General features: G+C 38.0%; 1 protein-coding gene across 1 annotated transcript; it reads right to left on the reverse strand.

Annotated features, from left to right (window-relative positions):
- Window positions 1-52072: 52072 nt before the first annotated feature.
- Window positions 52073-226942, reverse strand: LOC131067528 (uncharacterized). Its single transcript, XM_058002563.2, has 5 exons — window positions 226608-226942; window positions 163987-164166; window positions 110151-110385; window positions 52510-52732; window positions 52073-52418 (listed from the first exon to the last, which is right to left on the reverse strand). Exons 1-5 carry the CDS (start codon window positions 226899-226901, stop codon window positions 52316-52318), a joined length of 1035 nt encoding a protein of 344 aa, XP_057858546.1. The 5' UTR covers window positions 226902-226942; the 3' UTR covers window positions 52073-52315.
- Between the last annotated feature and the right edge of the window lie 61416 nt (window positions 226943-288358).

The following is a 288358-nucleotide window of genomic DNA, read 5'->3' on the forward strand; positions in this document are numbered from 1 at the left end:
AAGTGATGCTGGAGCATCCTTGGTTCTTGACAATATTGCATCAACAAAAAACATTTCTTTTCAGTTTATTTCATATTTTGTAGTTTAGTATTTCTTTCTACATTTTCTTGCATTTTCTCATTGGATCTTGCAGAGCTGGATTTTTCTTGTGGACATGATTATCTTCCTTACCCTAAGTTCGTAAGACGGTTGGATCTTTTCTCAGAAATTTATCGATTCTAGAATTTGAGACAATTTTCTGACTTAGAACACCGGAACTGCTTGGACCTATTCTGCTACTGGTGAATCTTGCAAATCCTTTCCATAGCTTGTGGAGCTTTAGTTCATTGTTCCCAATGTTCCTTGGCATGTGGCTGACCTTCCCTTTGGTCCACACTTCATCCTTTGGATTCTCTTTGGTGGAGGCTGACTTGGTGGTTTTACACGTTTCATCTTGTTCATTGACATTTGATTCTTCTTGGGCCGATGGGGATCCTTCTTGATCATATTAATTAATGTAATTAAGCTTGTAAAAATAAGTTTTTAGTATGTATAGAAGATCTATCTTTAGATTAAGAGGTATGGAGTTGACTAACACTGTAATTGAGCTTGTATTTATTTAGGTGAGTGAGTTGAATCTTGTAGCCCGCATGTTGCCAGCAGATTGTAATTAGTTTTCATGATATAAATCAATTAGTTCTGCATTGCCTCCATCATCTTGTCTTGTTTTTGTTGTGTTTTACTCCTTCTACATGGTTCAAATTGATCTCCTCGAGGTCCCTCCAAACTATGACTGCACCAAGTGGTATCAAAGTGAGATTTCGTTCCAAATATTGCATTGTCTTGAAGATTTTGTTGTAGGGTAGCAGATTGAGGATCCGACCTATGGCTGCAGAGGACTGGCGTGAAGATAGCTTGAAGAGGAAATAGGAATGATGGAGCACATGGAAATGAAGACACTGTTATGATGGAAACATTGAGAGGAATTGCAACCCGGTTAGATGATGTTGAAACAACCCAGAGACGAGGTCAACATGTTGAAGATGTGAGTGAATATGAAGAAGAAGAAGCATCAGAAGAACAAGTAGAAAATCCACCAGTGAATGATCTAGATGAAGAAAGGTTTATAAGAGCATTGTCAAGAGCGAATACCAGACCACATTTTAGTCCACTGCATTATGATGGTAGGCTGGATTCAAATGAATTGTTAGATTGGATCATGGAGATGGAAAAATATTTTGATTTTTAAGGTATCACGAAAGATAAGAAGGTAAGGTATGCTTGTACTGAGTTGAAAGGTCATGCATCACTTTGGTGGGAACATTTGCATGTTGATAGACAAAGAAGAGGTAAAGAGAAGATCAAATCATAGGAGTGGATGGTTACCAAGTTAAAATCAAAGTTTATGTCATCTGATTATCAAGTGAATATGTTCCAGGAACTACAGAACTTGAAGCAAAAGGAATCTAGTGCAAAGGAGTACTGAAGCATTCTATAAATTGAATATCAGATCCAGACATACTGATGATGAGGTTGAACAAGTTGCGATATATTTGAATGGGTTGTGGATGTCTATACAAGATGAACTCAGTTTGATCAAGTTGCAGAGTGTTGAAGAAGCTTACCAATATGCCCTGAAAGTACAAGAGAAGTTGAACAAAAGACATGACCAGAGACAAAGAGGTAGAGGTAGAAAAAATTTTCGAAGGAAGATTTCAAGGAAGGAGAGGATATTTCAGAGGAAGAGGAACCTATGTAGATCGAAACAAGGATAAGGAAGTAAGAAAGGATGGTAGTTCGTACCGAAAGGATGACACAAATTTCTACCGGAGAAGAGAAGCTAATGGTTACCGGAATGAGGGTTATGCAAAAGATGACAAAATACAAGATAAGAGAGTGTTTAGAGGAACTTTCTTTAAGTGCGAAGGAGAAGGAAATCATTCTTTTGAATGTAATAAGGAAGAGAATACTGGAAGGACAAACTAGTAGAAGAAGAACCTACTAGATTAGTTAACAAATCAAAAGATGGATAATTTTTTATGATGTGGAGAGTTTTATGTCATGCCAGAGAGGATGAAGAACCCTTGCAGAGGAGAAATTTGTTCAAGACCAGATGTATGGTATCAGGTAAGTGTTGTAAAGTCATTATTGATAGTGGTAGTTTAGACAATCTAGTTTCAAAGGAGATGGTAAATAAGCTGAAGTTGGAAACATTGAAACACCCTAAACCTTACCAAATAGCATGGATTCAAGATGATCATAAAATAATATTAAGTGAACAATGTTTGGTGAAATTAAAAATTGGGAATTCTCATGATGAAGTTTTGTGTGATATGATGCCTATGGATATTTGTCACATCTTGTTGGGAAGACCTTGACAATTTGATAGACATGTAATACATGATGGGAGAAAGAACATATACACTATTGTTGCAAATGGGATGAAGCAAACCTTGTTACCCTCGGAGGAACCCTTGAAAAGTGAAGTCTGTATGAATGCAAGAATCTGTTTGGTTGATGGAAGAAAATTCTTGGATGGAATGAGACATGAGAATATCTATTTTGATTTAGTTCCTAAGAAGACTGAGAACCCAAAGCATGAAGAACAACTGGAGGAGATAAAAGAGTTACTGACAAAATATGAAGACAACATTTTAGATAATGTGCCTAATGGATTACCACTTATGAGAAGTATCAGTCATTGCATGGACCTGATTGCTGGAGCTAGTTTGCCTAACAAAGCAACACACTTGATGACACCAACAAAAAATGAAGAGTTGAATAGACAAGTACAAGAGTTATTGAAGAAAGGTTTAATCAGAGAAATTTTGAGTCCTTGTGCAATACCAGCCATGTTAGCACCTAAGAATAATGGAGTATGGAGGATGTGTATAGATTCTAGAGCAATAAACAAGATCGCAATGAAGTATCGGTCTCCTTTGCCTAGGATGGATGACATAATGGACTATTTGAGTTGAGCCAAATATTACACAAAGATAGAATTGAAGAGTGGATATCATCACAATAGAATCAAAGAAGGAGATGAGTGGAAGACAACATTCAAGACAAATGAAGGATTGTATGAATGGTTGGTAATGCCTTTTAGATTGACTAATATACTAAGTACTTTCATGAGATTGATTAACGAGTTATTAAAGAAGTTTTTGGGTAATTTTGTTATTGTGTTTGGATGACATTCTGATTTTTAGTAGAACAAAAGAGGAGCATTCATTGCATTTAAGACAAGTTTGGCAGAGATTGAGAGAACAAAAGTTGCTAATAAATCTTAAGAAGTGTAGTTTCATGAAGGAAGAATTGGTATATTTGGGATTTGTAATATCTGTAGATGGATTGAAGATGGATCCCAAGAAGGTAAAATAAATTTTTGAATGGCCTACACCAGAAAGCATTGGAGAGGTAAGATCATTTCATGGATTGGCTAGTTTAAACTGGAAGTTTATCAAAAATTTTAGTTCAGTTTGTGGCCCTATGACTGAGACAATGAGAGGAGATAGGAAGGATTTCAAATGGACAATCAAAGCAAATAAGAGTTTTAAATTGTTGAAGTAAAAGGTGACTGAGTAGCCTGTATTATCTTTAATAGATTTTAGCAAAGTTTTTCAAGTGGACTGTGATGCAAGTGGAAATGCTATTGGAGCAGTGTTAAGTCTAGAAGGAAAAACAGTAGCTTATTTCAGTGAAAACTTCAATGATGCAAGAAGGAGATATTCAATGTATGATCAGAAATTTTATGCCATAGTTCAAGCCTTGAACAAGTGGGACATTACTTGTTACCTAAAGAGTTTGTGTTGTATACTGATCATCAAGCTTTGTAGCATTTGAATAGTCAGAGTAAGTTGAATCAAAGACATATGAGATGGGTAGAGTTCTTGGAGAGTTACACCTTTGTGTTGAAGCATGGAAGTGGGAAGTCAAACAAACTTGCTGATGCATTGAGTAGAAGGAGAATTTTGTTGACAAATATGAGAGTGACAATGTTGGGATTTGAGGAGTTGAAGACCTTGTATGATGATGATCCAAATTTTGCAATACCTTGGAAAGCACGTAGAGAACCTGTTATGATGGATAGAAGTAAGTGCTTGGATTATTTTATTCAGGATGAGATGTTATTTAGAGGAGTTCAGTTGTGTATACCTAAGAGTTATATGATGGAGAATTTGATAAAGGAGAAGCATAGTGGAGGATTAGCTGGACACTTTGGTGTTGACAAAATAGTGGCATTGATGAGTGAACATTACTTTTGGCCCCAAATTCATAAGGATGTTAGGAAATTTGTGCAAAGCTATAGAGTTTGTCAAATTGCAAAGGGTAGTAGTCAGAATGGGGGATTGTATAAGCCTTTGACAGTTACAGAGAGACCTTGGGAGGACATAAGCATGGATTTCATACTTGGATTTCCTAAGACATAGGTAGGGAATGATTCTATATTTGTGGTAGTAGATAGATTCTTGAAGATGGCACATTTCATACCTTGTAAGAAGACATCAGATGCAGTGCATGTAGCTAACTTATTTTTCAAGGAGGTAGTGAGATTGCATGGATTACCTAAGAGCATAGTTTAAGATAGAGACGCTAAGTTTGTTGGTTATTTTTGGAGGACTCTTTGGAAGAAGATGAAGGCAGATTTGAAATTCAGCTCTACTTTTCACCCATAGACTGATGGATAGACAGAGGTAGTGAACATGAGTTTGGGAAACTTGTTGAGATGTTTAGTTGGAGAGAAGACCAGAAGTTGGGATTTGATTCTTGCACAACCCGAGTTTGCCTACAACAATTCAGTAAACAGGAGTATTAGAAGAACACCTCTTGAGATTATTATCAGAGTACACCCTAGAGGTCTATCAAAATTGAGAGATATCAATAATGAAGACAAGAGTTTTGCAGAAGAAGAAGAATTTACAAATCATATGAAGGTCTTACATGATCAGGTTAAACAACAATTAGAGGATATGAATAGTAAGTAAAGGAGAAAGAAGATGAAAAGAAAAGACATAAGGGATTTTAAGTTGCTGATGAAGTGATGGTATATCTAAGAAAAGAAAGATTTCTAGTTGGAACCTATAACAAGTTGCAGACGAGAAAGTTTGGACCTTGTAAGAACTTGAGGAAATTCAGTTATGAAAATGCATATGAAGTGGAGTTACTAGATAGCTTAGGTATTTCACCTATATTCAATATTGTAGATCTACATCAATATCATGAATCAAAATTCAGTGAAGATAGCATTGAAGACTTGGAGAAGCAGATGACCTGGAAGTAACCAAATCAGATTGAAGACATTTTGGACAGTACGATTGGGTGCAACAACCAGTACAAAGAGTATCTTGTGAAATGGAAGGACAAACCAATTGAAGATTCATCTTAGATTTCTCAGGCAGGGGTAGGCTGTCTTGGTTTCCCTCTAATCCCATAAAAGTGAGGGACTCTTTTTTTCAACAACCCTAGATGTCTGATGTAGGAGCATCCTTGGTTCTTGGCAATCTTGCATCAACCAAAAACATTTCTTTTCAATTTGTTTCCTGTTTTGCAGTTTAGAATTCCTTTCGGCATTTTCTTGCATTTTCTCACTAGATCTTGTTGAGCTTGATTTTATTTGTAGACATGATTATCTTCCTTACCCTAAGTCCGCAGGTCATTTGGATCCTTTCCTAGCAAGTTATCGATTTTTAGAATTTGAGACAATTTTCTCACTTAGAACACCGAAACCACTTGGACCTATTTAGCTATTGGCAAATCGTGTGGATCCTTTCTATAGCTTGCAGAGATTTTATTCATTGTTCCCAATGTTTCTTGGCATCTGACCGACCTTCCCTTTGGTCTACATTTCATCATTTGGATTTCTCAGAGGATTCTCTTTGGTGGAGGCCAACCTGGTGGTTTTACACGTTTCATCTTGTTCATCAGCATTTGATTCTTATTCGGCCAAAGCGGATCCCTCTTGATTATATAAATCAATGTAATTAAGCTTGTAGAAATCAGTTTTTAGAACAAAGAAGATCTATCTTTAAATTAAGAGGTTCAGAGTTGACTGACATTGTAATTGAGCTTGTATGTATTCAGGCCAGTGAGCCGAATCTTGTAGCCCACATGTTTCCAATATATTGTAATTAGTTTTCATGATATAAATAAACCAGTTCTACATTTGCTCCATCATCTTGTCTGGTTTCCATTGTGTTTTACTCCTACTACATGGTCTGGATTGATCTCCTTGAGGTCCCTCCTAATCGTGACTACACCAAGAAGTGAGTTTCTTGTTGAGAAGAGCACCTATTAGAGATTTGACTCATGCACAGACTTTGATGATTGAAGTTGAAGATGAACCTATTCTTGTTGGCAATATTAGGAAAGAAGTCAAATATTTTACCTTTTTGCTTGAATTAGCTTCATCAGACACTACTGATCCTATGGTGTAAAGGCTAGCAAATTAGATTATTGCTCTTAAGAAGCAAATTAATCAAAATTCATTCTCCACTCCATATAAGGATATTCCAAGGAGAACATATCTAGTTAATGCTAGCAACTATGCAGCCAAGAATTAGAATAAGTTTCCACCTCCACCAGAGAGGCTTGCTCTTGAAACTCCACCTAACAACACAACAGTTGGGTATTTTGAGATTGACCAAGGAGACCTTCATGTTTCATAAGATGATGTTGCATCTCTCTTTTAGGAGCAAGGAGATGATGCAACTAGTGATTGTACTATCAGTTACATGCATTATGGAGAACCTATAAGACAAGAGCGAGGAACTAATGCTTATGCCTATGCAGTTATCACCCATTCACAAAATCAGCCTAATAATCCAAAAGATGACAAGGCAAAGAAGGAAACTCCTCAATTAGCAATCTCTATTGCAAAGAGGGGGACCTCTCTTCTAGTTTTACCCAAGACCATGACAAGAGATAATCAATTAAGTACACCTACTCAAACTTTTCCTTCTTCTGATGTAATAAAATCTAGTAACCTAAATCCTAAGCCTCATGCTGAAAATTCCACGTCTTCTTTGCCAAGTTCATATCAAATTTTTGACATAATACACCATGCTAAGAAGACTAAAATATAGATGTCTAAGGTAGAATACCTACAAGACAACCTAGACCAGTTTGATAGATTGGTTGAATTTGTTAAAGAAAATGATACTCATCATATTGCCAATTCTTCCTAGAGTGTACCTTCTTTTTCTCCTGATCCCAAGAATATTCCAAATAACTTAGTTACTATTCCTTCATCCATTCTAGGAAAACTAGAGCCTTTCTATATTTACTTATAAGTTAATGGATGTTGAGTATTTGTGTTTTTGATTTTAGAGTGTCAAATAATGTTATAATAGCTAAGGTGGCTAACACCTTAGGATTAACTTTAACCAAAACCTTTTGTAATTATTATTCTATGAAAAATAAAAAAAGTGCCTCTTGTTGGGAAAATTAAAGATGCACAATTTGAATTTGCATATTTTCCAAATAAAAGGATCAAAATGACAGTCTTGGTCACAAATGTTCTCACCTCCTATGGGATTTTGTTAAGACACAAATTTTGCAAGGATGTAGGAGGTGAGATTTGCATGGATATGTCTCAAGCTAAGATTCCTGTTAAAGGGGTCATGCAAAAAATTCTTCCTAAAAAAGAGACTAAGTATACAGTGGTAAATATTGATGATCCTCATGCTCAAATCCTCTTCAAGTCTGTTGGAATGGGAAATTACTACTTACATATTGATGAGGTCTCAAAATTTTCTCAATATTGTTAAGAATTTTTTGAGGTATTTGAAAGCTCTAAATCTATAGATGTCTTTGATAGTGAAAAGTTTGTGCATGCGGATGAAGAACTTGTGTCATTGGGAAATGATGATAGTGGAGGTCCCAATTCTGAATTTGATGAATCTTTGAAATGACTAATCCAAAATATTAAGGTTCTACCATTGATAAAGTTTAAGGTTATTTAGATAATAACAATGATGTTTAGATACTTGAGTTTGATAGTAGTTGCACTTCTTTTGGATCTGGAGTAGGCATTGTTATTATATCTCCTCAAGGAGAAGTTTTTCCTTACTCTTTTAAGTTGCAAATTGCAAATACTAACAACACAACTAAATATGAATCTTCGTTGTTGGGAATTGAAGTTGCACACAAGAGAGGTATAAAGAATCTACATGCACAAGGTGATGCTAAGTTAGTGGTATGTCAGGTAAGGAAGATATATCAGACAAGGAATGACAAGCTCAATCATTATTGAAATTTGGTATGGGATAACATCAAAGCGTTTTTTGCTTTCAATATCTCAATAGTTCCTAGGGAATTCAATGATAAGTCTTATTCTCTTGCAACATCCACCACCCTGTTGATTCCTCTTAAATAATTTAGCCAAGATACATATGCTATTAAGTTAGTCTCAAGACCGAGCATTCCTAATAATTGGGATCATTGGAAATTTTCAATGATGATAAGCACATTATTAACTTTCTTGAAGTTAAAGATGACTTTAATAGTTATTATTTTGAAGGTAATAATTATTATTCTAATTTATCAACATCAGATCAGAATTCTGAGCATGGTGAGGAATTATTGCAACTAAAGGGAAATAAAATCCCTAAAGGTTTTATTTCACTTAAAAAATTGTTTGATAAGCATGATCACTACATCAAAAGTAAACAATAGGTAGATCTTGAATCTTCCATGAAAATATGAGAGATATAATATTGGATCAGATGATGATCCAAAATTTGTAATTATTGGTAATGGTTGCACTCTAGCAGAAAGAGATTTGTTTATTCAATTGTTATGTTAGTGCATTGATGTATTGGCATATTCATATGATGACCTCAAATATTTCTAGCTAAAGGAGTTACAACATGACATTCCCCTTAAGATTGGTGTGACACCATTCAAGCAGAAGCAACGACAATATTGTTGGCAGTTGACACTCAATTGGTTGGTTTCACTATGTTGTCATTGGTGGCAACATGATATTGTGTTCAAGCTTCATGTTTTGGTTCAGTTGTGTACCGGAAGGCACTTCACAGACACTACACTGGCATCGACATCAACACCAACATGACAAAAGGATTTCTTTGGTAACTGACAATACAGGCCAACATGGTTTTGTAAATGGTTATCGCTATTGGAGGCCGACATCTCTTGGATCCGGCATCGACAATTGGTTTTAATATTTATGCATTTATGTTATTTGGCTGACATGTATTTTGATATTGTATATATCTTTGTAAGTCGATATAAGGCATGATAAATTATATAGGGTATATAGGTCAGTTTGATAGATCATTTTGAAAAAGACATGTGATAGGAGATTATGGATATACGAATGTAATATGATGCAAAATATATTAGAGAGATTATGTATGTGAGGAAATTCATGTAAGGGTTCTTCTGGTAAAGGGTTTAGGGTTTCAGACCAGAACAAACAAAGCTAAACTGGAACTGTATTCTGGCATAGAAGATGCTATCTTAGCAGTTCAACACTTCTCTAAATTGTAGTCTGGATTTATGTGCAGTCAGTGAGGCTCCTTTTGTGATTGAGCAGTGTGCTCTAGGCTATAAGCCTTCCTGCAAGTGCAAGCCCCTCATATTTTGTAATATCTCTTCATATGGCCAGTGGATTGATACTGTGGGTCACAAATCCCACAGTGCTTTTTCCTTTTTGAGGTTTTCCACGTATAATTTTGTGTGTTATGGTTCTGATTTATGTGATTGGCTTATTGGTTGCTTTACTTCTTTCAATTATGTATGTACTAGTATACTAGTTGGTGTATGCATGTTTTCATAAGGCTAAAATTGAACATTATGGTATAACACTCATTCACCCCCTCTCAGTGTTATTGGATTCCAACAATTGGTATCAGAGCCTTGTGCCTTAGAAGAAGTTTAACAGCTTGAGGAAGATCCTAAATCCGGAATCCATGGATATGGCTTTGGAGAAGCAACTTGAGATGGCACTTGAAGATTATGATGCTAAAAGGTTGAATAACTTAAAGCTAAAAGATGAATTGAATTCTCCTAAGGAATTCATTCTTTTCCTACAAGAGAGGCTATCATCTGTTCAAGCTAGAAGGAAGGAACTTTTGCAAAGTTAGGATGATGAAGAGAAAGATGCACTTAGGGAACAATGACAGAAATTGAGCTAGGAGAACATGGTTATGAAAAATGAAATGCAAGTTATAACTATGAGGATGTCTAAAGAGATCGAGGACCGAAATAAAAAGGAAGAAAATCTTGTTGTATCCCTGAAGAACAAATTTGAAGAATGTGGTAGGTTGGTTCATGAGAATGATATGTTGAGAACTGATTTAGTACAATCCCAGAGTAATAAACAAGATCTTGAGAGACAAATGATAATTTTGAGAGAAGATCTAACTACTACAAGTTAGTATAAAGAAAAATTCAAGATTAGCTCAGCACAACTAGATGAGTTATTGAAGAGATAAAGGCAGATTGGAGATTCCAGTGGACTCAAATTTGAGCACGGACAGAGTTCCGGTACTGCTAATGAATATCAAAACCATAAGGCACTGGTAAGGCAATTTAATGCTTATAAATTCAATGGTAGATGTTTTGTTTGCAATAGATTTTGTCACATGGCTAGGCAATGTAGAAACAGAGCAAATCAGAACCCCAATTCTGCTCCTGGTAAATGTTTTAAATGCAATAAGTATGATCATAAGACAAAAGATTGCAGAATAAATGTTAAATGCTATGCATGTGGAAAATTTGGAAATATGGCAATGCAGGTCAATCAATTTGACTGGTTTTAGCAAAGCAATTCAAAGGAACAATGTTACATGTTATGCATGTAATGAGGTTGGACATATTGCTAAATTCTATAGAAGCAGAAACCCACCAGTTGGTAATGGAGGATCAAATGAGAAAGGGAAAGAGAAGGTTAGTGAAATCTGGCAAGATCATACTCAAAGATGGGTTAGGAAGACTGAAGAACAATCATCAGATGGAAATGTCCTGGTTACTTATTTGACAAAAGAGGTTGCTCCTGCACCAACAAGTAGCTCATCTAGTAACTGAGGCAGATGCCTTAGGGGTAGGCAAAATTCATGAAGATGCTGCATGTGCCCCAGGGAGAGGTTCCAGACATTAGAGATGATTATCTAGCATGGATATATTCTGTGCGAGATCCGACATCTTTCACCGGCAATCATTTATGTCAATGGAATGTTAGGGTTTTTCTCAGAGGTTAAAGATTGAATTTACTTCATTATTGGTCACCTTGCATTCAGAGGGATTTCAGAGAAATTTCAGAGAGACTAAGAGCGATCAAGGCATTTGAGAGAAATTAGATCTCTTCTCGAGCGATTTCACCGGCGTTTGGAAGAATTTGTTGAAGGTTTTCATCGAGAGAGATCAAAAGGTATTTATCTTTAAACATGAAAGCGAGATCATCATCTATTCCTACTTTTTTTTCAAACCTGACTATAGTAGAGGTTAAGGACCACCCTCAGCTAATTTTCAAGTGGTATCCACATGTGGCTACCCTAGAAGATTCAGTTGGAGCATTTTCCCATGTTCTGAAGGGAGTTGTCTATGTAGGAGTTGTGTATCAACATTTTCAACTTGGGAACTTCTGAAATTAAGGGTATGTATATGAGTGAGTTGATGGGAGAATCTGGAAAGATCAAACTGACATACAAACACATTGAAGACTTAGGGTTTATCGACATTCTGGACATTCTAGAATTTGAAGATGAGATAATCATATATGTTTTGAGTAGAGTACATGGGGAATTTATATGGTTAGACAGACCTTATAAGATCACCAAGGAATTCATCCCGACAATCACTGGTTTACCATCGATTGGGCAACATCCAGATAAGAAGGTTTCGAATGATTTTGTGAACAAAATCACCGACGCAACATCTGACAAAAGATCTATGAGAGTGAGCACTATTACCGACATAAATATCAGATTCAATAGCATGATCATCGGGTATAAGGCAACTTAGTCAAACCGACTGAATTATGTTTCCATTTCATGCATTTTAGCTGCATACAAAATGATGAAAATGTGAAATTGGATCCATGCAGTTGGATGCTAGATGAGTTGTTAATAAACCTAGGGAATATTAAGGGAGATAAAAATGGTACATTCTGGTATGGCAACTTGATAAGAATGGTACATTCCGGTACATTTCTAAATGTTATATTTCATGAATGTTACACCTGGTTTCGGTAAAAGACAATGGGCATTTGACATCTCGGTAGGGAGACAATTGAAACAGTCAATTGTTGCTTTAGGAAGTTAGAGAGATGATAAGGTATGAGGATATTTCAAAGCATTCCATAAATCTATGAGGTCTAGGGTAGGGTACCTGAGCATATTGTAAAAAAATATTCAACTGACTCATGGTAAAGAAGGATGAAACACTTATGGAAGCAGTTAAGCCCCAAAAGATGTGGATTGAGGAAATGGTCTATGAGATGGATGCACAGATTCTTGATGCCTACGCAAAAATGTTGATTGATGCACCTATTGATGAGGCAGAGAAGCCCTATGGTACTGCACAACATAAAACACATGAGGTTGAAACAGAGTTCAACCAGAAGAAGAGAGAGAAGCGAGAGGGAAAAACAAGAAAATTTGTTGAGAAGGTATAACAAGACATTAAGGCATTAATTGATGTTATCCCGGAGAAAGGTAGGAAGAGGAAGAATCCAGAAGTACACATTGAGCCTATTACTACTGAGTTTGAATCTGAGGATGACACACTGTTGACATTCAAGAGGGTTGTAAGGAAGAAAACAGAGGATACAAAGGTTGAAGCTAAAAAGCAACTGGTTAGGAAGGTTACAATCAAAACATCGACACAGAATCAAGAACCAAAAGTAACCACTTCAGCTGCATCTGGTACTGCAAAGAGGAAGAAGAAGAATGACACTGATTCTGGTAAGGTTCCACCTAAAACTTGTACAAAATTAGTAGATGAAATCACTAAGGATGTCATGTTAAAGAATGTACAGTTCTACTATGATCATTTAGAAGAGGATGAACAAAGATAGGTAGAGGAAGCAGTCTTATTATACTTGGATATTTATAAGAACGCCGTAATAGAAATTGAAAATCAAATACTGGCTGAGTTGTATAATATGTTAGATGCTAGAAGACTGTCAGCTATGCAAGAAGATAAGCATATCAAAATTCAAGAGTTATTATCTATTTGTGTTACTATTTCTCCAGATGAAATGGAGAAGACACTTGAGGTGGTAGATAGAAAAGTCTTTAATACAAAACATAGAATAACTAGTCTGATGCTAGGAAGGGTAAATGAAATAATAAAGGAGACTCAAAAAGCATGGGTTAAGTTACTTGGAGAGAACATAGGATTCTTTACTTCACCGAAAATCAAGACAGACACTATAGACACCCCAGTTGAAGGAAAAGGAAAGGGGATTATGGGTACTTCACCCTCAGTTTTGAAAAATATTAAGATAGTGGAAATTAAGCCCTCGATTGATACAAATGTATAGACAAATATTGAGAAATCGGTTGACACGGAGAGTGAACAAGTTAATGTTGTACATGATACTAATGTTGAGGATAACAATCCTTCGGATACAAATGTACAGGTTGAGGTTACAGTTCCTACAGAGGAACCGACAGTTACATAGACTGCACCAAGTGGCGAAGCCACCGGTGCAAGTAAGGAAGATATAAAGGATAATTTTCAGAAGAGGAGAAAGGGGAATCTGGCAGGGAACCGGTAGTTGGTCCATCATTATTGTGCTACTGAACTCGTGATTATGACAACACAAAAACTAATGAAGGAGGCATCTACAGATAAAGGGATTATTGTTCAGTCAATCATTGTCTTACACAGACTAGTCCCGGAGTGTAAGATTGACAATGAAGTGAGCCCATCCAGAAATCTTAAGATAATTACTGAGCATATTTCAAAGAATTTTCAATCCTTACAACATATTTCAAACCGATAAGCATTGCAGAGGTTTACTCAGGCTAAGAGAGCTGCATTTGATTAGGTAATTGAATCAGAGAAGAAGAAGATTGATGGGAAGCTGATATTAATTAAAAATTATTTGGAGAAATGTACAAATATTTATAGGGTGTGTTGTAACACTGATATACTCACAGCTAATGTGGATAAGAAGATAAAGGAACTTTAGGAGAAAATTGTAAATATAGCTAATTCTTTTGACAAATTGATTTCATTGACTACATCCATTGATGGTCAAATTTTGATTTTGGAAAACCAAATTTCTGTTCTTGAGAAGGAAAGAGATAAAATTATAAGAAGAGCCAGAATTCTGAGAGGTTTGGTGAGTCTTCGGTTGGATTCACTCAGTGTACATAAGAAAGAGTGTATGGATATGGTGGCAAACCCCACACCGACAGAGGTAAATGAGAAAGAGTCATTTGCACATACACTAAATGGACTTGTATCCATTTCCGGCACTTTAAAAATAGGTTGGGATACCTATCTTGAGCTATTGGAGAAGGCTTATCCATAAATTTTGAAATTTGTTAAGCTCCAGTAAGATATTTTGGGATATTCATTGTACAATGTTTTTTGGGATCTTTGACATTCTTTTTAGAGTTTTTGATGGCATTGATGTCAAAGGGGGAGTGATATAGATGTGAAAAATAAAAATGATTTGTATACATTAGGGGGAGTTATGGAGATATGGGAGTTATAGATATGGAGATGTGGAGTATTTTGCATTAATGAATATTCAGCTCAAGGGGAGCAGGCATGATGAAACTGACAGATGAAACCTTGACCATTTTTCACACGAGTGTTACCATCAATGCCAAAGGGGGAGATTGTTGGTAATGACACTCAATTGGTTGGTTTCACTATGTTGTCATTGATGGCAACATGGTATTGTGTTTCGGCTTCATGTTTTGGTTCAATTGTGTATCGACGGGCACTTCATAGACACTACACCAACACCGGCACCAGCAGGAAAGAAGAATTTCTTTGGTAACTGAAAATGCAGGCCAACATGGTTTTGTAAATGGTTATCAGTATTGGAGGTCGACATCTCTTGGATTCGGCATCGACAATTGGTTTTAATATTTATGCATTTATGTTATCTGGCCGACATGTAATTTGATATTGTATATATCTTTGTAAGCCGACATAAGGCATGATAAATTATATAGGATATATAGGTCAGCTTGATAGATCATTTTGAAAAATACATGTGAGAGGAGATTGTGGACATGCGAATTTAATATGATGCGAAATATATTAGAGAGATTATATATGTGAGGAAATCCATGTAAGGGTTCTTCTGGTAAAGGGTTTAGGGTTTCAGACCGGAACAAACATAGCTTAAATCGGAACTATGTTCTACCATAGAAGATGCTATCTTGGCAGTTCAACACTTCTCCGGATTATAGTCTGGATTTATATATAGTCAGTGGGGCTCCTTTTGTGATTGAGCAGTGTGCTCTAGGCTATAAGCCTTCCTGCAAGTGTAGGCCCCTCATATTTTGTAATATCTCTTCATATGCCCAGTGGATTGATATTGTGGGTCACAAATCCCACCGTGGTTTTTCCTTTTTGAGGTTTTCCACATATAATTTTGTGTTATGGTTCTCATTTATGTGATTAGCTTATTGGTTTCTTTACTTCTTTCAATTTTGTATGTACCGGTATACCAGTTGGTCTATGCATGTTTTAATAAGGCTAAAATTGAACATTCTGATATAACACTAATTCACCCCCTCCCCCTCTTAGTGTTATTGGATTCCAACAAATATAACCCAAAGATTTTAGGTACCATTATTTCTAAGATTAAAAAAATGTTAAATACATAAATTATCTTTTCTATTCACCATTCAATGTGGGTAGCCAACATTGTTCATGTGCGTAAGAAGAATGGAGAAATTTGCATTTGTGTAGATTTTAGGAATCTCAATCAACTTTCACTTAAAGATACTTATCCTTTGCTAGTAATGAATCAAGTATTGCAAACAATGATAGGATCCCATATGATGTTCATATTGGATGATTTTTCTGGTTATAATCAAATTGAGGTGAGTGGAGTAGATCAACACAAAACCTCATCTACATCTCCATGGGGTAAATTTGCATATTGTAGAATGCCTTTTGGAATAATCAATGTAGGAGCTACTTTCCAAAAGGCTATGGACTTAGCCTTTCAAGGAATCCTTGGAAGGTTTATTGTTATGTACCTAGATGATCTCACAATTTTCTCCAAGGAGTGCCAGAATCATTTCTATCACTTATAACAAGTATTAAGAGAAATGCTAGAAACATGGTATTTCTCTTAATTATAAGAAGTCATTCTTTGGGGAAATAGAAGGAAAAATCCTTAGACACATTGTGTCTAAAGAAGGGACTAAGATTGATCAGGAAAAGTTAGTTTTTGGGGTAACATAAGGAAAACTACTTGGGCACATTGTGTCCAGAGAAGAGACTAAGATTGACGTAGAAAGGGTCAAGTCAATTTAGAATCTCACCTTACCCACTAGTAAGTCAGTTGTTCATTTGTCTTTTGGAAAGGTGAATTTCTTTTGTAGGTTTATTCCTGATCTTGTAGAGAAGACTTGTCATATCATTGACATGATGAATGGTAAATCCACTTTTAGTTGGAGTATTGAAGGGAAAGAAGCCTTTAATGAAATCAAGGAGGCTATCACACATGCTCTAGTTCTAGTTTGTTCAAACTAAACCAAGGATTTCACCATGTATAGCTATTCTTCAAAGCATACTATGTCCTCCATCTTGATGCAAAAGAATGAAGAGGGGATTGAGTCTTTTATTTCTTTCATGAGCTATCCATTGAAGTCTCATGAGTTGAAGTATTCCCAAATGGAAAAGCATGCTTTTGCTATGTTGGTTGAAAATTTTGCAAACTTATGAGATTTACAAATTTATGGTTTTAGCCACAGTGTGTGAGATTAAATCTCTCCTAATTAAAAGGGAAGACACCCCATTTTACTTATTACTATCTTTCTTTAACAAAATAAATTCTAATTACTAAACCGATTCTAATTTTGGGTGTTACACCAACTTATTATCTTTTTTTCAAATTAGATGTTTATCCTTTTCTCTCTTTTTAGAAAGGATATTACAAATTAGAGCTATAATTATTTACATAACTTCTAAGTTCCTATGAAACAACCTAGGAGCATACATATGAAATTTACAAGTGAGAAGCAAAATTTCTATAAAAATACAAAGTCTTCTATTGCTCCCTGGGATGAGAAAATAATGATGAAGCTCAAAGTCTTCAACTCACCATTATCTTATCAAACTTTTTACATTAACTTGTGTAACCCAAAACAAATTTCTCTTAAATATCAAAATAAAGCTCAAAGTCTTTATAATGCTATTTTTATACAAATTTATAAACTGAAACTTAGATTCCTATACTAGCCATAAGACACGAAGATAAAGCTCAAAGTATTTATGATGGTATCCTCCAACAAGTTTTATTCTATTAATTTCAAAGTGTAGCACAAAGTCTACACAATCAAATTTTTTCTACTCTTTCACAATATTCTACAAACTACTTTTACTCAATCAATTCAATTACCATAACAAGAATGACATAAAAATACTCTCACCATAGAACACAATGAACTCAACACAAAGTTTGAGTGCCAAAGATGTTGTCTTTATTGATTGAATTAACAAAAATCACAAATGAACTCAAAGTTTCACTTTGCATTTCACTTTGACAAAGTCTAGTTACATATATATAAAAGATGAAAATTACAAAGAGCACCCTCATATATATAAGAGAGGGGCAATGAGAAAAATTAGGAAAAAATCAACTAACTATGAATAAGTCAAAAGTAGAGTTTGATTTGACTTAGGACTTATGCACTCCTACATGCAAGACTGTATATACAAAATGACACTTGAAGTGTCGATTGGAATTAGAAAAATGCACTTATAGCTAGAAAGATTGAAAAAGAATAAGTGTCTAGATTACTATCTTGAGCATCATCATCTCCATTTTTCTTTAGGAAATCTTCAAATCTTTGGAGAGTAACTTGTACTTTTGAGTTATTTGGTTCATCAACATGTCCTGAGATGACTTGAGCCTGTGTAATTGATTTCATCAAGCTAGAGTAGTTTTCTTTGGATTTCTTAAAGATAGTTCCTAGACTATCCAAGATAACTTGGATATCTATCGATTTATCAATTGATGAGAGAGTGAAATCTACTCTCTCGACTTTGGCTTGAACAAGCAAACTGAACTCTTATATGGCCAAATCTAGGGGTAGGAGCTTACGATCTTGATCAAGTAAATCACAAGGAAGCTCATCAATCTTGTCAGTAATCATTTTTACTATCTTATCACTCAAACCCTTTGCCTCCTCTAGGTCTTCAATGAGCTGCTCTAAAACTTCCATATGATGCTTCAACAACTCCTTGTACTAGACATACATTTTCTTAGAAGGAATCACATCATGATCAGCCAAAACATCTAGAGATAAATCCTTAAACTTTGTCTAGGCATCAAAATTCTTCTCATGAGTAGTCATTGCCTCCAAGAATTGTTTTAGTAGTGCATCAAATTCAGATTGAGCACTCTTCACAGTGTTAATTAACTTGGTAGCTGAACTCAAAAGGTAGTTTCCTTGATTGACCATTCTATCCATCCATTCTCTTGTTGCTCTACTTTGTGAGGTAATTAATGACTTTCTCATCAACCTTTGAAGTCACTGGCTCAATCACCTCTAAAGAATTTGTGATCTTAATTAAAATGGTTGTGAGTTCCTCCACTTGTGCCTTAATCTTATCTTTCTTGACCTTCTCCTCATTGCATCTTGCCACAAAAGCATCAAAATATGATTGAGAATCATCCACCATACCTTCATGGGTTTTCTTCCCAAGCTCAACCCTTCTTATCACGTAGTCCTCTACTTGGACTTCACTTATATTTTTAGTAGGAGGAGGCTCTACAACTTATGCATACTTGTTCTTGGCACTATCTACCTTCAACCTTGAGATGGTATTGTCTTTCTTTACAGTCTTTAGTTTGACAAGCACTAGTTGACCGAAATCAAATTCATCAAGAGAAATAGATTGCTTATTCCTCTTGGGAGTGTTAGAAAGCAACTAGGGTGGTAGGATGTGTTGGAGATTGTTAGACGCGTGAATAATGTTTTCATTGAGATCAAATCTGCTATCCGAATAGTGTATGCAGCCCGAATATTAGTCCGAATGTTATGGATGTTGTGAATTTTGTATGTGAGGATTGCATGCAGTCAGTATAAAATTGTTGTTTTGGTCAGAAGTTATTATGCAACATGATAAAGGTAATATGTTATGGACAACTCCGGATGATGAGTTTTGAGGTTTCTTGGAGTCGTCATTGATTTTGGTATTAGTTATGTGTCCTGATGTTAGCTGCTTCGGTAATTGTTAGAAGTATCTATTTGAGTTTTGTGTTGCAGTTTTCTTGGTACACATGGAGTCTACATTTTGGAGATATTGAGCTTGATTTTGTGATAATGGGTCGGTATTCTTGGGCCCGGATGACCTTGCACCATTATGGTATTCTTGGTATATGCATTTGCAATTAGAGTATGCAAAGGAAGCATGTAGAAGTTTTGTAGAGGCCAACATGAGCATATTGTTAGCATATTGGGCTTGGCTGACACACTATTTTGTATTTGTGCCCTCTAGTGTATATATATATATATATATATATATATATATATATATATATATATATATATATATATATATATATGTAGTAGCATAAGCAAGGAGAAAGAGAAGAACAAGACTAAGTGTGTGAAGTGCAAAAGTTGGCAACAAAGATAACAGTGTGTGAAGTACATGTTGCGAACAAAAAAAGAAGACAATGTTGCATTGGTGTAGTAGTCCAATACTGGACCTACTGCAAGACGGTTAACTGGATCTGCTATAGAGTTTGAGATTTATAATATGAGCTTAACCTTAGAATTGATCCCATGCATTTAGAGATGCTATCCATTTCAGTTCAACCCTTTTACTTGCAGTGAGTATTCTGACAGTTAGCCATCTCTTTGTTGTATCTGCACTGAGTAGTCTGATAGTGAGCCATTTTTGTAATCTGGCAGTGAGCCACTCGATAGGGAGCCAACCCTCTTTGTAAACACAAATATAACTAGTTATATTATCTTGAGAGTTAACACTCTTCATGGTTTTTCCCATTTGGGTTTTCCATGTATAAATTCTGGTATTCATCTTGTGGTTGTTTTCTTCATGTTTATTCTGCATTAACTGCTTTTTATTAGTCAAGTTTGTTTGATATTTAAGTGGAAGGTTATAATTGTGAAGAAAAGTTTTAATCTCTAGGAATACTGATTCACCCCCCCTCTCAGTATTCTAGTGCTTTCAACCTGAACAACAAGATGGAATCATCATCAAAACCTATAGCCAATAATTGGGAAGAAGTTCCTTGACCTTGAACAATGATGGTTACAATTGGAGGAGTGGAAGTCATAACAAAAGATGGATTTTTAGTAGTTGAAATTAGGTAAGGGTCCCATATCTGACATGAACTTGTCAAAGTCCTCAAACATAGATGTAGATACTTAAGCCAAATTTAGGAAAGTTAAAAACATATTCTCACTTTTATCTCAAGGAGGATCTAAAACAAATTCATTAGCAGAAAAATAAACAATGGGAATGGTCACACTCGGAGAATTTGAAACATATGCAATAGTGGTCCAAAATGGTATTGATTAAAAAATAGGAACCTATGAAGATGTAGCAACTAAAATAGGACTTGGTACCTATGGAATGTGTCCTTCTATGTCTTCAAGTTTAGTGCCTCTGAAAATATCTAGTAAAACTTCTTCATCAAATTCTTCTTCTTCTTTCTCCTCATGACATTGTTGTTGTTCTAGTTGATCCACATCAATGGGTTCATCTTCAAACTCACCTTCTTTGGGTTCTTGTTATTTATCCTATTGTGAACCTGGAGTAGAGGACTGTTGTTTCTCTTTCCCTTTACTTGTTCCTACAATAAAATTGTATTTGGGAGCTTTATGAGAAGCAACAGGATCTTTTATGTTCTTTTTTCTCAATTTTGATCTCTTTCCAATAGGTCCAACAATATCATGCTCTAACCCAATGGTAAATGGCTTCAACTAGATTCCTTTTTGTGTCAGCAAAATATTTGTATTTGCAAGAATCCTTTGAAATCTGGCCCTTTTTAGTAACCACCTCCTTTTGATACCATTGGATTAAAGGGAGAAGAGTATTGGCAATATTCCTACTTTCATAAATTGGATCTAAGTTATTACCATAATCAACCAAGTCATTAGAAATATTCGCTAGGTTGAGATTGATTATTTGATCCTTGGTGAAGTGATAATAGTCAAGCTTCCTAATATATTCTTCAGTTCTACAATTATCCCATATATCTCCAACTCTATGAACATGAGTATACTTCCTGTTCAGTTTGTTCTTTATACCTTTGTAATCAAAATCATTCCTGGACTTGAATTGTCTCATGGTCACTCTTCTCATCTCATCTTCCATAGCTCTTTCTTTGAAAACTGAGGTGATAGAATACCTCCCAATAGATAATGAAAAATTAAAACCTATCTTATGAGAACTTGATTGTTTCTCATGAACCACAACCATTTGTCTTTCCAACTCCATCATAACAATCTTGTTAGATGGATACCTTGGTAGCATGAAAGGCTAATCATCATAACATCCTATCCCAAGATAGGAGAAGGAAGGAAACTGTAAGAACATACATCCATATTGATTGACAACCTCCCAAGCTTCATTATAAATCTTATTCTTCTTAAGTTTCTTATCAAACATGCACATATATGAACCAAAGAAGGCATCATTAACTCTTCTAAAATGATGTAAAATTTCTTTAAGAGTTAATTGAGAATAGTGTTTCCAAATCGGGACTTGTCTTCTATCTCCTTCTAAAGATAAACCTGTAAAATTCCTCATAGTGGCATCAACATACACCAAGTATTAAGTCATATAGAACTTCAAGATGGTAGGTACCTTAGTGAGTTGCTCGCACAAGGTGTCAATGATCTGCTTACCCTAGAAGATTTTCTTGTTGTTTTGTCTAATGATATGAATATACTGATACATCCACTCATAGTATATATTGGAAGTAGGAAGCCCTTTTAATATGCTGAGAAGAGTAATCAAGTCATCTACTTCCTCCTTGATGTCACTTCAAGGGAAGGTCTTGGACCATCTAGAAATTGTAAGCCTCAAAGTCTTCAACCAATTATCATTGCTATTCCTCCTCCATTTCTTGGAGTGCTTCTCATAATAGGCCTCGACATAATTTATATTTATATCTACATATTTCCCTATACTAGACACTTTAACAATGAGTCAAATAAATCCCCATTCAACATAATCACTTTTTTTCTATCTGCATCCTTCACACTTTGACTTACAAGATCAAAATGATTTGCCACTGCAAGCACAAACTCTAGATTCTAAGATGACATTGGGAGAACTGTAACTGAATGAATACTGCTATTAATGGTGGGTTACATTAGATAGTAATATGGGGGATTCTCAACACGCCTCAGAAACTCATCAATATCCACATGGCCTATTTTTATGTCTTTGATATTTGTAATATTTGATGCCACTGTAGATGGTGGAAAGACTAGATGATGATCTTGTTTCTTGAATTTCATTATCTTCATTCCTGGAGATGGTTTAAACATCTCTAAATAGCTTGAACTACATCAAAGTTAAAAAATATCCTCCAAAATTAGATGAAAACTTCATCATGGAAAATACCTTCAACATTGGAATAATTTTATATAGATTTTTCTATGTATTAGGTGTAAATTGGGTCTATAGACCCGATTTTCTCATTGGAAAACTTTAAATATACTCACTGTTTAGATGCAAATTGGGTCCATGGACTTGATTTACACCTCAAAGTGTAAAGGTATATGAAACATGTAAATCGGGTCTATAGACCCGATTTTTATCTTGGAAGGATTGACATGGTTTATGTGATTTGGGTCCACAAGTCCGAATCACATCTAAAAGAGGTGATTGGGGTGTAATTTGGGTCTATGGGCCTGAATTACATCATACCCATTTCAATGTAAAACATGGAAAAAACTTTTGCATATTATAACTATGTACTTCGGGTCCATAGGCCCAAACTACACCAAACGATAGTGATAATGGTGTTGTTTGGGTCTATGGACTTGACTAACATCATTAAATAGTGGCAATAGATTTCAATGTAGTTTGGGTCAACCCAAATGGCATCAAACGATAGTGTAGTTTGGGTCCGTTGGTCCAAACAACACCATAGAGGCAATGCTAAGAAAAATGATAGTGTGGTGAGGGTTTATCGACCCACACAACATGCCATTTAATAGTCATGGTATGTCATGTGGTGCGAGGCTATAAACCCTACCCACATGGCATAACAATAATGCAAAGGAAAAGGTGAAGAAAGGTTCAAGTTCATGGACTTGAACCATATCACAATGAAAACATTATGGTGTGATTTGAGGCCATGAACTCAAATCAAGAAACATTTCAAAGATATTAAGATAATTGCAGGACACAAAAGAGAAGAGAAATTTGTGGCCATGAGCCTGAATTTGGGTAAAAACAAAAACTTTAGATTCAAACAAAAATGAAAAGGAAAGAAAAGAAGCATACCTGGAAAAAACCATTATGAGGAGGATGAAAAATGGAGAAACTTGGTGAGCTTAACCTCCAAATAAAATAACAAAGGAAAAAGTATAAACAAAAATGCATAAAAGAATGATTAAAAAGAGGAAAAAGAGACCTAGAACAACTCAAACTTGGAAACATTAAAACTCAAGTCATGGGCAATAAATAAGGTCCAAATCGGGTTCGTAGATCCGATTTTCACTCAAATGTGCATTTGGGTTCATAAACCCCATTTGCACATTTTTGACAAACCAAGTGTAGAGTTGGGTCTAGGGTCCGATAATACACTAAAATGACCAAAAAACAAACTAACTTAAAATTGATACCAGAGATGAATTAATCGCTTTGAAACAAAAAGAGCTTAGAGTTTACGGGCCATGATTTCAGACAAAAAGCATGGGGGATATACCAAAATTACACCCAACTAAAATTGGGATAACACGCTGTTGTTAAGGTAGTAAAGTATTTCAGGTTCTACATTCTTAAATCTCATACTCTTGTTTTAGTTCTTGACACAACTGTCAAATATTTTTTAACTCGGCAAGGATTTGGCACTAAAAGAGGTAACTGGATTGCCAAGACCCAAGAGTATGATCTAGAGATCAAGCCTATGAACCTTATTTGTGGTAAAGGTGTATGCCAGCTCATGGCTGAAAATAAGCCTAATGAAGAAGGTGAATTTCCCAAATCTTTTTCTCAAGTTTTGTTTGTTAGCACTATGATGAATGGTATTACAACATTTCTTATTTCATTACATATGAAGAATGTCCTCATCATTTGAGCTACAAGGAAAAGAGGAACATTAAGCTTAAAACTAGAAACTTTGTTCTTTGGGATATTTGCTTGTACAAAAGGAATGTTGATGGTACTTTCTTGAGATGTATTGATAAAGCACAATAGGATAAATTGTTGGAGTCATTTCATAATTTAGCTTGTGGTGGACATTTATCTACACCTATAATAGCTAATAATATTCTTAGGTCCAAGTATTATTGGCCCACATTTTTGTAGGATGCTTACAAGTGGGTGCATTAGTGCGATCTTTGTCAATAGTTTGTTGGTAGATAAAAGTTTGTAGCCCTTCCTTTGAAGCTATTTGTAATCGAAGAACCTTTCAAGCAATGGGAAATTGATTTCATTGGTGTCATCAATCCATCCTCAAGTGCTAGATATACATATGTTCTCACAACAACATACTACTTCACCAAGTGGGTGGAGGCTATTCTAGTCAAGCACACTACTTCAGAGGAGGTATGTCATTTCCTCAAGGAAAACATCATCTACAGGTTCAATGTCCCACACAAAATTGTAGTATATAATGCAACCACTATTTCTTCTTGGGAGGTGACTCGGTTTTTTTAATACGACATTACTCTTGCTCATTCATCTTATTACTACCCACAAGGCAATGGTCAGACATAATCTAGCAATAAGAGCATCGTTACCATTACCAAGAAATTAGTTGATTAAAATCAATGATTGCAACACAAGGCTTTGTATCATTCTTTGTGGGTGGATCACATTACAACTAAGAGAGCCATTGGTATGTCATCATTTTAGCCATTATATGGATTGAATGCTGAGATTTCAATTACTCTAGAGCTATCAGCTTTAAGGCTAGCAAAGATCATTGAAGATGGGACCTATGAAAGTTCCATTGATAAAAGGATCATGTTCCTTATTGAATTGGAGGAACAATGTGCACAAGTGGTGGATCACATTGCGGAACATCAGAGGCAAGTTAAGGTTCTCTTTGACAAGAAGGCAAAGCAAAGAGGATTCAAGGTTGGTTATCTCATCCTTCTTTGGGACAAGTAGCGAGAACCTAAAGGCATGCATGGGAATTTTGATTCCCTATGGATAGGTCCATTCAAAATTAATCAAGTTTGTGGCAATGGTGGTTGTCTCCCTGCATATGGCTATGAGACTTTGTTTGTGCTACCTCATAATATACAACATCTCAAATTATTCACTTAGTGAAGTTGTGGAATACCCTTGCAAATATCTAAACAATCTTTAATTTTTTTGCATCTTTTCTTTTGTCTCTTTTCCTTTTGCTTGACTATGTGGCCCAATGGAACATATGAAGGCACTTAAAGTTTTAGGATTCTACTATAATCTGACAGTTTCAAAGAATGATCAAAAAAATTGTTCCCTTGTTAGAGCTAGTTGTTATCCCAATTTCAGCGAGCGTAATTTTGGGATAGGCCCCAACGAGTTTTGTCCAAATCACGGCCCATAAAAGCTAATCTCTTTTGGTTTCAGAGTGATTAATTCATCTCTGGTATCAATTTTAAGTTAGTTTTATTTTTGGTAATTTTCATGTATTGTCAAACTCTAGACCTACATCTACACTTGGTTTGTCTCTTAATGTGCAAATCAATTTTGTGAAACTGAAATTCACATTTGAGTGTAAATCGGGTCCTGGAAACCGATTTGTGCCTCATTTATTACCCACCACTTGAGCTTCAATGTTTCCAAGTTTGAGTTGTTTTAGGTCTCATTTCCTCTTTTAATCCATCTTTTAAGCATTTTTATTTTTCTATTTTACCATTGTCATTTGAATTGGAAGGTCAAGCACATTAATTATTCTCCATCTTTCATCCATCCTCAAATTGTTTTTCTTCCAATTATGTTTCTTTTCTTTCCTTTTCATTTTTGTTTAAATCTAGGGTTTTTATTTTCACCCAAGTTGAATTGTGGCCACAAACTTCCCTTCTCTTTTTGCACCTTGCAAATTATCTTAGTAATGGTGTAAGCCGAGTTCATGGTGTTGAATCATATAACAATGCTTTGTATTATCATATGGTTTGGGTCCATGAACCCAAACAATACTTTGTTATTGTTGTTTTATCCTTTGCGTTTGCTAGTATATTGTGTAGATAGGGTATATCGACTTGCTCTACAAGATACACCATTGTTATCATGTGGAGTGGGTCAATAAACCCTATAAACATCTTTGTTTTGATTTACATTGCTATGTAATGGTTTCTATTGATGTGATTTTTGAGTTCACTCAACATGCATAAACTTTAACCTCAAGATGAAGTTTATTTACTTGAAGGATAGAGAAAATCTCAGTCCCACGGCTCGGAACGTCTTTTTAGGATCCTATAGTTTTACTCAATACGCACCCATCAATTATTTTACGAGGGGATACCAACTAGTTTCTCTAGAATTGACAAATCTTTCACACTTAGGAGCAATCGCTTTAGCTTATTTCCTCTTGAACGATCAATATACAAGAAAACAAATAGGAAATGAAATAAATTCCTATCTACATGTTAGTTTCACAGTTTAATCTCTTTCTGAAATGATTTGTAATAATGAAGAACAATTTCATGAACAATCAAAATTTTCTCAATCACTCATAAAATTGTGCAATCTTGTAAAGAATATTGCAATTGATAGAGAAAGGAATATGGCACACCAGAAAAAGCTGCACATAATCATATATTTTTTTCATCAACAACAATGACTTATAGTCTGATAAACATCATCAATTGACCCTCAAACTTCATTATAACATGCATTTACAAAGAAAAGACACAACTATGATAACTATATTCATAAGAGAACCAAGAAACAAAGTCTCTAGAACAACATAGCACACTTAAAATCTACAATTCTCAAACTTATGAAAATGAGACACTTTATGCTTTTATAGCAGTTTTACAAGAAAAGACAAAATTCTGGTAGCTCAACATCAGTTTTGACCTTGGTTAGCATTAGGCCTTTCAACATAAAACTTTTGAGCATCTTGTTCCTATGTTAAGTATTTATATTGTTATAACTCTAAATTCTCAAATATGACACTTTTGTGGTCAACTTCCTTAACATCTCTATGATTTCTTTTATTTCTTCCTTAGTGTTGTTATTCTCCTTGTCATTGTTTTCAAGCGTTTGGGAGAAAAATGATCCTCCACATTTATTTTACATTCTTTCCCATTTGAAATAACATCATCTCTTGAATGCAATTACAATTATGCAAATTACATGTCTCTTGCAACATTTCAAAAGATACATTATAAATTACATCATAAAGGTAGACTATCTCATAACCAAGATGTGAAGACTCTAAAACATAAAGAATAGGTCCACTTAGTCGCTCACATGCAAGTCCTCTAATGTATTCCCAATGGGTGGTAATAACATCTACACCCGACCATGTGGAACCTGTAGGGCCACCCCTCGTGCTAGGAGATAGATACAAGGCCCCAAACACAAACAAAAAGGTTAGGGAAGATAAATAGAACATGCATACTTCCAAAAGACAAAAAACTACCATAACACAAGACCATCAAAGGCATCTAAAGGAACTCCTAGAGGGTTTCACATAAGACTAACACAATAGGCTACTAGGGCACAAAAAGGGAAGAGTGTCATCACATAGTCTCAACAACTCATGCAGAACTGTACATTCCTTTCATGAGGACAAGGCAATGCATGATCAAGCCAGCTCAACATCTCAATAAATGACCAGGCTTGCTAGATCCACATCTCAACAAATAGCCAGGCCTTCCCATTCTCACCCTCTGCCTATACGAGCACATGAGACATGAGTGGGACACATAATTATCTTGTTAGTGTGTAACCCAACCCAAAGTTTATTAATGTTATCACTTATTATAAAACTCACCTATGGGTTACCTTAGCAGGCACTTCCGGGCCTCGACCCCCATTGTGAGCCACTCCCCCTATGTGTAGCTAGCTAACCTATCTCCTAAGGTTCAGGCAAAAATTCAATCCACAAATAAAAGAACCAACATAGATACAAAATCAAACTTGGTTTACATAATTAAACTATGAGTTCCATGCAAATCAAAGTTTTGCAAATAACAAATAGAATACAAACACAAAAGATAAATATAATTCAATCAAACTTCAATTCCCCGTAATAATCATTTAAAATCAAACTACATAAATAAAGAGTAAAATGAATACCTACTTGAAAACCTGTGAAAGAAAAAGAGAGAGGAGAGAATGTCGATGACGAATTCTGAAAACACAAAATCTTCTCAAACTAGCAACCAAGTCTTCAAAACAATCAAGCTCAAGAAATTCCAATCGCGCTTCAAAGAGTAACTGCAAATTCCCATCCTCAAATATTCTCCCAAAACTTCGAAAAGAAAATAATAATAATTACCTTCAAATCAATCTTGATAAATAGATCCTAATTTCCTAAATAAAGCACACAAAAAGTAAAAACCCTAAACCTAAAAATATTAAATAAATAAATAATAAATAATGATTAAATAATACTAAACAAATAATAAATAAACAATTATAAATCTTCTATAAAAAATTAACTCCTCAAAAATCAGAAAAAGAATAAATAAATAAATAATTAATTAATTAATTAAAATATAATTATCCATAAAATAAGACAACTAGTTCCACCTCAAAGCAAAATAAATAAATAATAAAATATCCACTTGCATAATAATTAATAAACAATAAGCAATAAATAATAAACATTAAATAATAAATAGTAAATCACAACAATAAATAATAAACAATAAATAAAACAACAATAAATAATAAACAACAAATAATAAACAATGAATAATAAATCATAAACAATAAACAATAAGGAATAAAAAATAAACAATAAATCATATTCAATAAATAATAAACAATAAATCATATACAATAAATAATAAGCAATAAAAACAAATAATAAACAATAAATGATAAATAATAATAAACAATAAATCATAAATCATAAACCATTTATTAAATAAATCAAAATTACATTTAAAATCACAATAACCCTAAATTAATCATTAATTTAATTTGCATCACACTCAAACAAATTATAAAATAGGGCTAACATCTAAACAAGACTCACTACTGACAATAGGGTAATCAAATATTGTCCACATGACAACATGATACATGAGAATTAGATAATTGTCCCTAAATTAGGACAATGTCTAGGGTTAGGTATAATTTGGGCCTTGCACTATCTCCTTTTATGATGTAGGAGCATCCCCGGTTCATAGCAATCTTGCATCAAACAAAAAATATTTTCCTTTCTGTTTTCCTTTTTGTTTGCAGTTTCAACATTTCTTTCTGTGTATCCCGGTTTTGGCTCACCGGATCCTGTGGAGTTGGATTCTACTTAAAGACTTGATCATATTCCTTATCCCCAACCCACAAAGTATTTGGATCTTTTTCCGACAAGTTATCGTTATCAGTTTCCATGACAGTTTCTTGTTACCGGTTGACAATTTCCTATTATCAGTTGCCTGGACCTATTTGCATTTGTGATCTACCAGACCCCTTCCATAGCTTGCAGAGCCCTGAGCATTGATTCTAATGTTTCTTGGCATGTGGCCGACCTTTTCCCATGATCTACACTTCATCCTTTGGATTTCTCGGAGGAATCTTTTGGTGGATGCCGACCTTGTTGGTTTTACATGTTAGGTCTTCTTCTTCGGGTTTTGATCCCTTTTTGGGCCGACCAGATCCCCTTGGATCGTATAAATCATTGTAATTGAGCATTAGAATGAAAAGGATCGAACAATGAAGTAGTTAGACTAAGCGTAGAAGATAGATATTAAGATTGAAGGTCTTGGTCATGACCTATTCTATACTTTGAGCATATTTTAGCAGGCTTGTGAGTTGGTTTTTGTAACCTGTTTGTTACCGATTGGTTGTAATCAATTTTCATGAAATAAAACAATCTATTCTGCATTCCCTCCATCATATCTTTGTGTTTACGTTCTGTTTACTCTTGTTGACCGGTCCAGATTGCTCTCTTTGAGGTCCCTCCTAATCAATGTCTACTTCAAGTGGTATCAGAGTGAGTTTTCATTCCGAAGGTTGCATGTCCTGAGATTTTGTTGCAGGGTGGCGGATTGTGGATCGGACTTGCAGCTATAGAGGATTGGTGTAAATGATGGCGCAAAGAGGAACTAGGAATGGTGGAGTGCATGGGAATGTAGACCCTACTATGATGAAAATGTTGTGAGGGATAGCAGCCCGGTTGGAAGCCATGGAGATAGCCTAGAGAAGAGGCCGACACATCGAAGATGTAAGTGAAGATGAAGGAGAGGAAGCCCCGACAGAACAAGTAAATCCACCGGTGGTTGATCTGGATGAGGAAAGGTTTTTGAGGGTTTTGAGTAGGGTGAATACTAAACCTCATTTTAACCCACCAGAATATGATGGAAAGTTGGATTTGGATGAATTGATGGATTGGATCTCAGAGATGGAGAAATATTTTGATTTTGAAAACACTGCAGAAGAAAGGAAGGTTAATTATGCTTGTAACCGGTTGAAAGGTCATGCATCTCTTTGGTGGGTGCATTTGCATGTTGATAGACAAAGAAGAGGTAAAGAGAAGATCAAGACATGGGATTGAATGATTGCTAAATTAAAATCAAAATTTATGCCAGCTGATTACCAAGTGAATCTGTTCCAAAAGTTGTAGAATTTGAGACAGAAGGAATCTAGTGTGAAGGAATACACCGAAGCATTTTACAAGTTGAATATCAAATCTAGACATGTTGATGATGAAGTTGAACAAGTTTAAAGATATTTGAATGGATTGCGGATGTCTATACTATTAGACAGTTCAAATAACTAGAAGATAACTGAGAGGGGGGGGGGTATCAATTGTCATAGATTACCAAACATTTAGAAATTAAAACATTAATACCGGAACCAAAAACTTTAATACCAGAATGCTTAAACTAAATATCAGAATAGAAGCTAAATCAATTAAGCATATATAATAATCACAGAATAAATACCATCCACATGACATCAAGATTTATACGTGGAAAACCCAGTAAAGGGAAAAACCACGGTGGGAAGCCTACCCATAATTAGATAATACTTCCACAGTAAGTATATGATTACAATTGAGGGGCTTGCACTTGCAGGAAGGCCAACAACCTAGAGTGCACTGCTCATCACAAAAGGAGTCTCACTGACTACATAGAAATCCAGACTACAATCTGGAGAAGTGATTGAACTGCAAAGATAACATCTTCTATGCCTGAGTATAGTTTCAGTTAAGCTCAATACCGGAGGACTAAATCCTCTTACATAAACCCAATTAGATCTCCAATGATCGACCAAATCTTCTGCCTGAATGATATTCTATTATTCACACATTACATCCCTTGACCATAACCATGATGATCTACAGTGAGATCTTACATCATATATATACAAACCCTAGACCATAAACAATCAGGTCGGCCACAAGACAATAAACTAATTACAAAACATGTTATCCTTAGACCAAATAAATAATATCCAACACATAAGACATCCCAGAAATGTATCGAGAAGTCCAATCCACACGTTACATTAAGTTGGTCCATAACCTAGATCAATCGAGACCCAATATAAGTCCACATGCTAAAGCAATAATCCAAATCCGCCAAGTCTCGAACAATATCACCATCAACATCTTGAAAATCCACCAAAAGCTGCACCAACACCATTTATGCATATCATCAAAGATCTTCGTAAAAAGATATGCCGGTGAAACCCTCGCCGGAACCACAAGTAAAGCATCCAAATAGCTAGTGTTGACATCAATGACAAAACATCAATGCAACACATAATAAATTCATCCAAATAGCCAACATATACAAGATGAACTTAGTTTGATCAAATTATAGAGTGTTGAAGAGGCTTACCAGTATGCCTTAAAGGCAGAAGAGAAGCTAAACAAAAGACATGAGCAGAGGTAGAGAGGCAGAGGTGGAAGGTTTACCGGAGGAATATTTCAAGGAGGAAGAGGATATATCGGAGGTAGAGGAACCTATACAGATTAGAACAAGGAAAAGGAAGTGAACAAAAAAGGTAATTCATACTGGAAAGATGATAGAAATTTCTATCGGATGAAAGAACCGAATAGCTACCAGAATGAAAATTTTGGGAGGCAAGACAAGAGAACATTTAAAGGAACTTTCTTTAAGTGTGGAGGAGAAGGATATCGTGCTTTCGAGTGTAAGAAGACAGAGAATACAGGAAGAGCACCAGTGGTGGAAGAAAACCCCACCAGATCAAACAATAAAGAAGAAGATGGAGAACTGTTGATGATGAGGAGAGCTTTGTGTCATACCGGGAGAGATCAAGAGCCCTTGCAGAGGAAGAATTTGTTCAAGACCAGATGTAAGGTATTCAGTAAGTGTTAAAAAGTTGTTATTGATAGTGGTACTTCAGATAATCTTGTTTTAAAAGAGATGGTGAATAAGTTGAATTTGGAGAGATTGAAACACCCTAAGCCTTATCAGATAGCATGGATTCAGAATGAACATAAGTTGTTAGTAAGTGAGCAATATTTGGTGGAATTGAAAATTGGGAATTACCATGATGAAGTCTTGTGTGATATTATGCCTATGGATATTTGTCATCTTTTGTTGGGTAGACCTTGGCAGTTTGATAGACAGGCAATACATGATAGGAGGAAGAATACATACACTATTGTGGCCAATGGGATGAAGCAAACCTTGTTGCCTTTGGAGGAACCTTTGAATAATGAAGTCTGTATGAATGCTAGAATTTGTTTGGTAGATGGAAGGAAATTACTGGATGGATCGAGACATGAGAATGTGTGTTTTGCCTTAATTCCTAAGAAGACTAAGAATCCGAATCATGAAGAGGAACAACCAGAAGAGATAAAAGATTTGTTGACAGAATATGAAGACATCATTTCAGATAATGTACTTGGTGGATTGCCACCTGTGAGAAGTATGAGTCATTGCACGGACTTGGTTCCCGGATCTAGTTTTTGAAGAAAGGTTTGATCAAGGAAAGTCTAAGCCCTTGTGCAGTACCAACTGTGTTAGCACCTAAGAAGAATGGGGAGTGGAGAATGTGTACTAATTCCAGAGCAATAAACAAGATCATAGTGAAATACTAGTTTCCTTTGCCTACGATGGATGACATAATGGACTATTTGAGTGGAGCCAAATAATTTACAAAGATAGATTTGAAGAGTGGATATCATCAAATCAAGATCAGAGAAGGAGATGAGTGGAAGACAACATTCAAGACAAATGAAGGACTGTATGAATGATTGGTGATTCCTTTTGGGTTAACTAATGCACAGAGTAATATCATGAGGCTGGTGAATGAGGTATTGAAGAAATTCTTGGGTACATTTGTTATTGTATATTTGGATGACATTATGATTTTCAGTAAGACAAAAGAGGAGCATTTGTTGCATTTGAGACCAGTTTTGCAGAGGTTGAGAGAAGAAAAGTTGCTGATAAATATTAAGGTGTACTTTCATGGAGGATGAGTTAGTCTATTTGGGATTTGTGATATCTGAGGATGGTTTGAAGATGGACCTTGAGAAAGTAAAAGCAATTGTTGAGTGGCCTACACCAGAAAGCATAGGAGAGGTAAGATCATTTCATGGATTGACTAGTTTTTACCGGAAGTTCATCAAAAAAATTCGCTCGGTTTGTAACCCTATGACTGAGACCATGAGGGGAGAACGGAAGTAAATCGAGTGGACCACCAGAGAAAACAAAAGTTAAGAACTATTGAAGTAGAAAGTGACTAAGCAACCTGCGCTAGCTTTATTCGATTTCAATAAAGTATTTCAAGTGGATTGTGATGCAAGTGAAACGACAATAAGAGAAGTCTTGAGTTAGGAAGGGAGAGTAGTAGCTTATTTCAGTGAGAAATTGAATGATGCCCAGAGGGGATATTCAGTGTATGATTAGGAGTTTTAAGCCATAGTTCAATCCTTGAATAAGTGGAGACGTTACCTATTTCCTAAGGAGTTTGTGTTGTATACGGATCATCAAGCTTTGCATTATTTGAACAGTCAGAGTAACTTGAATAAGAGACATATGAGATGGGTAGAGTTTTTGCAGAGTTACACCTTTGTGTTGAAGCATAGAAGTGGGAAATCTAACAAATTTTTTGATGCATTGAATAGGAGAAGGAATCTGCTAACAGAAATGAGAGTGATAGTATTAGGATTTGAGGAATTGAAGACTTTGTATGATGATGACCTAGATTTTGCAAAACCTTGGAAAGCATGTAGAGAACTGGTTATGGTGGATAGAAGCAAGTGATTGGATTACTTCATTCAGGATAGGATGTTATTCAGAGGAGTTCAATTGTGCATACCTAAGAGTTCTATGAGGGAGAATCTGATACAGGAGAAACATAGTGGAGGATTATCTGGACATTTTGGTATTGATAAAACAGTAGCATTGGTGAGTGAGAAGTACTTTTGGCCCCAGATTCATAAGGATATTAAGAAATATGCGCAAAGTTGTAGAGTTTGTCAAGTTGCAAATGGGTAGTAGTCAGAATGTGGGTTTGTATAAACCTTTGACAGTACCTGTAAGACCTTGGGAGGATATAAGCATGGATTTCATACTTGGATTGCATAAAACACCGAGAGGGAATGATTCTATATTTGTGGTAGTGAACAGATTCTCGAAGATGGCTCATTTCATACCTTGTAAGAAGACATCAGATGCATTACATGTAGAAAACCTATTTTTCAAGGAAGTAGTGAGATTGCATGGGTTACCTAAGAGCATAGTTTCACACAAAGACACTAAGTTTGTTGGCTATTTTTGGAGAACACTTTGGAAGAAGATGAAGACAGATTTGAAGTTTAGTTCTACTTTTAATCCATAGACCGATGGATAGACATACGTAGTTAACCGGAGCTTGAGAAATTTGTTGAGATGTTGAGTTGGAGATAAGACCAGAAGGTGGGATTTGATCCTTGCAAAAGAAGAGTTTGCCTACAACAATTCAGTAAATAGGAGTACCGAAAGAACACCTTTTGAGATTGTTACTGGAGTACATCCTAGAGGTATATCAGAATTAAGAGATATTAGCAGTGAAGACCGAAGAAGTTCAAAAGCAGAAGAATTTCTAGATCACATGAAGGACTTACATATTCAAGTTAAGAAACATTTGGAGGACATGAATAAAAAGTATACGGAGAAGGCAAATGAGAAGAGGAGACATAAGGAATTTGAAGTTGGCGATGAAGTGATGGTGTATCTGAGAAAAGAAAGATTCCTGGTTGGAACTTATAACAAATTGCAGATGAGGAAATTTGGACCTTGCAGGATTTTGAGGAAGTTCAGTTTGGGAATGCATATGAAGTGGAGTTACCAGATAGTTTGAGTATTTCACCTATGTTTAACATTGCAGATCTTCATGAGTATCATGAACCAGAATTCAGTGAGGACAGTATTGCAGACTTGGAGAAACATTTTCCTCGGAAGGAACCGAATCAAATTGAAGATATTTTGGACAGTAGGATTGGGTGTAGTACCCGGAGTAGTCAGTATAAGGAGTATCTTGTGAAGTGGAAGGACAGACCAGTTGAAAATTCATCTTGGATTTCTCAAGAAGAGGTAGACCACCTTGGTTTTCCTTTGACCCCTGCAAAGTGAGAGACTCACTTTTTAAATAACCCCGGATGTTTGATGCAGGAGAATCCCCAATTCATAGCAATCTTGCATCAACCAAAAAATATTTTCCTTTTTGTTTTGCTTTCTGTTTGTAGTTTCAACATTTCTTTCTATGTGTCCCGGTTTTGGCTCACCAGATCCTATGGAGTTGGATTATACTTGAAGACTCGGTCATCTTCCTTATCCCAAATGGCAAAGCATTTGGATCTTTTTACGGCAAGTTATCGCTATTGGTTTCTATGACAGTTTCCTGTTACCGGTTAACAATTTCCCGTTACCAAGTGCCTAGACCTATTTGCATTTGTGATCTACCGAACCCCTTTCATAGCTTGCAGAGCCCTGAGCATTGATTCTGATGTTTCTTGGTGTGTGGCCGACCTTTTCCCATGATCTACACTTCATCCTTTGGATTTCTCGGAGGAATCTCTTGGTGGAGGTCGACCTTGTTGGTTTTACACGTTAGGTCTTGTTCTTCGGGTTTTGATCCCTTTTTTGGGCCGACTGGATCATATAAATAATTGTAATTGAGCATTAGAATGAAAAGGATCGAACAATGAAGTAGTTAGACTGAGCATAGAAGATAGATCTTAAGATTGAAGGTCCCGGTCATGACCTATTCTGTACTTCGAGCATGCTTTAGCAGGCCTGTGAGCCAGTTTTTGTAACTCGGTTGTTACCGGTTGGTTGTAATCAGTCTTCATGAAATAAAACAATTTGTTCTGCATTGCCTCCATCATATATTTGTGTTTCCATTGTGTTTACTCTTGCTGACCGGCCCAGATTGATCTCTTTGAGATCCCTCCTAATCGGTGACTGCTTCAAGTGGTATTAGAGCGAGTTTTCATTTCGGAGGTTGTGTGTCCTGAGATTTTGTTGTAGGGTGGTGAACTGTGGATCCGACTTACAGCTGCAGAGGATTGGCGTAAACGATTGCACAAAGAGGAACTAGGAATGGTGGAGTGCGTGGGAATGCAGACCATGCTTTGATGGAAATGTTGTGAGGGATAGTATCCCAATTGGAATCCGTGGAGATATCCCAGAGAAGAGGCCGACACATCAAAGATGTAAGTGAAGATGAAGGAGAAGAAGCCCCGACAGAACAAGTAAAAGCACCGGCAGTTGATCCGAATGAGGAAAGTTTTTTGAGGGTTTTGAGTAGCGAGAATACTAAACCTCATTTTACCCCACCGAAATATGATGGAAAGTTGGATTCAAATGAATTGAAGGATTGGATCTTGGAGATGGAGAAATATTTTGATTTTGAAAACATTGCAGAAGAAAGGAAGGTGAAATATGCCTATACTCGGTTGAAAGGTCATGAATCTCTTTGGTGGGAACATTTGCAAGTTGATAGACAAAGAAGAGGTAAAGAGAAGATCAAGACATGGGATTGGATGATTGCTAAATTGAAATCAAAATTTATGCCAGCTGATTACCAAGTGAATCTGTTTCGGAAGCTGCAGAATTTGAGATAGAAGGAATCTAGTGTGAAGGAATACACCAAAGCATTTTACAAGTTGAATATCAGATCCAGACTTGTTGATGATGAAGTTGAATAAGTTGCAAGATATTTGAATGGATTGCAGGTGTCTATACAAGATGAAGTTAGTTTGATCAAATTACAGAGTGTTGAAGAGGCTTACAAGTATGCCCTAAAGGTAGAAGAGAAGTTAAACAAAAGACATGAGCATAGGTGGAGAAGCAGAGGTGGAATGTTTATAGGAGGAATATTTCAAGGAGGAAGAGGATATACCGAAGGTAGAGGAACCTGTACAGATCAAAAAAAAGGACGAGGAAGTGAAGAAAGAACGTAATTCATACTGGAAAGATGATAGAAATTTCTACCGGAGGAGAGAACCAAATGGCTACCGGAATGAGAATTTTGCGAGACAAGACGAGAGAACATTTTGGGAGACAAGACAAGACAAGAGAACCAGATGGCTACCAGAATATGAATTTTGGGAGACAGATTAAAATTATATAATGCATCATAATAAATCATAGAATCCATGTCATAAGTATCTCAATCTAACATTAATATCTAACTCAATGAAATATAATAATAATCATGTCTTGTAATACATAAGCAACATAGTTTAACAACAAGATCATGTGAATGAAATTATTCCCATACAAAATAAATCAAACATAGTCTAATAATTCAAAGTAGCCCGCATTTGAAGCAAGGTATGGATGGGCACTACATCGAATGAGACCAATATGTGGTTAAGATCATGGACAACCAAGTAAGCATCACCACAACTTGGAGTTATACCACTTAGAATGGATCAAGAAATCCAACCAAATCAAGTGGTATGCTCCTATACTCATTTCAACCCTAACATTTCTAAAACCATGTCCCCTCCGAGATACAAAACAAAACCCCTTAACTAAGCTAAGACTCTAAGACCACAACAATGCAAACAAGCCAATTAGAAACCTAAAATGATTTGAACCAAGATATCGAAAGAGATGGCACATTTTCTTCAAGAAGAATGGAGCACATTGTACAAACAACACAAAGTTATAGTAGAATGTCATTTGTATACACTACCATTCTTCTCAACACCATTATGATGCATCCCCATCAGTCATATCCAACCATCTTTGATTAACTACGATCATATTACCTACTTTCACACTTTTGAGACTTTATAATTCATCTTCTTCATGAATTGTCATTAATAGACAAAATTTCCAACTTTAAGATTTTGTTACAATGTGTTACCTTCCTCATCTGAGAGGGGCATTTTGACTTGTTTCTTAAAAAATCCACCCACCTTAACAAGCACAACACATTCTTCACACTAGAGGGATCTAAACTTCCATCTTTGTCTTCCACTTCATGCAACCTCCACTTTCTCACAATTTATCCTATACACATCTACTTAGTGTATGTTTTGTATATCTTAAAAACTCATTTATCTTGCAAACAAAAAAATAATTATTTCTTTTAAGATTTTCTTTTTATATCACATTTTTGTCTTCCCCACTTTTTCTTCATATCTTCATTTGTGGCATTCACACTTAGTTTTTTGTTCTCATTCCTCATACAAATCTTACCTTAAAGATGATATTTTGCAAAGAATCTACGGAATTGGGGTTCACATCTCAAAAATTTAATTATACCACATGTCTTAGACTTCATAATTTGAACCTACACATCTGGTGCAGGACCACCTGAGCACCTGAATGCTCAAATCCTAGCAGGTATAACATTTTATTGCAAATTAAGCATGTGTGTTTATTTTATGCTTCTAGTAGATTTAATAGGTTTGTTTTGTGGTGTAATAAGGCTTGGAACTCATTTGTGTTTAAGAGTTTCCAAGATTTTTGTTTTTTTGCTCAGTGGGCCAAAAATTGTCAAATTTGCTCCAAAAAGGCTACTAGAATTAGCCCTAGTTTCTAGTGAAATTTGTTCACCCTATTCAACCTGTTAAACTTCATGAAAAACCCTTGGAGATGTGGTCATGTGATGATGAAACCTCAAAGATTTTTGCTATGGCAAGTACTGTACGGACTGTTTGAGGACTGTCCCACAAAATATGCATTTTTCAAGGGTTTTTGAAAGTTTTAGTGAGGGTTTGCAATTTACAAGTCTTCTTCATGATACTAGGCCAACTTAAATGCTTCAAACCTTGCTACAACATATTCCAAAAACTTCTAAGGATTCAAACCTCATCTTCTAATATTGTCATTATATCAAACAAATGCCACACTGCTGCCCTTACACAGAAAAACAGTCTAAAGGACTGGGACAGCAATGGTTTTAAGATTTTGCATACATTTTGAGCATTGATAAACCAAACACAATTAAAGTATGTCAATTAGGGATGCAACAATGCCTTGATACACGTTGGAACACCCTGCAAAGCAGATAAGAAGGGAATTTTGATGACTGTTACTCATTCACCGCCTCACTGCATTTTGACACTATTAAAACTGTTTTATCTTTCTTTCTTTGTTTTGATGCACTTCTTCACTCTGTCCTTGGCCTGCAAAAAGGTGTTAAAGGCATGATAGAAATATTCATATAGCCCCTTCAGAGATCTTGCAAGTTTGCACACTTAAAAGATGCCACAAGGCATGACAACATTATAAAACTGTGACAGAGAATACGCTGTCCTAGGATCCTTATTTAGGTCCTTTACAATCAAATTGTATTCCTTGCCTTCTTAACATTGAAAAAAACTTATAAATACATTCCCATGATGCAAAGAGAGGAGTCCATCATTCCATGTTGTCCTTGAGGGAGGTTGGCACTGAGGTTTTAACAGTGAAACAGTGACACACTGTCTTTCAGTCTGTTTACACCTTTTCTTCTTGCATCCAACCAAGTCATGAGAGAGACAAGGATGGTAAAGTGCAATAATAACTCTTTCCAACTTAAGTCTACTTCAAAATTTCAAAGTACAGTGCTATGAACAGCAAAGTACCATTCACACAACATTAAGAATACCCAAGCCAAGTTGATCACTTCACATACTTGCCATGGGTTTACAAACACTTGTACATTGCTAGAAAAGGAAAATGGATGTATGGTACAGTATGTACAGATCCAACAAATTCCCTCAAAGCCATGGATGAAGAGACTTTGAAGAAATTAGTTGGACCATGAATGATCTTCCATTGGAACCACAAAACAATGCCTTTCTCAAGAGCACTCCAAACAAAACTTGTTCCAATCCCCAAGAAAAGATCAGAGATCACTACTCAAACATCAAGAGAGATCACACCAATGAAAAATAGGATTAGTACGGACTCATGGAGCCATGGTACGGACTGTACTCTCAAAAGTGCAGAAAACTAGTTAAAAACTCACAAAAATGAGAGAAAAATAAGTATTTCTTTTACTTTTCCAACATGACCAACCCATACAATGATGGGAACATGGTTTTTATACATGTGCCAACTTATTGAAGCCCTTGTATGGATAGGTACAAGCTGGAACTAACCAAAACCACCAAAAACCACTTTTTGGCAACTTTTGGCAACTTTTTGACAACTTTTTGTTGCTCAAAAATTGCATTTTGACTTCCGGTGACTTGGCACTCAAACCAATGACTCAAAATCATTTAGAAACACTAAATAAACATGCTCCAATGCCTTTCAAGTCTTTACAACATCAAAAATTCAAAAATGCTCATTTGGACCCAAAATTGACAATTTTTGGCCTACTGAGCAAAAAAACAAAAATCTTGGAAACTCTTAAACACAAGGAGACTAACTTCTATTCTACCTCCTCATCATAGTGGTATCAGAGCCAATTCATATTTGGGTTGAGAGATTAGCACATGTCAGGTAGTGAGTCAGTGGGAGACAACACCGACAACATGGTGACCAATGTAGAGTTAGCAAAGAAGATGGAGGATCAGGGTGAAGAAAATAAACTCCTTAGGGAAAGATTACAACAACTTGAAAGAAAGTTGAACCAAGTAGAAGTCAAGACTGAAGAAGTCAGTGAGAGAGTTTAAAATGCTGAAGATAAGAAGGAAACCTTAGAGGAAGAAGTCCCAGAACCAGATCCAATCTTGGATAGAGAACAAGAAACCTTTTTACAAGCTTTGAAAGCTTTGACTGGAAAGGCCCTAGATGGAGTGTCCCTATTTAGTGGTAAGATGGAACCAGAAGCACTAATGGAGTGGATAGAGGGTCTAGAGAATCACTTTGAATGTGATGGCATTACTGAAGCACAGAAAGTGAAGGTAGCCAAATCCAGAATGAGAGGGGCAACCTTAACTTGGTGGAAATTCATCCAAGAGGAAAGGGTGAAAGAGGGAAAGACACCCATAACCACCTGGAAGACAATGGTAACTAAAATCAAAGACACCTACATGCCTGAAGATTATGAAATCCAGTTACATAGGAAGAGACAAAACTTGAGACAGAAAGACCTAGATGTCAGTAGTTACACTGAAGAATTCCAAAAACTAAGCCTTAGATCTAAGGTACAAGAAGATGAAAATGTCAGAGTAGCTAGGTATCTCAATGGGTTAAGATGGAATATTTAGGAAGAGTTAAGCCTATGGTGTCCCAACACATTACAGAAGTGTTATCAATTAGCATTGAAGGTAGAAGAGAGAAACAAGAAGAAACAAGAACAAAATGGTAGAGGCAGAGGCAGAGGAAACAGAGGCAGTCATAGAGGCAGTTTTGGGGGAAGATACACAGATCATAGGTCCCAGGGAGAGTCTAAGCTTATTGAGAAAAGTGGGGATTCTCATAGCAGACCCAACTATAGGGGTAGGGGATCAGGCAACCCAGGAAGGGGTAGATCTAATGGACCTGGAAGAGGTTCATACTTCTCCACCATGAAATGTTACAACTGTCAGAAACTAGGCCATCCAGCATATAGATGCCCAGAAAAGCCAAGCTCATCTCAAGGAGGTGATAAGAGAGTCCATTTTGTGCAAGAGGAAACCACACCAAATCAAAGGTGTCTACCATCAGAAGAAGGGGAAAACCTCATGATCAGGAGGATCCTCATGAAAGAGCCATCTCAGAAAGATATGTCTCAAAGGAAAACTCTTTTCAGGATCAAATGTAAGATCCAAGGAAAGGTGTGCAAAGTTATCATTGACTCAGGATCAACTGATAACATCATATCAGAAGAAGCTGCTACAAAACTTCATCTACCTAGAATACAGCACAATGAGCCCTACAAGGTCACATGGTTGGAAAAAGGGCAGCATGTATTGGTGAGTGAACAAACATGGGTAGAGTTTAACATAGGTGAGTATCAAGATAAGATTTTGTGTGACATACTACCTATGGATGCTTGTCATTTGCTTTTAGGAAGACCTTGGCAATTTGACAGGAAAGCACAATATGATGGTGAAAAGAACTCATACTCATTTCTCAAGAATGGTATCAACTATAAAATTCAGTCCATTAATGAAGGAAGTGAGGGCAGCAAACCAAAAGTTCCCAACATTTTGTTAGTTGGTGAAAAGGAGTTCATTCATACCCTAAAAGAAGGTGATGGCATAGGTTTTGCATTGGTAACTAAACCAGTTGATGAAAAGAAAGAAAAGAAGGTAGAAATCCCATATGAGGTGCAGCAACTTCTATATCAGTTTAAGTCAATTGTAAATGATGGTCAACCAACCTCTCTACCTCCTCAGAGAGCCATTAGCCACCAGATAGACTTCATCTCAGGTGCATCCTTACCAAACAAAGCTACTTACAAAATGAAACCTGAACAAAATCAGGAAGTGGCAAGACAAATCCAAGAGCTCTTAAACCAAGGATTGATTAGAAAAAGTATTAGTCCATGTGCAGTGCCCACAGTGTTAGCACCTAAGAAAGGTGGGGCTTGGAGACTTTGTACAAATTCAAGAGCAATAAACAAGATCACAATCAGGTATAGATTCCCCATTCCTAGGATAGACGATCTTATGGATTGTTTAGGGGGAGCAAAATATTTCAGTAAGATAGACCTAAAAAGTGGTTATCATCAAATCCGCATCAAAGAGGGGGATGAATGGAAAACAACTTTCAAGACAAATGAGGGGTTGTATGAATGGCTAGTCATGCCATTTGGGTTAACAAATGCACCCAGTACATTTATGAGATTGATGAATGAGGTGTTACATGACTTCATAGGCAGGTTTGTAGTTGTGTACCTTGATGACATCTTAATTTTCAGTCAAACCAAGGAAGAGCACCTCCAACATTTGCAGATTGTCTTACAAAGATTGAATGATGAACAACTTACTATCAATCTAGAGAAATGTGATTTCCTTAAGCAAGAGCTGGTCTATTTGGGTTTTGTTGTTTCAGGGGGTGATTTGAAGATGGATCCAAGCAAGGTAGAAGCCATAGTTAATTGGCCAACCCCTAAGAATGCTAGTGATGTCAGGAGTTTTCATGGACTTGCTCAATTTTATAGGAAATTTATTAGAGGTTTCAGTGAAATATGTGCACCTATGTTGGAAACCATTAAGGGTGGTGTGAAAGTGAAATTTCAATGGACAGAAGCAACCAACAAGGGATTTGAATTGTTGAAAGTCAGAGTTCCTACCCAACCAGTGTTGATTCTACCTAGTTTTGATAAATTGTTTACCTTAGAGTGTGATGCAAGTAATATTGCTATTGGTGCTGTTTTGAGTCAGGATAATAGGCCTGTTGCATTTTTCAGTGAAAAGCTTAATGATGCTAAGAAGAAATATTCTTCATATGATCTTGAAATGTATGCTTTGGTTCAGGCACTTAGGAAATGGAGGCATTATCTTCTTCCTAAAGAATTTCTAGTTTACACTGACAACCAGGCACTTAGTTTTCTCAATTCACAGGATAAGCTTAGTCACAGACATGTTAAATGGGTAGAGTCTTTGCAAGCATATACCTTTACTTTGAAGCATAAGAAAGGACAGTGCAATAAAGTAGCTGATGCATTGAGTAGGAGGTTACTTACTGTTCAAGAAATTCAAATTAGACGTATTGGTATAGACTGTTTTAAGGATTTATATCCACATGATTCTGATTTTGCTGATATTTACAAGGTTTGTCAAGATTTTCAGAATACTTTTCATAGTGAATATGCTGACTACACTTTGCAGAATGGATTGTTATTCAGGGGTGGACAATTGTGTGTGCTAAAAGGTTCAATGAGGGAGAATCTGATACAAGAAAAGCACAATGGTTGCTTGAGTGGTCACTTTGGTCTTAATAAGACTTTGGAATTGGTTCAGAGGCACTATTTTTGGCCTAAGATGCAGGCAGATGTCAGGAAATATGTTGAGCAATGCATGGTATGTCAAAAAGCCAAGGGTACTAGCACGAATGCTGGTTTGTATCAGCCTCTTCCCATACCTTCTAGGCCTTGGGATTGTATCAGTATGGATTTTGTGGTAGGTTTGCCCAGAACTAAAGCAGGGTGTGATAGTATTTTTGTGGTTGTTGACAGATTCAGTAAAATGGCACATTTCATACCTTGCAAAACTACTAATGATGCTAGTCACATTGCTTTTCTTTTCTTTAAGGAAGTTGTAATAATTCATGGTTTGCCATCCAGTATTGTATCTGATAGAGATGCTAAGTTTTTGGGTCATTTTTGGAAAACTTTATGGAAGAAATTGGGTACTAACTTGTCTTTTGGCTCAGCTTACCATCCACAGACAGATGGTCAAACAGAAGTGGTGAACAGAACACTGGGTAATCTACTTAGATGTCTTACCAAAGAATATGGGCAAAGTTGGGATCAACTCATCCATCAGGCAGAGTTTGCATACAATGACAGTGTAAACAGATCCACTGGTAAGAGCCCATTTCAGATTGTTTATGGAATGCATCCTAGAGGTGTTTTTGAGTTAAATGATGTAACTAATTTGCAGCAAGTGAGTGGTACAGCAGAAGATATGGCACAGACTATGAAAGAAATTCATGAGCAGGTACAGAAGTCTTTACAGGAAACTACTCAAAAAGTTAAGGAGAGAGTTGATGCTTCAAAGAGAGATGTTCAATTTTCAGTGGGTGATTATGTGATGGTCCATCTCAACAAGTCACGGTTACAGAAAGGAGTGCCTACTAAGTTGCAAATGAGAAGAGTAGGACCATGCAAAATCTTGGCTAAATATGGCCATAATACTTGCAAAGTTGATTTGCCTAATGAAGTTTCTATGTCTCCTATTTTCAATGTTGTAGATTTGGTGCCATTCAAAGGGGAGCTACCATCAGATTCACAAAGAGTTTCAGATCTTTCTCATTCCCTTTTTGATCTTTCTCTCCCCTCTTCTTCTACTTCCATTCCTCAGCAGGTACTAGATTCAAGAATCATCAAGAAGACAAGACACCATACCTACATGGAGCATCTTATCAAGTGGAAGGATAAACCAGTTTCTGAAGCCACTTGGGTACCTGAAAGTGACTTTCTCAAAACTGGAATTCCTCTTTCTTTACTTCCCAAAGGAGTCACATGACTTCTTTGTCCTTAGGGGAGTATGGTGCAGGAGCACCTGAGCACCTGAATGCTCAAATCCTAGCAGGTATAACATTTTATTGCAAATTAAGCATGTGTGTTTATTTTATGCTTCTAGTAGATTTAATAGGTTTGTTTTGTGGTGTAATAAGGCTTGGAACTCATTTGTGTTTAAGAGTTTCCAAGATTTTTGTTTTTTTGCTCAGTAGGCCAAAAATTGTCAATTTTGGGTCCAAATGAGCATTTTTGAATTTTTGATGTTGTAAAGCCTTGAAAGGCATTGGAGCATGTTTATTTAGTGTTTCTAAATTATTTTGAGTCATTGGTTTGAGTGCCAAGTCACCGGAAGTCAAAATGCAATTTTTGAGCAACAAAAAGTTGTCAAAAAGTTGCCAAAAGTTGCCAAAAAGTGGTTTTTGGTGGTTTTGGTTAGTTCCAGCCTGTACCTGTCCATATAAGGGCTTCAATAAGTTGTCACATGTATAAAAACCATGTTCCCATCATTGTATGGGTTGGTCATGTTGGAAAATTAAAAGAAATACTTATTTTTCTCTCTTTTTTGTGAGTTTTTAACTAGTTTTCTGCACTTTTGAGAGTACAGTCCGTACCATGGCTCCATGAGTCTGTACTACTCCTGTTTTTCATTGGTGTGATCTCTCTTGATGTTTGAGTAGTGATCTCTGATCTTTTCTTGGGGATTGGAACAAGTTTTGTTTGGAGTGCTCTTGAGAAAGGCATTGTTTTGTGGTTCCAATGGAAGATCATTCATGGTCCAACTAATTTCTTCAAAGTCTCTTCATCCATGGCTTTGAGGGAATTTGTTGGATCTGTACATACTGTACCATACATCCATTTTCCTTTTCTAGCAATGTACAAGTGTTTGTAAACCCATGGCAAGTATGTGAAGTGATCAACTTGGCTCGGGTATTCTTAATGTTGTGTGAATGGTACTTTGCTGTTCATAGCACTGTACTTTGAAATTTTGAAGTAGACTTAAGTTGGCAAGAGTTATTATTGCACTTTACCATCCTTGTCTCTCTCATGACTTGGTTGGATGCAAGAAGAAAAGGAGTAAATAGACTGAAAGACAGTGTGTCACTGTTTCACTGTTAAAACCTCAGTGCCAACCTCCCTCAAGGACAACATGGAATGATGGATTCCTCTCTTTGCATCATGGGAATGTATTTATAAGTTTTTTTCAATGTTAAGAAGGCAAGGAATACAATTTGATTGTAAAGGACCTAAATAAGGATCCTAGGACAACATATTCTCTGTCACACTTTTATAATGTTGTCATGCCTTGTGGCATCTTTTAAGTGTGCAAACTTGCAAGATCTCTGAAGGGGCTATATGCATATTTCTATCATGCCTTTAACACCTTTTTGCAGGCCAAGGATAGAGTGAAGAAGTGCATCAAAACAAAGAAAGGAAGATAAAACAGTTTTAATAGTGTCAAAATGCAGTGAGGCAGTGAATGAGTAACAGTCATCAAAATTCCCTTCTTATCTGCTTTGCAGGGTGTTCCAACGTGTATCAAGGCATTGTTGCATCCCTAATTGACATACTTTAATTGTGTTTGGTTTATCAATGCTCAAAATGTATGCAAAATCTTAAAACCATTGCTGTCCCAGTCCTTTAGACTGTTTTTCTGTGTAAGGGCAGCAGTGTGGCATTTGTTTGATATAATGACAATATTAGAAGATGAGGTTTGAATCCTTAGAAGTGTTTGGAATATGTTGTAGCAAGGTTTGAAGCATTTAAGTTGGCCTAGTATCATGAAGAAGACTTGTAAATTGCAAACCCTCACTAAAACTTTCAAAAACCCTTGAAAAATGCATATTTTGTGGGACAGTCCTCAAACAGTCCGTACAGTACTTGCCATAGCAAAAATCTTTGAGGTTTCATCATCACATGACCACATCTCCAAGGGTTTTTCATGAAGTTTAACAGGTTGAACAGGGTGAACAAATTTCACTAGAAACTAGGGCTAATTCTAGTAGCCTTTTTGGAGCAAATTTGACAATTTCATGAAATCGGTAAGGAAGGAGGAGTAAGTGATGGTTTCAAATCATCAAAACTGATAAGTTAAGACCTGAGACACCCTACTACAAGCTCCTCAGAATTGTATTAAGTCATTTGATCAAAATGACCTTTTGAGCCTAGAAGTTGCCTTGAGTAAACCAACGCTCTTGCATCCAAATTGGATATTTTTCACTTTTGAAAGGTGAAGGACAGTCATCAGACTTTGCAGACCTGTCCAGATGCTCAGTCAATACAGTAATATGATTGAGATTCTTAAAAGGTGCAAACAAGGTTAGGAAAACCATGGTTCTCCAACAGTTGCCCATTCCTGGAAGAGAGGAGATTCAGCCAGTTGGACAACCAAACTTGTTCATTTTTTGTGACACTCAAGAGGACCTCATTTCAGACTTGAATGCCTTAGCGTGGAAGGTAAGGAGGAGTGATGTTCAATACAATAGGGTGCAAGTAGTGTTGAATAGAGAGGAGGAGATAGGAGAAAGGTTTAGAAGAATCCCATTTGTGCCTAGGGATTGATTTGGGAAACACATTGAGAACAAAAGCCCACCAACCTAAAAAGGAGACTAACTTCTATTCTACCTCCTCATCAACATCTTGGATTTCTTATTACACAATCTCTATAACAATGTCTCATGAAAAATTCTAGTTATCTAATTGATATCTATGGGTTTTTATTATCCACATCCCTTTAATTCCTAACTCAAGAGTGTGCCCCCAAGCATCCACCTTAGTTGATTGTGACTTCATACTCGACTAACTAAAAAATATACTATTATCTTTATTATAATTGACTATTATCAAAACAAAAAATATTGTAATAAAACAATACAAAAATATTGTTTTAATCTATTGAGAACCATTAAGAACAATATAGAATGTATTTATCACATATGATACTTTCCATTTACGTTTTGGTTAAGGTAAACTCTTTTGACTTGAACTATGAACCAAAGCACACGGGAGGGCCTAGACCCAGTTACAAATTAGATAAAATGGCAAACAAATCTTCTCTCACAAGAAGATATACATAAAAAACTAGCAAAGAGGATCAACAAAACAAGTTCCCAACAAACCCAACAACTGAAATATCAGCATAAGAACAACCAACACATTCAAGAAGGTTTGAAGTTGAACATAACCAAGGATCTCTAATTTGGAGTTTGACCCAAATGGTTTGTTTTAAGTTTCTTGGAAGGATCAATCTCAACCAAAGGCAAAGCCATAAAGAAAATTCTCCTCAAGTCCTCAACAGAATCTACAAGAAGGTGCAAGCCCATATCTAAATTTAGAACATGAACTAAAGGACACATAGCATCATGCTTGTCCATTAAAGAAGACTTGTTATATTTTTCAGCAAGGCTCACACCAGAGAACCCAAATCATTTCCTTCAACATAGGGCAATGAGTTGCAGGAAGAGAGGATATTTTTGGACTGAGAATAGAGTTTATCTTTGAAATTTTGATACAAGTGGCAAAATGCCTAACTCTATGATAGTGAGAACAAACGATTGAGGAAGACTAATCAAGGACAATTTTCTCCCAAACACCCTACTTGGAGTAAATATTAATAGAATTTGAAAGAACCTTTCCAATCTCACCACAAACACAAAATTTGACATAAACCATCTATTTCATGTCATTAATGACCCTGTCAATTACTAAAAAGGAATTAGCAACATTATCAATACCTCTAAAGATCTCTTCATCCCAATATTCCAAAGGGAGCATTAGGAACCTCACCCAAATAGGTACCTAGTTGAAATGTTCCTTGGATGTAACAAATCCAATAGTCTATCTTCTCAAAATGAGGGCAAATTTTCAAAAATAGCAAGGCCCACCAAGCAATACACATTTGCTCTCCTCAAAGGATTGGAAGGAGAACATGGAGAACCCCTCAGACATTGCAACCACCCAAATTTGACCAACAACATCCCATCTTTTCAAGGCCTAGCAATGGATGTCAATATTCAAGTGGGGGCCAACAAACCTCCCAATGAGAGCATTCTCCAAGGAAGCAACAACTCTACAAACCAAGACGAGGAATTCTTAAGCTAGAGCCAATAATAAACACAACATCGCTCGATATTGGATCCACAAACAACTTAGAAAAACTAATGTTCTCAGGTTTAGGAGGAGAGACCTTAGACAATAGATCAAACCCTAACATGGCAACACCAACATGCCATCTACGTTAACAAGATATAATTAAAATAAAATCACCAACAAAATGACAAGTAAAGTAAGAATAAATTGTAGATACAAAAATCAATAAAGACATTAATTATCATTGCATATATCATAATATTTCTTGATATATGTATGCTAGAAATCGAACAACGTGATGAAGCTAAGTATTTGTTGAAAGAACATATAGAAGAAGCAAAATTGAATATATTGGGTGGGAGATACTATTCAAATATCCATGTGTAACCACCCATTCCATCCAAAAAAAAAGCCATACATTATACAGCGGATTTCATTCTTATCACTTATTTGGTGTCATTAGTTTTTAAAACATGTAATTAAATATTTCTTGATATATGTAGGCTACAACTTAAACAATATGATGTAACTTTTCAAATAATTGTCCAAATAATATATAGATTTAGTAACTTTAGATATGTTGGTTGGAAACAACTCATCAACATCCTTATCCTTATGTAAACACCCATTCCATTCAAACTATAAAATAATCATACATTACACAATAAATCGTTAGTTTGCATTCCAATCACTTATGTATACTTCATTCATAATTATTTATCTATGTCAAAAAAAAAGAATAAATATTTTTTTTCTTTGTTTTCACATAAATCTCACTATACAATTTTATTTTAAATTCTATTTTTTTCCTTCCTTTTTGGAAAACTGAGTTTATTTTATTATATATTCATAAATTGACTTGATTTACAAATCATCTCTTATTATAGATTATTAAAAATTCTTATCATTTTAATTCATTTTACTGAAATTTAAATTAATATAACAATTAACAGACTTTCCAATTCAACATACCAATGTCATCTCCAACTTAATTTTTCCACATCTTATAAACTTCAATCCATGTCTCCATTTTAAACCTGGAACACACACTTCTTTTATAATAACTAGGGTAGAGGACCCCGTAGTTGTGCACCCACTTCGTGGTTCTCAAAATCCTACGTGGAAATTTCAAATCACTCCCAATTTTTTTATAGCAACTTACTTGGCAAGTCCCTTGCTATACTAAGGTTTTAGGGCCACATCAGCATGCTTTTTGTCAAGGTGTCTAAAACATCCCCCCAAAAATGTGAGACCAATAGTCATGCAAAAGAAGCCCCCATACTTGTGCAGCTGATGTGGCATCACATGATTGGTTGCTTTTTACATTCAAGGGTACATTTCATTCAATTATGCATAGTCATCATAACAATAACAACTTTAAAGTCAACTAGTGATGCATTGTTGTCAAAAAAAATGGACATTCAATCAAAAGTATGGATATTAAATCAACTATTATCACAACAATTGAAATGTGTTCAACTACTAGATCCTCTTCCCTAACATACTTTCTAATAGAACACGCTTTATTATAATTTCTATAATCTCCTAATTCTGTAATGTTTAATCTCTACGATTTGCACTTTAAACCTAGCACAAGTGCATTTATGATAGATAAAATTTAATGAATTGAGCTTGATTATGTTATGTTCTGATACGATTATTATCTATATCAGCCACTTGAAAAAGAATACGTAGTCTATAATAATTGGGCTTGTCCATTTTTTTCGGATTAAATAGATGGTAAGATCCACCAGCTTCTTTCCGATTCCATTTTGTTGGGGTTAAAGAAAGAAAGAATGTCTCCTTCACAAACAAAATGAATGTTAATTATTAGACATGGATTGAAGAAAGGAGAAAGTCATACACTTATTCTGCAATCTCAAATACTTGCAAATAGTATTCAAACACCATATATTCGACTGATAATGTACTCCCTGAATACCAGCATTTTATAGTTTAATGATATGCTAGTAGGTGTGAAGACACGTTAAAAGAAAATTAGTCCCCAACTCATTATTATATTGAATGTCATCACCAATTTTCATGGAAAAGCTTTACACGGACAAACTTAAGGAATTGTGTGTAAGAACTATTGCAGTACTAGACAATATATTAAACATGAAGCTAGGAATTGATCCATCTGTAGAACACATTAACTGGTTATTTCTATAGCTTTGCTAGTTTTGTACCAAATTCGAGATTTATTGGAATACGATTCGTTTGGAAATTATTAAAGTTTACTGAGTCTTCTCTCAAGCTTTGAAAGTGCCGCAACATCAGAGGAAGTATCTCTCATACGGCACCAATCGTTTTCAAGTTCCACACGTACATCCCTGAGATTAATGGGAGTCAGAGTCAGAGTCTATTTACTAAAGGCTACCCAAATACACTACACTATTGAATATTCGAAATTGATGCACCCACCTGCGCAAACTTAGGACTTGCATATTTCTGCGAAGGAAGGCAGCATGTTTAGTGAGAGCATCTTGAGCATATGGTCTGCCTACTGTTCGAACAGCAGCTGCATTCAACAATTTTTCCAAGGAGCCGTGCTTTTTTAGTAGTTTAACAGCAGTCTTTCTGCCAAAAGCTGGAGCAACTTGTGCTAGACTAGGAATACAGTCATTCTCATCTCCGATAATACAACCTGCAATGCCTCGTCAGAAATATCATTCAAAGAAAAAATTATTCAACTATCATATACTGCAATCATAAAAACTATGAAGAAAATTACTTGGCATTGTGCTTTTGGAATATCAAGGTTTAAATTAATGAAGTCACCTTAGTGACTTCTTGTTTATTTTTTGTTATTAAACAGATAGTTACATTCCTGTAAGATAGTAGTTGGGGAAGTTATATTTGAATTTATTGTAATACAATCCCAGATCAACTCAACAATATTATTAGCGTTTTTGATTTAATATATTGCAAATGTAAATGCTATTTTATTTTTCCAGATGATATCAGAGTTCTAGGAAGGTTGGGAAGGTTTTCGATCACTCACTCATGCTGCAGTTTTCTCTTGTGATCACTGCTGGTCACCGATTTGTAGATAGGATATAGGCACAAGACTCTGGAGTCTCTTATCGTTCTCGTTCTGAGTCACATTTTTCTTAAACAAACTTCTGTTAGCTGCTGCTGGAGTACATGAGCAATGGAAAGTGGAATTAAGATGTGCTTGCGGTTAATTCTTCATATACACAATAACTGTGATTGCTCATAGGATGTTTTTTTGGTAGGGTTCCAACCCTGCTAGCACTAAGCTATCAGAAAACATAATAACATTCAGACCTGCTAGTCCCATTCATTAACAGTAGAAATTACTCATTTCTATCACGAAATAGAACTATTCTCTCTCAAATCCAATTCTTTTACACTCTTGAAATAGAAATATTGTCTCCCATATCCAATTCATTAGCATAATCTATCTGAACTTTAGGGCGAGCATACCATTAATGAGCATGTAAAAATGTTCAGCCAAAGTTAGATGTTAGTATATTCCAGTTTCCAACAGAAATGCATTAATTTTTATTGTACAAGAATTGATTTGTTCCAAAATAAGTAGGTTAATTTTTATATTTTTATAAAAGGTTCTCGGCACTTTCAAACCCCTGGTTTTTACCCTTATTAGAAAAACAAATACAAACTTCCTTTTATCTATTAATTGTTGTCCTGCTGCTTGCATTCATCCATTAAACACTGTAGTCCCTTTGCACCTATGAACAAAATGTTTTCCATAGTTCGTAAATAAGTTTGATTCCCAATTATTTTGATAACACGTAAAAACAAACCTACTTTTTTCTTTTTAGCTTTTATTCTTAGGCCATTTAATGTAGTTGCTGTAACGTATGCACCAAACATCGTGAGATAAAATATTCCGTGCTGGTCAAATTAAGTAGTTAAACAGATACAGTAATTCACGTATGATAACCAAAAAAAAAGAGAAAAGGTAACAAGGAATGCAAACAATAGTAGAGAGTAGTTCAAATTCTTCAGATGTAACATGATAACATCTAATAGTTCAAAATAAATAACAGTGTTCCACTATCAGGTGAATAAGAATTTGATTACCATCAAACCTTTTAAGTAGCTGGATGGCTTTTCATCAAGCACTGCTTCATATGAAAAATTTATGATCTGGCTGTTCTTTTGAACATCAAGAATCGAAAGAAACTATGCAAAAGAATTGATCTCTAGAATTGATATGGTTTCAGAAGCTCTATTTAATGGATAAACAAGTAGTTATTTTAGTGCATGGTAAATAAATTATGAAGGGATGGAAAAAGGATGCTTCTGCAACCATCCAAAATTTTGAAAGAATACTACAGGGTTGCAGGGAGATGTGTCCCTAAACGCCTGAGATGCACTACCAAAGTGACATGTATGACACCTTGGCAAGATGAAATTATTTCCAAATGTGGTGGATTGCAGTGGACATCCCGGGGGATGTCATAGTATCTCTTGAAATTTGGGACATCGTCAATATCTTAATCACATGGGTATTCCTGGACATACTCTACAAAGAACTTCGTTAATCAACAGAGAAATTTGTTTATTATTATTTATGTCCTTAGAGGACCCCACTACTCTAAATGTACCAATTGAAGTTGTGATACTTGTATTTATACTCGCCGAGTCTGCTTCCTCAGCATACTTTAGAGGGTTAAAAAATGCAGAATTTTTTTTTCTTCGTATGACATGAATACAGTCAAGTGTAGAGTATAATCTGCATTTACTCAGCAGATGGTAACTTCCCGAGTGCTGATGGGTCAATACATGTATAGACTAGGCATGTTGAGGATTAGGACAAGCTCTTTGGCAAATACCAAAATCAGAAGTTTTTGAATACTGGTATGCAAAGTAATTAATCTATAAACATTTACTAGTGAAATTGGATTTACATTTTCACATCCCTGGTCATATCATGTCTCTTCCCATGAAACTCGAAGGCTCTATATATTTCCTCAAAACTCATTCTCCTATCCCTGCAACATACATTTCTGACAGCTGTATTGCCATCACACTTTTGCTCATTTCACACCTGTATAAGCTCATTTTATAATTGTCTGTTGTCCTACAACTGTAGGCTGTCATAGAATTGCCCATCGATGAAAGCAGTAACAATTGTTTGCTTCCATTTAACAGGAGCATGTTTTCATTCCATATTTGTATAGTCATTCAACAATTGTAAATATTCATTTCATAGTTGCATTTGGTCACACAATTTCCCATTGATGAAAACAGTGAGAAATGTATGTTGTCATTACACTTTCATTTGACATTTTAATGCAATCATTCAACAGTTGTACACTTTCACTAAATAGCTGTATGATGTCATTCCAAAAAAATTCATTTTTGTTTCGACGGTTGTGAATCGTACATTCTCTCTTTGTATAGTAGATTTATTTACTTTTGTTTAAAAAGATTCACTGTTGGAGGGGGGTACATTTGACCATCCCCCAAATAGTTGAAGGATGTCTCGAACATCCTAGTCATCCCAAGGATAGCAAAACATCCAAGGGATGTTAGATGGAGACGCTGTTGACCTCATCCTAGGGATGTGTCTTTGGTTTTCCAAGTAATAGGGGATGGCTAGGGGACACCCTCTACAATCCAATTGTACCAAGGATTTCAAGATGGGGATGCAAGTTGGGAGGGTGGGGTCAAGGATGTACGTAACATAGCTTACAATTGTAAGATCCAAGTAAAATAGTGATATAAACAATGAACATTCTTGATGTTGGAGCATCCAAATCCACAAATGATCTTGCATCGCCCAAAAAATACTTTAGGTTTGTCTGTTTAGTTTTGGTTCAATTTTGGCATGTTTTTTTGTTGATTTTCAATGATTAACTTCAAAAGAATTTTTTAGAACCAATTGGCAATTTGAGAGTATCATGTTGTAGAGGAGCCTAATGGGTACTTGCAATTTTAATTTGGAGAAAAGAGGGTGAAATTTGAGCAAGTTATGTAAAATTGGAGGTTTGGGCCTCCTCAAGAACAAGTAGACGGTTTAGGGTGCTACAAGAACCTTGAGAACTCCCAATAGGTTCCTCTTCCTACTCTAAACCTTGATGAGTTACAAAGCATCAGCAATTCGGTGAGTTCCTAGAACCTTTGCCAACTCCAATAGGTTCCCAATTGGTGTGTAAGCTTCGATCTCTTTCTTTGAAGCTCGATGAAGTGATTTTTTGTCTTAGTGTTTGCAATGCTCCTACTTGATGTGGAATCTCCGACAAATCTTTATTGACAAAGTGGATAGTTCTAGGAACTAGGGAAAGCCTTGACATGTTCCAATTCCTACTTAAATATTTGACAGTTCCCATTGTCTTCACCAATTTTGATGAGGTTTTTGACATAGTATTTTTGAGGAGTTCCAATTCTCATTACAAGCTCCAACAAGTGTTTGGTTGGAGGTGCAATCGATACCAGAAACCTTGGGAACCCTTGACAAGCCCCTGTTCCCACTCTAAGTCTCAACAAAGCTCCAATACTTTGCAGTTCCTAGAGTTCCTAATGCCTTAAGAACCTTCGACAAGAGGGTAAGCTCATGGACATCTCTGAAACTCCAATAAAGGCTTGCATATAAAGGAAATCAGAACTTTGTGTAGTTCCTAGAACATAGAAACCTCTTGCTAAGGTTCCTGTCCTCACTGAAAACCTTAACAAAAGGGAAAACAAAGATTTGAATCCCTGAAGGGCTCAAAGCTCTGACTAAAGGTGGTTCCTAGTGCATAAAGGAACTCCGACAAGCAATTTGAGGGATTTTAAAAGATGACGCGTAGTAGAAAATGATTGGAACTCCATGATAACTCAATTGTTGGGGGATAGTTAAATTTCCTCCTTGACAGTTGAACTTACACATAGGAAAGTATATAAGGGAAGACAACAATTTGTTTTCGATGTTCTAGAAACTACACAAAGTTCTGATTTCCTTTATATGCAAGTCTTTATTGGAGTTTCAGAGATGTCCATGAGCTTACCCTCTTCTCCAAGAAACAATAGGGTCTTCCACTAGCAAATGGCTGAGATCATCAGAGAAGAGCTGAGATGGTCACCATTGTAAAAGAGGCGAAAGATAGAGAGGTAAAGAGAGAGTGATGAGGAGAGAGATCATTGGGTAATGAAAGAATCAAGGGAGAGATAGAAGAAGAAAGAGAAACCAAAAAGGTGATGCAAAATTGAGAAGATAATATGGAAGACAATAGAAAAACTAATTGATATGGGAATTGTGTAGAATGAAGTCCTTATATTGTATAATGGTTTTAATTTGATAAATTGAATAAAATAAAGGTTGTGGTTCTCTATATATTGTGTTTGTTAGCATTAGGTTGTCATTGATGTCAACCGGTATGGCATGGTCACTGGTGAGTAAGTAGTGGTGACCGGTATGAAGGATGGAGTGTGTAAGTAGATAGAAAAGGTATGTTGACGGTACACATAAAGTGCAGCATCTACCGGTAAGCAGGACCACCGGTAAGCAAGTAAAGGATAATAGGGATGTGATCACCGGTATACAAAGAGAAGTATAATGCAACCGGTAAATGGACTTAGTGGATGGACCAGTATGTTTGATGGCAGATCAACTTGATCCACCGACAGAGAAGAGGTTAGCAGGTATGAAGGTCCACCAATGAGGTTAGGTTATACCGGTAAGGTGAGTTGAACCGGTAGTGAGTCTTGGTCGGTGAAGGATGTCAAACCGACTTAGCGGTCATAAGATTATGCCAAACCGACTTTGCAGTCTGAACATAGGTGGATGTCGACAAGGATGACAGGTGGACACTAGGTGGCGAGCACGCAGAGGTCGGGGAAGTGTCCATCGACGTGGTAGTTGACGAGCAGGTCGACATTAATGGAGAACCCGAAAATCATGGGACAATGGCAGGATGTTGCGGCTTGAGGGAGACAGAGTGGCAAGGTGATTGAACTGATCTTGCAGGACGATCTGATCCTTGTACTCGTTGGTTGAAGGAAACAACCGAGTCATTAATGGTGTTTGATAGAGCAACGCCCAAAAGCATGTTGCAGGCATCTAAAAATAGAAAACGCACATTGGAAGGCGAGGAGATGGTGGTGTTGTCTAATGTGATACAGACATAGAAATGGGACTCGCCCAGACTCGCCTAGACTCAGCGAGTCTGAGTACGAGTCAGGCCCGGCGAGTCCCAGGGGCTCGGACTCGGACTCGTTCGAAACTCGCTAGACTCGCCGAGTTGGCGAGTTTGGCCCAAACTCGCCAAACTCGGTGAGTCTCGAGCCCCAGACTCGGCCGACGTCAAGCCAAAGAAAAACACAAAAAAAAATTATTTTGCAATGTTTTTTAAGTCCGTTTTTTTTTATAATTATCTTCTATCCCTAAAAGTGACTTTCATTTCATTCACTTGCAAAAAAAGGAGTAAAGTGAGTTGGGAAGAAAAACAAGGGTGCATAGAAGAAAAACCAGCAAGGAGGAAGCTCAAGTTTTCTTCAATTTGTCACATTGGAGCTGCATTGTGTTTCGATTTGGTGCATCAAGAGTTGGATAGGAAGACTTTGCAGCTCGTTTCAAGCTTGTTGTAAGAGGTACGATTGTTTTTTTGAAGATTAGTTTGTTTCTTGTATGCAAAAATTCCATTTTCTATTTATTTTTTTTGAAAGTTTTACATTTTCTTTCAAAATCTTTTGTATGTTTGTATGTAGCATGTAGTATGTAGTTGTAGTGTTGTGCTATGTAGGGTTTGTAAATTTCTTTTTTTTAAAAGTAGGGTTTGACAAACCCTACTTTAGTTTTTTTGAATGTATGTAATATGTATTAATTTTATTTTGTATTTGTAATGTTTTATTGCAGCAAACTTCACTTTATTATTTGCCTCAACTTCAAGTTTCACAAAACTATCCTAAAATGTCTACTTTCAGCTTCTAGACCCCCCCCATTAGAAAGGACCCTGCTTGGAAATATCATGAGGATTTTCCAGGGCAAGGAAAGGGGCAAACAAAATGTATGTTTTGCAAAACAATATTCCATGGAGGTATATATAGGCTGAAATACCATATTGCTAGTGTGCGTGGACATGATGCCGAACCATGCCTAAAAGCAGTCCCTGAGGCCGTACGTGAATGTTATGTAATGGTTGAGGAGATTGAAAGGAAAAAGAAACAAAAGGAGGATCGAGCAGCCATTGGGAGAGAGACAGTTTTAGGAAGAGGGACACAGTTAGGTTGTGTTGGAGGCCCTTCTTCCTTACCTCCATATCGTCCCACTCAATTTGCTACTGCTGGTGCTTCCATTTCTGCTTCTGCTTCTATAAGTGGCAGTGCCACCGCCACTTCTCATGCTCCTAGCACTAGTAGTTGTAGTGGGAGTGCTACCATTGGACCTAGGATTCGTAAATCTAGGTTGGATTCCTTTTTTGTGCCTCGCACTACTCCTGGGTCCCAACCGTCGCTTGAGGGCATGGGTTGGAACAAGGAGGTCCATGATGCTGCTAAAATGGCAGTTGACAGGTTTTGGAGCTACAGCTCTATTCCATTCTTTGTAGCCAGGTGAATGTTTTACTAACTTTTATGTTTGATAACTTTGATTGTTTTAATTTTTATACTTAACTTATCTCATTGAATTTTTATACTTAACTTATCTCATTGAGTTTCTTTGCAACAGGTCTCCTTATTGGCAACAAATGGTTGATGTCATTACCATATGCGGGGCGGGGTTCAAAGCCCCTAGTGAGAGTGATTTGAGGGGACCCATTTTGTCTCAAATGGTGGATGATGTGAAGAAGGATTTAGATGAACAACGCCAGATATGGAGCACTAAAGGTTGCACCATCATGACTGATGGTTGGACGGATAGGAGAAATAGAACTCTCCTTAATTTTCTTGTTTCTTCCGCAGGTGATTGATTAATTTTAGTTTCATATAGTCTTTAATTTTTTATTTTTTATCTAATGGTTTATTGAATGATCATTGACCTAGCTTTATTTTTTTATTTCAGGGGGCACCGTTTTCATCAAGTCCATTGATGCCTCCGCCCATTGCAAGAATGCCACCTACCTATGTGAGCAGATAGAGGAGGTGATTGAAGATGTGGGTGAGGAGAACATGGTACAGGTGGTGACCGACAATGCAGCAAATTATGTTGCTGCGGGTAAACTTTTGATTACAAACTAATTTTGTTTGCAAATTAATTACTATCTTGTAGTTTGTACCTCCATTAATTATTTACAATGCAACAAATTATGTTGCTGCAGGTAGACTATTGATGGAGAGGCACCCATCTATAGTTTGGACTCCATGTGCTGCTCATTGCATTGACCTCATGTTGGAGGATATTGGAAAAATCCCATGGGTCAAGAGATGTGTAGAAAGGGCAAGAAATGTTTGCAAATTTGTATATAATCATTCATGGGTGTTGGCTCTTATGAGACAATACACAGAGCAGAAGGAGTTAGCTCGTCTAGGAATCACAAGATTTGCCACAAACTTCCTCACATTGCAGTCCATGCTTAGGTCTAAGTCTGCCTTGAGACGTATGATTGTTGGTGAGGAGTGGTCTTCCTCATCCTATGCTACCACCCTTGCAGGGAAAGATATGGCAGACTGCATTTTTGATGAGCAAGGCTTTTGGGTCCCTTGTGATGAGATAGTGAAGGTAATTTTTTTATAAATTCTACAATTTAACTTCATGTTTTATAACTTATTATATGTATTCTCTTATTCGCTCATTTTTCTAAATTACACAATATTTTCAATTTTGCAGTTTGTTAAGCCCTTGGTGATTTTGTTGCGAGTTGCGGATGGAGATAAGCCCGCAATGGGCTATATATATGAGGGCATGGATAGGGCGAAGGAGGCCATTAGATTCGTCTATGGAGGAGATGAGAGCAAGTATGGTCTCATTTGGGAGATCATTGATAGGAGATGGCATCATCAGCTTCATAGGCCCATCCATGCGGCAGCCTATTATCTGAATCCGACATTTCGTTTTATCCCTTCTTTCAAGGCTGATGTGGAGGTCCTTAATGGGCTATATGCAATCATGGAGAAGATAGGACATGTTGGTACTTCTTAGATAGACCTTTTCGAGAGCTACAGTTGTTCTCAAATGCACAAGGGGAGACCTTCTCTCGTCCTGTTGCCAAAGACGGTAGGACAACTATGATGCCAGGTAAAAATAAATTGTAAGGCTTAATTTTAGTTTTATTCAATACTATATTGTAACTTGTTAAATGAGTTCATGAGTGAGACTGATTTTATTTATTTTTCTCATTTCAAACTCAGATCATTGGTGGAACTTTTTTGGCCCAGAGACACCAAATATTCAGAAGTTGGCCATTAGCATCTTGAGCCAACCATGCAGCGCATCAGGTTGTGAGCGCAATTGGAGTATGTTTGAGCACATACACTCCAAGAGGCGCAATAGATTATCTGTGGAGAAGATGAATGATCTCGTCTTTGTTCACTACAACCTCCGGCTGAGAATGAGAAAGAATGCAATAGTTGACATGTCTCCTATCATTCTAGATGAGGTTGATCTTGAAGCAGAGTGGGCCAATGAGAATCAGACAGCTCTTGGGACTCCTACAGCTGTATTTAGTAATGATGACATTGATTGGATCGACCAGGTAGATATAGAGGCTGAGGCTGTAGCCATGGCAGAGGAGCAGAGACAGGAAATACTGAGACTCAGAGTGACACAGCTGTTCCTGATGTTGGTGAGCATGGCATGGTGTCACGAGGAGCGACTATGGTTGCTGAATCATCCAGGACCTACTTTAAATGCCTTCGCAGGGGGCCAAGGCGAGAGGGTGCACGACCCTCTGAGCCATAGGCTTGTACACTTGTAGTTGTATTTAGTCTTTACTATTTACCTTTGGTATTTGTATGAAACATTTGATGATGATCATATGATGACATGGATTTTTTATTCCATGAGTTTTGTAATATTGTATACATTTGACAATATTTATATATCTATGTTTGTTATTTTCTTCAGCTACAATTTGCGTTTATGCTTATGTGATTGATGTATACTTGTGTATGTAATCAAATGAGCCGAGTTTAATGATGTTTTTGTGTCTTTAAGGTGTATTCAATAAAGGGTGTCTGAAACAAGTTTTAAATCTTTAAAAATCACTAAATTTCTTGAGTTTTTCACTTTCCCGAGTCCAGCCGAGTCTGACGCCGAGTCCCGAGTCCGAGTCCGAGTCGGCCTTGCCGAGTCCGAGCCGAGTCCAAGTCTCGTTTCTTTGGATACAGATCATCTTTCCAGAAAAGAAAACCCGATCAGATCTGATACGGATTGAGTTGGTGGAGGAAAACCCTAGCACGCCACTGTTTGAATGTTGCTTTTGGCGGGAACATTCAGATATAAATATGTGAACTCGAGACTGAAGATGGGTGATGTTGAATGTCAGTGGTGAGAAGAGTGAGTGTTTGAGCAAGCAGAGAGAAGTCAGTTTGAGAAGTATCTCGTTGAAAATCAAAGTGTCTGAGTGTTAGCAGGCTGAACTGCTGAGAGGTTCTAACCGGCAGAGACAAAGTAATCGGTGAACTGTTATAGTCTTAGTAGTCAAGGGTATCGGTAGGGATTGAAAGGTTAGGAAGGCATCCAAGTGTGGTACTGTGCAAGGTGAGGTTCAGAGAAAGAGAAGAAAGGCAAAGAGTAACTGGTAAGTGATTAGAGAGAGCAATCTGATAATCAGCAATGGAAGAACCAGTGAAACAGAGGAGGTTGGTAACCGGCAGACATCAGTTGATCAGGTGTTGCAAAACTCATTTGCAACAAGGTGCTATTATTGTATCAAGTTGTATTTCATTGTATTACACCGAGTTGGTGCCCTAAATCATTGTAATCCATTGTTCTCTAGTGAGGCTGGATTGGAGGAGTAGATTCCAACAACATTTCCCACTGAGGTTTTTCCCATATTGGGTTTTCCTCGTACATCTGGTGTTGAGTTGTGCATTTGTGTGTTTGCCTTTTTGATATCCTCACATATCTTACCGGTTTGATTGCTTAGTGATTAGGTTGTTAACCAGTATTTAAAGCTTGGTTTAAAAGGTGAAGATTTCTTATGAACCACTGATTCACCCCCCTCTCAGTGGTACATTGTGTTCAACAATTGGTATCAAAGCCTCAGGTTCCTAGTTGGTCAAAGCTTTCTCTAGCTTGGGTAGATTCTGGTCAAAGATTACAATGGCAAGAAATGAGTCCGCCTCCTCAAAAGCTCCCATGTTTGATGGAACTAACTATGCCTTCTGGAGTAGAAGAATGGAGACCTATCTTTCCCCTCTTGGTTTTGATGTGTGGATGTCTGTCAAGAATGGGTATACTGTCCCTAGTGTTCCTCCCACATATCTGGATGCTAAGGAGTATGAGAACAATGCAAAGGCTAAACATGTTATTCTAAGTGGGCTGTCAGATAATGAGTTTGTCAAGGTCATGCACTGCTCATCCACCAAGGAGACTTGGGATAAATTGTAGAAATTATTTGAAGGAGATGCCAAAGTCAAAGAGGCCAAGCTGCAATCACTAAGAGGTCAGCTTGAAGGTTTGAAGATGAAAGATGAAGAAAAGATTGCAGACTACCTTCACAGAGTAGATGAAACTGTGAACACCATCAGAGGACTTGGAGAGGAAATTGCTGATGAAATTATTGTCAAAAAGGTACTTAGATCATTCACATCTAAGTATGATACTAAGGTCTCTTCTATAGAGGAAGCTAAGGATCTGAAAACCTTCACAATGGATGAGTTATTTGGCTCCTTAACTGCCTATGAAATGAGGACAACCGGTGAGGCATCTTCAAGGAAAGAGGCAACTTTCAACTCCATCAAAAAGGGCAAGGAAGAGGTTTCTCATAAAGGATCCAGTGAAGACTCGGATGCAAAGCTAGCAAACTTTGTCAGAAAGCTCAAGAGAGGATTTGGTAAGTATAAAGGAAAGTTGCCAATCAAATGCTTCAACTATGGTAAAGTTGGACACTTACTTTCAGCATTTCCTTTATGTGCAAGTTTGACTATTCTAACCTTAACGGGTGAATCTTGTTGTGTTAAAAATAAAAAAACTAAGGGGGATATTACAATGAAAGTTGCCCGTGGCACAGAAGATTAGGCCACATAAATTTTGATAATCTAATTGCAGTAAGTAAAAAGGGTTGTGTGAGAAATATACCACCCATCATCAAACCGGTAAGTACATTTTGTGATGAAAGTGTGAAAGGAAAGCAGACTAAAGTGAGCTTCAAGACAAAAGAACACAAGACCTCAAGACCACTTGAACTTGTACATACAGATCTATGTGGTCTGACTAGGACAAGAGCTCTTGCCGGTGAGAGATACTTTATGTTCTTCATTGATGACTATTCAAGAATGATATGGGTCACTTTCCTACAGGATAAATCACAAGCATTTGATAGATTCAAGATCTTCCGGAAGATGGTAGAAAATGAAAGTGGATGCAAGCTGAAATGTCTAAGATCCGACCGGGGTGGAGAGTTCACATCAAATGAGTTTGAGGATTACTGTGAGAGACATGGAATCAGAAGACAATACTCAGCCCCCAAGACACCACAACAAAACGACGTGGTATAAAGGAAGAACATGACAGTCAAGGAGATGGCCAGAACCATGTTGAATGAGGCAAGTTTACCGGATATGTATTGGAAGGAAGCGGTTCATATTGCAGCATATACTTTGAACCGGGTTCAATTGAGAACGAACAACAATATGACTCCTTATGAACTGTGGCGTGACCGGAAACCATCAGTCAAATACTTCAAAGTATTTGGAAGTAAATGTTTTATCAAGAGAGACATGGATGGTTTAGGTAGTTTTGATTCCAAGAGCGATGAAGGGATCTTCCTTGGTTACTCAACTCACAGTAGGGCCTACAAATGCTACAACAAAAGACTAAGAAGAGTCATTGAGAGCGTGCATGTAAGAGTTGATGAGGACATGCATAAAGGAAGACGAGCACAAGTGTACTGGTATGATGATTCTGGTGATGAAAGTGAAGAAGCGCAGTCAGACAATGAACTAGAAGAAGCATCCAATAAGGTCCCTAACCGGTATGTGCAGAAAAACCACCCGGAAGAGCAAATTTTAGGTAATAAGAAGACTTGCCCGGAATGATGAACAAGTCAATTTATGCCTTACGACTGAAATGGAACCTAAGACATTCAATGAGGCCAGCTAAAGTCAGAAATGGATGGATGCAATGGAAGAAGAGTTGCAGCAGATTGAGAAGAACAAGACTTGGGAATTAGTTCCTAGACCGGTAGACAAGAACATCATTGGCACCAAATGGGTCTATCGGAACAAGATGAATGAAGAAGGTAAAATTGTTAGGCATAAAGCTAGACTTGTGTGCAAGGGTTACTCTCAAGTAGAGGGCATTGATTTTGAAGAAACATTTGCACCGGTAGCTAGACTGGAAGCAATTAGGATGTTTCTAGCTTTTTCAGCCTACAAGGGTTATAAGGTATATCAAATGGATGTAAAATCTGCCTTCCTCAATGGAAGTTTGGAAGAAGTGTATATGGAGCAACCGGAAGGGTTTTTGTTACACAATGATGAAACCTTTGTGTGCCGGTTGAAGAAAGCCTTGTATGGTTTAAAGCAAGCTCCTAGAGCATGGTATTCAAGGCTAGATAAGTACCTGAAGGAGCAAGGATTCAAAAAGGGAAGTGCTGACAACAATCTATACATCAAGGCAGATGGAAACCACATGATCATTGTGGTTGTGTATGTAGATGACATCATTTTTGGAGGCAACAAGGACACTCTTTGCAAAGATTTTGCTGATCAAATGCAGTCAGAGTTTGGGATGTCAATGCTTGGAGAGTTGACATACTTTCTTGGTTTGTAGATATCTTAGCTAAATAAGGGAATCTTCATCTCACAAACCAGGTATAGGACATGCTAAAGAAGTTTCAAATGGAGGACTGCAAACCGATGAGTACCCCCATGGTGACCGGAAGCGAACTGAGCAAGAATGATGAGTCACCGGTAGTGGATTAGACTTTGTATAGATCCATGATAGGCAGTTTATTGTATCTCATTGCTTCTAAACCGGATATAGTGCAGGCAATGTGTATGGTGGCTAGATTTCAAGCAGCGCAGTCACATATGAATGTAGTCATCAGAATTTTTAGGTACCTGCAGGGGACACTTAATTATGGATTATGGTACCCTAAGCAAGGGGAATTCATCTTGGAAGCATATATTGATGCTGATTGGGCAGGTTGCATTGATGACCGGAAGAGCACAAGTGGTGGTGCATTCTTCCTAGGTGACCGGTTGGTCTCATGGCATACCATGAAGAAGGATTCACTCTCCCTATCAACTGCTGAAGCAGAATACATTGTTGCTGCCACATGCTGCTGTCAGGTGCTTTGGATGAAGCAGACCCTCAAGGACATACAAGTGGACATCTCTGATCCTATTCCCATCTGGTGTGACAATTCAAGTACCATCAACATATCAAAGAACCCGGTGATGCATTCAAGGACAAAGCATATAGCCATCAAGTATCATTTTCTCAGAGAGAAGGTTGAAGGACAAGAAGTCATGATGGAATATGTCCCTACAGAAGAACAAGTGGCAGACATCTTCACCAAACCATTACCGGTAAGCACTTTTGAGTTCTTGAGACACAAGTTGGGAGTTGTGTCACCTGCCTCATACACTTAAGTTTGTAAGGAGATATATGGTTCAGGGGGAGTTCATAGCAGTATCTATATCTCTTGAACCACATGCTGATCATAGGGAGAGTTCAGGATTGTATGTCTTAGTACCGACTCTAATCACAAAGAGGAGATTTGACTAAGGGGGAGTACCCACAGTCTAACCGGTTTAGTATGAATCAAAGGGGGAGAAGAAACTGGATAATAAAAACACTGACCCTTTGTCATTGTGTCAAAGGGGGAGAAATCTATCGGTGTGGAGACTTGCAGGTGTGTTGACATCAATGCCAAAGGGTGAGATTGTTGGCATTAGGTTGTCATTGATGTCAACCAATATGGCATGGTCACCGGTGAGTAAGTAGTGGTAACCGGTATGAAGGATGGAGTGTGTAAGTAGATAGAAAAGGTATGTTACCGGTACACATAAAGTGTAGCATCTACCGATAAGCAAGACCACCGGTAAGCAAGTAAAGGATAACATAGATGTGATCACCGGTATACAAAGAGAAGTATAATGCAACCGGTAAATGGACTTAGTGGATGGACCAGTATGTTTGATGGCAAATCAACTTGATCCACCGACAGAGAAGAGATTAGCAGATATGAAGGTCCACCGGTGAGGTTAGGTTATATCGGTAAGGTGAGTTGAACCGCTAGTGAGTCTTGGTCGGTGAAGGATGTCAAACCGACATAGCGGTCTGAAGATTATGCCAAACCGACTTTGCAATCTGAACATAGGTGGATGTCGACAAGGATGATAGGTGGACACTAGGTGGTGAGCATGCAGAGGTCGGTGAAGTGTTCATCGACATGGTAGTTGACGAGCAGGTCAGCATTAATGGAGAACCCGAAAATCATGGGACGATGCCAGGATGTTGCGGCTCGAGGGAGACAGAGTGGCAAGGTGATTGAACTGATCTTGCAGGACGATCTGATCCTTGTACTCGTTGGCTGAAGGAAACAACTGAGTCATTAATGGTGTTTGACAGAGCAATGCCGAAAAGCATGTTGCAGACATCTAGAAATAGAAAATGCACATTTGGAAGGCGAGGAGAGGGCGTTGTTGTTTGATGTGATGCAGATCATCTTTCTAGAAAAGCAGATTCGATCAGATCTGATACGTATTGAGTTGGTGGAGGAAAACCCTAGCACGCCACTGTTTGAATGTTGCTTCTAGCGGGAACATTGAGATATAAATATGTGAACTTGAGACTGAAGATGGGTGATGTTGAATGCCAGTGGTGAGAAGAGTGAGTGTCTGAGAAAGTAGAGAGAAGTCAGTTTGAGAAGTATCTCAAGTGTCCGAGTGTTAGCAGGCTGAACTGGTGAGAGGTTCTAATCGATAGAGACAAAGTAATCGGTGAACTGTTATAGTCTTAACAGTCAATGGTAACGGCAGGGATTGAAAGATTAGGAAGGCATCCAAGTGTGGTACTATGCAGGGTGAGGTTCAGAGAAAGAGAAGAAAGGCAGAGAGTAACCGGTAAGTGATCAGAGAGAGCAATCTGATAACTGGTAGTGGAAGAACCGGTGAAACAGAAGAGGTTGGTAATTGACAGACACCAATTGATCAAGTGTTGCAAAACTCATTTGCAACAAGGTGCTATTATTGTATCAAGTTGTATTTCATTGTATTACACTGAGTTGGTGCTTGGTGCAGGGGTTGGTGCCCTAAAGCATTGTAGTCCTTTGTTCTATAGTGAGGCTGGATTGGAGCAGTAGACTCCAGTAGCATTTCTCACCGAGGTTTTTCCCATATTGGGTTTTCCTCGTACATCTAGTGTTGTCAGTTGTGCATTTGTGTGATTGCCTTTTTGATATCCTCACATATCTTACCAGTTTGATTGCTTAGTGCTTAGGTTTTTAACCGGTACTTAAAGCTTGGTTTAAAAGGTAAAGATTTCTTATGAACCACTGATTCACCCCCCTCTCAGTGGTACATTATGTTCAACAGTGTTGGCATTATTTTGGTGGGTTGATTGGGCTACCATATAAGGCCTCGGGGCTCTCATGATTGCATCAAATGGTATTAGAGCAGGTTGCTCGCTAGGAGAGATTTGTGCAGGGAGAAATGTTGCTGGTTGGGATTGAGTGTGTTGACGAGTGTGATGAGAGAGTTTGAGGGATGAGATTATGTTGGCTGTCCTCCAACAAGGATTGAAGTTGGGTAGAAGGTGCATGGGCATCCTCCATAGTGGAAGTGGGTAGAGGAAGCATAAGAGGTGCTTCTTCCAAGGTTCTTGTTGCATAGAGTATAGGTGTATAAGAGAGTTAGTTTTGTTTTAGGTATGAAAGAAGACCAATAACTATTGAAAGAGACTTGTGAATTGGTATGTACTTGAAGATGTGTGAGTACAAGTTGTGGATTGTGTGAGTTTGTTCTTGTGCTAAAGACGGCAAAGAGGAAGAGCATGAGTTAAGTCGTAGGATTTAGGGATTTCAATTCTTGTAAGGAGAGATAGAATGTAAAAAGGCTTGGATTGATGGTATGAAGAGGATGCTAAAAGGTTTGAAGGAGACCAAAGCGGTAGTGCAAAGGAGGAACGTAGAGGAAAAGATAGATGAGTGTGTATGAGGAAGATAAAGAAGGTGGCGGAGTTGCAGTATCATGTCTTTTGAAAGGCATGGAAGAGGTGAAGAAAGAAGTTGCAATTGAAGGTGGTGAAGGAGGTGTTGTAGTAGAGGATGATGATGGGTATATATGTAGATGAGAAGGAAAATATTGATGAGGTAGTTGTTGTGTCTTTTAGTGTTCATCAAAGCATTGGAAGATGAAAGTGCACAGTAGAGCATAGAAAGATTGATTGTGAAGCAAAATGTTGTGTAGGATAATGATGGGATAGATGTGAGTGAGGAAGTGAGTGGAGGCAAAGATAATTGAGAAAGAGGTGAGTATAGAGGAGGTTGTTGGAAACTTTTGGTGGAGGAGGTCGAGGTATGGTGGGTTGAATCCCACGAGGAGAGGAGTTGAGAAAGATGAGAAGAGAAGAACTAAGAGAAGTGTTTGGAGGAGGTCAAGGTATTGTTGATGTGTTTTTTAGGCACACGAGAACACAAAATAAAATACCCAAAAGTATCTTATCCTCTCTTGATCAAAGTCTCTCAAATGCTGAAGATTCGCACGAGGATCACTTGAGATAACTCCAAGGTTCTTCAATGTTGGGTCACGACATGTGGATAAGCACAGTTGGCCGTTGTGATTGTTGTTCCTCCAAGGGGTCTTACGTTGTACATGAATGCTTGAATTGCTGGAACTTGATCATCTGATGTTGCAATCTTGTGATGCTTTTTATCCTAAACTAGCTTGAGTTGAAAAAAAGAGCAAAAGACAAAGGGTTGAGGAATTCTATCCTAAGACTTAGAACGCAAGAAAAGAGTGAATGATTCAATAGAATCCTACTGGGCAAGGTCTCACCATCAAACCGAACAATTTGACACAAGCTCAGCACAATCTTCTAGGGCGGAATTCAAAGATGTTCAAATCATTATCATCAAACATTGATTACCATTCAAGTTAATGCATAAACAATGGATGTATAACAATTGAAGTTAAGCTCATATAATTCTAGTTGACCATGCAAGACACACTTACAATCAGTAAGAGGCTAGTGGTATGGACTAAATGGATTCCACACAAATGCATTCAACAAATTTCTCCATTCAATTTAACAACATGAAAGCAAATGAAGGGGTGTATATCAGATAAGAATTAAGACACCCCTCTATATAGGTGCTATTGGATGAAGGGGTGTATCTTTTCATCTCAATCCAATTAAGCCGACTTGCTTTTCAAAAAATGTTTATTTTATTTGATTATATTTTAGATTGACTTGTCTTTGCCTAAGTCAGCTTTCTCCACTTAGCTGGCGTCTATTTTCTTTAATATCCATCGAGTGTCTTGGAGTTAAAGCATGATTCCTTAATGTGTGGGGCCCTACATTATTCCTAGGCGGTGCTAAGACTTTTCTTCATGTTTTGTTTTTAAGTGGGCCCCTTTGATCCTTGCTGGTGCTAGACTCTTCTTCTCATTGCTTGGCATAATCACAAGAAGAAATTAGGACTTTTGCATAGTAAAGGGAGTGGGGGTTGCTCTCCTAAGGGGGCAAAGGAAGTTCGCTTCCTTTAAGGAGCAAAGGAAGTAGACCTTAAAAGTTCGCTCCTATCTATCAGCAATGGAAGTGACTTAAAAAAATTCGCTCCAAAGTGGAGGCAAAGGAAGTGCCTCTAAGAAGTTCGCTCCAAAAAGGGGGAAAAGGAAGTAGTTTCAAAAGTTCGCTCCAAATTGGGAGTAATGGAAATCGCTTCAAATCATAAGCAAAGGAAATCATTCAATAGGGATCGCCCCAAAACATGAGCAATGGAAATGCCCTCAAGAGAAGTTCGCTCCAAATCTTAGGCAATGGAAGTGGCATTTAGGGAAGCTCGCTCCAAAATGCAAGCAAAGGAAGTGCCTTCAAAAAGAAATTCGCTCCAAAATGGGGGCAATGGAAGTGCATTTCGCCCTCATGAAGGAGCAAAGGAAACGATTCATTTCTTGCAATGCTGATTAGGACAGTCAAAGGAAATGTTGTCAGTGCTTGGAATTCCTTAGAAACTTTGAATTGCATCAATTTAATTAGTGGAACCCAAGCAAGGCTATGGTGGTAAAGGAAGTCAAAGGAAATGCTCTGTCTTAAAACAACTTTTTAAATCTCCATTTCAGATTTTGTGGGGCCCAACATGTGTGTGAGAGGAATGTGAGGTAGAAGGAATGTGAGGGAAGTGGTAAGGGAAGCTGCTACGTGGGAAAGGGAAGGAAGTGGAAGGAGAGGGTAGGGAAGTAGAGGAGTGCGATGTAGGGAAATGAGGGGTAAAGTGAGTGCTACGGTGGGGTAAGGTAGATTTAGGATGTGGGAGGTATAAGGTGTAATGAAAGGAGTTAGGATAGAATAAGGGTAGGGGTAGGGTGGAAAGGGAGCGTGGGTAATGTAGGAGATGGGGTAGGATAGAAGGTAAGGTAAGGTAAGGGGAATAGGGGGTTAAAGGGTAATGTAGGAAGTAGGAGGTGTGGTAAAATGGAAGTTGGGAGGTGTAAGCTAGGATCGGATGGAAGTTAGTGAAGGGACACTAGGATGTAGGATGGAAGGGTAGGATTAGGCTAAATAGAGGGTGGTTTATGTTAGGATGCAGGTTAGGAAAAAGGTAATTAGGAATAAAGGTGGGATATGGGAATAGTTCGGTGGGTAGGGAGGTCAAGGAAAAGGGTAGGCTAAGAGGAGTAGAGGTAGGAGGGTGGAAGATGTAGGTGTGGGCAAAGGTAGGTGTAGGTCAAAGTGAAGGTATGTGTAGGTGAAGGTATAGGTAGGTGTAAATGTAGGTGAAGGGTAGTGGATGATTATGCTAGGATGGGAAGAAGGTTAGGTAGGTGAGGGTATAGGTGAAGGGTAGTGGAGGTGAAAGTGAGGTAGAAGGGTAGGTGATGAAAGAGGATGGAGGGATAAGGGATGTGGGATGAGGTATCCCCACAATATTTTTCAATTTATTTCTAGTTACAATCACAACAAGAATACGTTAAGGTTAGGAAATCAAGATACAATAATGTTGAAATTGTAACCCTTCCACTTTCTGATTGCCAAGTGCTCAATATGGGAAGGTGAGAGCATATAGTGTTGAGGGGATCGTTAGCTTCAAATAACTGGAAATAATACAATTCTTGGGCGGCAAGTCAGCCCCTTCCACTTTTTAGCGGGATATGGAGAATATTAAAAATCACTTGGCGGTAAACTAGCCAAGGATGATGCAAGAAACTAAAGAACAATCACTCTACCGCTTATGCAGCGAGAGGACTAGAAATGAAATAGCAATCAACTCCACCGCTTATTCAGCGGGAAGACTGAAAATGAGATTACAATCAACTCAACAGCTTATTCAACGAGAGGACAGAGTTACAATAGATAAGAAGGCGGCAAGCCAACCTCTTCCACTTATGCAATGGACCAAAGAATAACAATCCAAGTATATAGCTGTTTGTACTACTAATCAGCTTTACAATGCAAACATAGATTACAAAATTACTAGAATCATTGTCCAAACTAGGCGGCAAGGCCAACCTCTTCCACTTATGCAGTGGGACTAGGAGAGATCAAAGAAATTGTTGTTAGTACTACTACCAGCATTACAATATGAATCATAGAAGATAAGAATGAAAAACCAACAACTGCAAACAATTACCAAGATCACTTTCTCTCCACACAAAAGAACCCACACACGGAATAACCAACTCCACACAAGAAGACACTCCAAAACGGAAAATCTCTAAATCTGATATACTCCCAACATGCTGAAAACACATAGACCAGCAAGCTAAGAACTCACTAATTTACTCATAACTCTTTCCACACTCATCAGAATTCGTCTGTTACGCAATCCTCAAATATTTTGATATGCTCTTCTGCTATCCTGTTTAGATCATTTACATGGAAGATTGAACATAACTTATCCGTACTTTTGGGCATATCATGGTAATTTGTGAAAATTATTGGGGACGGGTTGTCCACCAACCAGGTCGCACCATTTGGAGCAGGTTGATTTCACGCCATATGTGGCTGAATTAGTGGAATTAGAGGGGCAACCGGAGTAGTAACAACTGGGACTGCGTAAATAGTGCTCTCTGGGACAGCAAATTGCTGGTTTGACAAACTAGGCTCACTAGGGTCTGCAACCCTGCAGTAATTTTTACGCCTATAGAACTGAAATCCAACGAATCTTTCTTGTTCTGGGGTGGCCTTTAGGACGCTTTCGAACCTCTCCGGAGAGAAGGATCCAATTTGTTCCAGCTTGGCCCTCCTTCTAGCGCCAATTCTATTGATGTGGCTAAAATCGCGGAACTACAACTCCATACGACCAACGCATAATAGAATGTACTCACTGAGTACCCTATCCGCTCTTGAGATAAGGAAATTCCTAATGTTGTTTTAAATTGATCAATGGGGGACGACCTCAAGGTTTCAGTTGTCAGGTCTTGACTGCAGGATAGCTCAACGATCGATGTGTTTTGCTGGAAACATAGAGGGGACTTATGGTTAGACGGAATTGGTTTCACACAGGTACCCTAAGATCTTACAGTTTGATTTCATTTGATTTACCTTTAACATGATGTTTCTTTAGCTTGACTTGCGGGTTTAAAAAAAAGAAAAAAGGGGATAAGGATAGAGAGTAATAAGAACAGCTAGCTAACTTAACTAAGACAACATATTGAGACACAAACGAAAATCTTAAAATAACCAGAAATTACTTTGCCAGCAAACGAGCACAACTAGGTAAAAACCAGTGCAATCATGTAGGAACTTTTTTAATTTTCAAATTACTGAATACAAATGCTGGACTTTCACACCCATTCATTCAAATTTAACAATCGAACTTAGCATAAAATTGGGCTCAGACTAACCATACAGAGGGAATAACAATCAGTTATTTCTTAATGGTATGAACCAAGATTTCCATCTAATATATATATAAACAAACTGTCTGAAAATTAAATACATTTGCAGAAAATTAAAAAAGAGGTGGAGAAGAGGACCATGCACTCACAGTAAAATGACATAGCTTTAACATCCATTAAAAATCTGTATGAATTTTGCCAAAGTTTTTGCAACAATCTTTAACTTTCTACCTAAAATAAAGGAGAAACCAACTCCTTTATATAGAGTTTTCAAAATGGATGAATGGCCTAGATTAAACTTAAACAAGTGGGCCAGATTCATCCCTTAAAACAAGGCTGCCCATACCCATAAATGGGAAGCAAAATATCAACACCAACCATAAAGTAACTAATAACTACCAACTACCAAACATAAAGCTGCTCCAAAAAGTACACTTGCACGGAGCTCAAAATTTACAATGACTTTGGTAGAAAGAAACTTTATAGTTGAAAAAGTGCACTTAAAATCTGAAAGAAACAAATATTTTCAGGAAAGCACTTTTTCCTTCCCCGAGGTACTCTTTTTCCACAAATTCGACCTCGTCGTGCAAGTACTCTCCCCAAATATCTCGGTCCGCTACATCTTCTACCCGAACGTAGTCTTGGAATCTTAGGCACAACTCAAACAGTTCGATTGCTAGAGGTATAGGAGGATTAAAATTTTTATACTGAATACCCTCTAGGAGCCTACCTACATTCTCCAGCTCTTCTCTCCAATATAATTTATGATCCTCAAAACACAATATATCTGCCTGTAGCCCTCTAGCAAATTCCAGGTCCTCCATGGAGTAGGTGACTTTGGTTTTCAGCCTGTCTTCCCACTATGAATGTACCTCATTATCCATCATACTACTCTTCCAGCCAGGGACCATTGATCTAAGGATCTTTTTACCAAGATCCTTTACGTTTGACAAAATGTCATCGCACTTATCTTGCATTTTGTTGATATTATCCTTCATGTCGTTCTTCATGCTGAGAATCCAATACCATTCTTTGAAGGTATTGATATCATAGGGATCTAGGATAATATCAAGTGTGCGGATCAGGGTGTAGGTCCAAAATAGAGCCCTTATGAGGGGCAATGCCTTGGCAATCGTCTCATGAGCGGTATAACATTCTTTCCTCAGCTTACACATTTTAATAAGAGTGGATTCCCTATGGAGAGCCATTTCTCGCACATCTTTGAAGATTTGCTCTCCCTTTTCCTTAATGCCCTGAATCCATTCCCTGACGGCCTTGGTGGTATCACGCACTCCGTCAAATTCAGCTATGGTCTTCTGTGCTAACGCCAATGGGGGACATGGGATTCATGGGCATGCTGCAACGGTCTCAACAGGTGATCTATGTACCCTTCAGCTTGCTCAACACGAGCCCAGTACATATCTCTCTCAGCTGTCATTTTGTCGAGTTGTCTCAGCATATTCTGCATGGAATCCCTGAATTCTTCCCTCTCCTGCTCTTTGGTTGCTCACCCTATGGGAATGGTCGTAACGTTGTAATCAGCCATTGCAATCTGATCTGCTGGTTTGTTTGCTGGTGGGTAGCAATATGAATCGTGTGGTTCCTTTGCTCATCATGGGTAATCCTAGAGTAAGTCTTCGGCTTTTTCTTGCCTTTGGATTTGATTTCTCCTATTCGAGAGAAGATATCCTCCAGGTTAATTGGTGGCTTGACACCCGCTTTCGACTATGCACAAGCTATTAACCAGTCCCGAGGGATGGTCCGATGTAATTGCCAGATTCTCACTCTGTTCTTTGGAGGCCTTAGCTGACTTGCTGCCTATCTGTAATTGATCAGGCATAGGAGGAATGGGTGCAATATCCAATCCCTTACGGATGAGTTCTCTCCCACCTCATTGAGCAACTGTTGGGTATCCTCCTGTAATGGTTGCTCTTCAGTTCTGTTGGGTTTTTGAGTCTCATCCCCTTTTTGCTCTCCCTCAACAGTGGTGTCATCTGTGTTGCCGCTATTCAGTTGCAACTCAAGTCTGCTTTCTTGCGTGAGCTCATGTTTACCAGTCCCTTGATCAAGTACAATCTCTCCCTCCTCGACCTGATTTCCAAGTTCATCCAAGCCAATGATCCTCACCTCTGCCCCTTGCTCATTTTGTGTTTGAGGATTATTCGCCTCGAATGCAGCAGGATCACTTTGTGAAGGTGGAGTAGGTATGTAATCGAGTTCAACCACATCATCCTCTGAACTGGGGTCCTTGGATGACGAAGTAACCTCTGGCCTCCTGATTGGGATCTTTTCTGTCCTTGTTCTTTTTGATGTTCGAGTCCCTCTATTGGCCCTTGCTTTCTTTCTCTTCTTTTCAAGTTTCTCAACTTCTTCCTTTGGCGCACTTGAGGTTCCTTCGTCCTCTGAAGACTGGGAATCGAGACTACCCATTAAATTGTACGTGAATTGGGTCCCTTCATGGGTCAGTCTCTCAATTTGTTGGGATAACCAGTTATCTGTGTACCTTCTTGGACCTTCCATGACTGCCTCAAAATCTGTGATTTGGTCCTTAGTCCAATCAATGGCTGGCGGGAGGTCCTTGACTGCTTCGAATTCTCGGACTTGCAAGCACTTTCCGTAGTCCGTCACCTGATCTGGGACCTGGCGGTACTCATAAAGCGGCATTTGCTGAACACTCAACCTAGAATATTCTCGACGACAGACCTCAAAGTCTTCAGAACAATTGCTCCAATAGTCCTCTATCAACGCCTTGGCCCTGTAATGCTTGTCGTAGGCTCTCTTTGCCAATTCATCACGATCAAAGCATTTCCTAGAGAAATGTTCCTGTAAGCAATAGGATGCCAATTCAGCAAATGACTCTTCAGCTTGCACCAAATTTTTGAAGTGCGCATCAAGAGTACCCAAAATCATGGGGAAGGTGAACCCTGATTGCTTTTTGTCTCTGAGTAAGCTGCCTACTGGGTGTGCCTATCTTGCTACCTCCATGAGGACTACTCTGTCTGATGGATAGCGTGGAAGCCAGAATGGTGTTCCCTCAAAGCCTACTATTCTGATGTAGGTGAACCTGGGGAATTGGATGAACCATGCACCGTATTTCCGGATCAGGGTGATAGCCTGTTTTGACAACCTTATATGCAATCCTCCTTGCATTAATCTAACCAGGCGCATTGTAAAAGCATCATTAACACGCTCGTACTGACCAATTGCGTATGCGATGTTATTCTTTTCTCTTTGGGCAATGTCATAGTAATGCAACTGAGGGTAGCAGTCGTATACCTTCACCTGATTCGGCCCGTTCCCAATCTCACCTTTCTTCATTAATCCCGTCAGCGGCTGGTGTCGAGCAAACATGTAGACCAAGTAGGAAGTCATGGCAAAGAACCTTTTTTCTTCAAGCTCAACCAGCTGTGTGAATATTGTCGCTGATGATCTGAGCCCAATCGAACTTAGACTTCCCAGCGAAGACTTGCTCAGTGAAGTAGAACATCCATTTCTCAAAGAGATTGGATTGAGGAAGCACCATGACCCGGCTGAGTAAGGTAACCATATCACCATACTTATTGTGAAAATCGCTTCTGGGGGTCTTTTTATTGATTCTAGTGCTTGGGGGTCTTCTCTCCTTGAACCATTCTTCATTTATCAATGTTTTGCACTTAGCGGGATTCATGTCATAAACAACCTATGCCTCATCGATAGTGGTGGCAATGGGATCATCTGGAAATGGGATATCAAATGCTTCCCCAAGGGTTTCTGGCGTGAAGTCAGCTAGTACCATCCCCTTCAACACCACTAATCTGGTTTCCGCATGATAATGTCTAGCAGCCTCAACCACTAATTCATAATTTTGCACGGTTAGAGGGAAACCAGCTACCTGAGCAATACCACTCTCCATCATCCATCTGGGCTTGCCATAGGCACTCAGAGAGTACACTCTGTTCCTGAAATCTTGGTTATCAATATGGCCCAGGTTTGTGTCTCCTATATTTTCCCACACACTCTCGACCTTCGACTCCCTAACTCCTCCCCCTTGGTACTGGTACTTCATTTTTTCGACCTTGCGGGGAATGTCAGCTTTGGAAATCTAGGATGTTCCAGTTGCGCCAGGTGCCTTTGAGGACTCAACCGCCGATTTAGGCATCTATCCTGCACAACCGAACACGGATTACGAGGCGAGATTATGGTAACAAAAACAGGTTAGCAAAACCAAAAGACGACGTTAGCGTTAAGATTGACAATCAACAAGATAAATCGAAGTTTGAAAATATTGCTAAAACATGACATTTAAATAATTTAAATCTGATCATCTGGAAGCTAAATGCAATTTGAAGCTGAAAGTTAGGTTGGCTTTGAGCGAATTTTCAAAAGGTGGTTGCTCCTGATCTCTATGGCGACGATGCAAGTTGCCAGGGTTATTGGGTTGCATGATTTCAGTGTTTTGAGTTTTCAATTTGATTGCCTTGAAGGTTTTTTTTTTTTTAAATGCGCTTGGAAAAGATTGTTTGCATACATTTTCTGCTTTAAAGGCACTTTGTTTTCAAACACGTTTGCCTTATTGGCCTTGAGCATTTAGAGATAATTTTGGTTTTGCAATTTAGACCGAAATCCTAAAATTTTGCCCAAGTTTCAAATTTGATTGGAGGGACAAATAAATGATGATTACTTCTAAGGTGTCAAGTTTGCAAAAATAATTTTGAATTTTCTTTGCCTTTCGATCCTAGGTTTAAACATGGCCACTTTGTACAAATTCAATGATCGGAAGGAGAAACTTACCTGGCGATTTGCGTATTGTTTTGCCACCCTATGTTCAAATAGAGGCCTTGGTGCGAATTGGAAAACCCCTAGCTTTCGGCTAAAGACAAACTCACATGAATCGAAACCCCTGCAATTTGAAACTTCGTTTTTGATTCAGCTACAATGAAGGTTTCGCGAGACTTGTTGGCTTATTCTCCATTTTGGCTAAAGAGCCGAGTTTATAACTTTATAAGGCCCTTTCAACCTTTCCATGAAAATGGCGTTGTTAGCGTCCTTCGCCAAGAATGAAGACTTTCAGCCAAAATAAGCCTTTGCGCGACCCCTACCCTTTGTTAATTTTCGGCCGAAAATAGCTTATTGCGCGATTCTTAAAGTCATTCAATATTTCGGCCAACTTGAGGGTTCTGCGCAATCCATACCATTCGAAGATTTTCGGCTTACTTAGCACCTTTTTCAAACTTTGTGAATTTCGGCTTATTTGGCCGATTTGTGAGCTTCATTTTCAGCTCATTGAGGCATTTTGCGAGATTTTACATATTTTCGGCCTAAAATGACCTTTTGCAAACTTAGGTGATCTACCTCCCTTTTCACTTTTTGGCCTAAAATGATATTTTGCGTGATTCTTAACGACTTTCGGCTTCCAACCTCATTTTGTGAGATTCTCTCCCTTTACTCATTTTCGGTGTGAGAGACTATTTTGAAAACTCGGGCTCTTTAGAAAATTCATGACTTCATCATTGGGCATTTTTCCCTCTTCCAATTTCGGGCTATAAGTGAATTTTACAATCTTTATGAATTTCGAGCGCTTGGAGGATCTTGCGAATTTGAACATTTTCGGCCCAAAACAACATTTAGCGTGATTTAATAACTTAATTTCTTTTCGGCCTACTTGGGCGTTTTTCATGTTTAGACATTTTCGGCCCAAAATGACATTTTGCGCAATTTGATAACTTAATGTCTTTTCGGCCTACTTGGGCGTTTTTCAAGTTTAGACATTTTTGGCCCAAAACGACATTTGCACGATTTAATAACTTAATGTCTTTTCGGCCTACTTGGGCGTTTTTCAAGTTTAGACATTTTCGGCCCAAAACGACATTTTGCGCGATTTAATAACTTAATGTCTTTTCGGCCTACTTGGGCGTTTTTCAAGTTTAGACATTTTCGGCCCAAAACGACATTTTGCACGATTTAATAACTTAATGTCTTTTCGGCCTACTTGGGCGATTTGCGAGATTTTAAAACTTTCGGCCTAAAATGACCTTTTTCAAACTTAGGCAAGTTTTACATATTTTCTCATATTCTGGCCTTATAGGCCGATTTTCGAGCTTTAAGCGATTTTCAGCCTTTCTTACGTTCTGGTCTCTGAGGCCAAATTTGAAAAATGCTATGCTCATTCACCCTTTTCACACTTTGCAATCGAAATTGCGACTAACCACCAAGGCAAATTTCCTTTCTCCTTAATACCTTGAATTCATAATTGCTGCATCTTCTTTGCAAATTACCGAAACTCCCTACTCAGGACCTGAGCGAGGACGAGACGAGACAACATTGAGAGGGGGACCCTATCGACGACGGGGAATGTGTGCAAAGCATAACACAACTTTATATTCATATGAGATCTTTGCACTACCAGTTACATTTATTTGAAAGCTTCCAAAGCCTTTCTGCAAATCCATTTTGTGTCACCGTGTTGTACTTATTGCATTCCATGAGATTGACACCTCTTTAGAGCACTCGGTCAAATCGTTAAATGCCACACCTTGGCTGCAATCTTTGTGCCATGTGATGACATCTCTTTGGGTCGTACTATCAAACATATCGCATGCCTTCTGCATTCTTTCTCATAGGCCGTGTATTGATGAGGATGTAGATGTAGAGTTTTTGTCTTACACCAACCGATCACATTCACTTGAAAGATTCTCGAGCATGTTCTACAAATTCATTTTGTGCATGAGTGTGAAGTGATTCCATTCCATGAGATGACATCTCTTTGAAGTATTATGTCAAACAATTAACAATCTAACCCTTCAAATTGCATTAGCTTGGAAGTTACTAAGGCATTTTCAATGAATTTGTTTTCTGCACACGCTCTGCAATCATTTAATTTTGATCCTTGAGATGATATCTCTTTGAGCATTCTATTAAACTGTTAGAGTGTGTTGTCTATTCTACCACATTTGCTTGAAACAAATAATCCTTAAAGCACTTCACAAAGTTTGCATGCAAGTGTACCAGAGCATTCCTTGCCATAAATTTTGTGTTTGATTCTCTATTTTACAAGCTTGTTTACTAGCACAGCAGCAACCCATCCGATAAACCCTTATATTACTCATTCTCAATGGAAGAACATAACTAACTTTCTTTCAATGCTCGAATAGAGGTTAGAAAGTTAGGATTTTTTGAGCAACTGAGCATATAAGGTTAGGATTGCTCACTTTTTGAGCAGTTTTAACCTTCCAAGGTTAGGATTTTGACTTTTCAAGGCAATAGGTTAGGATTGCTCACTTTTTGAGCATTTCTAACCTTTCAAGGTTAGAATTTTGAATTTTTTGAGCAAAAGATCACTTGCAATTATTCCATCCAAACCTACATAAGGACTTTTGATTGCTCTTTCTCTTCTAAAAGATCAAAATGGGAAATATATTGAAAACAATATAAAATATTTGAATTATTTTTAAAAGAATAATTCAAATATTTCCCATTAGACTCCAATGCCTTGATTTAGGAAATATGACCACAACTTTCAATTGGTAAGGAGTTGGGCTTTGAAATTCGAAACACGCCTTCAAGGTAGGAGGATGAGCATATACCATCATTTATTCCTCATGACGATACCTCGGGTGTGGGATTTTAATTGATTTAAAGCGAGGGACATCAAATTTTGAAAGTTTAAAATATGGCAAACTATGAATTGGGTTCAGGCAAAAATTGGTCATATGACACAAAAAGATGCTTAGGACATGTTCACAAAACGATTTTCCTCAATTCTTTGTAATTTTCAAAATTCATCAATTTTTCACATTTTGACTAACATATTTATGATTGATGACAATGTAGGTTAAGAACGACAACCTTGTATCACATGCTCACTCATTTCACGGAGATACATATTTGGGCCTTCATTCAACATTGGGACCAATTTGAAGTTCAAATTTTGGGTATTCCAAATGTGGGGCAACAACTAGCTCTGACTGGGGACAAGGATTGCAAAGGATGCAGGATAAACCCAAAATCTCTGGTTTCGCAAGCCAGTGTACTATCCATTGGGAACAGAGTCACAAAAAGAGGGGACTACAAAAGGGACTAACTAGAGAGACCAAACACAAACCAAAAATGAGACGAACACAACAGAAACTTCTAACTAAATATGTACATGGTAGGCAAAGCCCACCTCAAACTTCTCCAGTATTGTCATACAAAAGCATTCATAGGCTGAGAGAAATAGGCACCTCTGTGAAAAAGTGACATGCATGCATGAGACACCTGTAAGCTTCTTAGGTTGAGTAGATCAACATGTATAAGATGAGAAATATCTTTGAGCAATGAACCAAACAACCATATCTCATCATAAATATTTGGGCTCTCTTGAATCAAATTGGTACCATCCTAAACATTATTGGCAACTTTTGGTAAATTGTCAAGCATACACATATCCTCTATCTGAAGATCCCTCTCATAGTCTGGTTTGCAACAAATTAACCCACGAATTGGACAGCCTTCATATATCTTGTGACATGAAGAAACTTTTGTCATTGCAAATGTTGAATTTGACTTTTGAAAATCAACTTCCAGGAGCATAGATCCATCCTTTATTAGAATATGTTCTTCTTTAGTTATAAGAATTTTACAAAACCCTTTCTCCATGGGATAGGAGAATGAAGAAGGAGCTTCGGAATCACCTGTAGAAACGCAATCAAATGAAAATAAAGCATTGTGGTAGACATCTTCACCATAGAGAAAATCACCATCCAAAGCTTTTAAGCACAAACCTATGCTATGGATATCATGAGGCTTTACTCCATTGAATTCCTTCATCAAATCATCCATTACCTCATTCCTTTCTTCATTGTTGGCACAATTCCCAAAAATATCCTTCAATATAGGTTCATACACTTGATCTAAAGATTCAAAAAGCGGATTCCTGTGAACTTTGAATGCTCCATTAGGCATAGATTGCACTTCCACCGAGGTTGATATACCTACACAAATTTCACATTCAACTTGCTCAATGTAATGTCCCCTTCTCCGCAGTGATTAGTTCAGTGGTCCATTGGCCTATTCTGGAGACTTGTAGGCTATTTGGAAGAGAGAATTAGGGTTTCCAACCTTTGTGGAGTTCTACACGAGCTTTTTAGGGTTTGTCAGGAGGGAATTCTTCAGTTCTGCTTATGGTTTCCTTCTGGGTTTTCCATGAACTCCAGGGTGGCATAACATACATTTGATTCTTTGGTGAAGTCAGAACTTACTATTTTTAGTAAATTAGGGTTTGGTTGTTTGGTTGATGCAGTTCTACTGAGCTTTCCAAGCTCTTTCTCTGGGTGCGAAGATTATGTTTTTTGGAGCAGTATTTCTTGACTTACTATTTTTAGTAAGTGGCCATGTTGAGCATTTCTATTTTTAGCAATCTCGGACAGGGTCCTGACTCAGCACAATTTAGTGGTCTTCATCGCACAGCTTCATCCTTGATTTTGGTATTAATCAGTATTGGAGTTATAAGTTATTTAATTAAATATTAATTCCTTATCCTAAGGATTGATATTTAATTATTTTTATTACTGATTAATTGTGTTATGAGGCAACTTAGGAAAAATATCTATCTGCCAGCAATATTGTTATTTTCCTAAGTCAATGGCATTAAAAAAGGTGTAGTTGAGAAAGATGAAATATTTCATGTTTTTATTATTTTATATCGCAAAGTTGTCACCTAGGAAAAAGTTCAAACTTTGCCTAGGGAATTTGGGAAAATTAACGCCATGTCTAGGGGAGGCTATGACATGAAATGAAATTGAATTTCAATGGTTTTGAGTGCCATTTGCATTTGAATTTCAGAGGGAAAAATCTATAAATACAGGTGCTTGGCCTCTCATTTGGTATCAAATGAATTTGCATCGTTATGCTGCCGAATTGGCAATTGAAAAATCTGAGCTTCGAAGTGTGGCTTCCTAGCTAAGTCTCAGTTTTGTACTTGCAAGATAGTACCTAGCTGTGTCCATGTATTCCCAGTGCTGTTGGTAAGTGAGTTGCAGATTGTGGAGTGTTCTATTTGGGATTGGAGTGTTTTCTGGTTGCTAGTCGCGGGACTGCTGAAAGTGTATTTTGCTCACACCTCTTGACCAAGCAATTCCATCATTCTGGGTATTGGCTCATCCTCCCTTCCTACCACTGGCAATGCATATTGTAAGTTTTTAGCATCTTATTTTGAGTGTGGATTTTTATATTGCAAATCGAACTTCCCAGGTTAGGCGTTGGGTTTTGTGAATGCATTGGGAAGCGTGCAAAATAAATATGGGTGTTTCGATGGCTTTCCTTGGGTTTGTTTTCATTGTAGTGGGTATAGCAATTATTTAGAACAGATTTTGCGTGAATTGGGTGAGTAAATGAGAGAGTTATGAGCGTTTTAGTGAATCCATAGGCTGCTGGTTTTGCAATTCTAGCCTGCAGATTTTGATGTGAGCAGAAATTCCATGTTCTTATTTGGATATTCAACATTACTCTCTTCTCACATTATCTTGATTATTGTAAGGTTAAGTAGTAGTACTACTAACCAATTCTGGTTTGTAACTCTCACCCTGCTGAAAAGTGGAAGAGGCTGGCTTGCCGCCTATTTTTAAGTAAATTGTAATTCAGTCCTCCCACTGCATAAGTGGTCGAGTGATGTCTGAGTGTTATGGTCCTCCCGCTGCATAAGCGGTTCAGTTAAGATTGTTTTGTAATTTCAGTCTTCCCACTGAAATATCGCAGTTGAGTGATTTGTGCCTTTGTATGTTTCTCTTGGCTGGTTCACCGCCAAGTTTCTTGCATTCCCGCTGGATAAGCGGAAGGGGCTGGCTTGCCGCCCAAGCATTGTATTGTTTCCAGTTATTTGAAGCTAACGATACCGTCAACACCGTATGCTCTCACCTTCCCACATTGGGCACTTGGTGATCAGAAAGTGGAAGGGTTGTATTTTCCAGCAAGTTTTCAGTTTATGCTTTCTAACCTTAACAGGTTATCTATTTGTGGATGATTATCATTGGCCTAAAAAACAAAAAAAAATAACTGGGATATTACAGTGGTATCAAAGCTGGTTTTCCTGCCAGCCTGTGTATTCAAATTGATCAGACCACAAGTTCTGCCTGCCATCCTATTGGGTCGTGGTTTTTTGTTGCATATCAGAGTTTGGAAGAATGTCTACTACAGATAAGTCTATTTGTAAGTTAATGCAAGGATTGATTAATTTGATGAAGGATCCAGATATTAAAATGGGGTTCGTGAAGGTTCTTGCAAAATCCAAAAATTAGGAAGTTTCTGAAAACAATATCTTTAATACAAAGACAAATGATGGAGTTGGTGTTTTGACACCTAACTTTGAGACAGTGCTTCATGAAGACTCTTTGGTGATGCATGCACCTACCATTGATGAGGTTGTTATTCAAGAAGAAGAAAAAACAACATTTGAGGTTGTGCATGATGAATCTCTTAATGTTTCTTATGGAGCTAGTGACAATGTTGAATGCACTCATGTGCCTCTAGAGGAAGAGCAGATGAAAATTGAAGATGTTAAACAAGAGGGAAAGATTAACAAATTGTTGGATGGAGATTCATGTTATGAAGCTGAAAATATTGCAGCTAATGATGAAGTTCCTAATGACCAAGAGGCTATCCTATTTTGTGAGTGGAAAATATACCAAAATGATGACATTCAAGGGGCAGATTTAGAGGACCAATAAGAAATTGCATTTCAGAATAATGGGGTTGAGACTCGTAGTTTGAGGAATGAGATTGACCAAATTCTGAAAGTCTTTGAGCAATGTCCTAAATTGGAATTTTCAGATTTAGGACAGCAGGATTGTTGGTCTAAGTTGGAAAAAGGAAATACTTCCCAGATCGTTGATAACCCATTGTTTGAGATGGGTAAAGTGAAAACATATGACAATCCACTGTTTGAGTGGGAAGATGAAACATCACTTGGTTCTAGCATTGCTCTTGGTGAGAATAGCAATGTGTGGAAATTAAGAGAAGATTCAAGATCTAAGTTGGATGATACTTGGAGCTATGGTGACCACTTTTTAACTAAACAAAGTAATTAGCCCTTTAGCACTTGGGATCCGAGTATGATGGCACCTAGTGATGACAAGGAACCTATGTGGGATGAATTTGCCTTTGATCCTGATGAAGCTCAAAAAGAAGATTGTGTTGTAGAGTTAGAGGACCATATGGTTTTTGATGATGAAAAGTTTAAAGAGGTTCTAAAATACAAATCTGATTCACCCATTCATGAAGTTGGTAGTAAGCAAAAAGTTGAAGATTTAGTAGAACCTGATCCTCTTCATGATATTGAGCAATTGCAGCTAGTGGGTGGTGAAGAAAAGGAGTCTTGGAGCAGCTTTGTGGGCAGCAAAGACAAGAAACAAAGTTCTGATTTTCAATTGCAGCCAATGACTAGTACACCACCTTTAAATGTTCATGAGTGGAAGGATAAAGTCATGAGGTCCTTTGAGAATGAGGTGCAAGTTCTATCTGGGTTTGACCATACACATAGTTTGATAGAAGAACTCTATTGGAAGGCTCAAATTGAAGAGAGACGGAAGGGAGTTAAGGATGAAGTTGCTCTCCCCAATCTGCAACTCATCAAAGACTCTTTGGAGACATTAAAATTAGAGTGCATACAATTGATCACAGATCGTGATTATGCCATCAAATCTGCAAAGAAGGTTCTTAGTGATTTACAAGGAAAAGAGAGGAAACGTGAAGAGCTTACTCTTGAGCTTGAGTCAACAAAGGACATGTTAGAAAAGACTCAGTTGGCTCTAATGGAGTTAGAAGATCAGTTTGCTGATTTCGAACTTGTCAGGGAGCAAGAGAATGCGAGCAAGTTATTGGTGAGCTTGATAGTCTTCAAGAAGAGTTTGATCTTGAGAACTTCACAAGAAAAACAAAGGTTGCATGAGCAGATTCGGATCAGCAAGATGGAAGTGAGCAAGAAGAAAGTGATGGCTTCCAAGTTCTTGAAAACCCTCTCTTTGTGCTAGATGATTTCAACATCTTTGGCATCAAGATGTTGTCAAAACACAGTTTAGAAGTCGTCCAAGGTCTCATTGCAGTAGCAAGGAGTGAAGATTTCAGATTTGTTACTCACAAAGTAGGGGAGAAAGGACCAGAACATGGTGATTGCATGCTTGATAACCCATTTCTTGGGTTGAATAATAATAAGGCTCATACTAGTCCATTTTGGGAGTTGGATTTGAGGGCAACACTTGTTCCATACTCCAATGTTGTTGAAGCTTTCATGGTTAGGCTTTGAGGGTTCACTAGAGGAGACATCAATTTCTTAAGCATGCTCTTGGTTCTTACTAGCACTTGGGGATGTTTGGACTTTTCTTTTCAGTATGTTGAAGATCACTGTCAGTTGGGTGTCCAGGCTCGAGATCGTCAACATGGTCTGATGGAGCTTATTACATTTGGAAAGAAGGATCTTTGGAGGGATAAGGAACAAATTTTCAGAATTGATGGTGCTATTCCCTTCTTTACCAACCATTTGATGGTTCCTTTTGCTCATCAACTAGTGGATTGGGAAGATATTTCGAGCAAAGGATGGTTCCATGCGGAGTTGGAGTCACTAGACAAGATATTTCCAGCCTTGGATGTGAGTAGATGTGTTGTTTTGGATGAGGATTTCCTATGTTGCAGAAGTTGTTCATCTTCTTGGATGCCGATTTCCTTGAAATTAGATCTCAAGTCAATCATTTCAGACTTGGTGGGCTGCTGGTGTACTTTTTTTCAGACTTCATAGTCTCCTGGCAGGACGGATTTATTGTCTCAGATGAGAGGTATGGCGAGTTCGGGCAATCAGTATCTGTGTATGGGAAGTGTTGAAGCTCTAACTAGTGGTTATACTTATGCCCTTTCTTCTACTTATGATTGAGACAGTAAACTTTTGCTTTCTTTGGTTCTTCATTCTAAGGTTCTTGGAGTGGGAATTGTAAGAGATTTTAGAAGTCTCCATGGTTTTGTCAGAATAATTCTGGGGTGGCTTGGTAGATTCATGTGCATTAATGAGTATGAGTTTGTCAAGCTCTTGCAAAGGAATGCTTTGCTCTTTGCAAAAAGATTTGGAGATGTCACATTGGTAGTTGTGGCTCTGTTAGATACCATATGGAGACGTGCTGAGAAGTTTGATTTTGAGTTGAGTAGACTATCTTCCCTATTGCCCAGGCTTGTGATAGCTAGTGGCATTGTTGATATTGATTACTCAGAGCTTCATGGGCATGAGATGTTGCACGATAGTGATGTCAGTCCTTTAAGATTTTTCAGTTTCAGCATCATGGATGGTGACATTTTGGAATTACAAGGGAGGTTAATGCAGTTTTCGCGTGATATTTTCACTGATGTCATCAGTATGGCACAGCATCAGCATGGTGGGTTCTTCTTGAGACGGGCATAGGACCCTAGGATCGTACTCGCTTTGGTGCGGACCAGTTTAAAATTTTCAGGACTTGTGATGGCATTGCTTGAGGACAAGCAATTTTGGGAAGGGCGGATTGTAATGTCCCCTTCTCCGCAGTGATAAGTTCAGTGGTCCATTGGCCTATTCTGGAGACCCGTAGGCTATTTGGAAGAGAGAATTAGGGTTTCCAACCATTTTGGAGTTCTACACGAGCTTTTTAGGGTTTGTCAGGAGGGAATTCTTCAGTTCTGCTTATGGTTTCCTTCTGGGTTCTCCATGAACTCCAGGGTGGCATAACATGCATTTGATTCTTTGGTGAAGTCAGAACTTACTATTTTTAGTAAGTTAGGGTTTGGTTGTTTGGTTGATGCAGTTCTACTGAGCTTTCCAAGCTCTTTCTCTGGGTGTGAAGATTATGTTTTTTGGAGCAGTATTTCTTGACTTACTATTTTTAGTAAGTGGTTGTGTTGAGCATTTCTATTTTTAGCAGTCTCGGACAAGGTCCTGACTCAGCACAGTTCAGTGGTCTTCATCGCACAACTTCATCCTTGATTTTGGTATTAATCAGTATTGGAGTTATAAGTTATTTAATTAAATATTAATTCCTTATCCTAAGGTTTGATATTAATTATTTTTATTACTGATTAATTGTGTTATGGGGCAACTTAGGAAAAATATCTATCTGCCAGCAATATTGTTATTTTCCAAAGTCAATGGCATTAAAAAAGGTGTAGTTGAGAAAGATGAAATATTTCATGTTTTTATTATTTTATATCGCAAAGTTGTCACCTAGGAAAAAGTTCGAACTTTGCCTAGGGAATTTGGGAAAATTAACGCCATGTCTAGGGGAGGCTATGACATGAAATGAAATTGAATTTCAATGGTTTTGGGTGCCATTTGCATTTGAATTTCAGAGGGAAAAATCTATAAATACAGGTGCTTGGCCTCTCATTTGGTATCAAATGAATTTGCATCGTTATGTTGCCGAATTGGCGATTGAAAAATCTGAGCTTCGAAGTGTGGCTTCCTAGCTAAGTCTCAGTTTCATACTTGCAAGATAGTACCTAGCTGTGTCCATGTATTCCCAGTGATGTTGGTGAGTGAGTTGCAGATTGTGGAGTGTTCTATTTGGGATTGGAGTGTTTTCTGGTTGCTGGTCACAGGACTGCTGAAAGTGTATTTTGCTCACACCTCTTGACCAAGCGATTCCATCATTCTGGGTATTGGCTCATCCTTCCTTCCTACCACTGGCGATGCATATTGTAAGTTTTTAGCATCTTATTTTGAGTGTGGATTTTTATATTGCAAATCGAACTTCCCAGGTTAGGCGTTGGGTTTTGTGAATGCATTGGGAAGCGTGCAAAATAAATATGGGTGTTTCGATGGCTTTCCTTGGGTTTGTTTTCATTGTAGCGGGTATAGCAATTATTTAGAACAGAGTTTGGGTGAATTGGGTGAGTAATGAGAGAGTTATGAGCGTTTTAGTGAATCCATATGCTGCTGCTTTTGCAATTCCAGCCTGCAAATTTTGATGTTAGCAGAAATTTCATGTTCTTATTTGGATATTCAACATTACTCTCTTCTCACATTATCTTGATTATTGTAAGGTTAAGTAGTAGTACTACTAACCAATTCTGGTTTGTAACTCTTACCCCGCTGAAAAGTGGAAGAGGCTGGCTTGCTGCCTATTTTTAAGTAAATTGTAATTCAGTCCTCCCACTGCATAAGTGGTCGAGTGATGTCTGAGTGTAATGGTCCTCCCGCTGCATAAGCGGTTGAGTTGAGATTGTTTTGTAATTTCAGTCCTCCCGCTGAAATATCGTGGTTGAGTGATTTGTGCCTTTGTATGTTTCTCTTGGCTGGTTCACCACCAAGTTTCTTGCATTCCCGCTGGATAAGCGGAAGGGGTTGGCTTGCCGCCCAAGCATTGTATCGTTTCCAGATATTTGAAGCTAACGATCCCCTCAACACCATATGCTCTCACCTTCCCACATTGGGCACTTGGTGATCAGAAAGTGGAAGGGTTGCATTTTCCAGCAAGTTTTCAGTTTATGCTTTCTAACCTTAACGGGTTATCTGTTTGTGGATGATTATTATTGGCCTAAAAAACAAAAAAAAATAACTGGGATATTACACTCAACAATGTCCATATAGCCTTCTATATTCTCGACTCACTAATTCTTCTATATCAAACTCTTCATGAAATCTGAAAGTTTCGTACACGGATTGCATGTATGATAAAGAGTGGATGCTTGGTGATTCATATTCTTTCACTTGGGGCTGATTTGGAAGTTCATTAATATCTTCAAAAGTAAAGGTCTCCAATTCTAAAGGAAAAGAGGATATCTGTAAAATTTCACTTATAGTTGCCTCTCCATTGGTTAAAGTATTTCAAAGTTGTCCATTGGATGTCATACCTCTGATTTCATCAACAGGTCTTTCTAGTTCAACAATTGGTAATGTATGAATAGGAATATCTTCTCCACATAGAAAGTCATCATCAGAAGTTTCAAGACACCAATCAAGAATAAAGACTATATGAAATTCATCTTTATTCCTCTCCTCTTTATCATTTTCTTGAAGCTTGGGCTCCATGGAAGTCTTGAAAACATTTGATACCTCTTCTTCAAACTCCTTGTTTTCGGGTTCATGCAAGACTTCTTCCTTGCTATGGTAATCTTCGTAATGCTCATGGCATACAGGAACACAATATTCTTTTTCTTCCTCACATACTTTCTTTTGATCTTTCTTATGGCATGCAACTTTATGAGAAAATATAGCTTCATTTTCATTAACACATGCATAATGTGATTGATCTTTTCCAAAACTTGGATCACAAGACATCTCATCAAGAATGTGTTCATCTTCAAGAAAATAATTCTTTCCCTCATCTTTTGTTCAATCTCTTGCAATGTTTGAAGCAAAGAAGGATGCACTTTGTTAGGATCAAGTTGCCTATTACCATTGAAACTTTTCAAAAACTCAATTTGTGAATTATTGAAAATATCATTTTGTCAAGCAACACGTATAGGAGATAGATTTCTATTGTTGTCTATCATTGATTCTGAATCTTCTACACCTTCAAATGTGTGACCTCTTTTTGATAAAGATTTTTGATCATGAGCAAGGAACTAGTTCCCTCTTCCATCTTTTTCTTCAATCTTTTGCAAAGCTTGCAATAGAGAAGGATGATCTTTGTTAGGATCAAGTTTCTTCCACCGTAGAAGTTGTTCAAGAAGTTGACTTGTTCAGGATCATCAAAACTTTGATTATGTTGGGCAACTGGTGCAAGAGAATGATCACTTTTATCTTCATCTTTCTTGATTTTTGTTGATTTGGGTAAATGATCATAAGCAAGAAAACCAATCTCTTTTCCATGTTTTTCTTCAATATCTTGCAACACTTGACATAAGGAGGGGTGAATCTTATCAGGAGTAAACTGCATGCCACCATAAAAGTTCTTCAAGAATTCAACTTGTATGGGCTCATCAGGAACTTGCTTCTTTTGATATATATAATCTTTATCATCACTTTCACTGTCACATTCCAACTTTCCTTTGTACCAAACCATTGTTCTGAATTCGATCTTTCAGATAGCGTCGTGAACCTTCATTCTGAAGAAGGTAGCTTGAAATTTCTAAGGAACAAAACACTGGTATTTTTCTCCCCAGCAGAGTTGCCAAAAATCTGTTGGTAAACAGATTTGTAACTGTGAATTCTCCTTCAAAATTGACCCTATTTGCCCAAAGAGCGGTGACAACCGTTCCAACAGTTGGAGAGATTGCAATCAAACTTCAATCTTCCTTTGCATTTGAGAGGGGAAGCTCCCTCGTATGATGGGGGTATTTTGGGAGTTTTGAGTACTTTAAACCTGAAAGTACAGAAAGAAAGGAAAACACAAAACTAAAGAAAGTAGATAACAGAAACCCCAATGGAAGACACACGAATACACACTGAGATTTCAAAATAGATAACCATTACAAGGGAGGTTAAGCATAAGATGGGTTCAAAATATGCAATGATGATGAAAGAAGCACAACAACTCTCAACATACGAAGAGATGGGCTACACTAGCACAGACAAGTCAAGATACCAAGAAATGTCGTGTTTCATCAAGTCAATTACATAGATTATTAAACTGAAAACCAATAGATTACACCGATACACAGAGGGATTACTAATTTAGCATACGAGAAATTAATAACAATAAATCATGAATACATTCAACACATATGAACTCAATGAATTCTTCATTATTCTTTTGAAAATATACAAATCCAAAAGTTGTGTACAAAATGTGAAAACCAAAAGTTCTCAAAAATTTTCTCTATAACATTCTCCAAAGTTTCCCCTTTGTAAGAGTCTCCTCCCCCAAAAGAAAAAGCCTTGTATTTATAGGCTAACAATCCATAACTACTTTTCCTAACTACTTAGAATAACCACTTAGGTGCCCACTTAAATTAACTACCTTTGCTTTTTCAAGTTAGAAATTACGTCACTTTTGCACAAAAAGAGTTTGGTTAGGAACTACTTTACTCTCATGCAAAAAGAGTCAACTTTCTAAGCTTGGCTACAATAAATGACTAAAGTCACATTTACAAAAGATAATTTAAAACCCATTGTATCAAAATAAGAACTTGGCGTTCGCTTTGCTAAGGCACATTTTCATCTCCATCTTATTCTTTAGTGACACTTTCTAAAAACACTCCCTGCATTGAGCATTGCCTGTCTTTGCTTGCTTAATTTGTACACTATTTCATGGTGTCGTGGTGCAAAACAATCATGATGGTCGTAAAGATTTAAGATAGCACTAGCTGCAGCCAGCTTCTTTGATAACCTTGGTTAGGATAGACATGTTAATGTGGGCATTCAAGTTTCTCCTAATCCAAGAATCATTCATTTACCAATAATTTATCCTTTACAGAAATATGCATTAACTGTATGTTAATGTTTATCGTTTCCTTCCGTGAGCATGCCATTCCTTGGATTAAGAGGTATTCTTGTGTGAGGTATGATTAATATGTCTCTTCAGATGTGTAGGAGATTCCATTTGGAAGAAATTATTTCCCAATAAGAAAAACCGTGTAGATTCCATCTAATGCCACAACTCGTAATGTACCCTAGCGTTCATGATTATCCAATTCACAAAGATGGGCCAACCAATCAAACCACTAATCTCAAACTTCCTTGAATGCAATCCATATTTGCTTTTGACAAATTGCCACCAAGGTTGTTGATGAAGAGCATTTGCAATTGTATCAGTGCACATAATCAATATCCAAATTATAAAGAATATGCAAAGTAATCCTTAATTCCTATCGATGCCTTGTGGAGAGAATATCTCGGTTGAACTCAATCAAATGCCATTTCATTTCGGTCATTATGTCAAACAATTCAACAACATTGTCTATGGTTCCACAATTTGCATACATGTCAAGCAGCGCAATTGCAACTGCGACTTTGCCATCTTCATTTGCCAAATCGATTTCACCAGCTTTATATTCATATGACATTTTTGCACTGCCAATTACATTTATTTGAAAGCTTCCAAAGCCTATCCGCAAATCCATTTCGTGTCACCATGTTGTACTTATCGCATTCCATGAGATTGACACCTCTTTAGAGCACTTTGTCAAATCGTTAAATGCCACACCTTGGCTGCAATCTTTGTGCCATGTGATGACATCTCTTTGGGTCGTACTATCAAACATATCGCATGCCTTCTGCATTCTTTGCCATAGGCCGTGTATTGATGAGGATGTAGATGTAGAGTTTTTATCTTACACCAACCAATCATATTCACTAGAAAGATTCTCAAGCATGTTCTACAAATTCATTTTGTGCATGAGTGTGAAGTGATTCCATTCCATGAGATGACATCTCTTTAAAGTATTATGTCAAACAATTAACAATCTAACCCTTCAAATTGCATTAGCTTGGAAGTTACTAAGGCATTTTCAATGAATTTGTTTTCTGCACACACTCTGCGATCATTTCATTTTGATCCTTGCGATGATATCTCTTTGAGCATTCTATTAAACTGTTAATGTGCATTGTCTATTCTACCACATTTGCTTGAGACAAATAGTCCTTAAGGCACTTCACACAGTTTGCATGCAAGTGTACCAGAGCATTCCTTGCCATAAATTTTGTGTTTGATTCTCCATTTTACAAGCTTGTTTACCAGCACAGCAGCAACCCATCCGACAAATCCTCATATTACTCCTGCTCAATGGATGAACATAACTAACTTTCTTTCAATGCTCGAATAGAGGTTAGAAAGTTAGGATTTTTGAGCAACTAAGCATATAAGGTTGGGATTGCTCACTTTTTGAGGATTTTTAACCTTCCAAGGTTAGCATTTTGACTTTTCAAGGCAATAGGTTAGGATTGCTCATTTTTTGAGCATTTCTAACCTTTCAAGGTTAGAATTTTGAAATTTTTGAGCAAAAGATCACTTGCAATTATTCCATCCGAACCTACATAAGGACTTTTGATTGCTCTTTCTCTTCTAAAAGATCAAAATGGGAAATATATTGAAAACAATTTAAAATATTTGAATTACTTTTAAAAGAATAATTGAAATATTTCCCATTGGACTTCAATGCCTTGATTTAGGAAATATGACCACAACTTTCAATTGGTAAGGAGTTAGGCTTCGAAATTCGAAACACGCCTTCAAGGTAGGAGGATGAGCATATACCATCATTTATTCCTCATGACGATACCTCGAGTGTGGGATTTTAATTGATTTAAAGCGAGGGACATCAAAATTTGAAAGTTTAAAATATGGCAAACTGTGAACTGGGTTTAGGCAAAAATTGGTCATATGACACAAAACGATTCTTAGGACATGTTCACAAAACGATTTTCCTCAATTCTTTGTAATTTTCAAAATTCATCCATTTATCACATTTTGACTAACATATTTATGATTGATGACAATGTAGGCTAAGAACGACAACCTTGGATCACATGCTCACTCATTTCGCAGAGATATATATTTGAGCCTTCATTCAACATTGGGACCAATTTGAAGTTCAAATTTTGGGTATTCCAAATGTGGGGCAACAGTAACTTAAGCTCACCAAGGCCAAAAAGTGACCAAGTATAGACTCCTCTTGGTAAAGCCAATCATCCCCTAGCCTCTGTAATTGCCTTCGGAGATGGCTAACAGGCAAAACTATGCAACTGAGTGATCACATAAAAAATGGGGACATTATAGTCCTCCTTTCCCGAGGATTGCTTGTCCTCAAGCAATCTGCACCTGCACAATGACAACTAATTCCTGGATCCCATACCAATATAAGAAACGTTGCTCCACCAAACCGCTGCACTACTCTGATATAAACATATGTATACCCCAAGTGAAGCAGCTCATCATGGATCCATCGAAAGAATGCACCAAGAAATGCACTACACCTGTCAATGCCAGGATCCCAAATCTCTATGCTGTCACATCCATCCATCATGTCAATACTCATTATGTTGCTGCTGTGAATTTGGACATCACCTAACCAGCTGAGAACTTCACTCCAATTGAAGCCACTAGTACCACCAACCATCAATGTTGTTATGAACCCATCAATGAACCAATTTCCAACAAGGGAAGTGTGATGGAAACTTCTCCAAAACCGCTGATCAACCGCTGCAACTTGCCCAATTTTTCCACAAGTTTGTATGTCTTCATTGGAGGATGCCAAGTAAATATTTTGTTTATCCATGCACATGCTGATCTTCATAGCCCACTATCAAATCTAAGAAGACTAAGTCACCAATCAATAAGTACATTGCTGCCCTATCATATGAAAGAGGTGACAAGTCCACAGATGAATAGTAGATGTTTTCGTTTTGCAACATAGACAAACTTTTAGTGGCTGGTCCACTATGAACACCACCCAATATCTCATCAACTCTAGGTAGGAAGGAATCAACTTCACAACTAGCCATCCCAACTTGAATGTTTTCAATGCAAGGTTTCAAATTTGACTCATTGGATGAAAGAGAATTGCTGATCAGACTCAGAAAATCAGACTTATGCTTATACCTCTTCAATATATCTTCGTTGTCCTCTTCTTCTCTTGGAAGAAATATAGATCTAATGGATGATTCCTTTTGTTTCCTTGCATCATCTAGCTGATTGTGATGCTCTTTGACTCTTTGGAGGTGGCGTCTTGCTTGGGTAGCTCTATGTAACCAGTCTTCGTTCAACTTTTGACACAGTTTTTATATCAGCTGCCCCAAAGTACACGAAGTCAGCCTTATGGAGAGTTGTATTATTCACAGCAGCATAACCCATGCTTGCACCATGTGTACCCCCAAATGTAGAATGCAAATCGTTATTCTCTTCATGACCAAAGGCTTCCATATCTTGAGGAAAAGAGTTATGTCACTGCTGTTATGAACTTCAGAATTATGGTCATACCTTGGTGACTAATCTTCAGATTCATGCAAATGAGGAAAGGAACCTCTGCTATCCAAATTCGGAACTTGGGACTTTTCTCCCCTACTATCTTCAAATTCACTACACACCATTAAATTTCAATTTTCCTCATGGTCTTCCCAATTGAGAAGAGGAGGTAGTGTGACAAATGAATCCAAACTTTCACTGCCCATATCAACCTCATAACCCGAATCTGCCTGTTTATCAAATTTTTCAAATAGATTTTTGCAAACCTCAATTGTAGCCTTCATATCTTCTACTCTCCCAATGTTTTCCTTACTATCTTTTGATTTTTCTTTTAGCTGATATGAACTTGTGGATACCAAATCATCCTCATCATCTAGTATACCCATAAATTGTGTGAATGAGAGCATGTCTTGTATCTCCTTAGGAAGAGAATGATACTCATGGTAGTTGCTCATAACTGCATCATTCAATGCCTTGGCATGAGGCCTCTTGCTTGTACTTGTTGATGGAGATGAAACCTTAGTTTTCCTTTAATGTGCAATATCTAAACGCTGCAATTCACGGCTAGGTACCTTTTCCTTTATTGGTGGAGGAAGGAAGGTAGGTAATAATCTTCCACCTTTAATTCTGGCCATTGATATAAGTGGCAACTGAAGCACTGATTTCTACCCTCAGGCTGGCAGAATCATGCTCTGATACCACTGAAAGATGCCAATGAGAATCTGATCCAGACTGAAGTTTTTTTGTTTGCTTTCAAATCTTGACCAGCAAATTGTTTTATTGGTTTGAGGTGAATTTTGATGTTTTTTTAAGTTTTGGGGGTTTTGCTTGCTTATGCCAATGAAAATTTGCCAAAAGAATGCAATACATAAAAGAAACAATTGACTGAAATAAAATTTCAGAACTCAGATTTTATTGCAGCAAATTATAAATTCAAGAGAATGACTATTTAAGACAACTAGAGCCAAAACTGGCCTACCAGGTGTCCAACGCCCTACCTGGATGAGCTTATTTTGATGCTAGAGGTAGTGCACAAAGCAATACAGGAGCCTCCAGGTGCTGCAAATTGTTCCAATGTGTTTTATTCTCCTATATAATTATCAAAAACAATTTAAGAAATAGCAAATCAGGTGCTTATTCCAAATTCTTGCTAGAAGAAACCTCCAGAATTGACCGTTTTTCCCCACTAAAATGCTGATGTAGCCCAAATGTGTTAAACTTTTCCTGAAAGAACCACTGATCTGTCTTTATTCACTGCCAACAATGGATTTACACACAAATTTCTGAATCAAAACTCTCTAATTTATTTTATTGGCTTCATAGGAGAAGCAAAGAGGGTACAACCAGCCTAGGAATGGTATGGTCAGCATTAAAAGCACAATAATTGTTGGAAAATGTTCACCAATCTGTTCCAATCTGCTCAAATGTGTTGTAGATGATTTATTCTTGCTGAAAGTATGAATTTTCCTCCAGATATTGGCCCCAAATGACTTGAAAGAGGATTCCTTCAATGCAAAGGTGAATGGGTTTCCATCCACACACTGAATAAGGATGAGAGTTTTCGATCTCAACCTGAAACTCCAATCAAGCTTGCTGCTGCAGAGCTCTCCAAGGAAGAAATTGTCAAATATCCAATGAATAATGAATAAAATGTTGCTCCCAATGTCTTTTAAACATTCCTCAAACCCTAATTCGAATTTGGGGTTAGGCTTGTACTTTTGGCATCAAAAAACATGTTAAAATGTTTCTTTTTATTAAAAAATAACTTCCCCTAAGTGGTTTGACCCATTGAGGGTCTGAAACCTCATTAAAAGTGGCCATATTATTAAGTTATAACTTCTAGGCAAATGTGCCAAGGGGCCATTTTATAATTCATCATTAACTTTTATTAATCTCCTTTTTAATAAAGTTACTTTATAATTTTTCTAATTATAGAAAAAGTAATTTATAATGAATTATTATAAAGTCTATGTAACTTAAGCTCATCAAGGCCAAAAAGTGACTAAGTATAGACTCCTCTTGGTAAAGCCAATCATCCCCTAGCCTTTGTATTTGCTTGTGGAGATGGCTAGCAGGCAAAACTATGCAACTGAGTGATCACAGGAAAAATGGGGACATTACAATTTGGTTGGCAAGTTCATCAAATGGATGTTTAGGGTGGCTTTCTTAATCGAGATCTCATAGAAGAAGTTTATATGACTCAATTTGAGGGGTATGCTACACTTGGCCAACAACAAAAAGAGTCCAAACTTGTTAAATCTCTCTACAATCTAAAGTAGGGCCCTCAAGCCCAATGTCTACCTCAAAGACTAAGAGAAAGGAGGAAGATTGCGATTTGATTGTATATGTGGATTATCTATTCACCATAGCGTTCTTTGCAAATGGTTATATCAACAAAGAATGATCTTAAACAATCGCTTGATATGACAAATTTTGGGCTTCTATATTATTGTCTTGGTCTTAAAGTATGACAATAGAAAAATCAGATTTCTATCTCTTAGATGAAATATGCCAAACTCTATATTATTGTTCATGAAATTTAGAATGGAGGATTGCAAACCTATGTCGACCCCCATGGAGATAGGATTGCAACTTTTCCGTAATGATCCATCACCTCAAGTGAATACTACTTTTTATAGCCAATTGATTGTGAATCTCAGTTCGCTGACCTACACCAAGCCCACTATGAGCTATGCTGTTAGCTATATCTCTAGGTTTATGAAGCAACTTAAGGCTTCCCATTGGAAATCAGAAAATTGCATTTTGAGATACATCCCTGGTTCAGTGGAATATGACCTAGAATACAAAAATACTACAGATTTTTATTTTCAAGGATACACCGACATGGACTATGCAAGTTGAATGGATGATAGGATGTCTAATTTAGGCTTCATTTTATTTTTCAGATATGGTCCAATCTGTTTCTCGCATTTCCACAGGTAGAATATTGCACCACAAACGGAGTTGTCTGTGAGGCAATATGGTTATATCACATTTTGAAAGACATGGGTGTTCCTAAGAAATGTCTTACACCCAACTCTAGTATTTTTCCACTTAAGAGCAATGTGCTGACCTATTTACCAAATCTCTTGCAATGGTGAAGCTCAATGCTTTTCATACATTCTTGATTTGTTCTTTTCAACATATGATCTATAAGGTAAGGAATGATATTATAATATTACATCATGAAACTATTGTAATATGTTAATTCACAAAAAAAATTAACATAAATCATAACCATAATAGATGGATAGTTGATTGTATTGGGCAATTGGTCAGGTATACCTAACCTGGTTATTTACCTACTATTCTCTTTGTATTTATCATTGCCTCTCAATAATGGAAATTGTTGATTGCTTTGCTCCAAATCCAATTGTTAGGAAAGGCAATCAGTCTTGAAACATTTGAATGATGATAGGGTTCAAAAGAAAATGACTTGAACTTGCATATTTGTTGGGTATTGTTGAATTCACAGTAAACTGTTATTTTGTGAAATAAAGGTATAAGTGAAAATGAAGGGAGTGTTATCCATGTGTGAGCAATTTTTTTGGTAATGTTAATACTTATTTATCAAGGATTTTAATTAAAAGCAATAGTTGTTCAGTTGACAGACTGCAATATTAGAGAACACTAAGCTAACGGTGATAATAGCCTTTGCATGTTGAATGCATTGTTGTAAAATCCATAAATGGAGGGTTGATGGTTGTATTGCATTCCTTAGGTTTAAAACGGAACTAGGTAGTTCTATATATCTTTGCTGAAAGTTAAACTTGGAATTTGTGTATTCTCGTTCCGAGAGCAGGTGAAAAGTAGCATCAATTCATTTGCAAAGTCCATGTATACCACTTGACATAAATGTAGTATGTTTTGGATTATGACCTTGGTCTAGTGCATTGTTTATTGGCTACATATTGCCAAATTCACTGACAACTTGGAGAAAGTATGTAGTGATACACATATGCCAAGATTTAGAGTGTCATGCATTATGCAAATTGGACACATCGCCCCATTGCAAATGGGGACCCTCTCTTTTCCTGCTTTCTAGGATTTTGTTAGTATCCTGTGACCTTTTGCTGCAGTTTCACCAAGCTTTGTCTAGTTTAGAGCATTTCATGCCCTGACGATTGAAAGTTAGTTTTTGCAAGTTATGTGATTCCGAAGTGTGAACACCACCAGAGTGCTTAGAGAGGTCAAAGGACGAAGATTGCAATTGATTTGGACGAATTTGGACAACTTTCTATTTTTAGAAAGTTTGCTTTTTTGCTTTTTCCTATTTTTTAGGAAGTTTCGTTTTTGGCATTTTCAGCCTGATCCCCGGTATGGCTATTTTTAGAAAGTTTTTCCTATTTTTTTAGGGATGTAGGCTTTTTGCTTTTTCCGGGATGCAAACCTAGGGTTTACACTTGCGCCACTGACCTGCTTCGACCGGAACTCGAAAATTCCAAGTTTTGACCTAAAAAAGTTGAATCCCTAGATTTTAGGCTTTTTGCTTTTTCTGGGATGCAAACCCAGGGTTTACACTTGCGCCACTGACCTGCTTCGACCGGAACTTGAAAATTCCAAGTTTTGACCTAAAAAAGCTGAATCCCTAGATTTTAGGCTTTTTGCTTTTTCCGGGATGCAAACCTAGGGTTTACACTTGTACTATTGACCTGCTTCGACCGGAACTCGAAAATTCCAAGTTTTGACCTAAAAAGGCTGAATCCCTAGATTTTAGGCTTTTTGTTGCTTCCGATGATCCACCTAGGCATGGATTTCAAATTTCAAGTTAATCCGGTTAAATTAGATTAAACTGTGAAATTTTGAAATTTCTTTGAAAATTCTTCTAAGTCTGGCTAACAAGGTTTTTGAAGTGTTTCTGCAGGTTCAAACTCCATCACGAAGGCTGAAGAGGCCATGAAGGAGCCATGCATGAAGTCCGCCATGCCTTAGGGGTCCATGTGGGCGCCTTGCCTAAAGTCCGCCATGAGTTTGGAGGTCACATGGGTGCCCACTCTAAAGTCTGCCCCACCTTAGGAGACCATGGAGGAGCAAGGGTTGAAGTCCGCCCAAGTCTATAGAGGTCACATGGGTGCTAAGGTGAAAGTCCGCCGAAGGAGGAAGGAGACCATGAAGGCGCAAGGGTTGAAGTCCGCCCAAGTCTATAGAGGTCACATGGGTGCTAAGGTGAAAGTCCGCCCAAGGAGGAAGGAGACCATGAAGGCGCAAGGGTTGAAGTCCGCCAAAGCTTGAGAAGCCATGAAGGGGCTAAAGCTAAAGTCCGCCATGCCCATGAAGGGGCCATGAAGAGGCCAAGCTAAAGTCCGCCCAAGGTTGAAAGGGCCATGAAGAGGCCAAGCTAAAGTCCGCCCAAGGTTGAAGGGGCCATGAAAAGGCCAAGCTAAAGTCCGCCCAAGGTTGAAGGGGCCATGAAGAGGCCAAGGTAGAGTCCGCCCAAGGTTGAAGGGGCCATGAAGAGGCCAAGGTAAAGTCCGCCAAAGCTCAAGAAGCCATGAAGGGGCTAAGGCTGAAGTCCGCCCAAGACGAGAGACCACCAAAGTCCGCCCAAGAGGAGGGATGCCTAAAGTCCGCCCTAGGAGGTGTCTCCAAAGTCCGCTCAAGGAAGGAGCTAACACTAAAGTCCGCCCTAGGAGGTGTCTCCAAAGTCCGCTCAAGGAAGGAGCTAACAACAAAGTCCGCCCAAGCTTGCCAAGTGTTGGGAGCAACCTCCAAAGTCTGCCATAGGCTAGGAGGGTCCATGGGTGTCATAGCCAAAGTCTGCCAGGATGATGGAGACCTTGAGGGTGCCTACTCCAAAGTCCGCCCCACCTAAAGGAGGCCATGGAGGAGTCAACACCAAAGTCCGCCAAGGTAAAGGAGGCCATGGAGGAGTCAACATCAAAGTCCGCCCCAATGCCTTAGTCAAATTTTCACGTTAAGAGAGGCCATGAAGGAGTTCTAGCCAAAGTCCGCCATACCTTGGAGAGGTTGGCAAAGTTCGCCAAAATTTGAAAAGATGGAGATAAATTCAAAAAATCAACCTACACATGGAAGGTCAAACAAAGTCAACATGATGTCACAAAATCCATAGAGATTTCAAAATTAAATCCAAAATGAAGAAATAGCTAAATAAAAAAAAAATCCTCAAAATAAATCCAAAATGGAAAGTTTTTTTTTGAGAATATTGAGGGAATATTAAAAATTTATTGAGATATTAATTCAAAATGGAAAGTTTTTTTGAAAGGGAATATTGGAGGATTAATGAATATCTTCAAACTTAAATCAAAATGGAAAGTTTTTTTAGAATTAGAAGTATGAGTTGGATGATTTTAGGGGTTTTTCTTAAAACTTGTCTACAAATACTTCATTATCAAATTCATTATTACATCAAGAAGTTCAAAATTACTAAGGAGAGCTTAGTAAAGTATGTCAGTTTGAAGATCATCTGGAGGAAATTCTAGATATTGCTGGAAGTGGGATAATATTTTTTTTGGCAGAAGGCTTACAGATTTCTGGAGAAAGGCATCTTTTCTGAATTTTCTCAATATTTTGGAGAAAAGTCTAGCCTTATTCCTATCCAAGTCCGAGGTAAAACTAAAATTGTGAATTTTCTGAATATTTTCCGGAATTTAATAAATGATTTTTTTTTCAAAAATTTTGGAGAAAGAAAATTATATTTTTTTTGGTTAAGTATGAAAGTTTTTGAAAATTTTAACACTTGATGGTAACTTAAACCGACCTCAAGGCTGAGGGTCTAAAGGTGAAAATTCAATTTTTTTGGCTAAGTATGAAAATTTTCGAAAGTTTTAACACTTGATGGTGACTTCAACCAGCTTCAAGGCTGAGGGTCTGGAGGTGAAAATTCAACTTTTGTGGCTAAGTAATGAGAGTGAAAAAATGGAAAATTTTCCAACACTTAGCCATTTCGCGGCCCCATTATTTTTTTCGAAATTCTGCAGAATTTTTTCTAACTTAAAGTTTTTATCATTCATCTGCAGGTCTTAAGCACCATGAACTTCCAGGTAGATAAAGATGCTCCTCCAGAGTCAAGGATGACTTCCAAGTGGAAGAATATCAGCGACACCAACCTCAGACACATCAATCTGAGGGAGTTTAAGAAGCAAATGTTTGGTCTGGACAACCTTGTGCCTACCACCATTGCGCGGAAAATGATGAAGAGTGGTATCGTGCATGCTGCAGGCTTCCTCCCCACCATGCAGTGCAATGAACTAGTAGTTGAATGTGCCAAACACTACAACCCCATCTGTAAGGATATTGTTGCACCTGATGGAAGAGTGTTGGCGAATGTCAGCGATGAGGCCATCAGAGAGGCCTTCAAGATCCCTGAGTACCACAACACAGTATATATGACCAAGGACGAAGCTGACAGTCTGTACCATGATCACCTGGAAGAATATGATGCCATAGTTAATCATTCCTAGCTAGACAAGCCGAGGAAGGGTGCCTCTAAACTCCAAAGAAAAAGCCTAGTGCGAGCATACTTCAAGGAGGGCATTGGGGACATGATTGTCTTGCTCAATAGAATAATAGGAAATCCTCAGGGAGCTCCATTCGAATCCTGGATGTATTATTTCATTAATGAAATAATCAATGGAATAAAAATGATAGACTGGGCCCGTATGATCAGCGACAGTTTAGACAGCCAGCTGAGGAATCTGGAGGCAAATAGGACTTTCTTCATGAGTTCTTACTTGTTCTATTCTTTAGCCAGGACCTACAGGTACAGAGGTCTCACTTGTAGAGGAGAAGTTGGGAACAAGGAGAACCAATTTCCGGTATATGATTGCTATCCCCAGCTCCATATGGAGGAGAAGTTCCATTTCAAAAGGGTGAATGATGCCTTCCTGATGCACATTACCCGGACCCTTCAAGGTGGCCTGCACCAGAGGCTCTCTCAAGAGTCTATGGACTTCATCGGTTGGTTCGGGTGTTGGTACATCCAATATCCAAAGTTCACTTACCTCCAAATTCAGGGATTCTCTGGTCCTCCATACAAGCTTCCAGCTTACCCTACCAACCGAGTGGTGTTGCTCGAGGTTGTGAGACAATTGGAGGAGTATATAGTGATTCAAAGGGATAAGCAGAAGAAGGCAAGCACATCCTCACTTACAATTGGTAATGGGCTGGAAACATGTCCATCATCACAAGCTGCAGCTACCGCAGAGAAAGAACTGGCCTGGTATCTCTTTTACCAATACATGGCAAGAAAAGATTTCGATCCATTCCATAGGATAAAGAAGAACGAAGGGACAATGTTTGAGCACAGACTGGATCTAGAAGACTACTGGGCTAATGCAGCCGATAGTTTCGAGATCCGGAAGAGGTTCTGGTCAAGAATTCCTTTAAGTATGGTGAGAGCAATGGAAGTGTTCAAAGTTGCCGATCAGGTGGAAGAAAGCTTAGAACTTCAGCAGCCGGGTTTTGAAAAGATGAAGAATGAACCTTTAGTCTTGATAGATTGGACAGAGGGAGAAAAATCAGATCTAGCAAACCTCATGAGGTCAGTGGTTGAGTACTCAAGGTGGTGGGCATCTGAAAAGACAAAACAGTTGAAGGCCAAAGGTATGGTTCTAACTTATGAATTAATGGGAGTGGATGATACTCTGTCCGTCCACCCTTGTACCTCTGCAGGTGATGCTCGGAATCCGGAAAGCGTTGGATCTCGAAAGAGAAAGGAGTTGGGTGGAAGCTCCACAAAGTGCACAGGGAAAAGGGCTGTAGTTGAGAGAAGAGAATCCAGCGAAAGTCACTCCATCCTAAGTGTTGCTTCCATTGCACCTGATCAGAGTACAATTGGGGAACAAGAGATGAACATCTATGTGAGTGATGATGAAGTAAGAGTGCTTTCCCAGCCAGTTGAGGAGGTGGTGGAGAAGGTCTTCCGAACTCCAGACAGGGGGCAGGATGAAGCCCCTATAATTTTCTTGGATGGCATACCAGCGAACGTAGGAGAAGCAGACAATGAGTTTGATCGGAACACTGTAGAACAATCAACCATTCCTGATTGGCTCAGAGCAAGGATAAAGGCCAAGGTTCCCAAGGATGTCCACTCAACCGAGGAGGCTACCGTAGCATTCCTGGAGAAGGTGAATGAACCCGCCGCAGCTAAACCGCCCAAACCAGCCAGGAAGTTCTCCCTGATTCAGAGAGACAGTGTCGGATTCAGGACAGTCCAGATAGCAGTGCCCAAAGAAGGGAAGACTAGGGACAATGTCACCGCAGATGACTACAAGATCACCACCATAGAGATGGGTAAGCCTACCCAGGACCAGGAGATCCAATATTTTGACGACTCCTGTAATGTTCTAAAGACAAGGCTGGCTCATGAGAAAGAAAAGAGAAAGAAAGTGGAAGAAGAGAATCAGCAGTGGAGGAAGTATGTTCTCCATCTTACCAGCCCACTCAACCATGAAGTCCCAACTACTCCACCACAGCCTCTTCAGCAAGGATCAATGAAGGACTATGATGAGATGAAGGGATCATACACTCAAGAAAAGGAGTGGATTTCAGATGCTGTGATACGTGCTCACACCCTGGTAGAAAACTTAGTATCAGCACATGAGGCAACTTCTTTGTTGATTGATCGTATCCAGAATCTATCATCCAATTGGGAAGAAGTGGATGAAATTCAGAATGAAATACTCCCTCACCTAAAGGTTATCCGAGGCATGTCAAAGAAGAGCTTAGTGGATGCAGGCATCATACAGACAGGAGATAGGTACGACTTCGGCACGTGGTACTATGCTCTGGTCACTCGGATTGAGGTTCTGAAGAAATCCGAGACCAAGTGTTTTGAGACAGAGGCAAGGGTTAGAGAGATCCTGGGCAAGGTATTCCGGGTGGCGTCAGAGATCTGGCAGAAGGAAAGCCTAAGGGAGAAGCATTTACAAACAGAGAACCTGAGAGCCAGGATTCAGCAAGCTTCTTCCGAGATTCAGGGATGATTGACAAAGGCGATCTTTCTAAGATTGCAAACTTCCTCTCCATCGATGACAACTTCCTCACCCAGGCAGTGGAGTGGGAAGGCATCCTTGCTACATGTGTCGACGATGTGGATCTCGTCGACTTCCAAATTGGCGGTTTGCCAAGTGTCACCATGGAGGAGGTCAAGCTCATGGTGTCCAGATACGTTGAATCTCTGAAAGAGGAAAGTGGCCACTCACCTCAGTAAAATTAGCAGTTGCGCCACTTGTCACTCTTTCATTTGCTTGAACTGATAGTATTTCGGGAAACCCTAATTAGGGTTTAGGACTTTCAATCTTGGCCCTTGATCACTGTTTGATCTCGGCCATTCATTTATTTTTGAGAAACTATATAAGGTTACCTCCTCTCATTTGAAAAGGGTGAGGTTTTTGATGTATTGTTGCTTAAGGTCATTTCCAGATAATATATTGCATGTGCGCTGCTTTGTAATCTCTATTATTTGAATGATTTGCATGGTTCCAATTGCCTCAACACTTAGTTAAAATTAATTTAGATTTGCTTTCATTGTTGTTAATTCAAAGGAAGGATTTGATAAGTGTCAATTGATGGTGTATCTTTGCTCATACTTTTGGTGTATGGATGATTTCCATCTCACCATGCAAAGTAGTCTGAGCCCATCCCCTGTGCATCCCAACATCTCGATCATAAGCACAACCCATTGAAGATTGCACCGGCCTTGTGTAGTTGTCCCTAGTGTGGCGAAGCAAGGTTTGGTTTCTCAAGAGCACCCAGTTGATACCGTCTCCAGAATTCGTAGGATTAGATTAGCCTTCTTGAACTCTATCCCTTTTTCCCTTTCTTTTGAAAGTCTAAATCCCAGAAAATCCCCCCCAAAAAAAGAAGAGCCTAAATTGCTAAATCCATCTAAGTTCAGCAGTTCAAAAGAATACTTGTCAAACGTAAGTCCCCCTTGAAAATTTCAGCATACACTACCCAAGAAGCTATTCCACTAAAGTCGCTTGTTCGCACATATATACCTTGGAATCAGTAGTGATTTTTCAGGAGAGGATAGAATACCTTCGGGTATCCTATCCTAATGTTTGGTAGATGATAAAACAGACACCAACAGGTATGCATAACATTGGTTGTCCATGTCAATATTTAATTTGGATATCATCACCATATTCTTCTCAATAGATTGCATGTGTGCAGGCTAGGTTCTGGTTGGTCCTAGGAGGGATTCTCTTATGTAATGTCCCCATTTTTGGAGTAAGAGTAATTAATTAATTTAATTAGTTAAGTTGTTCAATTATTGTTATTTTTTATGGATAGCTTAATTAATTATTTTAATTAATAGTATTAAGTTAATTATTTATAAAGTTATCAAATAAATTAAAAATTAAAAGATGACTTTATATTTAATTAATTTAATGAAGTAATATTATATCATAAAGTCACTCAATGAAATAATATTATATCTAGAAGCTTCTAGAGATGGACTGAAAAAAAAGTATAAAGGGAGATCTAGTTGAGCTTCAAGGCAGCCTGGAAATTGATTTTGATATTGATTGGGTTTTGTTGAACCAAGGGATTTCTGCAGAATATTATCTTTGGGAATGAAAACTCCTATTGATAGCATAACTGAGGGAGTGAAAGATCTCTTGAAGGGTTGCTTGAGGAGGTGATACTTCAGTCATCTCAATTGTGCTTAAATTGTGGCCAAAGACCAACTTGCAAGACTCAATTCTAGAGAAGTCAAATGGAGATATTTTGAAGGCTAGAGGATTTCATCAATCAATCACCAAGAGCTGATTGCAGTGAATTATGCCAAAGTTGTTGCCTCAGACCTATTCAGATTTTGCCACACTTGAAAAAGACCATGATTTTGCATCAAGAGTTCATAGAAGCCACGATTACATCTCTTGATTGGAGCGCCTTATTCCTAGGGTCTGATCGATAGGTATGGTGTATGGAAGGAGGTCGTGACAGCAGCTGATCAAGGACTGAGACTCTTCATAGAAACGGGGATGAATTGGAAGAAGACTTCAGCTCCTTGGTACATTGTCATACAATTTGGCATCTGCATATTAGGAGTAAGAAGGTGATTCCTTAGCAAGCATTTTTGGAGGGGATAATTCAGTCACATTTTCAGATCTGAAGCAAGTCTGATTCAGTCTACCATTGCCACGATTTTGCTCATGTCCTCTTGTTTAAGCATCGAACTTCCCATTTGGTGGTAGCACTTTGATAGGAGGAAGGCAGTGATATTGTTCAGGGTCTAAGAGGAGTCTTTATAGCTGGAATTCAATTATTATCAAACCTTATACATGCAGCAGGGGCGATTTGTAAAACAAATCGATTTGGCTTTGTGAAGGCTCCAAAACAAAGGATTTTGCTTGCTTCTTCAATCACAAGTTTGGGCGATTCTAATCAGGTTCATTTGGCATCATTACTCCCTTGTAATTTTCAGTAGTATGCAGACTTCAATGACTGCCATGTGTCTTCAGACTTTCTGAGAATTCATTGCTAAGTTGCTAGGTACTTCAGCACTTGTTTGGTCAATGTAATGAATCGTCTCATGAATAAAGGAGTAATAAGGTTGCTTTTCATTTGTACATTGTCTCTTGGTTTCATGCCAACTGTTTGCTAAAACTACGGTCAGCTGTAGGTATGTGTTTATTGCTTTCAAACCCATATACTTACACTGGAAAACACAAAACAAGTTGCACAATCATCCTAGAAGGTTATATAGTTGTTTAGTAGTTGTTTGCAAGTCATATCTTGATTATGCTTAATTGTTAATGTTTCCAAACAAGTCTGAAAACTTATAACAGCCATTATGCCAAAGTGTTTGACAAAATATCCCAAGCCAAAGCAATCAGAATTTCTCATCATAATCAGCCAGGGATATTACATCTTATCCATTGACCTCTCTTGAACTACCATTCTTGGCATTCTTGATGTTGTAGCAGATGACTTTTGCATACAAAAATAACATTTAGAATAATATACTTACATGAACTTTGTAATATGTTAAATCTATAGAAGGAGCAAGTTTATAAAAATGGAAGCTGAAGCATAGCTTTTTTGAAAATTTTCCAAAACCTCCTCAATAAAATGGCTAGAGATGTAAGAAATTAGAATTCTGTCATGATCCAAGTGTATTCATTCTTTACACTCAAAAGCAGTAAAACAACTTTCATTACATTCAATTCAAACTAAAAACACATAATTGGAGAAGAAGCTTACGGAGGCTTAAATCGGTACTAGGGTCACATTCATGTTGTGCCATGTAATGCTTTAAGGTATAGAAAGACCAGCGTTTAACATCTGGTCTTGGCATCAGTAATTGAACATTTTTAGAAATCAATTGCTTGAAATCCTTATCTGGAGATGCAATAACGGCTTTCAATCCTCTTTGCAAAACTTGATCTACTAGAGTAGCTACCACATCATCTGCCTCAGCATCTCCAATTTTTATAACCTGTGATAGAAAAACATAGACAATGTCACACACAAAACCATATTAATTGCCACCGGATCTATACAAAATGCACTAGGGACCATGGTGCAAAAAAGAATTATAATTATGTCCATAAATGATCAAAGTAAACCAATTGGACTCAAAAGTATAGCAGATCACAATAGTTAATCAGACAGAATTGTAAGGAATTCCAGAACCAAATATATCTAATACTAGAACTAGAAAGACATAAAGCTAAAAAAGATGGCACTAAACCCAAACAGGTGAAACCAAAAAAAAATCAAAATATACAAATGCCATAAAATAAGAAACATACCACAAATAGAGGCTCACTGACAGAAACAACTTTTGACAAATCTAGGGAAACAACCTTAGAGACAAGGTTCTAGCTAACCACCACAGATGGGCCGATATAGAGTCTAGATGCCCTTAGGAGAAAAGAACCAGCTGAACAATCTTGAGAAGAAGCCAGGGATTCCCAAATGCTCTCCTAGTGTCCGAAGCTAACAATCCTCCAAATATGGAAGGAATATATCAGAAAAACTGCACCTTGAGAGATATTTATGATAGATGGATCATGACTACCATGCACCTAGAATCGAACTATAGGTCTGATTTTTTTACATGCTCACAATATTTATATGCGTATACCTTCCTAGTGGTTTCCTCTTAGTGGAGGAAAACAACCAAGTAAAGGCTTTGTTTTGTAGGCACATTTGACCTGCTAACTAGCCATGAAATTGGCTATAAAAGGAACCTCTAATCATGCAATATGATCACAAGCTGAGAAATGATTTGATTGATGTTGGATCAATGAGGAGCTAAAAGTGGGCTAGCAAACTTGAAGACCTCCCTTGCAATCTTAGGGTGTACCCTATCCCTAGTTCCATTAGGTCAAGCTAATGTCTTTGGATGCAATATTCTTTTATGTTAGAGTGTAATGTCCCCTTCTCCGCAGTGATTAGTTCAGTTGGCCGTTAGCCTATTTTAAAGGCCCGTAAGCTAGTCGGGAGCAAAAATTGAGGTTTTTCCTATTTTGTAGGAGGATTCTTTGGTGTTTTCAGGGGGTGTATGTGGGAGTTTGATAGTTTGGATTATGGATTCTTTCTGGGTTTTTAGAGAGCTTCAAGATGGTTCGACGTGCATCTACATCGGGTGACTTTTTTCGGACTTACTATTTTTAGTAAGTGCAATAGCTGCTCAGAATGTGGTTAAAATCACTTTGGAAACACTTACTATTTTTAGCAGTATGCTATTTTTAGTAAGTACTATTTTTAGCAAGCAGGCCTGTTCAGATGGCTATTTCCGGCAGGTCAGTTTGAGCAGTTGGTCTTCCAAGCATTTTTTGGTGCTATTCTTGGCAAGGGTTCTTCAGCTCAGTTCAGTGACTATTTTTGGCAAGGCAATTCTCTCAGCTTGTTTCCCCATATCCTTGGAGCTTGTTTTGGCAGGTTCAGTATTTGATGAAAAATGGTGTTTTAAATTAAATTATAACTTAAGGCAAAGGTTGGACGATTTATTTTAAAGGGATTGCTTAAGTTATATTGATATCTAAGTCATTTCCTTAATTATATATTGGGCGATTTATTGTTGAGGAAAAATACTTTATAAAGTGAAATATTAATAAGGCAAGATGGACGCCTTATGGAGAAATAAGTTAATTTTATAATATATTTCACTTATCTACCTTGGATGCCACATTATGATTTTATAGTCATTTTTATAAAGTATATTTGCTCCTATGAGAAGGTCAATTTGGAGAAAGGAGAAATGAAATGTAATTTCAAAATAATGTGAAGTGAATGTGCATTTGGGTTTGCCGTTTATTTGGAGGGAATATGAATTTGAATTTGGAGACACAAAGTCTATAAATAAGAGTGTTGGGCTCTTGGTTTTGGTATCCAAGAATTTTTATAATGAAATGCTACCAAAATGCAGAGTGAAAGCTTTGGGGAATGCTTACCTCCTAGCCATAGCTTGATTTAATGACAGCTACAACAAGTTATCTTTCTGAAATTCAGATCTGGGCAGGACTTTGATCATTTTCAATGAAATTTGTGCACATTTGGGGCCAGCCGTACCATTCTAGCTAGCCTGGGAGATCAAATAAATAAACAGGGAGGTTTTGGAATCAACTTTTGCATGGGAATTCATTGTTGGGATTGGATTAAGGCAGATTAGTGGTTATTTCAGAGAATCCATATCTCATTTGAGCTACATATGCAATTTATTGGGGAAAGAGTCCAAATTTGGTGACTTCTCTTGGCAAGGTTTTGGAAATCAATTTGGGTCTACATAATTCTTCATCATTTGTTTTTGATAATTCATACTAGGAACAGTTAAGCATATTGGAGCTGTTAACACAGTGTGAAGGCTCCTATTTCAGCATATATTGCATTTCAATCAAATAAGGAAGTTCAACCAGGCAAGCTCTGGATTCTTGGTATGCTATTTGAGCCCTGTGTGAAATAAATTAGTCATTATTTGTCATTTTGTTTGCAGCAATAAAGAAATCAGAATTTTGAATTCAATTTTCAGTATTAGATTAGTTGTATTTTGCATACCTCTTTCATTGTGCAACATTCAAAAGTCAATAACACGCAAGCAAACCTCAATAACGCTTCAAAACCCAAAACATCTACACGCTGGTCAAAGAATTTTATTTAAACAAACCTATCAGATTGTGCCAATCAGCAGTTGGCATCTTTCAGAAACATGATAACTCTTCAATCAAACCTTCCAACCAACCAGCACACTTCCAAAAGTTTACCAAACAATCATACACATGCTCAACTCCATAGAACTTTAATGTACCCTTTTTTGCACCTTCCAAAGCATCATTTATTTTCCAAACGTTAGCCTATTACCACTGATCCCCGTAGGCTAATGTGACGATTTAGGGGGGCTTTTGAGTGTCTATTTTAGTACTCTCCATCTTACACAACAGTTTATTTGTGGTTTGCCTTGCAAAGGTCTTTCAAATTCTGTTTATACTCACTATTTTTAGTAATTCACTTGGACATTTGGGTCCAATACTTACTATCTATGGTAAGTCATCGGGATGGTCAGAGGGCACCACAATTATATTTAGAAAGTTGGTAGGATCACTTGTTGGTTTGATATTTGGCATTTCATGTAGTTTAATGATTTAATTTAATTAAAGTCTAATCTAGCATTGACTTTAATATAATTAATTTAATTAAATATCTTTATGACTAAAGGGGATATAAGGGGTAAAGTGTTCATTTAATATATTAAATTATATCAAGTGACTTTATGTTATGACGTTATAAGGGGGTCAAAATGATTATTTAAAAAGTCGTTTGGTAAAGTAATGATTACTAAGCCAAAAGTGGGTGCCAACTTTTGGGAATTTAATGACATCAAAAATAAATTAAATGATTTAAAAGGCCAGGAGGTGTGTGTGGAATTTTTGAGAAATATAAAAGCTCATTTGAGAGCTTTATTATTCATTCTTGATTACACATTTTATGAGAAGAGTTGAAACAAGGGTTTTCTGGTTGGTGGAGGCCATAGCCTTTTGAGAACGAAATCCCTCAAAGAGAACAATGTTTGTAGGAGTCGAAGATCACCCAAGAGCACTCAAGGGATAATCTCATCCAGATATTATACTTGAGCATATTGCAGGTATTTGGCATTGAGAAGGAGCTGAAAATGGTATTTTATTTGTAGGCTTACAGCTGCTAGGGTTTTGATCAACTTGGAAAAGATTTGCGAGCAAAATTCCAAGTTGGGTATTTGAGATTTTGTGAGATATTGAAGATTCAACCATGAGGGTTTCATGACAGCATTATGGCAATCATTTTGATTATTTGATGAGGGATTTGTTGCTGGTTTAAGCTTGTGTGGCTGGGCACTAGGGTTCTAGACCCTTATTTTGAGATATTTTGATAATTTGCTGATAAAAACATTTAATAATAATGTTCTGCATAGGGGTGACTAGTTTGAGGAATTTTGGAAGCATTTGGCAAAGGTCCTAGGTTTATATCAGTTGGGAAATAATTTATAAAATTATTTCTGCATATGGGTGATTGGTATTTGTGAAGATTGAAGAGGAAATCATCAATTCAGTCCAAGCGCACCTAGGGTTTGAAGGCATAACTGATATTGCAGATTTATGTGAGAGATTTCCAGCTTCTTTCCAAGTGTTCATTCCTGTTTTGGAATTATCTCCTATAGCCGTACCTGTTTCGGCTGAAGTACCACCTTCTTCCTTGACAAATTGATCATATGGCGTCCTATTGTGTTACTACATCATTTGTATGATCAAGGTATGTATTGCATTTGGAATCAATATAGATTACATTATTGAAGGAAATATCTTACTGTTGTAATTATATCAGACCTTTATCAGATCTGGTATCATTGTACCTTCATTGACATTTAAAGAGAAATAAGAAGTTTACTGTGTGTTCCTTCATTGCTTTGTATTCTATATTATTATATGCACTTGTTTATGCCAAGAAACAATTATACAACATTCAACACGAGAATAAATCAGAAAACACAAAATTTTAGATAAAGGAAAAATCAGAGAAAAAACAAGGCAGATTTAGTGCAGAACAGGGTAGGATAGCATAGTGGTCTTAGAGTCCAAGTTCCTACCATCTTATTGGGTGATTCAATAAAATTCAGAGGTACAGCAATGGGTTTTAACAGGGTTGAAGATCAGAACAAGAGGACTTATCAACAGGAAGCTATCCAACTCTTTGAAGAGTACCAAAGCATGCCCAAGGGATTTGAAAAATAGGTTTCCTTTAATGATTTCTTAAGTTTGGTTGTAACCTTGAGACCTTGTAAAATAAGCATGGTGAAGTACATCAGAAGGATAAAGAAAGAAAGTCAAAAGTTACCCTTCAAGAAGGGTTAGTGAAGGAAGAAGAAGCACTTGTTTGTGACTTGCAGCATATGGATGATCTTGGAGAAGATAAAAATCAGTCAACATGCATGTGAGATTGGACTCTAAGCTCTAAAGAAAATAGAACCACAAGTTCACTTCAGCCCTATAAGGGCAAGGACATAGGAGAGTCACCTACTGAAGCTATAGATGAAGAGTACATGAAGATTGAAGGAGATTCCGTCACAGAGGTTGCCAAATTAGAAAATCAGTCATCTTTTGCAGTCACATCCGACGAGCAATCTTCACTTGAAAGTGCAATTTTCAGTCATTAGAAAGATGTTATTTCAAGTAATGAATGTACGAGTTTCTTGGTAGGAAGCTTAGAGGTAGAGCTATCCTACGAGGTTGATCACACTAGTGCATATGATGGGCATATTCATACATATATGAAGATGTTTTCCAATTAGCCAATGATGATGACTCCACATCTTATGTGAGAGCTGAAGCTTATGTTGGTCTGGGTGAGAATGTGGATCGTGTTTGGTATGGATCTACTTTTGACCATAGTGTTGCTCTAACTTCACCTACACAGTTGTGCATTAAGGATGGCATTGATAGCATTGATGGTGTTGATATTAACCTAAAAAACAAATATGTTTTAGTGTTGCATGATATTGATCATAAATCAAAAAAATTGTATGGGGTTGATAGGTGTCAGGAGTCCTATAATTTGATAAGTAGGAGGTATTTTCCATAGCAAGTCAAACTATGATATTGCTATCAGGGTTCAACTGTGTAGTTTTTGAGTCAAACTCATTGACCCATGTTTCATGAGTAGTGGTTCACAAGAACCCATCTCTCATGAGAATGAATGGTCCACTTAACACTCATTGCATCTAGGTGATGCTCACATGAGTGAAGCATTGGGACTTCTCGGGAGGTCACCCATCCCAGTACTACTCCAACTTAAGCGTGCTTAACCACGGAGTTCCCTTCCAGGTTAATCCACTTAGCTTGCAACCCCATTTGCCAAACCTTCAGCAAGTGTTGTGCCTCATGAACCATTCATTATAGAGCCCCTTTAGCTCATCAATTGATAAGTAGGAGGTATTTTCCACAACAAGCCAAAGTATGATATTGCTATCAGGGTTCAACTGTGTAGTTTTTGAGTCAAACTCATTGACCCATGTTTCATGAGTAGTGGTTCACAAGAACCCATCTCTCATGAGAATGAATGGTCCACTTAACACTCATTGCATCTAGGTGATGCTCACAAGGGTGAAGCATTGGGACTCCCGGGAGGTCACCCATCCCAGTACTACTCCAACTCAAGCGCGCTTAACCACAGGGTTCCCTCCAAGGTTAAACCCACTTAGCTTGCAACCCCATTTGCAAAACCTTTAGCAAGTGTTGTCAAAAATCGACTCCGTTTGCCCAACTTATGACAAAAAAACCTCCCCCCTATCAAAAAGGCTTTCAAAGAGGAGCAAGAGGAGGTGACTGGACAAAGGTGGCTCTCTGCCTGAGCGGTGGTGGTCGTCAGGCGGCGGCGGCAGAGATCCTGGTGGCGACGGCAGAGGTGCTCTGGGCGGCGATGACTGTGCTCCGGGCGGCAGGGCCGTTGTTGGCCAGCAGGTTACAGACTGTCAGTTTGGTAACCGCCTGGGAGACCAATAGTAACCAAAAGGCTGGCCCTAGTGGTTAAGGGACTGTCAACGATCATTGGTGAGGGTTCCGGCCTGGGCAAACTGTTAAACTGCCCAAATTTTTTTTGATTTTTCTTGAAAAGCGTGCCCTTGAAGGGCCAAAATTTAAAAAAAAATTCCCAAAGCCAAAGTTGTCCAAATTGGACAAATTTTATATGAAAATGGGGATTTTGGGGTGTTTTGAGCTCAACAGTGAGGTCCGTGTGAGCCCAAAATGCCCAGAAACAAAGAAGCACCCCAGATCCAAAATAAAACTCTGAAAAAAACTGAAACCCTTGCCTCCAAAAAAATCTTCTAAAAAATCAAGAACAAGTAGCAGCAGATGTAGGCTCTAATACCATGAAGAAGTTGAGAAAATACAACTTCAGAGTTCCCAAGAGCACCTGCAAGCAAAATACCTGTCACAAGACAAGATTGGAGACAAAAACACAATAATGGCTCTTAAGAAAAAGATTATCATTTAGAGAGGGAATCAAATAAAAAACTACAATACAATCCTTATAAAAGGGGAATATGCAACCCTAAAGATGTGCAACCCTAAAGGGATAAAGTGTATTAAATAATTAGAATAATTATTAAATACCTTCCATATTATTAAATGCCTAAGTTTAGCTTAAGCGTAGAGTATAATAGACTAATAATTAAATAAATAATTATTAGCTAATACAAGATAAATCTAACAATTTATTTGTGACAGGTCTCCTAATTGGCAAGAAATGGTTGATGCCCTTACCATATGCGAGGCAGCGTTCAAAGCCCCTTCTGAGTCTGATTTGAGGGGACCCATTTTGACTCAATTGGTAAATGATGTGAAGAAGGAATTAGGTGAACAACGCCAGATATGGAGCACTAAAGGTTGCACCATCATGACTGATGGTTGTACGGATAGTAGAAATAGAACTCTCCTTAATTTTCGTGTTTCTTCCGCAGGTGATTGATTAATTTTAGTTTCATTAAGTCATTAATTTTTTATTTTTCATTTAATGATTTATTGAATGATCATTCATCTTGCTTTATTTTTTTTATTTCAGGGGGCACCGTTTTCATCAAGTCCATTGATGCCTCCACCCATTGCAAGAATGCCACCTACCTATGTGAGCAGATAGAGGAGGTGATTGATGAGGTGGGTGAGGAGAATGTGGTACAGGTGGTGACCGACAATGCAACAAATTATGTTGCTGCGGGTAAACTTTTGATTACAAACTAATTTTGTTTGCAAATTAATTACTATTTTGTAACTTCATTAATTACAATGCAAAAAATTATGTTGCTGCAGGTAGACAATTGATGGAGAGGCACCCATCTATAATTTGGACTCCATGTGCCGCCCACTGCATTGACCTCATGTTGGAGGATATTGGAAAACTCCCATGGGTCAAGAGATGTGTAGAAAGGGCAAGAAATGTGTGCAAATTTGTATATAATCATTCATGGGTGTTCGCTTTTATGAGACAATACACAAAGCAGAAGGAGTTAGCTCGTCCAGGAATCACAAGATTTGCCACAAACTTCAACACATTGAGGCCCATGCTTCGCTGTAAGTCGGCCTTGAGACAAATGATTGTTGGTGAGTGGTCTTCCTCATCCTATGTTGCCACCCCTACAGGGAAAGATATGGCAGACTACATTTTCGATGAGCGAGACTTTTGGATCCCTTGTGATGGGATAGTGAAGGTAATTTTTTTATAAATTCTACAATTTAACTTTTTGTTTTATAACTTATTCATCATATTCTCTTATTTGCTCATTTTTTCTAAATTACACTATTTTCAATTTTGCAGTTTGTTAAGCCATTGGTGGTTCTGTTGCGAGTTGCGGATGGAGAAAAGCCTGCAATGGGCTACATATATGAGGGCATGGATAGGGCGAAGGAGGGCATCAAATCCGTCTATGGAGGAGATGAGAGCAAGTATGGTCCCATTTGGGAGATCATTGATAGGAGATGGCATCATCAGCTTCATAGGCCCATCCATGCAGCAGCCCATTATCTGAATCCAACATTCCATTTTAGCCCTACTTTCAAGGCTAATGTGGAGGTCCTTAATGGGCTATACTCAATCATGGAGAAGATGGCACCTGCTGGTTCTACTTAAAGAGAGCTTAATCGAGAGCTACAATTGTTCTCAAATGCACAATGGGAGACCTTCTCTCGTCCTATCACCAAAGAAAGTAGGACAACTATGATGCCAGGTAAAAATAAATTGTAAGGCTTAATTTTAGTTTTATTGTATATTGTTAAATGAGTTTATGAGTGAGACTGATTTTATTTATTTTTCTCATTTCAAACTCAGATAATTGGTGGAGCTTTTTTGGCCCAATGACACCAAATCTTCAGAAGTTGGCCATTCACATCTTGAGCCAACCATGCAGTGCATCTGGTTGTGAGCGCAATTGGAGTATGTTTGAGCACCTACACTCCAAGAGGTGCAATAGATTATCTATGGAGAAGATGAATGATCTCATCTTTGTTCACTACAACCTCCGCCTGAGAATGAGAAAGAATGCATTAGCTGACATGTCTCCTATCATTATCCTGATGCAGAGTGGGCCACTGAGACAGATCTTGTGGTTGTCTTTAGTGATGATGACACTGATTGGATCGACCAGGTAGATATAGAGGCTGAGGCTGTAGCCATGGCAGAGGAGGAGCAGAGAGCACGAGTAGAGACAGGAGATTCAGAGGCAGATAGTGAAAGAGATGTTCTTGATGTTGGTGAGCATGGCATGGTGTCACGGGGAGCGGCTATGGCTGTCGAATTATCCAGGACCTACCTTAGACGCCTTCGCAAGGGGTCGGGGCCAGATGGTGCACACTCCTCTGAGCCATAGGCTTGTAGTTGTATTTACCTTTGGTATTTGTATGGAACATTTGATGATGATCATATGATGACATGGATTTTTTATTCCATGAGTTTTGTAATATTGTATACATTTGACAATATTTATATATCTATGTTTGCTATTTCCTTCAGCTACAATTTGCGTTTATGCTTATGTGATTGATGTATACTTGTGTATGTAATCAAATGAGCCGAGTTTGATGATGTTATTGTGTCTTTAAGGTGTATTCAATAAAAGGTGCATGAAACAAGTTTTAAATCTTTAAAAATCTCTAAATTTCTTGAGTTTTTCACTTTCCCGAGTCCAGCTGAGTCTAACTTCGAGTCCTGATTCCGAGTCCCGTTTCTTTGGAAATACCTCATCTCTGAGAAAAATTCCATTCAGGGAACTCATCTCATCTTTAGAACAGTCTTCCAACTCGAGCACCCTTTCATTGTTTGGTTCCATGGCTTTGCTTCCTTCATCCATACACAACTTTCTGACTTTCAACTCTGATTCACAAGATGCCAACTCCTCGCTCGCTACTTTATTTCTGAAGTCAATGGCACACTTCCTCCCTTCACTCTCAATCAAGAGTGTATTCCGCTTCCAATTATGATTCACCTAGGCAATAATCAGCCAACCCCTCCTGAGGAGTGCATCGTATGTCTTCTTTTGCAATGGGATGTCTATGAAGTCCAAAATAAATTGTTGTGTCCCGATCATTACTTTTTGTGCCATCAATGTTCCCAACGGCTTGATGTCGTGTTGGTCAGTACCTACCAAGTGGAAGGTCAGTGGCCAAAGTGTTGGTATTCCGAGGCATTTCCAAGTATCTTCTGGCAATATGTTTACTCCCGAGCCTCCACCAACGATGGTTTTTATCAATTTCTTCCCCATAATTTCCATCTCGATGACATCTAGCTTCCTTCGAATGCTCACTGTCAACAGCATTGGATCACTTCATGTGGTGGTTTCCCCAACAGTTCCTTTTGTGGCTAACATTGTTTCTAGCTGACTGTGTCATCACTGACCATGTTCGTAATTGCCACTCTCAATTGGGGCATAGTCTGAAGAAGGTCTATCACCTTGATGGTTGTGGTTGTCTGTAGCACCTACCGAACTATGTTCTTCTCTGACTTTGATTGCAATGACGTACTTGTAGTTTCGTTGGAGGTTATTCATTCCTTCGCTAGCACTTGTTCTACTTCTGCTCTGGCTTCTCAGAGTCATTCCTTCTCCGTACAAGAGTCTAAATACACCACCTTTTTTGTATGTGCTCTCATGATTACTAGACTACCTCATCTTGTTCCTCCACATCTAGCATATTAATACCCTTTTGCTTCGGGCAATTGGTGTCTTCATGATCACCAGGTCAACACCATTTGCATAATAATTGTTAGCTTTCTTATTCTAGCAATCTCTCACAAAGTTTCCCCAATCGCTATATTGTCAACATTGTATGATAGAACATCCTCTACAATCGTACTGCATTTGATTTTGCCCTCCTCATTGATTTCCATAACTGCTTGGCAATACATTCTATGGTTTCAATGGAGTACACTCCCCCTATGTGAAGAGTACTTGCATACTTCTAGTCTTCAAATTATATGGATAATCCTTATTGAATGACCCATCACCTGTCAAATCTCACATAACATCTTTCTAGGACAATTAACTTTCATGCGCCCCTCAATTTTACACTCAATACACCATAGTTCATTAGTTTCTTTACTGGTTCCTTTCTTTGCCTTCAATTATTTCATCATTCTCATCATATCTCGTCGTAGGGCATGAACGATTTTGGATTCTTCATCGCCACTACCTTTGGTGCTCTCCTAATTATCAGTCTTCAACTGGCTAGTTCTCCATCTTACTCAGCAACTCCTTGAGCCTACGATTGTATGCCGATACGTTCTCATGCTTCCCTTGTTTGGTATTGTACATTTCAGCAACAATTTCATTATCATCTCATAGGAGTTTAAAGTCTGTCAGGAACACCTTCTTCAGCTTTTCCCAAGATTTTGTTTATTAATCTTCTAGTTTTGAGAACCAATAAATGGCTATTACCTATAATGTTGCAGGAAACACCCTCAACCAATAGTCTTTATCTAATTGACCGCTTGCCAACCAAATGGTTTCGCACGTCTTGCAATGACGCGTAGGAACCTCTGACCCATTCCTCGTGAACTTCGGCAAGTTTTGTCCATCCACATTCAGACTTATCAGAGGAGTCACCATCTTTCTCGCCAACTTACTCCCTTGTGTGCCGAACCTAAGTGGACTGTTTCGTTAGTTACATTTCGATTATTTCCTGACACTCTCGGCCACACACACGTCCTCTAGGCATCTGCCTCTAACATGCCCAACACTCTGAGCACTTCTAGGCTATGACTCGTTCCTGTGCTCCCTCTATCTAGGGGTCTGCAGTTTGAATCTTCCAATTTTCGAATCCCCTGAGATGGATAGTCAACAAAATATGTCTACAAGTTCAATATTTCCCTCTTCGTACTCCTCATCTGATGTTGATTGTACTAATGAAATGTTTGATCGTAGAATTGGATTCTCGAATGTTTCTCATAATCTTAATTCTCTTTGTTCTACAATCCATAAAGATCTCCTGATCGCTTAGTCTTGACCACCTTGTGGCCTCTTCCCGCCTTTATCGGTATCTAAAGGAATGAATCACTCAATCTGGCCTGATTTCTTTTAAGGCAACAATGCCAAATGTTTACTGCTATATTTGATAAATTAAATACAAGTAACAATACAGATGTCAATGCATACCAGATACAAGAGTAAAATATATCTTTATTTGCACATGAAATTATTACAAAGAAGACAAGATGGTCAGCCAAGGATTCCAATTCATCCGACTATACCATGCGACCTATTGTCATTTTATGACATCCTTGGTCCATCAATGAGAACAGATCGGAGATATGTTCCATGGACTAGCGCGACCCCAGGAACCAAGCCTTTTCCTTCATAACCCCAAAATCCTGGAACCCGCACGTTCCGAGTCTTTTCCTTCTTGAACCCGGAATCACGAAATTCCTAGGTTCCAAGCCATTTCCTTCATGACCCTGGAATTCCCAGTTCCCAAGCCTTTTCCTTCTTGAACCCGAAATCCAGGAATCTCAGAATTCCCAATTCCCAAGCCTTTTCCTTCATGACCCGAGAATCCTAGAACCCCCAGGTTCCAAACCTTTTCCTTCACGACTCCAGAATCTCGGAAACCCCAGTTTCCAAGCTTTTTCCTTCATGACCCCAGAATTCCAGAACCCCCAAGTTCCAAGCCTTTTCCTTCTTGAGCCTGGAATCTCGGAATCCCGGAACCCCTAGGTTCCAAGCCTTTTCCTTCTTGAACTCGGAATCCCATAATTCCCAAGTTCCAAGCCTTTTCCATCTTGAAACCGGAATCCTAGAATCCCAAGTTCTAAGCCTTTTCCGTCTTGAACCCGGAATCCTGGAATTCCCAAGTTCCAAGCCTTTTCCTTCATGACCTTGTAATCCCAGAGCCCCTAGGTTGCAAGGCTTTTCCTTCATGACCTCGGAATCCCAGAACCCCCAAGTTCCAAGCCTTTTCCTTGAACCCGGAATCCCGGAACTCCGGGGTTCCCATCTCCTCTCTCCTTGCAGCTAAGCCCGACGTCCCACCTCCAATGATATCAACACTTGTAGATGACGTGATCAACACTCAAGGTTCTTAATACTCCACCAACCCCTGCGATTTGTCTACTTTCATGCATGGAGTTACAAGGGCGCATTTAATGCTTTTTACAGGAGTGCTATCAAGTGGAGTTCAGGGCCATGCTTATTTAAGGTTACTTGATGGCCTTCATGTCAAAACTGCATGCTCTGACTTTGGAATGTCAGGCAATCCACCTTCTACAAGTACTTTTATTCTTGGGATTGCCTTGTCAAGGTATGGCCAAGTTGCTTGCATACACACCATGTCAAGTTTGTGCACCTCTCTGCCTTCCCTAACTAACATTCCTCTGTGCATGCCAGGGTCAGGGCTTCCTCTTCTTGACCATTGGTCTCTCCTTTGTGACTAGTTTGCTATATATAGGTTGTTAAGCCTCATTGTAAAGGGTTCTCTCCCTTCTCGCTTGGACTACTCTCTACTCTTTAACTTCTCTTGAAGATTTGTATTATTTTTTGCGTTTCTGCAACTGTAAGTTTCGCCATTGGCTTGAGAATGAATTGAAATCGTCATTCTTGCCTCTCTTCAGCTTATTCATGTTGTGTATGTTTCCTTACCTTCATTGTAAGTGCATGTTTGTGGCTTTCTCTCATGTATATGTTGTGTTAACTTGTTTCTGGGTGTGACTTGTGGGAAGCCTTCTCCTTTTTTAACATTCAGCAAATTCTAACCTCCATACATGCATTTGGGGTTATTCATGCAACTGAAGTTTGTGCATCTTCGGGGTATTTCGATTGGTTCTTTGTGTCATTTAAAGGTGGGTAGAGGAACATCTCTTATCTTGGTGCATCACCTCCTTTCATTTTAGCATTACCTTCTTCCCTTTTCCTCTACAAGTTGTTAGGATAGGTTTAGAAGTAGAATTTGGAGTGTTGAGTTGGTTCAACACTTGCACTTGGATTGAGAAGGAAGTTGGCCTTCTTCGAAGATTCAACCCCTTTGTGCAAAGTCCTATTGATTTGCGTTTTGTGACCATACCAACATAGAATAAAGTTTCCCAATGGTCACCTTATGCTCTCTTGATCAAAGTTGTATGCATGCTAAAAATTGCAAGAAGATCGTACATTGACTCCAAGGTTCCAACTGTATACTAGTGACTTTACTATGGATATAGACTTATTTGGCTTTGATGTTTGTTGGTAATCCAAGGGGACTTACGTTTGGATCATTCTTTCACTTCTTTGTTGTGGCTGGAACTTCATCATCGGAGATAGAAATTCTATGATGCTTCTCTTTCAAATGAAATGAACTGTAATGAACTAAAATTAAAGGGGAAAGAGTTTAGGAAGACTAAGCTAAAGCAAAGAACATAGGAGACAATGTTTGCTTAAGTGAAATCAACCACACTTTGTTTCACCAACTTCATACAACTACACAAAGGCAGTGCAATCTTCAAAGGTTGTGCAAGAGATTTTCATAACACCAATGAACGCCATCAAAGAACAATGTTCATCTGATGATCGAAGTTAAACTTTCACATAAAATGGCTCAGACTAACCTTACACTGCAAATAAAAATCATCTATTTGCAAAAGTATGAGCAAAATATTTCACTATAAACAATATCATCAATCATGTTCATCTGAATGCTTGGAAAATTCTACACCAAGTGAGGAAGGTGAAACAATGCAAGTTTTGAAAAATAACTTAAGTGAACACCATCAGAGAACAATTCATCACTATTATTATCTCAATAACCTATCGCAACAATTTCATACAAATCTCCCTGCTTTACAAATGAAAGGGTCACCCCCTTATATAGGCCTCTAGCCTTGATTACATGCAAACCCTAATTAGGGTTTGACCCAAAAGATTCAACACACATGATGCAACAAGGTGGGAATAAACATTAATGACCCATTATGCCCATTATCAATTAATTACATTTTTTGCCAAAAATGGCGTCTATTGTGCATTAAATGCACCACTTCTTTCAAATTTGCCCAATGTGTAATAAATGCCCCATCAAGCTAGAAATCACCCATTATGCTTTGAATGCTTCACCATCTCCAAAATCAGCTACATGCAATAAATGCTCCATTATGCAAAGTTCACCCAACATGCAAAAGATGCGACTTTATTTCATTATAACGACTGCTGTAATGTCCCATTAATAGGAGACAGGCAGATGACAGATGGTTGACCTATTAGTCGAGTTCTCGTAGGTCAACAATATGGATAGGGGACTCATTCTGAGGCTTTGGAGCATTGCAGGGGCTTTGGGAGTAGTTTTGAGCAGTTTATGACAGTTTCCTAGATTTTAGGAGGGATCCCTATTTTCTAGGGGTTGACTAGTAATTGACCAGGATGCATCAGGGAACCTCCAGGATCATTCTGGAGACTTTGGAGGCAATTCCTCTGTTTTAGGGAGGACCCCTATTTTTAGGGGGGCACTGTCAGTTGGCCTGCAGGACACAAATATCATCCACGATCAGGTGTCTTCAGTCAAATTTCAGTTTTGAGTCCAAATGAGCATTTTATGAATTATTTGGGAAATATTTAATATTTCCTAAGTTGGGTTTAAATAAATAATAATAAAGTGAATTATTATAATCACTTTATACCTTATAATAAAACATAATAAAATCTGCCCTTGGCACACTTCCCTAGGCGCCAAAGTGTTAAGTTATTTTTATAATAAATGGCCCCTTTGTTAATGAATAATGAAGGCTTCATGAAGTTCGAATTATTGGAGGGGAATAAACTCGATTAAAGTTTATTAAATTTTATAACTTGGTGCCCTAAATTGGTCGAACCATTTTGGAGATGAATAAAAAGAGAATAAGGCTTCATTTTTCATTCATTCATTCGATTATTCTTTTCAATTTGGCTTCAACATTCAAGGTTTGAGCTCTGTGAAAGGTTTGAGCAGCAGTATTGGCTTCTAGGAACGGAAACTCTTGGGAGAAAAGCAAGTTGGACGAAATCCCAACTTGCCTGGTTATAATATTACCACAATCATAAGGATTAATCAGATAGACAGTGGATTTGGTGATCATTATTAGTTGATTCAGATTGGCAGAGAACAATTGTTCTATAAAGAATTGCAGATCAGAAGGTTTTGGCAGCACATTCTATACATTTCTAGCTCCCACGAGGCTTCTCCTTGTTGGCCATACCACTTGGAAGCACCTATGGTATCAATTTCATCATATAACAGCAACAAGGGTTTAGAAAAAGTTGGAAATCCATTGTCAGAATTAATAAACAATGTAATGTCCCCATTTTAGCTTGTCAAAAGATGATGTGTCGTTAGCCCGTTTCGCCTTGGTCCCAAGGGATAACCAGGACTTTGAAGGGATCCTGAGGTTAATTGGCCTAGGCATTTTTCAGTTTCAGGCCAAACTGAGCTCGTTTGATGGAATTTTGGAGGGACTTACTATTTATAATAAATCAATGTTTGGTTCAGTGAATTCGAAATCTCAGTGTTGGACATGGAGCGTGACGGTGAGCCCTTTCCGAAGAGCTGGTATTTTGAGTTAGATTGATAATATAATTTAATGCCTGAAGTTCATTTAATTAAGTGACTTTAACATTAAAAAGTATAATATAAAGTTATAAAGTCACTTTATATTATTCTGAAAAGTGGTCTCCCTAGGCTGGGTCGACTTAATGTGGAGACATGGGACTCAAGTAATTAAAAAATTATAAATATGTAACTTGTTTAGTCCCACATTCATAGTGCATTGGGATGTGTGCCCAAAAAGTGTTATAAAGGAGAGCTTTTATTGCTTAAGAGGATGTCTTGGATATTGTGAAATCTGGGAAATTGTGAATTGGGTCAGATTTTCTGGAGATTATTCTGGAAATCTACTTGGCATTTGGGGAGGAAATCCCTCAAGTGTGACATTTCTCTTGCCTGTGAGAGACCAGGTTTGGGAAATATCTCTAAGCAAATCGGCATTGAAGAAAGAGATAGAGTTTTTCTTAGACTGGTTTGGTCTAGCATTGCAGGGCACACTGGAAATGGTCAGAAGTTTAATCTAGTACTGCGATTTTTTGTTGATGTATGTTCCAGTAGAAGAATTTTTGAGTTTTGAATTCACAGAGAATGCTTCAGCCAGTCGTGGTTATTGAACCATTTAACAACTGCAATCAAAAAAGGGAAAAAACATGCAGGAGCAGCTAGGAAATTATATAGAAGTCCAATTCTCTGAGTGGCAGACCTTCAGTGCAGCTCGAGAATACATATTTTGTGAGTATTGGATAAATTTATTGGCTGGGCGTAAGAGCTAAACTGCTAGGTGTGATTGATCCTCCTGCAAAAATTCTGGGAAGGTAGTCTTCCGTGTTGGTATCATCATGGGAAGTTTAGACTCCTTTTGTTGAATGTGTTTGGTTGGGCATGGCCAACATACTAGCTGGTGTTGTCACCTTGTAACTGGGCGATAGGAACCTATGCAGTTCGAACTTCCTCATTTCTGCAAACAGTGAACAATCTATCTCTGCCTGGGTGTGGTTTCTATTGTCTGTTGTGCGAAGTAAACCTCTTTTCTGTCTGGGCGTATTTATATATTACTGGCTGAGCGCAAGAGTCACTTCTGACTGGGGACGTGAACACGAATCTGCCTGGGCATTAGCACTTAAGGGGATGGTCCATGAATATCGCTTAGCTGGGAGTGAAAATTCACTTGTGGCTGAGCGAGACACTTTATATTGAGCAGACTGAAATTCCTTACTCTGGTCGTGACCATAAACCTGAGTGTGGTTGGGTATTTGCAGAAGATTCTGAGTGTGGAAGTCATTAACTACAGCATTGGAGACTCGAAGTTTGGGAGTCTGCAGTAGTGACCATGGGTGGTGAGGCGTTAGCTAGTCGCAGAAACCAAATACTTTTGCAGCAAGTTAACATCCAGGTTCTTCATGCACTCTCATGACTTTGTGTTTGATTTATGCAACAAATCAAATGTATAGTGATGTCAGGAAAAGAAACACTGAGTTTGTGAACAGCTGGGAAATAAAATGGATTATCATTTAATTACTTCTTCTTGTTATCTACTTTAAATTCAACGTTGCAGCGGTAGTGAGCTTAAGCTAACGATTTATATAGTAATTTCAATATTTTAATCTCATGGTATATGAACTCGTGAAAGTATGATTGTTATGAAAACAAAATAGCAACAGGGCCAACTAAACCCCAGTGTTAAAAATTATCAGACCTTATTGTAGTCAGCAACTATTGTGGTTATTCCAACAGCATATTTGTCAGAAAAAATTTACAGTTAAAGGCAGCCTATTACAAACAACAGATCAAGGTTTTAATCAGGCTAAATAAGGTTCAAGTGATTGATATCAGCAATTTGTTGAGGAAAAATAGTCAAATTCAAGGATCTTGCCTGGAGGCCTAGAAGAAACTGTAGCAGATCTGCCTATTCTTTCATTAATTGTTTTTGATAATTGTAGTAGATGCAAATAAACCACATTGGTGGCGTTGAAACTTCTTGGAGGTGCCTACATTGTGAAATTTCACCAGAACCATTAATAAAACACCCATTTCTAGGCTTAGCGTTGGACTCCTGGTATGCTACTTGCCATTCTGGTGTAATAAATCTCTGTAATTTGAAATTATTTTTTGCCAATATAAAAATCAGAATTTTGAAAAAGTTTATCAGTCCATTATTTCATTATATTTTGCATTCAAAATCACTTGTTCATTGTCAAAGAAACAAGCATAAACCCTATATGACCCTTTGGAGACAAATAACAATCAAAGCCACTCAAAACTTCCACAAAAAACCCCAAACAGCAAGTTCAAAACTCATAAAATCGGTTCATCAGTCGGAAAGGGATCTTTCAGTAGTATCAGAGGATGATTTTGCCAACCTGAGGGTCTTGTGACAAAATTCTATGCACTCAGGTAGAGCTGGTCCTTATAGATACTATACACTCAGAAGAGCACAGGCACAATTCAATTTTGACATGGGTGATATTCCAGAGGGTCCTCGATAGGAGGAGAGACAAAATAGCCTTGACCCAAATGAGTTGCTGAGAACTCTGGTGAATTCTTAGTCAAGGATTGTACAGGCACTTGATAGATTACAGGACACGTTGGACGAATTGGACTTGGGACGACATAGGGATAGGCATGACAGACATGACAGGTCTGTGTCTGGAGAGGGCAGCCCTGGCAGTAGTAGCCCTTCATCAATGGGCAGTTCATCTAGACGTGACGGGGCTCATACCCGTACAGTGGATAGACCTATGCAGCCCCATTTCCTCCCTCAAGACAAGCCTCCACAACAAGGCATTGCATTTCAGGATATGGTTATGGCAGCCAATGAGGAGTGGCCACGTCTCCCAGAACATGTTAGAGATGCCTTCCCATTAAACAGTACTGTATGCAATGCAGGGATAATATGAGGTATTGTAATGACAAAGGCCCTAGACAGCAGCAGAATAATGAACTTAATCGAGCTACCAGTAAGATCACCTTAGCTCCTTTTGATGACAGTGGTACGATTAGTGCATGTGCGTGGGTGCACAGATTGGATATTTTCCTATCCCTGAAACCAATGCCAGAAGATGAGGCCATACAGTTTGCAGTACTACAATTGGAGGGTGTTGCCTATGACTGGTGGCATCATGACCTAGTCACATAGAACCATGCACTCATTCATTCCTACTCCAAGTTTACTGAGCGGCTAAGCACTCGATTTGACCACAAGGACGTGGAGTTATACTATAGAGATCTTGCACTGTTGAGACAAATAGGTCATGTTGAAGCTTATATCAATGAGTTTCAATGTATTGCAGTCATGGTTTCGGAGATGCTTGATAGACGGGTGGTTATGTTGTTCATTGAGGGGCTAAATGACAGATTACGCGGATTAATCAAGGCTCTTAAGCCTAGGACTCTACAGGAGGCCATACAGATCACCCTGGATTTAGACACTACTCCCCCACACACCTCCTATCAACAAAATTATTGTTTTCCCAAGGACCCCAAACCCTTCCAGAAACCAACTACACCGCAAAAGGGTAATCCACCTCCTCCTAGGATGGACCAGGAATCACGGAATGAATTGAGGAGAAAGAAATTGTGCTTGACATGTAAGGAGCCATGGGAACCAGGAAAGGGAAAGCCCATCTGATTGAGGTGTATTCAAATGTGGAGGATGAGCATGTATAGGATATTGATATTCAGGACAATAATGATGAGGTTGTTGATACACATGATGTTGCACATGGCACCATTGCTACTCTTTTTGGTGTCCCTAGGTATCAACCATTCGTGTTGGAAGGAATAGTAAAGGAGCAGTGAGTGTTATGCCTGGTTGATAGCGGTACTACTCATAGCTTCATCAATGAGGGTTTTGTAATCAACAATGGAATAGAAGTTGAAGAGTTTGAAGGATTCCAAGTCATGCTAGCAGATGGTTCGAAAGTGAGTTGTACGAGAAGGGTACCACAATTATCTATTGCATTAGATAATTATTCTTTCACAGATGATTGCTATTTTGTTGGTATTAGAGGAGAGACGGATGTGGTACTTGGTGTACAATGGTTGAAGTCTCTTGGAAGGTTTCTCCAAGACTTCAACAAGATGGTGTTAGAGTTTTACTCACATGGATAATCACATTGTGCTTAAGGCACTTGAATATGAGACTAAACATGGGACAGAGAAGAGCATGTTTGTTTGCTCTAACTTTGATGACTCCAAAGCTATGGATACAAGGGAACAATTCAGTCCTCATTCTCTGATTTATAACAGCAGCGATTCATCCTCCCCTTTTCATGACGTTCATGCTTCTAATCATTGGGAAATGAGTCATGATAATTATATTATGGTGGGTACACATGAAGCATGCTTTGGTCATGATAAGTCACATGGTATATCTCATTTTAGGACTGGGTTTAGACACTTTGGAGCAGCTGATATAACTCAGTCCCAAAAGATGAATGATGATTGGCTAGAAAGGGCAAGGCAAGCCAAGTTATTGGCTCAACAAGCCAAGATCAATCTTCAACATGTTCGTGACGTTCACCATTCATTTATTGATGAGAGACATGAGTTGCTTAATTCAGACTTTCTAGTTGAGGTGTTTGATCATTCTCTCGGTGATGATAGTGATTTGGTTGATGAATTTCTTAGTGGACCAGCCACTCGAGAGTTGTCTGTGTGGAGTAGTGATGGCATACATACTTAATTTCTGAGTTTGTCACCTATTTCACTTGATCAGCGATATCTTTGTTGATTAGTGACTTCATATTCTTCGATTCCTTATGGACTACTGGCTGTCCTAGTTGGAATCATATGGCATATCTGGACTTTTCATTGTCTACATCAGTTTCCCCGCAGTATGGGTGTCTTTGGAGGTATAGCTTTGGGATAGAGATGGAGTGTGGAGTGATTTTCCTTGATTGGCATTGGTTTGTTGACATTTTTGATATCACATATATTGCAGATCAGAGTTATAACAGCGAAGTTGGGTGGCCATTTATGTTGGTTCATTGGCATGTGGGGGTTCTCTTTCACATTGTTTTGATATTCTACATCCTTCTATGGTTACTTCATGGTGATCACTTGACATTCTCTAACTTCATCTCCTACAACAGATTCTTCATTTTGATATGGGATCTGGGCATTGATTTTCTTAGTACATTATTCCACATGGATTCCGATATGTTGCTTCATGGTTTGTGGTGCATGAGCATTTTAATTAGAGTGGAGCAGCAGGTTGTTTGGTGTTTGTTTGAGGGCAAGCAATCTCGGGAAGGGAGGACTATAATGTCCCCTTTCTAGGAAACGGGCAGATGACAGATGGTTGACCTATTAGTCGAGTTCTCGTAGGTCAATAGTATGGATAGCGGACTCATTCCGAGGCTTTGGAGCATTGGAAGGACTTTGGGAGCAGTTTTGAACAGTTTGTGATAGTTTCCTGGATTTTAGGAGGGATCCCTATTTTTGAGAGGTTGATTGGTAGTTGACCAGGATGCGTCAGGTGACCTCCAGGATCATTCTCAAGACTTTGGAGGCAGTTCCTATTTTTTAGGGAGGATCCCTATTTTTAGGGGGGAATTGTCAATTGGCCTGCAGGACGCAATCATCATCCACAATCAAGTGTCTTCAGTCAGATTTCAATTCTAAGTCCCGACGAGCATTTTATGAATTATTTGGGAAATATTTAATATTTCCTATGTTGAGTTTAAATAAATAATAATAAAGTGAATTATTATAATCACTTTATACCTTATAATAAAACATAATAAAGTGGGCCCTTGGCACACTTCCCTAGGCACCAAAGTGTTAAGTTATTTTTATAATAGATGGCCCCTTTGTTAACTTCATGAAGTTCGAATTATTGGAGGGGAACAAACTTGATTAAAGTTTATTAAATTTTATAACTTGGTGCCCTAAATCGGTCAAACCATTTTGGAGATGAATAAAAAGAGAATAAGGCTTCATTTTTCATTCATTCATTTATTTGATTATTCTTTTCAATTTGGCTTCAGCATTCAGGGTTTAAGCGTTGTGAAGGGTTTGATCAGCAGTATTGGCTTTCGAGAACCAAAGCTCTTGGGAGAATAGGAAGTTGGACGAACTCCCAGCTTGCCTGGCTATAATTTTACCACAAATCATAAGGATTAATCAGAAAGATAGTGGATTTGGTGATCATTATTAGTTTCAGATTGGCTGTGATGTCCCCGATATAATTAAATAATAAATTTAAATACTTTATTGTAAGGCCCCAAATGTAATAACAAATCTCTCGGGCGCTTTATTTAATTAGATTAGTCAAGTCTTGGTTTGGTCGTGTTGGCCCGTTTGTAACCCTTCGGGAAAGTTCCCGGAGCCCATATTTATGGCCGAGTCTATCATTTGTGTTGGTATGCGAATTTGGTATTTTTCTTTGCATGTGCGAATTCCAGTCGGAGTTCAGCTTGTCTGTCATTACGGAGGTGAGAGATCCTCCCTACTTGGCATCTGTAGTTTGGGTGGGAGTTTCTCCTCACCCTATTCTGCTTTTGTTCGGAGTCTGTGTAATCTGCGATCATTATCAATATAATTTCCTATACATGTGTGACTATTCATCATCTACATCTAAGTCTATTGTATCTGGAATAATAATAATCTCATTCCATTTTGCAACACCGAACTGTCTAAACATCTAAAGGGTTCAAGGGCGAAACTTGGCGGTTAACTCACCCACCGTACGACCCGTACCACCACTACCGTACGACCCATACCACCGTATGATCAAGCCCCAAACTCACCACACGCCTACTACCAGAAGGGAGTATTCCGTACGGTCACCACCGTACGACCCAAGGAGCAATCTTACCGTACGCTAACTGCGGCGAGGGAAGTGTACCGTACGGTAACCACCGTACACTCTGAGGAAGACCATCCACCAGTTGCACCGTACGTTGACTGCGTGAGGAAAGTATACCGTACGGTAACCACCGTACACACCATCCACCAGTTGCATCGTACGTGGAACAATTGAAGGAGACTGTACGGCGTACGGATCATTACATTGGCAGAAAACAATTGTTCTATACAGAATTGCAGATCAGAACGTTTTGGCAGCACATTCTATACATTTCCAGCTCCCACGTGGCTTCTCCTTGTTGGCTGTACCACTTGGAGGCACCTATGGTATCAATTTTATCAAATAACCTAATAACAGCAATAAGGGTTTGGAAAAGGTTGGAAATCCATTGTCAGCATTAATAAACAGCAGATCAAGGTTTTAATCAAGCTAAATAAGGTTCATGTGATTGATATCAGCAACTTGTTGAGGAAAAATAGTCAAATTCAGGGATCTTGCTTGGAGGCCTGGAAGAAATTGTAGCAGATCAGCCTATTCTTTCATTAATTGTTTTTGATAATTGTAGTCCATGCAAATAAACCACATTGGTGGCATTGAAACTTCCTAGAGGTGCCTATATTGTGAAATTTCACCAGAACCATTAATAAAGCACCCATTTCCAAACTTAACGTTGGACTCTTGGTATGCTACTTGCTATTCTGGTATAATAAATCTCTGTAATTTGAAGTTATTTTTTACAGATATAAAAATCAGAATTCTGAAATAGTTTATCAGTCCATTATTTCATTATAGTTTGCATTCAAATTCACTTGTTCATTGGCAAAGAAACAAGTATAAACCCTATATGACCCTTTGGAAATAAATAACAATCAAAGCCACTCAAAACTTCCACAAAAAACCTCAAACAGCAAGTTCATAACTCAGAAAATCAGTTCATTGGTTGGAAAGGATCTATTAGCTGCCATGCATTGAATCAGCCGCCACTTCATCAAACATTCTAGCAATGAATGCGCCACCATCCTACCATGCGTTCAATAGATTCTTGCCATGCAAATGGACCCCACTGTCATAGAAACTTCTATAATTTTTCAAGTTGTGTTTCATTAATACGGAATATTCTCTTTGCATGTCACCAACTCATCCTTTACAAGAATCTTTCCATTCCGGGCTCACAAAAACACATTTTGGAAGGTTTTCTTGCCTTAGAAAAATTTTAACAATCTTTTCCACTTCTAAAGGATTCTTGTACGTCTGGAATTCTTGGAGAGAGAAAATCCTTGGAGAGGGAACTTTTCATCTTGAAAGAATTTTTTTCGTGTTTTTAAGTTCATCTTCTCTTGAAGGAGATTTTTGACCAATCAATCACTTTTTCCATGTCTGGGAAATTTGTCCTATCCTGAGTCCTGGAGAAAGAAAATTCCCACACTTCGCCAACTTTTTTCGTGCTGAAATTCATCATCTTGTGCACAATTCTACCTTGAGGAAGAAATTTTTTGAATTTTGAACTTTTCTTCTTGAACCTTGATTTTTATGTCCTGCCTCCAACCTTGGGCACATTTTGAGCTGGACAAGAAATTTTGGAAATTAGTTCCTTAAGGAATTTCTAATACTTTTAGTCAATTTTTCACTTTTTCCAAGAATTTTGTCCTGAAGGAAGGAATTTCCAACACTTAATCATTTTTTTCACTTCCTGCAATTTCTTCATCTTGGGTGTAATTTTCTCCTTGGGAAGAAATTTTTTGATCAATTCATCACCTTTCCTATTTTTTTCCATTTTAAGCTCTGGAATTCAAGAGAGAAAATTCTTTCTCCTTGATCAATTTTTACCTTTGCCTTGAAATTTCTTCATGAATTTTATTACTTGGGCGAATTTTCTACCTAAGGATGGAATTTTGAATTCTTCCTTGACTTAATTTCCATGCCCCTCTTTCAATGTCAATTTCATCACGTGGAGGAATTCATCACCAGGAAGGAAATTCTTTCCTTACTCTTGTCCAATGCTCCTCTCCTAAACTGGGCGTTAACTCCATGGTATGCAGGGATTTGTGCATTGGAGGAAAAATCCTTCACAACCTCCATTTGGTGGCATGCATCCTTACCTGGGCACTTAATTGACCCACAAGAGGAATTTGGTCCTTGGAGGAAAAATCCTCCAAGACCTTAGTTTAGCGCTCATCCTCCATGCTTGGGCGTCAAAACTTCATACTGCAGGAATTCGGGTTGGGAGGAAAATTCCTCCACAACCCCATTCTAGCACTCAATACCTAGTCATGAGCGCTAAAACTAAATAGTAAAGGAATTTTGGGTTGGGAGGAAAATTCCTCCACAACCCCCATTTAGCTCTCTATCTCTTGGAATGAATTTTCGATGGGTGAAGGATACCTTGTCTTGGAGGAAAATTCCTCCAAGACCTCCATTTGGCGCCCATCCATTTTGGACCCATTTTGCCAATGTAAGGATTTTTCATTGATTATTCATGACATCCAATTTTTGCTCATTTTCCAGATCGGGATGTGTTGTGCCCGCACACACACCCCTGCTTGAAGGGATCCCCGCATTCTTTTTTGGTCTATCTGATAGAAAGGCATGTGAGGTCGCAGAAGCAAAGGAGAAACAAAATCTTTAGAAACCCGAATTCGCATGACAAAGAGGGGCGAAAGGAAGTACGGCGAATTTGTTATTTTTGCAAGGAATACAAGGTTCGCATTTTGTCCCAAAGGGGCAAGGCTTAACATGAACTCGTGCAAGTTGTCTGAAATATCTGAAGTTCACCTTCCATATCCTCTGTAAACCCGAGAAAATCCCGAAGTGAAATCACGACTTTCATTTCCACATGAAAATGTCAGATTAGGGCTTGAGAAAACCCGACGTTATAGTTATCTAAAATCACGCGATTTCATTGAAATCGCAAAGTTTGCAAATAGGGCAAAGTCGCGCGATTCGTAGTGGAAATGCCGAAGTTTGCAAAAACAAAGAAAATCGTACGTTTGGGATAAAAAGTCCAAGTTTTATGAAGGGCATTTAAAACCAAAGTTGCTAAAAGAGTCGCGCGTTTTGATCATAAGGCTCAAGTTTCATTAAGTGAAAAAATGCACTTAATGGAAAGACGCGAGTTTTGGGCGAAATGGCTGAATTCCATGTTAAAGGTGTCGAAGAACTTAAGGAAAAGTTCGCCCATTTGACTAAAAAGTGCCTAAGTTTGCAATTTAAGAGGGCATACTAAAAGATAGTAACCACAAAATAGCGCATTCTATGCAAAGTATCCAAATTTTACCAAAACAAAGAAGTTCATGCAATTCATTTAAAAAATGCTAAGTTCGACAAAAGGCGTTAGAAAGCCAAGAATGAAAAGCAACAAACAAATTTGCTCATCCCCTTCTAAAAATCCGAATTTTGTATTAAGAGCGAGGGCGAAATAGAAAAGATGCGACTTCTTCATGACTCGCAAGGAATAAAGTAAAGTCGCACTTTTTTAATAGAATATCCGAGGTTCATCTCAAGTCAAAAGGGGTCACTGAAGTTCGCTCATTTAGAGCAAAATGGCTGAATTTCATGTCAAGTAAGGATGTTTAAAAAACTAAGAGCAAAATCGCACATTTTAAATCTTGAAACCCTAATTTTGTAAAGGAGGTTTTATATTGTTTTAAAGAAAACATCTTTCGTCTTCGCTGAAACAAACCCGACAGCCTGAAAATTTGTGTTTGTTAAATTAATTTATTTAATTTTTCGAAGTGATTAATTCAGGATTGAACTCGCTTTTGCAGATCTACGACACCAAGAAAGCTAAGGCGTCGACTTGAAGCTCAAATCGGAGACCTAATCGCAATCAAAGCCTAAAGAGCAAGGATGCAGAAGCCCAGGATCAAAACGATAGTCGTAGAGGTTGCCAATGAAGAATGCACTGCAGAGCGTAAAATGAAGCACAAAGAAACGCACCACCACCGGACGACAAGTTGCAATCCACTCGCAAGACCGAAGCCAAAAAAAACACTTAAAATGCTACAAGTCTATGAATTCTCAAAAATACACAACTGGAATTAATTCCAGAGAATCAGTTGCAAAACTGAATTGTTTAATGTACATGACTACCTGTGGGCCCCGTCTAATGAATTTAAAGTGAAGGGGGTACACAGGTTAGTTATCTCCAACTACCAAATTGACCGAATTAATGCCAAACAGGTGTAGGTGGTTGGGAAAGTGGTTGAAGAGGGCGGTTGGGAGTTATGGTAGTTATTAGGCATGGGTTAAAGCTACCAAGTTCTAGAAGGCAGATCAGGACTGTTGGATGGAGTCAATCCTAGCCTCTGGTTCAATTTGTAAAATCTATAAAGGCAGGTTGCCTCTCATTGTAAAGGGTTAGATTTCAGTAGTTAGAATTTGCTGGTTAGTGTTTTAGGAGTTAGATGCAGTTTTTTAGAGTAGGAGTAGAATAGAATTGCTGAAGAAATTGATGTAATGGCAGTTGAAGCAAATATATGAACATTGAAATATGGTGTTTGTTGTCTTTGTTTTCTTTTGTTTGCATGTTTTCCCTTCAGTTGGTTAGTTAGAGTTCAATGGTTTTAATGGCAAAATGTGGAGGGGTATTTGATGCATTTTAGGTTCATATCATTGGGGGCCTGCTAATTGTAGGTCGTCGTGCATGGTTAGTTTGAACCTTACCTATGCTTAGTTCAATCGTATGTATTTGTTTTAGGCTGTGCCAAAATTGGGTGCCTAGATGAGTATCTTCAGTCTGAAAAAATCCTTCATCCCTTCGGAGCTTGGACTGTTCTTGTCGAGTTGTGAGGGTGTCTTTGGCGAAACAAGAATCAGTTTATGAAATATGTCTACCTGTAGCACTAGTCATTCCTATCATTGCACTTAGGATCTCTAAACCTTCTCTTTTGCTTTTATTTCCCAGTCCGAGAATCGCAACATCGTTGGATGCAAGCCAACTTGTTGTGAACGTAAGGCCCCTTGTGTTCCCAGCAAAACAGATCAAACTGTTGAGCTATCATGCAATCATGAATAGACATTTGGAACCTTGAAGTTGTCCTCTTTGATTAACTAAAACAGCATTAGGGATTCCTTACACAAGAGAGGATAGGATAGTCAACAAGAACATTCTATTCTGCGTTGACCGGAAGGAGTTGTAGTAATACGATATTAGCCACCTCAACAAAATTGGTGCTAGGAGGAGGGCCCTGTCAAGTTCCTTGTAGCAAGTTGAGTCTATTGTTCCATTTTAAATGTTATATTTGGGATATGCTAGATCCCTGTTAAACTAGAAAAACCAAAAAATCAGAAAATCTGAAAAAATACAAAAAAAATCCAAGTCAAGATGTGGGAGCAGCCGCTTCCTAGAGATTGTCCTCAGTCCGACATTTCCCAATTCCAGCAAAGGCTAGGTGTCCAGTTATACCCCAAGCAGTTGTCCGAGTTTGCATCCGCGGGTCACTGCAGAATCCACAGCACAACAAAGCATGAACAGTCGAACTGCTTGACATTTCTGTCAAGGGTTGAGCTAGTGCTGCAAGGACACATTTTTTCTGGAATATCCCCAAACCAGAGGAGTTCATACAGCCGGATATCCCCAGTCCTCCATCAAACATTGATGAGTTTACACGATTTAAGGAGCGGATTGAGAACCAGTTTGGTCTCGATGAAGAACTATGCTCGGAGAGCATGTTGTCACCTTAGTGGTGCAGAATTCATCACACCCCACACTCAGAATTCACCTGCTCATTATGCATGGAGGCAGTTAGTCAAATCAAAGCCCAATACGGACTCCTGAAAGCATCAAAGGAGCCTATCACCAACAAAGTGTGGAGTGCGTACCTCGCTACAAATGAATACAGAAGATTGCAAGATCAATACAACACCACACTCTGCGATGATATTAAGATGGAGTTCCCAAGAGCTAACCAAGACGAACTTGCCAATCAGACGATGGCAGCAAATGACTTTCTTGTCCCTATGCTTGAAGGAAGTGACAAGGCTGAAGAAGACGAAGATCAAGTGCACTCTGCAGATCAACCACAAGTTGAAGAGAAATTTACCGTAGCCCCACCAATGGAGGATACAGTCCAGGAGCCCGTCGAAGACATTTTTGAGGACCAAGCTATTGAAGAGTCCCTTCTTTTTGAAGATATGCTGACTGAAGTGCATAAGGCTGCATGGTTCATGCAATCTGAAGATGCACCGTGTTGTCCTCATTTTTGGATTTTCAAAAAATGTGACAACCCTTACAAAATTTGGGTTTAAATTTGTCGTTTCTGTCTCAAAGGCACGTTTTGCAAGGTGCAAAAATCACCTTTGTTAGTGTCAAATCAGTCGAAGTGTCTTTGCCATCATTGTCCAAGTTTTGGTGAGATTTGGTCTTCATTTTCCTAGCTTTTGTGCAATTTCGAGTTTCAAAGCAGTCACTGCAGGTTGAAAATTTTACTCTAAGGCACACTTCCCAAGGCAAAAATTTTGCTTCTTGATAAACTGGACCGATCTTCAATCCATCCTCGATTCACGTTTCAAATTTCATCACGTTTCAAGTTTGTCTTCTATGTCTTTCCTTTAATTCCGAGTTTTTTCTTCTTGACTGCAGGTGAGAAATTTTCTTTCTATTGCAGGTTAGGAATTTCCTTTATGTTTTTATGTTGTAGGGGTTTTTTCTAGCAATTACAAGTGCACTTTATTTAAAACTTGTAACTTGTAACTTGCTTTTTATTTTCCCTTTTCCCTTTTTGTCTTTTAAGTTGTTGTAGGAACTTTTTAGACAAATTGCAAGTGAATTTAAAATTACAAGTTTAATGAGAACTTGTAACTTCTCATAAAAGTTCCTACTTTGTTCTTTTAAGTTGCAATAGGGGTTTTATTTCCCTATTACAAGTCTTTTAAAGTTTTTAAAGTGATTTTATGTCTTGTGTCTTACTTGTAATGGGAATTTTATTTCCCTATTATAAGTTTTTATGTTTTTATTCTTTTTAGTTGTAATAGGGATTTTATTTCCCTATTACAAGTCTTTTATGTGTTGCTTTTAGTTGTAATAGGGATTTTATTTCCCTATTACAAGTCTTTTTTGTAATGTCCCCATCCTAGTCAGGGACATTGGTTTGAGGAGTTAGCCTATTTTTGGACCCTTGTAGGCTAACAAAGTATGGATAAGGGGGTCAGTAATGAAGTGTCTTGAGGAGTGGTTTGTCTATTTGCTCTAGTTCAGTGTTGAGTTCAGTTTTGGTCTTCGTTTCATCCGTTTCTGACATTATATGAGGATTTCCTAATTTTTAGGGAAAAACTGCTAAAATTAGACATGGTCCTATTTTCATTGTCGTGGCGAATTGTGGCCCCAGCTTCTGATAGATTCAGTTTTCGAGCAATAATGAGGGAGAAATGAATTTTTAAGTAGTTTCCACAGGCAATTAATATTTTAATGAAATATTATTATAAAACCACAGAATGCATCACTTAAATTTATTTAAGTGAAAAATTAATATCTCCTAAGTTAGGCATTGCTTTTAGGGTTAAGTTGGGAACCCTAAAAGCAAGTTATGATTTTTAAAACCCTAATTGCCAAAAATCGTACGTTTTGGGTATTTAGGCAACCAAGATGGAAATTAAACCTCATTCATTGATAGTGAGCATTTGACCTTTCTTCTGAGCACTTGGCTATGGCGGCTAGGGTTTGGACCTGTTTTGGAGAGCGTGCATTCTTCAGAATTTAGTAGCTTTGAGATTGTGAAAGATCAATCGAATTGTTGCAGCTTGGTTGGCTTCATTCAGAAGTCAAATTAAATTAAATTGGAGCAGATTTGGCTTCTTACAAGGCAGATTTCTTGTAGGTTTCCTATTTACTGTTTCGTTGTTAATTCTTCTGTGGTTTGGAGGCTTCTTTTCCCAAACACACAGCTTGTTCATTTATTGGCACCATCTTCCACTGTTTGGGTGTCTTAGTATTAAATAAGAGCAGATCTGAATTGTTTCAGAATAAAAATCAGAACTTGTAAGTTGCTGATTGAATTCTTTTGATTCAATAAATTGGCTAAGGACCTACGGGTATGCTTCTAAATTCTCCAGTTTATTGTTTCAGTTGATTAATTTCATGTATTATTTCAATATGTGTTGCAAATTAAAGAAACCCCCTTCTGCAACTTTTGTCTATTTCTGCAACACCATCTTAATAATCAAAATTACAAAGAAGATCTACAAATTACAGCAGGTTGAAGAGTTGAACTAGCAAGGGTTCATCACATTTTTTTATTTAAGTTGTGTTTCTTTTAAACTTGTAATGGGGATTTTATTTCCCTATTACAAATCTTTTTGCTCCTTTATGTTTTTAAAATTTGTAATGGGGATTTTATTTCCTTATTACAAGTTGTTTTGCTCTTTCTTTTTGTCATTTCTTCCCTAAAACCCGAATTTGCCCAAGTGAAGGAAAAAGTGATGCAATTCAAAACTTGTAAAGGGGTTTTTAAAACCCAATTGCATCTTTGGAGGGCACATTTTGCTTGTAGTTGGAGATGAAGAACCCGACCTGCACTTTTCTTCCCATGAATCCGACTTTGGTGGCATTCTTCCTCTAAATATGTTCCACATTCATGCTAAATTGTTAGGAATCAATGCTAGTTGCCACGTTTTCTACCAAAAACGATTTGGGCAAACACGTAAGGCGTTTTGGAAGACATTTTTGAAGATGTTTTTTGCTGGTTCTTTCCACATTTTGGGTGCTCCTTTTCTGCCATTGTTGCCACGTTTTGTATCCAGCATTAATGCAAAGTGTTTGGCATCAAACGTGAGTCTTCTTTCTATCTCGTTTTTGAAGGAGGTTGAATCAAAATTCGTTTTTGCTTGCCAACGGTTTTCAGCATGTCTATTTATGGAGCATTTCAGTTCTTCCCAAGCTCATTTGTTTTGGTCTAGGGCATTTGACCAAGCAAGAATTCGAGTTTCTAAGTGATCTTCCCAACTGAATAAGTTCTTTAAATGCAATGTAATGTCCCCTCTTCTCTAGTGCCATTCAAAGCTCAGATTCACCTGTCACCCATCTCCACAGGTGAAGTTGATGTTTGGAGATGAATTTGCTAGCCAAAGGGGACTTAGATTAGTCATTTCTTTTGACTTTGGTGGGTGTAATAAAGTAACTTTATAATATAAAAGTTACTTAAGTCATTTTCTAAATATGGAAAATCTAATAAAGTAACTTGTAAGTTACTAATAAAACATAATAAATGACTTTATTTTAAAAGTCCTTGCACACCTTCCTAGGCGAACTTCAATAACTTAAAAGGTGGTTGTTTATTCAATAACTTAAAGGGTTCGATTTGACTAAAGAGGCTTGTACGATTCATTTGGGCATTAATGATTTGTTAATGTTTGCAACCTTTGCACATTGGAGGACTTCAGCAGCACCTATCCAGCTATGGCAGCCCAGGGAGGACGAAAACCCTCGATTATTTGATGGTGGATGGAATCCTATACCCTCAGCAGCACTACAACAGCAATATCTTCTCATAAATTGACCCTTAGAGATTACAGAAAGCAAAGAACACACCTACAGCAGCAACAATTGGTCTTAATCTGCAGATCTGAGCAAGTTGTGTGTGATTTCCAATAAGAAATAAGCCACAAATGCTAGTTGTACAGCTCCCTTGGCCAGTTGTACCATTCTCTTGCCTGGGAATCCATTAATAAATAAACTAAAGGGCTTTGGCACCACTATTGGTGTGTAAATTCATTGTTGTGGTAATAATAAGTGATCGCAGTTGGTTTGGTGTGAAGAAAATATCAGATTTGGGCAGCAGCAGCAATTCTTTGAGAAAAAGAGACATAATTTGGGAATCTTGCCTGGCAAGAATTGGGAATTCCAACTAGGTTTGAATAATTCTTCAATATTAGTTTTTGGTAATTATCTTAGAGTTAAATGAAGTCATTTGCAGCCATTGGTAGCAGTTGGAGGTGCATGGTTCAGTCACTGCTTCATTCCAGGCTCAAATTCCTCCCTCAAACCCCAGCATTGGACTCCTGGTAAACCTTGAACGGCTTAATTTTATCAAGAATCCTCTTTACTATTTATTTGTACTTGCTGCAATTAATAATCAGAATTCTGGAAACTATTATCAGTTCTATATTTATTGTATTACATTTATTATTTTCCATGTACTGTCAAAAATCAAAAAAACTACAAAAAATTTGAAAATACAATAAACTTCCAAAAAGCTCTTTCGTTGGTCAAAGAATTTGAATTTGTAAACAATCAGCATTTTGGTTAAGAAATCTAGTCAGGGAACCTTCATGCAAGTTGTAAATATTGAAGATTTTCCCCTCTTTCATTTTTCCTATTTACTTGTATTCGGGTTTTCAAAACCCGATTACAAGTAACTGTGGTAATGTTGACCTTCCCCCTTTGGTAAAAAGAGTTAATCTTCTTTTTACAAAATTTATAAATGTTGAAGAATTGCCATGAGACTCATTCATTTGATTTCGGGATTTACAAATCTGATTACAAGTTGAAGTTTTTCCCTTTTTGCATCATTTTATCCCTTCCCTTGTCAATCTTGTTTGCACACACGACTTATCAAATCAATGGATTAAGGCATGGGCCTTATTTTACAAGCAGATTCCAAGATTGGAGGATGATACAAAGAAAGAAAAACAACATGACCGAGCCACACAAGGAGATGGATACGTGACATGAATGGTTGAGAACAAAGTTCCCAGACTCGGACTTGGCTTTGACTCGGCAAGGCTGACTCGGCTCGTGACTCGGCTCAGACTCGGCAATGACTCGGCAAAATAAGAAAACCCTTGAAACTTAGAGATTTTTAACGATTTAAAACTTGTTTCATACACCCATTATTGAATCAAGCTTAAAGACACTATAAGATCATCAAATAGAAGCTAATTTGATCAAATACATAAACATACATCCATCCCATGCGTAGAAATGTAAATTGTAGCTGAAGGAATTAGAAAACATAGATATATAGAGTTATAAATGTTGTCCAATGTATATAAAATCCATGATTTCAAATGTTCCCAAACATATATGTAACTGTAAAGTGTAAACAAAAACAAGTCTATGGCTCAGGCTCTGGCTCAGCCTTGTCTATCTACCTCCAAGAAAGGCGTCTAAGGTAGGTCGTGGGTGACTGAGTAGCGATAGTCTCTACCTGTGGTGTGCCAGTCTCAGTAGCCATAGGTGTTGTGCCTGATTGTGCTCTATCCTCCTCCTCTTCCATAGCCACAGCCTCAGCCTCTCTGTCTTCCTCTCTTTTTTCCTCTCTTCCACTCATAAAAGTGATGCCAATCCCTTTTAGGGTTATAAGAAAGGGAAATGGCAAAAAAAATCATTAAAAAATGTTATTTTTTTTTTGTTTTTTTTATTGCACTTTTTTAAGTGACGTTGGTCGGGTCACGACCCTCGGACTCGGCGAGTCAGGGAGTGACTCGCTGACTCGGCGAGTCCGGCGAGTCACGCCCCCTGACCCATCCGAGCCCGGGTCAGGGTCACTGTGACTCGGCAGGGGTCACTCGGCCCACTGACTTGCGTGACTCGCCGAGAGTCACAGAACTCTGGTTGAGAGATAGGCTTCTTACTTCAACCTTGCAAAGAACTTCTCTCCTGAAAAGTCTGTACTACCCCAAGCATGTGAAAGGTTGGAGTTCGTTGGTTAAAGACACAAAGACTATCAAAGGTGCAAGTTCTCGTTTCAGTCCAAGATGTCATTCACCTCGATCACAGAGTGTCTTGTGGCAGGATGAAGATTTTCAAAACAGAGGATGATGTAATTAGAGTCATGTCTTCGAACACATAGAATAATTTATGAATTGTAATTTCAGAATTGTAGTTTTTCTTTTGACAAGTTTACTTGTAGAAACACTTTTGTAATTGCAAGTTGATCATTTGCACTTTTGTAAATACAAGTTGATTACAAGTCAATTTAGAAAAGGACTTGTAATCTTGAATAAGTCATGGTGGTTGAGAGAATTTCTAAAGTTAGTTGGGATCCTCCCACCATTTTCTCAAGGCCCCTCTCCTATAAATACTTGAGGAGATCTATTGTAATTTATATATCTTTTGGCGATGCAACAAAATTCTGCCAATTTGTATGTGCACTCTAAGACTTTGAGCTTAGATGTAAATTAAATTGCTTTCAATAAAAGAGGCAAGTTGTGTTGAGACTTTGTGCCAATTCAAGTTGTTATGTGACGACATTTTCAGGAGTTGATTGTGATTTTTGTTCTATTGTTCAAGAGTAATTTAAATTCAATCTTGCAGACTTTGAGCTCCTAATTGTATTTAGAGTTATATGTTTGATTTTCAGATTTGGTCTTGCAGACTTTGAGTCGCTTATCATATTTGAAGCTAGTGTGGAAAGCTCAAGTGGGAAGATAGCTTGTAGAATTTGTGTTGCTTCTATTTTAAAGACTTGTGCATGTAAGATGAAGTCCATCATGTAGTTAGACTTTGACCTGCTACATACTATGCTTAGTTAGCAGAAAATCATCTAAAAAGGCTGATAGGAGAATACATAGTTGAAGACTTTGAGTTTTCTTTCTGTTTTCCCGTCCGGAGGAAGTGACGAAAGTATTTGTGCTTTCATGGAAACTTTGCTTCCCTTTATATTCCAAAAATCCTACAAAAAAGTCTCATTTTTGTATTTGCTGTTATTTATTTCCAATTGCTATTACTTTTCTGTCAAAAGAAAAGAGTATACTTTTTTCTTGAAAGAAGAAGAAAGACTGTTGTTCCACCTATATTAGAATAGTTTAGTTTGTAGATAGGGGGAGCCTTCCCTAAATTAGGAGAGTATCATCATACTCACACACTGTGGCTGAAACCACAATTTTGCACATCCCCCAAGTGTACAAAATTTTCAACCAACACACCGATGGGTGATGCATTCCACTTTCTTGAGTTCAAATTCGAGACTTCTTTTCAGCCAGTGCAACCCGATGAAGAATTTGATGCTGATTTACAGACACTGTACGTGAGCGGGATGATGCACTACCAGTTGCGACCTCTTGAGGCTATTGAAGATCTCCCACCGCACAACACCCCGCATGACTCAGAAACACACCAGGTTGTTTCTTTCCTTTTTGTTGTTAATTCTTAAAATTTTCAATTTGATTTCGAATATTTCAGGAAAGCAACCTGTAAATCGATTAACCATGGACCTAATGAACTTCCCCAATTGTTAATACTGCCCCATGTCTTGGTTAGACCTAAGAGTGGCCAACTAAAAATTTATTTTCAGAATACAAAGACAAACTATCCAAACTTAGAACTGTTCCCGCTGCCCTGTTATTGCTGCACGTGTTAAGAAATCATCCTGGGTCGAGGACGCATGCATACAATCCATATTTTGTACAGTCAGTCTCTCTTGTACATAGTTAGTTTAGAGTTTTATTTTCTATTTTAGAGTAGTTTGTTTTTTGTTTTCAGTCTAGATTTCCTGCTTTCTGCTTTAGTTTAGTTTGCTTTGTTGTAGTGTAGGTGTCCTTTCAGAAGGGGTTGTCTCCCTGTCCATTTTTGTAGGGGTATGTTTCCTTTTCCCAGCATTTGTGTGCGAAGTCAAGATGTTTTCCGATCTGTTTATTGGATGTCGATTTTGGTAGAGCGCCTAATTGACGGTTGCTCGCATAGGCAATTCATTTGGTCTAAGGTTTAGTCATTTTAAAAATCTAGTTGCTTACTGCATCTTTTCGCTGACATTGCGATCACTGCACATTTTAACGCTTAATATTGCAAGTCTGTTGTTTTGTCAAAGGGAAGTCATTGCAAGTGAAAATTATGAAGTTCTGCTTCAGCGACCACTGTAACGCTCAATCCCACATAATCTTCACTGCTTACCAACCAATGTGAAAAAATGAAAAGTGAAAACAAACGAAAAAATAAAAAAGAAAATAAATTGAAAAGCAAAGATATCAAAATACTTGGCTTCGGAAGTGTAGACACCTCTGCTGGTATTCAAAAGAAAAATATACTGGAAACAGAGCAATCTCTATGAGCTTACAGGCGATAACCTCATCAAGGCTATGAATGCTTGCTGGCAGCGAGGCAATATCTAGGTTGCTTTTGAAGTTACATTCGCCCTATGTAGCTTGCCTTGACTGAACAATGATATTTCAACTTTCTTCAAGCTAGAATGAACTTCACTGCACACACTTGATTCCCAAGGTTGGTGACTTGATTCAGTTTGCGACGTCATTTTTATTTTGAATCCATCTTTTGTCATTAGGGTTGTTTTGTGGGGTATAGACTGGAGATTTTGGGTTCGATCTGGGTTGTCATCCTTGAAATGTTCAGGAACATTTCCCAGCCGAATCGCCATTTGCTGTGCTCGCACACACACCCCTGCTTTAGGGGACCCCGCATTCTTTTTTGGTCTGTCCGATAGAGAGAAAGGCATGTGAGGTCGCAGAAGCAAAGGAGAAACAAAATCCTCAGAAACCCGAAATTTGCCTGACAAAGGGGGCGGACAAGAAGTTCGGCGAATTTGTTATTTTCGCAAGGAATACAAAGTCCCCATTCTATCCAAAAGGAGCAAGGCTTAACATGAACTCATGCAAGTTGTCTGAAATATTCAAAGTTCACCTTCCATATCCTCTGTAAACCCGAGAAAATCCTTAACTGAAATCGCGACTTTCATTTCCCCGCGAAAATGTCGGATTAGGGCCCGAGAAAACCTGACGTTGCAATTATCTGAAATCACGCAATTTCATTAAAATCGCGAAGTTTGCAAATAGGGCAAAGTTGCGCAATTTGCAATGGAAATGTCGAAGTTTGCAAAAACAAAGAAATTCGCACATTTGGGATAAAAAGTTCGACTTTTATGAAGAAGGGCATTTAAAAACAAACTTGCTAAAAGAGTCGCACGTTTTGATCATAAGGCCCGAGTTTCATTAAGTGCAAAAAATGCAATTGATGGAAAGTCACAAGTTTTGGGCGAAATGGCCAAATTCCATGTTAAAGGCGTCTAAGAACTCAAGGAAAAGTTCGCCCATTTGACTAAAAAGTGCCCGAGTTTGAATTTAAGAGGGCATACTAAAAGATAGTAACCACAAAGTCGTGCACTCTATGCAAAGTATCCAAATTTTACCAAAACAAAGAAGTTCGTGCAATTCTTTAAAAAATGTCTAGTTTGAAAAAAGGCGTTAGAAAGCCAAGAATGAAAAGCGACAAACAAATTCGCTCATCCCCATCTAAAAATCTGAATTTTGTATTAAGAGCGAGGGCAAAATAGAAAAGATGTGACTTCTTCATGATTTGCAACGAATAAAGTAAAGTCGAACTTTTTTATTAGAATATCCAAGGTTCATCTCAAGTCAAAAGGGGTCATTGAAGTTCGCTCATTTAGAACAAAATGGCCGAATTTCATGTCAAGGAAGACGTTTAAAAAACTAAGAGCAAAATCACACATTTTAAATCTTTAAACCCTAATTTTGTAAAGGAGGTTTTCTATTGTTTTTTAGCAAACATCTTTCGTCTTCGTCGAAACAAACCCGACATCGCCTAAAAATTTAATATTTGTTAAATTAATTTATTTAATTTTTCAAAGTGGTTAATTTAGGATTGAACTCGCTTTTGCAGATCTACGACGACGGGAAAGCTAAGGCATCAACCTAAAGCTCAAATCGGAGACTTGATCGCAATCAAAGCCTAAAGAGCAAGGATGCAAAAGCGCAGGATCAAAACTACAGTCCCAGACATTGACAATGAAGAACGCACTGCAGAGCGTAAAATGAAGGCTGAAGAAACGCGCCACAACTGGACAACAACTTGCAATCCACCCGCAAGACCTAAGACAAAAAGAACACTCAGAATGCTACAACTCTATGAATTCTCAGAAATACATAGCAGGAATTAATTCCAGAAAATCAGTTGAAAAACAGAATTGTTTAATGTACATCACTACCTGTGGGCCCCGTCTAATGAATTTAAAGTGAAGGAGGTACACAGGTCAGTTATCTCCAACTACCAAATTGACCGAATTAATGCCAAATAGTTGTAGGTGGTTGGGAAAGTGGTTGAAGAGGGCAGTTGGGAGTTATGGTAGTTATTACGCATAGGTTGAAGCTGCCAAGTTCTAGAAGGCTGATCAGGCCTGTTGGATACAGTCAATCCTAGCCTCAGGTTTAATTTGTAAAATCTATAAAAGGTGGAATGCCTCTCATTGTAAAGGGTTAAATTTCAACAGTTAGAATTTGCTAGTTAGTGTTTTAGGAGTTAGATGCAATTTTCCAAATTAGGAGTAGCACAGAATTGTTGAAGAAATTGTTCTAATGGTAGCTGAAGCAAATATATGAACATTGAAATATGGTGTTTGTTGTCTTTGTTTTCTTTTGTTTGCATGTTTTCCCTTCAGTTGGTTAGTTAGAGTTCAATTGTTTTAATGGCAAAATGTGGGGGGGTATTTGATGCATTTCAAGTTCATACCATTGAGGGCCTACTGATTGTAGGTCGTCATGCATGGTTAGTTTGAACCTTACCTGTGCTTAGTTCAATCGTATGTATTCGTTTTAGGTTGCGCAAGAATTGGGTGCCTAGATGAGTATCTTTGGTCCGAAAATCCTTCATCCCTTCAGAGCTTGCACTATTCTTGTCGAGTTGTGAGGGTGTCTCTGGTGAAACAAGAATCGGTTTATGAAATCTATCTACCTGCAGCACTAGTTATTCCTATCATTGCACTTAGGATCTCTAAACCCTTCTCTTTTGCTTTTATTTTCCAGTCTGAGAATCGCAGCATCGTTGGATGCAGAGCAACTTGCTGTGAACGTAAGGCCCCTTGTGTTCCCAGCAAAACATATCAAACCATTGAGCTATCCTGCAGTCATGAACTGACATTTGGAACCTTGAGGTTGTCCCCTTTGATCAACTAAAACAGCATTAGGGATTCCTTACACAAGAGAGGATAGGATAGGCAGCAAGAACATTCTCTTTTGCGTTGACCGTAAGGAGTTTTAGTAATACGATTTTAGCCACGTCAACAGGATGCCATTTCAGCATTGAAGTGAATTCCTCTTTTCCATAGGAGATTTTTCGTGGTTTTTCCAATTCAGGAAAGAATATCAACTACCTACTTTTTGACTTTCCAAATTTAGCCATAGATTTCAAGAATGTTCAGTTTTCAGTGTCGAGACCCCCTGTGAAGAACCTACCAAAAATAGACTTACTCAAAATAGTAAGTACTTCAATTTCAAAACATCAAAATTAGAGTAAATCAAGATACGATGACACTTACTAAAAATAGAAACTGTTAAAAATAATAAGTTTGATTTTTGGCAAAATAAAGGGAATCCAGGACCCAATGAAATTCCCTAAAAAATAAGAACTATCTAAAAATAGAAAGTTGCTTAGAATTCACTAAAATTTCACTGGTAGCTTCGTTGAAGGGTCCTGATTCTAATGCAATATTCAATTTTTTCAAAACCCAAATTTAAAAACCTCAAATCCAAATTTGAAGGGAGAAACCCTAAAATACACCAAACAAGTTCTAGACTAGCCCAAATTCACTCGAACACTTGCAGACTTGATCAAATTTCACCAAAACACTTGCAGACCGGGGAGATCGAAGGGATTGTTGTTAAAAGACCCAAAGAAACACAACCAAAAGACCAAGAGGACCTTAAAAGTAGGGGGTCCCCATTTGCAATAAAAGGTCACAACAAGTCCCAAACTTTGGGGTTGTTTCCACATTTCACTAGGTTGTTGAGTTGATAGATCAACAAGGGTGCAAACTTTTGTGACAACACTGCCCTCCTTGATAGTACACAACATATTTAAAGGACCCAACAATTGCCAAGAGGAACACAATCGTCAACCAACCGACACATATAACTACCCGAGAGTGACAACAAACCTAATTTGGACAATTAGTACATTGTCGGATAACCAATGTTATCAAACATAACAATAGGCAGTGTACACTAACTACAAAACTATTCTAACCAACTAGAGGTGCTTGTTCCCAGTTTGGAGGTGCATCATGGTTCTATCGCAGCCTTTGGATGGGGTATTTCATGCCCAAAAGAGCCATAAAGTTTGCTGCTGAAATGTCCCCTTCCTGAGATTTGCTGTCAATTAGTCCTGAGACAACAATTCTGACTTTAAATTAGAGTTGTATTATTAATAAATATAATTTTATCAAAATTGAACATTTTTTATTATAAAATTTTAAGAATATTTCAGGAAATGGAACTTCTCTTGGTAATTTTCTCTGATTTGTATAATCGAAATGTCTTAGTGTTATAAGATATTGCTGCTCAATTGAGTCTTTGGATAAGAGTGATAGATTTTTTGCAACGATATTTCCTTCTCTTGTAATATTCCCCTTAATTTTATTTTTATTTTTAGCAATAAGAGTTACAAGCAAACACCATAACCCGTTAAGGTTAGAGAAATAATCCAAACTGCTGAAAGGGAACCCTTCCACCTTTTATTCACCGAGAGCCCAATCTGGGAGGGTGAGAGCATACAGTGTTCCGGGGATCGTTAGCACCATAAATCAAACTGAAATTATAATGCACGGCCGGCAAGCCAGTCCCTTCTGCTTATCCAGCAGGATAGAAACTGAACTCTTGGCAGTAAACTAGCCAAGGGAAATAACAAGAAACTGAAACTCAATCACTCTACCACGTATTTCAGCGGGAGGATATTACAGTAAGCTATCACTCTACAGCATATTTCAGCAAGAGGACAATTGCATAAAACTTATCACTCGACCACTTATTCAGTGGGAGGACTTGTTGTGACCTAATCACCCCATCCCAGACAGGGACCCCCTACCTTTTAGGCCCTTTTGGTCGTTTGTTCTTGGGTTTTTTTTTGTGAGTTTTGGTGGCAGTCTCGTCAGTCTCTCTGCTTTCCAGATGTTCGAGGGTCATTTGGAGTTAATCTGCTTTTCGTTTGAGCGAGTTTTATGAAGTCTAGGGCCTGTTTCGTCCCTTTTTAGGGTTTTTGCCTTTTGCCTTAGATTTTAGGGGTTTCTGTTAGGGTTTTGGAAAAACTGAACACACGACTAGAATCAGGACCCTTCAAGGAACCTCCCAATAAAATTTGGGCCAAAATGGAGCAACTTTCTATTTTTAGAAAGTTCCTATTTTTTAGGGATTTTACCGAGTCCCACAATGTCGTCATTTTGCTAAAAATCAAAATTACTATTTTTAGTAAGTTTCTATTTATAGTAAATCATCCTTGTATCTTGTCTAGGGGTCTAACGCTGACACTTTGAAGGTTTCTATTTTTGGAAAGTTTGTTCTGACAGGACCATTCGAGCAAGGTGACAAAGATCGAGCATTGGCAAATATTTCTAATTCCGGAAAGTCAAAAAGCAGACAGAGAAAGTCAGAAGATGGTTGAATGCTGGAAGCCCACTCCTAAAATGGAAAGCTCAGGAAAATTCTCTAGGTCTGGAAAAATAAAGAACGCATGCAGGGTTCACAAATTCACTGAATCCTCCACCAAGTCAAAATTTCGCCCCAAGCCAGAGATAGGCGCCAAAATGGAGGTCACGTGGAGGATTCACAAATTCATTGAATCCTCCACCAGTGAAGAATGCCGCCCTGCTACCCATGAAGGTGCCAGAGTTGATGCATCATGGATCTCACTCCGCAGTCTGTGAATCCTTCGCCAAGGCAAAAAATCCGCCCTAGGAGTTGAAAGGGCGCTCAAGGAGAAGTGTCATGGAAAAGCACAAAGCAAAGAAATTCCACACCCAAGTCCAGATAGCGCCCAAAAGGAGTAAAGGGCGCCAGATCCATGAAGGCATGGAAGAATGCAAAATCATGAAAATCCTTCCCCAAGTCAATTCAGCGCCCAAGTTTGGCCAAGGGCGCCAAACAAAGGAGTCCATGGAGAACGTGGAGAATGTGAAATTCCTTGCCTAGGTGGTTTTAGCGCCCATACTTCACCAAGGGCGCCAAAATGGCATGCTCAAGGAAAATAGACAAAACAATGAATTCCTTCCTTAAGGTGAAATAGCGCCCAAGAGAGGGAAAGAGCGCCAAATTGGAAGATGCAAGGAATCCATGGAAGTGAAGAAATTCCCCACCAAGTGCAAAATGCCGCCTAGGAACACAGGAGGGCACTAAAAGAGTGTTCTCATGGACAGTGCACTAGATGATGAATTCCATCCTTAGGTGAAAATTCCACCCAGAAGCATGTAAGGGCGCCAAAGCAGAGGAGTCATGGATAACATACAAAATGATGAATTCCTCCTTCAGGAAGGAATTGCACCAAAGTGCTAGGTGAGGGCGCCAAACAAGGATGTTCATGGAGAGTATGAAATGAATGAATATCATCCACCAAGTCAAAATTCCGCCCTACTCTCCAGCTGGGCGCCAAAATCAAACATCCATGGAAGATTCACGAAATTGATGAAATTCCCCCTCCAATGAAAATCCACGCTCAAGATCGAAAATTGAAAATTTATCTCTAAGGCATGAAAATCAAAGGGTCAAGGAGCAATCAAAAATAAAAATCCCCTCGGACAAATTTTTGAATTTTCTATTTTTAGACACCGAATCTTGTTGGAATATGGAAAATTTTCTAGATTCGGAATCGTGGTGAAATTCTCTATCCAATGAACCTGGCTCCTAAATTTTAGGGGAATCCCTAAAAAATAGGGGATGTTGAAAAGGGCGTGAAAATTCCTTTAGAAGAAGGCAACAAGTAAGAATGAAATCAAGCAAATCTTGAAAAAATCCTTCAAATTCCCTCCGAAGTTGGGAAGAATGAAAATTAATGAGGTGGCGAGGGGAATCTTCTAAGTATGACGCATGACTTAGTGCATTTAATGAAACTTCTAAATTCAAACTCACTCGCATGGGAAGTTTCTTTTGCATGGCGCAGTGATTGGGAAAGTATGACGCATCATGAATGCAATTGCTAATTTAATGCCTCCTAACTTAGCAAGATGTTTTGAAGAATTCTATATAAGCATGGAGAGGCATTTCATTTCTCACATGCAAGATTCAAGAAAGAAGAGTTGGAGAAGTGAAGGGTGGTCATACTTAGTCTCTATTTTCATCATTTCCAAGGTGCTTCCCGGATGGTGGAATCAAGCAAGGCAGCTACCCTCTCCAAGCAGGCATTGATCAAGGCAGAAATGAAAGGTTTCCTTCCTCATTCCCGGCTGAATTCAAGGTGGGAAGAAATAAGTGATACTAATTTAGGCACATTCAATTTGGCTGCATTCAAGATCAGAATGTTCGGGACAGCATCACCGATAGCTATCAAAATTGTCAAAAGCAGAATTGTTGCAACAGCTGGTTTTCCTCCCGCTATTCAGTGCCCAGACTTGGTCCTAGAATGTGCAGCGCATTATAATTTGGAGCCGAAGACAATCTCAACGCCAGATGGCAAGCTACTGGCAACATTGACTCCGAAGTCAATTGCTAAGGCTTTCGGAATTCCTTCACACTATTCCATGACATACAGGACCAGCAGCGGAGCTCAGACAGTATATGAAGCAGGTCCTACCAGGTGTGTTGATTTGATTAATAAGCAGTGGTTGTTGAAGCCTAGGGTGCATTCCTCCAAGATGCCAAAGACTCACTATCTTCGAGTTCAAGCAGGAGTATGTGGACCTGATAAAGATGCTGAGCAGAGTAATGGGGTGTTCACATTCTGTGAACTTTGAGGCCTGGATGTTCTTCTACATAGGCGAGATCATGAATTCAAATGGGCTAATCGATTGGGCTAGATTGATCAGTCACTACTTGCATGAGCATTTGAAAAACTTAAAAGAAAAAAGGTCCCAGTCCTTTTTCATGAGCTCCTACCTGTTCTATATGCTTGCGCGAAGGGGAGGATTTGATGGTCTGCCAGCAAGAGGAATTATGGGTTGTGGACCAGCTCAGCTGAAAGTGCATGAGTGTTATCCCCAGCTGCATCTTCACAATGTTAATTCTTACAGGTTGGCGAATGACACCTTCACTATGTACTTGACACGACTTATGCAAAAGAAGTTGCACGTAAGGGTGTCGCCACAAGCAAGTGCCTTGGTCCAGAAGTATGGAGCTGCGTTCTTGCAATTTCCTAAATTCACCTCCATCAAGACGCAAGGATTCTCATTCCAATCATACAAATTGCCAAGATATCCATTAGACAAGCTCGTATTGTTGGAGCTCATGAGACAGTTAATTGCCTATGATCAATTGCAGAAGAAGAAGAAAAAGCAATCAATTGAATTCCCAGTTGTCATGGGTGACTTCATGGAAATATGCCCAGGCTTGGAAAACGCTGAAAGTGCAGCAGGGGAATTGGCATTCTATTGCCTGCCGTTTTATACATCCAGGGCCCAGTATGATCCTTATCGCCAAATCAGAAAGGTTGCTGGCGTCAAATTCATACACAAGTTTCACTTAGGAGATTATTGGGCAGGTGTCGAGGATGACCTTGAGGTCCGGAAGAGAATGCATTCCAGATTGCCCCTCGACACCATCAGGTTAAGTGAAATTTATCAGGTGCCAGATCAGTTGAAGGAGGATTCGGATTTGGTACAACCTAAATTTAAGAAATTGAAAGATCAGCCCATCCAGTTGCGAGATTGGTCAGAGCTCAAAATGGATGATTTGAGTGTCTTAGCTAGACCAATGCTGAAATTCACTACGCACTGGATTGACAGGAAGATAAGGAAGTTGGCGGAAGGGAGTGTTCATCTGACATATCAGCTAATGGGAAGTCTAGATTCCCACAATGACGCAACCGAGGGCTCTTCACGAGTTCAGGCAGGAGGGGAAGTTCGGATGGATAAAGGAAAAAATGCCCCAAAGAGACCAAGGACAGCAAAGAAGAAGGATATCCAGTAGGAAATCCCATAAGAGGTTCAATAGGAAGTCCAGCAGGAAGAACCTCCACAAAAGAAAGCAAGGACAAAGAGGCAGTATTCACCAACAAGTTCCTCGAGTGTGCAGGAGGTAGAGATGTTTCCACATCCAACATGTCCACTTCTAGAGAGCATTCCGACAATAAATATACTCAGCATTAACGCTTCACAAGGATACCATCAGCCAAGAAGTCAAAGACAAGAAAGTCCCCCACATCAAGAAGAGGCTCGCCAGGATAGCTTCGTGGAAGCTATCCTTGGTGAAATGGAGGAAGAGTCACAGGAGCAAGAGCACGTAGAGGATCATAGTCACTCCATCCCCGCTCCAGATTGGTTGGTGGGAAGGCTGAGAAAGGAATCAAAAAGGGAAACTGATCCAGCTCGGGAGTTGGAAGAATTGTTGAAAAGGATGGATCAGCCAGCAGAAACAAAGGCTCCCCGGAAATTTTCCAAGGTTGTCTAGGAAGAATCTGGATCCCAAACCCTGCACATTGTTGAGCGTGCAGTAGATAAAGACAGAAACGAAATTAGGCAAGAGGATTATGTTATCAGACAGATTGATCTTGGCCATGCTTCCACAGGTCAAGCAATGGGAGACTTTGAAGAATCTTCCTTAGCCATGAGGGAAAAGATGCTGAAATCAAAGGCGAAATGTAAGCGGCTGAGAGAAGAAAATAGAGCCCTATGCGAGTACATCAGGAGTTTCAAAAGACCCCTTAGGGAGGGAGGTCCTTCATTCACTCCTTCCTCCCTTCCTAAGGAAGTTGATGATGCGGAAGTTATCAGAGCAATGGCGCAAAATTCTAGGGAATGAATAGAAGATGTTTACACTAAAGCGGGAAAATTCATTGACCTGGCTCAGCTTCATTCAAAGTTCGTGGCCCTCCTGAGCAGATTAGAGACAGCAGAAGGATTATGGGAGGATGTGCACATATACCAGGACTTAACCATTCTGCGGCTCAGGGCTCTGACAAAGATTCCAAGGCAAATTTTGATTGATGGGAAAGTAATTCACGAGAATGAAGCTTATGACTTTCCCCGATGGTTCTACGCCATTTGTTCCGGAAAGAACACCTTCGATAAATTCAGTGTAGACTCCTTTACTTTGAAAGATTCCATCAAAGGGGTGCAGGAGGAAATCATCAGTGCAATTGAGGCATTGTTCGTAAGGAAACTCAATGATGGTGGAATAACAGTGAACTCCCTGAAATCTCAGTTGCACGATTTCTTCTTCGTAGGTTCATTCCCTAAGGAGCATTTTGCAAATGTTTCTTCATTCTCCGATATAATGAAGAAGACACAGGAAATCATGATGGAGTGGGAGAGCTTCTTTTCCAAGAGCGAGGAAGAAATTGCCTTGATGGAATTCGACATTGAAAATGTGCCAAGTGCCTCCATCGGAGAGCTGGAAGCCGTTGTCAACAAATTCATTGCATATGCCATAAATGAGCGAGATAATGGTCGTCCATTCTTGGACAAGAATCTTTTAGTTGAATAGTGGTGGCGTATTTACTGCTGGGGGTTTTTTGACTAAGTGTGGGTCCAGTCAATGCATGTCACCGTCGGATGAGGAATCTTCTTCCATGTAGCCTCCTCATTTATGGTTTTATGACAGATTCTCTGTGCATGTCGCCGTCACATGAAGAATGATGGACATTTATTCCTTGCATGGTGTTTATTATATTTTGGGCATAATCAGCATCATGGGGCGCATTTAATGCACTGATGGGTGCTATTTTAGGCTTTTGAATTAATTGTATATGGGCATGATGGGTTATTAATTGGGAATCTTCTGGGGTGAAACCCTAATTAGGGTTTGCATGGCCAGAGGCCTATATAAGAGGGTGACCCCCTTCATTTGTAAGGAGGAGATTATTATCTGAGATTGTTGCATCAGGATTGTGAAGTAGCCAACTTAATACATTGTTTGATTTTGATGGTGTATTCTTGTTTTATTTTTGCAATCTGCATGGTCTTGCTCTCTTCAATTAGACTAGATTTGCTTATATGTTGTTAGGAGAATTGGATTTGATAGGAATACTTTTTGCAGAATCCGAGCTCATTCTTTTGGTGTGCAGTTGATTGTTGTATACCGTGCAAAGCTAGCCTGAGCCTTTTGATGTGTATGCTTAACTTCGATCATCAGTAAAGATTGTTTGATCCGATGGTCCATATTGGTGATCTGAAAAACCTCCACGCACCCTTTGAAGATTGCACCACCTTCGTGTAGTTGTGCTCTGGTGGCGAAACGAAGTGTGGTTTGATTCTGCATGAGTGATCCCATCTCTTGTTCTTAGAATTAGATTAGCTTTAGCATAGTTCTCTCTACCCCAAACATTTACTTTCCGCATAATTCGAAAAATCCAAAACATCTAAAACTAGAGCTTTCATTGCAAATCATCCATGCAGAAATCCTTGAGCTTGCATGAGTTTTCTTCAATTGAACAAACATAAGGCCCCTTGAGTTAACAGAAAACCCATCAAACAACTGAGTCACATCCACGTACTGAAGGAACCTTGGAATTAGCCGTTTGAACTTTAAGCAATCTTAGCATACAGACTAATCTTGATCAAGAGAGGATAAGGTGACTGTTGGTGACTTTATTCTGTGTTAGACGTTGTCATCAAAAACACGTCAACGGGACTGAGTACATAAACTGAATAACAAAGCAAGAAGGCGACTAAGCCAGCCTCTTCAACTTATGCAGTGGGAATTACAAATAAGAACAGCAAGAATGATTGATCAGTACTACTGAAACAATCTTACAAAAATAGAGATGTGAGATAAGATAAGAAGCTTAATGCTGATCTCAAACAATCAACTATCAAAATCACACCACACTTGAACACTACTGCTGTTCTAATTCTGCAAGCTAGAAAACACACTATCCAACCACTACCGGAAACACCAAAACACTCATAACTTTCTCAAAACTAACCGGAATCACACCAAATAAAATGCAAATGACTAATATAACATATGCAACCAATCCAATACCTCAAAATCGCAACTTGGAAGCCCCGAATTTGTTGCACACATCCCAAGGTAAGTCTGAAAATGGCGCTACAGCAGCAAACTTCAATTTGCAACCAAAAATTGTGATGACCACCAAAAGCCACGCCAAGATAGGAGAATGATTGTCGTCCCAATACGCTTCCAAAGAGTCGATACCAAGAACAATGAAATCACTTGGTCAAGAGGTATGAGCAAAATATGGTTTCAGCAACTTCGCGACCCGCAACAACGAAACACTCCAAAATCCACACAAAACTCTCCACAATTTGCAGAACACTCACGGACAACACTGGAATTACAGGAACACAGCTAGATACTATCTTCCAAGTGTGAAACTGAGACTTAGCTAGGAAGCCACTTCAAAGCTCAAATTTTCAATCGCCAAACCGACAGCATAACAATGCAATTTCATAAGATACCAAAATGAGAGCCCTAGGTTCTTATTTATAACTTCTTGCTCAACCAAATGCAAATGCAAATACAAATGCACACAAATATGCCCAAATTACATGTCCTCCAAGGTGCCCAACACATTTGAATTTAATTAAACATGTCTCCTCAAAATGGCGTCCACTTATTCCCAACTCCCTAGGCAAAGTTCGAACTTTGCCTAGGTGAACAACTTGCAAGACTAAAACAATATACACATGACATGTTTAATCACTCTCGATGCCACCTGACTAAGGGAAATAATAATATTAGTAGCATATATTTATCCTTTTCCCTAAGTCACCCAAAACACAATTAATGAGTAATAAAATAATTAAATATTAAACCTTAGGATAAGGAAATAATATTTAATTCAATAACTTATAACTCCAGTACTGGTTAACATCAAAATCAAGGATGAAGTTGTGCGACGAAGACCACAGATCTGCGTTGAATCATGTCCTAGAAACGTTCAATACTGCCACTTACTAAAAATAGTAAGTCATGAAATACTTCTCCGAAAATCATGATCTTCGCACCCAGAGGAAGAGCTTAGAAAGCTCAGTAAGACAACATCATCCAAACAACCAAACCCTAACTTACTAAAAATAGTAAGTTATCACTTCACCAAAGAATCCAATGCATGTTATGCTACCCTGGAGCTCATGAAAAACCCAGAAGGAAACCATAGACAAAACTGAAGAATTCCCTCCTGATAAACCCCAAAAAGCTCGAGCAGAACTCCACAAAAGTTGGAAACCCTAATTCTCCTTTCCAAATAGCCTACGAGTCTCCGTAATAGGCCAATGGACCACTAAACTAATCACTGCAGAGAAGGGGACATTACAATCCGCCCTTCCCAAAATTACTTGTCCTCAAGCAATGCCATCACAACTCCAGAAAATTTTAAACTGATCCGCACCAAAGCAAGTACGATCCTAGGGTCCCATGCCCGTCTCAAGAAGAACCCACCATGCCGATGATGCGCCACTCTGATCACATCAATGAAAACATCACGCCCAAACTGCAGTAACCTCCCTTGTAACTCTAAAATGTTACCATCCATGATACTCAAACTGAAAAACCTTGAAGGACTGAAATCAATATCATGCAGCATCTCATGCCCATAAATCTCTGAGTAATCAATATCAATAATGCCACTGTCTATCACAAGCCTAAGCAATAAGAAATAAAGCCTACTCAACTCACGATCAAACTCCGCAACATATCTTCCCAAGGTGTCAAGCAGAACCATGACTGTAAATGTGACTTCTCCAAATCTCCCTGCAAAGATGAAAACAATCCTTTGCAATAGCTCAACAACCTCATCCCCATAACTCCACATGAATCTACTAGGCCTCAATTGAATTATTCTGATAAAACCATGGAGACTTCTGAAATCTCTTATAGTTCCCACTCCAAGCACCTTAGAATGATGAACCATAAAAAGCAAATGTTCGTTGTCCCAATCATAAGTAGAAGAGAGGGCATAAGAATAACCACTAGTTAGAGCTTGAACACTTTCCATACACAGATACTGACTACCCCAACTCGCCATACCTCTCATCTGAGACCATAAAACTGTCTTGCCAAGAGATTGTGAAGTCTGAAAAAGAGTACACCAGCAGCCCACCAAGTCTGAAATGATTGACTTGAGATCTGATTTTAGGAAAATCACCATCCAAGAAGTTGAACAACTACTGCAACACCGGAAATCATCATCCAAAGCAGCACATATGCTCACATTCAAGGCTAGGAATGTCCTCTCTAGTGATTCCAACTCCATATAGAACCATCCTTTGCTCAAAATATCTTTCCAATCCACTAGTTGATGAGCAAAAGGAACCATGAAACACATTTGATGATCAGAATCTGAACTCTCGTGTAAGTTGATCACATTATGGACAGTTGTGCTAACGCTCATTGTCACAACTCCAAGGCTCTCTGAAATATGAGCCATAGCATACAGAAGTTCACTATCTTGGATCATCAAGAGTTCACTATGAGGCACTTTCAAGAGGGTCCTATTGATCATCAAGAGTTCTCCTTGCTCCGGATCTGCAGACTTTGAAGTTGATGTGTGGTAGGAGGTCATGCTTTGACTATCTTCTTCTTGTATTAGATGTGCCCTCCTATCACCTCCTTGGCTATCATTGCTTAGTTTCTCAAGACATCTAAATGACTGATGCCCAACTTGGTTGCATGAAAAACACCTACCAGTAAAGACACTAGGTCCTCTTCCACCGAATCTTCCTCTACCATTTCCCCTCCTTCCTCTAAACCTACCTTTGTTCCCTGATTCTCCCTCTTGTTCCTGATGGCTAGGCTCTCCTTGGGGTTTAGGAGATGATCCTCTTCCATTGAATCTACCTTTGCCTCTGAAACTTGTACCCTTTCCTCTATTATTGTGTTCTCTCCTTTTTTGCTTCTCCTTAATCCTAAGTGCCATCTGAAAACACGTGTGCACTGATTCAGGGTTAAACAAACTCAGTTCATCTTGAATACTGAACTTAAGACCATTCATGTACCTTGCTAGCTTTTGTGTTTCGCTCTCTGGCATCTTTGCTTTAAGGGTCATCCTGTGGAACTCCTCAGTGTAAGTACTGACATCCAAATCTCTTTGCCTTAGATTTTGTAATCTCTTGTGTAAGATTATCTCATAGTCCTCGGGCACAAACTGCCTTTTGATCTCTATCTCCATCTTCCATGAGATTATAGGTCTCTTTCCTTCTTCATCTCTTTCATTTTGTAGAAAGTTCCACCAACTAAGAGCTGGACCTTTCATTTTGGATTTAGCACCTTCACCCTTTGGTTTTCAGGTACCTCTTCACATTCAAAATAATTGATCACAGCTTCTATCCAATCCATACACTCTTCTGGATTCATCTTTCCAGAGAATGTAGGTAGTTCTGCTCTAATATCTCTTCTTCCTACCCTATTGAGGGCTTCAACAAATTGCCTTTGATCTGTCGGCATCAATAGTCTCTCTTCTTCCTCTTCTCCTTCTCCATCAGATGTTGATGCAACTCCCTTGCCTGCCTAGTCTTTCTTCAACCTTTCTATCTCCTCCTCCATCTTTTTATTCTTAGCTGCCTGCTCCCTCACTATCTTGGCTAACTCCATGTTTGTCATGGGTCTAGTGGGAATCTCCTCACTATTCTTTGTTGCATCTTCCTTTTCTTTATTCTTCTCCAAGGCTCTTCTGAGGCTCTGATACCACCTGATGAAGAGGTTGGCAGCAGTAGGGTGATAAACCCACCTACACACCTTGGTCTTCTTTACCTTGAGTCTCCCTCATGGCTACGATTCACACCTCAACTGTGAAATCAAACTCTTACCCCTAACCAGGGATGGCACAACACTTCTACCCACTTCCTAAGACCTATCAAGATCTTCCACAATGCTATTTTGAAGCACAAGACAAATATTGGCTTTTGAGGCCTAGACAAGCCTACCGGCACAGGTTTACCGGCACTGGTCTACCGATTAGTAGCCCTATTTCATTGTCTTTTTCGACTTTTCTCCAGATAATACCAAACAGCACACTAAACAAATTTAGGTTTCAGACACCCTTTTGGGATTACTATCAGATTCCAAAAGATTGGAATTCCACCCTATTCCTACACTCTATTTGGCAAAACATATTTCAAAAAAAAAACTGGGGCATACACTACATAGAAATGCAAATCAGAAACAAGCATTCCTTCATATTGAATGCATTTTTAGTGAAAAAATGTTGTATTAGGAAATGTTATCATCCTCGTATTTTTATCTAAGAACTTCAAATCTAAACAGACATTTTATGCCTAATAATCTCCATTTCTATGACTCTTTAAAAGGTTTTGATTATTATATCAATTGATTTTGTTTCAATCATCAAATGTTAAATAGAAAAATTCCTTAATGCGAAAGCAAATAATTCAAACAAACAAAGAATAATGTATTCCAAAGCTTTTGTTTAGATCAGCTATAGAAATTAACTTACAGGTACATTACATTCCCTAAGGAAGGCCTCAATATAGGGTAAGGCTAATCGTATGTTGGCATCATTACTCTGAGACTTCCACCGACCAATTGGTGTTAATGGCATAAACTTCTTACGATTTGCCTTGTAAGTAGGCAGTAACCTCCTCCTATACTCATTTCCTTTCTCTCCATCCATAACCTAATGAAATAAAATCATGAGAAAATATGAATAGATATATTTTGAAATATGTTTATTGAACATCAAGTCTTGTATGATGACCCAAAAGATCTGCCCAAGGAAAATGAATGATCCTAATGAATATAGACAAAAGGGCAAATTATGTAAAGCATGCAAACTGCATCTTATGCATGGTTTTAATGAGCAATGTTTAACGTTTATTATGAACACATTAAAAAGTGTTTCATAATATTTCAAATTTCTCTTTTTAATATTTGTTATTCGTATGTCAAATTATGCTCCTTCTGATATCGTTTAGGAAAAAGGAATTTCAAGTTTGAGCAAAAACTAATGGAAAAAGTCATGTTTCACATCTTAAGTTAGATTTTAAAAAGTGAACAAAGATAAATTTATGATTTCAAAGATTTAAAATTAATTATCATCTTTTCTCAAAAGACTTCTCACTATTTTCTTGCTCAGAACAATATACTTATTTGTTAAAATTTTAATTTACATCAAAAAGCACAGTACAATGTACAGTAAAGCATGAAACAGTTTTAAAAAAACTGATTACCAAAAGCTCAATTTTGTTTATTATGAATACAGTATGAGAGGTAGGTTTTACACATGAAGCAAACATGCATTCATTTCCAGTTTTTTTCAATGTACTCTTCAAAGGCTTCTTAATGAGAGGTCTGATTGACACATATAAATGGTATGAAGTTAAAGAAGCAACAGCACTGCTCATGATCTTGATATGATGATTCCACTATTTCACTAACAAGATCTATTTCGATTGTAACCACCATCACCACTTAGCTCTATGGACTATATTTTTTTGGTCTAGACAAGAGTATGAACACTAACAAGACATTGTAGTTTCCAGTTAATGGGAAATTTTGTAATTTCAGCTTATAGAAAACTTCATACAGTTAATGTTGTGTGTTATAGATGATTTGCTAAAACTATAGTAGCCAAGTAAACAACCTTCAATGCCATGGACTTGGTCTGGTGAGGTTTAAGTTCTTGCAAGGCTCCAGAACTCCAAAATACTTGATTAAATAAAATCTCGTGGAAACAGTTTCTGTCAAAATATTAAATGTTTCCATTCTTTGTTGTAACTTTCTCACAAAGGAAACGTGTTTTTTCCTACCAATGCATTTGGCAAGTATCACTAGTTAAGATTAGAACCTTCCAACTTGAAAGCTTATTTGTTTTACAATTCATGAAAATTCGTATTGTAGAATTCCATTTACAAAAACTTGGGAACTAGAAAACTAACTGTTTGTCAAAATGTCATGTCGCCAAATAGACTCCATCCAGTATTGTTAACATAAAGAAAGCTCCTTGTATTATCTTTATATATTTATAATAGCCAATACAAGGAAGAACAAATGATTAAGATCAAGTATAGAGACATTACATTCTCATCATTAAAATATGATCGCTGAATTGGTGATTAGTATTGAAAGGGTTATTAATGATATCACAGAAGAAATCGAAAAGTGGAAAAGAAACATTGAAGGGATTCATTCATGAAATTTATAATGTAAAAGGAACGAACCTATGGAGCATTGGGGCATCCAACTCAATGTGGAGCCGACTGAAATATTAGATAAGCTCAGTCAAATACCACAAAACATTGCGCAAAGGTTGAAGTTCAAAATAAGCAAAGTGTAATCAATAGAGCAAACGACATCCCTAAGGATAAACAATCCCCGAAGATATGAAGAGTAACTACGTAAGACATAAGGTGCACTGATTAGTATTGTAGCCGACTCCAGACATCCTAAGAAGAGCAGTGAATTACATAATAGATGCAGCGACTTCATTCAATGACCGGCTTGTTCTTATTATTGACTGAACCATGATTTAAATAAAGAATGATGTGGTGCAAGGAGCAATCGTACAACACTCAGCAATTACTAATCAAGGAACCATGTTATATGTACGCAGTGATTATAAAGTTGTAGAAGCGACAATTAGTCAGCAACAGTAATTATGGGGACAATGATTAATATGTGAAGAAGATAGTCGACGCCCATTAAGAAGACAACGATGAAATGAAGCATCCTTACCGTAATATATTTACGGGATTCATGGATTACGCTGTGGAATATCTGGGATTGATGTTTGAAAGGTACTGTTGCTTTCATGAGAATCAACGATCGCCTATGCCAATATCAATTGATAATAGTGATTAATATGACTAAAACTTATCATCGAAGGTTCAGTTGAGACTACAGAGTATTGATGATAACGGTGATATTGATGATATCGGTGATATTCACGCCATGATACATTAACAATGGCTAATAGAAGATATTAATATGGAAAGGTCTGAATTACATCTTGTGTCACGGGAGCTTGGGTTATTCACCGCATACGCATCTCATGGACAATACAGTGATTTAGAATAGTTAATGTAGAGCGATGATTATGATAAAGTGGAAAGGCACAATTATGAGGAGACATAACCATTAAGAGATGACCGTTTCCTATATTACATAATAAAGATCGAACTCATTCTATAGAGGGGGGTGAAAAATAGGACAGCGATTACGAAGAAGAGGAATAAATTCAGTTCTGCAGATAGATGGGAGAATTGTTATATTTTGGATAGCAGATTGCACAATGAAGACAAGTAAAGGGAGTGAATCTACCCTTGCAGACCATAAGACGTATGAGGAGCAATTACAAAGGAAGTATTCAACAGAAATGGCATCGTAAGAAAATTACAGAAGCAAGAAAATGTTAAACCAGAGACAGCGATAATATAACTAGATTGACCACCATTGATCATTACAATGCTAAAGGAAATTGGACCAGACGAGCTAATAAGTAATTCCTCAGGGTCTCTACAGAGTACAGACCGATCAGCATCAAATATATATCTCATTCACATTAAGGCAAATACCAGAAATAACGAGCAACGTATATTTTCAGATCAGTTTAGTTCCAAATCATATCGCATTCATTCTAAGGGAGTTATCAGAGACAGCGACATGTAGATCAGTAATTAACATTATTTAAATAGACAAAGTAATACCAAGAAATAAATTTATATATAGAGTGAAGCTTGCGTTCACAACAAGAAGATATCAAGATAAGTTCTCCATCCCGAACTATTCTTAGAATATTAAATTAAATATTATAATGAAATATATTCAGTTCTGATAAAATTATAATTATTATTACAATTCTCACTTTTATATTTTTAAAATTTGATGTCTCGGGGCTAAATTAAGACAAATCCCAAATGGGGGCATTACACAAAATAGGGAAAAAGAAATGGTTGGTTCATGTTAAATATGCTAATTATAAATATAGCTACTATCCATTATAAAATGAGATAAAAATAGATTTTATACATTATGAAATATGATTACAATAGATATTATATATTATGAAAAAAATTGTATGTAACTTTTACAAAATATATTTACTTTCATCTTAGAGGATTTATGTAAAAGACAAACAACTAGCCCTACAATAGAAGAAATATCCATCATCAAGCATGGCCTATTCTTTTAGAGTTAGTCCGAAGTTGTTTTTGTCTAAACTGTCATTAGGGTAGAATGTTTTGCTTAAATCTTCATTAAAGTTAAAAAAATTAACTTCTAAGCGATCTAATGAAAGGACAAATTAAAGAAAAGCAAAAATACCGAGAACCAAAAATGTTCAATCTAGCTTTGCTCTATATTTTTGTCTCGTAAGTGTAAATTTGGGCCAAAAAAAAGATACATGTAAAAATATCAAAACCACTTAAAAAAAAATTGAAAGACAGCATGACAAATGTGGTAGTCATGATTACTAAGGATTAATTGTGGCTTGTTGGAATTATTATATTGCATCTATAGGTTAGTATATAATAGTAGTAAATAACAAAGCATTACAAATGTTAACAGTGTTAAGAAATGTTTTATAAGTGGATGAATCATATATTTAGTGCAATATCTATGTGCAATAATGATGCAATTTGCACATTTAATTTGCTGGTTGTTTCAACATGATATTAGAGCGAAAAAACCTGCCCTATGATGCAGTGGACAAGACGATTTGGAAGTGGAAACCACAACCACTGAAAAGAAGCAATGTTTCAAGTGATGACGCATTTTATTAAACTAATTTCAATCATATTTGAAGGTGTTTTGATTCTTTTCAAGTAATCTATTTCATAGTTTGAAAACTCAAACTTAGCAGCCAAAATTTTGATTCGAACTCAAGACCCAACGAAACCTGGCAATAAATAATAATAATAATTGCACAAAAAAAAAAGAAACTAATTCATTTAGAGAACACATAAGTCTATTCTGATGATCAATCTGTCATAATTCAAAAATTATATGTATCATGACCCTCAAATCAATAAATTATATAGTTCCATAAAGTCTTAGGATAAGGGGATCAAGGGTCTATGTAAGAACACCCCCAGTTCTAGATCAATGTTTTTTACTTCTTTCAAGTTCAGTTGAAAGGCATTATCACAAACAGTTGCCGTTTTTACTGGTGTGTTCACCATATTTGCACTCTTTCCACTAAGCAGTTTTAACAAACGGTTTGCTTGATAGAAAGGAGTTGTGTTTTCAGTTAAGAAATGATACTGATATTTGTTATTTGCAGATTTCTAACTCAGAAATAAACACAAAATTATTCTGATTTGAACCATATATATTTGCATTAGAAATTACAAAGGCAAAGAGATAAATTCCTGACCTTACACTTCTCACAGACATAAAGGTGCTCAAGATTGCATAGCAATCATCTTACAATATAAGAGTCATTCTAGAAATGGCCCAGCAGTATTCTCCACATCCAGAAATTATGCACATGCAATCCATGTCCAGTATACAGCACATTCGAGCCTGAATATAATCTTCAATCCTTGTGCATAGCAAAAAAGTGCATAGAATTGCTTATGAATTAAGCTCCATCCTAACTGAAAGTCTCCACGCCAAGAGCTCATGCCCAAACTAGGGATATCCATGCCAAAATAGGAAGATCTCATGTCAGGAAGAATATAGAAAATGTTGCCTCCGAATTCATCCAAACTCCATGCCAAATCCTCTCATACAATAATATCACTGAGAGAAACCACCAAAATATCTCACCACACCAAAACTCAGTCCACAACAGACATCCAGCAATATATCCAAGTCGACCCCCAAGGAAGTGTTATCACAAAAGCTTGCACACTTCACTGAGCTATTAGCTCTTACCTGCGACGAAAGTGAACCTCCAAAGAAAGCTGGTTCCTAAATAATATTCCTGAAGAAAAGGGTGAAGGATGCTTAAAATTAACCTACAGCTACTTTGGATGTTTTGACGTACAATAATGTGCAAGAATGGCCCATCATGTTGTTATTAATAAACACCAAATAAAGGTTAAAGGATTACAAATCAATTAGATCACTAATTTTGGCCATGAGAGACAACACCTTCAGGTTTGGGCATAAAAGTATTAGAGGCGGTATCCTTTGCATTGAGTTGCATTTCTCTTGTGATTGGAAGATTATTGCTGCTCTCTATAGCCATATTGTAATGACCCCTTTTGGGATTTACCAAATTCAGTCCTGAGACAACAATTCCAACTTAAAGTGAGAGTTATAATATATTAATAAATATAATTTTATCAAAACTGAATACATTTTATTATAACAATTAACTTAAAATTCTAAGATTAGTTTGGAGGATAGAACTTATCTTGATAACACTCTCTCTGATTTGACAATGAATTTATGCTAATATTCTTCTCCAATCCTTGATGAAGAAGAGTTGATTGCTGTTTCAGATTTGACAGGTAGAAGCATGTACCAATGGTGGTGCTATTCCTGATGTACATCCTTTTCACATGCAATTTTTATGCCAATAGCAAATGATGCTCAATAGAGCAGATCCGCTAAGGATACAAATAGAAGACAAAATACCAAATCGACCCACCAATTGAAATCCGTATATTTATGCAGTTCTGTTTACAAAACCTTCTCTGGTTTATATACTTGAAATATATGCCTCCATGATATAAATTTCCACTGCTCAACTGTGATGTCCCCACTCCTGTCAGCACACGACCAATTTGACACCATTCATCAATTTCGTGAAGTCTCTAAGAAGAGACGAACTTGCAAAGGGGATAACACTTATATGCAGTTGTATATATCTCTAAGTATGGCAAATTCTTATTTCATCATATCCAATGTTACAGACACAACATACCATCGCCACCAGGAAAGACGAATCTGCAGATCGCGTGTTGTATTATTCATTAAGCAAAAACCGATCAATAAGTAATTGGTAGAAGGTGGACTTAATGACAGCATTGGGAATGATAATACTGCTACTGTTTGTGAAATACTATTGTGAAGACCATCGCTAATGTCCCTTGGTCACTGAATTGTTTCCTTTCCAACTTTGTTGTTCATTAATTTAATTACTGCTCAAAATGTCGACTTGTCCCTTAAATATTTCCCTTTAGAAAAACCGGTCAGCACTTAGAATGGTCGGCGTCTCTGCATTAACAATTCAAGCAACATCAAGTCATTTTTCTATTCTCAATAAAGTCACTATCATATACTTCTATTTTCAATAGAGTCCTTGTCATATATTAATGGCTTGTTCTTATTGTTCTTATTTCTCATTTCCACCACTTTGGTCTACTTTATGCTTTATGACATGATCTTGTAGTTGCTTCTATTGATATTCATTGCTGCTCACCTTCTGCTCTTCTTAAGGAGATTGCTTTTGTACATATCTGTTTGCCCATCCTTTTTGAAGTGTATTGCAATGTCCCCTTAACATCGTCATGTTAATATGTCTTCAAGCATGGAAAGCTAGATATGTAATTGATGTTCTTTTCTTTCTGCCGCTTAATGGTTTATTGATCCAAGCAAATGTATAACAATCTTGATATCAATGACAAACAATTCCAAAAATCCATAAAGATAATACAAGGATCTTTCTCAATATCAACAATACTTGACGGAAACTTGTTTAAGGACATCACACATCTGGCATGATCTTCTTTACCCATGTGCACAAGGCTACAAGATTGAGATAACGTGCTTTCTTAGAGACATTTTCAACCATCTTCCCACAAACTTTAGAGCTCTTCAAACCTCTTTAACTGCCTTCCCTTCAATGTGGCTGCTATTACAGCTGAGAGATACATTGGAAAAGAGGTGCAATAGAAACTAGGGCTTTTCCCATTCGTGAAAATTCTGAACTGCAGTTCATAAACTCAACTCAAGAGCAGCTTAAGCATAGCATGGGTTCGCTGGAAACAAGAAACTTTCCCTCCAAAACTCCTAGTTCTGAAACATGGAGTTTGTTTGAAGACTTATGTGTTGTGGGTTTGAAAACACTAATGTAACAAGGGTTTGACATAGCCCAAGCATTTAAAATCTTAACAAATTATTAATGCCCTCCTAAAGAGGTAGAAATATGACTCAAGGATTTTAAATATGACAAAAAACATTTACCTTATTTTCTTCTTAGAAAGACCAACATTGCAATTGAAAACTAGGACTTACATGACCTTACAATCTAAAAACTCCTTGTTTAGCTATTTTAGGCCAAGACCACGAAAATAGCTAACACTTTTGGCAACCTCTACTAATCTTTTGCCTGCTAAAACTTTAAGACCAGCTGCCTTTACTCATCAATTGGGCTATAGAGATACAAGGACCTGAAACAACTTGAAACCAGATTTGGATGCTGCTGTTAGGACTTCTAAACAGAAAAACAGCAAGAAACTTAAATGAAATCAACACTATAGCTGACTCAAACTGAAAACAATGTGCCTCAGCACTTGGAAGAAAGAAAACTTGACAAAACCATGTGCCACAACACTTATTGCTTATTAGACTTGTAAAAACCTAACCTAATATGTACAGAAGAATGATTATACCTCAGAAACAATGCTTAAGGTGAATCCCATTGGCTGAGAGTGGTTCCATCTCTCCATCTAGCTTGGATAGCTGGAATACTTTATACTGCTTGCATTCCATGATTATATAAGGTCCACTTCAAAATGCATCAAATTCAGAAATCTTACCAAGTTTGCTCTTCAATTCGTCCCATTTAAAGACTACATCTACCTTCTTTGAAATTCTTAGGGGCTGCTCTTTTATCAAAAGATCTCTTAACATATGCTTGATGCAGCTCCATCTTCTTCATAGCCTCATTTCTTGTTTCTTCTAAGTCAACAAGGTGTACCAACCTTGCTAACATTGGTTCTTCCACCATATCAAGCTGATTGATTAAATCAAGAGCTGGGAGTTGAAGTGAGATAGGCAACCACGCCTTTTTTCAATGGACCAGCATGTAAGATGAATGTCTTGCAGATATTTTGGCAGTTATCCTATCAGCCCATAAAGCTGATTTCAGTTTAGTATGCTAGCTCTCTAATTGTCTTCAATAGTCCTCTTGATGATCCTGAGAAGGTTCTTGTTTGTACACTCTGGCCATTGCCTTGACGATATTAGTTAGAAGAAGTATTCGAATAAATACCATTCCTAACAGCCCAATCAGTTATTCTTGTTCCTACAAAGGCCAAAGCATTATTTGAAACAATAGATTCAAGCATAGTTGAACTATTCACCAAAGCCAAACACTCACTAAGGCCCAAAAAAAAAAATCGGCAAAAACTCAGTGATAACTCAGGAAAAATTTGGCAAAAAATTCAAGAACTTAAAAAATTGCTTAAATTTAATCAGAAATGCATTTTTTTTGCAAAATTCAATGAGGAGATAAATCCAATGAGTCAATAAATGAGTACACAAAAGAAACAAGCTGAGTCTAGATATATTTAATTGATTTAATGCAAAGTGGGTACAAAATCGCATTCTCATGAGGAATGTTGATGGCTGGAAGCAAAATAGTAAATAGTTTTTGTAAACCTAAAAGTAAATACATCAATACAATTACATCTTCCTCTTCCCAGCTCTAGTAAAAACTAGGGGAGAGGTAGAACTAGAGGGTCTAGTCCTAAAAGTCTGTTGTGGTTGTGCCTCCACGCTTGGTATGACTAGTTGTGGCTCGACCTCCATCTTCATTGTATCTCTACCTATTGTGCATTTTGCACACCTCGCCTCATTTTCCTCAAATAGGGACCCCCATGGTTGCAGTCTGCCCGATAGGGGAGGAAATCTCTGAATTTTGTCTACATGGTTTAAATCACAAAATCGCGCTTTTAATCCTTCGAAGGCCACAAGGAAGCTAATTCGCCCACTTCAAGTTAAAATCCCACTTAGAATCTAAATTCGGCCTAAAAGGTTAAAACGCGAGACAAAACAGGTGAAAATCAAGAAGGTGATTGAAAGATTCATGTCGCACGATATCACCGAAGAGGGCTCAAACTTAAAACTTGCGAACTTCAAATCGTGCATTTTGAGTCAAAATCCCGACTTCTCAAAAGGGTCTAAATGGCCGAAGTTCGGCATTTGGAGGCAAAATCAGGCGACAGAGATAAAATCGTGAATTTCACAAAACCATTAATTAGGCCGAAATTCAGAAATATAAGTAAAGGTTTCAAATTGGCCAAGTAGGTCGAAAAGTAAACTCTCAAAACCTCCTCATAGCCCGAAAATCTTCCAAGTCTAAATCCGCAAATTGGTTTAGAAAGCCGAAACTCCCCAATTCTCACAAAATCACCATCCAAGCCGAAATTGGCAAAATCACCATCCAGGCCGAAATTGACAAAATCACCATCCAGGCCGAAACTGGCAAAATCACCCTCCAGGCCGAAATTGGCAAAATCACCCTCCAGGCCGAAATTGGCAAAATCACCATCCAGGCCGAAACTTGCGAAATCACCATTTAGGCCGAACTTCAATAATTCAAAATGGCATTCCAAGCTGAAAATCACTAATGAATGGAGGGGCATTTTTCATTAAGTTTGCAAAACATGACTTTGGCCTAAAAATACCAATATGAGAAAGGGGCGTTAAACTAGAACTTTTCAAAAGTGCCTTCTAGGCCGAAAATCGCAAATATGAGGGGGAAGGCGTCATTCTCTCCAACCTTTTCAAAATGGCATTTTGACTCAAAGATCGCGAAAAATGAATGGAAGGGCGTTTTAACTTAAAACGTTCCAAGGTGACACAATTAGATAAATCGCAGAGGTAATGGTAAAACTTATAAGATAAAATCCCGCGCAGTTTGGTGTAAATACCCAAGTATCGCTAAAGAGACATAAAGCATTTAAAAGAAGTGAATATTTCGCAATTCACCTCTTAGGCCGAATTTTGTCTAAATAGGAGAGTGAATCAAGAAGACAGATCGAACTTCATATAAGAAGTGGGAGATTTAAAAGATACATCTCACAAAGAGCTTCTCGAGCCGGACGTTAAAATTTAATATTTGTTAAATTAATTTTTTTTAATTTTTCAAATTGATTTATTAAAGTGAAATCAATTGTTCGCAGGTCGCAGGTCGTTCCGAAGAACCAAAGAAGGCCTGAAACATCAAAGGCCAAGCGCTGAGAGCTAAAGAAAAAGATGCAGGAACGCGCTACAGGAGCGCGAGATCTGAACCGAGCATTGGGAAGCATGCTGCTGAACAAAGCTAAAGTCCACCACCGGGACCCAAGACCAAAGAACACTCTGAGTGCTGCAAGTCTAGGCATTCTCGAGAAATACATAGCTGGATTTAATTACAGAAGTTCAATTTTTGAAACTGTAACTGTTTTATTGTAAAACTGCTTGTGGGCCCCACTCAAATATTTTGAAAGAAAGGAGGACACAGGTCAGTTATGTCCAACTACCGGATAGATTCAAATTAAATGCCAAAACAGTTGTGGGTAGTTGAGATAGTGGTTGGGTGGATGACTGAGAGTTTAATGGGTATGGGTTAAAGCTGCCAGCTTCTGGAAGACAGATCAGGACCCTCGGATGCAGTCAATCCTGCCCTTCGATTCAAAATTGTAAATTCTATAAAAGGCAGAGGCCTTTCTTTTGTAAAGGGTTAGACAGTTAGAGTTAGATAGTTAGATTTTACAAGTTAGAATAGGCTAGATCTTAGCAGTAGCATAGAGATGTTGCGAAAATTGTTGTAATAGGCAGCTGAAATCAATATATAGACATTGACTTGGTGTTTATCATCTTGTTTTCATCCTATTTGCATGGTTTCTTTCAGCATTTTAGATAGATCTTTTTGTTTTGGGTGTGCAGGTATTTGATAGATTCAGGCTCATACCATTGAGGATATACTGATTGTGTATCCTTTTGTATGGTTAACATGAGCCTTTAATTGTGCTTAGTTCAATTGCAGGTGTTCATCTAAGCTGCGCCAGAATTGGGTGCTTAGCCGTGCGTTTGCAGTCTGAAAATCTTCCAAGTCCCCTTGAAGATTGCACCGTTCCTGCAAGGTTGTGAGCTATTTTGGCCAAGCAGGGATTGGTTATGTTGAATCCATCTACCCGCATACCAGTCTTGTTAGTTTTAGATCTCTTATCCCTTCCCTTTTGATTTTATTTCGCAGTTCGAGAATCGTAGAAGACCAACTAGTTGCAAAATCGTAAGACACCTTGTGCTCCTAGCAAATCACGTCAATCACTGAGTAATCCCGCAATCAAGACCTGACAATCAAAACCTTGAGGTCATCCCCTTTGATCAACTAAACCAGCATTAGGGATTTCCTTATCTCAAGAGAGGATAGGATACTCAGCAAGTACATTCTATTCTGCGTTGGCCGGATGGAGTCGTAGCATTGCGATTTTAGACATGTCAACACTACCTCTAGTTGCTCCTGGCACTGGCAATGACTCCTCATCATCCTCATCCTCCTCAATATCATCCAGTGTGAATCCAAATCCACCCCCCTCCTCCTATAGCCTGTCACTCCAACTCATAGATGTCATCCTCGGTAAACAATGGAGGCTGCTCCCACAATGTCCAATCACTGTAAGGATCTATATCATCCAAATCAATTGGACTAGTTGGTGCTTCCACTACCTTATGTACAACGGAAGTTATTTTGCACAAAGGCAAGGTCATTGAGGCGTTTTTGAGCTAATTTGCTCTTCTTTGTGTGGATGGTCTCAAACAAGCTCCAATTGGGCTCACAACTGGATGAACTACAAGGCTGACATAAGATTCTAAGGGTAAATTTTTTGAGATTTGGGGTATTTCCACCCCAACTTTGCCACCAAGCATCTGCAAAATAAAATATGAAAAGTTAGAAAGCAAAGTGAAAAAAGAAAACATATTTTATCAAATTATCAATTACTTTAGACTCCAAATATTATACCTGGGGTTTGAGTGGTTCTTCCTCTCTTGGCCAGCTCTAAAGAGAATAGGTTACCCCTTGTTTCCTTGTAATTTTGGAGTTCAGCCACAGCGGGGTCTCTCACCTCAACCTCAGGTATCATCCTCTGAATACATGTAGTGAGGCCCTCCATGACTTCTTCATTGCGACCAGAGTGAGAATCCTCAAACTTAAAACGAGCGTTGAGGTAGTACCCTCTTGCATGAACGGGTTGGTGGAGCTGATTTCCACCTCTTATCAATAATTTCCTAGATGGGATCACATTTGAGTCTATCCCCCTTGTAGTACTTTTTTATAAACACCTTGGCCCTATCCATGGCCCCATAAACATACCCCATTGGGGTTTGATCCCCATCTACCAAGCGGAAAACTCTAGCCAAGGGCTCCAACACCTACAATTGAAAAATACAAATTACAAAAAGATTAATCATTTAAGTTACAAATTAATAATGAGAGACTTGAATCAAGAATAATTAAATATTCAAGATTTGAAGTCACCTTCACAATATCTGCAACTCTTTGTGCAAATCAGTTGTTAAAGATTATGCATGCAACACCCTCTCCTTCAAGCTTCTTTGAATAAAGTGAGTCTGACCATTCTTGACTCACAAGCATTTGTTTCAAAGTCGTCAATGCACCAAGAATGCTTTGCAAAGTTAAGAAAATCGTTGCAAACCGTGTGACACCCACTCTTAGTAATTATTTCCCTTGGGTGCGCTCTCACATCAAGTGAAGAACCCAAGAATGATTGTAGATATATTTTGTGATCCTCCTTGCATCTTCTACAACTGGTGTCACCCAATCAAGTTTTTCTATGGCCTCCAAAAGAGGGTCAAAGACATGTGCTGCACAAGGTGTCCAAAAAAGAGTGGGTGTCTCTCATGGAGAATTTACCTGCTGCCACATATGCTACAACATTATCCGTAATTAAATGCACCACTTTGTCAACTCCCACCTCCATGACAATTTGCTCCAATATTAGAGCCAAAATTTTAGCATTTTTCACCTTGTTGGAGGCATCCACGATTTCAAGAACACCACATTGTTCTTACAAGCAACCAAAAAATTAATTATGGTGCAGTTTTTGCCATCTGTCCACCCATTGGAAAGAATAGTGCAACCATATTTTTTCCATTCTTTTCTTTGGTCTTCCACCACTTCTCATGCCCTATCAACTGCATTTGTGAGCAACCTACAAGTACAAAGAGAGATTAGGTTTTAGTACACAATTTTGATTTAAAAACAAGAAAAACATTTAAAAATGAAATCAAGTGGACTAAGTTACTAACCTCCCACCCAAGTACTTACGAGAAGGGGCCTTGTATCCTTTTTCCCAGAACTGACAATATGGTAACCAAATTAAGCCAATAAGGATTGTCTACCACATTGAATGGGATGTTGTTGAAGTACCTAAAATCGGCACATGCAATGTCTATTTTCTCATGCACCTCCCTATTCCACCTAGTTGCCTCTAATGATGGTTGTGCTCCAGGTGTGTTCCTAGGCACTATAGAATGTGGCACTAATGGTGATGCAGTAGGTTCTCTACTAGAAGAAACTGAAGTGGTGGTCAAGGTGGTGTTGGGTTTGCAGATACATGGGCCACGAAGAGAGCCCACTATGCCTTGAAGTGCTTCTTCTTCTTCAAGGTCAATTGAAGCACCTTGAGATTCAGCTATGGATGCTCTCATGGCTAGTTTTACCCTCTCCCTTTGCAACTTGTTTTCTTCTCCAACTGCAAGTATGGTATTAATGTCTCTTTTTATTTATTGTGGCCCTAGGACATAACCTAGCATCATGCTTCTCAATGCCTGCAAGGTGGTATTTGAAGCGGTTTATACCTCCATGAGATACTCTTTCACATTTAATGCATATTACCAACCCAGCTTCCAGTCCTTCAAAGGAATACTTCCAATCCCTATCTCTAGCACCTTTAGGATGAGTACCTACATATCCAGATGGGTATGCATCTACTAACGCGATAGACCCCAAAGTTGAACCAGCTGTTTTTGCCATTATAAATTAATGGTTAACCGTTAACCTACACATACAAAATGAAAAGACAAAGCTAATAGTTAAAAATTTAGCAAACTATCTAAATTAGTTTAAATAATTTTAAACATTATTGAAAATTAAAAAAAATTAAAAAACAGCTAGGGTTTGAAATTTTTTGAAAAACTAGAGATTCTTGAAACAACAGTGAAAAAATAAATAAAAATTGTCAAAAATGATGTTAAATCTTATTCATATGACTCTAAATCAATTTAGACTACTTAGGAAAGGCCATTGTTGATTTTCTATTCATCTCGATGCAACAAAAAATCATAGGAAAAAAAATCAGAAAACCTACCTGGGAATGTGATTTTGCTTTGAAAACCACTTCAAATCTGCTCATAATTGACAAAAATTGATAGAAATCAGATTGGAAATGCTTGGGAGGGTGTTTTACCTCTTAGCAGCAAATTACAAAACAGAAAATGATGAAATGATGAATTTTTTTGATGTTTTAACCTAATGTTGTTGCGTGGTCAAGTTTTAAACACGGATTCGCTGAAAAGTCGCCAAAAACTCAGCAAGTTTTTGCGGCGAGTAAATGGCAAAATTACTCGCCTGAGCCAAAAACTCACAAAGTTTTCGGCGAGTAGTCCATCTATGGATTCAAGTACACCAAACCTTGTGATCAAGTTTACACAAATGTTTAAGATAGTAATCTTATTTGCCTCTTTTAGTGCAATAGCTTCTATCCATTTTGAGAAGTAATTAATCAATGGCTGTGAGCACCCACTTATGGCCAGCACTTGAAGGTGGATTAATTACTCCAACAAAGTCCAAACCCCACTGCATAAAAGGTTACTCAACTTGAATGATCTGCAAAGGGAAGGCTGCTAACCTTTCTTTTCCTGCAAACATAACACACTCTTTGCACTTTCTTACCAATAAGAATGCATCTCTAAACAAACTAAGCCAATAGCATCTTGCCCTCATAATCTTAAGTATTGTTGCTCTTGGTGAAAAATGTCCACCAACTAATCCTCCATGAAACTCATGTAAAATCTTGTTAATCTAGTCAGCCTCAACACATCTAAGCAAAACACCTTTGAAATCCTTTTTGAAGAGCATGCTATTCAAAATCACATAAGGAATAGATTGAAGCCTACAGAACCTTTTTTCTGCTCTATCCATTCTAGGAGGACACTCACGGTTTGTAGGTAATGAATCTTGTCTTGTACCCAGCTTGTAGGAGCAGGTGCAATTGTTTGTGCTTCATTTTGGAGGACTATGACAGCCTCTTCTTCAATCTTTGTAATGTTATTTGACCCATCAGCCATCCATCTATTCACAAAGACCTTTGCCTCTTACCAGCTTAATCACTTTAATCTCAACACCATACTCCATTACCTTGGGGATCCAACCAACTCTTTTATCACCCAAATCCTTCACTCGGTTGTCTAAGGATTTGGACAAAGACATCTGCTTTATGCGATTTGTCTTAGCAATCAGATGGGATTATTAGAGTGAGGACAGTGAACTCATTATAAATCAAGTAAGAAGCCTTCGTGTTACAAAGAATGATGCTTTAAAGTGTTATAAGCATAGGGTATAGGATATTGTAGAAGAATTTGATGCTTTTAACTTGTTGTCCATATGTAGAAATCAGAATAAACATGTTGATAGGTTGGTTGCAATAGGATCTCAATATGACATACCAAGTGATATCGGCAGTAGCAAAAAACAACAGTATGTCAAAGTGGTGGTAAGGCCTTCTATCCCTTATAATCCTATTCATAGCAAGTTTTTTATAGTGATTACAAAATAATCAATTTTTTGCAAGAAGAGGCGGAGTTCTCAACTGGTAACCAAGAAAAATTGCATCAATAGTATGGTGATCAAATCATATAGCTGAAAACTAATAAGTCTCCTAAAGGGTTGGTCACTTTGTAGTTTGTTTCTAGTTTTGATGACCAAGTCAAAAGGAGAAAATTCAGCATGCAAATATTCCAGCAAGATCACTATCAAGAGGTGGAAGTCTTCAAGAGTAAGCTGCTCAAACCTAGATGGTGTGTACAACAAAAAAGAAGGATGTTTTTGTTCGTCTATGCCAAGAGTATCATGAGATTTTTGCTTGGGAATACTCAGATTTGAAAGGTTTTGATCCTAATCTTGCCCAACATACCATTGAGTTAAAACTTGATGCTAAACCAGTTAGGCAAAAACAAAGACCATTGAATCCCAAGCTTAAACCACTCATTAAAAAAGAATTAAACAAGCTAATTGAGAACAATATTATCTCCCCTATCAAACATACCTCGTGGATCTCCAATCTAGTACTTGTTAGGAAGAAGAATGGAGAGAGAGGGTTGTGTAGATTTTAGGGACCTAAATAGAGCCTCACTCAAAGATCATTACCTACAGCCCTCCATGGAACAAATTTTACAAGTTGTTTCTGGTTCAGGAGGTTTTCTTTACTTGATGGATATTCTGGTTATGATCAAGTTTTGGTCAAGGAAGAATACCAATTTAAGACAACTTTTACCACCAAGTGGGGTATAATGGCTTACAAGAAGATACCTTTTGGTTTGTCAAATGTTGGGGCAACTTTTCAAAGATCCATGGATATGGCCTTTTAGGGGTTGTTTGCCCTCTCGGGTAAACGGTTAAATGCAGAAAGTAAATGCACAGAACATAACGGAAATATATTAAATAACCAGCCTCTGTATCAATTCCACAGTCCATGTACAATAAGTGCTTATAACATTACATCTGACATGACTAACATGATCATACTTCGAAGAAAAGGTACACAATATATAATACCCGAAGGGGCGCGACACAACCATCGCGACTCCAACTACCTACCCGTCGGCCAACTAACTGACCGCCGCAACTCATTATTACCGATGACAACATAAACATAATATAACAACATAACATAATGATTATTCCCATCAACATCATCCCCCCCAAGAAAAGAAGTCGACTCCGACGACTTAATACAAAATAGAGATGAACGACAGGAACTACTGACGCCAGTCGGGCTCGGATCTTATACACTTGCTGCATCCTCGCCTGAAAACCCTTTTCTGCTACCATCCGATGCTCAAGTGCGGATTTCACCAATATTGCTTCCTTTGCCATCACAGTCCTCCTGTGCCTAACCCAAACTTGTCTGCAAAACACGTTCTTCAGTCTCAGCTTCCACCAACTGCTACTCAAATGATTCTGTCTCCCTAGCCAATTTCTCCTCGATAGCCACCCGTGCTGCTCTCTCGGCATCCAACTCCTGGGTACACTGAACTAAGTCTCACGCAACTATTGCCTCCAACCTGGTGGTCAGCTCCTCCCGAGCCCTCTATGCATCCACCAAGGCAACCTCACGTCCAACCGAGACATACTCCGAGTTCCTCAAAGCACACCAGTCATGCCTGGAGGTGGCCACAATCCGCTGGCACAAATGCTAGGAGACGCCTCAAATCCTCCATCACACTCCCCAAAGGCTAAAAACTGAACTGAATAACTCCCTGGTGTCATACAACTGCGCGGACCTGCAATGCCTTCCCTCAAACTCTGTTTGTTCCCAACCTCCAAATCTGTCTCCCTCTACGGCTTATGGCTTCCCTGCCAATGCTTAGCTGCGGGCACAACACTTCCCATGGTCTTCTGTAGCTCAAAATAAACTGGGGGTCTGGGGGCAACGCCCCCAGCGGGGTCGAGGGGCAGCGCCCCTCACAGGGTCTGGGGCAACGCATCATTTCTGTGATATTTTATGATGTCAAAACCCTTCTTCTACACTCCAATATTTTCAGTGTCTAGGCTCCAGACTCCAGCAAATCATTTTAAATCTGGCCGTCGTCGTTTTTTTTGTTTTGTTTTTTTTTAGGCACTGTAATGTCCCTGATGGCACCTCGGCCATACAACCTCCCTGTACGGTCAACAACAGCACTGGCACCTCCAATCGTGCGGCTGCTTGGTCTACCTGTGGCGGTCGTTTTGCCCTTACGTGGCTGTGTGGATTGTGCGGGCTTGGTCTCTTTTTTTTTTCTTTTCCCTTTTGCGACTGTTGCACGTAACCCTTGCTGTGCGTGTTGATCGGGCCGTGCGGTGCGTCTTCCTCCTCCTCTATCCCTTGCTGTGCGGCGGTGTTCGGTGTTGTGCGGTGTGCGGCGTTTTAACCTTGCGCGGCGGTGTCTTCATGCGGCGCTTTATATTTTTCGCGGCCTTCGGTGGCTCCCACCGCACGGTTGTGCCACCGTCAGTGGTTCCACCGCACGATGGGTCCACCGTCGGTGGTTCCACCGCATGGTGGCTCCACCGTCGGTGGTCCCACCGCACGATGGTTCCACCGCACGGTGGTTCCATCGTACGGTGATGCCACCTTCGGTGGGCCCACCGTACGGTGGCCTTTTTCTCTCTTTTTTTTTGGTACTTTTACGTTTTTTGTTTTTTTTATATATATTTTTTTCTTCCAACCGTACGGTCATCTGTCGTACGGCCCCGTACGGTGGCGTTTTTTTCACAATTTTTTTTTTTTTTGTGTCCCTTACGATCGCTGTCGTACGACCGTGCGATTTTTTCTCTTTTTTTTTTTTTTTTTTTTGGTAAGTTGTCTAAAGAGTCTTCGGCTCGAGTCCCCTGTCTCTGGGATCGCCCTTCATCCTTCTCGGTTTTCCTCGCCCAAAAGTCTCCTGCTTTTGTCCTGTGCCTCTCAAGTCGCTTGCCCGGCCTCTTAGGTCCCCTTCCATCCTCTTGGGTCCCCCTTCGGGCTCTCGGGTGTTCGTCCGGCCTCTCGGGTCCCCTGCGCGCTTCGCGTGATAGGGTTTCAATTTAAACCTATTGGTGGCAAGTTTATTTTCCATGGCCATCCGAAGACCTGGAACCACAAATTCTATAGGGACCACGGTCTCCTTCCCGTACATAAGAAGAAGAAGGATAATAAAGATTTTGAAGGCTGCGGCCTTCCACACAGGGTTCCAATCGTTGCCGACACTCTTCGGATTATTTACGTCGCCAGGGTTCGGGGCGTCTCCCTTCCAATATTCTCTGTATTCTGGAGGATATTGATCTGGCTCCTCTCCTTCGACGCTTAATACGTTACAGGAGGGTGAGAACATCTCATAGTCCTCCTGCTGCCAATGGAACAATCCATTTAGTGAATCTGTGTCATCCTCCGAACAGCAACCTCCGATTTTTAATATGCCTTCGGCATCTGGGTCCATCCCCTCTCTCCCTTCGTCTCGTGGGTCATTTTCCCTCTTGGATTCAGATCCCGAGGAAGAGGCAAGTTCCTCGCTCACCAACTGCGTCCGGAGATCAATAGTGAATTTCTTGCCTCCGCCCTCCATCGAGAGTGTATTTCGTTTCTAGTTGTGGTTTGCTTTCGCTGCCACCAACCATCCTCTTCCAAGTATGGCGTCATACCCTTTCTGTTTCAATGGAATGACCACGAAGTCGAGTACAAAAGGTTGTGCACCCACGGTGACTTGCTGTGCCATCAACATGCCGAGGGGTTTAATCCCGTGCTGGTCTGCACCTAGCAAATTAAACGTAGGTGGCCACAGAGTGGGCTTTCCTAGCTTTTTCCATGTGTTCTCCGGAAGGACATTTACTCCGGAACCGCCGTCTACTATAGTATCCATCAGGATGGTGCCGAGGATACCCATCTCCACCACGGCTGGGTGTCGGCCATTGTTGACGGTAAGTACAACTGGATTTGTTGCCGAGCTTCCTAGTATGGGAGCGTCCATGTCTCTCGGTTTGGGTTTATCAGCCTTTGTGCCCAACAACACTGTCCCCAATTGCGGTATGGTGTGTAGGAGGTCTTCCAATTTCACAGGTACCTCCATTTGGAGCATCTGTCGTACAATGTTTCTCTCCGCGTCTGTGCAGTAGGGTCCAGATGACTCGTGTGTCTCTCCCCGTTGGGCTTTCATGGCCCTTTCTATTTCCTCCCTTGCCTCCGTCATTCTCTGCTTCTCGGTGCGGGGATGGGGGTATCGGGCTTCCTTTGCCTGCCCTCGGGTAAGAGCAAGGATGGCTTCTTTACCTCGTGTGTTGCCTTCGATATCAATCAGATTGGCCCCTACGCCAGACTTCGGACAATCGGCATCTTCATGGTCACCGGGGCCACACCACCGACATAGCTTTTGAGCGGTGTCATTGTTATTACACTCTCGTGCGTAATGACCCCATTGATTGCAAGCCCTACATTGAATCATCGGGCGTCCCTTCGCGTCGTATTGGACCCTGTTTCTGGTGGAATTATTATTATTCCCCCGTCCGCCTCGTCGGTTTCCTCGGTAGCCTCCGGAAGATGCATTATTGTTTGAATCCGATGTGGAGGGTTGCTCCTGGGCAAAGAGCACTTGCTGGTTACGTGCCTTTAGATTGTATGGGCATTCCTTCGTAGAATGTCCCATGATCTGGCAGATGTCACAGAATGCCTTCTTGGGACAGGCACCCTTTGTGTGGCCGCTCTCCTTGCAATCCGTGCACCACAGTTCATCATCCTTGCTTGTGGCCCCCTTCATTGTCTTAAACTCTTTTAACATCCGTTCCATATCCTTCTGAAGGGCCGTGACTTTCTTCTTTGGCTTCTCATCACTGCTACTCTCTTCTTCCGACGTATCATCTTCAGAGGATGACGAAGATCTATTCTTATTCTTTTTGGCCGTCTTATTTTCACTTTCCAAGTCCATGGCCCGGTTGTATGCATCATCGTAGGATGTCGGAGGCACAATTTTCATCTTTCGTCGTAGCTTAGGGTTCAGACCCTCGACAAACCACCGCTTCTTTAAGCCATCAGCTGGTTGGCTTTCCATCTTTCCGACTAATTCCTTTAGCCGGCGGCCATATGCCCGTACGGTCTCCTTCTTTCCTTGCTTTGTTCCATAGATTTCCGAGACTATCTCATTATCATCTCGGAGAAGCCGAAATTCCTTCTCGAATGCTTTCTTCAATTCATCCCACGTAGTTACCCCGGTTTTATCCAAGTCTGAATACCAGTCAATAGCCACTCCTCTCAGTGTGGTGGGGAACTGCTTCATCCATTCATCCTGGTCAGTCACCCCGTTGGCTGTCCAGATGGTTTCGCATGTACGGCAATGTCGTGCGGGATCATCTTTGCTATCCTCTGTGAACTTTGGCAATTTTTGTTTACTCGCCATCCCACCACTGCGTCTCGCTCCTCTAATTCCTTGTGTGCTTGTACCTGGCGATCCTCCGCCTCCTGCAATTGAATCTCCACTCGTGGGTCCTCCGGAAAAAGTTGCTAACACCGAACCAAACAAATTGCCTCCCGTACGGTACCCTTGTGCTCCCTCGGCACCTTCAGTCGTACCGTCACCTTCCGTTGTCTCCCTCCGGTTGTCCTCTGAAATGGACAAATTCTTTAGCAAGTCTCTGGTAGCGTCGATCAGGTTTAGACTTCGCCTTGTTTGTTCCACCAACTCTTCGCGGCTTCTTACCCTACGGTGGTATTCTGGCGAACTGTAGAGTTCTCCTTCAGCACCCTCCGTGACTCCTTCTGGCAGCCCTACAACAGTGTAGATAGTGTAGTTCTCTCCGTCTATCTCTGCCTCCGCAACCTCCGTGACACCTCCTGGCAGCCCTACAACAGTGTAGACAGTGTAGTTCTCTCCATCTATCTCTGCCTCCGCAACCTCCATGACACCTCCTGGGTTCCCTTCGGGCAACCCCTCGGCCGGTCGTCCCTCGGCAAGTTGCCTTAGCCTACGCCTTCGTTCTATCTGCTGTCTGAGATTCAATGCGGTTTGTGCCACTTCCCATTCGTCACTCTGTATCTTTTTATTTTTGTCCTTATTTAGTCTATTGGGCAAAAGTCAAAGGTTCAATTTCCTCCTGGCCTAGCGCCATCTCGTTCCGTTTCCCATCGGCTGTTCTCTTCGTAGCGCTGCAGGATTTGTTGTCGTCGCTCTTCCTGGGCAATCTCCTCCAGGTGGGCCTGCTGTGCCAGCAATGCCTGTGCAAGCAGCCGGGGGAGGTGGTTCATTAACCGGTTTACTGCCGGGCTAACCTCCAGCGTTGTCCACACGACACTTGGTGGGATTTCTGCCTCCGCCGCTTCTCGTCGAACGTATGTCTGAATGGCTACCTGGAGCAAAATCGAAAATTCTCGCGTTGCCGTGTCTTCTCCTGTGTAAAGTTTTGTCCACGCGTCGTCGGCCTCCGGGTTTACTTCACCAACGGGTAGGCCCATTGTGTCTGTGCGCCATCCGTGTCTTCCGTTCCCGAGTACGTCTAGGCAACGGCGCCAAATGTTTGCCCTCTCGGGTAAACGGTTAAATGCAAAAAGTAAATGCACAGAACATAACGGAAATATATTAAATAACCAGCCTCCGTATTAATTCCACAGTCCATGTACAATAAGTGCTTATAACATTACATCTGACATGACTAACATGATCATACTTCGAAGAAAAGGTACACAATATATAATACCCGAAGGGGCGTGACACAACCGTCGCGACTCCAACTACCTACCCGTCGGCCAACTAACTGACCGCCGTAACTCATTATTACCGACGACAACATAAACATAATATAACAACATAACATAATGATTATTCCCGTCAACAGGGGTTAACGTATAAGATAGTACTAGTTTATCTAGATTATATCACTATTTTTTTCTGATGAATAGGCATTTCCATTAATATTGAAATAAAATTACACCATTCACAAAAAAAAGTAGGGGGATATGGGATCACCCCTAAGGAGTCAGACAGGCAGTTCCTGGAGAAAGCATTAAACATCAAAATAACGTAGGCAACTCCAGGAAGCATAAACAGCATAAAACAAACTGCCAAGCAGCTAAGGCAATGGCAGTAGGAGGCGGAGGGGGATCACGATCATCCTTGGGACACCATACATCAGTAAGGTCGGGGTTGTAGTCCAAGAGGGACCACCCTTCTTCAATTGTCATCTCTTCGTTCTCCTTCTCCTTCCTGGTCAAGGAGATAGCCGGGGCCAACCGCAACAACCCTTTGGAAGAGTTGGGCCACATATTATCACCGTCGGTATCTGACCAACCAAAACCACCACCAACAAAAAAAGTTAGCGCCTCCCATGCCCCACCTGATGGCGGAGCCAACATGGGGCGGAGAGGCGAAGCAATGCCAAATGAAGTCCCTACCAACGTCGGATTGACGGCGAGGAATTTGGGCCCCGGAGGCTGTGAACAATGAGCTGAGGAGCTGCGACCGTGCCGCCAACCACGAGGTAGAGAGCGATTACGAGAGGCAAAAGGGTCTAAAGACACTCGTGCAACCATACAAGGGGCATTTCCCCAATGATCCAAAAGCACTTGCAAGTGGGCCACCTCAAGTGCAACCTTGTTGGCTTGCACTTGAATCTGAAGCATCACATTATTACAAATACATACTTTAGTAAAATGAGAAACATGAATATCAATATAGATATGAGAAAATAAAACAGCATTTCTATCCTTCCATAATGTGAAGAGGATTTCCACCCTGAAAGCAGGCCAAATCTGTGTGAATTTGAAGGGAATCTGAGGGGAGTCCCCAAGAAGGGCCATATGCCAAGAGAAGGGTTTGGGTTGAAAAGGCTTAAAAAGTCATGAATTCAATTCCACAAATGTTGAGCTTGGCGGCAAAACCAAAACAGGTGGGTGAAAGTTTTTGGTTGTCCACAAAATGGGCAGCGAGGATCAAGAACTCCTAAGTGTCACAATCGAGCACCCAACGGCAAGTCTTGGAAAAGAATACACCAAGCAAAATGAACCAACTTAGGCTCAACAATGGCAGACCATATAGTTTGGAATCTACAACATCATAATTGATGTGGCAATTGCAAATGCCATCGAAGATTCAAAGTCAGGACCACAGGCAAGCGAGGCACAAGCCAATGGTAACCCAACTTGGGCTTGTTATTGCAAAAGGGCACGTTGCGAAACCAATGCAAATCTTTCCAACAAGGTTTGATAGAATGAATGCCCAACATGTGTAGCATATTCAAACGCAGAGCCGACAAGACAAGGTCAAGTGTTTGTCGATCTGATCAGGTGAGACGAAACTAAACTTGTATGTCCTCCCAAGAACGAAGCTGCATAGTAGCTCTAGAAAAAAGATCCCTAGGAGTGCGAATGGCGCGCTTATGATGCATAGAGCACTAACCTCGGGAACACGGGCTAAAGGAAGCCCTTGAATTTGGAAAAGCGACAATCACCAAATATTGTGTTGATTGAAAGAATGACCATATCCCTGAATCCGACACCATCCCAATGAAGCCAGGGTTTGATGGCTTCCCAGGCATGCCAAATTCTCTTGGCAACAAAAGTCCCTTGAATGTGCACTCCATCTTTCATGACAAGAAGGGTTTGAAAGCCGATCTCATTCCAAGAAGGCCTATTGGCCAGATATCCAGCAAAAATGCAATGTCCGAGAAGAATTTTCTAGGATTCATCGATAGCGATGGCCCGAATGACCCATTTAGCACACAAGGCAAGACCCTACTTCTAGGTAGAAATAAGGCCAAGCCCTCCAGACTCCCTAGGGAGACAACAATACCCCCAGGCGACTCTATGAAAGCCATGATGGTCAGCTGCTGAAGCCCACAAAAAATCTCGAAGAAGCATCTCAAGTTTATTATAAGAACCTTTCGAGGGGGCCCAACAAGAAGAATAGTACACATGGGTAGCAGCAAGCACCTTTGAAAAAAATCTTGAATTTATCAACCAACGAGAGTGGCTTAGTAATCCAATAAGCCAACATTTTTTCAATTTTGATGAGAACCGCATTCCAAAGATCCACAGGAGAACCGCATTACAATAAATTAATTCTTTTTATAGTAAATCATATTCCAACTCATATCCAATTGTCATCCTTTTGCTTCTATATGTACCTATAGCATTTCTTTGGAATCAGTTATCATTTTCCGGAATTCTAGAAATGACACTCTTTGGACTGTGATAGTGATGCTCAATACTTCATCTCTAACTCTGTCACACATTCTTCATTGGCAAATTTTACAAATTGCTCTATCAGAGCCATTTCTGTGAGAATGTTACCCTCAATCTTCTTTAGAAAGACATCATCTTTAGAATTTTGATCCTGTGTTTCCCATTTTGTCTTGGTAATCTTTTGGCACACTTGAAAACGTTGTCTGGAAATGCTTGAATCATTGGCTCCTCCGGATGATCCTTTCCTCCTGGCTCCTCTCTGGAAAGCTGTCATTAATCCTGCAATTATTAATAGTTCTTATCACTATTAAAAGCTTTAAGGGTTTTTTATGGCTAGTATTGTTATCAAATCCTTAAAACATCTTTCACTTGATCAACAATCAGATTCATTTCGCACGTCATGGAATTTCATCCCTTGTTCTTTTTATCGAAGAGTCTTTGGACACTTAGCATTTGGCAACTTAGGATTACCCCTTCAAAAACCCGGTATCTTTACCTGATCAAGAAACCTAGATACTGTGGAGGTTTGGCCATCAGAAAAGATCTTTGGGGCTTAGGCACTTAGCTCATTATTTGAGACTGCAAACTCAAGTTTAGGAAGACATCTGAAATGCGATTCTTTATCAAAACTCGGACCCAAGACATTCACATGAAATCTGATCTTTAAACTTAATGTGTGGACATCATTTTGGAACTTGGCCTCTACCCTTCTCTGTTTTATTAATGCAAACCTAGGATAAGGGTTCAAAAAATTTGTCGTTAGAACTCGAGTCTAGGCGAGCAGATTGGATTTGGAAACTCCACCTTACCACCTTGGAAGCTTGAACTAGAGACAACATTTTGGAAATTAAGATGCATTTCAAGAATAAGATCAAATTCGGCATTTGGACACAATCTGGAAACTCGGACGTTGACAAAATTTCAGGATTAATTTGCTAACTATGACCCTAGAGATCAAACTCGGACTTTGCATGTGTTTTAGGATTGGTCATGTTGAACTCGATATTTGGAATTGCTTCAGGAACAAATGCAAACTTGGGGTTTAGATGCTTTTGAGGATTAATGACCAAAGTTCGTTATTAAGAATATTTTTGGGATTAATCCCATATTGTATGCTAGGTCCAAATTTCAGGTGATGAAACATTCTCCAGGGAAAAATTCGTGATTAGGAAGGTTCTTAGTATTAATGATTTAATCTGATTTTGCATGCTAGGTCCAAGTTTAGACTTTGCAATGTGTTTGCCTTATGAAACATGGTTCTTGGAAGAATTTCTTGATTCCAAAATAGTCCTTTGAAACTTGCTACTCAAACTTGGAGAAATGCCACTAATCTTGCAGACCTGATTTTGGAAGATGGAATATGACTTTTGCTCAAACTTGGTTCTAAAAACACAAAGAGGAATTCTTGTTCAAACTCAAAGTTAGGAGTGTTTTTAGAAACTCGAGATTTGGAAATAATTGAGGATTAAGGAATAATCCTATTTCTTATGCTAGGTCCGAGATTCAGATTTTGATTAAGTGGTTTCAAAGTGAAACTCGAGTTTAGGAACATTTTTAGGATTAGTGCAATTTTGTCCTTGTTTTGTTGGTTCCCAAAACCACAGATTGGAAATCCTAGAGCTTTGCCAAATCTCCTACTGATTTCCCAATCAGCCTTGGCCAACGAACAGGAATGGTCAAAGACCAAATTCCTCTGCACTTTAGGCTCCACTAGACCTAGGCGGGTACACCTCAATCTCCAAAGCACAGAGAGATTTCTTTATAGTGAATTTAAACTTACCCGATTAGCTATTTACAAGAATGACAAAATATTTCCTGCAACTATGCTTTATTATGTGCTTTTAGCTTGCTTTGATCTGAAAACCTGAATATAAATGATCATAAACAAAAGCTTATAAAAGAATGTTGTTGGAACCTTGAGTGATTATGGAAGAACAATACTAGTGGAAGTAAGAAGTATGTCTCTCTGGTGAGGACCTTGTGCACACCAAATTTACTCACGGAAAACTAATAATAGGCCAGTGCCTTATCTGACAATTTACATGTTACTTAATGGATAGGTATTTGTCATCTTTGGAGAGAGTTTGAAAAACTCACAAGTATGTAAGACTATCGTTGCAGTGGTTTCAATGTATGTCACTAGAACAACAAAAGCAATTATGTTTCCTACATAACAACAAGTGATGGCACACTGCAACAAACCTTATTTAGATTTATCCAAAAAACTTTAACTCATCAACATCATATAACACAAAATGGTCTAAAGATAAAAACAGCAAATCTTGTATATTAATTTTTGGAATAAAGGGTATACAAAATCTTCAGACTCACAGGTACTTTATGATATACTTGCTTGCACAAAATGACTTCTCATTTCTACAGACCTGTTTTACATAACACTACTAGCCCCAACAGACAATTTGAAAGATAGCAGCTTTTTCTATATTATTATTTTTTGTGTCTCCCTTTTAGAATACAAAATGACTCCCTATATACATGTGACTAAAAAGACACAAATGAAAGGACACACCCTTTCATTTGTACAAACTAAAACTAACAAAAACCTACCTAACTCCCTAACTGCTATAACCAAAACACATTACAATGACACAGACTAGTTCATCCCATCTAGCCTTTGACTGCACTTCTGGATATGCCGAAGATATCCTTCATCTTTATAGGTGCAGGCATTGAAGATGATGTCTCTGACTGCTACTTCCGTTGTAACAAAATTTTCAACCTGTTCCCCAATTTCATTCATATCCAAAGTATCCTCACAGGCAATGCTAAGGCCTACACTAAGTAGGGATCTGCAGTCGAAAATCCACTGGTCTTTATCCTTTATTACCCCTATATCATCCACCACACTTGGGAATCCATGATTAACAATCCCCTGACACTCCTCATATTCAATTTTCAACTATGATGTGAATCTCTCATGAGTGTCAATCAATTTTTGACCTTGTTGATCTTTTTGTCACTTTGTGCCTTATTCTGCAGTAACATGTTTAACCTGTCAAAAATCCTCTGGTGTGATACTGTATTATCCATGTTTTGCTGGTAAACAGTCTAGAATTCCTCTAGTATTTTCTGCAGATTATCAAATCTTTTAGATAGTAAGACACATGCTGTGTTTGACCTTATGTTCTGCATTCTCTCCCTCAACTTCTTGTTTTCTTTGTGCAATTCTTCACACTTCTTTTTCAGTCTCGATTCATCTGCTATCTGAGGTACAGGTTGGCCCCTGCTTCTTAAAAGTTCCTCATACAATGATTTGTATTTTCCTGTTTCTCTTACCAACATCTTCATATGTGCTTTATTTAATTTTGAAATGTCAATTCCCATATCTGCTATGACCATGGGATCCACTTCACCAACCTTTAACTTCATCATGTGACCGAAAGCCTTATCCACATCTATAATCTTCGGCCTCTTATTTGGAGGATAAAGGGCCCATAAAAGCATGGCCTCATCATCTGGATCATATCTTGATCCAATAAAAATATCGTTCACGCCTTGAATATCTAACTTGAAATCCTTGTTATCTGAATGCAATAGGCTATCAAAAATGAAAGACGCACTAAGGTCCCAGCCTGGGAAAAGAATTATTCCTGCCTCTATAAGAAGCTGCCTTCCCCTTTGAGGAGTCATGCCTTCTAACTCTGAATTGATATCAGCTTTCAGTTTTCTAAGCATCTCTGCCTCATTTTCTGGGGTCACATCTGGCATTGCTTCTAACCTAACATTTCCTGCAGCCTTAGCCTCTTTCCTTTGAAATGATACAAGGACTTAAACTCCTTTGATTTAATGAATTCCTCATCAGACACAAAAGAAGTATGCTCTTCTAACCTAACATCCACATCGGCATTCATCCTCGCAATAATTTGGTCTTGTGCTTCAGGTTCCTCCTTTTCAGGCATTCTGAATCTCGAGACAGCCTCATTCTCGCCTGATTCACTTTCAACTTCTTCTTCTTCTTCCATGTCCTGCAGCCTTTGTCTCTTTTCTTCCAATTTCTAGTTCAAATCCTAAAATATTTTCATAGCTTCTTCAGATTCCTTGTTTCTGAAGATTTCCAAGGCTTCAACATGCTCATGAAAATAGTCACCCAGATTCTGCCCTTTTCTGCTCTGGTGTTTATAGCCCTCCGAGTCATAGTTTTTCTACTTGTGTGCTCATAAAGATTATAATCTTCTATTAACCTCCTGTCAATAATTTCATACGCCTTTGTGGATACAATGGTAAAGTCACCAAAATGCAGAGTCCCGGGTACAAAAACTTGCTTGTGGGCACCTCCAAAATGTTGTGCATTAGAGACACTCATTTGTCTCACAATCTCCAGGTAAGCAATTTTGTCAGGCACAGGCTTTGGTAGCACATAAGGAGCACCTTTGAATCCAAAAACCCTAACATATGTGAAGTCCTGACATACATATCAATCACCCCAGTTATGACTCACCCTTGTATCCCCATGCTCATGGGGTCTAAGAAATCTTTTGATTTCTTCTTAAAATGATCCATCAAAAGAAACCCCAAAAGTTTTGTATAATGGTTGAACAAAAAACTCTTCAAATTTGACATAATGAGATCTCATGAACCGAGAATCCCACAGTGACACCCACAATTGAACTAGCTGCTCCTACCCATCTTTACCATAAACGTTTAATTTCAAATCTTCAGACCATAAACCCCTGTGTCGTCCATAAAACAAGATAATTTGCATTAACAACGAATAAAACTTAAAAGATTTGTCGGGGTTATTATGAAGGCTTAAGAAACCCTCATGCATCTTCTCGAGAATGTAAGTAGCATAATCAAATTGTCTCGGCTCATGCATTTGTGTGTCTGCAGCAAGTACTAATGGTCCTATTAAAGCCACATCTACAACCTCAACTCCTCCCACTTGACCGCATGCCATATACGTATACTGCAGATACTACCTGAAAATGTTGATATCAAATGGGGGCCCGTCTTCATCTATCAACTTTCCTTTCTCAGCCTTATGTATGGCCAAATTCCACCCATTGTATACAGTGTCCATCTTCGTATATTCTTCTTCCAGTTTCTCGAAAGACAAAGGCACATTAGATTCGAAACCAAGACCAAAAACCTTATGAATGGTGGCCACTAAGAGGTGGATGAATGCATCGCCATTTGGCAATTGAATACATCTTTTTGTGGCATTATAAGCCCTAGCCAGTGTTTTCATCAATTGAATATTTACAAAGACATTAGGGACCACAAGTTTACCCAATCCAGTTGTCCATGGGTTTGAGATTGGGGTCGGCTTGCTTCTTCGTGAATAATGATACAAGAACAACTCGTGACCTCTAACCCTGGTCCAGACATCACCAATTTCTTTGAAATCATCTTCTAGCTGGTCACGGATAGGCAAATTAGCCTTAGATCTTCGGGATTTGGCTCCTGGTGAGCTCATTTGGTCAATCATATCTTGGTTTAACTTCCGATCCTGGGCACCTTCTCCACCTTTAGACTTCTTTGAAGCACTCTCTGAAACCTCAGTGACCTTCCTCTTGCCCTTGGAACTAGAACCCTCCATATTTGAATCCCTCAAGCTTTCTGAAATTCAAATGTTTGCAATTTATTTCCGCTTCAATCTCTCTGTTCGCTTCAATTTGCTATGCAAATTCCTTATACCAACTTTTATATATAGATTTAATACATCAGGAGCATTTACTCAATTGAAATGGTGTTGTGATTCACCTCGTGTAAGCACAAACCTATCCGTTGCCTGTATTTAATAATGGCGGGTGGATTCGTTAAGATCGTATTTTGCAACGGCTAGTCGTCATAACTCCACCCGATAATTCAATCATTTGGCACCACCCGTCCTTTTTATCGGCATAGGTCTCCCCGATCACTCCATCGGGCATCAGTGTAGCTCATTTGCTCTTATTCCTATGGTTATAGACTCCCCGATGGCTCCGCCTCCTAGCTAGGCTTTACCTTTACCTTTATATCTCATCGGTGTATGTCATTCCAATATACCCTCCAATACCTCTGTGGCATTACGCCCATCGGGTATTTATATAACTCCAAACATGTTTCTCCAACAGTTTAAGTTATCCCGATGAGTCCTTCGTAGTCCGCATCTCGTTTGTTACATCGGGTCACCTTATCGAGTATTGGAACAACTCATTTTATGTTTCTCCGATGACCCAATGTCATCACCTTCGCACTTGTGTATCCTTTTACTCCTTCGGTCTATCGGCATATGTTTCCCTGATGAGATCTCCTTGTTCACACCTATCTCTGCTTTCTCATCGGGTATCGGTGTAACGAAAGATGTCTCCTCCTGATGAGGCGATGATATCCCGATGACTTTGTCTTCGATCGGTGTAATTCATCCCGATCAAGTCTCCTTCTCCGTGCCCGGCTTGTCTTTCTCATCGGGTATCGGCATAACCTAAAACACCTCTCACCGATGGTTTAAGTTGCCCTGATGACTTAGTATTTTCCTCCTTTTGGTATCGCCTTATCGGAGTAAGACATGCCGATAACACCGCCTTCGCCACCTAACCCATCGGGTATCGGGGTAGCGTACGATGACACTTTCCAATGGCCCGATGACATTGTCGTCGTTTACTTCGCATTTTCCTTCATCGGTGTAGGTTATATTGATAGCCTCATCAACTATCGGCACAACACTTTTCTCATGCCCCCGATAGTGAATGTTATGCCGATGAAACCCTCCTTTTGAACTTCCATTTGGTTCTCCTTCGGAGTGGTCAGTCTGAATTATGCCAATAGGTTCTTTCATTTTTTTGGCTAATCGGTCTTGTCAGGGTAACTTACGCCGATAGCTCAAATTTGATAATTATGCTAATTAAGCTCCTCTTCATATATTGTTTATACTTCCAATCCTCCATTGAAACTTCATATGTGCTAATAAGTGACAGAGTCTATCACATAGGTCCAAAGAATGTCCTTATAAGGATCCCAATACTGTCATGATGAAATTCCCTCATGTAGTCCCTATTCAGTGCCAACCCTTAACATGCCCCAACGGTACTTGTCCAATTTGAAACAGGTTTCAGTAGGATCTTTCTGATGATGCAACATATCTCCTGCACATGCAATCCAGCAATAAATGCTCTTATGATGAAAATATACATATAAAGCATCAAACAAATAGCACAAAATATTTTGCAAAAATATGTGCTAACATATTCCAAGACTCTTTAAGTCTGAGTTTGGTATGATTGTGCACCATTTTCCTTGTCCAAAGTGCCCCTTTAAGGCCAAATTTGCCCTTGGTTTAGTATTGCTTTTTGTCTCCGAAACTTACCAAATCTGAGTTGGCTTCTGATTTCAACCTTGTTGCTAAATAATGCTTTAAGTCATCCAACACTCATCAAATTTTGGATCTCTGAGTTCCTTTTAACTTGATTGGATGCTAATGAAAGGCTTCCTTTTTTCACTAATCCTTATACACTCCCAATTCCAAATTCTTGTGTTGAGTCAAGTTCTGAGGTGGACTTAGGCTTGTGGATTTGCATCTTTACTTCTTCGTGTTCTTTCATTCTCAAGTCCTCTTGGATGAGTTCTCAATTCCATTTTTCTCCACTTTCTCTTCATTTTAATGTTTTCCCATCATTTGCCCTCACACTTCCCTACTTGCCTATAAGGTGACCATTCAAGTCCATATCCGTGCTACTCCAATGGTTTCAGACCTGCAGAAGTTTGATCAGCATTTCCAATTGATCCAAATACTTTGCAATAGCAAGCCATTCTTATTTGTAGACCTATGTTTCCAAAACAGCAATCCTGGCCAAGTTTTGGTACAATGTAGGCATTGACTCTAAACTCCAAAGTGTGACTCCCACTCTAGGCCTATTGTAAGACATCAAAGCTTTCTAAAATTAACCTTCTCTACGTCTTATGGATCTATGGGCTTCAACCATAGTTTCGAGACTCGCCAAGACTTGCCAAGACTCGGCGAGTCCCAGACCAAGTGACCCTAGGCGAGTCTGAGGGGGCTCAGACCCAGGCTCCCTGAGTCCTGGGCGAGTCCAACCGAGTCCTTGGACTCGGTGACTCGGCTCGGTCCTGGCGAGTCCCAATGCCAAGACTCGGTCGGCGACAGTCTCTAAAAAGGCAAAAAAAAAGACACATTAAAGCATTTTTTAAGTTGTTTTTTTTTCATTTATATTTGTTTCTAAGGTGTAAAAGTCATCTCATTTCATTATATTGAACAAATAGGAAGAGAAGAGTGAGTTGTGAGGAAAAAGAAGAGAGCATAGTAGGGCAACCAGCAAGGAGGAGGAATAAATATCTTCAACAAATCACATTGGGGCAGTGTAATACCTGCATTTGGTGCATCAAAACCTTGTTAGAGAAGATTGGAAAGAGGTTGCATTTCATTTCAACCTTTTTATAAGAGGTAAGATTGGATTTCTTTGGTGTTTTATAAGAAAAATTTACATTGTTTTTTTTTTTAAACATTTATATTCATTTTTTTTCAGAGAAATCAGCAAACCCTACAATACATTTCTTTTTTTCAAACATTGAAAAAAAAATGTACATTGTAGGGTTTGTTGATTTCTTTGAAAAAAAACGAATACAAATTCTATTACATTTTTTTTGTTTCAAAACATTGCTATTAATTTTTTTTTTATTAATTTATAATTTAACAATGCACAAATATTCATTTTTTTGTAATTGTGTCTTATTCCAGCAACCTTCAACTTTTGAAAACAATGTATAGTTCCACTCCTCGTAGAACAATCCTGGGTAGAAAAGGTCCAGCTTGGAAATTGTTGATGTGTTTTGTATGCACATGCGAACACAGAATAAAATACCAAGGTATCTTATCCTCTCTTGAACAAAGTCTCCCATATGCTATGCTTCGCAATCAAATGAGACAACTCCAAGGTTACAAAATGTCAGGTCTTGACGTGTGGATAAGTTCAGTGGTTTGATGTGATAATGCTGGAATCACAAGGGGACTTACATTGTACATGAATGCTCAATCTTATCATGGATTAGGATAGGTACGCCAATGACTTAGGATATTGCACTGAAGCTCTTGACTTAATTCTAACAAGAATTTCTAAAATAATGGCAAAATGGAATAGGGTTATGAATTCTATTCTAAAGCCTAGAATGGAAGAAGTAGTGAACAAATTCAATGGAATCAAACTAGGTAAGGTCTCACCATCAAGTCGAACAAATTTTGAGACAAGCTTAGTGCAATCATCTAAGGTGTATCTCATAGATTTTTCAAATCACTACCATCAAACATTGATACCATCCAAGTTGATGCATAACAATGGACGTATAATAATCGAAGTTAAGCTTGCATAAATTTCCAGTTGACCATGCAAGGTGCACTTACAATCAGCAAGAGGCTAGTGGTATAGATAAATGGATTCCACACAAATACATTCAACAATTATTTCATTCAATCTAACAAACTTGAAAGCAAATTCTAATCTAACTTGGAGGAATTGAGAACCTTGAATGCAAGACAACACTTAAACAAAAATCACCATTAATTCGAACAATGATTTGTATTCAAATCTGCAGCATCTACCAACAATTCTTAAAAATCTCTCGCTTACAAATGAGAGGCAATGGGGTTATATAGAGCCTCAAAAGAAATGAATGGCTCAGATTGATACAAGATCAATGGCCAAGATTACAAGATAAAACCTTAATTAGGGTTTGCTACAACCACCATTACATTGGCCAATAAGAAATGAGGGTAAGTAAGATAGTTAATATTTCATATAGTGCCATGTGTCATTTATTCCCTCCTTGAATGAATGTTGACTTGGTACCCTTTGATTGAATGAATAGTGACTAGGATGCCACCTCAGCTTGCCCCATAGACTTGATTAATTTGCCTTGAACATTCTTCATGTTGCTTGGAATTCCTTGTGATACTTTACATTTCATTCTTATGTTAAGGAATTCCCCATGAATTGTTTCCTCCTTATGTTTGAAAAAATTTCCCAATCTAGGAATCCTAAAATATTTCCTTCGTTGGCACTCTTTGATATTGAAATTCCTTGATGTAGTTCCAGATTTCTTGATGTGAAATCCCTTTGTGCTCATGTCTTGAACTTGCTTTCCTTCATTTGTTCACCATCAAGGTGAAGTCTTCTTCATGATTGACCTAGTCCTCATCTTCACCTTCTAGAATCTCTATCCGGAAATCCTCATCCAATCTTTGAAGTGTTAGTCTTCCTCATCTGCATTTGTTGTGATGAAGTGTTGATCGTCCTCATCCGTATTGCGCGCATCTTCCTTCACCTCAAGCCTTGATCATCATGCTTCCTTTCCTTCTAATAGTCTTGCAAAACAAACAAGTATTGAATCAAACACCCTATGGGGTAAACTTGATTTCAACCTTGGTGGGAAATCCATCCGCATACGAACGGATCAGTCCTCAAAACATCCACATTATCCTTGTCCATTCCTTCACTTGGTGGAAATTTGATGCCTATCTGGATAACTTTGTTCCTTTGTAATTCCGCCCTTCAATGGAAATCCGACCCTCATTCGGACTCAATGTCCTTGAGCATCTAATGGAGTAGAAACTTGAACCTCATAGGGACTTTGTTCTTGACATTTGTCCCAACTTGTGATAGGTAATCTTAGAAAATTGTAACACCAACTTTGGAAAATATGAAGGTCCAGATTGAAATCTGGAAGATTTTCCTCAAGAAAATCCAATTTTCAGACGTAGGATAAGTCTAAATAAGTCTGAAGACACCCCTGTAAACTCTGAAAATCAAGTATTTGGAGCCCAAAAATGAATGTCCAGGTCTGGAAATATCACTTGGAGGTCTGAAAATATCACTTGGAGGTGTGAAAACACTCAGAAAGTGACTGATTTTGGATAACAAAGTTGTAATAAAAGTCTGATTTTCTGAGGACTGAGTCTGAATACGCCCTCCAATGTCTGAAAATACTCATAAAATGGTGTATTGAAGTCTGATTTTCTGATTCTTAAGTCTGAATACACCCTCTGAAAGTCTAAAAATGGCTCCAAAAAGTCTGAAGACACACTGAAAATGATGAATATCAATGGCTAGAATGGTCACAGCCATGTCACATGCTTGCATTTGAATTATTTTGACCTTCAAAACTCAGAATACTAGAAATGAAATTTCAGTCTGAAGATAGCTAGCTCAGAAAAATGTCAAAAATGGTGCCCGGAAGTATACCACAATTCTAAAAATGCTTGGAAAAGGGTGTGGAAAAGTCTGATTTTTAGTTCTTAAAGTCTGAAGACACCCTTCCAAGGTCCAACAATGGCTGCCCAATGTCTGAAGACAACCTGCAACTTCAATAAATCAGTCATTTAGACTTGTTGCGGTCATAGGAAACACCTGTATTTGATGGATTTTACCTTCCCAAAGTGAAGTTTGTCAAATTTGGGCACAAAGAAAGGGTTGGCAATGAATATCTAAGTCTGAAGACAAATCTGAAAGTGAAGTTTCGGACTTAGATCAGCAATGGAAGCTCCACCAAATGCCCAAAAAACTCACCCAAAATGATGCACAATGAAAATTGCCCAAGTGTGGAGATAGCTGGAAATGAAAATTGCCCAAGTGTGGAGATAGCTAGAAATGAAAATTGCCTAGGTGTGGAGGTAGCTGGAAATGAAAATTGCCCAAGTGTGGAGGTAGCTGGAAATGAAAATTAGTCTGAAGACACCTGCAACTATGGAGTTTCAGATTGTAACAACAATGGTGTACCTCAAAAAATGCCTCCAAATCACTCCAAAATGGCTTCCCAAGGAAATCACCTAAGTGTGTGATGGTTGGGAGTGAAAAGTTAAATCTGGAAATGAAGGTTTCAGCCAAGAATGGTGTCCAAATCACTTTCAACAATGGCATCAAACTCTGATCTGAGTGTAATGGCAGCCTCCCAACAACAATGGAGCTCAAGAGACTCACAAAAATCACCCAAAATGAAAGGCAATCTGCCTCACAAAAAAAATCGCAGCCCCTCCAATCATGGCGCCATCTCCCAAAATCACTATGTGTGGCTTAATCAGACATTAAACATGTTGTAGCTCCTCTCCAATGGTGGTACCCAAGTCTAATTGGGCAAACTCTTCCTTCAAATCTGCAACTTCAACTCCAACAATGGTGTCAACTTCACACTTGGGCAAAAATCGCCCAGCTGGGACCTCCAATCTGCCTTCAATCAGCCACCTAACTGTCACATCAGCAACTTATAATGTTATTTTATTGCTGGGCAGACATACTTAAACACATTTTCACATTGAAACTTCACTACACAAGCAATGTAGGATAAAACTTTGCCTTTATAGCCTGCCTGGTAAAATCGATTTGCATTAGAAAAATAATTAATTATTAAATGGTCATTGCAAATCATTAAAATTGTTTTTATTTTTAAATAATCGTCAACACTTGTAAAAACAATTAAATTTGGGTCAATTTATTTAAAAGATTTTAAAATTTGATCCAAAATTGACCCATGGGGAAAATAGATTTCAAAGTGGATTAAAAAATCCAAATAAAAATAATTAAAATGCACATCTAGGGGAAAATCGACCCCTATTGGGATAAAAATCCCAATAAAATCTCATCACGTTTGCACAAAATTGCCTCCAGGGGAAAATCGATCTGTGTCTGGAGTGAAAATTCCAGTTCAAACTTGCCACTTAGCACAAAAAATCACCTTGGGGGAAAATCAACCCCTATCTGGATATTTATCCGGACCCAAAATCATTAAAATCATCACTCGTGGAAATTTGCCTAGGGTCTGGAATCTCAATCCACACAAAAATCCTTAAAATCTCGTCATAAAAGTCCTGGTGGAAAATCGATAGGCATCAGGAATCATCATTTTAGTCGTCATCAAAGCCATCCAGAGTCCTGGTGGAAAATCGTAGGTTATCAGGAAGAATTCCCACACAACGCCAAATTTTTACCTCTCTGGTGGAAAATCGCCCCATGTCTGGATATTGAGTGGGGGAAAAATTGGGTCCATCAAGAATCCAGTGGAAATTCACCACTAGTCAAGATTTTGAGTGGGGGAAAATCATGGATCATCGGAAATGTGAGGGAAAAGCACCTCCCATCAGGAATTTTGACATTTTGACCCTTTGAACATGGATTTTCATCAGAAATTTAACAATTAAACCACTCAAAATCATCTGGACACTTAGAATTTTCAATAAAACGCATCGGGACTTAGGCAAATTTACCAAAATTTGAGCAAAAAAAAGGAGACCTATCGAGATAAAATGCAAAATCAACTTGAACATCTTCCTAGGAGCGATAAAACAACTCCTAAAGGTCCTAAAACACCTTAGCACTTAAAAAATTACTGATGAGAACGTTCAAAAAAACGTTAATGCTCAAAGGTCTACATTTAGACAAAATCAAGATCACTCTAGCATCTTGACATTTTAAACACATGATCCTATTCAAAATTCAAAAACCCTCTCATAAGCAAAGGAAAACACTAGGAAATTAGGCAAAACTTCTACTCTAAAAAGCGAAAAGTGGGGGTCCCCATTTGCAATGGGGCAATGTGTAAAGACGTCACAACAGAAACATACTGAACCTTTTTTTGGGCGAAAAAAAGAAGAGCCAAAATGTAAATATTGCAAAACAATCTTACATGGAGGCATAAATAGATTGAAATACCACATTGTCGGCATACGTGGCCCCGATGCAGACCCTTGCACACTAGCGTGTCCTGAGGCTATTCGTGAGTGCCAAGTGCAAATAGAGACATTTGAGGCTCTAAAAGAGATGAAGATGAGACAAAGGGAGGAGTTGGCTAACATTGGTTGTGTTGGAGAGGCTTCTTCCATGCCTCCACATAATCCTAGTGCGAGTGCTAGTGCGAGTGCTAGTGCTAGTGCTATTGCTTTTGTTGTTGGTAGTGCCAGTGGTAGTGGGAGTGCAACCATTGGTCCTAGAATTCGTAAATCTATTACGGATTCATATTTTGAGCCATGCACTACTCCTCGTGCCCAACCTTCACTTGAGAGCATGGGTTGGAACAAAGAGGTACACGATAAGGCTAAAGGTGCAATTGAGAGATTTTGGTAATATTGCAATATTCCATTCTTCGTAGCCAGGTAATTCCTTTTAGTTTTTATTTGATTGTTTTTTGTTATTAAGTTTTTAATATTTATAGTTTGTTTTGTCTAATATTTTATACTTAATTAATTTATTTGTGATAGGTCTCCTTATTGGTAGAGCATGGTTGATGCCATCACTATTTGTGGGGTGGGGTTCAAATCCCCTTTTGATTCTGAATTAAGTGGCCAAATTTTGACAAATGTGGTGGTTGATGTAAAAGCCACATTAGAGGACCAACGAGAGATATGGGAGAGGAAGGATTGCACCATCATGACCGATGGTTGGACCGATAGGAGAAACCGAAGGCTCCTAAATTTTCTTGTTTCTTCTGCAGGTGATTGAACAACTTGAATTTGATTTAATGACTAGTATTTTATTTTTAATTTAAGATTTATTGAATGATCATTGATTTTGCTTTGTTTTCAAATTTCAGGTGGCACCATGTTTCTGAATTCCATTGATGCTTATGCACATTCTAAAAATGCCACTTACCTATGTGATTTTATAGAGATCATATATGAAGTGGGTGAGAAGAATGTAGTACAAGTGGTGACTGATAATGCAGCAAATAATGTTGTTGCAAGTAAACTTTTGATGGAGAGGCACCCATCTATATTTTGGTCTCCATGTGCCGCCCATTGCATTGACCTCTTGTTGGACATTGGTAAGATTTGTAGAGAAGGCAAAAAAAATATTTGCAAATTTGTATACAATCATGCATGGGTCCTTAACCTAATGAGGCAATACACGGGGCAAAAGGAGTTGGCTCGTCCTGGAATCACTAGATTTGCAACCAACTTCATCACACTGCAATCCTTGATTCAAAGTAAGGCAGCTTTGAGACATATGTTTGTTGGTGAGGAGTGGACTTCCTCATCCTATGCTACAAGTGCTACAGGGGTTGATGTGGCAGATTGCATTTTTTATGAGCCAGGCTTTTGGACCCCTTGTGCTAAGATTGTGAAGGTAAAATTTTTAAGCATTCTACATTATGTTTTAACTTTTAACTTATTTTTATTCGTATTTTTCTTTTATTTGCTTATTTTCATTCACAATTTCACACTTACATTAATTGATATTAGATAATGTTTCACAATTTTGCAGTTCACTGAGCCCTTGGTAGTTCTCCTATGTGTTACTAATGGGGAGAACCCGCAATGGGCTACATATACGAGGGCATGGATAAGGCCAAGGAGGGCATCAGATCTACCTATGAAGGGGATGAGAGTAAGTTTCGTCCCATTTGGGATATCACTGATAGGAGATGGCAAGTCCAGCTTCACAAGCCCCTTCATGCAGCAGCTTATTACCTCAATCCAACATATCATTTCTGCCCTGATTTAAAGGCAGATGAGGAGATTCTTAGTGGGCTCTACTCAGTGATACAGCGAATGTCGCCTGGTCATAGCAGCAATATAATCCACGAGCTAGAGGCCTTTTCTAATGCAGAAGGGGAGGTCTTCTCTCGTCAGCTTTGTTGTACTATAAGCTATTTCACCAAAGCCTCAAAGTCGCTAAGTATGTAGAAAAGGCACCTCAAAAGTCTGGAATTACTATTGTACATGCCAAAACAACAACAATGTAGAATTTAAAATGAACTGAGAACAAATTCTCAGTCCTACCGGGCATGCCAAAAACTATTATCACAAAAGTTTGCACCCTTCACTAAGTTATTAACTCAGCAACCTTGTGACACGTTGGAACATTTTCAAGTTGTGGGTCACCTATGATGAAAGTGAACCTCCAAAGAAGGCTGGTTCCTATGCTTGCTTCCTATATTCTACTCTAAACTAATATTCTTGAGGAGAAGGTGAAGAAATGCTTAAAATGAACCTACAACTACTTTGGTGATGCACCTAAATGATGTTTCAAACCTGCAATAATATTTTGGCATACAATCTTTTAGCAGTTCAGAAATTTTTTGCACAACTTAAGCAGTACATAGGTTCATACATCGATGTGTTTTGCATGAAAGCTTTGTGTTTTCTCAAACTGAATAAGGAAAATGTCATGTTTTTCACAACTAAAGTTGATTTAATTTTCTACACATCAAGCAACTTGCATGAATAAATGTACTTTCCTATCCTAAGGTGTTGCACATAAGACGTTCACTTGAGAATTTGACAAAATCACATGTACACACAGAAAAGAGAATATTTGAAGGCAATAATCTGAAATTTTATTGATAGATAAAAGCTCTTACAGTAATACAAGTTTGGAAAAATGGTGATATTGCTCAAATATGAGATTTTACAATGTTTATTTTCAGTCACTAGACTGACTTTCAGAATTACAATACAATGCTTGCCAGAAAGAACTCCCATCACTTAGCAAAGAACTCCCTCTAAAACTGAATCCTAAGAGTGTTTTCGTAGCCTACAATCATCTCGTTAAAGTTTGAACCATGTGCAATAAAGAGAAGAAGGCATGTGTCTTACCTTGTTGGTTGTAGGTGTCCCTAGATGCTTGCAAAATGGTGAAAATGCTCCTGGATATCTAGTTGGTCTTCAAACTGGTCAAAAGTCCTTCAAACTGCCCCTACATTTGCTCATTTGTCCCTATATCCTACTCCACCTTTACAACTGTGTAACCACCTCTCCAATGTTAAAGGGTGTGTTTTCTTACTTTTGAAGTTGAGAAAGTCTTGGGTTCGGATGGAACTGAAATAGGTCATTTAAGACCTCTTCGACTGCTCCAAGAAGCGTCATAATTGCTTGAAACTGCTTTTTGAATGCATACATATCCATGGAGAACCCTCACACATGTCAAAATGACTCCTATGAGTCATAAAACTGCTCTTACCACTGCATTTATGCCTTTGTTTTCTTTCACTGAACTTCTTTTATAGCTGTCCTCCTCTTACAATTCAGGATCACTGCCATGTTATTTATCCCTATAGATCACTGCTTTTTGTACTACTTTCATGTGAATGTTATCATCACTTGTTGATTATCACATACAAGCAACTATCTTCTCTTGACTGTCCTCTCACTGTCACTGAAGCATATCTTTTGAGGCAGTCTTCAACCTTTGCTATGTATTGGCTATCCACACTTAGTTCTGTCATGAAACTCTGTGATCCTTAAGGATTTCATGATATCCTCTTGTAATTGGTCTCTAACATGTAGATGAGATTTCTTATCTCAATTATTGCTGTCCTCTATCAACATTGTCATACTTGTCTCTCATTTTGAGGCCTCTGTCCTGCTTCTTGTCTTTACCCTGACACTGTATTGCCATGTCCACGATTGCTTTAGAATGTCTTGTTGTCTTTTGACAAGGACTGTTACATTTTCCTTCAATGTCATAGATTAACTGTGACTTGGGCTGTCATACAACTGTGGTGTATGTTATTGTCTTCCTTTTGACTGTCATCGCAATCTTTATTGCTAGAACTGTCATCAGTCACCTTTTCCTCTATTAAAGGAAATGATGCTATCAATACCCAACTTCATTCTCTGTCTAGGCAACATTTTGGTTCCTTCTTCCACTATCATTGGGTGTACCTGCATGGAGCAATCTTAACAAGACATATTTATGTCAAGATTGGTTTTGAAACTATTTTTTGATGCTCCACATGAAAAATATCTTCACCTTTCAACCCATCAATTCCATCTGAGTTTTCTTCATCCTCATACATTTGGGACATAAAGAACCCAGGAAGTTGAAAACTTGCATTATTGCCATACCCATTCTTGCAACCTATTCCTCATGATGACAGTGTTACGTACATCATTAGAGAGACATAACTTCCCTTACACTAGTAGTCCTTTTGTCTAATAACTCTATCATACTTATTATCCATTTGTATTGTATTTCATCTATATTTTATTCTAATTTCAAGGCCCTGCCAAACCTTTTCAACATCCTTACTGCCAATGTTTACCGGATTAATTCTGTTTTGAAGGACTTTATAGTTTATACACTAGCTTCTCTTTGCTTCTTGAGGGCCCAAATATTCATTTGCTTCTTTAGTAATCATCTTTGTCTTAACTTTTGCAGAAAACTCTTCCATAACGGTGGGTTGCTATAGTAGTTTTCTGTAAGATGCCAACTTGGACTTGCCCTGAACCTGATTGGTTTTTCTCAAACTGAATCTTTGACCAACAATATAATTTTCGGTTTTTTGGTAAAGTTTTGAAGTTTTTATGCTTTTTCGAGGTTTTTGCTTGAGTGTTTGACAATGCTGAATGGAATATAAATGCAATACATGAAAGAATAATAGATTGAAACAAAATTCAGAATTCTGATTTTATTACCAGCAACTAATAAATGCAAAGAATGAGCGAATTCTAGCATCTAGAGCCCAAATTGGCATACCAGGTGTCCTACGCTAGCCTGGATGAGCCAGATTTAATTGATGGATCTGCTAATTGAGGAGATATAGAGTCTTCCAAGGACTTCCAAAAGCACCAAAGTGCTTTATTGCCTTCCACAATAATTACTAAAAACATTTTTTCAAAGAATGATGTAAATCCTCCAGGGTCGTTTTGTGACCTTTTCACACATCGCCCCATTGCTAACGGGGACCCCCTCTTTTCCTCCTTTCTACGTTGTTAGGTTAGGGTTTTGGCTGCTTAGTGGGCAATTTTGTGTTTCTTGTGCCCGAGTCTCGGAGTTTTGATCATGCCTAGTGTCGTTTAGGGTTTTTGAAGTTATAGGATCAAGCGCATAAAATTGAGATTTTAATGATCCTAGTTTTGTCCAAGTGTTGACCCTTTTGGAGTGTTAACGTGTTTTTTAAATGTCCTCATCGGTGATTTTAAGTGCTAAAGTGTTTTCAGACCTTTTGGAGTTGTTTTCTCACTCCTAGAGAATTATTCAGGTTGATTTCACACTTTGTTCCGATGGATTCCCTTGTCTTACGCTCCAATTTCTGATGAATTTGCCTAAGTCCAGTTGAGTTTTATTAAGTTTCGAAGTTTCTAAGTGATTCTGAGTGGAAAAATCATCATTTTCCAAAGTAAAATCCATATTCTAAGGGTTAAAAGGTCAAAATTCCATACTAGAGGTGCTTTTCCCCTCATATTCTTGACTACCCATGGTTTTCCCCTCAGAATCCAGGCTGGACATGGATTTCCCCTGAAATCCATACTTGCTCCATTTTCCACCACTGTGAATTCATACTAGGATCGTTTTTCCCCTAGAAGCATAAAATTTGACAAGTGTCAGGATTTGTCCTGACTACCCACGTTTTTCCACCAGGGAGGTATGGACAGGGTTGCGGATGACGTTTGCATTCATTGCACACCTGGGTTGATTTTCCACCAGGTCTTTTGTGACAAGTTTTTGAGGATTTTTGTCCGGATTTTCATCCAGACTCATATCGATTTTCCACTGAGAGTACTTCTGATGATTTTAGAGTCCGGATTTTCATCCAAACTGAGGTCGTTTTTCCACAAGGGGGTATTTTTGAATGAATAAAGTGATTTTTGTCCGGAATTTTTATTCCACACTCAAATCGATTTTCCCCTAGCCCCATTTTGTGTGCATTTTGATGGATTTTGTTGGGAAATTTTGTCCATACTGAGATCGATTTTCCCTTATGGGGAATATTTTGACATTTTAAATAATTTTGATGGGATTTTTTTTTAATCCCTACCTGGATCAATTTTCCTAAGTGGCTCAAATTTAGATTTAAATTGCAATATTTTAATAAAGTGAACCTTGTTTTAATTGTTTTTCAATAAAGCAACGATTATTTAATAAATTTTAAAAACAATTAAATTATTTGCAATAAGCATTTAATGTTTTCAACCTTCTAGAAGCAAATCAATTTCACCCAAGCAAGTATAAGAACAAGTTTTTTATCCCACAGTGCTTGTGTGGTGAAAATTGGTGATGAAAGTAAGTTTAAAGAGAGGAGTCCAGCATTATTTTATTATTAAGTTTGCTAGGTGTCTCCATGCAAGGGCGATTTTCTCTCTTATTGGCGATTTTTGATGAAGTGTCTTGGTGAAGTGTTTGAAGACTTATTTTTTCCTCCATTCTTTCCAGCTGGGCAATCCACTTGATCGCTGCCATTAAAGTTTATTGACTCCATTGACTTCAGATTTTCGATTTTTTGGGAGATGGCGATTTTCCTAAGTTGGTGACTTTGGTGATTTTAGAGGATTATTTCCTCCAAGTTGGCAATTTTTTTTCTCAAATCCGCCTTTCAACCTGCTGTTGTCAGACTGGTTTGACTGTTCTGAATACCTCCCCATGCCACGATTTTAGCAAAGTCCGCCTTTTTGGTGAAAATTGCGATTTTTTGTGTAGGGTGATTTTTTTTGTGTTTGGGGTTTCATCTCCAAACAAAGGTGATTTTCCTCGACATCACCCTGGTTATTTGTTGTTCTCAGACCATTGTTGGCAGATTGGAGTGAGCATTGAAGACATTTTTCAGATTTGAAAGTGGCAACATAGCTGGGAAAATACGATTTTTATTTTGGCAAGTGTTTGAGGCATATTTTGGTGGATTCTATGCATGTTTGATACCGCCATTACCTACTTGCTGTCATTGCCTCAGATCTGAGCCTAAACACCATTATTGCAGCAGGGGTGACCTCCATTGTTGGCTGTCCATCTATTTTCAGACTTAGACTTTCATTGCCAGCCAGCTCCAACTTCAACGATTTGCCTTTGGGAGAGTTTTGAGGTCATTTTCAGTCAATCACTTGACCATTTGAGGGCTGTTACAGGTCTGCAACTTCGCCATGGCTGCTTGTCCTCAGAAAATTTAACTCTTACCAGCCATACCATTATTCCCGGAGATGACTTGCTTTCATTGTATAAGTTGATTTTCACCAAATTTATGCACATTTAGATAATTGCAACTTGTTTTGAAAGGCTAATTTGTATAGTTGCAATTGTCTTCAGATTTGTGACCTCCATTGTTGACTGCGGAAGGTGTCTTCAGACATAATGTTTTGTGAAAACACAACCTTTCACACCTTTCCCTAGGCACTCTTGATCTGGTATACTCCTTTGCACTATAATTTGCACGAAATTTCTAAGTATAAGGAGGTGTTGATTTCATGAGGGTTTCATACCCTAATCTTGTCACATTTTGTATTTAAATTGTTAAGATCTACCTAGAGTGTGGACTATTTTCCTAACTTCATATCCTAATTAGCCTAAATCATTAGGAAGTCAGGAATTCTATTTAGAATATTGTATTTTTTCCTAAGTTCTAACTTCAAGCTTCGTACAGGTGCGATGTCGAAGTCCAGATTTAAGGAAAGAAGAGAACAACAAAAGATACTGGAGACTGGATTCTATCCAGAATCCAAGATGTCATCCAGATGGAAGGAGATTACAGATACAAACATGCATTTCCTGAGCCTGAACCTGATGCGACAGCGGATGTTCGAAGTCGAAAATCGGATTTTCCCCAGCGTATGTGAACATTATGAAGAGTGGTATTTTTCAAGCCGTTGGATTCCCATAGTCCATACAATGCAGTGAGCTTATCCTGGAGTGTGCACGATGTTATGATCCTCGCTCGCGAATGATCAAGACTCCTAAGGGCATTGTCATTGCCTACCTGGTTGAGGATGCGATTGCTGAGGTGTTTGGAATTCCACGTGGAGCAGATATGAAGAATGCAACTAAGGATGAATATGAAGAGCGGTACATGAAGAAGATGGATGCGTGTAAGAATACAATAAACAAAGAGTGGATGATCGAGTCTAGGCTTCATCATTCCAAGGCTCCCAAGCCACTCATGTGCACAGATTTCAAAGAGGAATATAGTGACTTAGTATTCTTGCTTAACAGAGTGATGGGGACGCTGCAGGGTGCAATATTCGATGGATAGATGTTCTACTTCATCCAGGATTGTCTTAGAGGGGCATTGGTAAATTGGTCTAGAATCATAAGTGACAATCTGGACTTTCAGCTGAGGAATGTAGAGCGGTCCAAGTCTTTCGCCATGACTTCCTACTTGGTATACATGCTTGCACGGTTTGTTTCATACAAAGGATTGATATGCAGAGGTGAAGTCGAGAATGGGCAAGGACAATTCAGGAGTCATGAGTGCTATCCCCAGCTAAACATGTATAGAATTGAAGACTATAAGAGAGTGAATGACGTATTCACAATGTACATCACGCAGATGTTGCAGGGCGGAATCCACTAAAGATTGTCCAAGGAGGCAACAGAGCTAATAGAGAAATAGGGATCGTGGTATATTCAGTTTCCCACTTTCAAATACCTTAGGATTCATGGGTTTCAATCCGAACCCTACAGGCTTCCTAGGTATCCTTCCGACAGAATGATCTTGTTGGAAGTGGTGAGACAGCTTCTAGAGTTTGATTCCATTCAGAGAGAGAAGCATAGGACATGCATGACATTCCCTATTTCAGTTGGGAAGGCATTGGAGGTTTGTCAGTCTGCCTTAGCCGCCAGCACTGCGAGTGAGGAGCTTGCATTCTATCGATTTGCAACCATCAAGAAAAAGAGAAAGATTTGATCCAGATAAGAAAGTTGGAAGGTTTAGGGGAGAGAAGTTCATCCACAAGGTAGACATGGAAGATTATTGGGCCAACCTGATGGATGAGCAGGCAGTGAAGAGACGAATGTGGTCCAAAATGTAAGTGGATTTCATAAGGAAGTGTGGACTTTTCCTCATTCCTGATCAGGTGTTAGATGACAGGGATCATACGCATCCACAGTATGAAAATGAAATGAAGAAGGCAATCTTATTGCCTAATTGGTCAAAATCGGAAGATATTGATTTGAATGTATTGATGAGAGAGGCCTTGAGTTTCTCCCGTACATGGGTAGATATTCAGATGAATAAGTTAGTTGATATGGGTGTTTCCTTCACTTATGAAAAGATGAAGCCGGAAGAATCTACTTCTGAAGATGATCAGAGGACTATCACTGATGTCAAGATTTATGCAGATGAAGAGAGTCAAGCTCCCAAGAGAAGAAAAAACACGCCAAGAGGAGCCAAGGCCAGAGGGAAGAAGATTGAGGAGGTCAAGAAAAAGAAACAAAAGACTATCATTCCTTCACCACTCTCAGTGTCTCATCAATTAAGGAAATTGAAATAACATAACAAAATAAGGAAACCCAGCAATGTTCCAACACAGTGATACTACCAGAGAATATTCAGGAGTTACATGCCACAGCGACATCTACTCCACCAAATGAGAACGATGATCAGCCGGGATCCCCTACTGTCCTTTTGGAGGTTAGTTTGGGAAATGAGATATATGATTTGACCAGGAGCAATCCTGATGATGATGATGACGTTATCTCGGCATTGAGAGGACTTGATCGAGATATGTGTCTCGATGATGGTATGGAGATGGCCGCTATTCCTGATTGGCTGATGAAAAGTACGGAAAAGAGTAAGAAGATGATAGAGGTACAGCCTATTGATGACTACCTAGCTAGGAGCAATAAGGAGAAAGAACCCAAGAGAGCTGAGATTTTGTCGCACATAGCTAGAAATGAGACAGGAATGCGGATTGCGCAGGTGGTTGTTCCTATTGGAGGTGTGACAGCGGACATTGCTACTCCTATGGATTTCCAGATTACTTCAGTCGCCCTTGGCCATACATCAAGAGAGCAAGAGTTTCAGGAAGTTGGTGATAACCTTAAGGTGATCAGCGCAAGGTTAGATAGAGAAACTGAAGAGAAGGAGAAGTACAGAGAAGAGAATATCAGACTTAGAGAGTATATTGCGGGGATAAGGCGTGAGAATCCCACCCTTATTTCCCCTATTGCGGTTGATCATGGACTACATTCACACTATGAGGCAGCGAGAGATACATTCTTGGAGGTGGAGAAGTGGATTGAGAGTGCAAGAAAATAGGCGGATGATTTCCTTACTCAGTTTGTCAAGGCATATGATAGGACAACATGGCTCATGTTTAGAATCTGGTATTTGGAGGGAGTTTGGGAAGAATTCCAGCCTATTCAGGAGAAGACTATTCCATGCCTCAGAGCTTTGAAGAAGATTCTCAAGTCCATGTTGATCAGCAAGAACATTGTGCACAGTGGAGACAGATACGATTTCCATGGCTGGTATTGTTCATTGGCCGTGAAGAAATCAACTTATGAGAATGCCCAGTTGAGTTGTACAGAGATGGAAGGATTGATTCAGGACATTCAGATGAAGATCCTTGCCTCAATTGAGGAGTTATTGGGTGTTGATGTTAGTGATGCTAGTGGTTTACACTTAGCCAAATTAAGAAACAAGATGAAACTTATGTATTTCTATCAGTTCAAAGAGTCAAATAGATGATTTGGTCTCTTTGTTGATTCATGTTCATAGTTCGCAGAAGCTCATGCCAGATTGGGAGAACACTTTGGACGCTTGCTCGAATTCACTGGACATGATTGATTTGCAGTAGGATACCTTGCCTAGCATTTCCATGAAGGAGTTAGATTTTGTATTGACTAGATTCTTGGAGTTTTCTAGGAGAGAGAGAGAGATGCAGGGAGGAATCTTCTAGAAGATTCCTTATTTGATGACTACGTATCTTTTTATTGGGCCATATGTTGGTGGCACCATTTTTTATGTAAACCCTAATTAAGGCAATTCTAGGGTTTTGTTGGCATGATCTTGGCCGTTGATTTTGAATCAATCTTGGCCATCCATTTTGTAGGAGACTCTATATATACCTCCTTGTCTCTCATTTGTAAGAGAGAGTTTTTTGTAGAATTGTTGGTATATGCTGTAGCTATTTGAATCTAAATCATTGTTCAATTGTTGGTGATTTTGCTCTTCAAATGTTGTCTTTGCATTCATGGTTCTCAATTCCTCCAAGTTAGATTAGAATTTGTTTTCATGTTTATTAGATTGAGTGAAAGATTTGTTGAATATATTTGTGTGGAATCCTTAATCCATACCACTAGCCTCTTGCCGCTCGTAAGTGCGCCTTGTGTGGTCGACTGAAAATTTGAGTAAGCTTAACTTCAACTATTATGCGTCCCTTGACAAGCATCAACTTGGATGGTGTCAATGTTTGATGGTGATAGTCTGAAAATCCTTAAGTATACCTTAGACAATTGCACTAAGCTTGTGTCAATACCTGTTTGTGAGACCTTGCCTGGTTTGATTCCACTAAACTTGTTCATCATTTCCTACATTCCTAGGCCTAGAATAGATTCCCTGAACCCTATTCCTTTTGCCCTTTTTTTAGTAAGAATTAAATCCAAAACTACATTGTTAAATCCTAAGTTGTCAGCACACCTATTCCGCATATTTCATGATCGAAAAAGATAATCCTAACACTTGTGTAAGTCCCCAAGTGAACACAGCAATTCACATTGACCATTGAGTTACCCACTCGTCAAGACCTGACATGTAGAAACCTTGGAATCATTTTAGTTGATCTTACCCTTAGCATCTGAGGTGATTTTGTTCAAGAGAGGGTAAATTACTTTGGTATTTTATTCTGAAATGTTATGTGCATAAAACACACATCAACAGGTCGCCAGGCAAGATTTCCATTTTTTGAAAATTTTCCTTACTAATTTGCTGATGTAGACCACATAAGCTCTGCTGGCTCCAAAATAACCCCTGATCTGCTCTTTTATATTGATGACAACAAATTTTGTTGCTTATTCTAGACTTAAAACCCTTTTATTATTTTATTTAAGCTTTCGAGGCAAGAAGGTGGTACGGCCCTGCTCTAGATGGTACAGCCTGCAATAATGAATGTTCTTTTTGCTGAAAATGGTCTTCAATTCCACCGAGATCTGTAATTCAGTCCCTGTAGTTGTCACAATCGAAATACTTCTGATTTTGGCTCCCAAATAGCCTGATAGAAGCTTGCTAATGAGTATTGACTTGCTGCTGATGTGTGGGGTTGTGTCCAAACACCAAAAGGTTGAGGGTTTTCGTCCTCAAAACTGATCACAATTCTGTATCAGCTGTTGCAGTCTCTTTCCATGGAGAAAATCACAAAAATTTGCTTGAAAAGAATGTCCAAAGGATTGTCGTACATGATGTTTTATGACTTCACAAATCCTATGCCCAAATTAGGGCTCCAAATTCCAAGATTCCAAATAATATTCCCTCCCAACTTAGGTGTACCTTTTTCAGGGTTAAAACATCATTAAATGGGGCCATTTTAATATAAAGTTGCAATTACCTAGTTAGGCATGCAAGTTGAGGGTCACTTTATGATTTTAAGTTACACTTTATAAACATCTTTTATAAAGTCACTTTCAATGTAATATTGCCACTTAAGGTAAAAGTAACTTTATAATATAATGACATAAAGTAACTCAAAATATAACACCCCAAAGCCAAAATTGGCTAAGTGTGAAGCCTTTTGCAACCAAAATCATCTCTTGTCCACTAAATTCACTTGCAGAGATGGCTAACAAATGAATCTCTAACTCCTAAGTGATCAGCTAGGAAAGTGGGGACATTACAGTCCTCCCTTCCCAAAATTTGCTGATGTAGACCACATAAGCTCTGTTGGCTCCAAAATAACCCCTAATCTGCTCTTATTTATTGATGACAACAAATTTTATTGCTTATTCCAGACTTAAAACCCTTTTGTTATTTTATTTAAGCTTTCCAGGCAAGAAGGTGGTACGGATTAAATCAAACAATACGGTGCTCTTTTTTTCAACACTCAATAGATGGCTAATATATAGCCACTTACATAGCCAAACAACCTCCTATTTAATAGGGAGGTGTTATAACAAATATCCCGGAATACCATTCACAGGTATAACACATTAACTACTAACTATTGTGATATATTGTTATTTCAACAACATATACAACTAACCATCCAAACCTATATTAGTGAGTTGTTTATTAACAACATCACTATTAGAATAGTAATTACCTTTCTACATTTACATAATTACTAACACCTCAAACATAATGTAAACATTAATTTTCCTAACAGAGACACATGTTGCATGCCACAATACCCGTACAGGTATCCAACCTTCTGCAAACCATGTCGCAACTAAAGATGGCCATTACCAACATAGTGAATGAAGACGTAGTTGGACAGGAGCACAACAAGCCAATGGAGAAGCCAATAGGCAGCTTGGCCACTGACCTGTTGTTGACGATAGGCATCAGTCGGAAGCCGGTTGTGGTCAAGATGGAGATAATGGGATGCAAATTGACAAACACCATCGTCGACGAAGGCTTGGGCGTGAACGTGCTACCAGAGGAGACTTCGAAGGGGCTTGGCAAGCCGACACTCTAGCCCCAAACCTTCCATCTGGTAGGTGCAGACCAGCATGGCATCAAATGCAATGTCCCCTACTAGGGTTTGGTAAATTTTAACCATAATTAATCTATTTTCAAAGTACTTATGACTTATACTAACTTGATTAAGAGTCGAGTCTATCTTAACATGAATCCAATCTGTGATGTACTATCTTTCTTTAGTCTATCAAGTACTTGCTAACTTACCATACTAAATAATTAATCATGTTTTGATTCATTTATAAATCATTTACGTATTTATTAATTACTAGTTATATGAATTACTACTAATTCCTAAAGGCATTGTATTAATTATAATTATGATATTAATATTTATTATTATCAATATCCATATTTGCAATCCTTATATTATTCCTTATTCTGATTTGAATATATATTACTCCTTATTCCTTATTCATATTTACAATCCTTATATTATTCCTTATTTTGAAGTAGACAAATATCTAATTTCATCTCTAAGATATATTGTTTTATAGCAAATTGTTTTTGGGGGCTATTGAGTCCCCTTATGTTCCAGGAGAGGAACTTCATTTCTTAGTTCTGTTGATTCCATCAAGGGTCAACTGTCTGCCCCTTGCAATATCCCTAGCCATAACTTTATGTCTCAGCACTCTCTCGGTTGGTCTTCCAACTTTGTTGTCAATGCCCACATCTGCCTTCTTAGTCCTAGTTTTTTTTCTCCTGTGTCAACCAGTCCTCATTATCCATAGAGGGGGAACAGGGTGGGGATAACTTCACATTAGATGTCAGCAGGGGAGATTTAGCCACTTCCTCCGAAATCCCGGAACTGCTAGGGGGACAGGAGGGGCTGTGAAACTTAATAGATTAGTTCCACCCGGGGAAGACTTAACACCACAGAGATTAAAGGGGGCTTGGGGAGGCGTGGGGTTAGCTTCAGGAGAAGGCCTAGGGGAGAGTTAGCCATCAACCATAGCCAAGGAGGGGGAGGAAGAAGGGCCGATAGCCGTAGGCTAATCACCGGGGGAATTTCTCCATCTTCCAGAGGCGCCACTGGACTAGATTTCTTCACTGGATTGACAAGGGTTTTTATAATATCTAGGATCTTATCAGTGTGGGGGTAATCTTCAGAGATCTCACACACATTAGGCAGTCCCAAAGGGGCTGAAGAAGAGGGTGCACTTGGGCTGATGGGATCATCCACAATAGCCTTCTCTTTAAGCTTGGGTTCAACAGTCGTCGAGGCCTTACAATCAGCAAACGTATGCCCTTGCTTAGCACATTTCTGACAAAAAAGAGTAGCATTTTCATAGACAATGGCATGGGACCATTTTCCCCACTTTGAGTTGAGGGAAACAAAGTTGGGAAGCGCTTTGCTAATAGCAACATTAACACAGAAACGAGCATAAACCAACTTGGATTTAGCAAGGGTGACCGAATCCGCCGTAACATAGTTGTCGAACGAATTCCGAATCTAGCGGAAGATTTGTTCATCCCAAAATTCCAGCGGGAGGCCAAGGAGCCTAACCCAAATAGGAGCCATACGGTTGAGTTCAGCTGAGGGGTCGAACCCAGCCTTCCATTTAGCAAGAGTTATAATATGCTTTCCATAGGCCCAAGAGGCTGAAAGGACGAAGATCGGGTCTTCCTCCACAGTAAACTTGAAAAGGAAGAGACCTCCTAGCATAGCTGAGATATCAACACTTCCCTTTAACTTCCATCTTGCCTTAGCCCATCGCCTAACCATGTCAATAGATGGTCTGAAAGAGAAAAACATCCAACAATCGCCAGGTGAAGGGATGAAGCAATTTTATCCATGAGACTATCAGGGAGCTTGATCTTCGTTCCCTCATATGTTTGGGTAAAGTTAGCCAAAGTTGTTTCCATAGTCATATAAGTGGAACCAAGTAGAGCACCTTTCCAGTTGGATTTGGAATCTTTTTTACCATCCTCCACATTCTTCTGACCGGAAATATTTTCTGGTGCGCAAGAGGGAGGATTCTTCTTGTTAGCTTCAAGGTTATCCAAACATTTGTCCTCATCCCTTAGACCAGATTCCGTCAGTACCGAAGATGAAGAGCCAGAAGGAACACCGTTCTTGACAGTCTTTTCCGAAAGACTCACAGATAGTGGGGTCCTAGAAGCGGAACCAGGAGCATGTGGACCGACCGTGGTATCGGGAGGGGGATCCGGTTGCAGGGAGGAGGGGACCTCCCCAAAGGAGGCAGTCATACAGGCGATTTAAAATTCGAACGATGGCAAAGGCAGGAAGGTTGCAGAGGCGGGATTGTTGGGTCTGTTATCAGCACTGGAATATCATTTTAATACACTTTGTAATGCTGGTTAGTAGTACTAACAGCAGGTTTCATGTTTATTCTTAGTCCCACTGCATAAGTGGAAGAGGTTGGCTTTGCCACCTATCTTTGGACAGTGATTTCTAGTAATTTTGAATAATCCATATTGTGCATTGTAAAGCTGATTAGTAGTACTAACAACTATCTATTTGGATTGTTGCTCTTAGTTCCCACTGCATAAGTGGAAGAGGCTGACTTGCCGCCTTTCTCATTTATTGTAACACTATCCTCCCATTGAATAAGCGATTATATGTTTGAATGTTTTCACCGCTCAGCTAGCGTTCACAAAAAGAGAAACTGGCTAGCATTTATTTTTGTGAGTGATTTATGTTACTTTCAAGTCCTTGTAATCTTGTAATTGGCTAGTTGCACCACCATACTACTGTAGAAGTTTCTTTCACCCGCTGGATAAGCGGAAGGGGCTAGCTTGCCGTCCAGTATTGTATTTGAATTATCATTTCCAGCAGTTTATTGAGCTAACGATCCCCTTAACACTGTATGCTCTCACCCTCCCACATTGGGCTCTCAGTGATCAGAAAGTGAAAGGGTTACTTTCAGCAGTGTTTGATTTTCATTATCTAACCCTGACGGGTGTTGGTGTTGATTGACTTGGAAAAAATCTAAAAAAATTAAGGGGCATATTACATGTAAGCACTATGATCATTTTGTAATAAATAACATAGTATTTTCATGATCGAAGCAGTAGCATAGAGAAGCTCTCCGTTTCATCACCGGATGAACTAAGGAGGCAACGCCCACTTCTTGGGACGTCTGGTGACTGTAGTTTAGCAGTGTGTTTATTTTTATTTTTTAATGTTATTTACAAGTGTGATTTGTTATTGTTTAAATTTTGTAATTGTTAAAAGTTGTTGCTGTTCCTGCTGCCAAGAAGTGATAGTTCCTGTCACTGGGATCATTTTCATTTGTTGTAGGTTTATTTTCTAGCTGCATTTCATCCCCACTCAACTTGCTACCTACAGCCCTTGTGCAAATAGCCACGACACCTTTCACAACCTTACAATCCCTGGATTGATACGTATAGACCAAGCTGAATCTAGTGATTAATTCCTCTCATTTCTTTACCCCAGTGTTGGCCTATCACCTACCATAGTTTGCAAATTCAAACTCCATAAACCGTTTTTGTCTGACTCGGCAACTTGAAAAATAAATGAAATCTTTTGCAAAATACAACTACAAAATGTATCAAAAGAATTTGGCAATGTCTAGAGGTAGTAACCCTAGCAAAAACAAGGGGCAACATCCCTATCAGGGTTGAGGGCAACACCCCTAGAACATTCTCTTTAATACAAGGCAAGGTTGAGGAGCAAAGCCCTCACCACTAAACCCAAATGAAGACCTTCAAAACCACACAAACCTTCATAGTGCACACCATTTTCATAATATTTTGAAAGGCCAAAAACAATGCTTATAGAGCCAACAAAAAAAAAGCATTTTTGGAGTATAATCCATGTATTTGACGTGCGGCAGGAGATAAGGGCTCAAACTCGCCAAATACCTCGAGTACTCATTGAAAAATTTGTCGAAAGTTGTCAAAAACTCACCGACAATCTTTGCAAATTAACTCTGGAAAATCTTGCCGTAATTTTTTTTTTGCGAAAACTTATGTAGTCTGCTAGCCGTACTAGAGTGTAGGTCTATAATTAAACAGATTCCAAGAATACCACCACTTTGTATCTTAAGGGGCCTCATAAGTCTGATTTTCTCCAAAGTGTGCTGCTGGTACCAACATTAATCAGAGCTTCCTTATACTGTTAGAGATGATCTGCATATCTTATAGCTATTATAATAGCTGAAATATAGCAATTTCATTGTATATGATAACTAAAATATAACATATTGATCAGGATTAAATTGGGAAAATATTGAAATCTAATTTTCAAAATTTTCTATGTTTTAGTAAATTGCAATTTTGAGGGTCTTCGGTGCATTTTTGGACAAATGTTGGGCGCGGAAACATGAAGAGGCATCTTCGATGTTTCCGAAATTTGGTTCTAGATTATTTGAATACCTTTCCAACGCATCAAACGGTTTGTAATTCGGAGAAAGTTATGCCTTCTCAAAGTGGACTAAAATTTTATATTTAGTTTTTTTGATAATTTTGATAGTTTTAGTAGTTTAATTGTAATAAACATTATGGTGACTCTTCGTTTCAATTCCAAGGGATTTGTGTGACCCTTGGGATACATTCGACTTGTATAAACTCCAATTTTGAATAGAATGGAGACAGTTTTTTTTGGTTTGCAATCTTCTTGTTGTCAATTTTTGTGTTGAAATCTACAATACCGCAGGTATCACACCAGGTATTGTAATCTGGTTTTCATAAATCAGATCAGTGGTATCAGAGCGGGAACGCTCCTTTATGCCAATTTACACAAGGTCTTCCTACCAAAGATTAGGATTGGATACACAAGATTTGTCAAAATACCCACCTTTGAGACGCACACAATCGAAGATGTCAGACAATGATGTTAAGAAGTTGGTCGAGGAAGCTTTAAATAAGCAACGAGAGGAGATGATGAGTCAATTTTCAAACCTCCTACAGAAGCAAAAACCCTCTGAATCTGAAACACCATTTCGTGGAAATACCCCTTTCAAAGTGCAGGTCAATTTCGACATCCCAAATTTTGAAGGAAAGGTCGATGCTGAAGCTGTTGATAACTGGTTATCAAAGTTGGATAGGTACTTTTCTGTAAATAATTTCTCAGATGCTGAAAAGATAACATTTGCTCTCCTCAAAGCTGAAACCCATGTGAAATTAGCATGGGAAACCAAAGTAGCAAACAAAGAACAAGAATCAGTTGCTGAAGATGATTTTATACTATCTCTTGATAAGAAGCCCACATGGGGAGAATTTGTGGAATATATAAAAGAAGCTTACCTCCCGGAGGATATATATGAACAAAAATACATAGAATGGCAGCTTCTTCGCCAAAGGAGGGATCAGTTTGTGCAAGATTACACCAATACATTCCATTCACTTTCAGCAAAACTCGGTATTAATGATTCAGAGAAGCATAGAATTTTAAAATATCGGAGTGGACTTCACAGGTATATTCAAACAGAGATGGATTTTTTAAATATTGAGACATTGGCAACTGCCTATAAATATGCTACAAAAATTGAAGAAAAATCCAAGCAAAGATGGAAGAGGGACTACTTTGCAAACAACAAGCCAAGGGCTGAAGGTGGCAATAAATTTGCAGGGAAACAGGTGACCAAGGAACCTCATTCAAATTCACCCAAGAACACATGGTGGTCTACTAAAAAGACAGACACAGGCATGTGGTGTGAGCTGCATAGGTCCCCAACCCATAATACAAAGGATTGTCGAAGTATTAAAAATTTGATGACAGAAATACGAGGGGAGGAAGCTGAACCTGAATCGCCACCAATAGATAATTCTAAGAAAGAGGAGAATGATTCCATCATAGAAGCAAACCCATATGCCGTAGTTGGAACTGCTAAAGTATTTCCCCGTGAAGATGAAGAGAGACTTTTTCATTCACAGATGTGGGCTGATGGAAAGCCTCTACATTTTATTGTTGACAGTGGGAGTCAAAAGAATTTGATCTCTAGGGAGACAGTCAAAAGATTAAATTTGAAAGTGACAAGACACCCACAACCATACTCTATGGGATGGGTGAATGAGGGACAAGATATTCAAATCAATCAACAATGTCGTTTGCCATATTCAATCAAGCCTTTCAAGGATGAAGTGATATGTGATGTAGCACCATTGGATGTATGCGATGTCTTGCTGGGGCAGCCATACATGTATCAGAGGCATGGGGTGTATGAGTCAAGGCCACGTAGTGTTACAATCAAGCTTGGTGAGAAGAGGTACCGAATACCAGAGGTATGTCCAACAAAAACTGCATCTTTAATTAGTGCTAAACAATGTAAACGCTTGATTGCTCAAACTGGAGCTTTTATTGTACTCATGATTCGCCTGAACAAACAAAGTCAGTTGTTCTTAATACACATGCTAAGGTAACAGAGAATCAACAAAATCAAATAGATAAAATTTTGAAAGAATATCACAATGTGTTTACACCACCAGTGGGAGTACCAACACACTGTCAAGTCAAGCACTCTATTGATTTAATTCCAGGCACACCGCTACCACATGAGCCAATATATAGGAGGTCAGTTTTGGAAAATAATGAGATTAAGAGACAAATTTAGGAGTTGATTCAGAAAGGACACATTCGTCCAAGTGCTTCACCTTGTGGAAGTCCAATTGTCCTTGCTAAAAAGAAAGATGGGACATGGAGGCTTTGTATTGATTATAGAGCATTAAACAAAATCTCTGTTAAAAATAGATATCCAATCCCTCGAATTGATGATTTGTTGGACCAACTTAGGGGGGCTAAATTCTTTACAAAAGTTGACTTGAAGTCTGGATACCACCAAGTACCAATTGATCCAGCAGATGTGTGGAAGACTGCATTTAAATCTAAGGAAGGTTTGTTTGAATGGTTGGTCATGCCTTTTGGCCTAACAAATGCCCCAGCCACATTTATGAGATTGATGAATGATGTGCTTAGACCATTCATTGATTCCTTTGTAGTTGTTTATTTGGATGACATACTCATCTTTAGCAGAACTTGGTCTGAGCATTTGCAGCATGTTGAACAAGTTCTTTCAACTCTGCAAAAACACAAACTTTATGCCAACATTGAGAAGTGTTCTTTTGGTATGCAGAGTATTCAATACTTAGGGTATATCATTGACGTTGAGGGTGTTCATGTTGATCCAGCAAAGATTCAAATAATTCAAGATTGGCCATCTCCTAAAAATTTCACAGAGCTTCGCAGCTTCTTGGGCTTAGCCAACTTCTATCGTAGATTTGTGTTTGGTTTCTCACACATATCATGGCCTCTTAATCAATCACTCAGGGGTGGAGCACAAGCAAAATTTCAATGGACAGAGGCACAACAACAAGCATTTGAGGAGTTAAAGAAAAGACTATGTTCAGCACCAGTATTGGTCCTTCCAGATCTACACCAAGCATTTGAGATAGAAACAGATGCATCAGATTATGCTCTTGGTGCGGTACTCACACAAAATGGGCATCCTGTTGCCTATCACAGTGAAACTTTTTCTGATACAGTACGTAAGTATCCCACCTATGATAAGGAGTTGTATGCCATTGTTCAGGCTTGCAAACAATGGAAACACTATATACTGGGAAAAGAAACTGTTATACATACAGACCATAAACCACTCCAATTCTTGCAAACACAAGGAAAGCTACAGAATGATAGACATCAACGGTGGTCAGTCTATTTACAACAATTTCACCTCAACATTCGTCATAAAAAAGGAAGCAGTAACAAGGTGGCAGATTGTTTGAGTAGGCCTCCAATTGCAGGTTTGACAATAGTGTTGGATTCATGCGGTCATCAATCATCCACTTGGGAACAACTATATAGTACTGACCCTGATTTTGCTAACATCTATAGTAATTTGGTAGAAGGAAAATCTGTCTCTGATTTTCACTTGCAGGATGGGTTTCTTTGCCATAATGGTCACATATGTGTACCCACCGAAGAACGGAAGAAAATGATATGGGAAGCTCACTACAGTCGTGTTGCAGGACATTTTGGTATTGGTAAGACTACTGCTATCCTTCAAAAGTATTTCTATTGGCCAAAAATGAAGCAAGATGTCATTTCACATATACAAGCTTGTGCAGCCTGTGCGATTGCAAAACCAACAAACCGTAAGTTGGGTCTATACTTACCATTACCTATTCCTGATAAGCCATGGCAATCTATTTCAATGGATTTTATGTCTGGGCTTCCAACTACCAGGCGGGGGCATGATTGTGTATATGTTGTGGTAGATAGGTTTTCTAAAATGGCTATCATGGTGGCATGTAAAAAGATGATTTCTGCAGAAGATACTGCCAAGCTATTTTTTGAACATGTGTGGGTTCATTTTGGTTTGCCAAAAACCATTATTTCTGATAGGGATAGCAGGTTCATCAGCAAATTTTGGTCTGCACTATGGGCTAAAATGGACACGAAACTGACAAAGTCCACAGCATTCCATCCTCAAACAGATGGGCAGACAGAAGTGGTGAATCGAATGATTATTCATATTTTACGGATGTATCATTCAAAACATCCTCGCACGTGGGATGAAAGCTTACCCTATGTGCAACACAGCTACAACCGTGCACTCCATAGTACTACAGGGCACAGTCCATTTGAGGTTTCTCTTGGGTACCAGCCATTGGCACCTATGGATGTAGCAATACCATCTCTACAGTCTAGCAGTCCATTGAATGGTGACAAGGAGGTAGATAAAGCAGAAAAATTCATTGATAACATTAGACACCTACAACAACAAGTTTATGAGATATTGGAGCAGAGTAATCAGAAATATAAGGAAAGACATGATAAACATAGAACTCCCCATCAGTTTCAGGTTGGTGACAAGGTATGGTTACATTTTCAGAAAGAGCGTCTGCATGGACCAAATAGGAAGCTTCGACCTCTTCGTTATGGACCATACACTATTGTGAAACAAGTTGGTGAGAATGCTTTTGAACTTAATTTGCCATCCTTTTTGGGACTGCATCCAGTTTTCAATGTGGAGTTGTTGAGACCTTATTTTCCTCCTTTATTGGATATCTCCCAAGCTACTGAATACATTCAAGCTGCAGAGTTAAACCCCTCTACTACTGCTCCAGTCCAGTGTGACCATGTTACTGAAGCCATTTTAAAGACTTTGAGAAATCAGAAAATCCCTTTGTATTGGGTGGTTCGAGCTGGTCAGCATTCTCATCAAGGCAAGTGGCTTACTAAGGAACAAATTGAAGAACAATTTCCTCATCTGTTGCAGCAGATTAGTGCAATGGGGCCCATTGCCTCTTAAGGGGGGAGGAATGATCAGGATTAAATTGGGAAAATATTGAAATCTAATTTTCAAAATTTTCTATGTTTTAGTAAATTGCAATTTTGAGGGTCTTCGGTGCATTTTTGGACAAATGTTGGGCGCGGAAACACGAAGAGGCATCTTCGATGTTTCCGAAATTTGGTTCTAGATTATTTGAATACCTTTCCAACGCATCAAACGGTTTGTAATTCGGAGCTAGGATGAGAAAGTTATGCCTTCTCAAAGTGGACTAAAATTTTATATTTAGTTTTTTGATAATTTTGATAGTTTTAGTAGTTTAATTGTAATAAACATTATGGTGACTCTTCGTTTCAATTCCAAGGGATTTGTGTGACCCTTGGGATACATTCGACTTGTATAAACTCCAATTTTGAATAGAATGGAGACAGTTTTTTTTGGTTTGCAATCTTCTTGTTGTCAATTTTTGTGTTGAAATCTACAATACCGCAGGTATCACACCAGGTATTGTAATCTGGTTTTCATAAATCAGATCACATATCCACAGTGAGGAAAAGAAAGTGTTTCATTGTATTTGGAAATTTGTGATACTGAATAAATATGGTACAAATATGAACATAAATTTTGAAATGTTATATAAGCAATAAGATAAAGTCGAATTCCGTATCATTTCAGATTGTTGAACTAAATATTTCACATTTAAGAGGCAGAGCATTGTGTATATTGTTAAGAAGAGAGTGCAGATGGTGAAAACAACTTACAGCAATGATGGGATCGTTGATGGTGACCGAGGAGAATAATAATGTGATCCAGTGGATGAAGGCAGAGGGCTGTGGTTGGTTTACCACATAGCACAGGGGATGCACGTCCACTAAAAATACACGCTTTGGGTAGCAGTCGTATTCAAGCTCGTTGCTTCCTATTGCTATTGCTATTGTCATTTTATGTCTCCGTCTCTTTCTCGTCCTCATCGTTGGCCCTCCTGAGCACCACCTGCTGCTGCTTCCCTGCTGCATCCTCCATCCCCACCCACTCTTTTCCACAATTTCCAACATAACTAAAATCTCCTCTTAACGATTATGTGTACCTCTTAACAAATTATATGTTTGAATGTTTTCACTTAAAAATAAAAAATATTTATCTTATCTGTAGAGTTTCCTTTCTTATTGCGGTCTTCAAGTGTAATAATTAAATTCATTAATAATACAATTGTTAATAAAAAATAAACAAGGTATTGTAGCACAGTTAATCAATACAATTGTTAATACAAAAATAAATAAGGTTGTGTTGCATGGTTCAAGTGAAATTCTTAAAAACAGTTTTTTTTAGTCAATTGAAATTTCAAATCTTGAAAAATCAATGTCAAGTTTCAATAGAAAATAAAAACAAAGTTTGTAAATATTGTTTGGCACATGAATATTTAATTTTATTATTTTCATTGATTATTTGAAGAGTTTGAATTTTGTGTGGAAAAAATAAATATATATATATATTAAATCGAACAAGTAATTTCATTATATTCTTTGATATTTATAGTTTCACTTATGTTTTGAGTAAAATATTGTTAATGTAATGTTCAATTTTTTTTTTAAATATTTATACAAATAATAATACTAAGAAGAAAAAAAAGTCAAATATTATATATTGGTAAATGAACATTCATTTTTATTTATTTTTTAATTATTTGGAGAATTTTGAATTTTGTGTGACCTAAAAATAAAATATTGAATTCATCAAACAACTTCATTATATGTTTTGATAGCTATAGTTTCACCTCTTTTTTGATTAAAATATTGCTAATATAATATTTAATTTATAGATTCAAAGAGGAACATATAAGTATATTATTTACTACATTTTTAATGTTATTTTTTTTATAATTTCACATATGTTTTGATTGAGGTGTTGTTAAATTGAATGTTCAATTTTATTCTTAATGTAGATTTTAAAATGAAGATATAATGATATTTACAATGTTTTTAAAACTATTTTTTTAATAGAAATAATGAATAATATTTTTTTTAATTACCCATTCATGGGTTCTCAAGGGCTCATCCTTCGATTACCATGGTTAGGCGAGATGAGGAGGTGTGGACCAAGCCGGAGCAGGGTTGGATCAAGATAAACTTTGATGGGGCGTCAAGAGGTAACCCGGGCATCTTAGGTGCGAGAGGTGTTGTTCAAGACGAGGAGGGGGAGATCCTTTTCAAAGGTGCGTAGAGACTGCAAGATGGGACTAATAATGAAGCGGAGGTACATGTCGCTCTATTAGCAATGGAATTGGCTTCTAACATGAATATTCTGAGAGTGCATTTAGAGGGAGACTATAAAGTGGTGGTGGATGCAATTGTGAAAGTTGTATCCCCAAGCTGGAGATTAAATAAATTTATATCTATTATTTGTTCAAAATTAAATATTTTCCAGGACTTTCAAATTTCTCACATTAAAAGGGGGGAATGCGGTAGCGGATGTGTTATCCAATGTGGCATGTGCATTGGATAAATGTGTGACAAGGTGGTGGGGAGGTAATGATGCCATTGTCCAGTGGCATGTTTAATCGGCCTGTACGGGTCAGTACATGTTAGTTAATGTGAAGTATGTGAGGAGGACACTTAGACATCTGCCCGAGCGCTTAGGCTGGCTTGGATGATATTGGCAATTAATATTGATATTTTCTACAGTGGCGGCGAAGCTTGTGGTGAATGCATTAATGGAGGTAATGGGAAAAAGTGTTTTTTCTGTTGCGTTTGATGGTAGTTTTTTGGTCTGCGAGCGTGGCTTCTACCAAAAAGAAAGCTGGTTAGTCTAGTAGTGCAATGGAGGCAAATTTTATGTTGAAAACAACTAAACTGTTGACTGTATTTCTGGGGCCGGTTTCGATGAGACGATTGAAGAACATGTTTCTTTCGTCGGACCCCTTGTTGTTGAGGAGTGTCCAGTTGGTTCTAGGCGAAGATGTGGAGGTGATTGGACACTGTTATCATACAAGGGCAAATGTTTACTCTCTTATCATGGTGTGGGGGATCAAATTGGACTCCTCGTGTGTGGAAGTTCATAGGGTGATGCAAGCAATTGTACCAACGAACTACCTTGATAATTTGGAATCATTGCTAGAGTGGGTTGTATTGGGTTGAGGGTTCGAGGTCTCTGAAGGAATTCTGGAATTCCATCCTGAACTTAGGGGCAGGTACATTCCTTTTCTCAGGAGGCAGGAAGCGGTGAAGGCCAGGTTTAGAGAGACGACAAGGAGAGGATGGGAGGCCTTAAAAATGTTTGCCTAGATTATGGAATTGGAGGAGGTGATTAGGCAAGCTTGAGAGGTTGCAGGGGATGAGAATGTGAGTGGCCGAAGGCTTCGCTTGAGGACTGGATGTAGGAAGGCAGAGAGGGAGAACAAGAACGATATCCTGACAATCATCTTGGGTAGTTATGTGTAATTTGTTTATGGTTGTGTGTCATTGTTGGGGAGATGATTCCCTTTCCTGTTTAGTGGACTATGTTTTTTTTTGTTTCAGGCTATATCAATTATATGTTTTTGTTATTCGATACAGTAGAATTTTTGGGGACGGTATGATGTTTTGTACGGTTTGGTGGTTTTGGACAAAATTTGTTTCTTTTTGAAGATGTAATTTCCTTGTTTTGGACAGAAGTTGTTTCTTTTTGAAGATGTAATTTCCTTTCTATATTAATAAAATCCTATATTATCAATCAAAAAATAATAATTTTTTTTTATTAAAATTTAAATGTAAAGATTAAATAATTGTTACCTTATGCATGGCCTATTTAATTATTTGCATGGTTGTATGATAGATTTTTTTTTAATTTATATGATCTAAAAGACAAATAAATATACTATCTATAAATATATGTTTACTGTCATTTTTTTACTTCCATACAAACATAAAAAAATATATAATATTAGAAATAAATTTTCCTATGTTCAAAATATTGTTAAAAAAAACTTTTAAAATATTGTTTGGTACATGAATATTTATTTTATTATTTTTATCAATTATTTGGAGAGTTTTAAATTGTGTATAGCCTAAAAGTAAAATATTAAATTCATCAAATAACTTCATTATGTGCTTTTAATAGTTATGGTTTCATTATGGTTTGATTAAAATGTTGTTAATATAATTTTTTTTTTAATTTTTAAAATATTTATACAAATAATAATATTAAGAAAAGAAAATTTTCAAATATTTTATCTAGATTAAAAAAGGCACATGTATAATATGTACTACATTTTTAATACTTTTTTTTTTTTAATTTCACATATGTTTTGATAATATAATGTTTAATTATGTTTTAAAATTTATTTATAAGGATTAAATAAGTTACTTTGCACATGAATTGTTTTAATATCTTGATTATTCAAATAAAAAATGTTCATTTACATAAAGCTAAAACATTAAAATTGATTGTATGACAAATAATATAATGTTTTGGTCAGTTCAAATAAAAGTATTTAATCACTAGTTAGTTGCTAGTTAAAAAGGTGGCCTCGCGTATAGTTCCATGTCATGGCAATAACTAATAAGTAACAAGTGCCACATAGTGGCTAGTACTTGTCATCTTTATAGTATTGCAATAATGAAAAAATTGTCTAGTTAATAGATTAGTTATAAAATATCAATTTGGACATACGTTTCAACAATAGTTAGAGATAGTATACTTTCAAAGAATATGTATTGTAGTTATGCATTAGAGAGTACCCAAAATTGTAGTATATAATGAAAATATTAAAAATCAAAGCTGAAGGTGTTTTATTGATTAAACGTTTATAGTTATTGCATAATTATTTTAATTTTTAAAATAACAATTAATATATTCCAACTCTAAAATTATATAATTATAAAATACAATAATTTTTATAAATTTAATTCTAAATTTAACAATAACCATCAATCTAATCTTAACTCTTGATCTAATTTTAATCCTTAGCCTAATATTAACCCTAATTCTTAACATTAAATACAACCCTTAATTTTAACACATACCTTATCCCCTTGTGAGATTTGAACTTGTGACCTCTCTTTCAAGAGCATGAGTTCTGCACCACTAGGCCAACTTAGGTTGCACCTTAGTTATATTAATTTTAAAATTATAATAATTAATAATAATTAAGATTAGAGCTATAATATAATTAATAATTATAACTTAAGTTATAATCATTTATTTTAATTATAACCTTAAAATTACTAATTATAATCTTAATCTTAATTAATAATGATTTAATTTTTAACTTGAGTTATACTCATTTATTTTAATTATAACCTTAAAATTATTAATTATAATTTTAATCTTAATTAATAATGATTTAGTTTAAATATTTAAATTAATTATTAATTAACATCGTAATTATAATATAATTGATGAAAATATTTATATTGTATAATCATTTTAAATTTTAAAATAATAATTACTATATTCTAATTTTAAAATTATATAATTATGAAATTATAATAATATATTTATAATTCTAATTTTGTATTAAAATTATAAATATTTCAACTTAATTGTAAATATTTCAACTTAATTTTAATCATAATTTTAAAAATTAAATCCACAAACATTTAACCATTAAAATATTTAACTAGGTAAGAGAAAAATGAAGTCTTGGATTTCCACATTCAAAACCATTTTTTCTTATGTTCAAGCATAAAGAATCTATTCCCTGAGAAGTTTACAAAGGTCCATTAAATTTTTAATCCGAAATAATCATCAACATTGTTAAAATTTTGTGCCACGATCTTGGATTAACCCACAGATAGTGGAAAGCAAATTGAAAAGCGTCCTAAAAAAACGTACCCAAGTAAAAATTTGTTTCGTAAATTATGAATATTGGTAATTAGAATATATATTCATAAATATCTTTAAAATATATATATTATTTTAATATTTTAAAAAATATATGTTTTTTAATTATTTTATATTACATTATATTATTATATTATATTATATTAATAATTATATATTAATATGTCAGTAATATAACAATAATAAAATATAATATAAATAAAATATTATTAATATAATAATAATATACCCAATATTAATATGATGTATTAATAATTAAGTTTATGATTCAATTAGAGTTAGGATTAGTGTTAAGTTATGATTAATTTTAAAATTATTGTTAGGTTAGGTTTTGTTCAAATCTTCAATTTAGCCTTATGTTAAGGTTGAATTAAAGATAGGGTTAGATTTAAAGTTAGGTTAGGGTTAATGTGAATGTTCTTGGATAAACATTAAGACTATCATGACATTTACAATCGAAAACAAAGATAAGAAGTTAAAACTCAATTAAAATTACACTTAAATGTCCTATTATTATAATATGCATTTTAATTATTATATTATTATTATATAATATTTAATTAAATTATTTTCATTATATTTAAAAAAATTATATTACTAAACTACATAAGGATTACCCCAATCTAACTTTTATATTTTTAATGTTGTGTATATTATATATTGATTTTTAAAAAGTTTGAAAAAAGTTTAATTAAATTTAAATCAAAGTTTTAAATATAATTTAAAAGTTTTAGAATTTGTTAAATATTTGTTTGGTGGATGTGTAAAATAAATTTGATAAGAAAATATAAACATGCTAAATATTATTTTAACGCACCTAAAAATTTGCCTAAAAAAATTCATTCAGATAGTGGATCCTGAAAAATCTGCTAATAAGATGTAAATTTTCCAAGCCAATTACATTGGAGAATTTTATTTTTTTATAATTTAGAAACTTAAAAATCATGCATCTTAACTTTATAAAAATAAAAAAACATAGATCAAAACAAAAAATACATAGTTCTAATTGGTGGAGAAACAATTGAATAATAATGAGTTAACAAAAAACAATGCAATTGATTGCAATAGTACTAGCCTCACAACAAGTACTAAAAAGATGAGAGTAACCAAAATAACAAGGAATGCAATGTGTAAGAGTAGATAAAAAGTAAAATAAAAAATAGAAAAGTATTTGGTAATATAATGCCCCTCCCTTGTTCAGACATTGTCTTCTTCTTGGTTGGAGCATTGGTGAATTATTTAGTTTTATACGTGGTTGAATGAAATTCTTTGTTATGTTGACTCTTATCAGGATACTATGATATATGCTTTTGGATTTGATAGATGGTGTTTATGCATTCTGTATTCATGAATGTTTTGATGTTATATTTCATTATGAGCATTGTTTATGGATTTTAGATGTTAGACTTTATTTATCAAAACTAATATTGGATGTATAGATGTTATATTTTATTTATAACATGCTAACCCCATGGACTGACATGTTTATGAGATGTATTGTGATGTGTTTGACTTCATGTACGTGTACATGTTAGGTATTGGCAATGTTGATCTTAATATTAAAGTAAGCATGTTATTTGTCATTATTATTTTTATATATCATGTTATTTGTTGTTGTGGGTTTCTAGGAATGTAGTTTTAGATATTGATTATGTGATGCAATGCAAAAGAATAGCATATAATAAAAATAGAATACTTTAACCATTCATAAGAAATATGTTCTTTTGTGTAGAAATGCTATTCTTGTTAGTTTCATTTCCTTAAATTGATGATAGATTAGAATTGTAACAACGTTAAGAAACCTTAGGGGAAAGTTGTAGTTGCCTTCTGCAAGTGCAATCTTGAACCAATAGCCTTAAACATTATTAAATAGTTTTAAAAAAATAAAATTATTTCACCTTTATTTGGTTAAGTTAGTCTTTTCCTCTAGGGTTTCTTGGTGGGGCGTTACATGTAAGATGGTTCAAACATTAATAATTAAATTAATACAATTTTTAATACATAAATAAACAAGTGCCACGTAGTGGCTAGTACTTGTCATGTTAATAATTGGTGTAATTATTTATTCATGTTGGATATTATTATACCTTACTTAAGTTTACTTAGGTACATGCATATCATAGTAGTTTGCATATGAGACACTTGGGTGTTTGTGCTACATTGGGAGTGTGTATGTAGGAGAATTTCCACCTTTTATGGTGTGATCTTGTTGTTACTTTATCATATACACTTATTGTGGAGTGATAATTCCACCTTCGGTGAGTGATCCACCTCATGTGGAATATTTTATTTTTTCTCCTACCTACCACACTTATTTCCTACCTACCCTTGTTTCTCATTGAGCCACATGTCATGTTTGTGTGCTCTCATATCCATATAGCCTTGCCTATATAAGCAGGCTCATCTATATTGTATGTAACAACAACTTTTGATGATCCAGTTGATCAATATTTTCTCTTGATAAAATATAGTTTATTCCTATCTATATATTGTCTCTCTATTTTGTACTTTTCATTGAGCTCTTGATCTTGGCAAAATCTCACATGGTATTAGAGCCTAAAGGGCTTCATTGATTAGTCTTTTGGAGACATTGTGGAGGCTTCTATTTTCAAATCTGGGGAGGTGATATTTTTGGGGGCATCATACAATGATTTGGACATCACGATTGAGTCCGGGAGGTCGTTTCCATAAAAATCGAGTATAAACTCGCCATATTTGGTGAAGGAAAAAAATTCGCCTATTCTAGTATATTGTACGGATTTTGTAAAAAAAAAAATTAATTTCTGCAATTTTCTATTTTCAAATCTATTATTTAAATTTGCAGAAAAAAAAATTTCGGGGCTTATTGTAATGTTTTATTATATATTACAAAAAAAATAAAAATTTAGGTGAGGTCCCTTCTCCCCCCGACACCCCCGTACTCTGTGCTTTTCGTAGAGTTCGTACACTGCACTCGAGCCCACCGGTCCATCGTCATTTGTACTCCTCCGTCGGGATGACTCCTCCCCGCTCCGGCATCTGACGATCCACTTTTGGCTCCATGTGACTCTGTGTCATCCCGACGGCTTCCACTATTCTTTTTGGCTCCCGCTTCTCCGATGTTGACTTGCTCTCGCCGTCGTACTTTCTTCGACATTGGCTTCTGGTTCCTCGGCCCCCAACGCCAAACCCCTCCCTGTCGGTGATCACCTTCCTGCCGACACCCAATCTCTCTCCCACCAGTTTTGCACACTGGGTCGCCATGTGCAACCATATTATTTTCCCGCAAAGACACACCGTCAATGTACAGTCGCCACATCATCAGCCTATTCACTGACACGTCAGTATCACATGCTAATCACATCGCGCCACGTTAGCACATCGGTACCATACGGATGCCACGCAGGTAGGGAGGCAAAGTTTTCGTGACGATTAGACGATCGTCAAATTTAATCTAGCAGTTTGTTGATGTCATCAATTTTTGAAAATTTGGCAGGCCCCTTTCATTTGCATTTTTTATTTTGCAGTCCGACTTCAAATGGCCATAACTAGCTCATTTTGGCTCCTTTTTTGGTGCAATTTTTTTTGGAAATGGGATAATTTTCTTGTTATTCATAGTGGTGGATGAATTTTCTGATTTTGATGGACAAATTTTTCAGAATTTGCATATTCTCATGATTGTACCTATCTAATCCCAGATTTTGCAACTTCAGAGGCTTTGTTTGGGGTCATAAGACCTCCTTTTCAGGTGCCATTTTTTAAAAAGTGCATAATTTTTCATCTACTTTCATAATCTGCCATTAGTTTGTAGTGATTTTGAGAAGAAATTTTACTTTCAGTATTTGGTCATTTTTGGCCTATTTGGTACTTGTATTTTGCTTGGATCTCAGTTTAGATCACTAGTAGTATTTATTGAAGTCTCTTATATCTCATATTAAGTAGTTGTAAAATTTAAATCAGAAGTCCACCTTGCCTTGTTTTGCAAGTGGCCCATTGTATACGCATTAAATATAAAGTGCCAAATCATCATTTTTTTTTCGGGGGGGTGGGGGGGGGTGGGGTTCTTGATTGAGTGAATTTGGGGGGGTGCCTTGTGTGATTGTGCCTCTCTCTATCTTGTATTTTTTTTCATTTTGGTGCTATGGGTTCTCCTAAATTTCCACCTTTAACTCCTCATAATTATGCATCATGAAAGATAAAGGCATGGAGTAAACTAATGGAAAAAGGACTCATTCATTATGTAAATGGAACTATAACACCACCTGATCCTAAGGCTTATCCTAATGCTCAAATTGAATGCCTTGCTAAGAGTGTTATGGCACTTGGAACTTTGAGAAAATATGTATCAGATGACCTCATTTTTCACATTGATAAGTTTACTACAATCAAAGAGGCTTGGGATATTTATGACAAATTGTATGGACAAGTTGATGAGATTAAGGGGTACAAGCTTGATAATGAACTCACAACATTGGATCCCAAGGATTTTGAAACAATCTAATATTATGTCACAAAAGCAAATGATCTAAGAGTAAAGCTAAAGGATTGTGGAATTGACAAAAAGGATGCTCAATTGGTTTATAACTTGTTGGACAAGCTTCCTTCAGAGTATGCAGCCTTTGTATCTAGCTTTCACACCCGTAGGTTAGCTCAGGGTTCCTCATACACTTCTCCCTCATTTGATGCCTTCATGGAGATGTTGATACTTGAGCACTCTAAGTTGACCAAGATGAGGATTCTCAAATCTTCAAAGTCACAAGCATTGGTGACTAATAAAGGGAATCAAAGCAATCAAGGAAAAGGCAAGAACCAAAATCAGCCTAAGTCTAAACCACAACAAGATGGAGCACAATCATCCTCTCCACAACAAGGTGATTCTACATCCTCACCTAAGAGGAAATCATATAAGGATAATATTTTTTGTGCATTTTGCAAGAAGTCGGGACATGATGAACACTGTTGTTACAAGAAGGATATTGATGAGTTGAAGCATCTTCTTTTGAAGAACAAAATCAACCTACCTTCTAGAATGTCTACTTCGGTTTCCAAAGAAAATGATAAAGGAACGGATCACTCTTTTGGGATAGATGAAGGAAAGGGACAAGGTCTTTGTGCTACTACAAGTCATGATTCAGGGAGATGGATTTTAGATTCAGGGGCTTCTCATCATATGGCATCTTCATAGTCTATGTTCTCTTCATTTGAGCCTTGCCACATGTCGCAGATTTTGATGGGAAATCATACATACATGGATATGATTGGGAAAGGAACTATTGTCATTGGAGATAACTCCTTCAATGATGTGTTGTACCCCATTTGACAAACAATCTTCTTTCCATCTATCAAATCACACATGGGGCAACAAGAAAAATTGTGGAGTTCACACCTGATTCAGTTAGCATTAGAGACTTGGAGACTAGAGCTATCATTGTGACTGGGGTGGTTGATCATGCATCTCGGTTGTACTTTTTTCACATTTTGGTCCTATTGATGAGGTTGATTCTTCCTATGTTGATGATTCAAAATTTAAGGAGAACTATGGGTACTTGAACTTGGGGATTCTCACATGTGACCCTGTTCTTGAGCCTGGCATTTCATCTCCTCCCGTTGATATCACATCACCGATTGCACTTGATGATGCAGCTAGTGCGATAGTTTTTCCTTCTTGTGATTCAATGCAGCAGGATATTCATTGTCTTCCAGCTTCAATTGATTGGGATGCCTACTTGACAGACATTACAGGTTTGTTTGTGGAGTCCTACATTGCAGATTTGGGAGACATCATTGATGACATTCATCTTCTCTTTGATGAAGATGATCCTTCTTCGATTATTGTGAGGGAACACTCTGACCCTCTTGTGCATTCTCTACATGATCATTCTTTAGAGGTTGACATGATTGTGGATACTTTTGTACAACAGTTGGAGGAGGTCTCTTTATCCTTAGGGGAGACATGTGAGTCTTTGGATATTGTTCTACATTCATCTCCAATAGATCTTGCTGTGCCTTTTTCAGAAGCATGGAGCAGTTCACCACCTTTGGTGGGGGTATCTTTCATCATCGACATGGGGACACTTGAGCAGTTTTTAGATACTCCATTCATCATGAGTTTTTTTCCTACATCTTCCCTTCATGATTGGGGAGACCTTATGGATACACATTCTACATTCAACATCGAGCTTCTATCGTTGGTGCAGATTCTACATTGAGGGGGGGCTACCTAGTCTCTCTTCTTCTCTCATATGGGGGGGACCTTTTCCTCACATGGTGTTTTTTCCTTCACATACTTCCTTGAGAGTTTCTTTGTATATAGTTTTCATCTCTCTTTTGGGGGGAGGGTTTTTTTCCCATTGGGTTTTTCTCTCTTTTCCCACTTTATGATCGATTGCATTGGTTTGCGTGCATTTGGTACATGGGTACCTAACATGGCCTTGTAGTCGGGACCCATCTTGCATTGCTTAGTTGCATTGTAGACTTAAGTGCATTCCCCTAAGTTGCACTTGAATGATGCATGATGAGTTACAAAGTTTGATGAAGCGGTGATCAAGGAGCGGTCGAGGTTGTCTTGAATGATGTGCAGTGATTGTTATGTAATCCAATGGTCATACTTGAACCGATTTGTTTGTAATATCTATGAGATCTTAGGTTTGTGATGTGTTACCGACCTATTGTTTTGTTTATAAGGTTGATGAGTTGTTTTGTTGTAGTGTTGGCAATTTTGGTTGAATGTAAGAGTGATTGGTTGTCGAACCAGATGATGTATCTGCAGTATGTGTAAAGGCAGATAGGAGCATGAAAAGGATTTGATCAAGCAGAGTAGTTCTATTCACCAGATCAACAAACGCGTGTTGTTCTCTAACAATTATAACAGTCAAATCCATTAACCGGGTAAGCTCTAACAAGCTTAGTGTTATCTAAATCCTCTAACCAGGTGGTCCGTTAGCTTGGATTTCAAATCCTCTATCAAGGTTACTCCTAATAGGGTATTTCTTCTAATAGGGCATTATAGTCAATCCCTTAACCAGGTGGTCCCTAACAAGATCTGTTCTTAATAGGACTTATTGTAAAACTTTAACAGGCTTGGCTCCTAATAGGGCGAACTTCAGAAGAGTTCAGAATACTTGTGGGTATTCATCCCCACGGTGGTTTTTTCCATTTGGGTTTCCACATCAAAATCATTGTGTCAAGTGGTGAATGTGTTTTGCAGTTATGTTTGATATGGTTAATTTACTTAACAGCTAAATCCACTTAGTTATGATATGATGACCGGTAGCAATCTGAAATGAGCTTTTATTTTTGTCAGTAAAGTATTTGGATGTTTTGGTTAAAAGGTTTTGAGAGTTTCAGAGTTGTTTTACTGTTATTTTGTTATGACAGTCAATCGGTTTACTTGACAGTGATATTGCAATTTTTAGTTCAGTGTTTAAACCAGTCAGTTCTGAGTTTGTCTTGAGAGGTTGTTTTTGTTTGGTGAAAAGTTTATGTCAGTTTTCTATTTACTGATTCACCCTCCCTCTCAGTAGTTTACCGAATCCTTATTGATTCATCATACCATCAATTGGTATCAGAGCATTTCAGGTCCTCTAAGGTCTAAGCCTAACAACTTGAGGTAAAGATCTTGAAGAACGTGATGAAGAAAGAAGGTCCAAAGTTTAATAGGGAAAAATATAGAATATGGAGTGATAGAATGAAAATTTATATCAAGAATCTAGGAAGTCAATACTGGGAATATGTTGGTACTCAATATGTTGCACCTAGTGGGACTATGACTGATGATCAAAAGAAAGAGCAACAAGAAAAAAATCAAGCATTGGAGGCCATTATCAGGTCTTTGTCTAATTCACAATATGTTGATGTCCATGGCCTGGAGACTACTTATGAGGTATGGAAGAAACTTGAAGAAATCTATAGCGGTGATGAGCATGTGAAGATTGCCAAAGAAGAGAGTCTAAGAGGAAAATTTGATTACATGTGGATGGTTGAAGGTGAGAATATACAACAATATGGTCAGAGGATCAAAGAGATAGTTGGTGAGATCAAGAGTGTTGGTGGTAAAGTGGAAGATGCCATAGTGATTAGAAAGGTGTTGAGAACCCTTCTACTAGTCTACGCTATCTGAGTTGTAGCCATTCAGGAGCTAAAATCTATTGAAAAAACTAAGGTAACCCTTGACTCCATCATTGGTAAGCTTACTGCATTTGAATTAAATGGTTATGATGGTAGTGTTCAGAAATCCAAATCTGCATTTAGAGCTTCAGTTTCTAACCCTTCTATAAGGAAAAGTAGAGATGTCAGTCACAACTATGAATCTAGATCCTACAGAGAAGTCAATGATGAAGACAATTTGATTGAGCTTGAAGCATTGTCGGCCAAGTGGTTGCCCAGAGGTACTGGTAAGTACAGAGGTAAATTACCTTTGAAATGTTTTGCATGTAACAAGATTGGACACATTACAGCTAACTATCCTAATGGTGACAATGAGCATAAGCGTGAGAAGTACAAGAAGTACAAAGGAAAAGGCAAAATAAATTGTCTCATTGTAGTTGATGGTGGTATCACTGATGAGGAATCTGAGGGAGATGCTAATGAATACATTGTCTTTGTAGCCATTGAAGAGGAAACATCCGATCAAAAGGCATTAGTTTCTCGCATGGATAATTTCAATGATTAGATCATTGATAGTGGTTGTTTACACCACATGATCGGTGACCGGAGAAAATTTCTTACTTTGAAGGAATTTGATGGAGGAGTTATGAGATTCGGAAATGACTCACCCTGCATGGTAAAAGAAAAGGGAACCATTTCTCTTAATGGAAAGAGCAGTGCAGATGATGTTTACTAGGTTGAAGGATTAAAGCACAATCTTTTAAGTGTAGCTCAACTCAATGACAAAGGTTATCCATTGGAATTCAAGGATGGGATGTGCAAAATCTATGGGAGCAAAGGTGAACTGATTGTAACCATCAAGCAGACAAAAGGTAACCCATTTCACCTGAATCCTAAAGTCAACAACTGTTTAATTGCTAAAGTAGATGATAGTTGGCTTTGGCATCAGAGATTTTGTCATATAAATTCTGATAACATTGTTAAGGTTAGTAAGTCCAAGTCGGTAAGAGGTTTGCCTTAGTTGGACAAACCGGTGAATGCTCTGTGTAAGGAATGTCAGTTAGGAAAGATGACATCCTCAACTTTTAAGAGAAAATATTATTGAGCAGAACATCTGTTAGATTTGGTTCATATAGATCTCTGTGGACCAATAAGGACTAAAAGTATTCAAGGTGACTGATATTTTATGATCTTCACTGATGATTGCTCAAGAATGATGTGGATCACATTCTTGAAGGACAAAATAGAAGCCTTTAGTAATTTCAAGGCATTCATGGCTTTAACTGAAAAGGAAAGTGGTAAGAAGATAAAGTGTCTGAGAATTGATCAAGGTGGTGAATTTACTTCAGAGGAATTCACTATATATTGTGAAGATAATGGAATCAAGAGGCAACTTTCTGCACCAAGGACACCACAACAAAATGGTATTGCAGAGAGGAACAACCAGTCAATTGTTGAAGTTGCTAGAACAATGCTTATACAGGGAGGAGTAGCAAAAACTTTCTGGAGAGAAGTTGTCAGCACAACTGTTTACACTATGAACCAGATATTGGTAAAGAGAGGCAAGGATAAAACTCCTTATGAATACTGGTATGGTAGATCACCTAATGTCAGTTATTTTAAGATTTTTCATAGTAAATGTTTTATTAAGAGAGGTGGCTATGTTAGTAGGTTTGAGGCTAAAAGTGATGAAGGCATATTTCTTGGTTACTCCACCAAGAGTAAGGCCTACAAATGTTACAGCAACCGAACACAGAGAATCATTGAGAGTGTTGATATTTGAGTGGATGAGTATCTTGAAGTCTTAGGAGAAACCAGTGAGAAGAAAAAGGATGAAGAACCTTGCATTCTGATTTTGGATCTAGAACTGGTGAAGCCAGAAGATGATGAAGTAAATGTTGTTGTACCAGTTCAACCAGAACAGGTAAATTCAGAAGAAGATGATGATAGTGAAGAAGAACCTGAAGGTAATGATCATGTTATTCCAAGGTATGTGAGACTTAATCATAATCCTAACCAGATTATTGGAGATAAAGATGCTAGAGTATTAACCAGAAGAAGAATCAGAGAGAATTCTTGCATGATCTCCACTATTGAGCCTAGAAATACTAAGGAAGCATTTGGAGATGATCACTGGATTAAAGCTATGGAGGAGGAGCTTGACCAGATTGAGAAGAACAACACATGGACCCTAGTACCCAAACTAGTGAATAAAAATATGATAGTTACTAAATGGGTATTCAAGAACAAACTGAATGAAGATGGAGTAGTAGTCAGAAACAAAGCTAGATTGGTATGCAAAGGTTATGCATAGGAAGAAGGTGAAGACTATGGTGAGACTTTTGCACCAATTACTAGATTGGAAGGTGTTAGGACTCTACTTGAATTTTAAGCATATAAGTGATTCAAAGTATATCAGATGGATGTGAAGTCAACATTTTTGAATGGAATACTGGAAGAAGAAGTATACATTGAGCAACCAAATGGTTATGCTTTGACTAATGCAAAAGATATGGTGTGTAAATTGCACAAGGCACTATAAGGTTTAAATCAAGCACCGAGAGCATGGTATGAAAGACTACATTCACACCTGATGAAGATAGGTTTTCAGAGAACCAGTGAAGACAACAATATATATCTGAAATCTGAAGGAGATAAGATACTGGTTAGTGAAGTGTTTGTGGATGATATCATATTTGGAGGCAATGATGACATGAGTGATGACTTTGCAAATAAGATGAAAAGTGAATTTGAAATGTCTCTAGTAGGAGAGATAAAAAAATTCATAGGTTTGCAAATTCAGCAAATGAAGAGTGGTATTTTCATCACATGGTCTAAATATGTGAAAGAGGTATTGAAGACATTTGGAATGAGTGACTGTAAACCAGTTGGGACACCAATGGTTACAAGTTGTAAACTGTCTGAGGATGATTATGCATCTGTTGATGAAAAATAGTACAAGTCAATGATAAGGAAATTGCATTATGTTGTTCATAGCAGACCGAATATTGCTCGTGCAGTTGGTCTAGTTGCCACATTTTAGAAGAATCCAAAGGAGACATATTTGATAGCAACCAAGAGGATATTCAGATATTTGAAAGGTACTATTGACTATGGATTATGGTATCCATATGCAGGTAACTTTGATTTGAAGGTTTATACGGATGCAAACTAGGCAGGTAATGTTGATGATAGGAAGAGCAAAACCAGTGGTGCATTCTTTCTTGGAGGAAGACTTGTTTCATGGAGCAGCAAGAAGCAGAGTTGTATATCACAGTCCACTACTGAAGCTAAGTATGTTGCAACATATATGAATTGTACCTAGACAATCTGGATGAAACACATTCTGGAAGGATTCAAGTTGAAGATTACAGATCCAGCAAGGATTTTATGTGATGACACCAGTGCAATTAATATTTCAAAGAACCCAGTTTTGCATGCTAGAACCAAGCATATTGAGCTGAAATATCATTTATTAAGAGAGAAAGTGCAGATTAAAGATGTGTTATTGGAGCATGTATCTACCAAGGAGCAGCTAGCTGATATCTTTACTAAACCTTTGCCTAAGACTAATTTTGAGTATCTTAGATGTTAGCTAGGGGTTGTGCCCCTACATGAGGTCAATTGAGCATGATGTGGAATACATCAGTCCCGGAGCTAATTGAAGAATCTTGAAGCAGGATTGGTGTAGAGTGGAGTTATTCCACATGGGGAGCATCAAGTTGCAGGTTGATGTTGCAGAACAATTAAGTATGACACTGCATGTTTTACTTTCACTTTGGCATTGTTATCAAAGGGGGAGAAGAACTATATGATTGGGGAGAAGAATGAGAGAAGATCTATAGCCAATTACCAGTTAAAGAAATGGAGACTCAGTTGAAGGAGAATACATGGTAAAATGTAAACCAAGATTCCTATTCACAATCATAGCAATCAAGGGTATTGATACTTGTATTGCCATCAATGCCAAAGGGGGAGATTGTTGGCACTTGGATGAAGATTGCATTGATAAATTTTTATTGTTGTCATTGATGTCAATTATAACCGGTAATGATGTTGTAATAATGTTGTTTTGCAACCAGTAGGAGAGCTTGTGAAGGAAATCGGTATTACTAGAAAAGAAGTGAGATCAACCGCTAAACCCTAATCGGTGAAGTTTGGTGAATCGGTTGTATTGGATTATGATCAAAATGATAAGTGGTAATGATTATTCCACATATGCATGTTGTATGAGGAGAGTTTCAAATGATTTTTGGCGCATACAAATAACTATTTTTGTCATGGGAATGAGCAAGTTCATTGCACGTAATGGAAACCGTGTGATGAGTTACAGAGTTCGATGGAGCGGTGATCAAGGAGCGGGCAAGGTTGTCTTGAATGATGTGCAATGATTGCTATGTAATCCAATGGTCATAGTTGAACCAATTTGTTTGTAATCTCTATGAGATCTTAGGTTTTTGATGTGTTATCGACCTATTGTTTTGTTTATAAGGTCGATGAATTGTTTTGTTGTAGTGTTGGCAATTTTGGTTGAATGTAAGAGTGATTGGTTGCAAAACCAGATGATGTATCTGCAGTATGTGTAAAGGTAGATAGGAGCATGAAAAGGATCTGATCAAGTAGAGTAGTGCTATTCACCAGATCAGAAAACTCCTATTGTTCTCTAACAATTACAACAGTCAAATCCCTTAACTGAGAAAGCTCTAACAAGCTTAGTGTTATCTAAATCCTCTAACCAGGTGGTCCATTAGCTTGGATTTCAAATCCTCTACCGAGGTTACTCCTAATAGGGTATTGCTTCTAATAGGGCATTATAGTCAATCCCTTAACCGAGTGGTCCCTAACAGGATTTGTTCTTAACAGGACTTATTGTAAAGCTCTAACAGGCTTGGCTCCTAACAGGGCGAACTTCAGAAGAGTTCAGAATACTTGTGGGTATTCATCCCCACCATGGTTTTTACTATTTGGGTTTCCACGTCAAAATCATTGTGTCAAGTGGTGAATGTTTTTGTGGTTATTTTTGATATGGTTAATTTTCTTAACAACTAAATCCACTTAGCTATGATATGATGACCGACAACAATCTGCAATGAGCTTTTATTTTTGTTAGTAAAGTATTTGGATGTTTTGGTTAAAAGGTTTGAGAGTTTCAGAGTTGTTTTACTATTATTCTATTATGACAGTCAACCGGTTTACTTGATAGTGATATTGCAATTTGTAGTTCAGTGTTTAAACTAGTCAGTTCTGAGTTTGTCTTGAGAGGTTGTTTTTGTTTGGTGAAAAGTTTATGTCAGTTTTCTATCTACTGATTCACCCCTCCTCTCAGTATTTTACTGGATCCTTATTGATTCATCATACCATCATGGCCCTGTCCTTGGTTCCGAATCTTGGTCATATACAGATGAGGAGGAATCAAGTCTTTTAAGGCGACCCCACACTAGGGTGACTAAACTCCCAAGCACTGCCAATCAAAGTGTTAGTGAGCCTCCTCAAGGTGAGAATGACTCCACAGATGCATTTTTAGGTGAGAACGAAATTAAAGGGGGTGATGTAGAACCAATCCATGCTTAGATTACATGTATGCTACCCCCCATAGTGGACATGCCTGGAGATATCGGTACCAATACCCAGATGACCTTTGAATCCGCGAGGGTTTTGGAGATGATTTAGATATTGTCTTTAAAGATATTAAGATATCTCCTATCAGGAATCTGGAAAGTTCCTTTGAGGAGGAAAAAGAGAAAGATGATTTCTCAGTGGACTTAGACCAAGAGTCTCGATCAGAGGAGGAAACAAAAGAAGGGGGTGAGTTTGGTTTGTTAGCAAGTATGGGCATAATGGACAAAAGGTACCTGGACGAGACGTCAAAGCTTATTGCAAAGCCTGCAATTGGTGAAAAGAAAATGAGGGGAAGGAAATTTGTTTGAGTTCAACTGGAAATGGCTAGCAGTGCAGATGGTCAAAAAAAACTTAGATCGGGAAGAGGCTATGTCTTTTCTCGGGAGCAATGATCCTTTTATGGAATGTCAAGGGCTGCAATGCCCCTAACAAGGTGTATTTGGTCAAGAGATGTTTTGACCAAATGAGAACTGAAATAGTTCTTTTGCAAGAATTAAAACTAGAAGGTGATAGTGTTACCAAATTTGCTAGATGTTTCAAAGATTGGAAATGCTTGTTGGTTGAGTCGGTTGGTGCTTCTGGGGGTCTTGAGGTTCTGTGGAAGGAATCACTGGTTATAGTTAGCTTAATCAGATCAAAGAGATATTGACAGTGGGTTGAGGTGTGGTCTAAGCCATTACACTTCAGTTTTAATTTGATTAATGTATATGGTCAGAATAGCCCTAGGGAGCTGAAGATGGTCTAGGAATCCTTATCGACTATTTTGGATAGTAATGGGGATAAGATCCTCTAATAAGAGTGGGGGGATTGGATGGAACAACATGAAACAAAAGGACTTTAGTGATTTTGTGTGTGTCAATGGTCTTGTGGAGGTTCCCTTTAAGAGGTGAGAATTTACTTGTAACAATCGTCGTAGTGGTTTTTATTATATTGCAAATAAATTGGATAGATTCTTGTTAGGGGGTGATTAGGACAAGGATCAATGGCTCTTACAGACATAGATTCTTCCTATTGTTGGGTATGACCATTACCTAATATGTGTTAGATTTCTTGAAGATGTGGTGCCAGAGAGATGCCCTTTCAAATTTGAGAAGATGTGGCTAAGAGAAGAGGGCTTCTTGGAGATGGTGGTAGGTTGGTGGTCTAATGCCCCTCAAAGGTCAGGCAAAAAAGCTTTCATTTTTTTCAAAAATTACAGTTCATTAAGGAGAAACTCAAGTAGTGGAATAGAGAAGTTTTCAAGAATAGTTTCATGGAAAAGCTTAGACTTGAGAAAGAACTGGCAGAGCTCCATAAAAAGGTGATTGAGGGTGGTATGGGTGAGGAGAATTTCAGCTTAGAGAAAGCTTTAAACAAATAATATATTGAGATTTTGGCTAGGGAAGAAATCTTCTGGGGACAGAAATCCGGGGACATGTGGCTGAAGGAAGGTGACCAGAATACAAAGTTTTTTCATTGTTTAGTCAAGGTTCGGAGAGCGAGCAATAATTTATTTTTCCATCCAAGATGATAATGGTGTTGTTCTTAAGGAGAAAGAGGACATTGACATGGAAGCGATCCATTTCTTCTCTGGTAATGCTAATTTTCATGATCAGGAATATCAAAGTGATGGCATATTAGATGTTAATTCACCCATCATTTCAGAGGCTTAAAATACCTTTCTCACGAGTAAGATTTTTTTGGATGAAGTCAGAATGGCATTGTTTAGTATGGGGGCTAAACAAGGCCCAAGTCTGGATGGTTTTCCAACGCTTTTTTTCTAGAAGATGTGGGATTTGCTTGATAATGATTTATGGGAAGTTGTGGAGGAGTCTCGAATGGGGGGTTTCATTTTGAAGGATTTCAATAATACCTTTCTTTCCTTAATTCCGAAGAAGGATGAGGTTCTGAAGTTCAGTGATTTTAGACCTATTTCTCTATGTAATACAATTTACAAAAATATTGCCAAAGTGATGACTAATAAACTGAAGTTAGCCATTTGATCATATCCGTGGAATAGAGTGGTTTTTCCAGCCTAACCGCTTGATTTATGAAGGAGTGATTCTCGCACATGAAGTGATCCACTCAATTCGTAGTGCAAAAGTGGATAGAACGTTGGTTAAACTAGATATCCGTAAGGTGTATGATGAAGTTAGCAGAGATTTTCTGTTGGAGGTTCTTAGGAAATTTGGTTTTTGTGCGAGCTGGGTCAATTGGGTAGAAAGTTATATCAAGACCCCTCATTTTTTTGTTATTATTAATGGAAGTCTTCAGGGTTTTTTTGAAAGCAAGAAAGGTTCAAGACAAGGTGATGCCCTTTCCCCCTTTCTGTTCATCATAATGGTTGAAGTTTTGGGAAGGTTGATCTCAAAGATGTGGTGTGATAGGAGATGGCAGGGGGTGAAGGTGGCAAATGGAATTGAAAACATTTCGCACCTTCAGTTTGCTGATGACACTCTACTTTTAGGGGAGGCTTCTTTTAGATAATCTTGGGTCATCAAGAGTGTGTTAAATAGATATAGCAGAGTCTCTGGCCAATGTGTGAATTGGAGGAAATCCGAGGTGTTTTTCTTCAACACCAATTTGCAAAAATAGAGAGAAATATGCTCTATTTTGGGGATGAAACAAGGCTCCCTTCCAGGAAAATACTTAGGTATCCCTTTATTCGAGGGAGCCATCAGATCAAGGGTGTGAAAGGACTTAGTTTAAAGCTGCATCCATTAGATGGATGGGTGGAAAAGCAAATGGCTTACCTCGCCAGGCCGAATTCTGATGCTGAAATCAATTGTGTCTACCATTCCGGTCTTCTGTATGATGTGTTTGTAGATCCCTAAGAATTTGATTAAGGTGATTGGACAAAGAATGAGAATTTTTTTTTTGGAATGGAGCCAATGAGAAGGACAAGATTCCTTTGTTGGCACGGGAAAGAATATGTTAGACAAAGGCTAATGTGGGGGCATGCCTCAGAGACTGGAACATTATGAATGAGGCCCTTAGGGCTAAGTTGGTGTGGAATTTATATTCACAACCCTCCCAATTATGGGTCAAAATTCTTAAAGCTAAATATTTGGAATCAATAGATGGTTGCAAAATTTTCACTATTTGCGATCCCCTGAAAGGATCTGCTATTTGGAATTTTATTATTTCTTGCAGGAAAGTTATTATGGATCATATCACTTGGCAAGTTGGAAATGGCCACAAATCCAAATTCTAGGATGACTCATGGAATGGATACCCTATTCTGAAGGATATTCCTAAGTTCACAAAGGTTAGAGAATGGTTCCTTAATAATTGGGGCAATAAGGTGAGTTATTACTTATCTTGGAACAGGGACCTGCTGGGGGAGAATTAGCAATGGAAATTAGTTCATAATTTGGCAATTTTTGATAGATGGAAAGAATTGATGGAGGGGATTTTTAAATCCAGAAGTTTTCTTTGGGTCAATAGGGATGGCAAGTTTATTTGGTGTGGTGCAAGGAATGGAATGTACTCAGTGAAGTTGGGCTATCAGTTTTTGGACTCATGTGAGATGCAAGAAAATTGGTCGGTTGATCTTTTTTGGAGGAAGGAGGTTCTACCCAAAGTTGGTGCTTTTGCTTCACTAGATTACAGAGGTCACATTCTCACAGGGGATCGAAGACAAAGATTGGATTTTTTTGGACCTTCGAAGTGTGTTTTATGTGGGGAAGCTGAAGAGACTTTGGATAATCTTCTAGTGAATTGCTCCTTCACTTCTTCTTGTTGGGATATGTTAAGGGGTGCCTTGGGGTGGCAATGCCCAATGCCACTCTCTTTGAAATAGGTTTTTGACAGTTGGTCGTGTAACTGGAGAAAACCACATTTTTCCTGCATTTGGAAGGTAAGTCCATCCCTTCTTATTTGGGAAGTCTAGAAGGAGAGGAATAGAGGTATTTTTGTTGATAAAACTGAATCTTTGGTGAGGCTTAAAATCAGAATAAACTATGCTATATCTGAAACTATGGGCATTGCTACCTCATACTATTTTAACCCAAGGATATCATTTACTATTGAAGATCACAAAGTGCAAAGCACCTGGTCGAAGATTCCTTTCAGGCCTATTAAGGGGCTTAGTTGGGTTCAAACCAACCAAGTTGAAGAGTCTGTTAAATGGGAAAGACCGTTGGAGGGTTGGTGGAAAGAGAATTTTGATGGGGCTTCTAAAGGTAACCTGGGACCTTAGGAGGCAAGTTTTATATTGCAGAATTGAAAGGGGGATACTTTGGCCATTGGTGCCCAGAGATTGATGAATGGTTCAAATAATTTGGCTGAAAGATGCTAGGTGCTAGGAAAGTGCACGTAGAAGGTGACTCTAATTATCATCCTAGCTTTAATTAAGAAAGGAATTGATGCATGACACTTACAAGGTTGGAACCATAACTTCCTTGAAGAGTTGAAGTATTTTGAGGAGGTTCAATTAAGCCATGTTAAATGCACTGGTAATGTCGAGGCAGACATTTTATCCAAGTGGGCTCTCACATTTGCTGAAGTGGGTGAATTTAGATGGGAGGAGTTTTGCACTATCTTTTTTGAGGCGGAAGTGGGTGTTCATATTAATGGCATCAAAAATGAAGTGTATGATGTCAGAAGTATGTGAGTGAAAGGTGATGCTCGAGTTTAGTGAGGCGTCTTGTTAATGATGCCTTTAATGAAGCATGAGATGACATTTATTTCAATCCCTTCTCATCCGAAGTGTTATTAAGAAGGCATTAAACTTGAAACAGAGCTCTGAGAAGGTCTCAAATTTTATCCTGTACAGTGGGGTTATGGTTTTGAAGCACACATGGAGGCCAACTTATCCCCGCGAAGTAGGAGACAAATATTTGCTTTCTTTGGTGAAATTAATATAGGCCAGCTTCAAAAGATGTTCAAATTTCCTGATGAACTACTAGCCCAAAGTGTGGCTTTTGTGGTTGGGGGGGCTTTTAGCCAACTCAAATTTTGATTTAAAACCAGAATGGATGTCTATGCTCTCATTATGGCTTGGGGTCTGGAGTTGGGCAAAGACACGCCCATGATGAAGAAGGTAATGCAGGCAATTATCCACGAAGATTATCTGATAGGATTAGATTCTTTTCTAGAATGTGTGGAGCTGGGTGTGGGGTTTTATGCTCGTGAAGGTGTGGAGGATGGAGTACATGGCGGCAATGCAGGTTTATTCCCATTCCTTTGGTGGGAAAAAGGAATGTGCAGGTTCCACCGCACCCAAGAGGCCAGAAGGGGTTGGGACGCCTTGAAAATGTACGTTGAAATCAAAGAATTGGAGGATGTTATAGCATAGGCAAAGGCAAAGGCTGAGTGGGAGCAGAGATGGGTGTTGCATCCTAGGCCAACGAGGTCGTTGGAGAATAGAGGAGACAGGGTGGAGAGAACCTACTACCACAGGAAATTCTAGTGAGTTGCCGCTTTTTGTCTTTAGGGGGTGGCGTGTCCTATTTTGTATGGTGTCCTTTTAGCCAGGGTTTAGTAATTTTGGATGTATTTGGGCAGGTTGGTGGTTGACTGGCTAAAGCATTTTTGGTAGGATTGTTTTTAGTTAGCGGTGCAGCCTTTTTTGGCCTCTGATTTTGTTTTAATCATACTATGTGAACTTCATTTTTGGATATCAATAAAACATAAATTATTATCGAGCAAAAAAAAAGTTATTTTCTTTTATTTATTATTTATTTTTAATTACACACTTTGACATATAAATTTTAAATATCTTATCTTAGAAATATTATATTAAATATTAAAATTTTCACATAAAAATGATTGTTAAATTTAAAATAAAAGACAAGATTTTTTGTCAAAATATTTATGTCATTATACTTCAACACTTAATGTTTTTAATAGTTAAAAAATTATGATAATAATAAAGTGTTTAGTTGATGGTATTATATATATTTTATTTGTTCCTTGATTAAAAAATTATGTTTTTTTTTTTAATATTAAATATTATCTTAAATTTTAAAAATATATTTAATATTTTTTGAATTTTTTTATGTTAAATATATAGGGAAAACATAACAAAAGGATAATCAATAGTTGTTCACGACAATTTGATACAAAACTGTGACAAAAAAACCATATACCTGCCGGAGTCTAAAGATAGCCACCGATCCTAAATAGAGTCTATAACATAAGAAAAATAATCACTACAGACAATCCTATGCATCAAAAGGATCACTGGTCAATCCATGTAGTCCAGCCTAGGGGCCATCCATCCATATCACTTGTTTAGTGTCTCTGACCAGGACAACCCCATGTGTTGCCAACTGGGCCATGTACTCTCTTTCCATCTTTTTGCCTTCATTTATCTCGCTCATGAAAGTTGTTAGCATGTTTACAAAGGGGGCTCTTTCCCGGGTGGGTTTGCTCTAAGTGTATCATGGGATATTTTTGAAGTGAACACCCTTGTATGCCCATCTTCTAGGAACCTTTCAAATTTCTTATTTGCTAATCTCATCACAATTGTAACTTGCGTTTTCACATAGTAAAGTGTGAGTCGTCTAAAAGAAAGAGTAAGTACCCTTACATTACCCTGATATTTATCCCCATTTCTAATTTTTCATATAAACCACAATATTTCACAAAATAAAAGAAGCCAAAACATCTTGCTATCCTTTTTTAATCTAGGTACAGAGCTAGTAACAATATCCATAATATTCACATTACCATGAATGCTCATTCCAAACAATAATCAAATTTCCTTGGCAATCATACATTCAAAAATAGATGATTAGCATTTTCAATCACTTTACACACAGTAAAAAATACCTCATCCTACTTCTCATTCTTGAGGTAGCTTGTTAAGAGTAAACAACCATTTGAAACATTTCTTTTTTGGTGGAATTAGGCTACTCTATAGTCTATCAAGAGTAGATCATCATTGTTGGTTAGAAAAAACATAGTGTCAAGTGGAATTCGTATGAATTATAATGTCATTACTAGAAGACAAAGCATTATAAATATTCTTAGCTTTAGTATTCACAAAGGGAGTTCCATCCATCTAGGTGAAGGAAATAAATCTATCATTATTTACAAAGCACTGCTTAGGGAGATGCAATAAATTACAGGCGTTCCTAATCAAAGAGTATGTCCTTCAATGGTAGGTCGAGATACTATAATTCTAAGAAATATCAATCCAATAATAAAATGCTCATTAACAATAATATCATTAAAACAACAAATACCTTTGTCAGCCTAGTTTTTAGCTGAGCAACCTTGACTGAGAGCAAGAGGTTTACCCTTGTGGAATAGATTCCACCATATAGATCTTTCACCACAAATATAATCACTACTTTTAATCCTATAATTGGAAACCCAAGCCCAGACCACTTCCTAGGCCTTCCATATGGTTTTAAATATAACGGAACCTAAGGAGAAGGCAAGGAAGGTCCCAATTACTAGGTCACAAAAGGGGATATATTTTCAGGCTTTAGCTTTCTTTGGGACTACCTGCTTGATATAATTCCTAATTAGGACTTTCTAGGGTTCATTTCTAGCTAGAGCATGGAAAATCCATTTCACGAAAAGAGAAACACCCGAAGTCTAAGGTCCTTTAGGCCTCTAGAGGCCTCTCAGGCTCTTGTCCATAAAACACCAATCCTACTTAACTGAGTGCCTCTTTCTACTACCTCTCCCATTTGACCACATGAATTGCCTAATACTTTTCTGATTGTCATTGATTTGGTAGTTGCTAAACATCCTGATCGAAGCATAGTATAGTCTATACAATGATAAGATCTTTTGGAAAACCTGCACTCTCGCTACAAGAGAGAGATATTGTATGTTGCATGTACTTAGTTTAGAATCCGACTTTCCTTTAATCCACAACCACATATCCTTCAAGCTTGGGGAGATAGAGAAAGGAATCCCTGGGTACTTGACGTGCTTAGATGGACTACCCCATTGATACCCAACTTTACAGAGCCAGCTAGGAGGGTCATTCTTCCACCCTAGTAAAGTAGATCTTGGCCGCAGAGGCTTCACCAAAAATTTGGAGTTTGAACATTAGAGACTCCATGTTATCTTCTTCGAGTTCTAAGAAAAGAGTCATGTCATCCACAAACTAAATGTTTAGGAGGTTAGCTTTGTTAGGGAGGTTAATACCTTTAATCTTTGATGATAGAGTATCATCCCTGAGCAAGTAGAAGATAGCATCAGAGACAATGATGAATAGTGTTGGTGTCAGGACACACCCATGTCTAATGGATCTCCCAAGTTTGAATGACTCAGTGAGAGATCCATTGATGTCAAATTATGTAGACATGTCCTTAAGAAGAACTTGAACCATGTGATAGAATTCCTTGGGGAAGCCAAAGACTTCAAGCATCATAATAAGAAACATCCACTCTACATGATCATATGCTTTCTCAAAATCAAGGAGGAACATAACCACATTTTGATTAGTAAAATTAGCCCAGTGCATGTTCTCCCAACTTGTGATGAGGTTCTCAAGGATTTATATACCCTTAATAAACCCAGTCTGTGTAGAGCAAATGAATCTTGAAAGAATGTCCACATGTTTGAGAGCCATCTACAATACCCTAAAAATGGTCATCCAAAACCACGAGCCCCTAATCTTCACTAATGTGCTTAAATTCAAGAAAATTCATCAAGGTCCTAAATTAAATAATCAATTTAAATCAATCATGAGAGCCTAATTAATTAATTCTTAAGGTATAAAAATGCAACATGGCAATTACAATTAATTAAATTCTCATTTAATTAATTGATCAAATTCAAAATTCAAAATAGAAAATATTTTTAAAATCAAATATCTCATTTATTTAATTAAATATTTTTTTAACATTTAATAAATAAATAAAAATTGCCATAAACCTTCAAAAAAGGAAACAAATCAACAAAGAGGATTCTCATTTAATTAATTGATCAAATTCAAAATTCAAAATAGAAAATATTTTTAAAATCAAATATCTCATTTATTTAATTAAATATTTTTTTAATATTTAATAAATAAATAAAAATTTCCATAAATATTCAAAAAAGGAAACAAATCAAGAAAGAGGATTTAATTTGATAAATAAATAAAAATTGCCATAAATCAAGAAACAAATCAAGAAAGAGGATTTAATTTGAAAAATAAATAAAAATTGCCACAAATCTTCAAAAAAGGAAACAAATCAAGAAAGAGGAATTAATTTGAAAAATTAATTGGAAATTATGAGCACAAAAATTCAAAAAAGGAAACAAATCAACTCAACTGAAGAAAAATGGAAAGAATCTGATTTGCTAATTTGAACTCAATCTTATCTCTCCAAAATGGAATTAAATTGTCCAATCAAATCATTTCACCTGGATTGTGCTTCCTTCGAATCGATCTTGACCATTCATTAAAGATCAACCCTGATCTTTGGTCTCCCTCTTGATTTTCCTATAAATTCAGGCTCTCATTCTTCAATCAGGATCAGAGAATTTTACATCGTTATTATGCTAATATTGTGTTGCAGGTTATCGAGGAAATTTTGAAGAAGCTTTGCATAGTTAATTCATCAATCAACTTAGTTTTCATTTAGCTTTCATTTAATCTTAGAATCATTTATATTTCTAGTTCATTAGCTTAGATTCATTTCTCTTATCTAGATTCAATTTCTTGCATATAATCTAGCTTAGCTTCATTTAGAGTTGTGATCATTTAGCTTGATAATCTCATTTCGTTTAATCAATTAATCTTGCATTCACCTAGTTGCATGCATTTAAAAATCCTTCATTTGAGTATAGTCTAGTCAATGGATAGCTTAGCAATATGAAAGAAATCCACACTCACACTTTCTAGGAGGCAATAAGCTAACTTGCAATGGATTTCATTTTGTTGTTTTTGATTAACTAACCCATGCAAATAATGGTTTATTGAAGTGTTTGTGCCTTTGCAGGTTCCCCAAATTTCACACACACATTTTTGGCGCCCACCGTGGGGCTCAAACCCACGACTAAAAGATTTCTAATGTTTCTTGAATAAATTTAATGTTTGGTTTTTATAACTAATAAACATGTGTTAAATTTGCAAATAAAATCATTCTTTTTGCTTGTTCTTCTGTGACAGTAAAAAATAGTGTCTGTTCGGAGGGCATAAATTTTTATTGAACCGTTGGATCTAAACCAATTTTTGATATGTTGTGTCAAACCAAGTTTTCTACATTTTAAAAGATGCGATTTTACTAATTGTGTTTGGTTTGAAAGTTATGAATGATAGAGTGCAGTACTATCATTTTACTTATTCTTCTATGACAGTCAAAAATGGTCTCTGTCCAGAGGGAATAAATTTTTATTGAACCGTTGGCTCTAAACAAATTTTTGATATGTTGTTTCAAACCAAGTTTTCCACATTTTCACTGAAGAGATTTACCTAATTGTATCTTGTTGGAAAGTTATAAATGACAGAGTGCAATACTATCAAAACCGTCATAACTAGGATAGTCATAAAGAATGGAAATTCTTGTTAGATTAGTTTAATTTACGGTTTGCATGCTAGAATTTTCTTTTGATAATTTTTTTTTATGTTATTTTGGAAACTAATTTTCGGCTTTTAATGTTTGCAGGCTTGCTTGACAAAGATTTCAATCATTAAACATACGCTTGCCAAAGATTATAAACTTAAACTACTAATATCTTTGTTTTGCAGGTTGCCTCAGGAGATACAAACAAACATTATGTCTTTTTAATCTTTTTAGGAACACTTCAATTTCTATAAGGGAAAAAACTTTTTTTTACGTGTTTTTGGGAAAAATCTAGAGTAGGAGAGTATGCTCTTGTCCATTAGGACAATCAAAAATCCAGACCTTGATGTTTTTTCTATTAGAGTTTGAGATCTGTTGATACCTTTAGAGGGCCTACCTCTTGAGAAACCCCTAAGGCTTGGTGAGAGGGAACGACCCAAGTGAGTCTGGCCAAAGCCAAGAATCCAACTCACTATAATTAAATGCTTTTGGGGTGAAAGTCCCAAGAGACGGAATAATCGGCAGCATTGCTTCATTTATGAGGAGTGTCTCATGTTGAGCATCTTGTAGGGCCCTGTGGTCTAAATCACGCTTGCATGACTACATGGTTTCAACATCCTGTTGGGTTTTGTATCTAAATCATGCTTGCATGATAGTTAGGTGGTCCTTGCGAATGGAACCCTTACTACAAACTTTAGGTTAAAAGCTACCCAACTCACCTCTGAAAGGAGGATAATCTTTCTGCAAGGGGGATCGCTAGTTTTCCCCCCAATATTACTTGCAATATTTTGCCCCCATTAGCATTTGGAGTCGGGTAATATGGCATTGAGAATCCATTGCGTGAGACTCAGCGACCGTATCTGATTAGCTATTGGGTGTGTACCTAGGTTGCGGGCAAAGGTTTTACTTCTCAACCAATTTCCACAGGGTTAGCATGTTGTGCTTGTTATCATTTTACACCTACTCTTTGTTGTCCTTTTCATCCCTCAAAACAATTGAAACAAAACCTCAAGACAATCAGAATTGTCAAATTGAAACTAAAAACCAAGTCATTGATCAAAACTCTATCAAAACTCGTCCTATGTCCATTCCTGAGTCGTACGAGTCATCATCATCCTTCATAGTTTATCATCTGAGAAGTACTAAACTGTCGTCTAAGCATAGGAAGCAACTCGTAAGAGTATCTGTATTTGTCATCTGGAAACCCCTGGATTATCGTCCGAACATTGAAAGTTTGTCGTACGAATCACTGCTTAGAAGTCTATCAAAGTTTCTAAAACAAGGCTTCTGACAATCTTGTTTGATCAGTCTTGAAACGCAAATAGCAAGCTTATTCCTAGTTTTCTAAACCTAAGCATAAAGACACCTTGGTAGTGTACCTTTTGCAACTGTGTTGCATGATTTTGCCGGTTACCTCTTAGCTATCTCAATCAACCTAATCCAATCAACCAATCTGTTGTCCAAACTTCACTCTCGAGTATCACTTAGCCTTGACTCAAAATCAAAGTCAGTGTATCTCACCCACATAAATTTGAACATCAACCTCTGGCCTCAACAAACAACTAGCTTTGATCTCACCTTGACATCTATAACACCTCTCGCTATCAATTATAAATGGCTACCTTGGCTAAAATGATTCAAGATATCAAGAAAGAAATATATGACATGAAAATCCAACAAAATAAATCAATGACTCCATTTGAAAAACAAATGCATGATATCAAGAGTGAGAAACTTCAAGGAATGCTAAAATGATTATATGATTTGACAATAAAAAACCAGCAAACAATTGGCAATCAAAAGCCAAATCTCAAACAATCTCACAAGACACCTTCACCAATACATAAAGAAATTTCCTCCAAATATCCTCTAGATAGATAGTTTATACCTTTGGGGCAATCTATTGAGTCAACTTTGAAAGAGCTTCTTGAGCATAATCTTATCATATTGCCTAAAAAGACCACATGAGGATGTGAATTTTCGAGTAAGTATTGTGCATATCATAGACAAAATGAACATAAGACTTCAAATTGCATGGAATTAAAATATAATATTCGAGATCTCATTGATAATGGTTTCATTGAAATTGAAGATCCTAATGACTCACCTAAAGAAAAATAAGTAACTACTTCTAAGCATGATCAAAATCATGAACCTATGTCTAGCAAGGCTCCATATGTGGCCTCCATCCCTTCCATGATGTCTTCATCACCTAAAACTTCTCAACAACAATCCATACCATCTCCTTCAAACAATGAAACTTCTCATGTTTACCTTCAAGGGCTATCTCCTATGGAAATCCAAGTTAATCCCAATATTAATACAAGTTCCTCTAAACATTTAAAAATCCCAGATCCTATGCCATCATTCACTCCAAATCCAAATGTACCCACTCCAGATAGTCCCACTCAAAATGCTTCCCCATCATGCCAAAATATGGAGACCTTCCAAGAATCCCCTATGCCTATGAAAAATCCTATCCCTTCCTTAGAAATTTTTCCATGTCAAGAGGATAATTTGAAGAATGAAGAAACAAGTCCTATCATAAATCAAGATCAAGACAACAAAACTCTCTAATCCCATCCAATGGTTGAAAAAGATCCTACCTCCCTAGAATCCCATGATGATCCCCTTATACCTTTCCACTTCTTCCAAGATGACCCCCTTCCATCTCAAGAGAAAAGCATCCTTCCAAATCCCATTCCTAATCCTCTTCCTAAGCAAGATCATGATGCCTCTTCGACCTTTTTAAATGGTCCTATTCAAAATGAAGTGTCAAACACCCTTCCTACTCTATCCAATGGTCCTCTTCCATGTCAAGATCAAAGTATCCCTTTATTCCCTTGTCATAATTCTCCATGTTTTCCTCAAGGATCCATGATGCTTACAAATCCCTCTCATGATCCTATCATTCCCTATATTCCACTTCCACCTCATAATGGACTCGTGCCTTCTTTCCAAAGCAAAGTTTATCCTACAAGTCAAAATATTTATAAAGGCAAAGAAGTATGTGAGATTTTGCCAAGATCAAGGGTACAATGAAAAGCATAAAGAGAGACAAAAGTATGACAAGAAAAAACTGTATTCTCATCAATATACAAATGATCAACTAGATTAACCAATACAATGAATATGAGCCTGCTTATATAGGCAAGGCCATATGGATATACGAGCACACAATCATGACATGTGGCTCAATGAGAAACAAGGGTAGGTAAGAAATACTAGGGGTAGGTATGAGAAATAATATAATATTCCACAAGAGGTGGATGACCCATCGAATGTGGAGTGTAACAATAAAATAAGACCACAAAACATGGAATTTATCCTACAAGCTATATCCCTATGTGCACACTTCCCTAAGTGTCTCATATCCAAACTACGAAGAGATGCATTATCCTAAGTTAACTTAAGTAAAGTGTAATAGTATCTATGATGAATATTTATTTACACCAACAAGGTAGATCTCCACAATAAAGAACCCCTCCATATTAAAGAAAATGTTAAAGGTCATGGCCTTAGGGACATTTCTCAAGATGTTGGTATCTCTCATAAATCTTGCATTTCTCCTGTTAAATCCAAATAAATGCCTTCTCCTTCACCCTTTCCATCCATTCTAGGTCCCTATATCCCTCTGTCCCTTATGTGGGATCAATAAAGGTACACATCTTCGAGTACCTTCAATCCATATATAAAACCTCCATATCATTCCTATATATCCACACATCTCCCTCCAAGCAATTTGGATTTCAAGCATAAAAATCATAAATCAAGCAATCCACATGTATTCAAGGATCAACATGTCCCATCTAATTGACATGTCAAAATAAAGCACAATATGATCCAAAAAGAAAAAGAAAAATACAAAACGCCACAAAGGCCCACAAAGAAAAATAAAGAAAAATCAAAAGTTATATGGGTTCCTAAGGCACTTGTAGAAGCAATGCGTTCCAAGGAACTACAAAAGCATGAAAAATAAAAAAACCATGTGGATCCCTAAGCGGCTACTTGAAGCACAAAATTCTAAAGAAAAATCAAAATTGGCATCCAAAATTGTTGTTCCTCCATCCAAACCTTCTGAGTCTATTCCTCCATCACTTCCTTCATCCATTTTGGGTTCTTATGCCCCAAAATCTGTAACCTTTCCTCCATCCAAATCTCAAAATATGAGATTCACTTCTCTTCCATATGTCCACCATCCCTCAAGGTGTGTTCCAATGTTGATCTTTCCAAAATTTCCATCTAGCCATACACAATTCTTCCAACATCCGATCCATTATCCAACACCTCTTTTTCACCCTTTCATCCCCCTTATCCAATCCTTTGCATAAGACTTTACCCTAGTTTCATTTCATCATCCTACCAACATCTTTGAGCATACCTTCATAGTCATGGTCTACTACAAAACATATTCCAAGGGTAGCGATCCAAAGAAGAGAGATACTAGAGTCCTTCTTCCATCTCCTATCATGCCTCCATTATCTTCCAAAAAAAAAAAGTAAAGAGATAATTTCGTCCATGAGTGAAAACCACTTCTTGTGGCGCCTTGGGAAAGTACCACAATGAAAACCTGGCAAATAGGCGTCATGTGTAATCCATTATCCTTTAGCTCTTTACGTTGGGGGGCAGGTTTTCTCCTTCATATCCTATTGCCCTTCATTATCCTATCATACCCCTGTTATACCCCTTCCTTGTTCTATCGTCCCTCATGTACATATCCCTTTTTTACCTTTGATCTTGACAAGGTTAAGGATCTTTGTAGGCTTCATGTGTCCTATCTATTACACTTGATCCAAACCCTTTAGCTCCTATCCATTGCTCGCTTACATCCTTCATTATCACCTTTGATCTTTCTTATCTTATTTATCCCCTATCTAGATCTATTCCTTGATCTTGATCAACACTATGGACAAAATGCAAAAACATCTTTTCCACAAACCTCTTGACATGGCCACTTCTTTGGACCATATGGCTTCGTTACGCTATATCCTTGCTTCGCTGCGCTATATCCTTGCTTTACATCGCTAAAATTATTGCTTTACATTGCTATATCTGGTCCCCGTGCTTGGATTAACATTGTGAGATAGTCCTTGAAAGTGTCCACCATCATTCACTTATCCATTCATGTACTCAAAATCCCTTTTCCCTTTCTAGACACTAGGGACAAACATCAAAAAACTCTAAAAATCATAAAAAGTCTTGAAATAATCCCTAAAAATAAAAATAAAAAACAAAAATAAAAAAAAGCTTCAAAATCAAAGCGTGAAAGCATGGATTGTCTATCAAATCAAACCAACAATAGAAAAACTATCAAAGTCTACAATCAAATTGATCACATGTCTAATCAACATCAACATCAACATCAACATGTCTTATACAAGGATGTGTACACTCAAAACTAGACAGATCGGTCTTATACGGGGTACTCACTCTTTGAAACCAAACACTCTTATCAATTATCAAACAATCAAAAGAATGACATAGATCAGTGTGAGTGCTAGATTTTGTCCTAGTTAGTCTTATCTTTATCAACTAATGTCAAAATGTGTTTCATCTTTAAAAATCACTTAATGTTTTCCGCTTTCCTGCTTTTCCTCTTTTTCTTTTTTTTTTTCTTGTGCACAATGTTTAGTCACTTTCATGACCCCTCTTTGTTCTCCTTAGAACCCTCATGTCTTGCAATCAATCAACATTACAGTCCTAGGGTGCTTCAATCTTAAATCCCTTAGCAGCTCAACCAAGCCATCCTTGTGTTAGTCAAGTCTGGATCATTCACTCCATGTCAGTCATCTATCTCCTACCTTATACAGAGTTTTGATCACTGGCACCCTATCAAACATGCAAAACAAGAACAACTGAAAACAACAACTCAAACCGCTTGAGCTATGCTGACATTTTCTTTGTATGTTGTCTTTTATATTGGCTTTCGCTCATTATTCCCTCTAAGTAACTCAAGGAAGTCTATCTTAACTAAGAGGTACAAGGATTGGGGGGCATAATACCTTTCTTTGTTTTCTGCTTGTGGATGTGATTCCGATGATCTGAAAACGTCCTATAAACTGGGTGTCTGTGATAAGAGCCTTCGCATTATGGTGAAATGGCCTCACATATGTCAACTCCATTTATATACACGCTTCAGTGAGGTTGTAACTATTTCCTTGTCTATTTTAAGTGTCTGTTGTGTTTGCATGCAAGAAGCATTCAGGTCATCTTGGCCTCCGTTTGCCTTGGTGCTTATGTTTGACTACTATATCAAAGAAGATAGGACATTTAGGTCATCCTGGCTCTTCGTGCCTTGATGCTTATGTCTATTTCTTACATTTAACACTCAATGATGATAAGAAAGTGAATCAATATCCAGTGACTAGGTCCTAGTTGCATCTTCTGCATTCATGTTAAGTTTTGTGCATTGCATGGTGAATCTAGCATACTAACGATTATTTTGGTCTTCTTCACCTGGAGCTTGAATTTAAATCAACCTTCTCTTCACAACCTTATATAGTCAAAACCCTAATTTTCAACTTGCTCTAATTGGCATGAAAATGCACCCTTTGTTAATTTGACCGTCCTGATTCCATTTTCAGGATTGAAATTGAAATCCGAGATCATCTTCCTAGTCAATTTCGCACAACTGTAACCACTTAGCGCTTTCATCAAATGCTCATTCTTTTCTTCAATTTGCACTCAATTTCTCATCAATCAATGCTAAATCTTCAAATGGCCCTCTGGATCATTCTTTGCACTCAAATAATTAATTGCTTAATCTTTATATCAAATTGCTTGAAATCATGTGCAACTTGCCGATCTTTCGATTTCGCTCTCGACGGGGCATACTCATGACATCATCATCATCAGTGATCACATCCTCAAAGTCAATAATTTCTTTCAAAATCTTCATTACAACTCGAGTAGCTAATCTTTACGTAACATCAAACAAGACCTTATTGCTAGGGGCATCTTAGCTTAATCACTTCATATCAAGTTGAGATTTCTTGATCATCTGAATCAAATCAATCTCTAGTTGCATATTAGTTTTGTCACATCAAATCAAGCTGATTATTCATTTAAACTCAATCAAGGGTTTAAAGAGTATCTTTGATTGCACGCTCAATCTAAGCAAGTGTTCCGTTTCATCGCATCAAATCAAGCTGGATAGTTTATCTTTGCTCATCGTGTCTTGATCCATCAAGTTCAAGATCAGATTTATCTTCACTCACTGTGTCTAGTTCAATCAAGTTCTAGATTAGTAAGATCCACTTCTTGATCCATCAAGTTCAAGTTCGGTATCTTTTCTCTTCATCGGTCCTAGTTCAATCAAGTTTGGGATCGGTATCGCTTTTAATCAGTCTATTCAGTTTCATCGCTTCAAAACAAACTGAATACCTCGCTCTTCATCTAGTTTGTGATCAATCAAGTTCAGAACTGGTATCTCCTAGACATCAATTGTTCTTTGAATCAATGTGTTGCTTGCACATCAATTCAAAGAGGGGCAAATGTAATACCCTAAAAATGCTCATCCAAAACCATGGGCCCCTAATCTCGACTAATGTGCTTAAATTCAATAAAATTCATCAAGGTCCTGAATCAAATAATCAATTTAAATCAATCATGAGAGACTGATTAATTAATTCCTAAGGTATAAAAATGCAACATGGCAATTACAATTAATTAAATTCTCATTTAATTAATTGATCAAATTCAAAATTCAAAATAGAAAATCTTTTTAAAATCAAATATCTCATTTATTTAATTAAATATCGTTTGCATATTTAATAAATAAATAAAAATTGCCATAAATCTTCAAAAAGGAAACAAATCAAGAAAGAGGATTTAATTTGAAAAATAAATAAAAATTGCCACAAATCTTCAAAAAAGGAAACGAATCAAGAAAGAGGAATTAATTTGAAAAATTAATTGGAAATTATGAGCACAAAAATTCAAAAAAGGAAACAAATCAAGTGAACTCAATAAAAATGGAAAGAATCTGAGTTGCTAATTTGAACTCAATCTTATCTCTCCAAAATAAAATAAAATTTTCCAATCAAATCATTTCACCTGGATTGTGCTTCCTTCGAATCGATCTTGACCATTCATTAAAGATCAATCCTGATCTTTGGTCTCCCTCTTGATTTTCCTATAAATTCAGGCTCTCATTCTTCAATCAGGATCAAAGAATTTTACATCGTTATTATGCTAATATTGTGTTGCAGGTTATCAAGGAAATTTTGAAGAAGCTTTGCATAGTTAATTCATCAATAAACTTGGTTTTCATTTAATCTTAGAATCATTTAGATTTCTAGTTCATTAGCTTAGATTCATTTCTCTTATATAGATTCAATTTCTTGCATACAATCTAGCTTAGCTTCATTTAGAGTTGTGATCATTTAGCTTGATAATCTCATTTCGCTTAATCAATTAATCTTGCATTCACCTAGTTGCATGCATTTAAAAATCCTTTGTTTGAGTGTAGTCTAGTCACTGGATAGCTTAGCAATCTAAGAGAAATACACACTCACACTTTCTAGGAGGCAATAAGCCAACTTGCAATGGATTTCATTTTGTTGTTTTTGATTAACTAACCCATGCAAATAATGGTTTATTGAAGTGTTTGTGCCTTTGCAGGCTCCCCAAATTTCACACACACACCATCAGCTTAGCTAACTCTTATAGGAGACATTAAGTAAGGTGACCGGTCTTCAATTTTTAATCAAATATTTGTTACCTTCTTTAGGGAGAAATTATATGATACCTTTATTAATCATAGAACTGTTGGCATATGATGAACCAATATGATGATAATGTATGTTGTCATTGATGTCAATAAGTGCAGGTGAACCGGTATGAAGATTGGAAGAAGTTGGTTATTGATGTTCAAGTAGGAGAACCGATATGAAGGGATGAAGTGGAAAGGTGTCAGGGTTTCACTAAGTGTGACTACCGGTTGGTAGTCTCAGCTCTAGAGTTTCTATTTTGGCAATCTAGCTTGTGTGATGCAACCGGTGACATTCTGTGATGAGTTAGCTAAGAGATAAGGATGAGATCGAGATGCGATGTCAGTTTTGTGCACGTGAAGGATTTCCTTAAGGATCTTGCATGTTAAGATCGATTGCATTAAATGTCTACCTCCGAAATGAACATTCTTCTTAGCTGTATGTGAAGAGAGCGTGATGGGTTACTGATTTCCATATGCGGTGAAGAATTGATGATGCAGAATGACTTGTGATTTTTTTGAGATTGTTTTATTCTATGCAAAGTGTTTGAACAATTAGGATTGGACTGCTTGTAATTGTAAACCTAAAATGTTTAGGGTTTAGGGTTTATGCTACCGACCTAATTGTTGTCTATAAGATTGATGATGTTTGTTATTGTTTGTGTTGGTAAATGTTGTGTTTGTATCCGAGTGATGAGATACTTGCCAGACTTGTGAGTGGAAAACTGCAAAGTGTGATTGCAGAATAGAGGAGCTAAAAAGGATCTGCCTTAGCATGTAGTATTGTTATCAGATCAGAGCTTTACCTATTGTCTTCTAACAATTTCAATAGTAGGAAAATCCCTTTACTCGGTAGCTTTAACAGGCTTATTGCAAATCCTCTAACCAGGTGACTCAAGATCATTGAGTTCTTCAAATCCTCTAGCGAGGTAACCTTTAACAGGGTATATAGCCATCCCTTAACTGGGTGATCTTTAACAGGATCGCTTCCTAACAGAACCTTATTGTAAAGTCTTTAACCGGACTAGGCTCCTGACAGAGCGAGCTTCAAAAGAGTTAAAAAACAAGTTTGTGGGTATTCATCCCCACTTTGGTTTTTCCCATTTGGGTTTCCACGTGAAAAATTTGTGTGTCATGAGTTGTGCATTTTTCATGTGATGATTAAGCAGTCTTTATTTAGGTGAATATGCATGCAAAGCTAACGGTTATGTTATTATTGATACAAAACATGCATGAGTATATTGGTGAAGTAGTTATCAAGTTTTGAATGTTATTTGAAGTATTTAGTTTTATCGGTTTAGCTGTCTGAAGTCTTACTGTGTTTAACCGGTATTGTCATGGTTAAGTTCAATGATGAAGACAACTGATTAGCATTGTTTTAACTTGATAAGTTATGGAGAAGTTTTTGTATGTACTGATTCACCCCCCCTCTTAGTACCGATTAGGGTATTTGTTGTTCATCATTATTCATCAATTGGTATTAGAGAAACTCTAGGTCCTTGGTGATATAAGATTAACCGCTTGAGGTAAAAGATCTTGCTTTAATGATGAAGAGGGAAGGTCCTAAGTTCAATAGAGATAACTTCAAAATATGGAAGGATGGAATGAAGATTTATATCAAGAGTTTGGGTGCTCAACACTAGAGCTATGTTGAGAATGTCTATGTTATCCCCACTGGTACTCTAACCGATGATCAGAAAAGAGAGATTCAAGAAAATGGACAAGTCATGGAAGCCCTTATTAGAAGCCTGTCCAATATTGATTTCATTGATGTACAAGATAAGGACAATCCTAAGGATGTATGGGACACTCTAGAAACCATTTATGGTGGTGATGACCATGTCAAGCAAGCTAAGGAAGAGAGCCTTAGAGGAAAATTTGAAGACATGAGGATGGTTGAAGTAGAGACCATTCAACAATATGGCATAAGGATCAATACTATGGTTGAAGATATCAAGAGCACTGGTGGAACAATTGATGATGCCACTGTTGTTAGTAATGTTTTGAGATCATTGTGACTGGTCTATGCTATTAGAGTTGTTGCTATTCAGGAGCTAAGGTCTACCGGCAAAACCAAGGTATGCTTAGACTCTATCATTGCAAAGTTGACTACATATGAGTTGAATAGCTATGATGACAGTGTTCAGAAGACTGAGTCAGCCTTTAGAGCATCTGTTGCACCAACCAGAAAAGGAAAAGAACTAAGTACCAGTTATGAATCCATGCAATGTAGAGATATGGATGATGAAGAGATTCTGATGGAGTTTGAAGCTCTTCTTGCCAAGAGACTTCCAAAAGGCACCAGAAAATATAGAGGTAAGCTTCCTTTAAAATATTTTTCCTGCAATAAGATAGGACATATAGTTGTTAACTGTCCTAACAATGACAATAAGGATAAACCGGAGAGGTTTAGAAAGTATAAAGGAGGAGGTAGGAGAAATTGTCTTGTTGCAGTGGATGAAGGTGTTACTGATGAAGAATCTAAGGATGAAGAGAATGAGGACATAGTGTTTGTAGCTATAAAGGAAGAAGTGTCTAACAAGAAATCCCTTGTCTCTAGCATTGACAACTCTAATGAGTGGATTATTGATAGTGGGTGTTCCCACCACATGACTAGTGACCGAAGAAAGTTTTTGTCTCTGGAAGAATATGATGGAGGTGTTGTCCGGTTTGGCAACGATGCACCATGCTTGGTGAAAGGTAAAGGATCCATCTCACTGAATGGAAGAGCAGTGCAGATGATGTCTACTGGGTAGAAGGTGTTAAGCATAACCTTTTGAGTGTTGCTTAGCTAAATGACAAAGGACTCATTCTGGAGTTCAAAGGTGGAGTCTGCAGTATAATTGGAAAGAGTGGTAAACTTATTGCCACCGGTAAGCAGACCAAAGGTAACTTGTTTCAGTTGAATGCCAGGATTAGTCAGTGTTTGATGGCGAAGTTTGATGACAATTGAATATGGCATAGGAGACTTTGTCATATAAACTTTGACAATATTGTAAAAGCCAGTAAGATCAAAGCAGTAAGAGGATTGCCTTTGCTAAACAAACCAAAGAATTCTTTGTCTAGAGAATGCCAACTTGGGAAGATGTCTTCCTCAACTTTCAAAGGTAAGTCTTTTTCAATAGAGAACTTACTTGATGTTGTGCACACTGATCTATGTGGTCCAATAAAAACTAGAAGTATTTAGGCAGATAGGTATTTCATGATTCTTACTGATGACTGCTCAAGAATGATGTGGGTCACATTCTTGAAAGACAAGTCTGAGGCATTTGGAAAGTTAAAAGCCTTTAGAGCATTGGTAGAGAAGGAAAGTGGTCAAAGGATAAAATGCCTAAGAACTGATCAAGGAGGTGGATTCACTTCTGATGAATTCAACAAGTACTATGAAGAGAACGGTATCAAGAGGTAGTTGTCTGCCCCAAGGACACCACAACATAATGGCATAGCAGAAACGAATAATAGGACTGTAGTTGAAGCGGCCAGAACAATGCTGATCCAAGGAGAGGTTGCTCACACTTTTTGGAGAGAAGCGGTGAGCACTACAGTCTATATTATGAACCAGGTACTCATCAAGAAAGGTAAAGATAAAACCCCTTATGAGTACTAGACTGGGAAGAATCCCACTATGAGTTATTTTAAAGTATTTGGCAGTAAGTGTTATATCAAGAGAGGTGAGAATCTGAGCAAGTTTGATGTTAAATGTGATGAAGGAATATTTTTGGGATATTCCACTAAAAGAAAAGCTCTCAAGTGCTACAACAATAGGACTCAGAAAATTGTTGAGAGAATCAATGTCAGGGTTGATGAATCCCCTGAGGAGCCTGAGGAAACCTGCAGCAAGAAAGTGGAAGATGAACCGGGTGTAGCCTTCTGGGAACCAGTTAAGAAAGAAACAAGCAAAGACCTTAGTGTTCGTGTACTGATAGAAGCTGCAGTAGGTGATGAAGAAGATGGAGAAGAAGAAGAAGAAGAAGAAGAAGAAGAGGAAAAGAAAGCAGAGCCAGCTAGAGTCATTCCTAGATATGTGAAACTACATCATGATCCGAAGTAGATCATAGAAGATAAAGATGTAGGGATACTCACAAGAAGAAAGGTGAAAGAAAACTCTTGCATGATTTCTGAATTTGATCCTAAGACCACTAGAGAGGCACTTACAAATGAACACTGGATTAAGGCAATGGAAGAGGAGCTGGACGAGATAGAAAAGAATGCAACATGGTCTTTGGTATCCAGAGTGGAATACAAGAATGTCATAGGTACCAAATGGGTCTTCAGGAATAAGATGAATGAAGAAGGCACAGTTGTAAGGAACAAGGCAAGACTTGTATGCAAGGGATATGCTCAGGAAGAGGGAGAAGACTATGGAGAAACCTTTGCCCCAGTGGCTAGACTGGAAGGTGTTCGAATGCAACTTGAATTTGCAACATTTAAGGGATTCAAGGTATACTAGATGGATGTGAAGTCTGCATTCTTGAATGGAATCCTAGAAGAGGAAGTGCATATTGAGCAACCAGATGGGTTTGCCTTATCAGAAGATAGTAACATGGTGTGTAGATTACATAAGGCCCTGTATGGATTGAAACAAGCACCAAGGGCATGGTATGAACGGTTACATTGTCATCTTGTGAAGATATGATTTCAGAGAACAAGTGAGGACAACAACATCTACCTGAAATCAGAAGGTGATTATATTCTGATTGTGAAGTGTTTGTAGATGACATAATCTTTGGAGGAGATGATGAAATAAGCCATGCATTTGCAGATGAAATGAAGAAAGAGTTTGAGATGTCTCTGATTGGAGAGATAAATTTCTTCATTGGTCTATAGATTCAGCAGATGAAAGAGGGTATCTTTATTACCCAGTCCAAGTATGTCAAAGAGGTATTGAAGACCTTTGGCATGGAGGAGAGCAAACTAGTTGGTACACCGATGGTGACTAGCTGTAAATTGACTAAGGAAGATGATTCAGCGTTGGTGAATGAGAAGGAGTACCAGTCAATGATCGATAAGGTGCACTATGTGATACACAACAGAATAGATATTGCTCATGCAGTGGGCATTGTGGCCCGTTTTCAGAAAAGTCCAAGAGAATCCCACTTGGTAGAAGTCAAGAGGATTATTAGATACCTGAAAGGGACAATTGATTATGGATTGTGGTATCCATACAATGGTGATTTTAATCTCAAAGTATTTACCGATGCAGATTGGGCAGGTGATGTGGACGATCGAAAGAGCACAATCGGTGAAACGTTCTTTCTTGGTGGAAGACTAGTCTCATGGACGAGTAAGAAGCAGAGTTGTATTCCCTAGTCTATAGCTGAAGTGGAGTATGTGGTAGAATTTATGAACTATAGTCAAATAATCTGGATGAAAAATGTATTGGATGGTTTCAAAGTACCTATATCTGAACCGGTGAGTATATTTTGTGACAACACAAGTGCAATAAAATCCGGTATTGCATTCTAGAACTAAGAACATTAAGCTCAAGTATCACTTCTTAAGAGAGAAGGTTCAAAACAAAGAGGTTGTATTAGAACATGTTTCCAGTAAGGAGCATCTAGCAGACACATTCACTAAGCCCTTACCGAAGACTACATTTACCTATTTGAGAGGTAAATTAGGGGTTCTGCCCCTTCGTGAAGTAAACTAAAGTTTGTGCTCCACATCAGTCAGGTACAACAGTGTCAAATCTTTCAGGATTGATGTGTTGAAGGATGCTACTCCATAGGGGGAGCAACATAGTGGAGAATGGAAGCTTGTGCCTCCACTTTGGCATTGTTGTCAAAGGGGGAGAAGATATCTGAAGTGATGAAGATATATGATATGGGAGAAGATATATGTTATAGTTGCACTAGTCTATGTTGTTTATAGTTGCAATGCTACACTGATTATTTCCATCAATGCCAAAGGGGGAGACTATTGGCATATGATGAATCGGTATGATGATAATGTATATTGTCATTGATGTCAATAAGTGCAGGTGAACCGGTATGAAGATTGGAAGAAGTTGTTATTGATGTTCAAGTAGGAGAACCAATATGAAGGGATGAAGTGGACTAGTGTCAGGGTTTTACTAAGTGTGACTACCGGTTGGTAGTCTTAGCTCTAGGGTTTCCGGTTTGGCAATCTAGCTTGTGCAATGCAATTGGTGACATTTTGTGACAAGTTAGCTAAGAGATAAGGATAAGATTGAGATCCCATGTCAATTTTGTGCACGTGAAGGATTTCCTTAAGGATCTTGCATGTGAAGATCGATTGCATTAAATGTCTACCTTAGGAATGAACATTCTTCTTAGCAATATGTGAAGAGAGCATGATGGGTTACTGATTTCCATATGTGGTGAAGAATGGATGATGCAGAATGACTTGTGATCTGTTTGAGATTGTTTTATTCTATGCAAAGTGTTTGAACGGTCAGGATTGGACCGCTTGTAATTATAAATCTAAAAAGTTTAGGGTTTAGCGTTTATGCTATCGACCTAATTATTGTCTATAAGGTTGATGATGTTTGTTATTGTTTGTATTGGCAAATGTGTTTGTATCCGAGTGATGAGATACTTGCCAAACCAGTGAGTGGAAAACTGCAGAGTGCGATTGTAGAATAGAGGAGCTGAAAAGGATCTGCCTTAGCATGTAGTGATGTTATCAGATTAGAGCTTTACCTGTTGTCTTCTAACCATTTCAACAGTAGGAAAATCCCTTTACTGGGTAGCTTTAACAAGCTTATTGCAAATCCTCTAACCAGGTGACTCAAGATCATTGAGTTCTTCAAATCCTCTAGCGAGGTAACCTTTAACAGGGTTTCAACCTTTAATAGGGTATATAGCCATCCCTTAACCGAGTGATCTTTAACAGGATCGGTTCCTAACATAACCTTATTGTAAAGTCTTTAATTGGACTAGGTTCCTAATAGAGAGAGCTTCAAAAGAGTTCAAAAACAAGCTTGTGGGTATTCATCTTGATCGTGGTTTTTCCCATTTGGGTTTCCACGTGAAAAATATGTGTCAGGAGTTGTGCATTTTTCATGTGATGATTAAGAAGTCTTTGTTTAGGTGAATATGCATGCAAAGCTAATGGTTATGGTATTACTGATACAACACATGCATGAGTATATTGGTGAAGTAGTTATCAAGTGTTGAATGTTATTTGAAGTATTCAGTTTTACTGGTTTAGCTGTCTGAAGTCTTACCGTGTTTAACCGGCATTCCCATGGTTAAGTTCAGTGATGAAGGCAACTGGTTAGCATTGTTTTAACTTGATAAGTTGTGGAGAAGTTTTTGTATTGATTGATTCACCGCCCCCTCTTAGTACCGATTAGGGTATTTGTTGTTCATCATTATTCATCAAGAACCTAAAGAACCCATATCAATCACTTCCAAATACATCGAGAGCAGATCTTCACAAATCCAATCAATATTGGTTTTAAAGAATTTGGTAGGAAGACCATCAGGCCTCAAAGCCTTATCATTACACAGGGCATTGGAAAAATTATTAATTTCATCAATGGACAATGGCCTCCTCAAGGATTGAGCATCTTGTGGAGAAATCTATTTTTGTATCAATGCTTTGCAGTTATTTCTAGCAAAGGCACAATAAGGGTTATCTTCTGACTCAAATAACTTTTGATAGTATTTCAAGAGTTCTCCCTTAATCTCATCCTCAATTAACACATCTTTCCCCTCAACCCATAATCTATCTATCTTCTCCTTGAATTCCTTTTGCTTTAACATGTTGAAGAAGAACCTGGAGCCCTTATCCCCTAGATGCAACCAATTCATTCTAGCCCTAATTTTGGCTCCTTATATCCTATGATGTTGAGTATTTCTTAAAAGGTCCTTGGAAAGAGCCATATTCTGAGTGTAAGAGAGATTTCCCAGGTTATTTTGAGCCTCTTTTCTATCCTTTGTAGATTCTCAGTGGTATCTCTTTCAATTATCCTTTAATCCTTGGCTTTTTTCCTCCCAAGAGTTTTAAATAGGCATCTCTAGCTAAAAACATTTAAATTCCATCTACTAATGCAAGACCTAGGACCAATATTCCATTTATTTAATTTCATAATCATATAAATAGTAGTTAATACATCTTGATCATCCAACAGTTTGGTGTTAAGAATAAATTTATCCTCCTTTTTCCTAACCAAAAGGACCCTGTTCTTGAGATATACTTGTGCTGAAATTGGGTAATGATCAGATAGTGTGAAAGGAAAAACCTTGACAAAGACCCTGTTAATATCTTGATTGAATGAGAATGAGTCTTTATTAGTATATCAACTATCAAGTCTACAATAAAATCTCTTGTGCCCCTGTTGAAAGTTACACCATGTATACCAAATCAGCCTATATTCCCTCTTAAGCCCATCAAGGGGGTCAAATGACCTCATCTTTATTTTCATCCTGCTCCAATGCACCTTTTTTCCCCCCTCCAATCCATGTTCATCCCACCCACCTTGTACTTTGGGTACTCAATTATGTTTAAATTGCCTCTAATGAACCATGAGAGATCCAAAAGAGAGGACATCCAATTCCATAACTTTACTCTCTTCTTATAGTCATTTGATGCATAAATCGAACACACCCCTATCATTGTCTTATTCATATTAAGAGTGGCCTGGACCACCTTGTTGCATGGAAAACACCCACTGTCCAAAATGGAGTTCTTTCATCTACCATTAATGAGAAAACTGCTCCCCCTTTCCCTTTCTCATGATAAGTAACAATTTGGTGAGCCTCTTTCCATATAAATTTAAGATTTACTTCCAATGTGCAATTAACTGCTTTAACCTCTTGGAGCATAACCAAGTCAACATCTCTATGCTGACAAAGGAACCTTTTCATGACATGTTTTCTATTAGGGGACTCAAGTATCCTTGTGTTCCATGCGATGCATTTCATCATCCAATTAAAGGGTATTATGAGTTCTTGACAACTTTAAAGCTACTAAAGCATTTGGGTAGATCAACTTTAGAATCCATATTTTTAGTGAGAGGAGATATCTTCCCTTTCGATCCCTTAGGCCTACCTCTCTTTCATCTAGGTTTGTTGGTCTGGCTTCCATGAATAGGCATCACAACCTCTCCATCCTCAAAAATAATATCTACTTGACTATCAATATCATAGTCATACTCCCCACTCGAGATTGAGTAGTTGGAATCCAACTCAACCTCCCCTTCAGATTCGGGGCAATGGTAATCAATTAGCTCCTTACAATTATTGAACTTTATGGTACCAACTGACATGATGGAAAAGTTAGGACATGGATCAGAGAAAGGGGCCACAATTATTGGATCATTGGTAGTGATTTCAAAGAATACAAAATCCTTATCCACCACAACCCTCGCCTAGAGAGACAAGGAGTAGGATTAACAATAATCTAGGAGAGAGGGGGAAGGACCTCCTTCGTGTGTTATCACATCTCTATTTATCTCACTAGGAGTGGGGTCCTTACTCTGCTTATCAAACAAAGTGTCAAAAGTATTAGAAATGACAACAGGATTTGCAGCCCCAAGAGGGGAGATCCTTCCTTTAGTCCCAGACACATTATTGATGACCTTCTTCTTATTGGCAATTGACACTCTATTGGTTAGGTTTTATTATATTGTCATTGATGGCAACATGATTTTGGGTTCCGACTTCATATGGTGTACTGACAGGCACTTCACAGACTCTACATCAGCACCGACACTGGCATGACAGGAAGATTTCTTTGGTCATTGACAATGTAGGCCGACATGGTATAGTAAAGGTCATCAGTATTGGAGGTCGACACATCTTGGATCCGACATCTGCAACTTGTTTTAATATTTATTCATCTATGTTATATGGCCGACATGTAATTGGATATTGTATATATCTTTGTAAGTTGACATAAGGCATAAATTTGTATAGGGTATATAGGGGAGATTGATTAGATCATTTTAAAGAATAAGATAATGAAAGGATGGATATATGGATGTAATGTAATGAGAAATATATTAGAGAGACTATGTATGTGAGGAATTTATTGTAAGGGTTATGCCGGTACAAAGGTTTAGGGTTTTTATCGGAACAAACAAAGCTTAAATCAAAACTGTATTCTAGCATAGAAGATGCTATCTTAGTAATTCACTATCCTCCAGATTGTTGTCTAGTATGTTATGTAGTCAGTGAGGCTCCTATTGCAATTGAGAAGTGTGCTCTAAGTTGTAATCCTTTCTGCAAGTGCAGGCCCATCATATATTATAATATCTCTTTATATGGCCAATGAATTGATATTGTGGGTCACAAATCCCACCGTGGTTTTTCCTCATTTGGTTTTTCCTCATTGAGGTTTTCCATGTATAAATCTGTGTGTTATGATTCTCATTTATATGTTTGGCTTATTGGTTGTTTTACTTATTTCAATTTTGTTTATACTAGTCTACCAGTTGGTGGATGAATGTTTTGTTAAGGCTAAAATCTTTAATTTCGATATAACATCGATTCACCCCCCCCCTTCAGTGTTATTGGTTTCCAACAATTGGTATCAGAGCCTTGTGCCTCAGAGGAAGTTTAACAGCTTGAGGAAGATCTTGAAACCGGAATCATTGAATATGGCTTTGGAGAAGCAACTTGAGATGGCACTTGAAGATTATAATGCTGAAATATTGAAGAACTTAAAGCTTCAAGATGAGTTGAATTCTGCTAAAGAATTTATTCTTGTCCTACGAGAGAGGTTATCATCTGTCCAAGCTAGGAGGAAGGAACTTTTGCAAAATCAGGATGATGAAGAGAAAAATGCACTTAAGGAACAATATCAGAAATTGAGTCAGGAGAACATGGTTATGAAGAATGAAATGAAAGCTATGACTATAAGGATGTCTAAGGAGATTGAGGATAGAAAAAAAAGGAAGAAAATCTTGTTCTATCCCTGAAGAACAAGTTTGAAGAATGTGGTAGGTTGGTTCATGAAAATGATATGTTGAGAACTGATTTGGTACAATCTGAGAGCAATGAGCAAGAGCTTGAGAGACAAATCACAATACTGAGAGATTATTTAACTGCTGCAAGTGAGTACAAAGAAAAATTCAAGATCAACTCAACACAACTTGATGAGTTACTGAAGAGATAGAGGCAGATTGGAGATTCCAGTGGACTTGGATTTGAGCAAGGATAGAGTTCTGGTACTACTAATGTAGATCAAAACCATAAGGCACTAGTAAGACAATTCAATGCTTATAAATTCAATGGTAGATGTTTTGTTTGCAATAGATTTGGACACTTGGCTAGGCAATGTAGAAACAGAGCAAATCAGAACCCTGATTCTGCTCCGGTAAATGTTCTAAATCCAATAAAATTGGTCATAAGACAGAAGATTGCAGAATGAATGTAAAATGCTATGCTTGTGGAAAGTTTGGACATATGGCTAATTAGTGCAGGTCAAACAATTTCACCAATTTTAGCAAGGCAATTCAAAAGAACAATGTTACATGTTATGTAGGCAATGAAATTGGACATATTGCTAAGTTCTGTAGAAGCAGAAATCCACCGATTGGCAATGTATGATCAAATGAAAAAGGAAAAGAGAAGGTTAATAAAATCCGACAAGATCATACTCAAAGATGGGCGAGGAAGACTAAAGAGCAATCATTATATGGGGATGTCGCGGTTACCTATCTGGCAGAAGAGGTTGCTCCTGCACCGACAATGAGCTCATCTGGTAACTAAGGCAGATGCCTTAGGGGTAGGCAAATTTCATGGAAGATAATGCATATGCCACTGGAGGAGATTATGTAAGATGTTCTAGATATTGGAAAGGATTATCTGACATGGATATATTCAGAGTGCGATCTGATATCTTTCACCGGCAGCCATTTATGTCAATGGAAGATTAGGGGTTTTCTTTCGATGGATAAAAGGTCAAATACACTTCATTGTTAATCACCCTGCATTCAAAGAGAAATTCAGAGCGACTTAGTGTGATCAAAGGCTATTTAGAGACAATGAGGTTTCTTCTTGAGCGATCACACCAACATCTGTAAGGATTTGTTGAAAGTTTTCATTGACAAGCGATCTAAAGGTATTTTTATTGAATCATGGAAGCAAGATCATCTTCTATTCCTATTTTTCATTGCAAATCCAACTGTAGTAGAGGTTAAAGACCACCCCGGGCCAATTTTAAAATGGTATCTGCATGTGGCTACCAAGGAAGATTCAGTTGGAGCTTTTTCTCATGTTCTGGAGGGAGTGGTATATGTAGAGGATGTTAGGGCATGCATTCATTATCATGTAGAGGACTTAGGCACTTCAGAGATCAAAGGGATGTATATGAATGAACTCATGGGAGAATCTGGTAAAATCAAACTGGCATATCAACACATCAAAGATCTAGGGTTCACAAATATTCTAGATATTTCAAAGTTCAAGGATGAAATAGTCAGATATGTACTAAGAAGAGTACATGGGGAATTCATATGGCTAGATAGACCCTATAAAATTACTAAGGAATCCATCCGGGCAATTATTGGCTTGTCATCAATAGGGAAACATTCGGATAAGAAAGTCTCAAATAACTTTGTGAGGTAGATCACCGGTGCTAAATCAGACAAGAGATCGATGAAGGTGAGCATTGTCACTGACATCGACATCAAATTTGGAAGCATGGTTATAGGCTACAAGGTAAATCAATCTAATCGACTGAATTTAGTTTCCAGTTCATGTATTTTGGCTGCATATAAGATGATGAGGGATAATATCAAGTTAGATCTTTGTGGCTGGATGCTTGAAGAATTATTGATCAACTTAGGGAAAATTAAAGGTGAGAAGAAGGGCACCTTCCAGTATGGTAATCTGTTAGTTTGCTTAATGCTATAATTTTTGAATGATACTCCTGGTTCTGGTAGGAAGCAATGGGCTTTTGACATCCTGGTAGGAAGACAACTAAAGCAATGAATTGCTGCATTGAGAAGTCTGAGAGATGATAAGGTATGGGGTTACTTTAAGGATTTTCAAAAATCTATGAGGTCTAGAATAAGAATACCTGAGCACATAGTAGAGAAATACTCTACCGATATATGTTTTATGGTTAAGAAGGATGTAACTCTCATGGAGGCAGTCAAGCCCCGAAAGATTTGGATAGAGGAAATGAGATATGAGGTAGATGCATAGATTCTTGATGCCTATGTGAAAATGCTAATTGATGCAAAAATTAATGAGGCAGAGAAACCCTATGGAACTTCTCAGTAGAAGACTCTTGGGGTTGAAACTGAGTTCAACGGGAAGAAAAGGGAAAAACAAGAAGGAAAGGCAAGTAAGTTTGTATAGGAGGTTTCAAAGGACATTAAGGCACTCATTGATGTTGTCCCAGAGAAAGGAAGAAAGAGGAAGAATCTGGTAGTTCACATTGAACCTATGACTGCAGATTCTGAGTCTGAAGATGACACACCATTAGCTTTCAAAAGGGTTGTGAGGAAGAAACCAGACGAACCTAAAGTGGAAGCAAATAAATAATCGGTTAGGAAGGTCACCATCAAGTTACGGGCAAAAAAGAAGGCACCTAAGGCTACACCTACAGCTGCATCCAGTACTGCCAGAATGAGGAAGAAGAGTGACATTGATTTGGCACTAGAGACAGGTAATGTAACTATTATACTACCTATGACTTGTGCTGAAATTGTTGATGAAATTACTAAGGATGGGATGCTAAAAAATGTTAAGTCTTATTATGATACATTAGAAGTTGATGAACAGAGAGAAGTAGAGGAAGCAATTCTATTGTATTTGGATATCTATAAGAAAGCATTAATAGAGATAGAAAATCAAATATCAACAGAGTTATATAACATGTTGGATGCTAGAAGGTTATCTTCAATGCAATAAGACAAACAAATTAAAATGCAAGAACTTTTAGCTATCTGTGTTACCATAACTCCAAATGAAATGGATAAGACAATTGAGGCTGCAGATAGGAAGGTATTCAATAGCAAACATAGAATAACTAGCCTGATGTTAGGAAGGATGAATGAGGTAATAAAAGAAACACAAAAGGCTTGGATAAATTTTTTGGGAGAACATAGAGGATTCTTTACTTCACCGGAGACAAAGACAAATACTATAGATACATCGGTTGAAGGGAAAGGTAAAGGGATCATGGATACTCCACCCTCAGTTTTCAAGAATATCAAGATAGTGGAAATTGAGCCATCGGAAAATGTATAGATAAATACTGAGACACTGGTTAATACTGAGAACATTGTATAGGATAATAACATTGAGGACAATTGTCCTTCGGATACTAATGTACAGGTTGAGGATATTGTTCCTAGAGGGGAACCAATAGTTGCATAGACTGCACCAAGTGGCGAAGCCACCGATGCAAGTGAGGAGGTAATAAAAGATAAATCATCAGAGAAAATAGGGGAATTCGGTAGAGAATCAGTTTCTGGCACATCATTATTGACAATTGACACTTCTCTAGTTGAAAAGAAAACCATCACAAAGATGAGTCCCACAGATCTAATGATGATGACTGCTCAGAAATTGATGAAGGAGGAAACCATAGACAAAGGGATTATAGATCAATCCATCATTGTTTTGCACAGATTGGTCCCAGAGTGTAAGATTGAAAATGAAGTGAGCCCTTCCGACAAGCTTAAGGTAATAACCGAGCACATATCAAAAGACTTTCAATCCTTACAACATATCTCTAATCGACAAGCACTTGAAAAATTCACTTTGGCTAAGAGAGCCGCTTTTGATTAGATCATTGAGAGAGAGAGAAGAAAAACATTGAGGAAAAGCTAATTTTGATAGAAAATTCTTTGAAACAATGTACTAATATATATAGGGTATGTTGCAATACTGAGATACTTATAGCAAACGTAGAAAAAAAGATAAAAGAGATACATGAGAAAATTGCTAGTATTGCTAACTCTTTTGATGGACTAATTTCACTGACAACATCTATTGATGGACAAATTTTGACTTTGGAGATCCAAATTTATGCTGTTGAAAAGGAAAGAGATAAGATCATTCAGAGAGCCAGAAGTCTTAGAGGTTTGGTGAGTCCAAGATTGGATTCACTTTGTGTACATAAGAAGGGATGCATGGATATGCTGGGAAAGCCCTCACCGACATAAGTTAATGAGAAAGAATCACTTGCATATTTACTGAGTGGACTTGTATCTATCTCCGACACATTCAAAACCGGCTGGGATACTTATATGGAGTTACTGGAGAAAGATTATCTGGAAATCTTGAAACTGGTCAAGCTCCGGTAAGACATCTTTTTGGAGGTATTCAGTGTACAATACTTATTCTTTGAAATATTTTTTTTTTTGGGCATTGATGTCAAAGGGGGAGTAGTATAAATGTGAAAAAGAATGGAGAGTTTCATACATTAGGGGGAGTTACTGATTTTTTAGAGATATGGAGCATTTTGCATATTTTGCTCAGGGGGAGCAGGGCAGGATGAAACCGACAGTTGAAACCATAACCATTTTTCACATGAGTGTTGCCATCAATGCCAAAGGGGGAGATTATTGGCAATTGATAGTCTATTGGTTAGGTTTCATTATGTTGTCATTCATAGCAACATGATTTTGGGTTTCGGCTTCGTATGATGTACCGACAAGCACTTCACAGACTCTACATCGGCACTAGCAAGACATGAAGATTTCTTTGGTCACCAGCAATGCAGGCTGACATGGTATAGTAAAGGTCATCAGTAGTGGAGACCGACACATCTTGGATCCGACATCGGCAACTTGTTTTAATGTTTATTAATTTATGTTATATGGTCGACATGTAATCTAATATTGTATATATCTTTGTAAGCCGACATAAGGCATAAATTTGTATAGGGTATATAGGGGAGATTGATTAGATCATTTTAAAGAAGAAGATAATGAAAGGATGGATATATGGATGTAATGTAATGCAAAATATATCAGAGTGATTATGTATGTGAGGAATTTATTGTAAGGGTTATTCTGGTACAGAGGTTTAGGGTTTTTACTAGAACAAACAGAGCTTAAATCAGAACTGTATTCTGGCATAGAAGATGCTATATTAGCAGTTCACTATTCTCCATATTGTTGTCTGGTATGTTATGTAGTCAGTGAGGCTCCTATTGTGATTGAGCAGTGTGCTCTAGGTTGTAAGCCTTCCTGCAAGCCCAGGCCCAACATATATTGTAATATCTCTTTATATGGCCAGTGAATTGATATTGTGGGTCATAAATCCCATCGTGGTTTTCACCCCCTCCCCCTCTCAGTGTTATTGGTTTCCAACACTTCTTATCTTTAAAGCATCTAGTAAAAGATTTAACAAAAGAATCTTTTTTAGAGATAAAAAACCTAATCTCAGGCGGGTTGTCACCAGAATCGTCCTCCATTGGGACAAAGAAAGAACCTTTTTTGCCTGTATTTAAACTAATGGATTCCTTAATTTTTCTAAAGCCAACTGTAGGGTGTTCCTCCTTCTAGTCTTACAAGATTTAGATATCATAAACTGATAATTATTGTTATGAGGTTCTCCCATTTGGGCCATATCCTTGACTATTTCCGAATGAGGGGGGGCTTCTGAAGTAAAAGCCCTAATTTTAATAAAGTGGTCAAATTTAGGAAGTTCATAGCCTAGGTTTATCCAAGTTCACAACTACCTTCTTGATGGTTGAACTAAGGGCCTCAATCTTCTCTAAAATAGGAGCCCCTTTATGGAAATTAACACCAAGCAAGGGAGAATTTTGTTTCTTAGAATTGTCCACAACAATGTCCTTAGTCAAAAGATTACTAGAGTTAACAACCTTGCAAGCGAAGAGAATAGGGAAATTTCTTTGGTTGTGCCCTTCACACCTACATAAAAAGAACACTTTCATCCCGCCAAGGGGCTCGAGAAGATAGGAGACTCATCAATATTGATCTCTAAGAACCTGGGAAAATCTCGATCAGGATTGAGAGACACAAGCACGTGGGCATCAAGATGTGAAACAAGGGATTGCGGGTTATCAATCCTAACAACCTTCCCAATGGGTTCTAGGATTTGTAGAATGAAATTCCACAAGATAGGTAGGATATTTTTAATCTCAACCCACCTAGGGAAAGATAAATAAATAATCTCATCATAGATAACATCAAGAGACCAGTTTAGGGCTCTAAACGAGCAACTATTAATTCACCAAAATTTCTTTTTAACCACCGTTGCCTAAGATTTGGCATCCAAAAAAAATATAACATATAATCCTTTTTTAATAATTCTACAGAAGGAAACATGAAACCCTAATTTTTTTATCCAAATATTTTTAACCATTCATCTAAAACATTTATGGCTAGGCACTTAGAAATGTCCACAACTACAAGAAAAATTGCCACATGTTTCAACCTATTGTTCTCAATCTCTAAGGCCTTAGCCATAAAATCATTAGTAACAATGGATAAAGCAGGAAGGGTTATGTCTAGGGACTTACCTCGCTCTATGTCGCCTCCATGAATTATAGGGCTAGAAGGACTCACCACATTAAACTTTGTGTTGCCAAACACAAGGAAAGCCGAAAGAGTGAGGATCTCTTTGAAAGATTTATCATTGTTAATTGGTGTCTTATTCACTGAGGCCGACGTGATGTTTGAAGTAAACGCCCTTCCTACAAAGGATTCTCCCATGGTGGGGCATAAACCCAAATATGCTCCACCCGAACGGATGAGAGCCACAAAACCACAAAGTAATAAATGCAAAAATAAAGAATAAGGAAACATGGAAATGCAAGGTATTTCCCTCATGGAAGAGGCCTTACCACCTCCTCCACATGCAGGGGTTAACCCTACACCGCAGGCTCCACGTATGTAGCAAGGTCTTAGTTGCAGAGCTCGAACCCTCGCAATCACCCCTATTTAAGCATGTTTTTTGAATTCAATTTTAATGATGATAGTATATATTAGTATAGATATTTAAAAATATATAGATATCAATTTGAAGCTATTTTATTTACTTAAAAGTTATTTTTTTTATTATTATTTTTAATTGCACACTTTCAAACATAAATTTTATGTCTTATTTTAGGAATTTTATGTTTATTAATTGATGCACACTAAAAAGGACACAAGAAACATAAGACAAGTCGTTAGTATTGTTAGTAACAATAAAAAATGAAAGATGAATGAAACTATAATCCTAAACATGCATACCAAGAGAGATATAAAGCAGATTATGAAAAGCACACAAAAATGAAGGAAAGAAACAAAACCCTCCAAGATGCCCTCCAACATGCTCATAGTTGCTCCTCCCTTGTTCCTCTCCTCTCCAAGTTCTACATGAGTGTAGCCCTCAACTTTTTGCACTATTATGGATGTCTTATGGAGATTCAAGATTATGAAAATGAAGATAACTAATTATGCAAATGTAAATAAGCTATTATGAGAAAGCACCTAATTATTCTATGTTAATTTTAGCCAAAATAACAAAGAAAAATGATTCTAAATGCTCTCTTAAAATTAGTATAAGTTTGGTGCATAAAAGAATTCTGGATCTGGTCGAAGAAGGAATGGGCTCTATTTAGAGGAAAAACATAGAAATGAATGGTTGAGATTGAGTAATCTCAACAAGGGTCAAGATTGATGGGTTTATGATCCATGTGAGGGCTTTCAACCCAATCCTAGGATGACAAATGCCAACATGAGATGGCTTGAGAGGAGAGGGAAGAAGAATTAAATGCTTGAAATTACTTGAAGGTTACCTTGGGAGGTAAGGTTAGGCTTGAGTTAGATGAATAAAGCCTTTATCCAATGAATAATGCCTTTATCCAATGGACAAACTCTTGTGCAAGAGTTAGTGGGGATAACCATGGTCAAAGAAATGAATGCTTGAAGAGACCCATGAGTTAAATGAGGGTTGAGTTAGAGGGAAAGTCTCTAACCATGTGGGTGAGTTGAGTTTAACCATTAATGGTTATGTAAGAGCCATTAATGGTTTGGAGGACTTTAGGGTTAGCTTGTTGAAGACATAAAGCCTTTAATGCTTTTCAAAGACTTTGAGGCTTTCAGAAGTGACTTCAAGTTGCTTAGGAATGTGACAATAATTAGGGAGGGTGATTATGCTAATTTAGAATGGATTATAAGAATCTAGAATGGGTTAGAAGAGTCTATAATGGGTTAGAAGAGCAAGTGGGTTTGGTGGGTGAGAGAAAATAGGATTTCAATTAAATAAAATTACTTTATTTCAACTAATAAGGTGCAACTTTCATTTGTAGGAGAATGCAAGTGGGGGGGGGGGGGGGGGGTAGTTTAGGGATTTAAATAAATATTTCTTTATTTATATAAATGAGGAAAGGGGGTTAAATTAAATAAATGTGCTTTATTCATTTAATTGATTTAGAGTGCGTCTTAATGAATTAATTTAAATAAATTGAATTATTTATTTAATTAATAGGAGAAGAGGTCGATGATGAAATTAATTAAATATTAATTTAATTAACTGATTATTGATGTCTAAATAATCAAATAAACAGTAAATATTCATTTAATTAAGTGGATAGATTTATGTGACTACATTTGCCCCTCTTTGAGACAGTGCGGTTTATCGCATCGTTTCAAAGAAAGAAAAATAGGCATGAAGAAATATGCCCCATAAATATTAATTTAGTGGGTGGTATGCCCGCTCGAGAGATGGGCCAAAAAATTTCAAAAAATCGAGCGATCTCTTGAAAAAGAGAAAGAAGTTGGGAGGAGTTAGAATAGAACAATTTAGAAATATTGGTGAAAGAACGGGGGAAAACAGAGTGAATACGGAGAAGCAACAAGCCAGTGAGTACCCTTAGGTCATACAGGATATACAGTGAAAATGCAATGTTGGTTCTTTTGATTGATACTGTACAATTGATCAAAGTTGGTTGGACAATTTGGTGCAATCGGTTGAATTGCCTTGGTTGAGTCAAAGTGTGACAGTTGATGTCAGTTGTTCACTTGGACAGGATAAAGTCTGAGTAAGTGAATCAAAGTGAGCTATTGTGACTTAGATAATTGATTTAATTGCCCGATGAAGTCAAGGTATATGAAGCAAAATACTCATTGAGACTTATAACAATTGATGTAATTGTCTGTTTTGATTGTGTTTGATTGGTTGATCAATTGATAGTGTTTGCATTGTAGGTTGTTTGTGGTGAATCATAGCAGCATTGTTCAGACTAGGTCATTGTAATAAATGCCTATAGTAGTCTAGGATTGCCATAATTGATTACCTGTTGAGACCCGAAGATGCTTGATCAAAAAGTATCTGTTGATAGTCTAGGTGTGTGTGAGTCAATGTGCTTGTGTAGACAGAGCTTGCTTGGGTTGACCTAGGAAATGATGAAGGGATTATGATGATGACCTAGATAGGGAGGGTGAGGGGGGATTCAATGTTAGACAAAAGGTATGAAGGACCTAGGATGGGAAATGATGCATGGTATGCATTTATGATGATGACCTAAGGAAGGAGGTTGAGGGGGATGATTCAATGTAAGATAGAAGGCATGGAGGACCTAGGACTCATTCCTGTGGAACAGGATAAAAAAAAAGAGAGTATCCATTGTTATTACTATGTATGAATGATATGGAACAATATGGATGTATGGATGAATGAAATGCAATATATACAGACGAGATGAAATGACTATCCATATATTATTCACAGTGCTTTATTTGCATCATCAATCATTGTAGTATTGTTCTTGGCCAAGGTAGCAGGAACCCAGTTTGAGCATTTCACCTGTAAGTAAGAATCATAGACAAGGAAAGTTCCCCTCCATTCTGGTTCATGTGCCAATGGTCTAGGTATACGTTATAGTCAGTAAGCCATAATGATCCATGATTGTGTTTTTGCATATGATCACGTAGCTTAGTGAACTTCATTGGATCAATATGAAGACAACAAACAAAGAAAAAGATATCAGGAGCCATACCGGCTACTCTAATCACTTGTGGATATCTTGGAGTAGCGTAGGAAACTAATTATAAATAAATAAATAACAAATCGACCAAGTGCTTATCAGCTAAACAAAATTTTCTTGTCAAAGAAAAGGTTATCATGTCTTTGTTTGTGAGGAAGGATGCATCCTTGTGAAGACAGTTGTGTGTAGATGTTTTGATTGGTTGGTTGATTTGATAAGTGATCATCATTTGAGTAGCTAAAAAATGTTTTGTTTGGTGTCTATTGCGATGTGTATGTACAAAGAATATTATTTATTACAATGTTTTTGATTGATTTTTGATGTTTTTGACATGTTTTTGGATTTTGTGAGTGTTTTTAAAAGTTTTTGGTATTTTCTGTGTTTTTATGAATGTTTTTGGTATATTTCCAGCCAATTTTGAATGAGGAACTTAATGAATCACAAGTAATGTAGAATCCACTTCCATTAGTAGGTTTAAGAGTATTGCCCCCAGTTAGATGTTGCTATGAAAGCAGGATGTAGGACACATGAAGTACTAACTCTGATTGCAGATCAATAACAAGCCATGGTTTGAATGATGGATGAATGGATGCAATGGATGTGATCGCAACGAGTCTGAAAGACAAATGGAACCATAGCCTTTACGAATGGTGCCTGTTTGCCAGGTTTTCACCATCATACTTACCCAAGGTGCCACCGTAGTGGTTTTCACCATTTGGATGAATGATTTTTCTTTACTATTTTCTTGATTTTTTTTGTATTTTCTTCGAGACATTTTTCTGAATGTTTTTGGTATTTTCTGATATATTGAAGGAGCCCGATGCTCTACACAGCTTATGTATGAAACTGTTTGAGGTGCATGTTGTTGATCGGATCTGCTAGTGGTTCTCCTTCTGAAGTTTCCAATTGATATGCCCTAGACCCGAAGACGACAGTGATGACATACGAACCCAACCAATTTGTTTCAATCTTGCCTTGATGTTCTCTATTTGGCTGGTTATGAGGATTCTCCCTGAGAATAAGATCACCTACCTCAAATGTATGAGGTTTGACTTGATGATTATAGCTTCTGCTCATGCGTTGTTGATAGAATTTTAGGTGATTGTAGGAAGCTTGCTGCTTTTCATCAAGCAATTCCAAGTCCTGAAGATGTGAGACTCGGTATGCTTCATCATCTATTAGATTATGCAAGGAGACCCATAGAGATGGTATTTCAACCTCAATAGGCAGGATGACTTCTACTCCATAAACCAGTGAGTAGGGAGTTGCACATGTAGGAGTTCGAATGCTAGTTCGATACGCCCATAGTGCTGGATTTAAGCGAATGTGCCAATCATGGCCAGCATCATTGACTGTCTTTTTGAGGATGCTCAATATGTTATTGTTTGATGCTTCAACTTGACCATTTCCTTATGGGTAATATGGGGTGGAAAAGCGGTGTTGGATGTGAAACTTCTCACAAAGCTCACAGACATCCTAATTTTTAAAAGGAACGTCGTTATCTGTGATGATGGACATGGGTACACCATACTGGCAGATGATGTAATTAAGGATGAATGAGGCGATCTGCTTGTCGATGACTTGGGTAAGTGGAATGACTTCGATCCACTTTGTGAAGTATTTTGTGGCAGTAATGATAAATTTATGGTTGTTGGATGAAGATGGATGGATTTTGCCCACAAGGTCAAGTCCCCATTGACAAAAGGGCCATGGTGTTGTGATTGGTTGTAATTCTTGTGCTGGTGCATGTATCAGATCTCCGTGAACTTGGCACTTCTTGCACTTTCTGACAAAATAGGAGGAGTCTTTTTCCATGGAGGGCCAATAGTATCCGGCACACATGATTTTATTTGCGAGTGAAGGACCACTTGAGTGAGCACCACAAATTCCTTCATGTACCTCTTCCAAGGCTTTTGTTATCTCATCTTGTTCCAAACATCGAAGGAGAGTACCATCAAGACTTCGCCTGTATAGGGTGTCGGTAATGATGGTGTATCAAGAAGTTTGGCGGATATTTGTTGGCTATTTGATTGGTTAGGGGGAAATGTGTGGTCACATAGGTAAGTGAAGAACTCATCGTACCATGGGGATTCAGAACTGACAAGGTGACATATCATTTCAGTTTTGGGGATATCATATGTGGGGATCCAAAGTTTTTCTACCAAGAACTCGTAGCGTGTTGAATTTTGTGGAAGATCCAGGGGAGATGCAATTGTAGCCATTGTGTTGGTAGCTCGATTTCGATCTCTGGGTACTTGCTCAAATGTGATAGTTGTAAATGATTCTTTGTAACTATCCACCATCCTTTTATACGACATGAGCTTATCATCCTTAGTTTGGTATTCATCGGTGACTTGTTAGATGACTGGCTGGGAATCTCCATATACCTGTAGCTCTTTTAGATGCTATTGTATAGCCAATCTGAATCTTATGATCAAGGCCTCATATTTTGATATATTATTGGTGCATGGGAAAGTGAGCCTGTATGACTTTGGGATGCTGTCACCTTGAGGTGTGATAAAAATAATACCTTCCCCCAAGCCATGTCTAGTATATGAGCCATCAAAATATAGCTTCCAGGGGTTGTGTAGCTGTGATCATGAAGATCTATTCATCTGGAAAAAATGGAAACAAGAGGATGGTCACTTGTGAGGGGTGCATCAACCAACTGATCTGCAATAACCTGCCCCTTGATAGCCTTGCGGTCCACATACTCTATATCAAATTCACTCAAGATCATAACCCATTTGGCTAAGTGGCCTGTAAATACTGCCTTCCTGAGTACGTACTTGAGTGGATCTATTTTGGCAATGAGTTGTACCTTGTGCGTTAACATGTAGTGCCTCAATTTGGTGGCTGCCAAGATAACTGCTATGCAAACTCACTCAATAGGTGTGTAATTGAGTTCATAGCCTACTAGTGTGCGAGAGATATGGTATACAAAACATTATTTTCCTTCTGCATTTTT

The sequence above is a fragment of the Cryptomeria japonica genome, chromosome 10, assembly GCF_030272615.1.
Source record: "Cryptomeria japonica chromosome 10, Sugi_1.0, whole genome shotgun sequence".
Taxonomy (NCBI): Eukaryota; Viridiplantae; Streptophyta; class Pinopsida; order Cupressales; family Cupressaceae; genus Cryptomeria; species Cryptomeria japonica.

What these genes read in the sequence shown, in the direction of transcription:
- LOC131067528 (XM_058002563.2), bottom strand. Translation starts at nt 226,901, where the DNA reads ATGTTGGAAATTGTGGAAAAGAGTGGGTGGGGATGGAGGATGCAGCAG. An exon ending in TTAGGGAATGTAATGTACCT is followed by an intron (nt 110,386 to 163,986) that starts GTAAGTTAATTT and finishes TTTCTATCACAG; the next exon opens with GTTATAAAAATTGGAGATGC. An exon ending in CAAGTCCTAAGTTTGCGCAG is followed by an intron (nt 52,419 to 52,509) that starts GTGGGTGCATCA and finishes CATTAATCTCAG; the next exon opens with GGATGTACGTGTGGAACTTG.